The 243,793-nt window shown below is 48.2% G+C and overlaps 1 protein-coding gene and 1 long non-coding RNA gene across 2 annotated transcripts; both read right to left on the reverse strand.

Annotated features, from left to right (window-relative positions):
• Positions 1-49,636: 49,636 nt before the first annotated feature.
• Positions 49,637-243,516, reverse strand: LOC144338331 (uncharacterized). The gene is made up of 4 exons (XM_077987057.1): positions 243,501-243,516; positions 237,854-238,309; positions 71,410-71,535; positions 49,637-50,687 (listed from the first exon to the last, which is right to left on the reverse strand). The coding sequence occupies exons 1-4, from the start codon at positions 243,514-243,516 to the stop codon at positions 50,545-50,547; spliced, it is 741 nt and encodes a 246-aa protein (XP_077843183.1). The 3' UTR covers positions 49,637-50,544.
• LOC114680150 (uncharacterized) lies at positions 119,432-184,321 on the reverse strand. Its single transcript, XR_013411265.1, has 13 exons — positions 184,071-184,321; positions 162,049-162,239; positions 161,794-161,922; positions 159,865-159,982; positions 147,529-147,817; positions 146,573-146,743; positions 146,429-146,484; positions 146,108-146,253; positions 144,005-144,059; positions 143,407-143,793; positions 141,813-141,934; positions 141,338-141,414; positions 119,432-120,863 (listed from the first exon to the last, which is right to left on the reverse strand). It is a non-coding gene; the product is annotated as an uncharacterized LOC114680150 (long non-coding RNA).
• Positions 243,517-243,793: the final 277 nt, after the last annotated feature.

Consider the following 243,793-nt stretch of genomic DNA (forward strand, 5'->3'; position numbering starts at 1 on the left):
AAAGGCCATGATCATATTTTATTCAGTTGAACTGTAGGAAACTGCCAATATTTGCTATTTTTGGCCTACAAAATGGCAAGTTCGTACGATATTAAAAACAAAGGCTTCCTGGATGGGGAAAATAGGAATCGGTAAGAACCTGAAGTTCTCTGTCATGGCCTCTGAGTCACAGGTAAATAAACCTGCGTGAGGGGGAGTTGACTGTACAGTATTTTCCTTCTGTTTTGATACTGTCAGAAAAAGGTCAGTTCCAATGTGTTGGGTCCCTTTGCCTCAGCTTTGCTGCAGAAGGGACTTGCCATTATACCTCTTGTTCCCAGTGCCCAGGAGGCTGATGCCACATAGAAGACCTGCAGGTCGGTGGATGTGAAACAGGCATCAGACACGCTGTGCACCTTGGGACGCATCTGAGAAGTGTGTGCTTGCAGCAGATCTGAGGTGAGGGCGTGTTCCATCTCCTCTCCCTTCTCTGGCTTTGCAGGCCTTTGAAGTTGGTCCTGGAAAGTGAAATTAGTTAATGCTGATTTAAGCTCCAGGTCAAAGCCTGGGGGCCGAAGAGACCCGCCCTTCACTAGGGGTGTGAAGCATTGGGCCCTCCCATCAGGAGGCAGCAGGGACTCGAGAAAGCCCCACATGCCCTCCAGTTCCCTTATGTTGAAAGTTTTTGTACTCGGCCATGCCGGGTCATTTTGGGAGGTGAGTAGGGGATTCACATGGGGGTGTGCAGTATTCTTAGGTGTCAGGTGCGAGAGTTGAATTTGTAGAAGCTGTGCAGATAGGAAAGGGCCTGGCAGGGAGTGCTGTTTACACGGAGCCGATTTAACGCGAGGTCTGTGCTCTACCTGGGTCCGTGTCTGACTGCTGTCTCCCAGTCTGCAACAGGACGTTGACGTGACTTGGCGCCATCGTCCCACTCTGTGTAGATGTCTGAGGATCTGTGCGCAGCTGCTCTGTGAGAATGCGTTGTGATAATGAACTGAGAAACAGTGAACAAACCCTGAATTGGTTAGCACTGGTTCCACGGCCACTTCTGCTGTGGTTGGAGTCATTCATAATAAAGTGTGCTGGACTGCTATGCAGAGCTCTGAATTTCAGAGGCCCTTGAACTTGGCAGCTAACCAGTCGCTTCCTTCAGAAGACATTTGAGTCCCCTTTACCTACCAGGGTGACCCTGGGAGTTTGAAGATGAGTGAGACAAGCCCTCTGTGTCTTGTGGATTTTACTGTCCAGAGGGGAGACAGATGTGGATGGTGAAGGAGGCCCTATCAGAGGTCAGTGCACGTCAGTTTTGTTTCTTCAGCACTTGCTGTGTTCAGGCGGTGCCCCGGGCCATGTGCAGAGCATCTGGGGACCCTGCCCATGGCATCCCAGGCACAGCTAGCATCTGCGCCATCTTCATACTTGGCCTGAGTTTTGGGGAAGTACCGAGGATGGCTTCTGCCTTTGCTGGAGAGAGTTGGAAGTCAGGGCAGCCCTCCACAAGGAGATGATCGCCAGCTGATTCCTCAAGAAAGAGAGGTGGTCCCCACATGGGTAGAGCAGGGCAGCATGTACAGACCTGGGTGTGGGTCTGGGGCATGTGCATCTGAGTGGGTTCTGCTGGGAGACAGCAGGGGTGAGGTGTGAAGGCAGTTGGAATTTACAGGATAAATTATCACTAAGGCGATGCCTGGAAAACATAAAATGGGGACTCTCTGGGGGTAAACGTGGACTTAGGGTGACCCTGGGCGTGGGTGTTTTCAGGCTCTGAAGGCAGAGATTTAGGAAATTGGGGCAGAGCTAAGCCCCAGACGAGGATGAAGACCACCCTTGGGATGTTGAATGAGACAGGGGTGGAAACCCAGTGAATGTCCTGGGGGGTCGGTCCAGCAGGCAGGCAGCAGAGGAGACCGGTGTCCTCAAAGGCCCCTTGGGCCTACCTCTCAAAGTGCTGGGATGACAGGCATGAGCCACTGCTCCCTGCTGATACTTTTAAAATTTCTAAGCTACTCTCTCTCATACCCACTCCCGTATTTTTTAAAAAAAACCAGGTTTATGGCTATATTTTTTCCAAGGGAACCAAACAGTTACCTGTTTGAAGTACAAATAACACCGTGTTTAAAAACCGAAAATGCCACTTTGCATAGAAGTTTCCAAATACCCAGTTGGTTTGAGCCTTGCATTGCAGTGTCACTACCTGCTCTTAAATTTCTACCCGATGTATAGATAGCGAGACAGGGATGGCTCGTACATCTTCAGGTTTCAGTTCTACTACCTTGGGCTATATTTTCATTTATTTTGGCACAACTGTGGGTGTGGCAAGCAATGCCAGGGTATTTATTTTGAAGCGTGTCCAATAACAGTTGGGAAGATTTTCACATTTTTAGAATTTTCATAGTAATAGTTATAATTTACAAAGAATTTAAAATTGTGTAGTCATTATTTTGCTTTTTTCTAGATGTGCCCCGAAACAGGGTTGCTAACTATCATTCTACATCACAGGATTAATAACAGTACCCTTTTGGAGCAGATGCCTGTAATCAAGGAATTCTGCCTAGTCAGTTCACTTGAAGCGTGTTTAAAAGGTTTTCTTTATCCTAGTTGGCACCTGTGGCTATAGTTTGTTTTCACTGCTGAAGAATATTCCACGATGGAAGCCGTAATTCATCTGTTTTTCATATCGGTGGACATTTGGATTATTTTGGGAGGGTGTGTATTTCTATTCAGCCTTCATTTTTTCAGGATTTTTTGTAGAAGATAATGTAACAGTGTAACATCCTCTGCTAGGGAGCCAACACGAACCCTGATTACAGCCACACAGACTCTCACACAGACTCTCAGGCCTTGTTACCAACACACAGAACCATTTTCTTAAGTTGAAACACAGTAGCAGAACCTGAAGCCATGTGAACGGTTCCTCCGATCTTACACTTGGAATTCACTTTTTATTACTATGTCTGCTAATTAGGAAGCATATCAATTATACAGAAATCTGAGAATGTAAAATTATACGTTTATAACAGAAAAAAACCTTATTTAATAGCCCAGAACACATGGCTATGTTTTTCCCTCATGCCCCACCACTGTTTTCTTTGCTTGAAATGGGAAATGACACTTGAATGCGGTTTTCTAGCGACTGTTAGCCTGGCATAGTTCTTCAGAGACAGAGGATGTAAAGCACATGGAGAATTTCTGTTTGTGGAATGTGATTTCCCGGTCGCCTCATTCAGGCTGCCGCCGCCTTCCCCTCTGGCCGCCTGCATCGTGGGACGTCTGAGAAGGTCCCTGTTTCATCCTCTGGAAATTCTGAAAAGGAAGGAGAGGAGGGTGTGCAGGGTGTGGTGCATTTGTGTTGGTCTTCCAGCTTTTATTTGGAGTCTCCGCTACCTTGGTTCCTGCCTTTATGTCCCTAGCTCGTGGCTTCATCCTTGTGTCTAACTCACAGGCAGACAGATGGAAAGGGAAGTTGTATTCAGCCAACAGCTTGATCTTATTCTCAAGGCTTAAATCGACTGGGTACTTGGAGACTTCTGTGCAAATGGGCATTTTTGGTTTTTAAACACCGTGTCTTATTTGTACTTGAAATGGGGTAACTGGTTCTCTTGGAAAAAATATAGGCATAAAGCTGGTTCTTTAAAAAAAAAAAAAAAAAAAAAAAAAAGGGAGTGGGTGTGAGAGAGTGGCTTAGAAATTACACCAGTAATGGTCGGGAGTGGTGGCTTATGCCTGTAATTCCAGCACTTTGAGAGAAGGAGGCAGGTGGATCCCCTGAGGTTAGGAGTTCGAGACCAGACTGGTGAACATGGTGAAACCCCGTCTGTACTGAAAAGATGAAAATTAGCCGGGCATGGTGGCAGGCACCTGTAATCCCAGCTACTTGGGAGGCTGAGGCAGGAGAATCACTTGTACCCGGGAGGCAGAGGTTGCAGGGAGCCAAGATCGCACCACTGCACTCCACCCTGGGCGACAGAGCAGAAACACCATCTCAAAATAGAATAAACCAAAAAACTAAACAAAACAAAAACCCGGTAATGAAAACCTGATTGCATCATCTGTGATGGAGATGGCGGATTATTTCATTTTTAGTGACAGGATGAATTGGATATGTTTGCAGTATTGATTTGACAAGGGAAATGGTGAGAACCAAATGTGCCGCCCAGCTTGGGCCTCGCCGTTGGCAGAAGACCGTGGCGGGCAACAGACTGGAGACTCGGAGACCGAGGGGAGAATTCTCACGCCTTGACGCTGGTGCAGTGTGTGCTTCTGGACTCCTGCTGGAGGGAGCTGCCCCTTTGCCTTGCAGGCTTTGGTGCAGTGGAGACCTTAGGACCTGCCCCTCCTGGCACACCTGTGGGTGTGGCGAGCAGTGCCAGGGCTGAGGCACAGGTGCTGAGCCCGGAACGTGGGACGGGAGAGGCTGCACACGCCGGCAGGCGTCTGCTCCAGCAGCCGGGGGTTTCCGCAAGGGGGCGGGGCGTTGGTTTTCCTCCTTGAATTTGGGTGGAGAGGGTGTCCTGGGGTGCTGTCTGCACTTGTGTTGCTCTGAGGTCAAGTTGTGGCCCCGAGTCCCTGTCCCTCTGCAAAGTGAGGGTTTGCCCATTTTCAGGTCAGATTTCCCTTGGGTCCGGGTCTCTAGGTGTGGGGCGCATTCCAAGGGGGCGTGAGCACGGTGGACGCCCGTGGGCCTCTTCCTCTCCCCTCAGCTCCTGGGCTGTGTGTGAAGAGCTGCCCAGCGGAATCACCCTCCTGCCTGGTGTTTCATTCACCAGAAATCGTTCTCACTGTGGACTCTTGAGTCAAATGTAATCCAGGAATGGAACGTGCTGTTGCTGGATGCCACACACAGCATCAGGAGCTTAGTTGGGGATTATATGATCTTACCCCACACCTTAAAAGTAAAGACTGTAGTTGTCAGGCGTCTGAGCCCAAGCCAAGCCATCGCGTCCCCTGTGACTTGCACGTATATACGCCCAGATGGCCTGAAGTAACTGAAGAATCACAAAAGTGCAAATGCCCTGCCTGGACTTAACTGATAACATTCTACCAGAAATAAGTGAAAATGGCCAGTCCTTGCCTTAAGCGATGATTTTTTTTTGTGTGTGTGAAATTCTTTTTCCAGGCTCATCCTGGCTCAAAAAGCTCCCCCACTGAGCACCTTGTGACCCCCACTCCTGCCCGCCAGAGAACAACCCCCATTTGACTGTAATATTCCTTTACCTAACCAAATCCTATAAAACGGCCCCACACTTAGCTCCCTTCGCTGACTCTTTGGACTCAGCCCGCCTGCACCCAGGTTAAATAAACAGCCATGTTGCGCTCACAAACCCTGTTTGGTGGTCTCTTCACATGGATGTGCATGACAATAGTTAAGGGGATATTGAAGTCTTTGGCAGCTCCAAGAGCTTTTTCAGTTTGTGTCGGGCCATTGTAGGCAGAAGGAAATACTTGCTTAGAGACTCTTACAGAAATGTTCAGTGCAGTGCCATTAACTCGTGGAATAAATGTGTAACTTTCCATGGCAGACCTCTGGAAAGAGATGCTCTTTGAGTGCACCCTGGCCTGCTCGCTACAAGAATCGGCCGTGTCACCCCGCTTTCCGTGGGTCTGCAGGTGTGCGTGGTCCATTGCCCTGCACTGTGGCCATGGAAGGGAAGATGATCTGGAATGCTGGCGACAGTTATCGGTGCGTGTTGATGTGTGCTGCTTTCTACAGGGGAGAACATTTCTGTTTAATAAACATCTCATCTCGATGATGACTGCAAGATATTTGAGTCTCATTCAATAGTGTTTCTGGGTTCCTTCTGTTTTTATCTGCTTTCTAGCACTAGGCAAGTGAAGACATGGAAAGTAAAAACCCATGGAACTTGTAGAGACATGGTGTTGTGTAGGAGCAGACTGTAGCCTCTGGCTCTGTTTAAAGATTGTAGTAAACCTCTTACCTGGCACGGTCAGGGTGTAAATTATCTTGTTTAATCGAAATGTGTATGAGTCCAAGCTGGCGCCTGCATTGTTGATGAAATACCAGATTTTAAGGGAACATGTCAATGTGCTGTAAGATACCAACAAAGTTCCTCACTGAGGTTCGGCGCGGGTTCGGAGCAGCTGGGCCTTAGGTCACCAGGGTCGTCTCTGGGAGCAGATGCTCAGTGTGGGCATTAGTCACTTAGCCTTTCCAGAGCCGAGGAGCAGCTCTCTGTGGTGGTTTTTGGAACCTGTATTTTGAGTCAGTTTGTCCCACTTCGGTTGCCCCGGCCTGACATTTGAGCCTCGTCGTTCATGGACACAGGTTCCGTGGTGGGGCAAAGGCCGCGACTCCGGCTTGCACAGTTCTGTGACTCTCACCATGGCTTATCACATCACTCCCGGGATCTCCCGTTTAGAGGAAGAGTGTCCCTTTCCTGCAGGCCCTGTGTGGTGTGGAAACCACCCCTACCTACCTTTCTCCTGTTTGAACTGTACCGTGAAGCTATTTCTGTTCTAGTCAACCGTCAGAATTTAAGGAACAGTGATTTATGTAACTTATCACACGCTTCTGAGCAATTCTTTATGAATTTCATTCTGTTGTGAAATTATTACAGTTTTCATGGCTATGCTGGTCTCATGTTGTGGCCCTTGAAATGAATTCCCTTCCCCATTGTGTGTTAAGGTTGTGCCTGGGAGCTGTTGAGGCCTCACCTCTGCTTAGGGCAGTGGCTTTGCTCTCCTGACAACAGGAAGAATCTTATTTAGAGCACTTCTAATGTAGTTTTTGCTTCCAGACAGAGTTACTTTTTTTCACAGAGACAGCCACTAAAGTCATAAATTATGCTGAGGGTGCACACACACGGGTCAGCTGACAGAGTGGAGTCCAGAACAGATCCAAAGATGCAAAAGCAGTTCAGTGGAATTTGAGTCTTTTCAACAAATGGTGCTGGAATTATGGGACAGCCATATGCAAAAGAGTGAAAACAGGGAGAAATTTCTGTATGAAAATTAAGGTGGATCATAGCCCTGAATGTAAAATACCAAACTACAAAACCTGCAGAAGAAAGGGAAATTGTGGAGACCTAGGGTGAGAGCTCTTAGCCATACCATGATCCATAATCAAGGAAGAAAACAAGTAGGTAAGACTCATCAAAATTAAACTTCTAATATAAAAGACACCCCTAGGGAATTGAAGAGACACATTTTCGATAGATGGGGAGAAGATGTCTACGAACCATGCAGCCGGCAAAGGACTCGTATCCAGAATGCACAGGACTCCCACGGCTCATGACAGAGAACAAACCACCTGACTTAAAAGCGGAAGAGACCTGAACAGATGCTTCGCTGAGAAGGACGGGAGGATGGCCCGAAAGCATCTGAAATGACCTTCAGCGTGACTGGTTGCACCGAGATGTGCACCGAAGCCGCAGTGAATTTGTTCACACCCCTGCTGGAGCGCCTGACTAAGGTCTTCCGACAGCCCCAGGTGCTGGTGAGGACCGGCAGTCGGGACTCCTGTGCGATGCTGGGGTTCAGCACGGTGCAGACAGCTTGGCGGTTTCTTACAAAACTGAACTCACACAAACGTGGGTCCCAGTGACCCCAATCCTGGGTATTTACCCTAGAGAAACAGAATCTGATGTTTAAGAAAAACTGTGCCCAGATGTTAATAGCGCTGTCTATAGTTGTCCAAAACAGGTTACAATGTGCCACAGCCATACGTGGAATAATAAATACCCAGCAGCCCCGAGGCCTGGCTGTTGATCACAGGACACCCTGGGTGCACCTCCAAGCACGATGCCCAGGAAATTGTGATTTTGCGAGTGTTTTGCCACAACGCTCGCAAAAGATAGACCCGAGTCATGGGAGGACACGGAGAGGGTGGTTGCTGAGAATGGGAGGGTATGCTTATGAGGCCCCGTGAGTGGGTTTGGGGCTGTTGGACTGTTCTGCTTGTGTGATGATGATTATGGGAATATTTGTGCCGAAATTCACAGAACTGAACACTGTCCACTTTACAGTAATTTTTAAAAAGTGGTAATATGCTCATTTTCGGTACTGTTTTTAATGGAAGATGGAGTTTGCAGATGATTTGTCAGGGCAAGCCTGTTTCAAGAGTTTGTAGACAATTCGTTAGGGGCCTGTCTCAGGGCCCTTGGGTTGGGTTGGGTTGGGTTGGGTTGGGTTGGGTTGGGTTGGGTTGGGTTGAGTTGGAAAAGCCTTCTCTGTTGTGGGCAGTAGTACGGGGCGTGGAAAGGATATTGCCAAGGAAACATGTAGAATCCTTTGAGGAAACGTGTATTTCTAACTTGCTATAAGATAGAATTGGAAATTGTAATGGTTTTGTTTTCTAGAGTCTTGGTAGAATAGGGAAGACAGTGTAATAAAAGCTAATTTTGAAATGAAGAATTTTAAAGATTTTCAACAGCAATTGCTCTAGGAAGTCACCCTGGAAATGTTTTTAAAGATGTTCAATAGCAATAGCTTTAGGAAGAGTCACCCTGGAGTTGCTTCTTGAGCATTGGTTTCCTGGCTGTATCTTCCAACTTTCATTTTTAAGTTTTGCTGTGAGTTGGGGATGTGTGGGAATAGCCATCCCGGCCCTGCAGGGGGGTGCATGTGCCCCGAGGCCTGAGGCACTGTTTCAACCTAGCTTGCAACATGGGGACTCTTGTCAGTGGCTGGAGTAAGAGTACCAGCCTGGCAGGCTGGGGGGAGCCCCAGGGTGGTCTGGGCACTGTCCTCCCTGCCTGCAGGATGGCAGCTGGAGAAGCTCGAAGGCTGCCTGCCTCGTGGCTGTCAGCGCAGCAGCCCCTCCTGGCCCTGGAGCAATCTTTGGGTCCATGAGTCTCTGCACCGGGACTTGCCTCCTGGGACCTCCGCCACTGTCCTGAGGGCCCTGGTGCCGCTTTCCCGGTGGGACCCAAGCCTCAGGCAGCTGCGACCCCAGATTCGGTTGCTTTCCCTGCTGTCTCATTGCAGCACGAGTGCTCATCTCACTCAATGTAGAACCTCAGGTTCCTTCAAGATCCCCAGAGATGGAATCTCCCAATTTAACAAGATAGTTGGTGACAAGATTTGAGCGGCACTGATTTAACTCAGCTTCCAGAGTTTAAGTTCCCAAGACACAGTCCTGCTCCTTCCCTGGCCTCATCCTGTGTGGCTGGTGTGGATGCGGGGTTTCCGGAGGGTGGGGCTGTGGCAGGTCAGCAGCCAGGGGGATGGCTCATTATTGATCGCTCAATGCCTTGATGATAACTAGGATTAATGACCTTTATAGGGCTGTAGGTTTGGAGTATATATATATATGTGTGTGTATATATATACATATTTAAACGAGGTGGACACGGTTATCACTGCATTTTTCTGACATGAAACTTGGAGAGCAGAGGGTTTAGGAAACTCCTGAAGCCACACTGTCAGCGGGACTCGGGCGGTCTGGCCTTAGACCCTGCACTGTTTGCCCCTCACCACGCTGTCAGCAGACCCGGGTGGTCTGGCCTTAGAACTCACGCTGGTCGCCCCTCCCTGCCACGTTGTGGGGTTTTTCCTGCTTCTGGGCAGCATTTGATAGCTTGTGAAACAAGACCAAGACTTACTATGAGTGGATTTGCCATTATCTGAGATCCAGAACGTTTCCTGGACCTGGCGTTGCCGATGTCACGTAAGGGAAGGTAAAAACATTTTCATTGTGGTCACTGGGGCTCCGGAAATGGTATTTTTCCCAGTGAAAGTTTACTCATAAAAGTCTTTTAACTCAATACTATGTGAACAGGAAGAAATGTGTTGGGCTCTAGTTAAATGTCTCAGAGCCACAGAAGTAAATGAGGGCACCTTCCGAGCACAGCCTCCCGGAAGAGGCCAAGGACGTTTGTCTGGAGGGTTTGCCATGAAGCAGGACTTGGGCAGGGCTGGTCTGCCTAGGGAGGCCTCTGCCATGATGTAGGTTAGTTGAAGTAGTTGACGGGTGGTGGCTTGAGGTCGGTGGTCCTCGAGGAAGCCCCTACCAAGGCCGGTTTCCGTGGGATGGAAAACTGCCGTTCAGTGGCTGTAATCTTGGCTTCACGGGTCTGACATACAATCCTGCCCTCGGATACTTGGATCCCAGCCAGGTCAGATGGCCCTGAAAGGACATTCGGACTGTGATGGCTGCACCCATTCTCAGCATCTGTAGGGTCTCCTATGTATGTCTGTGTTTCCATTTTCTTTTAGCACAATTTCTCCCAGTGAAGTCGTGAGAAATAGAAGGAAAGGTGGAATGAAGATGTGATTGAGGAAAGTGTGGTGTGGTCTTCGACCTTATTTTGCCTTGGTTGGTGCTCAAGAACTCCACCTGACCTCAGAGCTGAGCGTTTCTGCCAGGAAGTCCTGCCTTTTATCCTACCTCGAGGCCTGTTGAGACACTCCAAGAAGCTTCGTTAACAAATTGCCTTTTCCTTTTACAGCAGTTGGATATATTTGCAGCAAAACAAAGGAATAACCCCCCAATATGGTGATGAAATGCATTTAAGTATAGATAACATTCAGTCTTGAAGGGCCTGAGATTTTAATCATCTTTGGGTCATGTAACAAGTGGTGTTGGTGATTAAAATCTCCTGACAGCTTTGTTCTGCCACGTTCCTCAGTTTTGAATGATGATCTTCCTGGTGTTGTACCTTGGGAGGGGCGTTTGTGTCAGTAGAGAGCAGAGTGGTGGTTCCCAGAGGCTGCGAAAGGACAGAGGTGAGGCCCCTGAAGGACACTGGTCTTCCTGGTTTCGGGGTTTGGGGCTCAGCCACCTTCCTGTGTCCGTGTAAATTATACCCAGGATCATTTTCACTCGCGCCACTTTAGTTGAGTATTGGAGCTTCAGGATATGTGTGCCCACGTCACCTGGGCCGTGATCCTGGAGTTGGGTGAGACTGATTCCCGGGTTTATAGAATTACTCTGGGATTATTGAAAACAGAAGCACTTGAGGCATTCATAATGCTATTTCCTGAACGTAATTTATGTTCAGTTCTTCAGAAACATTTATCTGAGGAAGCATCTATAATTTTTGTTTTCTGCCACTCAGTGCTAGAAAGAATTGTGCAACACTCAAGTGAGTGGCATTATTCCTCTCCCTCCACCATGCAAGCAAGATTAAAGGTACCTCTGGCTCCCCTCAATCTTCTCATCTGCAGGGTGCCTGGCATGGCAGTGTGCTGCCTTCCGTCTTCTTTTTGGGGAGAATTAGTTGTGTTTGTGTGTGCTGCTCAGCTCAGCCTCGTGCAGTTGTGTGGATGAGGAGCTTGGATGCTAGGTGACCCTCCCAGGCCTGCCTCCCACCTCCCTAGGCCTTGTTCTAAACTGACAGATAAACAGTGTGTTTTGGAAGAGGACAGCAGCAGGGCAGGAGAGAGTTTGTTCAGACTTTCTCCTCGCACTGACGTTTGAGTCTTCATCCAGCCTGGGCACTTCTACAGAGCTGCGTTTGTGTGTTGCAAACCATTCCCTCCCAGTAACCGTGCTTTCAGAGGTTTGGAAATGTGACTTAACTCATCTTCAATTTAAAGCATACTATCAAATTTTAGTGTTGAAACTGATGTATTTTATGGCCTTTATTTGATTTCTCTTGATTTTTTTTCCCATATGAGACAGGGCATCTTAAGGGACACAGCCTGGTGTTGGCCGCCTTTCCTAAGGATGGAAGTGAATTCTGAAAGCCCTTTATGTAGGCAGCGAAGGCCTCTTTTATTTTGGCCTAGTCAGGTATATAATTCTTTTTCTCTTTGGTTTTTTTGAGACAGGTAAAAAAACCTTTTTGTTGCCCAGGCAGTGGTGTGAGCACAGCTTACTACAGCCTCAACCTCCCAGGCTCAAGTGATCTTCCTGCCTCAGTCTCCTGAGTAGCCAGGACCCACAGGCACATGTTCCATGTGTCCCCATGCCTGACTTAGTTTTGTATTTTTTGTAGAGATGGAGTTTTGCAATGTTGCCCAGGCTGGACTTGAACTCCTGGACTTAAGCAGTCCAGCTGTCTCAGCCACCCAAAGTACTGAGATCACAGGCATGAGCCACCGTGCCTGGCCAAGTGTGTTTCTAATTTCAAAATTAAGAGGACACCCATCCAGTTAATTACATCTCTATTGGAACATGCTGCTTATAGTGCATTAGGAAAAATCATCCAGAACTTGGAAAAGGAGCTGGACAGACACAGCCCTTCGAGGTTGTCCGATGAACCTCTGGGGTCTTTAACTATCTGGAGGGATGTACCATGTCAGACTCACTATTGTCGACCGGCTGAAGCCTAGGTTTCATGAGGTTATGTGTCAGCTTGTAGTACTTTCTCTGGCAGAGATGCGAGTGACTTCTGCTCAGTGACAGGCTCATCTCAGGGACTTCATGGCCTGAGGGACGGCAGCCTGTTTGAGCTGATCGAGCAATCTCGCACTACCCTTATTTTCTGAAACGCCTATGAGTGACTTCTCACACGGTCTTTGAAGCGGCTTCATGCCCGCGCTCCTTGGTAATGATCGAATGCTTTTTTTGACCCCTCATCCCTTTGGGGAGTTCCAGTCTCAGTTCTCATGATGTGTTCTGCTTCTGCAGGAATTTCTGAAGCTGCTGAGTGTAGAAAGCACTGAGGAGGCTGTGCTCCCACCCCTGTGAGCCTTCCAGGCATCATCCTCTCCCCTTGGTGAGGCAGCGTCCATGACACACCGAGGAGGCTGTGCTCCTGTCCCCCGTGAGCTTTCCAGGCATCCTCGTCTCCCCTCCAGGAGGACAGGAGGAACCTTTCAAACCCTTCTTAAACTTGTTTTCATGTCTTTGTTTTAACAGTTTTCTTTGCATCGTCTCCCTTATCCAGAAGTGAGGGTGAACGCTGAGTTATTCACGGGAGTCAAGAAACCACACGCAGCCCAAAGTGACGTTTGTTTCCCTGAAATGATTTGTGTGTGTTCACCTTAAAATGCAACTCAGTAAAACAGGTGTGTTTTGAGGAATGACTTTAAATTACCTAGGTAAAAATGTGACAGTTAAATTTCATCATCTGTGTGGGTGTCCACAACCCCCTTCTGTGATTGCGTGTGAGTTTGTGACTTGTGGTTATTTTTGAAGAAAGAAAATCTGTTGTTGAGGACTTCAGATGGTGTGCTGGGATTGTGTAGGGTGGACATCGGGGGCTTCAGTGTGTGGCTTCCTTGAAGAGGTTCAAATTAAGGCTGAGAGTCCCTACTCCAAAATGCTCCAAAACCTGAAACATTCTGAGCTTCCTCATGACACTCGAAGGAAATGCTCTTTAGAGCACTTTGGATTTCAGGCTGGGGATGGTCAACTGGAAAGTGAAATATTGCAAGACCCTTCTGGCCCCAGGAGCTTGGATAAGGACATGGAGGGGGCCTGTGCCAGGTATCCCTGGAGTGCAAGGCAGCCTGGGCTCTCTGACTGGTTTTTTGTAGGAGCCACAGAAGGGAAAAGAGGGTCAAAGTGGCCACGCCTGGCTCCTGAGAAGGCTGGACCAGAAGGAGGTGGATGCGGAGGACAGCAGTTGAGTCCCCAGCGTCCGGGACTCCTGTCCCTGGTGGAGTTGAGAGCCTCCTCTAGTTGTGGCCTCTCCCCTGTCAGCAGCCACTGAGGCCTGAAGGGAGAGGGGGCTGAGGAGAGGAGGAAGGATAGGCCTGCTTCTGGAGAGGGCCAGCATCGGCCTGTGCTAGCCTCGTTTGTTACTCCTGCGTCCAGTGTGCACGGCCGTGCCTCGTGGTGTAGCGGTTCCCGGGATGCACAGCGCTCTTGTCTGCAGTAACGTCTTTGTCTCCGACCCTTGGAGGCAAGTTACCTTTTTCCCCAGTGAAAAGAGATAGACAATCTTACAGAAATGCATTTGCTCTAATGTCTGTTTTCCGATAAGACATGGTCGCTTAGGCTAAATCTTTGTGAGGTCAAGACAGGAGGATCACTTGAGGCCAAGGGGTTGAAGACCAGCCTGGACATCATAGCAAGACCCCATCTGTATAACAGAAGTTAGCTGAGTGTGGTGGTGCGTGCCTGTGGTCCCTGGTACTCTGGAGGCTGAGGTGGGAAGATCACTTAAGGCTACAGTGAGCTGCTATTGCTCCACTGTACTCCAATCTTGGCGACAGAGCCAAGACCCTGTCTCAGAAAGAAAAGTTTAAAAAAACCAGAAATGTCATTTTCTTTTAAAATCATCCCAAAAGAAAAATCGTTTTTTTCTAAGAATGTAAAGGGTAACTGATACGATTCTTTCCTTGCATTGTTTCTCCTTTTCGAATATTTACAGTAGTCCGTCCACATCGTCTCTCATCTCATTACAAAGCAGCAGGTGTCTTTGAGGTTAGTGGTGTTTCCCTGTGTCGCACCTTGGAGAACAGCCAGCATGAAACCTCTTACCACGATCGTGCACATCGTTTGTAGTCCCAATTAAAATCCTCTCCAGAGACGCCTGTGCTGCTTATTATAGCAGAACTTTGGTTGTGCTGAAATGTGCATTCAGCTAATGGTTTTAAGTTCATATCTGAGATGATGCTGTGTAATTCCTGAAGCATATGGGATCAGTAATGATTGAAGATAATTCTGGCTGATGTCATTTGGAGGATATTTTTCACTTCAAGTTAAAACTTCCTTCGCGATAGTCATTTTGGGATTCATTTAACTATGTGCTTTATTTCATAGCTCAAATTTTCATTAGTCATTTCATACCATAGGATTTTGAAAGCAGATTTGGCAAAACCTTTCTAACAAAATGTTTGCTTATGATGTCCCAAGGAACAGCACTCAGAATTGCTGGTAACTGTGGTACATTTTAAGGCTGATGATAGAAGTCACTTGAATGGTAAGGGCTGCTTTGTGAGGCAGATGGGGTTTGAATCCCGACCCTCCTGATATGCAAGCCCTGACCGTGGCCTTCTCTCCTCTCCCCTGGGAGATGGGAAGGTGCCAGCATCTACCTCACAGGCCGTCCTGAGAACCTGGGACTAAGGGCTTGTGTTCCTCTTGCAGGTGGCACAGACGTGGGGGCTTGACGATACACACACTGCAGGCTGCCAGTGTCAGGGTAATCCAGTTTTAGTCATAAAGGTGGGATTTGCTTTGCTCCCCTGCAGACCAGGTGCGGTGCTGCTGTTGTAGCAGGTGTGTGGATCCTCTTGGGTGGTCCTCAGGTGGACAAGGAGTCACCGATTCGGATTCCCAGTTGTTAGATGTGAGGGGACCATGGACCTCATGTGTTCAGAGGGGAGGAGTAAAAAGCTTCCCTTGTATTTCCAGAACTGTCTATCCCAGGAATGCCAAACCACTGGCTTTCACCTGACGCTGTCGTAGGTGACACTGTCTGGAAATGAGGACTCATGTTCCGCATACTTGAGCCAGTACCCGTCTCCCTCCAGGGCCGTGGCCCAGCCCTCCTCATTTCGCTGGGTTGCCAGCCTGGGGATCTGTAAGCCCAGTGACGTCTCCGGTCTCGGCCCCCGCTCCCCCTGGGGACAGGAGGTGGCTTCAGGAGGCTGGTGATGAATGCCTGAATGAAGCCGACTTGTGACTGCAGTTCTGTCTAAGGGCCTCCCCGGGTGTTAGATGTCAGTAAATGACACCTGTGTGTGGATCTCATGTGATGAGAGAAACAGTGGGGGAAACCAAAGCTTGTGGAGTCTACAGGTTCTGAACTTGGAGGTGTGTGCACCTGTGTACTTGGTGAGGGGTGTGACGTCCGGAATGAGTGTGCACGTGTGTCACGTTTGTGCATGTGTGGTTGAGTGTATTTAGCAGGTGTGGGTGGAGTGAGCATGTTCATGTGTGTCGTATGTATTTGAGGGTGTGTGTGGAGTGTGTACACGCATCATATTTGGTGAGTGTATTTGAGGGTGTGTATGGAGTACATACATGCGTTTGCGTGTATACTATTGGGTGAAGCGGTGGCATGTGTGGAGTAAGCATGCACACGTGTATGCTGTGTGTGGGGTTTCTAAGTGGTCCTCCCCTGAGCCTGCTCCTGGGCCCTGCTGTCCTGGCAGCTTTACAGTTTGGTGCGTCTTTGATTCCGGAAGATTCTGGAACCAAATTCTGAAGCTGTGATCACAAACTTGCAGCCCTGGAGGACGCTGGCCTGTGGAGCCGGCACGAGGGTCTCTGTGCTGGCCTCTCCCTGGGCTCTGTCCACAGAAGAGCATGTCCGATGATTGAGCTGTGCGGGTCTGTGGCTCCCCAGCCTCGAGTCAGCCCTCGGTTCTGTCCCACCTCTGTTTTTCTTGCTGAGGGGCTCTGGGAAGTGGTGCCTGGGATGGCGTTTTCACCCTGGGGTTGCTTCGCCAGCTGCCCAGGTGCTGGCTGCCTGAGACCTGCTGCCGTCCTGGGTGGATGGGGCTGTCGCGGGGACATCCCTGAGCACCCGCGGGAAGGCAGGTTTAGGAAGTGCCAGAGATGAGTGGCTTCCTCTCACACTTGATTTTCTGGAAAGTTCTGGGTCTCCTGTTTTTCCCTAAGGGAAGTTAGAAACTGAGTTTCTCTTTAGGGGAACGTCTTTGCAGAGTCTGCTGTTTGAATGTTCCCCAGGTGTGGAATACTCGGGGCCGTATGTGTTTGGGAACATCCGTGTCCTGAGCGAATTCAGTAAGGAATGGAGAGAGGCCTCCTATCAGCTTGGCCTCTGTTTCCAGCTTGTTGAGGGTTGACGGCTGCTGGTATCCCAGGGAGAGTTAAACACTGGGCGGTGTGGGATGGGAATGTTTGCTCTGACAAGGACAGTGGGAAAGCATCTAAACAAACGTCGCTGTTCTCCGGGCTCCTCGGGGTCGAGCTTGTTTTGTGGTGTTGAGGGAAAGCTACCCTTGTTCCTGTTCCTCACCATTTGAAAGGTGTCCAGGACACGTTCCTCTGGAGAGGTGATGTGCGTGAGTCGGGGTCAGGTCGCAGGCTCCGAGGTTATTTGGGACCTGTCAACTGATTTCCTGAACACACAAGTGCTTGGTAAAGATGTTCCTGATTAGCTAAAACATTTCAAGAGGACGTGATAGCTGGTGGTTGTTTAAAGACTATCACAATTTTCCTGTTACTTTTTAAATGCCTGTTGAATAAGGGAGGATTCACGTATTTTTATTTTCCTGTCTGCATACTTGACATTTTGTTTTTTGTTTTTCATGTGGGTGTGCAGTTAACAGGATTTAGAAACAGTCTCAGTCCTGGGGAGACTTCAGGGCCGCCTCAGTCAGTGCTGAAGGGAGGCAGGGATTTGGGGGCTGCTACCTCCACAGGAAGGGACACCAAGGGCCAGAGGTCAGCAATCTCAGTGAGGTCACAAAGACGGGCACACCCAGCACCCTGGCCCATGTGCCTCTCCTTCACCTTTGTCTCTGCTCAAAGCTGCTTTCCTGGGTCATCACTGGTGATCTCTAGGTGCGTGCTTCTTGCAGAAGTGGTGTCTGGCTGTGGTCAGTGTGGGCCCTCAGGACTTCCCTGTTTTTGGCTCACATCAATATTGGGCAGTGGTGTGTGTTTGCTTTGGAGTGGTAGATCCGGTGGATTTTGGCTTTGCCAACTCCTTTAATACCTGTTCTCCTAGGTGCTGGGACCCTCTCCTAAGCCGCCTGTTCTCCTAGGTGCTGGAGCCCTATCATAAGCCGCATGTTCTCCTAGGTGTTGTGACCCTATCATTAGCTGTGTGTTCTGCTAGGCGCTGGGACCCTATCGTAAACTGCTTGTGAGAGATCTCGGAGGTGCTCCTTATGAGGATCCGCTGCCTGACCTGAGGTGGAACAGTTGCAATTCAAAACCACCCCCCAGAAAAATTGTCTTCCATGAAACCCATCCCTGGTGCCAAAAAGGCTGGGGGACAGCTGGCCTAACGCGGGCTAAGATGTCAGTAGATTTTTGGACTTGGGCCTCAGTTGAAGAGGATTAGATTTTGAAAGGTGGGGTTTGAAGGCTTCTAAAGGGCAGGTTTTCATCTCCAGTGGGGCCTGGCCAGAACTGGGTAGAACTGACCCAGAAGCTGACAACTAGTCAGGCTGGCTCACTGTCTGTGTCCTGTGTGTGCAGCCTTGCTGTTTATTCAATTGTCTGGTGGTGGTGTGGATTCCATCCACAGCCTCAGAGTAGTGGAAGCCATTACTTCAAGGCTGACCTTATTTAACTTTATCAAAAAGACATGAAAATCATTTAGTATAAATCTTCCAGATACCTGTATCCTTTCTTTTCCCAGAGGCTTTTAAGTATTGCAACTTAAAAATCTTCAAAAATAACTTGAAAGGAAAACCTCTAAATATATTTTTGATGAGCACCCTTGAGAGCTTTAATATGTGATGTAAATTCCCTTGACTTTTGTATTCCTAGAAACTCGTTCATGTTTGCAGATGACTTTGTATTTTGTCAACAGTGGCCACTGGTTGGTGACCATCAACACCTGCCGTGTATCATTTAGAAAGTTGGATGTGGATGTATTCACTTTTCAGACACACAAACACATGGGCTGTTTGTTTTTGGTTTTGATTTTTTTGGTTTTTTTTCTCCCCCCAGCTGAATTCAAGAAAGGGAAACAAGCAGACAGAGTAAGTACCAGAAAGCGTCTAAGTCCTACTATGGTGTTGGATTGTGTTCTGCCAGACATCGCTCCTCGAAAAGCTGACCCTGAAACGGCTGGCATTGCCCTCACCCTGGGACATTCGTCTGTCTCACCAGAAAATGAAGAATCTGCCAGAGTACTGTGAGTCAAATTCAGTCAGAACTCGATTAACTAAGAGGCTTTGTCTCAAAGGCCAAAACATGAGGACACATTTTTAATTTTTAAAGAGTGCTTCATTGTGAGTCAGTTCTGATGTGTACTGCATTAGGAAACCTCTGAACTTCCACGGTCAGGCCCAGAACTCTGAGGGGAAAGTGGTTGTGCCCTTCCCACTGTTTTTGTCACTAGCTGTATTGATTTCCTTAAAACCCTTTTTATATGAGTTCTATTATAGTTTGAAAAAAATTCACTTAGGTAGAACTGGAAGCGTTTGCGCCGTGTTAATACTCATGACCCGTTCTGGGTCTCGGTGTATGTGTACTGTATAAATGTACATGTGTGTATGTGGTGTACACATACTACGTGTATTTCCACTGCATGTATTTACAGTGTATAGGTATGTACACTACATTTGTGTCCTACACACGTGCATGCTGTAGGCATGCATGTACATGTGTATATGTGTGTATCTACGGGGATGATTATATGCACACTAGTTGGACACCTATCTGTTCTACATGTGTACATACATGCATGTATTTAATGCCACATACATACCTGTGTACGTGCACCATGTGGGTATGTGCACATTATTTCTGCAGATGTATATATACATATGTGCACACAAGCATGCATGTACACTATGCACACTGAATAAACTTCTGGATATGTACACAATAATACGTATACATGCTGCATATGTACGTACACTATTGCATATGTGTATACGTTTTATACGTTAGTGTACTGATGTACATTGCATACCTGTGCATATGTGTACCCTGCACATGTGTATGCATGCTGTAGTGCACCTACGTACATTGGATAAGAATGTATGTTATATGCATGTGTATACATATAGCAAATAGCATACCTGTGTACATACGGATGTGCATGTGTATGCCATATGCATGTACATACAGGTTATAAGTATACCTGTGTACACTTTATGCATATAGACGTGTGTACATGCTCTGCATGTACATACATGTTAGCATACCTATGTACATTTGCTATATGGATGTGTGTATGCTCTATGCTTGTACACACGTAGTGAACTTATTTGTACACTATATATATTTGGATGTGTGTACACTCTATGCATGTACCCTACATGGATCTGGATGTGTGTGCACTCTGTACGCACGTAGTGCACTTATGTACACTCCACGTATTCGGATGTGTGTACGCTCTATGCAGGTACACGTGTTACAGTGTGCCATATACGTACATTATGTGGATGTAAATGTGTGTGTGCGCTCTATGGCACCAGGAATAGGGCTCCCGCAGGGATCCAAGAACGCACCATCTCGCTGGACCGGAGCGTGTAGGATGAAAACAGTTGTTTGTTACAACCTAGTTGAAATTTGGCAGGTTACTCTACCCTTTGCAACGATTTAGGAACAGTCACTTCATTGATGTGTGTGTTCCTGAAATCATAAACAGCTCTGTGAGGTGTGTCTCATCCCCAGACGAGAGAGGGAACCGAAACAACAATGACTCGGTCACTTAAGTGAGGTAGAACTAACACAGCAGCTGTCTAGCTTTCTGTATTATAACTTTGTCAGCAGCTCAATGAGAAATCGGCACTCATCAGGAAATGTGTCCACTTTCTACTGTTCTTTATTCGTGGCGTATTTACTGCCTCGTGTTATTCCTCACGATGTAGCAAAATCCCTCCTAGAGTTGTGAATATAAACAGTTCATGACAAATGTAGTATCTTCTTTGTAACATTGAAAACGATATGTAAGTTCATCTTCAGATATTGTTTGGAAGGATGAGAAGGAAGATGTTTAGGACAAAGGAATAGAGAGCTTTCAAGTAAACAGGGAAAATAAGGACTTTGTGCAAAATATTTCCAAATTTGGAATTTGAGAATACTAAATCTCACATCTAAGATCATAGGTAGTTTTTTTTTTTTGGGGGGGGGGGGTTAAAATTAGTACTTGGTTTTCCATGCCTTTGGGAATTTCAGTCCTGATGGAGGATTGCAAGAATAATCTGATTTTTCAGAACAGAAGGGCAGTCTGTCTCAAAGGTAAATTCCAGGTTCTACCATAGAGAAATAGAAATTGCTGTCAACTTTCTGTAAGGTTCTTCAGTTCTTTCCTCTTCTGTGGTTAAAAAAACCATCTCTGGGTTTAGTCTCAGCCAAGTTCCTCTTATGAGGTTGCCTTACATTTCGCACAGCTGTTGAGAGTCTTCATCATTCGTAGTTAACTTGTTAAAAGCAAAACCTTGTACTAGTTAGATCTGGGCACCTTGAAGGCAGGGGTTTGTTTTATATTTTTAATAAGCAGCAGGGTGATGGCAGGGCTAGGGCCCTTCATCCCATCATGCATTCCTCTGAGCTTTCAGAGCTCTCACTGCATGCTGAGTGGTATTGGCGGTTTAGGGTTTAAATAGGAAGACGAGGCTCTGCGACTTGGGACGCTCTTACTACCTTCATAGAGAGCTTGGTGACAGTTTAGCATGACAGTTTGTGCCCCTGCTGTGTATACTTTGTTACGGCCTCACAGAAAGGGTATTGATTTAAACGTGACTAATTTCTTCATGTTTATTTTTGCCTTTATTCCTAGTTACAGTCCTGATAATTTTTCTTCCTTTAAAATCTTGCTAATGGCTAGTGAATTAGTGATAAACTATATTTACGTGTTCTCTAAACCTAGCGATTTAATTGGAGGTCATTCTTCTTGCACCATGTGTCAGTGCTATGTCAGGATGGCTCAGTTTTACATTGTCAAAGGATTAACTAGAGCAGGATGCAGCCTTACTGGAAATTGCTCGTTTGTGAAATACAGGCACTTTATTTTTTGTTATACTCGAGGTGTGTTCAAATGTAAACATTTTGAGCCGTGTTAGAAGGATATACAAGATTGTAATGAAGAAAGCAGCAACTTGATCAAGTACTAGCTAATGAATTTTGTGTTTTAAGTATATGGACTGTGGACCTTGGCAATCAGTTCTCATCTTGACCTTTTATTGTTTTATTAGAATCTTGCTCTGTCACCCAGGCTGGAAGGGTGGAGCCCAGGAGTACAATCTCCATTCACTGCAACCTCTACGTCACAGGTTCAAGCGATTCTTATGCCTCAGCCTCCCTAGTAGCTGGGGTTACAGGGTGTGTGCCACCATGTCTGGATAAATTATTTTTAGTAGAGATGGGGTTTTGCCATGTTGGCCAAGCTGGTCTGCAACTCCTGACCTCAAGTGATCCACCCACCTCAGCTTCCCAAAGTGCTGGGATTACAGGTCTGAGCCACCATCGCTGGCCTGACCTTCTGTTCTAATATTGGTTATTCAGTCTCGATGATAGCACCTGGTTGTATTAACTTGGGGTAGAAAGCACAATTGCAATGAATCTGGTTGTGTATATACGTGCTGACTTAGCGTTCATGGCAGCACTGTGAGGTGGGCATTGTTCCTGAAGGAAGGCCGATGGGCAAGTCGGGGCTTAGATACGGGACTTGTGGGCAATCACTGCTGTCCCATGGCTGAGATCAGGCCTGTCTGTCGCCTGTACCCTGAACTCTGAACACACAAACGAGCAACTGTCAAGAGTCGGTGCTCGAGTGTGATGTGGCCTGTGGTGTTTGCCTCGCAGCGCTGCTTTGGCTCGGGGCAACGGGGCAACAGCTCCCTCCCTCGTTCGGCTGCCTGGGAGTCCCAGGAGAACCCACTGATACCGTTTATAAATGCCGGACATCGAGCGTTCTCCTTGGTACCAGCACATCTGGAATCGGACAGCTCGGTTAGATTCTCGGCCAGCAAACCTGTACAAGAGTGTGTGAACTCTGTGTTTGCTTCGCCCGGACAAAGGTGAATTCGTGGTCACTACTGGATGGCAACAGGTGTGGCCTCAGGAGCAGCACGGAGACAGGAACCCGGGTGCAGGAAGAGCATCTGCAAGAGGGGGTGGGGAAGGTGATAGACGCACGTGCGAGTTTAGCTGTTACCGTGGATGGGGGGTGGTTGGGTAAGACCAGATTTTCTCATTGTTGCCCCTTTCTGAAAAGACCCTGAATTGACTTCTCTGTGGCTCCTCGCGCCTCCTTGTCAGGTTGGAGGAGACTGCTCTCCTGGCTCAGGCCCTGCTTGCGGCATCACGGAAGCTGCTGTTGCTTGCCCTGCCCTCCCTGTGACGTCCTCTGTGCTGTTGTCCGGGAACAGTTCTGCCGAGCAAGCTTGGACTCTGCTCCCTTCTGCTCTTGGATTTCGTGTCTGGAAAGCTTGTGTTCTTTCCTGATTTTTGATGATGCTGAGCTATGTTTTTGCAAGGATCACGCATGCCTATAGCAGGGAGAAGCCCCTTTGCAATTTTAACATCTTGACGCTCTCAAGCAGAGCTTGCTATCGAAGTTGACAGCCTCCTGTGTTTTTGTTTTGGCAGAAACTGAATTTCAGTCCTAGGGACAGCTTCAGCACACTTGATCCTAGCTCTTCTCTCTCACTGCTCCCCTCGTGTGTGGCAGAAATCATATGCCCTGAAGTTTACCAGTCCCTTCATTTGAAAATCAGTTAGTGTATGTGATCCTCATGAGAATTTTACTTTTTATAAAAGCAATCGCAAAGACTGGGTTTTGCGAAACCAGTGTTTTATGTGTATATTAATTGCACTCACAATAAGCTTTGTCTTCTAAATATTTCATGTTTCAGATTAGCCCTGGAATCATGCCCTGGAGTAGTTTTGCTATTCCGCTTTTATTTTTGGCTAAGGTAAAGTTGAGAACATTGTGATATTAGATGTAGTGAGTCCTTTTAGTTTCTTCTATGTCTGTTTTCCTTTAAGCCAGAATCAGCAGACTGATACCAGTTTGTGAGCACCTGGCATCTCCCAGGCCTTTCCTGGGTCTTCCCTCCGCTGTCTTGTGGACAGAGCAGTCATTGGTGGAAGATGAACTTGAGAATCTGTGTGTGGAATTAAGTAAATGTCATAGCTCTCTTCTGTGACAAACTGAATGACATTAAGCCCAGTAAATTGTAACAGCAGACTTTGCACATACAAAGCATTGAACACCAGGACAGGTAACCAGGCTGCGATGCTTCTGGTCCTGCACAAGACCTCCGGTATCACAGCGCATTTAACATACTGGCAGCATTGAGTGTTTGAAAATGTTGTGTATGTACCATGTCCGTGATTTTCGAGGGCCTGGATAAACACCTCTGGTTATCGCAATCTTTATCAATGGGAGCTTAAGGTTAGTACTGGGGCAGACTGTGTTTTAAAGAATTAAGGTGTCTCGAGTATGTTTCAGTTTTCCCATGAAGAAGAAACATGTCAGCTGTTCTTTCCTGGACTGTGGCTATCACAGTGCCCCACCATGGTCGGTCACATGTTTACTTCCCCTCCATTTAACCGGGCTGGGCTTGGGCCAGAGTACTTCGGTTGTCAAATGTCATATGAGGCTGAGGAACTGTCTTCTGCTTCATCATTAGCTTATGGAAACACTGTTTTCCAAAGCATACTCTCCTTTATCATTTGTGTTTATATAAAATAATGGAATGGTTATTTTAACTGTGCAGTTTCCTATGTTTGGTTATTTAATTGCAGAAAGATAATGGTTTTATTTTGCTAAAATCTGTGCTAGGAATTGTGCAAAATCTTTGTGAAATGCCCAGTTTACTAGCTTAAGTTATAGATCTTTGTATAGAAAAGAAAAAGCCTATTGCTACAAGGAGCATTGTCTTTATCGATGCAAAAAGCTTTAAACTTATTGGCCGTGTAGTAGGTAAAAATGCATCAGAATGTGACGAAAATTGAGAAAAGCATTGAAGTTTTAAAATCTGCTCTGCAGTTTTCTTCAACTCCCTTGCAAGATACTTAATTTGAATGAAAGACAGAATAAAGTGTTCCCACTGAGGAAAGTGGCAGGAGGACTGTTTAGACTGTGTTCTGAATCTGAGCAGTCCTGCCACACTCGTCTGTGATGTGGTGGTGTCCATGGTGTCACTTTTACAGAACTTTAAGAATGCCTCTGTGAATAAAATACATTTTATTCTTTGTATTTCTGTTTTGAGTTTTGAGGTGTGTAAAACATGTTAATGGTTTCTTTCCCTTACAGAATTTGCTTGTTCTTTTTTTTTTTTTTTTTAAATGCCTACAAGACTCTGAAGCACATTAATCGCTTAAAAAGGAAAGAAAAAAAAAAGGGCCAGGCGTGATGGCTCACGCCTGTAATCCCAGCGCTTTGGGAGGCCGAGGCGGGCGGATTGCTTGAGCCTCGGAACTCGAGACCCAGGGAACCAGCCTGGGCAACCTGGTGAAATCCCATCTCTACGGAAAACACACAAATTAGCTGGGCATGATGGCTGCACACCTGTAGTCCCGGCTACTCCAGAGGCTGAAGAGAATCGCTTGAGCCTGGGAGGCGGACCTTGCAGTGAGTGGAGATCACGCCCCTGCTGTCAAGCCTTGACAGAGTTGGGACCCTGTCTGAAAAACAGCAACGTTCATAACGTATGGGTGAACTGCCCGGCTGCTCTGTCTAGAGTAGAATAAATCTAATTATGTTTTTGCCTTTTATTAGCATTGAAATTTTCTTAATCATCCCTTTGTTTTCATTACATTGTAGCAATATATTGCTGCTTAGAGTCTGGAACAAGTAGGCTTCTCTGGATCAGGTTCTTACTGGATGGCTAAAACTTAGAATGATTTTTCCCTTCCTTGGATGTGACTTATAGAACTTTGCCTTTTGAGGTGATGTGCTGCATTTGATAGCGGACACAGGAATGCCCGAAGAATTCACTTACAGGGCTAAAGTATACGTGTTTTGTAGTGTTTCCCTCCTAGAATGAAAACGGTACCTCTCATTTGTGGGTCGATGATGCTATTTGCTGAAAACTTTTAAAATTTTATTTATTTTATTTTTTTCAGACGGAGTCTTGCTCTGTCACCGAGGCTGGAGTGCAGTGGTGTGATCTTACTCTCTGCAAACTCCGCCTCCTGGCTTCACGCCATTCTCCTGCCTCAGCCTCCCGAGTACGTGGGACTACAGGTGCCCGCCAGCACGCCTGGCTAATTTTTTGTATTTTTGGTAGAGACGGGGGTTTCATCGTGTTAGCCAGGATGGTCTCGATCGCCTGACCTTGTGATCTGCCTGCCTCCTTCTCCCAAAGTTCTGGGATTACAAGCATAAGCCGCCGCCCCCGGCCAAATACATGTTTGTTTACTGCCTCAGTCCTCCGTTGGGTAGCCCTGTTCTTCGTCGGATATTCAGGGACGGGGGCATCTTGAGTCTTGAAAGGTGTGCTCTGCGAGATGGGAATCTTCCGGCTGCTTATTTAGGGAATCCTGCCGGCTGTCATTTACTGGAGAGCGCAGTTTCCTGGCTGCCCTGGTCTTTGAGGGGAGGGAGACTGAGGGGTCATTTTCCCACCTGGACCAATGTGTTTATTAAACCTGGTTTGTGTATCATTTGGATCTTTTTATGAAGGAAAAGCTATATCTGTGACTTTCAGATGAGTGGAAGTCATGTTAAAAATATATAAATATATATAAATATATATATATAAAAATATAAAAATATAAATATATATATATTTATATATATATAGGCTACTATGGAGAAGTTTTGTCCTTGTGACCTGTGAATACAGTCACAGGAGAGCAGAATGTTCACGGTGTGGGTGCTTACAGTGTACATGCAGAGTCACATTCTTCACTAGTATAACGTTAAAAAGTGACAAATAAGAGAAAAATATTTTGCTCATTACAACGTCGGTAAGAAGCTGGCAGCACTCTTGTTTTTGGAGGGGTGTGAAGGGAATATTGAGAAAGTGTCATCAACATTAGACTCGCCCACTCTGCAAATCCTGTGCCAGCTGGAGTGAGGACCCCATGATGGAAAGATGCACCCCTCTGCCCGGAAGGAGTTGAATCTTTGTAGCGCTCAGGACGCATGGTTCATCTCTATATAAAGGCAGAGTGTGAAACGCCGTGGAGGCTGAGAGAAGCGATGTGGTTAGCAAGTATGAGTGAGACGTTTGGGGCTTGTTAGCACCTGGCGTGTGTGCAGCAAGCTTTGCTATCTGCACATGTGTGATTCTTAGAACACTGGCGTCTGGAACCGTGGGGGCTGTCGAGGGCCCCAGCTCCCGGCGGGCTGAGGAGTTCCCTGTTACCACCAGGATAACCGTGATTTTGAAGGCTGTCACTCAATCCCAAGTCCTGGAAGGGGGCTCCTTTCAGAGAGGAAAACACCCCTAGAGCCTCGGGCAGAATTCAGTGATTTTTCTTATAATGTTGCTTAGATTTCGCAAACATGAAACCAAGAACATATTTCAGAATGCTTATGGTTCTTCTGTAACCATGGAAACAAAGTAAGTTGCAGTCGATGGACAGTTTGCGGAAGCTGAACTGCCTACATCGTGAGCACGGCGCTCTCCCTACCGCCCTGGGCCTTGCTCCGGTTTGCTGGGGAGGCTTTGCAGGGCCTCTTGGCTGGGATACCTCTCTCATGTCCCATGTTGCTACCCCTGGTCACAGCCATACTGCTGGGCACCTGCGACGTGAGGTCACTGAGTGGACACGGAGCCGCGGGGCAGCAGTTGGTCAGGAGGTGGCATCCACATGGTCCGAAACAGGTTTCTGTTCATTAAGAATGATCATTGCAATAAAAACAGAGTGAAAGAAAACTCTACTGACCTGAGAATGCGTCCGCTGAGTTGCATAGGGAAGTGCAGTGAGGAAGGTGAGGGCTGAAAGGAAATGAGGGAGGGAGAGGAAAGGAGAGAAGGGAAGCGAAAGGGGGAGGGCGGATGCGAGTGAAGAGGGAGATGGAGGAGGAAGAAGAGAGAGGGCGGTGGGCAGGAGCCTGGGAAATGTGTCCCAGAGCCGGTTCCTGACCGTTGTGGGTGCGTCAGAGCTGATCTTCCAGGAGAGGTGGCCTGGGAGGGTTGACCCTTAGGAAGTGAGGGCCAGGGGGAGCTGATTTTTTGGCCCTCAGCGGGGCTGTTGTTGACCTGAGATACAGTCGATAGTTTTCCTGAAGAGATCGTCTGCACAGCCACCATTTGCTGCCAGGTTGGAGACAGAAGTGCTCCTCCCCATGGATTCTTTCTAGTTTGTGGATTTTTCCCAGTTTACCTGAGCAGCCTGTCAGTGGAAACGTCGGGGATTACTAACATGTCTCCATCCTACAGAGCAGTCGACCAGCTTCCGATCCTGTAGTTGTTGGGGGCACCATTCCGGTCCTGTCAGTGCCGGCCCAGCGTGGAAGCCGCAGCCCGAGGCGCTGGGAAACCTGCGGGGCTCTCACTGCCAGGGTTCTGATGGGAATCGAGCGCTGGAAGAAAGATGTCCTTAGGGCAGAGCCTGGCGAGGAGGGGGTGCTGCTGTTGCAGCAGTACATGGAATTTCAAATGACAAATGAAACAAGCTTTTAATTATGACCAGAGCCCTATGCTCTGCGTTTCTTCAAATGGAAATGTTGTGCTGAAATGAAATTGCTGTTAATCGGTTGCCTCATGCAAGACGCAAGACGGAGGGCTGGGAGCAAAGTAGAACGTGGACTTATCTACAAAGCTTCCTCCTCCCAGACTATCATCAGTTGGATGGTGCTACACAGGAATATGTGAGAATTCGTGTGAGAAAGGTGATGGGTGCAGACCTGTGTGACCGGCAGGTGTGGGGGAGGTTTGAGAGAAGCTTTTGGCTGAAGTGATGTCAGATGCAGGTGCTGAAGTGTGATGTCTGTCTGGATGGAAGAGCACACACGCCTCTGGGCTGCGGGAAACAGATAAAGGAGGAGGTGGACAGACGTGAGTCGTGTCTTAGGAATGGTAGCAATTCAGGCAGACCCAGGATCAGGCTCCCACGGGGGAGGAGTGGATATCAGGACCCAGGGAGTGTGGGGCGGGGGTCATGCCCAGGCCTCTGCGGGTCTTGCTCTTGTGTCAGCAGGGCCCTGTGCTTGCCCTCCTTAAAACTTTCCTGATCCATAAAACGGGCACGACAAAATCCACCTTGTGACACTGAAGCTTAAATGAGATGAGGTACATGGTGTCTTCCTTCCCTTCCTGACACATCCTAGACTCACAGCTATGGTAGCAGCGACAGACTGGATGGAATGCTGGAGCCGCTTTGCGCCTGGTGAAGCCACATGGATTTGTGCAGTGCTGGCGACTGTCTCTGAAAGCCTTTGGTCATGGCAGTGGCAGCCTGGAGTGGCTCTTGGCATACTTGAGTCTGTGGAGTGCAAGGTTGACTGGAGCTCCGAGGCCATTGATACTATCCAGGGGTGAGCTGATGAGGCCCTAAAACATGGGGGGAAGGCCGAGAGGACTTGGCTGCCAGAAGCATTGTAGATTTCTGGCTTCGAGAACTTGCTGACTTATGGACATAGGAAGGTAAACCCAGATGGCTCCAAAATTGTAAGTCCAGAAGAAAGGTGGGAGGGTACAATTGCTGACTAGGTCATGGTTGCCCTGTCCCTTTGTTTCTGGCCACCGTTTCTCCTCCCTCCCCCTGCCTTTGTGGGCTGGAGGGCCTGAGCCTGCACAGCGGTCTATTTCATGATGACAATGGCCGATTATTACCCTGCAGTAAGAAGTCTCTCCATTTTATTTGGCAGCAGTAGTTAAATAAATTTAAGGAGTGATGGTGTGGTAGTATTTGTTTTGTTTGTGCTTTTTTTTTTTTTTTTTTTTTTTTTTTTTTTTTTTTTTTTTAGTGTCATTTAACTGAATGTTATTTCCAATTTCACTGATCACTTTGAGAGGCCAAAACATGCTTTGATTTGTTATTTTGTGTTTGAGCTAGTTTATTGCCTCACAGGAATGCCAAGTATTCTGTTGTCACACATCATTAAGTATCTCAAATTGTGTTACTATAATACTTAGCTGAATTACCTCCCTTATTTTGGCTTTTAAAAATCTAAAATCTGTGTGAAACACAGGATGGTGCATCTCCATTGAGGGTTGTTGAGAAGTGTGACTTTTGCTGGCATGCTTGAGAATCAGTGACATTATTTTATAGAAACACTTTGTAACTGACAGCAAAGCTAGAAGCTCCTGTAAAGGGCAGAGTAGGCAACATGTTATGTTTTGAGGGCCACAGAAGTCTCTGCATATATTTCTTTTGTGAAAACTTCAACGTGTAAAAATCCCTGGCCAAGGCTCGGTCGGGGATCATGGTTTGCAGACCCTTAACAGCAGCTTAGCCGAAAGCTGGTCTCCCATGCGGTGAGCAGGAGCCTACCTCATTGCTTCAGCCAGGAAGATGCTGCCCTGATGCTGGAATTTACTTCAAACAAACTTGAAAGCTCTGGCACCGCTGCTCATTTCCATACTGTTGCAGGCTATCTAAAATACGGAGGATGCCGTGGCGTTTTGATTTTGTTACTCCTCTTGAACGGCTCTGAGATGGCTCATCATGAGTTAGACATTTGCAGAAATGATCAAGCAGAGCTGCAGTCATCTTGCAGATCAAGTGAAGTTTTTTCTGAAAACTCGTTACAGGCTTAAATTTCTGATCCCGTTCCATCCACTGATCTTGTATGATTGGTTTCTTTTTGTACCCATTTGGGTCTATGAAGCGTCTCCCCAGCGTGGTAGAAATTTAGCTCTGATTTTGTGCATGAGTCGGTATCCTCACTCCTCATCTGCGAGGAGAAAGCGCTGCAGGTCCTGTGTGGTTTCCATCCCCTCCCTGCACGCGGATGGATTGGGAGGTATTTGTGGTGTGTGAACTTGCTACCCCCAGAGCCTTCTGCTTCATTCCCTGGACCGCTTTCCTCCCTCCTCCCTCCTGACTCACTCCCCTGGACCACACTTCTCCCTCCTGGTTCACTCCCTGGGCCCCCAATCCTCCCTCCTGGTTCACTCCCTGGGCCGAACTCCACCCACCTCCCTCCTGGTTCACTCCCTGGGCCGAACTCCACCCTCCTCCCTCCCGGTTCACTGTCCTGGGCCCCCACTCCTCCCTCCTGGTTCACTCCCCTGGGTCCCCAATCCTCCCTCTTGGGGGCTTGGTAGTTTCTGATGTGCTTGTGCCAGCACGATAAGGCTGAGTGGCAGCTCCAGGGCTGCGGCTGCTCACGCAGCTGTGGCATGAGTGCAGAGAACTGCGGGGATGCAGCTGCCCTTGCTGTGATGCTTCGAGTGTCACAGTCGGTATGGGAAACTAGGTGGGATGTGGATGTCCCAGGAAGGGACAGGAGCCTCCCCTCAGCCTCTGTCAAACACTTCTCAGCCAGGCGTGGTGGCTCACGCCTGTAATCCCAGCACTTTGGGAGGCCGGGGCGGGCAGATCACCTGAGGTCAGGAGTTGGAGACCAGCTTGGCCAATGTGGTAATTTTTGACGCATTAAGGATTAAGGAAAATGACTCACCCTAGTTTACCTTGCTTTTTAATTGATGATTGGTGTACCCCAGTAGTCTGAACTTGTTAAGCAACCATTCTTACCGAAAGACTAATCTTTAAAAGTCTCTTCCTCTTGACACGTCTTTGGCTGCTGTAATCAAATGCAATGTAATCAGCACTGGTTAATGGCTTTCCTTGTTTGGCTAAGAAATGCTCCTCAAAAACTTTGATTTCTTGTTATTTTCATTTATAATTATGTTTTAAGCCTTCTAATTTTTCTAGCTTTCCTGCAAGTTGGGAATAACTGTGATGGGTGCTTAGTTTGGGATGTTGACGTACACTCTATGCCCAGCTACTATGCCATTGTGTGAACACTGATTTCTCACTTTCTCATGAACACTGATTTCACCTAGTTTGGTAAATTCTATTAATTTTAAGGAAGGGGGTGGAATGCAACTGCTGTTAGGAGGCTTTTCTATGGATCGAGGAAATGTTGCCATGATTATTACCATTACAGAAGGAACATAAAAATACGTGCTGCCTTCAGTCATGATGAATATGTAAGTCTGCATCTGTGACTGCAGAAAACGGCAGCCCCAAATCTTAAAATCGTGTGGATGCACCAAGCCCATCTGCAGGGCACTGTGGAGCAGCCTGCATTAGCCGAAGTTGGCCCACAAGCCCTGAGGGATGGTGTCTGAGTTATGATAAGGCTCTGACTTGGGATTAAACAGGCCTCCAAATAGTGTGATATTCTAAACAAAGACATGATACTGCCCAGGGAGCCCAGTGGGCACCTGTAGGCAGTGTAGGTGAGAAAAGGTTCCAAAGAAGATTCCTGCAGCTCAGCTAGGAGGATTCTGTAAGGCAGTAGACACATCAGTGTTCACATGGGAGTGTTGAGCTATATTCATTCCTTTTAAGCAGCCAGGCTTGTGTGTGTTTTTAGGGGCACTCACATGGCGCCCTTTCCACCCTTACTGCTGGTTGTGCCTGTTTGATGTTGCGGACTTCTGTGTTAAGTGTGTCCACTCTCCAAATGTATCTCTGTCTCTAGAATATTTTAGAGTAGACCATTTATTGTTTAAACACTTGTTTTTAGTGAGGAAGAAATCTTTAAAATGGGCCATACAGACCCTGCTATAAATGTTGAACAATGGAATGTGTAATGTTTAACACGTAGTGTTTAAACTAGAAGACAGTTTAATTTAGAAATCCTGTTGGAATGCCAACTTAAATTACGACCATCTGTACACATATGGAAAAGAATGAGAGTGAAGGTACAGAATTGGAATTTTGTCTATTTTGTAGAGATTCTGTAATGTATCAGGTACAAGTCTCAGTTCATGATTTAAATGCATGAAGCTGAAATTAGAAAACTTGACAAAAACATGCCTTTGAATAGTGAGCCTTTATCCTCCTTGAAATAGTGATTCATTCACTAAAACGTCCACCTGCAACTTTGTCAAATACATTTGTTGCATTAGTCCTCAAGTGAGCTCAGTTTTCCAGACAGGCAGATTATTACTGTTTAAAGTTTGTCCTGATGATGTTGGTGAACAGGGAAAATCCTTTGACGTGGATCCTCTGTGTGTGTTACACATCAGACGCGGCCTGCCCAACCCTCTGCCTGTAACTGGGAACCTTGACTGTCAGGATCATTGTAGAGAACCTTGAGGAAAGCAAAACAAGCCTCTGGAGTAGCAAAAGATGTAGCTGATTTCATGCAATAAAACTTACACATTTTTCTTTAAAATGCTTCCTTCGGAACGTCAGCTTGCTGACTATCTTAGAATCGCTGTAGTCTGCTGACAGCAGTCGTGGGAACAGGTGCATGGCCTGGCTGATGCAGGAGGGTCTCAGAGTGGAGCCACACTCCTGACACTGAAGGAGGGGCTGGAGCCATCACGCTCGTGACTCGTGCAGATGGCCTTGGCTGACCTCCAGAAGAGAAAACGTCAGTATCCAAGGAGGAAAAAGTCTATTAATTTCATGAGTGTTTGCCTTCGCAATGGCTAATACCCTGAGTTTGTGGCACCTGCTGTCTCTGGAATGAGGAGTCTTCCCTTCCTGGCAGACAAGCTCTAGATGGGAACAGGAGCTGTGATTGCTGGATTGAAGAGGTTTCCTTCTTGGGGAGGTGGCCCCTCGAGCCTGACATGAAGGAAGCTTGACTGGCGGGAAAGGGCCTTGGAGACAGTGTATTTACCAGGAGGGTCGATGACTGAGAACCATCCTGTTCCGAGTGTTGCCATTCTGGTTCTAGAGTAAACTTGGGGAGAAACAACAGCCAAAAGCCCCGAGGAATATTCTGTGATGTTGATCACGTTTGGTAGATTTGTTGCTGAGACTCTGAAATGAGAAGCCCGGGAGGTGCAGGTCTATCAGGCCATGCGACGTGAGACAGCTGCTGCTTCAGGGGTTGGAGTCCCCGTGCCAGAGGCTCAGTCCTGCAGAGACTTCTGCACAGTGGGCAACTGATGCCTCCGGTTGATTGTGAGTCCCCCAGATGAATACCCATGAAAGGTACCGTGTCAGCAAAGAGTCAAACTCTGTGAAGCATTTGGAGATTTATTCTGAGCCAAATGAGTTACCATGGCCCTTGATACTGCCCTCAGGAGATCCTGAGAACGTATTCCCGAGGTGGTCAGAGCCCAGCCTGGTTTTATAGCTTTTAGGGAGGCATGAGACAATCAATCAAATAAATGTAAGATGTACATGGGTTTGGTCTGGAAAGGTGGGCCAACTGGAAGCAGGGGTGTCCAGGTCATAGGTAGATTCGAAAATTTCCTGATTGACAGTTGGTTAAGAGAGTTGTCAGATAAGGGGTTGTGGAGACCAAGGCTTTGTCATGTGGAGGAAATCCTCCAGGTAGCTTTGGAGAGAATAGATTGTAAATGTTTCCCATCAGACTAAGCGTCTAAGTTCTGTCTAATTCCAGAAGGGAGGTGGGGTGATGAGGCAAGTCCGACCCCCCAGCGATCATGGCCTGGACTAGTTTTTCAGATTAGCTTTGGAATGCCCTTGTCAAAAGCAGGGGCTGTTCAGATGGGCAAAGGGGCTTCGAATTCTAATGTTTTTAAAACCAGAAAGTGATTGTGTTTTTTTCTGTGGATGATAGCCAGTGTAGTAATTAATATTTTATTAGCAGATTAATTTGGAAGTCAATGTGTTTTCAAGTATGTTAATTATTAAGTCATCAACAAACAGAGAAGGGCTTACTTTGAAACCAGCCTGAGACTCAAGAGGCTCATCAAAGAAAACGATGGACTTGGGAGAACTGATTCACGTGTTTACTGTGCCAAGTTTCAGGCATTATGAGAAGTCTGTGCTGATACATTGTGACTTGAGAACTTAAATCTTGATGGACTCTTAAGAGTGAGGCTTTTTTTTTCTTTTCTTTGTAAATGGTCAGTGTTTCTGTCTCCTGTGTTTTGTCTTCCAGCCGCTGAGCACTTTAGCTTTGTGTTCACGTGGCCTTGTTCTCCGAACCACCTGCTTTGTGGCTCCTCTGTCCTGCCCACCTTGATCGCGTCTTCCCTGCCCCGTGGGTTTTATCCCGAGGACTGTTCTCCGCTGTGGGGAGGGGAGGATCAGTGGACACTGGCTTTACCGACTCATTTTCTGTGTAGCTCCCAGTTTCTCAAAATCTTAATTGTCTTGGATTCCCTGTGAAACTGGGAGTCAGGCCTTGGGCGCAGTGCTGGGTGGCCTTGGGCGCAGTACTGGGGCAGGAGGGAGAGATGAGAACAGGAAGGATGGGTTTGTCAGGGGAAGGAACCCCTTGCCAAATTCCTGTGTCTGTTTTAGGTTAAAGATGAATGGCCGGATGGTGGATGTCTCACCTGCTGTGGCTGGACCTCGCTGTGCTGAACCCTGAGCAGGGGCCCCAGCAGCTGCCTCCTGCCAGGCCGGGGCCACAGGGCTGGGCTTCTTCCTCTGGGAGGGCTCGTGCCAAGGTGCAAGGGTCTGCACCGCTCGTGTGTGACCTGAGGGGCATGTGGGAAGCTTTTCTGTGCTCCTCACCTGGGAGAAGTTGAGCTCATCTGGGCTAGAGCCTCTGGGGAGGTAGGAAGGCAGAGGCCTGGAATTCCTGCTTTCCCCAGACAGCAAGAAAGCTCAGCGTTGCACCTGCTCTGAGATGCCCTCAGCAGCCATATATAGTTGATTTTAACATGACGGAAGGTGCCAATTAACCCGGCTCTGTGGAGAGCTTTGAGGAGTCCAGGCCCTGGGCCCTGGGCTTTTTAATATGTTCCTTCCTGAACAAAAAACAACAAAAGATCCCTGTGGCTGATGTCGACTGCGTGGGGTAGGACATGCCGAGCTTGGGTGGGGCTTGCCCCTGAGTTTCCTTGGTGCTCCTCCCAGCCCCCACGGACACCAGCCTCTCCAGGCCGAGGCTTGTCCTGTTTAGACCCTCGTTGGTGGGGTCTGTGGTCCTGGATCGAGGGCCCAAGCACTTCTTTCATATTATTATAAATGATTCACCAGAGATGCACGGCTGTGCCCAAACATCTCACGAGCATGAGATACAGCCAGTGTCGCCGCCGCAAGCTCATAACTCTAGTGGAAAGAGGAAATTTTACTTTTAATGTGCTCGTGTGACTCAGATGCAAATATTCAATTCCCATTAAACTTTCAAGACCTTGAGATCCTCTGAGATTCCTTGGAAAGCCGTTCCTTGGCCCCACGACTAACTCTCCTGTGGAAGGAGGCTGGGGTGGTCCGCGGGGTCTGGGATCCTGCTGCGTTCTCCAGGATTCCTTAGGTTTCATCATTAGTCCCAGCTCTTCAGCAGGTGGAGCTGATTGACTCTGACATTTCCATTATATTGTTCTTGTGTTGCCTCAGTTAACTTAGAATAACCAGTATTTACCAGAAATAATTGATGGCGAGATGGGAATTATTGGTGATTCCCTGACATAGGCAGCCTGTATAGATAAGCGTGTTACACGGTGTCTAATTTCTGAGATGTTGGTCCACACATTCTCAGGAACACACTTTCAGGGGTAGATTCCTGTGCAGGAGAAGCTGCTTTTCCCCGAGACGCGGTGGCGGCTCCTGCACTGGCATGGCAGGGTGGCTGTGTGACTGGGCAGGGCTGGACATGCTCCTGCGCTGGGCGCCCACCTCCGCCCTACATCTGTGTCGAGGGTGCCTGCCTTTGTTCCCCCAGCTCGAACTCATAGAATTGTATACCTTCCTGACACATTCCTGCATAGAGATGATTAGATCTGGGGGCTGAATCTCAATCTGACATGCATGTAGGTAAATTATTGACGTGAATGACTTGGGTCCTCCACCTTCAGGGTCAGGAGGCACGAGGTGGGTTTGGAGACAGCTGCCTGGCCTCAGGAAGTTTCTCTCAGAGCCTGTTTCTTTCTCTAGCAAAGTAAATGATGCCTACCTCACCGGGCTTAACACACGCTCAGTACTCAGATGCTGTCTGATCTTTGTTATAGTTAGTATTTGGGGAACAGCGTGGCTGGTAAGAAAATGTGTTATCTTTACAATTTATACAATGTCATACAAGGCAAGCGTGAAACCGGGACACTACCTTAATCTGAAGATGCTGGTGCTTAGTCTTCTCCTCAAGCATTTTGTTGTCATTCTGGCGTGTGTCAGCCAAGTCATATGACGGTACCGCGTGCGTGATGCCAGCTCAGTTACCTTGGAATGGGGAACCTGAGGCTGCCAGGGAGCATCCCTCCTGCCTCCAGTCCTCGGGGGTTTCTCTCTCTCTCTCCTTTCCTCTGTCCCTCCCTATCCCCCAATCCTCCTCACCACTCCTGCTCCCCTCCCTACCCTCCTCACTTACTCTACAACAGAGGTCCAGACTTTGACAAATCCCAGCTGGGCCTATTTATCGCTTGGCTGGGAAAGCAGAGGGAAAGGGGCCCAGTTACTACAAAAATAGAGAATTGAAATAGAATGTGAGCTACTTTTGCGTCTTGTTTTTTATTTTAATCTGAATATAAAAGGCAAGTGTCAAACAAAATCGGTGCTAACTGCGCCACTCAGCTCCGAGTCTGCTTTGTCGGGGCTCCGTGGGTTCCCATGCCCTGGCCTTCTCCATGAGCGTCTGGACACGCCGTGGCTGTGAAAGGAGCATTCAGTTATGGTCCTTTGAATGTTCCAGAGTCATGTTTAATAAAAATCTTCACGTTTACCCACAGCCAAGTCTTGATTTAATAACAGGTACTGCAGGTCTCTGGGTGGGCCTGAGCCTCTGTTTTAGAAGCAGCTGCACCATCTGAGGGGCAGGTCCGTATGGGCTGGCAGGCGGCCTGGTCCTTGGAGCACAGGGTGGACCTGACTCAGTCCTGGCAGTGGGGGGCCTTGCAGTTCTAGGATGTAGTGATGCAACCTGTGGCATAAATAAAAAGCCTCATGTGCCCCCATGAGAAGCTGGGGCTTCCCCTCAGTACTGTGGTGTGCTGTGTTTGTGATCGTGCAGATGTAAAAGGGTGAGGGAGATGTCTAAAAACCAGGCTCCCAAAGACAGCCCTTCATGTCTGGTGCTTTCATGTGTATATGCACACGTGTTTGACGCGTGTACACCTTCACACGTTCACCTCTTTCATGCGTGTACACCTGTTCCTGTGTTCATACACCTGTTTCGCGCATGCGCCTGTTTCGCCTGTGTATGTGCCTGCGCGTTCACCCTGTATTGCGTCATACGTTGTATTTTACATATTGGGTATTTTCAGTTTGTATCGTGAGCTTGTAACGACGTCGTGAAGAAAAGAGGGGGCCCTGGCAGCCTTTGGCTCTGAGAAACGTGATGTCACGGGAACAGATGAGACAGCCCGGGTGAGGCCGGCAGAGGCCATCGTGGCCTTGGGAGTCCGTGCACATCCACTGTCTGTCGCTGTGTGACAAGTGACCCCAAAACCTAGGGGCTTAAGGCAAAGTACACGTACGACTGTACAGCTTCTTCAGGTTGGAAATTCAGGGCAGCCCTGCTGAGCGGCTCTGGCCCAGTCCCCCGGGTCACTGTGAAGATGCTGTCCAGGGCTGCAGCCATCTGTAGGCTCAGCTGGGCTGGAAGTTCTGCTCCAGGATGCTGTGCTGACGTGTCTGCGGGCAGAGGCCTGGTCGTCCACACCTGGCCACTCCCCGGGGCTGCCAAGTGCATTCCTGCCCAGGGCCGCTCCTTTCCCCAGAGACGTAGCAGTGCTGGTCTTATGCCCAGCGTCAAGGTGGCCGGGTCAGGAGCAAAGACTTGTTTCCCCTACTCGGCGGCTACTCCTGCAGGGCTGGGAGACAGTGGAGCTCGCGCAGGAAGGTGTTCGCTGAAGACCGTGCTCTGTGACTTGACGGGTGTTCCTCCCAGGAGAGTGAGATGGAGACTGGACGCCAGAAGCAGCATCCTGCGTGACCCCATGTGTAGTAGGGTCACAGCAGAGCTAAGTCCTTCCTTTACAGATACTTTTCAGAGTCTACCCGCCTTTAGATTCTCCGATTAACGTGTCTGAGGAGGGTCCCAGGAGTCTGCCACCTGCCAGGCCAAGGAGGTTTCCCTGCATGTGGCTGTCCCCTGACACCTTGAGAAACGTGACTCGAGAGAATCACCGAAGTTTCCTAAATGAGTCACCTGCTTTCTCTTCTCTTTGCTTTCATGCCCCACCAGGGTAGGTCAGTCCTGTCAGCCGCAGCGATACCTGCATGCTGGGGTTCCAAGGAGATTGGGGGTGTGTCGGGTCCCCCAGGGAGATTCGGTGACTGAGGATGCTGTCATAGCAGCCAACACGTCCTTATTGTTTTCACTTTTAATGAAGTCCAGTTACTAGGTTTTCTGAGGCACAATGATGTCCTTGTGAAAAATTGGTGATCAGGGAAGCAAGCAAGTGTGGGAAAATGATCCTGCCCTTAAATCTAAAAAACGATGAAACAGCAAAGAGCCCTGAAGAGCCCATGAACCTCCTCATGGGGCGGTGAGGAGACACCTCAGTAATGGCTTAAAAAAGTGATAATACTGAAGAAAAGGTAAACTAAATTTTGGGTCTCCTATGGGAAAAGAGATTGTGGTTTACATTTTGGAGGTATGCGTTTATATACTTATTTATTTTTCTTTGTTGGATTTAGAATTAGTTGAAATAATTGTGTTTTTTTAATTTAAAAAATTGGGGTATACGAAGTCTAATCCCTTTGTGATATTTCTGTACTGTGAGACTCCACATACAAAAGTGAAGCCCAGACTGTCTGTCTCTAATGAACCAGAGAGAGGTGGTCATCTCCTGCAGGCCGGTCTGGTATCCAGGCATCTGGCCATCCTCCCAGTCTTGGGCACACCTGCATCACTGGTGCTTCCTGCCAGACTGTGACTCTGCCCAGGTTTCAGGAGCACCCGGAACTGTTTTCCTAGGGGCTCCTGCTTTGTCCTGGCTCCTGGAAGCACAGGCTTTTGACGAAGGACTCTCCCCACTGCCAGGTAAATTGGTGATTGCCCCACAGTCTGTATTTGTCACATGGGGCACAGAGAGTCTGGGCGTGCTGTCCTGGCCCTGGAGCCAGCTCTAGGACTGCCCGGCGGCATTGCCTCCACCCCTCATCTGGGAACAGGGCGGTGGGGAGGAGAAGGGAAGCAGGGTCTTGACCCTTCTGCGTCTCGAGAACACGGGAACACATCGTCTCATTGCCTCACACCATTCACAGCCCAAGCTTGTGTGAAGTATTATTTTATAACCTCCCCTGACAATGATGTATTTTATATAAGCAGCACATAAAGTGGTAATTTAATACCCTATCGAGCAGGATTAAACAATAAGGAGCAGATATCACTGTAGAAAAGTTACTTTATCCGGGAAACATTTATCTACTGCAGGTGGATGTGAATCATGGCTTCCTCCTCGGTGGCTCCTGATGAGCCTGTGAAATTCTGTCCTGTTCACCACTGTTAGTTATAAGCTACACCTTTCCTTCTATGACGTTAGTTACAAGCTCTACCTTTCCTTCTATGATGTTTATTTCTTGCCTGTTCAGCACTGTTAGTTACAAGCTATACCTTTTCTTCTGTGATGTATATTTCTTGAAGGCATGGACTAAATCCTAATTCCACAGTATTCGATGCACATACTCAAGAGATACTTGTTTGAATGAATGGATTAATAGAAAATAGAAGTGGTGACTTCACTTTATTTCATTATGTCAAACTTTGTCTACACGGAAAATTTTATGGTCCTTTGGAAAAACAGGGCCTCTGTGCAGGGTTGTTAGAGATTGTGAGAATGCCGCAAATGGCTCTGTGGCTCTAGGCTCACAAAGGGCTTGAGGGACTTGGTGGCGCACCTGTGTTGAAAACGGAGTTCTGCAAATCCATTGGAGTGACCTGCCAGCACACACAATCCTACTTCCCAGTTGATTTCTGCACAGAGGCTTCTCCTGAATGCCCCAGGTGAACGTGGGTTCAGCCAGCACTGCTGGGCTTCCACAGCAAGCCAGGGTGCTGCAGGGACGAGAGAGAAGAGGGGCAGGACCAGGATCTTCCTGGGCCCCAGTGCCCGTGTGGGGACGCTGCCTAGCCTGGCTTTTCTGGGGGAGGTCAGGGAAATGATGGCATGGAGGGACTGTTGGTATGCGTCGCTTGCTCAAACATAGATCCCAGGTCTGTGTGGGAGGCAAATAGAAATTTATGTGGGTATCATCAGTAACATAGCAAACATGGGCTTCTTCACTAGGGTGGCTGACCCTCTTGCTCATCTGCTGAGCAAAGGCCCGGCCCGGCCCGGCCTGGCCTGGCCTTCTATGCCTCCACAGTGAGCTTTTCTTAAGCTCTGTCCACTCTATGGAGATAGCCGGAGCCAGGGCAGATAATGGGGTGTTTTCCACTTTTTATTTATTTTTTCTTTTTTGAGATGGAGTCTTGCTCTGTCGCCCAGGCTGGAGTGCAGTGGTGTGATCTCGGCTCAGTGCAAGCTCCACCTCCCAGGTTCACGCCATTCTCCTGCCTCAGTCTCTCGAGTAGCTGGGGCCACAGGTGTCCGCCAACACACCAGGCTAATTTTTTGCGTTTTTAGTAGAGTCAGGGCTTCACCGTGTTAGCCAGGATGGTCTCAATCTCCTGACCTCGTGATCCACCAGCCTCGGCCTCCCAAAGTGCTGGGATTACAGGCGTGAGCCACTGCACCCGGCCAGGTATTTGTCAGTTTTTGAAAGCTACATTTAAAGAATGAAATAGACCGAACAGAATTACTTCCTTTTGAATATTTAATACTCAGTCTACCAGAACACTTAAATATAGTTAATGTGTTCAAATAATAAGAAAGAACTTTCCCTCTGTTCCAAAGAAAAAGTATAAACAACCTTTTACTTGTCAGGGATTTCACTATGTTTCTAAAAAGCCAGCAAGCACTTTTCCTGAAATAGACCCATCTCTTCCTCTGCATAGACCCTATGAACATTTTAGCTACATTTCTGCTGTATCTTAATGTGATAGATTGTAGAAAATTCCTTGCTACTGGAACTTCACTGATGCTTTCCTTTGAAACATCAAATAGAAAGTATGGATAGTAAATCTCAGACTAGTTGCAATTATCAGTCTTGGTAGAGCTGCCACCCACAGCCTCTGTCAATTACAACAGAGTGTGTCTCCCCAGCAACCCGGATTAGATTGCGGACCAAGCCAGGCTCACCCAGGATTCAGTGCAACGTCTTTCAAAGCTGTAGTCACTGTCCCTGGAGGAGACTTGAGAAGTCCTCCCTTTGATGCCTGTGCATGGCTGTTCTCAGATCACAGCAGCTGCAGCAGCATCTCAGAGGATGCCAGCAGGGGTGTCCTGGGTATTGACACCACGGTAGGGGCCTGCAGTGTCTGAATGAAATGGGCCGTGAAAGTGAGCACCCTAGAGGAGTCCACAGCCACGTTTCAAAGGTGCAGTGGCCCGAGGTGAACCCCAGAGCACTGAGGAGCCTGGAGTTGACCTGTCACGACTTCATTGAGAGAGCTGACTGAATTCCGTACCTGTGCGGGCAAAATATGGCTGTTTGCGCTTGGCCCCTTCTCAGTCCAGGGCTAGGGAGGTTGTCTGCACAGCTAGTGGGAGCTTAACTTTGTGCACACTCGGGGTTGGGTCCCACTCCTTTCTGTGAGCCCAGGGAAGATAGACATGCCGAGCTCTCCTGGAAGAGGGCCCTGACGAGTGGAAGCTGAGCTTCAAGATGGTCGGCCTTGTGGTGTGCGTGGCGGGTTCGGAGTCGGTGTGTGCTGAGTGGGGGCCCGGCTGCTGCTGTCGCTATTGGGCTCAGCAGACGCTGCGGGGGACGTGGCTCCTGTTGTACTTGGTGGTTTTCTCCTCACAGGAGTGGGTTTCCCTGCTGTGAAGGTGTCGGGGCTGTGACAGGCAGCCTGGCAGGAGGAAGACGCTCGTGGGGTTGTGCCCCGAAGCCCCCTTCCTCTTGAGGAACATGAAGGGGGTTTGGGACCCTGCTTCCGGCTGCGCTCCCTTGCTAGGTTCTTGGCCTCAGGGGCCAGGAGAAGCTGAGTACAGGCCTGAAACCTGGACCCCTTCCACAGCCTCCGTGGCGTTTGTGGTGTGATGCGGGACGAGGCCCTTGGAACTCCAAGCCCTACCCTGGCATGCCTGCCCACTGGGGCGTCTTGGGCACCTGCTGTGTGCTAGGCTCCGTGGTGGGGTGGGCGGTAGCAAGGGCTGTGGGGTAGAGTGGACACGGTACGCGGATGATGAGAAGCGTCAGGGAGGCAGTGAGAGCATAGCTGAGACCTGCAAGGAGGGGACTGGCTGTGGGTGTTGGGGCTCAGGGAGCTGCCTCTACCCAGAGCCACAGTGGCCAGTGAGGGCAGAGCAGGGGACCGAGGCCCAGGGAAGCCGTGTGTATGGTTCGCATCAGGTGTGCGGGTCTGCCGGGCTGTGCGGCCCTTCTCAGTCCTGGCTGGGCCTGGGGTCCCAGAGGGAACGGAGGGTCTTTGCATCTCCCTCCTCTTGCTTCCCTGCTGCTTCCTGGTCAAGGGATGCTTCTTTATTGCAACTCTGGCAGTTATTGTGCATATTAAGAGGAGTTTCACAAAATCGTAGGGGGGGAGGCGGACTAGGGATTCATTTTTTTTTTTCTCCCCCTGATTTTACACGGAGCCTTCTACTACCCCTTAGTGTGGAGGCAGAGTGCAGATGCTCTACAGTTATCTATCCAGGAAGAGAAGAGCTGATGGGAAGTCACAGATCTGATCATTGCAATAGCACTGACATTTTTAAGTGGGAGAATGCTGATGTCTATAATAATCAGAGTAAAACTTCAGTAGCTTCAACATAAAGATTCTGAGATGATCTTAGAGCCATTTCGTCCCTAGATCCTTCTGCAGTGTGGAGTGTGACATCTCTACCAGCCTCTGGTCAGTGGCCGCCTGTGGGTAACTGAATGCTTGAAGTGTAAATGAGAACTTCTAATTTTATTTAATTTTAGTCAAATTTAAATAGCTATATGGGCCGGGCACCGTGGCTCATGCGTGTGTTCCCAGCAGTTTGGGAGGTCGAGGCGGGTGGATCATGTGAGGTCAGGTGTTCAAGACCAGCCTGGCCAACAAGGTGAAATCCCATCTGTACTTAAAAATATAAAATAGTCAGGCGCGGTGACAGGCGCCTGTAATTCCAGCTACTCGGGAGGCCGAGGCAGAAGAATCACTTGAACTCGAGAGGCAGAGGTTGCAGCAAGCCGAGATCGAGCCACTGCACTCCAGCCTGGGTGACAGAGGGAGACTCTGTCTTAAGAAAAAAAAAAAAGATTTTAAAAAACCCTACATGCCCCTAGTTGCCTCGGTAGGAGACGGCATGGTTCCAGAAGGTAGACTTTGTGTTGAGGACTCTGCAGCGTCAGGCTGGAGACAGTCTCCCTTCCTAGCAGCGTGGGCCCCTGGGCTGTTCTTCTACCAGAAGGGATGGTGGCGTCTCTGGGAGGTATCTGTAGACTCAGATCTGTGTGGATTAGTGACTTGTGTTACTCACAGATACTTAATTTTATGGGTAAATGAATACCTGGACTGGCTGCAACTTCAGGGCGAGATTCGGGAGTAGGGAGTGAAAAGTGACGACGGAACCCTGGGCTTGTCCTGCTGCCCCCAGGACCCGGTCGGGGTGCCTTCTCGTCTGAAGTCCCAGCACGTGGTCAGGGTACCCCTTGCCTCTGAAGCCCCCAGGAAGTGATCGGGGCACCAATCCCCTCTGAAGCTCCAGCACCTGGTCGGGGCACCCCTCCCTTCTGAATCCCCCAGCCACCTGGTCGGGGAACCCCTCCCTTCTGAATCCCCCAGTACCTGGTCGGGGCGCCCCTCCCTTCTTAAGCCCCCAGACCCTCCTGGCCTGCGGTGCTGCTTCTCCAAATGCTGTCCTTGGCTGTTTTCCAGGAGTCACCTGCACCAGAGCAGGCTGCGTGTGTCATTTCTTGTCGGATCTGGGGTGTCAGTGAAGCTCATTTATCTTGTCTTCCTCCTCATGTGCCGTATCTCACCTGTTGACTGTCTGAGTTTGTGTGAGTGCGTGTTGTGCGTTCTCAGGCTGTACCCGGTGCTTAGGTGACAAGAACGTCTTAGAGCAACGGACTGTCTGCTCCAAAGGACGCTGGGCATGAATCGAGACACAGTTTACTTGTGGGGTTTAAATTTCCTGGGTGTTGGAGGCAATTAAGGGGAAACAAGGTCTAAAAAAGCCCCTGCAGATGAGGAAGGCAATAATGAAAAAAATTACTCTATACACACTTAGCAGATTATTTACTTTGTAGATGAATTTTGCATTTCGGGAACTACTAAAGCTACTGTTTGTAGGGATTCCTTGATGAGCTTCTTGTTTTCTGTCTAGAAAGTAAAGTGGATCGGTTTTGCCTTTAATGCTGACTGACTAGAATCTACTTCCTTTTCCCCCCATTCACGTTAGGGTGGGGATTGGACTGGAAGAGCTGTAGGATCTCTTTATTTCTGATCTTAAATGAATTTTTTCTTCAATGCCCGGTTCTTTGGTTTGGGAAATGTGCTCAATTTGTACCGTGCTTTAAATGTACACAATGGTCGAAATTGCTACTTTTCTTTAAAGTTAGATATAACATCTTAAGTAAAATGTCATCTATAAATCAGGCACAGTCTGGGGCCTGGAGACCCCTCTTGTCACTTCCTTCCAGCTGTGTCTTCTTCCCTGGCCACATTGCCCCTGGCCACATCTCCTCCCCAAACCACGCCGTGTCATCCGCCCACCACCTCACCTCTGGTCACAACACCTCCCTCCCGGCCACATCACCTCTGGCCTCACTGCCTGCCTCCCTCCTTCCTGGTGGCCTCCGTGGCTCCCACTGTCTGCCCTCCCGAGGGTCTGTTCAAGGCTCCTTCCCCGTTTTCCACTCCTGAGTGGGTCTCGGGGCCTAGATGTTTCACAGGATGCAAGTTTCTTCCCTTCCAGCCGTGGGTCTCTGAGCGACAACTCCAGAGAGGGCACTAAGCTCTCCTTACCTACCTGGGGGGCCCTGAGCCCTGACCACCGACCACCAGGGCTTTTCTGCAGTGTGTGGGGCAGACTCATGCATGAATTGGACTAAAAAGATGCTTCCAGGAATCCTTGTTTTAAGTGCACTGGAGCAGAGATGGGGAGAGGGGACCACCTGGTTTGCTCAGAATTTGGTCCTGATCACAGCCAATGAGGCAACATAAGCACCTCCTAAATGAAGCATTCCACAGACTGATTTTACACATGACAGAAAGGCTTCACACAATGAGTGAGTTTGAGCTGCATTTGAAGGAAGAACAGGTCCCTGTAGGTGGAAATGAAAGGTAAGCGTGACCCAAGCCATCAGCAGCAGCGGGGGTGGGGTGGTGCAGACTCCCCATGGATGGTGGGCATGGCTGAAATGCAGGAGAGGGCAGGGGTGCGAAGGAACAGCAGGGCGGCAGTAAAATTCCCCTGCAGAGAGGGGACGTGACTGAGATATTATCACATGTATACAACTGAGAGATGATTTGAGGAGGATTTCTGGGAGCCTGTGGGAAGAGCACGTGGTCATCATCAGTTCTCGGGATCTCTTTTTATGAAGTGAAAATAGTCTTGCCTCTGCCAATCTTGTGAGCTGTTGTGACGATCAAATCAGATAATCTTCAGCGAGCCTTGTAAATGCTAAAGCTTATGACAGACTGTTCCAGCCCCCTTGTCTCTACCCTCCTTTCCTCCTGAGTAACGTGAACCCTGCTGGGTACCTCACTATCTGCCTGGTTTCCTCCTCCATAACGTGAGCCTTGAGTACTTGCTGGGTACCTCGCTGTGCACCTTCCTTAGTAACGTGAGCCCTGAGTATTTGCTGGGTACCTCGCTACCTGCCGTACAGCTGGCTGTAGAATTGTCAAACGCACTTGGCTGGCACATAAGCAGAAGTGCTCGCTGGGCCTTGGGAGGGCTTTGTGACATGTGGGTGCCTTCTGTTCCCTGTTAGGCTGGAGCTGCAGGAGCCCCCCTAGACCAGATAGAGGACCAAGGCTGTGGCCTCGGGGTGGGGGCTGGGGGAGCTCCCTGGGTTTATTGTGTGGGTGAGAGCAAACTTCAGTCCCGCTGTGGCATTGGGATTCAGGGTTCCTTCTGGAATGTTCTGAGTGAGAAACAGGAAGTGTGCACAGGTGCGTCTTCTGTGGATTTTATGGTTATCTCTTGGGAGAGCACTGGTGCCTCTGAGCTATGAACCTGCAGAACCACTTCTTCCACTAACGGCCGCCTTTATATAAAGAATGACTTACAAAAGATGCCACTTCACATGGAGGTATTTGCAGGTGTGACCTGAAAAATGAACAAAATGACTTGCATCTCAAGGAAAGTACCTTACATTTTTCCCCATGATAGACATTTGAGCTTTCCAGTGAATATTAAAACATAAAAATTTTGTGTCCACCACTTTCTCATGTGACCAATGGTGATACTGATGTGGGGTTTTTTTTTTTTTTGGACATATAATGAAATGTGGAAGCCGCTCATAACTCTGAACCAGTATTTTCTAACCAATGTGTGATTACAAAATCGTGTGCTGGTAAAAGCCATTCAAGTGCAAGACGGACCAGTCGACTTAGAAGGAATTGGGGCAGAAAGGCCCGTCGACCAGAGCATAGACTCTGTGTTGCAGACAGCCTGTACGGAAGTGCCACTTGTTACATTTGGCAGCAGAGAATACCTAAAATGATCTGAAAACACAATGAAAATACCGCTTCCTAATTGTATATCAGTATGGGGTCGGAATTTCTTCATAAACTTCAGCCATGGCTCTGCAGCCCACTGAACGCAGATGCAGGCATGAGAATCCTGCTGTCTGAGGTACAGAGATGTTAGGTGTTTTCACAGCAGCACAAACTGTTGCCACGCTGCTGCTTATTTTGGAAAATGGTTTCTTCTTTAAGACTGTGTTAAGATGTAATGACTTTATCCTTGTGAAAGAAACTAAATTATGTTCTTTTTTTTTTTTTTTTTTTGAGACGGAGTCTTGCTCTGCCACGCAGGCCGGAGTGCGGTGGTGTGACCTCAGCTCACTTCAACCTCTGCCTCCTGAGTTCAAGCGATTCTCCTGCCTCAGCCTCCCTAGTAGCCGGTACTACAGGTGTTCAGCACCATGCCAGGCTAATTTTTGTATTTTAGTAGAGACGGTGTTTCACCATGTTGGCCAGGCCGGTCTCGAACTCCTGACCTCAAGTGATCCACCTGTCTCTGCCTCCCAAAGTGCTGGGATTACAGGCATGGGCAGCCACCACTCCCGGCCCGATGAGAAAGCTTTTTTGTGCTCTTTAATAAAGTGCAAAGGGTTCCTGAGACCCAAAAGTTTGAAAACCACTGGCTTAAACCGACAAAATTGTCCATGATTCTTCAGTGTATCTTCTAATCTGTTGATGGAGAGAGGACAGCAAGGGTTGCTTTACTTTTTTCCTTTCACAACTCAATGGTGCTGGGACAACTGGGGTATCCACATAGAAAAGGATGGACTGGACCCTTCCTCACCCTACACGCAAAGCTCAACATGGTTCCAATGTAAGGAGCTGACTGAGACCCATTCTGTCAGTCTGCTGGGTACCATAACGGACACCACAGACCGTGCGACTCAGACAATAGCATCTTATTTCCTTTTTTCTGGAGACTGGAAGCCTGGGATCAAGGTGAGGGCAGGGTTGGATTCTCTGGGGCCTCACCCCATGCTGTGTAGACAGCTTCTTCTCTGTGTCCTCACAGGTTTCTCTTACGTGTATGCAGCACTGAGGACTGTGTCTAAATTCTCTTAAAAGAACACCAGTCATACTGGATCAGGGCCTACTTTTAAGATCTTATGGGACCTAAATTGCCAAGTTAAAGGCCCTGTATGTAAATACAGTGACATTTTGGGTTTCTGGGGTTGTGACTTTAACATGGAATCTTGGGGGAGGGGGACAGTTCAGCTCATAACACCTTTAGGGGAGAATCCTGGAGAAACTGTTAGGTTGGATTAGGCAATGTTTCCTTGGCTGAAACGTCTAGAGCTATAACAAGCAACTGAAGGGAAAAAGACGGTATCAAAATTAAAAATGTTCAATTCAGAGGATACTATTAAAGTAAAATGACAACCCACAGAACAGGATACATTATCACGATAAGGACCTGATATCAAGAATATATTCAAAAACTCTTAATAAAAATCCAATTTAAAAATGGACAAAGGATTTGAATAGACACTCTCCAAAGAAAGACATATCAATGCCTTAAAAAGCACATGAGATGTTTAGCAGAATTCGTCATCTTAGAAATGGAAATCAAAACCACCGTGAAATAACACTTCACAACCACCGTGAAGGGTGGGTAAAACCCCAGTATTGGACAGTGACATGTTGGTGAATTGGGGAAAACTGAAATCTTGATATATTGCTAGTGGGAGGGGAAGTAAAATGGTGCAGTTGATTTGGAAAAGTCCGACAGTTCCTCAGAAAAGCATGAAATCACCGTACGACCCAGCAATTTCACTCCTAGCCATATGCTCAAGAAAACTGAAAACATTTTTCCAAAAAGTATGTCATGCCTGAATCTTCACAGCAGCATTATTCATAGTAGTAGAAACAGTCCAGGTGTCTGTCAACCGGTCACTCACTGAGATTCCACTCACCTTAGACGTGAAAGATGTCAGCACCGAAGGTCACACCAAAGGTCATGCACTGTACGATTCTCCTCACAACAGGTGTCCAGAATGTGCAAATCCAGAGAAAAGGAAGTTGGCTGGTGATTGCCAGGGGCTGGTAGAAGGAAGGAGCCAGGTGCTGACTCTTAATGGGTTCAAGGTTTCTTTGGCCTGTGGTGAAAAAGTCCCGGAATTACATACTAGTGGTTGATGTGCAGCTTTTAGAATATGCTAAAAAGACTGAATTGTATTCTTTAATATTGGGGCTTTTGTGCTTTGTAAATTGCTTTTCAATTTAAAAAGGAATTCAAGAAGTTATTTGGTGTTGATATGATAGTATCCAAAACAAGTTACTATGTAACTCACGTCCCCAGAGTTAAACTTCATTTTCTGAGGATCTTGAAGTGTTTGAGGCTAGGAGACACAACGATCCTATACTGTATGTTACACCCCATCTTACTGATTTCTATCTCACATAACCATATTCAGGAAAAACCGACATGTAAATGTGAGCTGAATGCTATGCAGAGGCACATTCCTCTTACCCGGATGATCTTTAGTGGTACAGTAAGAGATGAGATCATAGCAACGTTAGTTTAGTTAGTTTAATTTCCATGGCAACAGGAATTTGGCACATGGGATGAGTTAGATCTCTCTGCACAGCTCCTAACGGGGTTGCCCATTTCTGTGTGGTGTCTGTGTATATTCTCGCTGTGGAAATAAGTGATAGCACCTGCACAAACACTTGTCCGGAAGCACACACGAAGCTGGTGAAGGCAGAGGACAGGCGAGAGGGAAGCATGGCTCAGCCCTGGCAAAGAAGACCGTTATTCCAAACGCAAAATATTCAGGAACACAATCCTTGGGAAGACTGGTGATGTCTTTAGACCTCACCACTATCGGGTTGTATCTGTGCAGCCAGTTACCAGAGCCGCAGAACGGCGTGTGTTGGTATTGGTGTCATCACTCAACGATTCTGACTTTTCCTGGTGCTGAGGATGACTGCATGTGGCAGAAGCAAAGTGCTAATCTAGCACAGGTCATCATATCCAAGTTCTTTTCTATGAAGGCGGGCAGGGTTAGGAACCACCCCACCCCACCCCACTCCCCAATCCTGTAAGAACTGGGATCTGATGATCTGTGCTGTCGAGAGAGGCAGGGTTAGAACACCTCATTCCTCAATCCCATTGTTGAAAATAATAGTTGGATTGGGAGGGTTTTTACTCCTAAGGTTGAAGCCGTGCATTTCTGGAGCCTGGGCTGTCAGTCATGGTGGCTGGGGAATGCTGGGGCTGCGGTTGTCTGGCTGCCGGTAGCCCTGCTGGTGGGTCCTCCCTCTTTGACACCGTTCATTTCTGAAGCTTGCTTTCCCCGGTGTTGGAAGTAGCAGCACTGGAGGAATGGCCACCTTCCTACAGCGAAGCTCTGGCAGGAGAGGAGAAGATACGGAGCGTCTGTTCAAGGACGTGACGTTCTGGGCACCGCACCATGCGTTCTGCTTCTCAGCTGTGCCTCCTGGTTGATGTTACCATCACCTGGCATTTCCCAGGAGGTAACTCGCGAATGCCACACTGATGGAACAGTGCGGCTCGAGTCCAGGGCCGCTGGAGCACATCAGCAAGGTCAGGCTGGACGCATGTGCTTGCTGACAGGAAAATGACAGGAAATGACATGTCAGTTCAGGAAAATGACAGGAAATGTCATGTCAGTTCAGGAAAATGACAGGAAATGTCATGTCAATTCAGGAAAATGACAGGAAATGTCATGTCAGTTCAGGAAAATGACAGGAAATGTGTTTGCTGACAGAAAAATGACAGGAAGACGACAGGAAAGAGGCCCATGAGGAGAGGAACCAGTAGATTCAAGGCAGTTAACCGAAGGAGCGAGCCATCACAGGCTGGGAGGACACCCCAGCCACAGTGGATGTCAGCGGTGGTGGCTGGACTCGGGGTCCGTGAATGTTGCATGATCGAACGTGTTTGGTACATTCTCAGCTCCTGCCCAGGTGCCTCCCAAGCATCAGGTGTTGTGGCTCCCCACACCCTTCCCATCTGTGTGTAGCATGACCACCACCTTCCTACCGCGTGTTTGTCCTATCACGGCTGCTGTGCCTAACGGACGCTTTGCTTTCCAGCTACTTTCCTATAACCAAAGCCCTTGAACGACTTTGCGTTTCAGAGACGACAGGGTATTAGTTTTTCATGATTGCTCTGAGGATTGCCGAAAGCAAATGTAACTTACAGGATGGAAGATATTGGAGACAGTAATTATAGATGACTTTTCTCAGTTTTTTGATTGTGGTAAAGTTACACAGCACTCTATTTTTAAGTGTATGGTTTTGTGGCATTAAGTGTGTTCACACTGTCGTGCCGCGATCACCGCCATCCATCTCCAGAACTTTCTGGTCTCCCCACGCTTGAAACTTGGTCTACCAAACACTAGCTCTCCTCCCGCCCCAGCTCTGGTAAGCACTACAGGTTGCTTACAAAATAAGCTTTTTCAGTAAGAGACGGGGCAAGGAAAAGAGCTCTAAAGACTGTCTTGAGATTTGAGGAAGTGTTTTAGGTTTTGTTGGGTGGTTCCCGGTGTAAAGGAACTATTGAAGACGTGGGAAGGCGAAGGTCTGTGATCTCAGGAAGTGCTGGGCTGGGCAGCTTTCCCACTGTGACGGGGGCACTTGCCCTCAAACCTGCCTGAGATAATCGCGTGAGGATGGTGCTGCATTGTGACAGCTCTGAACTTGGTCTCCTTGAACGTTGCCAGGTACATAAGCTTTGGCGGTTACCGTCTAGTGTCTGTGGGAGACCTAGAATTTGAACATTGTTGACTTTAGGACACACTCATTTTATAACACTCTACCTGTTCTCATCAATAGGAAATATGCTGTGTCCTTTTTTTTTTTTTTTTTTTTTTGAGAGGGAGTCTCGCTCTGTTGCCCAGGCTGGGGTGCAGTGGCCGGATCTCAGCTCACTGCAAGCTCCGCCTCCTGGGTTTACGCCATTCTCCTGCCTCAGCCTCCCGAGTAGCTGGGACTACAGGCGCCCGCCACCTCGCCCGGTTAGGTTTTTTTTTTTTTTTTTTTTTTGTATTTTTTAGTAGAGATGAGGTTTCACCGTGTTAGCCAGGATGGTCTCGATCTCCTGACCTCGTGATCCGCCCGTCTTGGCCCCCCAAAGTGCTGGGATTACAGGCTTGAGCCACCGCGCCCGGCCTTTTTTTTTTTTTTTTTTTTTTTTTTCCCTTAATATTCTGTGTTGCTGTAACAGTAGTTGCAGCGGACGCTACTTCTGGTTCATGGTCATCACCAAACACAAGCTTCAGGAAACCGTGTGAAAAATGAAGGGGAAAGTGCTTTTCTGCAAAGGGCTTTTTTGAACATCTTGTTTTTTTCTGGAATATCTGTTTTGGTGTAAAACGTTTTCATATTTAGGGGTTTGTAACGTGTTTTATACTGGTTAGCTTTGAAACCCCATGTTTTTGCATGCCATGGGGCTGCTTTATCCTGTTATTCTATGATATAGCAGGTTGGCAAAACTATTGGTTATTTCACTTTAAAAACCAAAGCAGCTTACAGATTGAGTGTGATTCTTGTAAGAATTTAATTGTAAAATTGATTTGTGTTCAACAAGCTTACTGGAATGGCTAGATCCGTGGACAAAAAGATAAGAACATGTCAAGTCTCTGGGCCAGGAAGGACTTCCAAATAATACAAGTGATACACGTTAATTTCTTAACAAAAGATTAGATTTAGTACATAACTGTTTAAAACCTCCATATTTTCTATTATAGCCATTCCACAGTGCCCATGGGGGTGGGCTGCAGGACTGCCTATGGAATCCAAGGTCTTTGGGCGTTGAGGTCCCTGCAATAAAATGGCATCGTGTTTGCATATGACATATGCACATCCTCCTGCAGACAGTCATGTCAGGGTTGCTCGTAACAGCTATACCATGGACATACCATGCGAGTAGTTGTTTAATAAATAATAAAGTCTGAATGCTTAGTACAAACACATTAAAAAATATGTTGATCTATGGTTGGTTGAATCCACAGGCCTGGAACCCCGGGAGAGAATACAAACTCTAGAAGCAAAACGAACAAAGCACTTGAGGTCAGCAGTGACGGGTGTGGGATCACACTGAATCTCATGTGTTTTGCTGTCTGTGTCACTGTGTCCCGTGTAAACGGGAATCATTTGTAGCTTAAGGTAAAATAGGTAACAGGAAACACTACAGAGTGGGCACGGAGGCGCGCCCCTCATTACCCCGTGTTACAGCCAAGCGTCTGCCTCCTAGGGAAGGATTTGTTCTGTGGGGAGACTAGATGTTGATGATTTCCGGATGTGTGAAGGGAAACTCCCTCCGAGAAGCGTGGCTTTGGCCGGAGCACATCAGACGAGAGTTAGCGTGGCATGGAGTTTCCACAGTGGCCCTCAGGCCTGCTGCTTCTCTCCTCTCCCCACCCCTGGCCCTGACTCTTACCAAGGGAGGCAAGTTCAGCTCCAGCTGAGCCCCGCACAGGGCTGTGGGTCTCTAGGGCAGGTGCCCACCTTCGCCTGAACAGGCTGTGTCAGAGGAGGGTCTGGCTGTACTTGAGCTGTGAGAGATGCTCTCAGAGATCCAGCATCCTGAAAACCCAGGTGCTGAAGGTTCCTCCTCTTCCACCATCCTGTGGGGAAGGGGGTCTTATCCTGCTTCCCCTCAACCCGAGCTGACTTCTTGTCTGTTCTGTACACCTAGGTTTTCAGAACAGTTTTGTTAATCATCTAGCAGACAAACAACCATAAGGTGACAGCCTGGGAGGGTAGACGGCGCTGGAAGGTAGTTTCCTGAATAACAGCGTTCAGTTTCCTGTTTTGCCATCATTTGACCCAAGGCCCCAAGATAATTGAAATATTGTCAGCCAAACACCGATTTTTTATCTGAGTTGTTTTTTTCTTTTTAAGTTATGGGTGCAAACTTATAACCAGGGACCTGACAAAAGAGAAGGATTTATTTGCAAAGTGAATGTCGGGGATGGTTGGCATTTGCCAACTCTGACTAGCAGGGACCCAGGCTGCTTCCGTTCTGCCGCCCGACTCCTGATCCTCCAGCTCCTGCCCCTGTTCCCACCAGCAGGAAGAGGAGCGGGAAGGTGCCTTTTCCCCTTTAAGGGGGTGAGGTGAGAGTTGCACCTGCCACTTAGCTAGTCCCTGGGGTGATTCTCCAGCATGGGTGGGAGTTGGGTTTGGAGGCCTGAGCCTCATGAAGCTGGGGTTGCTGTTCCCTGAGCAGCAGGAAACTGGACTCTGGGAAGTGGGGTCAGAGGGTAGCATCCTCAGGAGGGGCCTCTTGTCCCATTTGACATCTTCAGTGCAAAAGGGGGTGTGGGCTTCATGGTCCATTGACAAATAGAACGTTACTTTTTTTTTTTTGAAGCACATAGAACCCTAATTCCTTGGCTTTTACTAAAGTGGCATTTTGTAATTCCACATGATTTCATTGATATACTCGCAGGAGAGAATGCTTCCTGTAAACCAGAAGGATCTCTGCGACAGTCCTCGATCCATAGAGAGTTCATTTTCCCAAGGTTATAGACACAGCCTTAGGAGGGGTTGAGGACACACTGCGGCAGCCTCAGGAGGTCCTGGACATGTGTCCAAGGTGTTTGGGGCACAACTTGGTCTTACACATTTTAGGGAGACGTGAGACATCAGTACATGTGAGACGTACGTTGGTTCAGTCTAGGAAGGATGGACGGCTCGAAGCGGGGAGGGATTTCCAGGTCACAGGTAGATCAGACAAATGCATTTCTGGTGCATCTTTCCAGAGGAAGCAGTCAGATCCGCATTTATCTCCGTGTGCAGATGGTGACTTTGAGTTCTGTCCTCTGTCCATGAGGAATTTCCTTGTGGATCGGTTGTGAGGGAGGTACGTGGCTTTTCCCCCCACCCCCAGTAGCTGTCTCTGTTAGGAAGAGCATGGGAGGCAGGTTTGCTCTAAGCTCTTCCTCACCTTGACGTCCCTTTACCTTAGTGATTTTGGGGTCCTGAGATGTATTTTCAACTTCATGTTTCTGAATACACTGGCACTCTAAACAGTGTTGTAGGAGGCATCTAACTTACTTAGAAGAAGAAGAATATTTGGAAACACTTGAGCATCTTCGTCCTTGAGAGAACCAAGCCTTTGTTTAGTTTGCTTTGCCCTGAGGCTGTTACGCTGTCCCGGGCTGTGCGGCCTTAGAAAGCTGTGCCCCTGTGAGCTACTGCCTGTGGAATCTGGTGACTTTGAAGTTAATCCAGCAGCTACATATTTTGGAAAGCAGATTCTCTCTTAAAGTGTTGGTGATTATGATTCTAGCACTAGAATTTCAGTGTGTATTTTCCACCTTCTTACTTTGTCTCCTCATACACTGAGATGCTGCTGCATTTGCTCTTAGGCTTCACGGAGGGAGGGTCAGTTCTGACCCTTTCTTAGATATTGACCTTGAACGGACAGAATCGAGATTCAGGAAAACTCTCGAGCTGTGAGAGTGTGCTGATATCTATGTAAGTGGGGTTCATGTGTCAAACTCAGGTTTAAGAAAAACCAATTCTAGGCTGGGCATAGTGGCTCACACCTGTCATCCCAGCACCTTGGGAGGCTGAGTTGGGCAGTTCACTTTTGAGCCCAGGAATTCCAGACCAGCCTGGGCAACATAGCAAGACCCTGACTCTACAAAAAATTAAATAGGACAGGTGATGTACACCTGTGGTCCCAGCTACTCGGGAAGCTAAGGCTGGAGGATGACCCAAGCCTGGCAGGTTGAGGCTGCAGTGAACCATGATAGCACCACTGTACTTATGGTGCACTGTGCCTGAGTGACAGAAGAACAACCACCCCCCCAACACACAAAGTATCAATTCATGCAGTGGCCAGTTCTGCTGGGACCACCTGTTAAGACTACTCTGGGCCTCATGGTTTGAGAAGCGTCTGTCCGGGGTCGAGAGGGAGTAGCTTGAGGGCCTAGAAGCCAGTTCTTGTGGTTGAGCGTGATTGCGGGTGTGGAGTTGGGGGCAGGGCTCTCCACGGCATGAGTGGGTAAATGGATGGGCTTCCAGGACGAGCCCCTGTGACTTTGCCTGGTTTACATCCGTCCAATACAAATCCACAGGCTCTTACTCTAGAAGCTTCTGCAGGGGCTGATGGACTGGCCTGGGGACAGAGGGTGCCCTCAGAGCCTCATGGTGCCGTCTGGTTTAGGAAGAGCACTTAGTCACCTAGATCTAGGATTTATGGCACTACAAGGGGACTCCTCACACTCGGAGCAGCATCCATCTGCATTCTAGACTTGTAGGCAAAGTATTTTGGAGCCTGTTGGTACCCTGTGTTCTGTTTATATGTAAAACAAGTTAGAGTTATAACTAGTTAAAACCTATTTTTAAAATTTTGTCACAGAATATGGCAGTTGTGGTGGAGCCTGGCCAGAGACCCCCACACTCAGACGCTGTTGCTTGCTGGAGTTGCAGGCGTTGCCTGCATCGGCTGCCCCTCCCGGCGTGTCTGTGTTCTTGACACGGACGCCCATCGAGGCTCGGCCTGTGGGAGTCGTGCAGCCATTTGTCTCCGTGTTCCTCTGAGGTTCCGCAGACTTCACGGTCCCGTGGCAGAGCGTACGGTATCTGCTTGCATCCTGATTTCCCCAAACCCCAGGACAGACCAAGAGTTCCTTACACACAACTGCAGAGGGCCCCGTGGCGTGGATTTGCAGAGACACAGCGTTTCCCCAGCTTGGCCTTCGTCTCCACAGTTGGCTTTAGGGTGATAGAAGCTTCCTTCAGACTGGGGGGCCTTGAAGCTTTGGTGCTAGGAATTCGGTGACCAGCACGGATGATACCCCGTTTCTCTGCATTTGTAGCAATAGTTGTTAACACGACCACGAGATGTACAGAGGAAGGAAAAAGGAGGTTTTATTTTCAGAGTAACACTCTGTGCTTTGGGAAATGTGGTCTTGGGGGAGCTGTAAGCACACGCCCCTCAGGAGGGGAGGAGGCCGCGGCGTTACACGTTCCGGGGTTTGTTGGCTGTGTGTGTTCATCGGGCTCAAGGAATGTCTGAACGTTTACAGGGAAAGTGGGGTTTGTTCATCCGGTTTGTGCAATGTCTGAACACTTACAGGGAAAGTCTAGCACACATGCAGTGAGTTAACCTGTAACATCCGTGTTCGCCTTGGGGCAAGTGTAACATTTGAAATGAGGTGGACTGGGCGTGTCATGTACAAAGGTGAGCTGTTGGGCGCAGACGTTTATGCGCAGCCTCAGTCACAGCCAGGACTGGCTCAGGGTCTGCAGCCTGTGGCAGGAAAGGACACTCATGAGGCCATTCTGTCCAGTCGGGGCTGCCGGCAGGGTCCCAGGGTGGGGCTGTCTGGTCGGCCGGCATCTGGAGTCCACCCAGGTCCAGTGGGCAGCGTTCCTCTAAACCAGGCTTCTGATTGTGGAGGAGACTTCATGCTGGTTAACACACTGTACAGGAGTAATGTTGTGGGGCTTTGGGGTCCACCTTCCCTATGATGCCGGTTACATTTCTCTCCGGACCTCACAGCCACAGAGACTGCACCTCGTCTGACAGCAGGGGGTGCCATGTTGACATAGTAGTTTATTGTATTAACCTTTATTACTATTTTAATAACCTTTTTTTTTCTTTTTAAAGAGATAGGGTATTGCTGTGTTACTCAAGCCAGTCTTGAGCTCCTGGCCTCAAGCAATCCTCCCACCTCGGCCTCCCAAAGTGCTGGGCTTATAGACGTGAGCCAGTGCGCCCAGCCTACAGCCATGTTTTTAAAACTCAGCAGTTTAAAAATCCTATTCCTTTTACCCCCTCAAGCAGGCTGGTTGGCCTTGTGCAAACTGGGGTGTCACGATCTTAGCCCCCCTTTTATTTTTCCCTTTGGCCTCAAATTCTGATGAGAACAGCAGTTACAAAATGGGCTTTAGGTGATTCTTCCGTTACTAAAGCCAGAATTCTCAGCAGTTAGAGATGTTTGTCCCCAGGATTCCAGAAAGCTGTTTTGAGTCAAGCCCGTAGCAAATAAGTAAGGAACTAAACTCTTGGTCCTCTGCTTAGTACCAGGGGAATGGGTTAGTTGCTGATACCCTTTGATCTGTGCTCACGTGCTGCATCTCATCACGGGAAGCAGAGTCGCCCTGTGGAATAAAGCCCGGCTCAAGGTGGCGCGTCGAGACGCTTGGGGCTGTCAGTCCCTTATACAGCGGCAGACTTGGAGACTCAGTATCGCGTGCAGAGCCCAGGCAACCGGAGTGCATCCACCTTAGAGACCACATGGACGGTCGGCAAGGTGGATGTCCGGGCATATGGCCTTGACAGGCCCACTGCGAGGTGAATTAGGAATTCGTTAGCAAAGAAATCAAACTCGCCTTTGGGTCCCAACTACTTGGAAGGTTGAGGCGGGAGGATTGCTTGAGCCAGAAGGTCAAGGCCGCGATGAGCCATGGTTGTAATACTGTACTCTGGACTGGGTGACACAGCGAGACTCCAAGTCAAAAAAAAAAAAAAAAAAAAAACAAAAACAAAAAAAACAAACCTTACTCTTCATAGCAAGAGGGAGAATTTATCAAAGTAACTGAAACAAAATCTTAGATGATGTAATTTCAGTGGCTAAGTGAGCTGTCCAGCCCACGTGGCTGGCTCACAACGCAACAGAGCCAGGTGCTGCTGCAACTGCCCCCCAACCCCGATCGCTTGTGGACATTTTCTGTTTTCCCATATCTCCCTTTTGGATACGTAGCTCGCTACTTTATAGCTAAGCATCAGTAAAACAGGTTGTCTATTTTGAAAAGTAACTATTTTGTCTTTTAAGGACAGAAAATGAAGCAGGTGACAATAGCATGGCAACCTGGTGAATAGATTTAGAGGAATATTTAATACTTGGCACCACTCTGATCCCTTCTTCTCTCATGCTTAGTTACAGCTACCGCCTCCTAGGACAGAACACTTTGAGCTCTGTGAGTAGGAATTAAACATGTTCTAAATCAGAAGTTTTAGTTAAGCAGTATTTTATGTGAATGCCCAGATCCTAAGTGTTCACTGTACTGGTGTGTGGTGTTGAAGAAGGAACGAGGGCTTGGGGCCACGTCTATGGTGCAGCGTCCGGGTTCCCATATGTGAGATGAGGGCCATGAGACACGGCCTGGAAGGTTCAGACTGTGGGATTGAAGGGATCTGCCCACTCCTGGAAAGCCTCAAGTCTAACTTGACTTGGGCTGGTTTTACGGAGATGCTGGCAGCGCTGTCCACACAGGTCACTGGGAGGGGCTCTGGCACCGTCCCCGTCAGGTGTCTCATGATCAGCCCAGCTTGCTCATCTCAGAAGCTGTTGGTCGTGTTCTCGTTCCTGTTGTTCGTTGCGTGTTATTTAGGTTCTGTTCATGTGGGGACCTAGGAAGTTCCACAGTGGGAGGAGAGCTGCTGAGCCGCCTTCCTGCCTGGATGCCAGCCCCACGGAGGACCGTAACTGCTTGAGGTTGGCTTCTGCCCCCGGCCTCACCTGTGGACGCATTGATGCAGTGGTACTTTCTAAGCTCCTGTTGCACACAGTGCTGTTGTGTGGATCCATTAATTCAAGGCACTGCCTAATAAAATCCCAGAAGGCTGTGTGTGAAATGGAAAGCTTATTCTCAATTTTATCTGGAAATACAAAGGACCTACAATAGCCAAAATAAATTTAAAAAAGGGAAACAATGTTGGAAGACTTCACTATCTGATTTCAAAACTTTACATAAAGTCATAGTTTTTAAGGCAGTGGTATTAGCACAAAAATAGACACATACATCAAAGGAACAGAATTAAATTGAGAAATAAAGCCTTGTATTTATGGTTAATTTATTTTTGACAAAGGTCTCAAGACAATTCAGTAAGAGAAAGGTAGTTTGTTTTTTCAACAAATGTTGCTGTGGCAACTGAGTACCCACACACCAAAAAGAAAAACCGTGGGGGAAAAAGTCCCCCAAACCAAACCAAAACAAACAAAAATCCCACTTAGATCCCTACTGCACACACAAAAATTAACTCCAAATGAGTCACAGACCTAAATGAAAGAACAGTAAGACCATGAGACTACTAAAACTTCCAAAAACACAATCCATAGAAATTAGTGAAATAGACTTCATTAAAATAGAAAACTAGTAAGTTTTAAAAGATGATTATCTCCCTATAGCTAATGTAACAAATTACTTTGATCTTAGTGGCTTATAACAAGACACGAATCTATTATCCTATTGATGGAGAAGTCAGAAGTGTAAAATCTAAGTGTCAGCAGAACTACATTCCTTCTGGAGGCTTCAAATGAGAATCCATTTCTTTACCTTTCCCAACTTCTAGAGGCCACATGTGTCCCTGACTCCTGGCCCCTCTTCATCTTTAAAGTGCATCACTCCAGTCTCCAGTTCTTTTCTCTTGTAAGGACCTTCTTGATTACAGTGGGTCTACCTACTTAAACCAGGATAAAGGTCCCATCTCAAGATCTTAAATTAATCGAATTAATCAGCTGCAAAATCCCTTTTAACCACTTCAGACAACAGGTTCATAAGTTCTGAGGAATAGGACCTGGGTATCTTGGGGGAAGGGCTTTGTTCTGTCTGCTACATAATAGATTGTTCTTTCACTGAGACACGTTACATCTGTAAAACTCTTATATTCAGATTACATAAGGCACCTGTAACCCATAAGATGACAACCAACCCATTTAAAACCTGAGCAAAAAATCTGAACATTTTGCCAACATATACAAATGGCTATGAATAGGAATTAGCACATTAAAGGCTAATAAGCACGTTAAAAATGCTTAGCATCATTCATTGTTGCAAAGTAAATACACAATGATATACCATTTCACATCAATCAGAATGGCAGAAATAAAAATAACAGTAACTATTGCTGGTGATGTGGAGAAACTGGAATGCACATATGCTGCTGGTGGAAGTGTGAAATGGTGCAGTTATTTTGTAAATAATTTGGCAGTTTTTAAAAAGCTAAACCTAAACTTACAATAAGAGTCAATCATGCTACTTGGCATCCACTTAAGATAAAGGAAATTATATGCATACACAAAGATATATACATAAATGTCGACGGCAGCTTAATACTGGAAACAACCAACTGGTAAATGAATAAACAGAATGTGTCATATCTATCAAATAGAATACAAATAAATAATAAGGAATAAACTACTGGTACATGGTACAGCAAGGACTTCAAAACAGGTAAAGGAGGCATAGAGAATTGTGTACATTGTATGATTTTATATCATAAAATTATAAGATCATAAAAAAACCAAAAACCATAAAATCATAGAGTAAAATATTCTATGATATTATTTTCTAGAAAATTTAGAGTGCACTGTTATGATTTCTAGGGTTCTTTTTCATAGAGCTAACCTTTCATCTGATATCCTTTGCAATCAGCCAAGTACATTCTTTAGCACGTTTATAGTGTATTTCTGCTGATAACACATTCTCTCAGCTTTCATATTTGGGAATGTGTTGTTTCACCCCTGTTTATAAAGGAGATTTTCCCTGGATATGAGTTGACAGGCCTTTCTCCTGCTTTTAGTGCTTTAAAAAATGTCTTTCCATGGTCTTCTGGTCTCCACTGTATCTTCACAGAAGTCACGCGTTGTTCAAATGCTTCTCTGATGTGTAACTTGTCTTTTTCTTCTGAGTCCTTTCAGGATCTCCTCTTAATCTTGGGATTTCAGTACTTTGGCTATCATGAACTTGGATGTGATTCTTGTCATACTTGTTCTGCTTGGAATTCACTGAACTTCTCGGGGCCGGACACAGGTGTTGGACATCAATCTGAGAAAACTCTGACTCCTTTTTTCAAAGGTCCCTGCTCTTCTCTCTCTTTTCCTTCTTGTATTACAAGTATATTGACATATCACAGGATCTTGAGGTTCTGTTGGCTTTTCTTTCATTTTGTTTCTCTGGGCTTCACTTTGGTTAATTCCTTTTCATCTGCCTTCGAGCCCACAGACTTCATCTTCCTTCTCCAACCTGTTAAGCCTATCAGCGCAATTTCATCTCAGTGTCATATTTTCCAGCTTTATAGTGATGTCTCATGTATACCCTATATATGCACAGCATCTCCTGTCATCGATATTGCCTACCAGACTGGTACATTTGTCACAACTGATACTTCTACAGCAAAACATCATTACCACTCCAACTCCATCATTCACATCAGGGTTCATTCTTGGTGTTGTACAATATATGGGTCTGGACAAATGTATAACATGTATCCACCATTACAGTATCATACAGAGATCACATGATACTAAAAATTCTCCTGCTCTGCCTATTCATCCCTGCCTCCCCCCGGCCCCTGGCAACCACTGATCTTCTTTACAGTCTCCATAGTCTTGCCTTTTCTAGGATGTTGTAAAGCTGGAATCATACAACAACCTTTTCAGATTGCTTCTTTCACTTAGCAATATGCCCTTTAAGTTTCCTCCGTGTCTTTTTATGGATAGCTCATTCATTTTCAGCCTCATATAATATCCCATTGTCTGGATGTACCACAGCTCACTTATACATTCGCCTACTGAGGGGCATTTTGGTTGCTTCCAAGTTTTGACAACTATGAATAAGGCTGCTCTAAATATCTACTTGCAGGCTTTTTGGGTAGACATAAGTTTTCAACTCCTTTGAGCAAATGCCAAGGAGTGTAATTGCTTTATCGTATGGTAAGAGTATATTTAGTTTTGTAAGAAACCACCAATCTGTCTTCCTAAAGGCTGTTCTATTTTGCATTAAGACCCGCAATGAATGAGAGAGAATTCCCACAGCTCCACATCTTCACAGGCTTTGGTGTTGATAGTGTTCTGGATTCTGGTGTAGTGATATCTTACTGTTGCTTTCATCTGCATTTCTCTATGACACATGATGTGAAGCATGATTTCATACATCGATTTGCCATCTCTATATCTTCTTAGATGAGGCATCTGTTAGTCTTTGACCCATTAATGTGATGAATTACGTTAATTGGCTTTTCAATGTTAAACCAGCTTTGGATATGTGAAATTCCATGTGGTTTTAGTGCACAATTTTTGTTAGATTTAATTTGCTAATATTTTATTGAAGATTACTGCATCTATGTTCATGAGAGATGTTCTGTAGTTTTCTTGTAATATTTTGTTATTAAAATGGTATTTGGTATTAAAAATGATGCTGGCTCTATAGAATGAGTTAAGAAGTATTCCTCAGCCTCTATGTTCTGAAAGAGATTGTAGATAATTGGTATAATTTCTTCTTAGATGTTTGGTAGAATTCACCAGTGAACCCACCTGGGCCTGGCACTTCCTGTTTTGAAAGGTTATTAACCACTGATTCAATTTAACAGATACAGGTCCATACAGATCGTTTCTTCTTGTTCAAATTTTGGCAGATTCTGTCTTTAAAGAAATTGGTTCATTTCATCCACGTTATCAAATTTGTGGCCATAGAGTTGTTCATAGTATTTATTGTCCTTTTAATGTCCATGGGATCTGTAGTTATGTTCCTTATTTCATTTCTGATATTGGTAATTTATCTGGTGTATTTCTTTTTCTTGTTAGAGGCTTACAGATTTTCTCTCAAAGAACCAGCTTTTGGTTTCATTGATTTTTCTCTACTGATATTCTGTTTTCAATGTATTGATTTCTGCTCTTTCATTATTTGTCTCCTGCTTAGAATTTAATTTGATGATGTTTTTCTCGTTTTCGAAGGTGGAAGCTGATTGATTTTAGATCTTGTTTTTTTTAACGTATGCATTTAAATCTATAAATTTCCCTATAAACATTACTGTCATTGCAGCTCACAAATTTTAACAAGTTTTCATTTTCATTTACTTCAAAAATTCGAAGAAATCTTCAGATTTCTTCCTTGAACAATGTAGTATGTATAAGTGTATTGTTTAATATCCTAATATATTTTCCAGTCATCTATTATTGATTTCTACTTTACTGTGGTTGAGAACACACTTGTTTGATTCCTATTCTTTTAAATTTGTTAAGGTGTGTTTTATGGACCACAACATGGTATGTCTTGGTGAATGTTCTGTATTCTGTTGTTGTTGGAGGAAATAGTCTATAAACGTCAGTTATATACAGTTGACTGAGGATGCCGATTTCAATTTTGTCCTGATTTTCTGGCTACTGAATTGGTCCATTTCTGATAAAGGGGTGTTAACCTCTCCAACTATACTAGTGGGTTAATTACTTCTCCTTGAAGTGTATCGGTTTTTGCTTTGGCATTCTGATGCTTTGTTAGCAAAAATACATTTCAGGATTGTTACATCTTCTTGGAGAATTGACCCCTTTATTACGTAATAATCATCTCTGGTAACTTTCCTTGATGTAAAGCCAACTCTGTCTGAAATTAATATCACCACTTCCATTTTTCAAAATGAGTGTTGGCCGGGTACGGTGGCTCATGCCTGTAATCCCAGCACTTTAGGAGGCCAAGGCGGGATGATCACCTGAGGTCAGGAGTTCAAGACCGGCCTGGCCAACATGGGGAAATCCCATCTGTACAAAAATAGAAAAAAAAAAAAATTACCCGGGCATGACGACAAATGCCTGTAATCCCAGCTACTCGGGAGGCTGAGGGAGAATCACTTGAACCTGGGAGGCAGAGGTTGCAGTGAGATGAGATCAGGCCATTGCACACCAAAAAATTAGTGTTAACATTTATATCTTTTTCTATCCCTTTACTGTTGATCTATATGTAGGTCTTTATATCTAAAGTGGATTTCTTATAGACAATATATAGTTCGGTGCATTTGGACTGACATTGAAAGTAATGATATACAGTTGAATTAACATCTACCATATTTGTTACTATTTTCTATTTGTTGCCCTTGTTCTTTGTTTTTGTGTTTCACTCTTTTTTTTTTTCCTTGTGGTCTTAATTGAGCATTTTCTATGATTTATTTTCTTTCCTTTCTTAGCATATCAGTTCTTTTTTTTTTTAAAGTGGCTGCCTTGGAATTTGCAATATAAATTTACAAGTAACCCAAGTCCACTTTCAAACGACACTACACTGGTTTCTTGATAATGCAAGCACACTATAATAACAAAATAATCCTAATTCCTAATTGCTCTGTCCCATCCCTTGGGTATCACTGCTCTCATTCATTTCACTTATATTTAAGTGTGTGTATATGACATATTTACTGTCACTATTATGAATGAACTGTTATGTTAGATCTATTAAGAAAAATGAAAGATTTTCTTCTACCTTCACTATTTCTTCTTTAATGCTTTTTGTTTTTCTATTTATTTTTTTAAACAGACAAGGTCTTTCTCTGTTGCCCAGGCTGGAGTGGAGCAGCATCATTATAGCTCACCACAGCCTTGAACGGGATCCTGGGCTCAAGAAGTGACCCATCTCAGCCTCTCAAAGTAGCTGGCACTATAGGTGTTGGCCACCACGTTTGGCTTTTTTTTAATGAGACAGAGTCTCACTACGTTGCCCAGGCTGGTCTCAACTAAGCGGCCTCCAGCTGTACTCCCATCTTTGCCTCCCAGAGTGTTAGGATGACAGGTGTGAGCCCTGTATACAGACTGTGCCCTTCCTTTCTTTGTGTACAGCTGAGTTACTGACCTCTACTATTTTCTCTAAAGAACTTTGACCATTTTTTGCAAGGCAGGTCTACTGGCAACAAATTTTGCAATTTTTGTCGGAGAAGGTCTTTACTTTTTCTTCACTTTTGAAAGATACTTTCACAGAGTATAGACTTCTAGGTTAATGGAATTTTTTTCCTCTCAATAGTTTAAATACTTCACTCCACTTCTTGCTTTCATGGTGTTTGAGGGGAAGTTGAATATAATTCTTATCTTTGATCTTCCATAGGGAAGGAGATTACTCCGGTGTGCTTTTTAATCTTTGATTCACCATAGTTTGAATATTTTATGCCCAAGTAGAGTTTATTTTTGTTTTGTTTTTGTCGTCGTCGTTTTTACATTTATCCTTCTTGGTGTTTCTTGAGCTTCCTGGATCTATGGTTTGGTGTCTGGCATTAATCTGAGGAAATTCAGCTATTACTGTTACAAATAGTTCTTCTGTTCCTCTTTCTTCCCCCTTGTATTACCGTTATGCATATTTTATGCCTCTCTGGAAGTCCCATAGTGCTTGGATACTCTGTTCTTTTTTGCTTTTCAGTTCTGGAGGTTGGAGTTGGGTATTTCCCTTTCCACCAGGTCAGAAGGCTCTGATAAAATCCCACCTGGTTAGTCTCTAGTTAACAAGCTTCTCTGGAAGGTAGACCTAGTGAAGAGTGCACCTACCTATTGAAAAATGACTCCTATTCTCTTTCCCCTGTAGTAAGTATGAGGGGATTTTTCTCTGATGTTTACTTCAAGAACCTGGTTGAGCTTCTGATGATACAACTCACAAAAGCATGAGACCCATATGCACAGGCCTCCCGGAGGTTTTAACTCTCAGATGTGGCCACACCTCACTGCAGCAATTTGTCAATTCCAGTTCAGGTTTTCCAATCCCAGCGTGGGTTCCTTGGAGCATTGTGCTCCAGTGTATGGTAATTCTCCGCTTTACCTGTCCAGCCAATCTGGGGACAGTGGCTTGCCTGTGACCTCACGTCTCTTGCAGGTTTAAGAAGAGCAGCTGATTTTTCAGTTTGCTCAGCTTTTTACCTGTGAGGAGGGAGTGACAATTCTCAAGATTATCGTGTATGGAACCTGAAATTCCCCAACTCCATTATAGTAAAAAGTGTCTTCCCTTCCTCTGGCCCAAGAATTAAAATATTTTCGTTCTTTGACACATTGTAATTTGATTCCCTAAATATTTATAATTGTAGATTTAAAAACTCGGTCTTCTGCTGGATCAGACATCTAGACAGGCACTTTCCAACAGAATTATGAGAGTCCTGTTATAGAACTTGAAACCTTCCTTGTAGCCTCATATAAATATATAAACAGGTACAATTAATTTTACTAGTATATTTTTAACTCAAAATGCTCATACTATACTTTCAATAAGAAATACAAATAGGCCGGGTGAGGTGGCTCACATCTGTAATCCCAGCACTTTGGAAGGCTGAGGCGGGTGGATCACGAGATCAGGAGATCGAGACCATCCTGGCTAACACGGTGAAACCCCGTCTCTACTAAAAAATACAAAAAATTAGCCAGACGTGGCAGCGTGCAGCTACTTGGGAGGCTGAGGCAGGAGAATGGCATGAACCCGGGAGGCAGAGATTGCAGTGAGCCGAGATCGCGCCACTGCACTCTAGCCTGGGCAACAGAGCGACACTCCATCTCAAAAAAAAAAAAAAATACAAATACAATATTTTCTATTTTTTATATTAACTGGCATGTCTTTCACGCAGCAAATCCACTTCAGACCGGGCGCACTTCATGTGCTCAGCCGCCGCATTTGGTGAGTGACAGAGACCATCCTGCATGTGTGTGCACTTTTTACTGCCTTTTTCTTGACCACGATTCTACCTCCTGTTTCTCTGTGTATGCAGTGATTATTTGCTGAGTATTACACATTGTAGGTAACATGTTGAGCACACTCAGGATCCCTAACCTTCCTCTGAAGCTTTCCAGCTCTTGTTTTAGTAGGTAGCACAGGCACTGCTGGGTCATTGTGACATGGGCAGGCTTGGATTGATTCGCTGCTGGTGTGGATCTGTGGAGAGCTCCAATCCTGCACCCACTCCGATCTCCCCCTCCTGGATGTGGTAGGGTGGCCATGCTCCGCTCACACCTGAGCTCCTTCCGAGCTCTGCATTCTGGACTTGATAGGATGGCCCTGCTCCACCCACACCTGAGCTCTCGGCGCCACAGTCTGCAGGTGTTCTCCAGAGGGCAAGTGTACTGTGGGTGCGTCTCATTCATTCTCCTGCCCTCGCCCTCAGGTTCTGGCTGGCACAGCTCTTGTCACAGACTAAAAACAGCCACCTCATTCGGTTTGTGCAGTTTTACAGTTGTTTACGGCAGATGTGTGATTTGGGTCCCTGTTCTCTGATCATGGCTAGAAATTTTGGCAAATGATTCTTATATCTTTACATTTGAAAACTAAAGGCAAGTTTCACCCAAAGAATATTAGTGTTGCAACAATCCTAATGAGTGTTTCTCCAGAAACTATAATCCAGGTCAGCAGTCCGTCATTTCATAGAAGATAAACTTCAAGAACATTCTCTGAAGGGCAATGAAACTCAGTAAGATCTTACCACTGTTACCAACAACTAAGAAAAGTAGGTAGGAAATGCAGCTAAGATTTTGATCGAGTAAGTACGGTAATAAACATGCAAACTATCGCTAAGCACAAAATAAGGAGGGAGTAAAAAATTTTTATATTGACATTTATGATTTTACAAAACTGCCCCATGTGATATCAAGAGGACTCCTGATGGAAATTTACAAAGGATGCTTTATGGTTTATATAAAAATGTTAGTCAAATCCAAATATTTCACAAAAATAACATTTCAAATAATATTCTTTTATATTTTGTAGACATCTGTACAGTGAGGTTATTCATCACGCATGACCCAGTAACATTTCTTAGCGGTTGGATTCAATACGAGAAATAAGCAAATAACCGCACTGCTTCTTCCATTTCAAAGTCATTTCTCTTATAAAAAGTGGTGAAGAAAAATGCCCGTTGCCTTACATACTGGTTAGTGCCAAAAATTTGGTTTAAAATATTTCAAGTGGGTTATCCTTTTACGTCCATGTTGTTAGTTACACAAAGAACACACACAAATGCAATTTTTTTACCATAAGTTTTTGCAAATTATAACCATAAACTAAAGAAACAGGATTAAGCATATTATTTTTTGAGATAGGGTCTAGCTCTGTTGCCCAGGCTGGAGTGCAGTGGCATGATCATGGCTCACCGCAGCCTCAACCTCCCCCGGCCCAGGTGATTCTCCCACCCCAGCCTCCTGAGCAGCTGGGACCACAGGCACATACCACCATGCCCGGCTGATTTCTGTATTTTTTGTAGGGATGAGCTTTGGAATGTTGCCCAGGCTAGTCTCAAACGCCAGGACTCAAGCAATCTGCCTGCCTTGGCTTCCCAAAGTGCTGAGGTTACAGGCATGAGCCACCACGCCTGGCCTAATCCTTTCTAAAGAGTCTCTCTTTATTTTTCTTTTCTTTTCTTTTTTTGAGACGGAGTCTCTCTCTGTTGCTCGGGTTGGAGTGCAGTGGCCGGATCTCAGCTCACTGCAAGCTCCGCCTCCCGGGTTTACGCCATTCTCCTGCCTCAGCCTCCTGTGTAGCTAAAACTACAGGCGCCCGCCACCTTGTCCAGCTAGTTTTTTGTATTTTTTAGTAGAGACGGGGTTTTACCGTGTTAGCCAGGATGGTCTCGATCTCCTGACCTCGTGATCCACCCGTCTCGGCCTCCCAAAGTGCTAGGATTACAGGCTTGAGCCACCGCGCCCGGCCTTATTGTTATATTTTTCTAATTGAGATGGGAGTCTTGCTCTGTTGCCCCGGCTGGAGTGCAGTGGTGGCATCTCAGCTGACAGCAACCTCTGCCTCCCGGGCTCAAGTGATTCTCCCACCTCAGCCTCCCAAGTAGCTGGGACTACAGGTGTACACCACCAGGCTCAGCTAATTTTTTGTACTTTTGGTGCAGACAAGATGTACAAAAGGCATTTCTGTACATTTTGCCATGTTTTCCAGGCTGGCCTTGAACCCTTGGGCTCAAGCCATACACCTGCACTGGACTCCCAAAGTGCTGGAGTTATAGGCATGAGCTACTGTGCCCAGCCCTTAATCATGTGCTGTGACTTAATATTAAAATAAAGAAAGGGAGGAGTCCAAGGGAGCACGTAGGCAGAAAGGGCTCCTTTGCCAACAACCTTGCTAGCACGGCATTCACTCCCTTGCCTGCTGGCATTGCGCTCTTTAGATGAAGAACACTTTATGTGTAAATGAAAAACAAGAACAACGTAGGAACACCCTGTCTCTACAAAAACTTAAAACTTAGCTGGGTGTGGTGGTGAGCACCTGTGGTCCCAGCTGCTTGAGGCTGAAGTGGGAGGACCGCTTGAGCCCAGGTGGTCACAGCTGCATTGAGCCAAGAGCTGCCATCATGATGCTGAATTCCAACCTTGGTGAGAGAGCAAGACATTGTCTCAAAACAAAAAGCAACGAAAACCCAAAATGATGTACTGTAAGTTCTGTCCTATAAATTCCACTACCTTCATTTGTAAAGGTACATAAAGGTGAAACTCAGGAGCTGCTTGCTGTAATGTGGACATATGCTTGATCTCAGCTCTGATCTGAAGCACATCCTTCTGTCTCACTGCTTCCCAAGTCTAAGCTAAACTTCAAAAGTAAAAATACTCCCCAAAATGTTGTACATTTTCAACTATTCATATTGTACCTTAAGTTTCTCTTGTATTGGAGGAAAAACACGGTGTCATTTAAAGTGATATGTAGCTTCAAAGTGGGATGTAAGGTGATTCGAGTCCTTTGAGAAGACAAGCTTGTAACAATGACATGAATAATGTTGGAATAAAAAATCACAGAAACTAAACATCAAATAACGTAGGTTCAATCTGTGTCTTTAACAAGTATCCGGATAACTAAACTTTCTGCTTTCCTTGGGTGTGAAGATCATGAAATGTAGTTTATAATTATTTGGGTAGAGAAAATAGAGAATTTGGGTAGTTATGTAAAATTCAAGATTAAAGAAAAGCAGTATTATATAGCAGAAATATAAATTGGCTATTACCTTTAGTAATTTAGATCAGGGGTTGGCAGGTCTGTGCATCAAATCTGGTTCACTGTGCTTGTAAATATAGTTTTATTGGTACTCAGCCATAGGCACTTGCTATCACCCATGGCTGAGGGCAGAGTTAAGTGGTTTTAAGAGACCTTATGGCCTGCAGGAACTAAAATACCAGCTGGCACCTTGCAGGCAAAGTTTATGACCTGATTCGGGTAGCTGCTTAAACTGTCCAATTCGCTTGTTCTAAAACAATCCAACAATACAGCACACTTATCTGAAGATTTGAGAACACGCATGCACCAGCCTAATCAGAAGAAAAGTCCAATTCCACCCAGAGGGCTACAACAAACTCTTCCCTTTTCCATACAAGGAATTAAATGAATAAAACTGTGTGAGATTTTACTGGTATGTATCATATGCACGAGTCTTGATGAAAAGTTAAAAACGTGTATTTATACAGATACATAATGTTACTTTTCCTTCCACGTTTAACTCATACACTGTTTTTGGAATTCTGGTTCACAAAATCTGCATTTCTGCACCATGATTTTGAAGGCAAAAACCCGAATGCTGAGCCAGTGGTCAATTCTGAGGCGCCCAGCATGTTCAGGAGGCAGTGTCAAGGAGCGTGTCCCTTACCTGGAGGGGTGTAGGCATCCATGGAGGTCTGCACGACCAGGGACCTGCGTTTGGAAGGCATAGGCACCGCCATCTTCCACTCTTTGTGTTTGGCCAGAGCTGCCTGGACAGCTTCCGTGTGGACGTCTGAAACGGAGAGAGCTCAATCACTCAGGGCTCAGCTGAGGTCCCAGTGGCCAAGCTGTACCCTCCTCTCTGTCCCCGCAGCACGGTTCATCCACCTTCTCAAACTCACCAACAGATGGGTAGGTGAGGAAAGAAAATCAGTGTTTACAATTCCAGTAAAGACATTAAAATTTATTCAGACTTTTAATTATTCATTTTATTACTGCAGAATCCATGTCCACAAGCAAACACTGGCTGTAAACTGCGCTGAGATTTTTTTTAGGGTGAATGGACCTTGATCTTTGGAGATTCTTTGTAGGTCACACGTGTGAGCCTCCAAATCCTTTCACTGTACCACTGAGAGGCGTGCACACGCCTCGCACCCCAACTCACACAGCCACAGTCGCAGCTCAGCTCAATACCAGCCATGGGCCAGGACTGTGTTGGCTATGGATAAGGTATGGCTGTGTCCCCACCCAAATTTCAACTTGAATTGTACCTCCCAGAATTCCCATGTGTTGTGGGAGCGACCTAGGGAGAGGTAATTGAATCACTGGGGCCCATCTTTCCTGTGCTATTCTTGTGATAGTGAATAAGTCTCATGAGATCTCATGGTTTATCAGGGGTTTCCGCTTTTGCTTCTACCTCGTTTTCTCTTGCTGCTGACATGTAAGAAGTGCCTTTCGCTTCCCACCATGATTCTGAGGCCTCCCCACTATGCGGAACTGCAAGGCCAACTAAATCTTTTTCTTCCCAGTCCCGGGCATGTCTTTATCAGCAGCGTGAAAAGAGACTAAAACAACCATTAACACATTTTGTGGCTATTAACCCATTACATTAATTCCACACATTCACTGAATGCCTTCTCTGTAAGTCCCTACGGGCTGGGGACGCAGTGGTGATAAGGCAGACAGTCTCATGGCATCTCACGCAGGCCACTTCTTAAGGGACGAGACAAGTGATACATGGGCTAGAGAATTAAAGCAGAGACAGATGCAGCGGCAACTCCAAACTGTGAAGCCAGGGAAGAACCCTCTTAACACAGAATCAGAACAACGGGAATGAAACATACCGGCTGTCAAGATGAGAATCTTTGAGACACAGGCAAAAACCCGCTCAAAGGCCCTAAATTGTCAGTGAGAACGGTGTTAGCAGAATAAAAACACCACCAAAAATGGCCAGCGTGAGTGAAGACGGGTTGGGGCAGTTTTCTCTGAAGCTGCGAGAATAATCCCATGAAAGGGAATCGGACGTGGCTTTCTGGCTTAAACCCCCCAAGCTGCCACCTGAGACAGGACCCAGACCCTCAGCATCACGCCCACAAGCAGCTCATCACACTGCTTGGTCTTGGTCAGCCTTTGTGCACACTTCTCTCCCTAACTAAAGAGCCTGGTCATCTGGCCACTATTTCTAATTCCCAGGTCAAAAACCACTATGTGACTGACTTGGCTCATGGCCAAAAACTGAAGGGATCAATGAAGTGACAGTCCACTCACTTCCACAAATCGCTTTTTGTTTTGCATATTCTCCCTTTTAAACTTTTTGGATGTAATTTCAAACACAGAAAATCTGCAAGACCAGCGTAGCGAATTCCCACATAACTTACCAGGCTCAACTTAGGCCCAAATGCTCCTATCTTACATCACTGCTTTCCCCCCTCCCCCATGAATTTTCTAAGTCAAATGAAAATAAATTTCAGATACTATGTCCTTCCATACCTAAATGTTTCAACGTATTTCCTCAACACAAGGATATGCTCTCACATTCATTTTCCTCAAGATCGGGAAATTTAACTGTCATATACAAAGTTCACTTTCAAATGGTGTCAACTGTCTCCATAATTTTTTTACTTTGTCCTCCTATTTGAAGATCCAATCCAGGATCATGAATTGATTTGTCATGTGATTTTTACCCGTCCAGAATCCAAGTTTCTCAGCTTTTGTGTTTCTTGAAATTGGAAATGTTAAAGGATACAGGTCAGTTATTTTACAGCTTGTCCTTTATTTTGGTAACTTCCGGACTAGACTCAAGAGTATGCATTTTATAGCAGGGACACCGCAGACGTCTGTCCTGTGTGGCAATGTTAACATCGGCAACTCAGTGAAGGTGGTGCTTACGTGCCTCCAAAGCAAAGATGCTACTTCTCGCGTTGAAATTAAGATTTGGGAGGAGACACCCTGACACTATGTGCATATTCTGTTTTCCATCAATTCTTCACTACTAGTTTTAGCATCCACTGATTTCCTGTCATTCCTTCTAAATCATTAGATCTTCCATATTCACTGAAAAATAATTATTCTATCTTTCAGCATTCATTTACCTATGTCCATATGTACTCATGGAGTCTGGCTTGGTGGGTGATGATTCATAGTTACAATGGTTTGTTCTGTTGCTCAACTGGTCCCAGATTTGACACCGGATTCCCCAGCCCTTAGACCAGGGCTCCTTCTAGTGAAGAACCGTGTTTGGAAGCTAAGAGTGGGCACCGGGTGCTGCTGGGCATTGCCAGCAAGTAGAACACACAACACGCATATGCACCCACACCCGTCCACAGGCACTTCTATCCCTGTCTACATCTGTCGGGAGCCACCAGCTTATACTGGTACCTCCTGCTGCAACCGAATCCCACGTGATCCATTCCAGGCTTTGGCCTTTTCTTATTTCTACCTCTTACCAAGAAAGAAACCTGGGTCCTGTAACACTCAATATATTCACTGATTTATTAAACTTATTTGCTTAAGCCTGGAGATACAGAAATGCTTTCAGAATTGCTATCTAATACCACTGTGAAAAATCTATCGAGTTCAGTGCTCATTTGTAATTATTTTTTCATTGTTTTTTTGGAAGGGAGAGAGTACAAAGTATACACAGTGAAATGTTCAGATCTTGAGTACACTTGGCGCATTACGATAAATGGAAATTTATTACCCGAATCAAATCTTTTGCGTCAAAGTTCCCACAAGTCCCCTCCCAGCCCTCAAGAGACAGCCACTGTTCATTCTCGAGGAGTGTTCTTGGTGCTCTTCCGTCGCCCGAGACTCGCATAGATTCTCCATCGTCACATGGACTCCACGGCGTGGTGTTCACTCTCTGCTCAATTCAAGGCTCCTGGAACTCATTCCCGTTGTCTGTTTTGGTTTCAGTATTTTGTACGTTTTTCCTGATGGGAACTAGGACAATGTATGAATATATCAGAATTTGCTCATGTTTCTCCAGATAAGAGAGATTTATGTTGTTTCCAGTTCTTGGCTCTGACAATTTACTCTGGAGATAATGTGCATTCTCTTACAAGGACACACATTTTCAGCTCTCCTTGGTGAACGTCTACAGCGTACCTGCTGGGCCATATGGTAAGTGTACATATTTTAAAGAAACTGCCACAGTTTGCTGAAGTGGCTGTGCCATTTTAAGTCTCCATCAGTCTGAGATCCAGTCTGTCTTATCTTCACCAGCACCTGCTACTGTCCTCCCTTCTCCAGTCTTGTGAAGGGGAACCTTGTGGGTTTAAGTTGTACTTACCCAACGACTCCCTGGTGAGCACCTTTCACGGGCCACTGGGCATCTGTATACATCTGTTGCGAAGTGTCCATCTTGCATGCTTGCAAAATTCACACCATTTCTGGTTGTTTGTACATTTCCTAAAATATTCTAAATAAGGCCCTATGTCTTCTGTACATCGAGCATCTCCCTGCTTCCAAGTCTTTATGCCTTTTAGTTCTCCTGACTCACTTCACGGACGAGGGCCCCAGTGCGCACCATGCGAACCTGAACCACTGAGAATGGCCATGCTCCCGACACCCCTGACTATGGGCAGAGCTCCCCCGGCTGCCACCACCGAGGAGGGGGGTCAGCTCTGGTTTTTCAGGAGTGGCCTTTATCAAATGGAGAAAGTTCCCTTCTGTTCCTGATGTGGTAGGAAATTCGTATAAGGACTATTAAATTTCAACAGACGTTTTTCAGTGTCTACCGAGAGGGTAAAATAAATGGGTTTTCTGCTTTATTTTTTGTTAATGTGGTGAATTACATTGATTTTTGAATGATAAGCCAAAATGTACAATGCAAAACTACAGATCATGAGAACAAACTCTAAGTGTTCATGGTATTCTTATATCCCTTTTACATATTTCTGGGTTTGATTTAGTAAGAATTTGTTCAAAGCTTTGGCATCTGTATGTCAACAAGAGTGAAAGACGTGAGATTTTGCCTCGCATGCAAACTAACAAAGGGAGCCAGCACCAGCCCAATGCACTGACGGAGCCGGGACACTTCCGGGCCAGAAACAAAGGGCTTGTCACACACAGTGGGGCAGCAGGACCCACTCACCCCTGTCGATATTCAGGATCACACTGTGGGGCAGCGGGACCCACTCGCCCCCGTCAATACTCAGCAACGTCCTGTATCCCTGTACAAAGACAAGATGTTATTTAGGCAAAACAAAATTAATGATCATGTAAAGAACCGCTTACGTTTTTCTCCCCTGAGAAAATTTGTCTTTAGCAACCATGGCTCTCAAGGCACTCACTTGCACATTATACATAATACTGCTTGTGGCCAAAGTCATGGTACCTTCCTATTCTTAAATAATTTACCAAGAGTTCTGAAAGGCGAGTATTTTAAAGAGAAAAGTGGTATGTGGGTTACCCAGGCTAAGGAGTGAGTTAGCCGGACAATTCTTGTGAAATATGTGCTTTTTCTAATTAGAAAATCTGAGAACAAGGTTTAACAGTGTGAGTCTGTTATCTCCACGAAGGAGTGAAATGGGTGCTGGGAAATTGAAGGAGCTTCAGAACGGGAATCTCACAACCTCAAATGGGGAGACCGGCAATTGGGAAAGCAGTCGCTCTGATTCATGGAGTTTTCGGAGATTCACGTCCACTCCGTGCTGCATTTGAGCGACTTTTCTTCTTGTGATGTGGACACGACAGAAGAGAGGTCCCAGGTGGACATTCGGCATTTGTGAGGGTCTGGCACCATGACTCACTTCCATAGATTTAACATGTTTATGTATAAATTACAATGGCTCAACTGTATAAAAACTGATAGCAGTTATAGATCAATTCCCTCATTTCTCACTTGGGCCACACTTCCTGTTTCTGCAAGAACATATCGCTTGGCTAGAAGACACGAGGTTGACATTGAAAGGAAAAAGGACCTTGTATAAAAATGATGCAGAGAATTCTTCTCAAAGGCCACTGGGACACACACTTTGTTGGTGACCAGCTGTCTACCGGCACGGCAGCGAGACAGACAGAGCTCCATGCGTGAGCAGTCACAGCTCCCGTGACCCACACCAAGACCCCCAGGGTGACGACAGGCCAACCAGCAGCCTTGGAACGTACACTTCCTTCCTGAAATAGCTTCCCGAGAGACAAGAAACAGTGATAATTGCAGGCATTTCTATGACTGGGAAGCAAGAAACCCTCCCAATCCTGTTCCTTCTACACCACATCCAGAACAGGCGTACACCCGGTGTAGAAAGCTCCCAAGGCCTGAACAGATCATTCGAATCTAATTCAGACTGACTTAATCTCTGCAGTGCAGTCCTACAAACAGACTTTCCAAAAGTTACCAAACCACTACCTCAAACCTCATGCTTTCTCTGCTTCGAAAGAGGACATGCGGCTCGGTTTATACAGCCACCAGCACACACACAGGGTATTATCTTATTGCCCGCCCTTCAGTGCCAAGAAGAATCCTGTGGTCTCTCAGAGTAAAAACAAAACCACAGCCACCACAACCCAGCTTTTCAAGTTGCAGGGAGTTTTACAGCCTCTTTCTATGTCGTCTTCCTTTTTGCCCCAAACTGGATATTCTTTTTACTTTCTCCTTATTTCCTGAATATAATTTGATGAATATAATCAAAGTGCTTGTGTTAGAAGCAACTTTACTTAAAAAGAATTGAAAGAACTACATCAAAATATTAAGAGTAGCCATTTCAGGGTGACAAGAGAACAATATATTGTTTTTGTTCATTATTTTCAACATTTGCAAAGTTTTTTGCCTCGAGTGTAGTCACTTTTGCAATCAGAGGTTACAGTGCTTGATGGAATGAGGCCATGAAGCACACACACCACCGAGTTTCTAACACAGAGCAATCTGTGAGGAAGGATGGAGACACAGGAAAGGTTCCTTTTAAAGCAATGCAGGTGTTTTCTTTATAAAGGCAAAAGACATTTTTTAAAGTGTTTGCATCATACACAAGTCTGCTAAATTTGGTCAAGAAACAGAGAAAACAGTAACAGAAGAACACTTTAGCCCACAAGGAGACCAGCACACCCAGCTCGAGGCCACTCCAGATGAGGAGTGGAGAGTGGTTTCCTCACAGCTGACCCACAGGATCGGGTAACACAAGCAGAAGGGAAACATGGGGACCACAGAGACATCAGACTGTGGACTTCATAGCAAGAGACAGCAACACAAACTAGCGGAGTAATTAAAAACTATGGTAAAAAGAGGTCCACATTCTATTTTAACCTGAAATCAGTGGCACGGGGACCACCACACCACCCTGCAGTTGCCTCCTCCCTCCCCCACACACAGCAGCCTCCTGGGACAACATCCTACTTCCAACTTGCAGTTGCCTCCCGTCCCACCCCCCCCACAGTGGCCCCCTACGACAACATCGTACTTCCACCCTGCAGCTGCCTCCCATCCCCAACACACAGCAGCCTCCTGGGACAACCTCCTACTTGCCGGCCACAGCCTGGAGCCCCCAAAGCATGGAGGGGCTTAGCGAGCCACACAGCATTCCCCCTTCACACCTGGGAAGTCAGCCCCTCACTGAAGTGGGTCCTGCGCCCACCAGCTGTGCACGATCAGAGGTGTGAGGCTATGGACCTGGTCGCCAACTGTGCAGAGAGGCGTGAGGTCATGGAATTAGTCGCCCGTTGTGCACGATCAGAGGTGTGCAAGGTTCCAGACCTGGTCACCCGCTATGCACAATCAGAGGTGTGAGGTGATGGACCCGGTCACCCGCTGGGTATGAATAGAGGTGTGGGTGGTTAGTGACCTGGTCACCAGCTCTGCACAACCAGAGCCATGCAAAGTTACAGACCTGGTCACCAGCTGCACCCAATCAGAAGCTTTTGAGGTTAGGGACCTGGTCACCTGCTGTGCACAGAAGTGTGAGGTTATGGACCTCGTCACCTGCTGTGCATGATCAGAGGTGGGCCAGGTTAGGGACCATGCGCGTGGTGATGGACCTGATCAGCAGCCAAGACACCTGACGTTTCCAGTGTCACCCCAGCTTCTTTCAAAACTGGAAAAGTCTTCAGATATTTCCCAAAAGCTTGTCCATCTTTGAAAACGATATGCGTGTGCACAGGTGATACCGATGACTGAAGATTGAAGTTTAGAGCATTCCAGCCCCATGCCCATGTCCCATCCCATCTGCGAAAACTTGAGCACAAACATCTCCCTCTCTGAAGCTCCCTGAACCCTGTGGCAGGCCTGAGACTCAGGTCCAGTGTCCTGTCAGTTACACTGAACAAAATGTAATTCAACACTGGCCATGGGCCCTGTGCTTTAAAAACCACATATAAATCTCCCAAAGAACTACAATCTATGAAAGCTTTCATGGCTAGTATTTTAGGAAGACTGATCAGTCTTGACGTAAATCAAAGCCGACACTGCCCAAATTCACTCTGACCCGAGCTTCGTGCACAGGCAGCCATCGCCTGGCCGTCAGGGTGACCAGCAGCCTGGGCACAGACAGGACCAGCGCCGGTCCCTCCCTGCACCTTAAGGGGGCTTCTGAGCTGCTGTCCATGATCAGTGATGGTGACGCCCAGAGCAGCTTTCCGGGAAAGCAGTAAACCTTTCAGGTCCTCACCTCACGAGGATGGCCATGTATAAATCAACCGCCTTTGTTACTGCCCTGCCATTCTCAAAGAGGGGATGGGTTAAACTTCTTTATCCACATGCCCAACACAAGGCACACCTGCTCCAGCACGAGGCTCATCTACTCAATCCCGGGAAACTCACACAACCCACAATCAGAGGCCGCACACAATCAGAGGCCGCGCACAATCCGAGACTGAGCACAATCAGAGGCTGCGCACAATCCGAGACTGAGCACAATCAGAGACCACACACAATCAGAGGCTGCACAGAGACCACACACAATCAGAGACCACACACAGAGACCCACACAATCAGAGGCCACAAAGAGGCCAGAGGCCACAATCAGAGACTATACACAATCACAGGATGTGCACAATCAGAGGCCATGCACAGTCTCTGCAACCTCATCAGAAACTGTTTCTGACCATTCACCTGAGGCCACCAAGTTTAAATGAGAGGCCCAGGTTTTAAAAGACAGCAGGAGTTCTCTGAAGGCAAACTCCGTGCATTCCACCATCAGCACCATTTGTGCCTGTCACGGTCAGGAAGAACCACAACCACGTCTCGGTGCCCTTGCAGTGCAGGGCGCTGCGTTTCTCCCCCTTTCCAAACCCGCGGCGGCTCCTGGCGACCCAGCGCCTCTGCTCAGCCACACGCCCCCAAGGCCTTCCTCCCTCACCCCACAGGGGAGCTCCCGCAGCCGGGCTATCTGGCTCATCACTCCGATTCAGTCACTTACACCCTCATTCCAGGCTGAAAATCTCTTCTGAAAATATCCAAATCTTACCCACGTCAGGCTCCATCTTTTCCCCAGAGCTCCTCATCCCCTCCAGAGCAGCAGCCCTGGTGCCCGTGCAGCCGGGGCCTGTGGGCAGATCCGTGGGCTTAGAGTGCCCAGCCCCTCAGCCCCTCTGTGTGTCCCCTTACTCCCTGCTCCCTGGCGTTAATGCCCTCCGTCTTCGATTTCCTGATAGGCAAAAGGGGGTTAATTCTAAGAGTGCTAACCGAACTGGATCACTTAACACCATGTCGGGCCCAGAATACCCCTTGATCAATGACAGGTATTGCTGCGCTGTTACCATTGCGCTGGGTCCAGGTTTCCTGTGAGCCCTTTAGGCTCTTTGCCGTAAAGGCCACTCAATGGTCCTGTCCAAGCCTGTCTGTGGCAGATGGACAGGTGAGTGGCCGATGCACACGTGTGATGCTGAATGGGATCGTGCAAAGCTGGCCCTGCGTATTGTGGTCAACGTAAGAAAAAAGTCGCCCATGCTTGCTTGCTGCTGCCCTGCGGTGTCCAGAAGGAGCCGCTTAAAGGCAACTGCGCCGCACCTACCTTCTTGGAAGGAGACGGCAAGACCAGACTGGCTGGAGCTGGGAAGTTGTGCGCTACAGATCAGGGCTGCGTAACCCAGGGAAGGCATCACTCGAAACACGTGCTGGAGGGCGGCCAATCCGACCCGACCGTCCACCTCCAGGGTCAGCCATGGGGCTCCACTTGATGTGTCATCCTGATCACCCCTCACAGAGCAAATGAGCCTTTGACTTCAGCCTGTCCTAGGTACAACACAGACTCCCACCTCCCACGTCCTGAACCAGCCTGTTGCGGGGATTGCTGTGGAGGTAGAGGAGCAGGCCCAAGACATCTAGTGGCATTTCCTGGCAAGGACACTCACCATGCTCGACCATAAAACTCGGGTCAACTGGTTTTTCGGAGGGACTGTAATTTACTTGTGGCACGCATGGATACTGATTGACCCAGGGAGGGGAACGGAGGAGGCTGAAGGAAAACCCATGGTGACTGCGCCAGGCATTCCCGCACACACCGACATCTTCAGACTAGGGCGGCGTCCTAGTCTTACAATCAAACCGAAAGCCCAGAGAAACTAGGGACCTTGTCCAAGACCAGCAACAGGTATGTGGGCAGCTGGGATTCAACTAAGTCCTTTCCTGGATCCATCCGCGCTGCTCCCTGCCCCCACTCCCACCACCCCGCCATGGCCCCCGATAGACACAGCAGGTCTGAACGTCAGGCACCCCGCACGCAGAGTACGGAGCAGAGCCGGCTTCCGCAGTGGGATCTCACACACATCCCACTCCCCTTCTTGCCGAATGCCTCGGGACTCTGTGCGGTCAAGTCTGCAGATGTGGCCTCACTCTGCGCTAGGAGATCTGGGTGGCCGGCAGCGTTTTGCAGAGTGCTCCTCCAGACGGGGCTCGTCGGCTGATCCATGAGACACAGGACACCTGAGAGAAGGGCCGACAAACCCCACAGAGTCGCTCCCAACATGGAGAGGACAGGACCACAGCGGGGCTCTCGCAGTCCACGCTTTGGACAGGTCTTGCTGCAAACTGTGGTGCTCGTCAGGCGCGAGGAAGTTTCCCAGGACAGGAGCTCTAAGTGACACAGCAAAAGCGACACAGGCGATGCAGCAGGATGTACTTCAGCTCAGGGCTCAGGAACCACGGGGTGCAGCGTGGCCTGCAGCAAACCAGACACATCAGAAGCCAATGTCCCACCTTTTACATTCAGTGACATTGAACGGAGGGAGTTATCTGTAGCAATGGTCCTCCTGGGGGACCCGTACAGCACGCATGACCACCGACACTGACCACGAGTCCTTCCTAGGTCCTGGGGGCTACCTCACTTTACACGCACGGTTCCATGCACAAATCCATGCGTGGCAGTTGTTAGCCCCAGCTTAGAGATGAGGAAAACGCTGCTGGAAAAGCTAAGTGAGAAAATCAGACTTCAGCACACCTGCCATCTCCAAGACCACTACTACTCTATGTGCTAGGATCTCAAAGGTTGGGTGTGTGGCATTTTAAGTGACTAATCATAGGTGGTTTTCTTCTCTCCTACACCTGTTTAGCCTGAATGTGCACGTACATGCTCTGCTGCAGGTGCACTGCCGTATGTAGACCAGCAATGCTCTTTCCTGCCTCGGGTTCTCGTCACTGCCTTCCGGAAAATCTCACCTGCTTTACAGCCAAGCCAGGTAGGCCTGGTCAGCCGCACAGTGAAACTCCTGCAGTGTCAGAGCTAAGTGCTGGCTGAGACTTTAACGGCGAAGACAGTGGAGTAATGGGGATAAACGGAGCAAAACTGTATTGTAACGCAGATGAACGTCTAGAAGCAAAAGAAACTGACACCCCTAAGAGAGCAGGCGACTGTCTCTTACTATGACGTTAATAGCAGCTTGCTGTTTCCAGTGTCCCCGTGTGCCAGGGTTTCCAGTCAGCGTTTGTGTTTATCTGCTCTTGGGCTACCTGATCAAACCTCTGCCGAGATCAGGGATATCTAAATTGACCCAGTATCTGCAGGCTGGCTGCTCAGAGGCCGTGGTGTGGAACGGCCAGGACATCGCTTAGTCATAGGGGGCACAAGCACGTCACTTGCCACTCCTGTCTTTCTGTTTCATCAAACCCTCTTTTCTCCTGAATATTGACCATAGCAAAGTCATTAGCCTTTGAGATGCATTTGAAACATCAACTTGCTTTGTTCAAGAGGTTTAAGACACACGTAAGTCTTTCTTGCCATGCTCAACACACACAGCCGGCCGTTTCTGAAGTCAGTGTTTCTGGAACAAAAGCCTCGGCCTGCCCCAGTGAACATTCACAATTGAGCACACTGTCACGAGGCTGCTTGGCCAACCAGCAGGGGGCAGGACAGAGCTGCAGGGGCCACGTGGGGTCCCTGCAACCCCGCCCCACTCCCTCAAATCAAGAGCCGTGCCTCCTGCCAATCCAGCGGTTTCCTCCAAGGGGAAGAGGCCTCTTCAGCTGCCACTGCACTGATTTCAGACGGCTCAGCCAATGGGGCAACAGATTCAACAGAGTTCTATGTTGTTTAAGGAAAACTTCTGTTACCAGGCAACCTTAGTACCATATTCAATGTAAAATAACCAACAACATTGTTTCCAAAACAACATGCTACTAGTGCCTTATCCTTCAATGCTGCTTAAACACGGAAAAGTATGAGGAAAAAAGAGCATGGCACTTACTTCTTAAAAAATAACACCTCTTCCAGGTTATTTTTACCCCTATCATAAAGACTTAGAACTGTGGATTCCCTACAGGAATGTGGAGTGGGGTTGGATCCCCACACTGACCCAGCCTCACCCCAGGTCAGTCTTCCCCCCACCACGGGGTTCACACCTCTCCAGACACTGTCACCTCATCAAGGAAAGGTGGCTTCTCTGAGCTCTCTTCGCAGGAAGCACCCGAACGGGAGCTAGAGACACAGACACACCCACAACTACTTTGAAATCCTAAACATATTTAAGGACTTCATTATTCGTTTTTTAAAACTGCAAGAACAAAGTGACCCTGGTTTTAACCTCTCTGCCACAATAACACCGTGTACATCTGTCTTTTGCTATTTGTTCCTTCTCCAGCAGCTGCTGCCTGGCTGGCCGACTGCAGAAGAACAGCCTCTGGTACTCCCGGGAAGCCCTCGGTAAAAGCGTGAACACCACGATCACGTCTCAGGACGCCGCACATGTTAGGGTCGCCCACAGACCGCCATTCCCAGTGCCTAGAAGGCACTGAACGGGCCTCCTGCTCTTTGTAAATGTCAACTTTCCTAAGCTAAGTTGTGTTGAAAATTTTTAACTGCAGTCCACACGTACTTCTTTGTGTCTTGTTTTTATCCTAGAGGAATATTTTTATGGAAAATTAAGCTTGCAAGGTTGAAGGATTTTCTGAAAGTCGACTCCTAATCCTGGAAGAAAAAAAAAATGGGCCAAATGTGGTGCTCACGCCTGTAATCCCAGCAGTTTCGGAGGTTGAGGCCAGGAGATTGCTTGAGCCCAGGAGCTCGAGACCAGCCTGGAAAATATGGCAAAACCCTGTCTCTACTAAAAATACTACTACTACTACTACTACTACTACTACTAATAATAATAATAATAATAATAATAAAGCTGGGCGTGGTGACGTGTGTCCAGTCACAGCTACTCAGGAAGCTGAAGTGGGAGGATCACCTGAGCCCAGGAGGTGAAGGATGCAGTCAGCCAAGATTTGCATCACTGCACTCCAGCTTGGGCGACAGAGTGAGACACCGTCTCAAAAAAACAAAAAGCAAAAACAACTGTATAAATCATTATAGAAGGGAGATGGCCAGGCACAGTGGCTCACACCTGTAATCCCAGCAATTTGGGAGGTCGTGGTGGGCAGATCACCTGAGGTCAGGAGTTTGAGACCAGCCTGGACACTATGGCAAAACCCCATCTCTAATAAAAATACAAAAATTAGTGGGGCATGGTGGTGGGTACCTGTAATCCCAACTACTGGGGAGGCTGAGGCAGGAGAATCACTTCAACCCCGGAGGCGGAAGTTGCAGTGGGCCGAGATTGCATCACTGCACTCCAGCCTGGGCAACTAGAGCGAGAGTCCACTTCAAAAAATAAAAATAAAAAGGAAGGGAGCTAATGTTTTTCATTTAAGGGAAGGGAGAAGAACATCCAGTATTTATACCTCTCAAGCACACATCTCCAGTGGTGTCCTAAAGTATTCAAGATACACATTCCTACAAATATAGCTCAAAACTACTCACCAAGTTACATGCTAAAAGCACATGCATTGTAAGAATGCTACACTATATTTTTTGAGCATCTGTATCCAATATTTTAGCATACTGGCAGTTTTCCCTTCAGGTGCTGTATGCCTAAATTATTACATGTTTAGTCATTCATTTTAGAATTTATCACTTGCTTTAGGCAATAAACATAAGCTACTAAATTAATGACTTGGGGGAAAAGTTACTAAGTTAACTTGGAAGTTAAACTTTGCAAACTGAATTTGTTGGACCTCATTCAAGCTAGATGATCAGTTTTTTAAATTGTTTCCTGTGTGTTTCCCTCGAGGATGGAAATAGCTTCACTCTCATCCACTGTGCACACTGCAGCCCGCGCCTCTCGTCCACCGTGCCACACTGCAGCCTGCAATTCACCCTGTGCCAGGCTTTCCACACCGTACCTGAAAGTCACTAAGTATAACCAAGAAGGAAATGAAAAGCAGATAAATGACCTCCACCCCCACATCCAGCATGCAAATGTTAAACATTCATCAAAGTAAAACCAAAAACCCATGTTAGCTCACGATTGTAACTGGTAGAGTTATGTGCATGGCAATTTTAAAAGTCTAGTTAAGTAAAAACCTAATTGAGACTCTCAAGAAAGACATCTGCAAAGATTGACAGTGAGGAGGACTTCACTCTGCATCCAGCCTGTCCTGGAAGCCACGGCCAAATGCCAGGTTGTATGGATCCGAAAAGCAGGAAAAAACAAATGTTGAAAGGTGTACAGTCTCAGCAATGTACAAATTCGATGTAGGATGCTCAGAAACCTTGAATTTCCAATCAGAAAACAGCAACATGAGCAAGTTTCCCAGCAGTGCCCACTTTCTACCTATGGCACATGTAACAGTTACGCTGGCCACCTCCGGGGGGACAGAGGCTTCCTGGTCACATTCGCTCTGGCAGCCACACAGCTGGCCCCACCACAAACACCTGTCTAATACTGAGGAACCACTCTCTCCCTGGGCTTTGCTCACTCTAGCCAGCAGAGCATATTTACAGAGTACTTTACTGACTGAGTCCTCGTTCAATGCGTCAAGCTTGTTGAAGGCAGGGCCACCCCATTCCTGGCCCAATTAAGTGAACTGAGCAGAGCAAATGCCTCCAGTTGCACGGCACTCAGTCACGACAGCAGTGGCCACTGTTCACAGGGCTCTGGCTTCATGCCGAAAACCGTTACAAGCGTCTTCTCTCTGTCCGAGGAATGTGCACTGCAACCCTGTGGGGCCGTTTGCAACGTCCACCAGAGTTCTGAGGCAGCCAAGTCCAGGCTGTCTGTGGGCCTCGCCACGTGGCCGTCCACGTCCCCTGCAGATCAGACCTCACTGCAGGGACCGCGGGTTCCAGGGCTGCCTTGAGGCACATGCTCCCTTCACCACCTCCTCCTGGCCCCTGACATCAACCCTCACCACTGCTGCCAACACTTGATTTTCTCATGGCTCCTGAGGGGCCTGTTCTACCCTTCCCTGCTCCCTGCGTCCGGCTTGGAGGGTGCCCACATCAACGCCAACACTCACGTAATCACCAACCCTTCCACGGGGCTGATACCTAGGAGTCTCAATATCAGAAAGTCAGATTCTTGTGCTTGTTGGAGAATTTCTTCCCATAGTACAAGTGAAGGAGATAAAATTCTAGGTGCCTGCAATAACCTCATTTCCACAACGAAGCAACTTCAGTAGTAGCACAAAACAAAAAAAAAGAGCTTTTTTTTTTTAAACTTCTTTTATACAAGCTAAATACAATTTAATTTTTACATCCACGTTCTCATCAGCTCCCACCTGGTGAGCAGGCAAATAGTAATTTTCAAAGAAACAAATTGTTGCATAATTTTAACACTTAGCATTATCACTATTAAGCAAGAATTATCCCAAAAATACATGATGATCTTGTTCTCACGTTCAAAAATTGATTGTCACACAGTGAAATAACACTTAATGCAAAGGAAAGTTTCTTTTCAGGTATCTGTTCTGGAAAAGAAAAAAAAAAGATTTCTGGCAAAGAGATAAACATTAATTATGTAACAATCCAAAATGCCTCTGGGAAAAATGATGTCATCCAATTAGTTCTTTGAAGTGTTACAAATGCAGCTGAGTTTTAATAGTAATTTCTCCATAATTATCAAAAGAGTCTTTAAAAATCTTAGTGCTGAAATAACTATAAATGGATATAATACGCAAAGCAGAAGAGTTAACATTTGGGGTAGATTTTGGCCCATATTTTTAACATATGCATAGTTATTCACCTAGCTGAAGCTTATCCCTCTCCTCCTAGGCTCTTCAAGACTGATTTTCAAACATAGACTGGCTTTTGGTACATGAAGGCAGCTTTAAAAGATGTCAGGATCAGGCCGGGCACAGTGGCTCAAGCCTGTAATCCCAGTATTTTAGGAGGGCAAGGTGGGCCGATCATTTGAGGCAAGGAGTTCGAGACCAGCCTGACCAATATGGCAAAACCCAGCCTATATTAAATATTTTTGTAATTAGCCAAGCGTGGTGGCACACACCTATAATCCCAGCTACTTGGGAGGCTGAGGCAGGGAGAACTGCTTGAAGCCAGGAGGCGGAGGTTGCAGTGAGCCAAGATCGCACCACTGCACTCCAGCTTGGGCGACAAAGAGAGACGGTCTCAAACTAGAACTTAGCCCTCAGGAAAAGCATTGAGCACCCCCCACCCAAACCAACCCAAGGAATCACATGGCGATGGTTATCATCTGATTTCGACAAATAAAGTTCTGTTCTCCCCTCTGAACACAATGGTAAACACCTGCCATCAGCCCACAGAAACTCCCAGGACCCAGTAACACTGGACTAGCAAGATCAATGGGCCACGTATGCAGGGTTCAGCAGCAGAAAAAGTCATGGCACCGAGAATGGTGTGTGCTCAAACCAGATTCCTTGCTGTCGGGGTGAAGGGGCTTCCCGGGAAAATCTAGTCCAGTGGGATGGTTTCCACGTCCACCATGAGGAGGAAATGGGGGGTTTCCTGAGGGCACTGACAGGACCTGGGTCTCTGCCCCTTTGTCCTCTGTCCTGTTATGGGATGAGGGTGGGCTGAAGGCAGGTTTCCCCTACATCTTCCGGGCAGGAGAGATGGAGCTGACACGTGGACGACGCTTTTTCCAAAACATTCCCATGTTTATAACCTGTTATCAACCTGTTTTCCCTGGAGATCAGTGAAGCAGCATCATTGACTCTCTTCCATTAGGGACAACCCGGTGTTACGGGAGGCAGGAGACGACATGCGAGCTGGTCTGAGTCAGTCACTTGTGTCTGGTCCCCAGCGTGCTCGTCTATCAAATGGGCGGCCCCACAGACCAGTGACTTTGAACCAGAGTTCCATGGAGGTTGCCCAAGGACAGGGAGGGGGAGGAGGGGGAAGAGGGGGAAGAGGGGGAAGAGGAGGAAGAGGAGGAAGAGGAGGAAGAGGGGGAAGAGGAGGAAGAGGAGGGAGGAGGAAAGGGAGGAAGGAAGGAAGAAGGGGAGAGGAAGGAAGGAAGAAGGGGAGAGGAAGGAAGGAAGAAGGGGAGAGGAAGGAAGGAAGAAGGGAAGGGGAAGGAAGAAGGGGAGGGGGCGGAAGAGGAGTGTGGAGGGAGGAGTGTGGAGGGAGGAGTGTGGAGGGAGGAGTGTGGAGGGAGCACTGTGGAGGGAGCAGTGTGGAAGGAGGAGCAGAAGGGGGGTTCTCTGAGGAGGAGGGCCAAGTTTTTGAGGTGTCTTGGAGTCAGAGGTGGCAGTGGCTTGGGCTCTAGGCCCTCTGTTGCATAGTTTTAGGCTTTAACTATTTATATTTGTGGACTCTTTAAAAGATTTAATTTGAAGGAAACCGGAGTTGGGGATACCTTGCTTCTAAAACACAATTTCTCAAGCCTGAGACTAAGTGCTAGGCATTGCTCATTCTGTTACAATCATTTCCTCCTATTTAAAATCAGCCACACACCCCCAATCTCCCTTCAGGGCAAACACGTTTTCCGAGGATCTCAAACAGCAGAGCGAGCGGCCCGTGACCCCAGCCGTGGGCACGAGGAGCGAAGAGGAGACGTGTGGAGAGGGCTGCTGATGACATGAGAGGTAGAGGCCCGGCACCTCCCTGCAGGGACTGTGCTCCTCCAGGCCTAAAGGACATCCTCGCCTCTGGGGTGAACAAGCAGCACAAACTATCAACACTTATTCCAAAAGAACAGGAAGAAAATTCAAACGAAGTTAATACAGTTACCCCAACACAACACTGCAGCAGCCCAGAAACAGGAGGGCCATTGAGCCTGAGGTGGGCGGTTCCAATAGCAGGACAGCGACGTTGGCATTAGGGCTTTTCGGCAAAGAAAAAAAAAAAAAAAGACACAAAAGGTAACATGGGCCACCCATTATTTCCTGCCAGTGGAAAGACACCCACAGGCCCCCAGATGCCAACGGCCCCTTGGGAACGAGCTCACGCAGCACTTCAGGTCTTCGCACGAGCAGGCACGTGGTGTCCTCAGTACCCCCGCCTGTGACACACACACCACACTTGACTCCCATACCTGAGGGTCCAGGGGAATGGCGGGAAGTTCTCGGGGGACCGGGCATCCTGTGAGGGCACTGCATGTCTATGTACCTCAGAGGGGTCCCCGGGCAGCTGCTCTCTCTCTCCAAAGGATGAACTGGATCCTGACCACACCCAGATTGTGCTGGCCTCCAAGCCGAGCGCCAACATCTCACATCCAAAGGGATGCACAGATGTCTGCTGCACGTGGAGCCCAAGTCCCTCGCAGAGCTCAGGACGAACCCAGTGTCCAGGCCCGGGGCCGTCACCAGCCAGGAGAGGCGTCCGGGGCATTTCCCAGCGATGGCCACAACTCAGGCCCATCAGGGCTTCCTCACTATACGGGTGTTAGAAGTAGAGACAGAGGTCCAGGTCTAGTGGCACAAACAGCGACGGATCCATGGAAATGCGAGCGTGGCCCCTCCATCCCAACAGCCTGCATGGCCACTCCATTCTGCTCCCATCACACACATCCCCACACAGCCAAGCCCCTTCTCCTTTCCCCCACTGGATTCATCAAATCAAACCTCGCTGTCCTTGGCAAATGTACCATTAATTTACTTACTGCTCAGTAAAAAAGCACACTTCCAGTTAACATGACACCCCCGCTACGATAGAACAGCCTTAATTCAGACATGACGCAGAGGAACAGAGGGAGGAGGGGTCGAGGGCCGTCCTGGAAATGGCAGCTGTTTTCTGGGGAAAGTCTCCCTCCCACCCGAGCCCGACACTCGAGCCACACTATCCCCATGGTGTCTGAAAACTCCATGAAGACAGGGTCACTCTGGCCCCTTCACACCCACAACGCCAAAGAGGAGCAGGTGTTCAGGAAAAGTCTCCTGCTAGTGCTGAAGACAGGAATAATCCCTCGTGGTGCCCAGAATGTCAGGAGAAAACAAGGCACCATGTGGACGCCTTCCAGGTGAATTCTGGAATGACTCTGCCGAATGCCAGTCATCCTTTTACAGAACAAAACCAATACCGGAAAACATGTGTCGCCAGCAGAGAGATGGTCCTTTTGATGGCTTACAAACACACCTACGTTACGCTGAATTTATCTCAAGCCACCCTCTCTGTGCTAATGTAAAAAGTCTCCTTTATTAACCAGTAGCCTTTTTCATCTGGTGCTTTATTAACAAGCAAGACGGTCCTGTAACACTCAGGCATTGTTGAAAACGTCAAATGGAAGCCTAGAATCCTCTTCCGTGCAGCTTCACTGCAAAGTATTTTGACGTGAGCCAAATCATGCTATTCCTACATCTCCACAGGAAACTCAAGGCTTCATCAAGGAAACGCAGCATCATTTCTGCTAGGCACAGAAATTGGTGGGGTGGGCATGGGGTTGAGGGAACATTACATAGAAAGCACAACGCGATAATCACCTGCATGAGAGCCACACTGGCCGGCAAGCCCCGGTCGGCTCGGTCTCTACACAGTCACAGACGTGAGGCCTGGAGGGCAGACACCTGGCACTGCTGACTACCCCAAGGTCGTGGCCTCTGCCCCTTCTCTGCTGCTCATCAGTTCCAAGCTTCTGGCAACACCGCCTGCTGCCCCCACTGCCTCATCGACTCTTCGTGAAAAGCAAATGTTGCCAGGATAGCTTATGAGTACATTTGCCAGGAAAGCAGCTCCGATTGATGCTGAAACCCCGTTCTCACACCCCTGGCAGCTCCCTTGCCCCCGATGTGCACATGCTTGCAGCTCTGACCTTGCTCAGTGTCCACACAGGCTCTGTCCACTGGAGAGCCAAAGGCAGACTCAATGTTGAGTCAGAAATACACAAAGAGGGTGACGGTTACAAACTGCCTGCCTGCCCCTCAAAACACAGGTTGAAATCCTCAGCCTCAATGTGATGCTGTCAGGTGGTCTTTGGGAGGTAATGAGTTCCCGAGGCTGGAGACGACCCTTGAATGGGATTTGTGCCTCAGAAAGGGGCCCAGCAAATCCCTCACCCTCCCATTGTGTCAGGGCCAGAGAGAAGGTGTGTGCCAACCAGGAAAGAGCCCACACCAGAATTCACCCGTGCGGCACCCTGATCCTGCCTTCCAGCCGCTAGAACTGTGAGAAACAAATTCCTGTTGTTCATAAGCCGCTCAGTCAATGGTGTTTCGTTACAGCAGCCTGAGCTGCCTGAGATGACGATGCTCACCGCCCTACAGAAACGGCTACTCCCCTCTCCCAGAAAGAGGGGTTTAATTAAAATCCCTGTCTCTCCTCGCGGCCACCACAGATCTCACTCCCCCACCCTGTAAGCCAGCAATTGTTAGGATTAAAGGAAAATGAGGATCGTTTTAGACCAGCCCCTCCATATCGGTCTGAAGCCTGTAACTTTGCCCACTTCCACGGTGGCCGTGTCACTGCATTGCCCATGTCAGCTCTGTGTCTGCACTGGGTCCCAGGCTCTGCACAGACTCCTCTAGCTGCCCATCAGCACAGCCATTTCCCCTTCTGCTTTGCAGGTTGTCCTTCAATATCCAACCCCCACCCCTCTGCAACCCAAGGCCTTCCGATCCAGGCATTCGGGGTGGGCTCAGCCATGTACTGCCGTCCTTGACTCAAGTAAACCAGGCCCAAGGCGTTGGCACCAATGATCTACTGGCTGTGGGGTCTGCACAGCTACTAGCTGCCCCAGCCACACCAGGGCCCGGGAGGGGAGGCAGAGGAACCTGTGAAGTTGCCAACAGCCATATGGGAACAGGGGCCCCTGGGATGAGGAGGATGCCATGGAAGGAAATTCAGAGAAAGAAAGAGCCCCAAGGCTGGACGGGTCATGCCCAAAGCCTACACTGCTGAATTTTCCAGGTTTCTGAACTCAATCGCTGACCCACACAGCACATGTTTCCTGAGTGCTGACCCCGCGTGGCATTGGATACGGCAATAAAGTAGGACCCCCACCTCCCCCTTCCCCGACACATACACAGGGCCTCCGTCCTGGCGGGAATTCAGGCCTGGGGGCCCAGTTGGCACCGCGAGCCAGGGAAGGGGGCCATTTCAGACGGATAGTGGGTGCAGCCTTGCCAAAGCCCAGCAGTCACCTGCACTGCCACAGCCAGGCTGAGTCCAGATCAGCCGCACAGAAACCTGACCCTCTCAAGGGCACGCCTGAGCTCATTAGGGACAGACACCGTCTCCTGCTTATCTCCAACACTTTCTCTGCATGTCTAGTTACATACGGACGACGCAGTCTCGGAAGCACAGCTGTGACTCTGGAGACAGATCCCAGGCCTCCCCCTGCTCCTCTCCGTGGTGCCATTGATGGGGAGGGGCCGGTATGGCCGCGAGGTCCCATACCCACAGCCACCCTGCCACGGAGACGCAGGCCTTCGACGATTATTTCTGCCAAAGAACCCTGCTGCGTCTTGGAGCACACCATGGTGGGCGGGAAGCTCCACCCGGAGAAACAGCGATGCTTCTCCCCAGAGCCAACGGAGGGCACCCCCCACCCTGCATTCAGCAGATTACTTACATTCTGGAAAACATCTGGGTTAATGGGGAACAGTAAAATGAAAAGGACACACTAGAAAGGTTAGAAGGCTGTGTGAAGTCTCAGGAGGTCCAAAGGTTTCTTAACCGAGACTGCTGCGGTCAACGAGCTTACAGGGAAAGTTTCCACACGGGCCTTCAACAAGCAACGCTCAGCAGGGAGGAGCCACGTTCTGGGCAGAACCTCAGAACAAGAACATCGGACACCACAAAGTCACATCAGAGCCAACAGCAACTGAAATACAGCGCTCTCCTAAGACGTGTGCGTCACCTGCAGAAAGTCACCACACATTAAGATGGGGGAAGAAAAGGATAAGGTTAGAAACAAATTTGAAGTAATTTCTGCATACGTAAAATTTCTACATCCACTGGTTTTCTTTCTGGGAGTAACAACTTTTACATGAGATGCACATCCCCGTTGGAAGGAGTTTGGGTTTTCCGTGGGCAGAGTCAAGGGCTCTCCAAGAAATGTGAACCTTTTCTCACTCACTGAGCCGCGTGCCCTGAGGCCGTCCTGGCCTGTCTGAGCACCTCCCTGGCTCTGCCTCCAGCCAGCTCCTTCCAGCACTCACCCCGCTGCTCCCAGAGCCTGCACTGGCCCAGGATCTCCTCTTCTGCTGCTGTCAATCTTCCACTTTAGGGTCAATAAGTTGGAAACTAGAAAGTTATAAGACCCCTTAGCTTTTTAAAAATTTGTCTTCTCAGAAAACAATACGAATTCTACTTCCATGGTTTAATATGCTGCCCCCATCTGCATGTTCATGGATATGTGTTTTTATATATTTTTTAATCAGTACTTATAAAAGCATGCACTGTTGCTACATTCAGTTCAATTACATTTGATGTAAGAAGTTTTAATTTCAGTGAATTCAGGCACTCAAAATTTAAGCCCTCTGACATCTATTAATCAAATGGGAAAATGACAGGTAGATATTACAAAAATCAAGAGAAGTGTTTAATGTAAATCCTGCACTTTCAAATATTTCCACAAATGTAATGTATACATTAGTACATAACCTTGAGCATTTTCACAACTCTTTGCACTCAAATTCCATTCTTAACTTTTATAGATAAATCGACATCCATATGTGATTTTAAGCAGCTCAAACATCAGCTCTTAAAAACAATCAGAAATGTTGCGGGCAAATCCCACCGAGCAGCAAATAACGGAACTGTACCCAACAACCCAGGTACCTCCCCTGAGGCATCTGGAACTTGAGCATTACAAGCAGCCTTTGGTTTCTGAGGCACCCGAGAGTGGGGACTCCCAACTCCCCAAGTCTAAGAAGGCCTCAGCGATAAGGAAAACTGGTCAAAAAGTCATCCCTGCCGGCTCCCTGCACCACGGGCTCCTCCCTGCCCGCCCTCAGCCACGTGCTTACAAGATCTCACTTCCTCTCTGTCCCGCAAAGCCTGACTCCTGATTCCAGCCCTGCCGCTTACTGGGATGTGGCCATGGACGTCAACTGCACCTGTAAGGGGAGAAGCTGGTCAGGATACAGGATCCTGGCCATCCTGGCAGTGCCCAAGCTGATACTGTAATTTTGTAGTGAGTTACTTAATGCAAAGGTTTAACTTTGAAAAATTTAGATACGTGTATTCTAAAAGGGAAATTCTGAACGTAGAACACAGGCCACACCCTCACACTGATGTTGTCTGGCCAGCACTTTTTTGTTTGCCTTTTCAATAGACGTTTTTAAAAGCAGTTTTCGGTTCATAGCAAAATCAAGAGGAAAGTACAGAGAGTCCTCACATATCCTTTCCCAGCACAGGCACAGCCTCCATCATTCTCCTGCCCTCACCAGACCAGCATGTCTGTACGACCGACAGACCCACATCAACAAGGCACCACCACCCACAGTCCACAGCTCACACGAGGACTCGGCCTGCTGCTGCTCACTCTGTGGGTTTCACAGACGTGGAACGGCATGGATCCCCCATGAAAGCCCCACCTGGAGTTGCTGCCCCACCCTACACACCCCCTATGCTCCTCCCATTCATCTCTCCCCTCCCCAACCCCTGACAGCCGCTGATTGTTTTAGTTTCCACAGCTTTGCCTTTTCCAGACTGTCCTGTGGTTGGACTCAGACAGCAGGCAGCCTTTCCAGATTGGAGTCTCACTTAGCAACATGCGTTTATGATCCTTCTGTGTCTTTTCATGGCTTAGGGGTCCAGTTCTTTTTAGTGCTGAATAATATCCCAGTATCTGACATACCACAGTTTATCCATTCACCTACTGAAGGGCATCTTGGTTGCTTTCTGGTTTTGGCAATTATAAAGCTGCTGTCAATGTCTGTGTGCACATTTCCGCATGGAAGTAAACTTTCAGCTCCTCCGAGTAAACGTCCAGGACTGTGATTGCTTCTGTGGTCGGAGAGCTTAGTTCCAAGGAAAACCGCCGTGCTGCCTCCCACAGGAGCTGCCCCACTTCCCCCAGCGATGAGTGAGGGTCCTGATGCCCACACACCCACCAGCACGTGGTGGTGTCGGAGTTCAGGTTTTGGCCAGGCCGATGGGTGCACAGTGACGCCTCGCCCTATGACATAAGACGCGGGCCATCTTTCCACGTGTAGATTTGCCATCTGTGTATCTTCTTTGTTGGGGTATCTGTCCAGGTCTTTGGTCCATTTTTAATCAGGTTGTTCATTTTCTTGTTGAGTTTTGAGAGTTCCTTGCACGGTTTGGATAACAGCCTTTCTCAGATGAGTCTTTTACAGATGCGTTCTCCCCGTCTGTGGCCTCCCCTCTCATGCTCCTGAGACACTGTTTTTTATTTTAAAAAACACTTCAGACAGAAGATGGACCTCCCAGCCCACCACGGTTCTCAGTTTGGCCGTGGTCACCACCCTCCCAGCCATGGTTCCCACCTTTTCACGATCTGCTGGTCCTATGGGCATCAACCCATACCAAGTCCCTAACATATCTCCAATGATTGCAACGTCAAAGCCGGCAGTTTGCAGGTAGGAAGGAGCTGATGGAGGCCGGAGCAGAATGTGAAGGCCAGCGGATTCATCCCTCGGGGACAGGCAGGCCTCTCAAATATCCCCCTGGGTCACCTCCCAAATGAAGTACCTGCTTTGGCCGTGAGCAGGAAGCGGGACCTGGCCCAGATCTCAGCATATTTGACCTGGCACGGCATTTACAGGTGAGCCTCCATAACCGGAAACTCGACTCTCTGGGGAGAATGCATTTTCATTATCAAGGCTTTTAGGCTTTTAATTAAGAAACCAAAGAGCAGTGACTGGAGTGAGGATGCAGGGACTCTGGGTGACCCACACGCTCGTTTCCACCTGGCACGAAGGACCCTGGAGTGAGGGTGCAGTGCCTGCTCTGAGTCACCAGCACACTCATCATTTCTACATAAAGAACCCTGTGAGCCTGTCCCAGGACTTTTTAGCCTAGACCTAAAAATTCAGAGCTCAGGAAACCTTCATCATTTTAGGAACCTGAGGGGTGGGCCAGGGGGATCTCACAGAGTGTGGTGCTGTCTATGGGGTCAGCAAAGTACAGCTGGGGCTTCCCGCAAGCACTTCAGGGAGGCCGTGCACTGGCCCGAGGCTGGTTCCGCCTCCTATCCTCGGTTCTCATGCCCAACCGTGAGGGGAGCCCCCCGCTTCAGGAGCGGTCCCTGGCTCCAGGGCCTAACGTCCATGTCCAGGCCCCTGGTAGGGCAGCTTCTACCCCAGGGAGGCTGGGACTGGAGACAGCCTGGAGCTCTAGGCAATCCTGGCAACCACATGTTTCCCGAAGTGGCTGCAGACAAACTCCTGCTTCCAAAACCTGGCACGGGCTGTGTGAGGCCTGGAACGTGGGAGGCGCGTTTCGCAGGGTCCCTGCTCACATACAAAAGCAAGGCTAAGAGCAGATAAATTATTTAATTACCCTCTCATGGTTATCAAGTCAAGTCATAGTCTCTTAGACTTATGTGTGACTAGAAGTATACACATTATGGAAGTGTATATAAATGTGAATACAGATATGCTTATTTTCCTTTTATATACCTTACATGTATGTGTATACGTGCATATGTATAAAACATGGAAGAAAAAACCATACTTAAGATTTCAAATCTCAGTCACAAAGATCTCAGAAGCAAATTATTATTCTTTAACAAAGATGTAACATTTTACATTCTTACAAACAAAATGTTCTCTATTAGCATTTTATTTTAAAAACTAAGAATGCATTGCACTCTCTCAGTTTCAATTTTTAACTCAGCTCACAAAGGTCCCTGTACAAAGACCTCCGTGCCACGGCAAGGATGGCGGTGGTCACACCTGTGTCCATTTATCCTCTCTACATCTAGCTCCTCTCCCTGAGGCAACAGCACCTCCGAAGTCACAGCCTGGCCTCCCATCTCTCCCCCGTCCCGGGCTTTTTGGCATGTTGCTCTGCTGCACACACCTCAGCAAATACTGCTGATTAGCCAGAATCGCCCAGAAATCTCTTAACCTTGATTCTGGCTGCTTTTGTAATTTGTAATATCTGTACTTCTGGTGTGATTTGAGAAACAACAAATTTTAAAATTAGAGAAGATGTGGTTTTTATTCTCTCCTTTCTACTTGCAACCTTGAAAATTCAAGTAGCAGCAAGGGTTTGTTGAAAGTAACTTCCACCAAATAGAACCTATTACAAAGGTACTACAGAGTGTCAAATAACTACATAGATGTAAAATAGACATGCAGACACAAATATAAAATCCAATGGTTAAACCAAATTGAGAAATGCTTGCCAGTTTGATAGGACTTCTAAAACTTGACATAAATGTTGGCTGAGGGATACAAGATGTTATGAGATGAGTGAGATGCTTGGCCTAGAACCACAGGCTCTCTCCTCTTTACAGCAGAAAATCCATAAGGAAGTCAAATCTGAAAGAACCAGGTACCATTGAATGGCATACTCAGCCATCCTTCCCCATTCCTGGGCCAGGTGCGGTGAGTGCAGCCAGTCGTTCACCAACATCCATCATCCATCCTCCAGGCTACGGCTACACTTTACTCCCAGGCTCCCTGCCATTATGTAACTTAGGTAAATCACGGCCACTCTCACCTTAAGCCTCCCCTGCCAGCATGGCAATCACCCAGTCCCAACCACAGCAAGGACAGCCATGTCCCTGGGAATGCAGAGCAGGGGTCGGGAAGAAAGCTGGATCTCTGAATACCTCATGGAGCAGTCACCAGCCTGGAACATCCTCCCTGACGGCTTTGCAAGAGAGAAGAACTCCTTGGTTCCTCAAGCTACAATACTGCAGAGTCTCAGGTCACAGCATCCTTACCTACCCTCGTCAGGAACCGTTCATGCTCATCAAGACATGAGAACAAAACTGCAGTGGCACAGTCACACTCGACACAGACCACCTGCTGCTCACATTCATCGTATTAACACCAAAAGGCCACCTTGGTGGATATCCTGGATGTGGACACTTGGCGGCTTTTTGCTTGAGACGCGCTTTGTGCATTTATCGCACGACCATCTTGGCCTCAGGAGGGGCTGTGCAGATGGCAGCTGTGCACGTCACAGGGAGTCTCACTTGCTGGACTCTCAGCCAGCTCCCACTATCAGTGCCCGCAGAGTCCTCTCCTCCGGGAGCACGTGCTTGGACGCCACAGTGGCCTGTGGATCCACACAACAGCACTGTGTGCCCCAGGAGCTTAGAAAGTACCACTGCATCAATGCCTCCACAGGTGAGGCCGGGGGCAGAAGCCAACCTCAAGCAGTTACGGTCCTCCGTGGGGCTGGCGTCCAGGCAGGAAGGCGGCTCAGCGGCTCTCCTCTCACTGTGAAACTTCCTAGGTCCCCACATGAACAGAACCCTAAATAACACGCAACAAACAACAGGAACGAGAACACGACCAGCAGCTTCTGAGATGAGCAAGCTGGCTGATCATGAGACACCTGACGGGGACGGTGCCAGAGCCCCTCCCGGTAACCTGTGAGGACAGCGCTGCCAGCATCTCCCTAAAACCAGCCCAAGTCAAGTTAGACTTGAGGCTTTCCAGGACTGGGTAGATCCATTCAATCCCACAGTCTGAACCTTCCAGGCCGTGTCTCATGGCCCTCATCTCACATATGGGAACCCGGACGCTGCACCATAAACGCAGCCCCAAGCCCTCGTTCCTTCTTCAACACCACACACCAGTACAGTGAACACTTAGGATCTGGGCATTCACGTAAAATACTGCTTAACTAAAACTTCTGATTCAGAACATGTTTAATTCCTACTCACAGAGCTGAAAGTGTTTTGTCATAGAAGGCGGTAGCTGTAACTAAGCATGAGAGAAGAAGGGTTCAGAGTGGTGCCAAGTATTAAATATTCCTCTAAATCTATTCACCAGGTTGCCATGCTATTGTCACCTGCTTCATTTTCTGTCCTTAAAAGACATAATAGTTACTTTTCAAAATAGACAACCTGTTTTACTGATGCTTAGCTATAAAGTAGCGAGCTATGTATCCAAAAGGGAGATATGGGGAAACAGAAAATGTCCACAAGCGATCGGGTGGGGAGGGGCGCAGTTGCAGCAGCACCTGGCTCTGTTGCGTTGTGAGCCAGCCACGTGGGATGGACAGCTCACTTAGCCACTGAAATTATATCATCTAAGATTTTGTTGCAGTTACTTTGACAAATTGTCCCTCCTGCTATGAAGAGTAAGGTTTGAGGGGTTTTTTTGTGTTTTTTTTTTTTTTTTTGACTTGGAGTCTCGCTATGTCACCCAGGCCGGAGTGCAGTATTACAATCATGGCTCATCGCGGCCTTGACCTTCTGGCTCAAGTAATCCTCCCGCCTCAGCCTTCCAAGCAGCTGGGACCCAAAGGCGAGTTTGATTTCTTTGCTAACGAATTCCTAATTCACCTCGCAGTGGGCCTGTCAAGGCCATATGCCCGGACATCCACCTTGCCGACCGTCCATGTGGTCTCTAAGGTGGATGCACTCCGGTTGCCTGGGCTCTGCACGCGATACTGAGTCTCCAAGTCTGCCGCTGTATAAGGGACTGACAGCCCCAAGCGTCTCGACGCGCCACCTTGAGCCGGGCTTTATTCCACAGGGCGACTCTGCTTCCCGTGATGAGATGCAGCACGTGAGCACAGATCAAAGGGTATCAGCAACTAACCCATTCCCCTGGTACTAAGCAGAGGACCAAGAGTTTAGTTCCTTACTTATTTACTACGGGCTTGATTCAAAGCAGCTTTCTGGGATCCTGGGGACAAACATCTCCAACTGGTGAGAATTCTGGCTTTAGTAACAGAAGAATCACCTAAAGCCCATTTTGTAACTGCTGTTCTCATCAGAACTTGAGGCCAAAGCGAAAAATAAAAGGGGAGGCTAAGATCGTGACACCCCAGTTTGCACAAGGCCAACCAGCCTGCTTGAGGGGGTGAAAGGAGTGGGATTTTTAAACTGCTGAGTTTTAAAAACATGGCTGTATGCTGGGTGCACTGGCTCACGTCTATAAGCCCAGCACTTTGGGAGGCCGAGGTGGGAAGATTGCTTGAGGCCAGGAGTTCAAGACTGGCTTGAGTAACACAGCAATACCCTATATCTCTTGAAAAAGAAAAAAAAGGTTATTAAAATAGTAATAAAAAGTTTAATGCAATAAATTACTATATCAACATGGCACCCCCAGCTGTCAGACGAGGTACAATCTCTGTGGCTATGATGAGATCTGGAGAGAAATGTAACTGGCATCATAGGGAAGGTCAACCCCAAAGCCCCACTGCACTACTCCTGTACAGTGTGTTAACCAGCATGAAGTCTCCTCCACAATCAGAAGCCTGGTTTAGAGGAACGCTGTCCACGGGACCTGGGTGGACTCCAGACGCTGGCTGACCAGACAAACCCCCCGCCCCGGGACCCTGCCGGCAGCCCCAACTGGACAGAATGACCTCGTGAATGTCCTTTCCCGCCACAAGCTGCAGACCCTGAGCCAGTCCTGCCTGTGACTGAGGCTGCGCATAAACGTCTGCGCCCAACAGCTCACCTTTGTACATGACACGCCCAGTCCACCTCATTTCAAATGTTACGCTCGCCCCAAGGCAAACATGGATGTTACAGGTTAACTCACTGCATGTGTGCTAGACTTTCCCTGTAAGTGTTCAGACATTGCACAAACCGGATGAACAAACCCCACTTTCCCTGTAAACGTTCAGACGTTCCTTGAGCCCGATGAACACACACAGCCAACAAACCCCGGAACGTGTAACGCCGCGGCCTCCTCTCCTCCTGAGGGGCGTGTGCTTACAGCTCCCCCAAGACCACATTTCCCAAAGCACAGAGTGTTACTCTGAAAATAAAACCTCCTTTTTCCTTCCTCTGTATATCTCGTGGTCATGTTAACAACTATTGCTACAAATGCAGAGAAATGGGGTATCATCCGTGCTGGTCACCGAATTCCTAGCACCAAAGCTTCAGGGCCCCCCAGTCTGAAGGAAGCTTCTATCGCCCTAAAGCCAACTCTGGAGACGAAGGCCGAGCTGGGGAAAGGCTGTGTCACCGCAAATCCACACCACGGGGCCCTCTGCGGTTGTGTGTAATGAACTCTTGGCCTGTCCTGGGGTTTGGGGAAATCAGGATGCAAGCAGATACCGTACGCTCTGCCATGGGACCGTGAAGTCTGCGGAACCTCAGAGGAACACGGAGACAAACGGTGGCACGATTCTCACAGGCCGAGCCTCGATGGGCGCCCGTGTCAAGAACACAGACACGCTGGGAGGGACAGCCGATGCAGTCAACGCCTGCAGCCCCAGCACACGGCAGCGTCTGAGTGTGGGGGTCTCTGGCCAGGCTCCACCACAATTTGCCATATTCTGCGGCAAAATTTTAAAAATAGGTTTTAACTAGTTATAACTCTAACTTGTTTTACACATAAACAGAACACAGGGTACCAACAGGCTCCAAAATACTTCACCTAGAACCAAGTCTAGAATGCAGATGGCTGCTGCTCCGAGTGTGACGAGTCCCCTTGTAGTGTCATAAATCCTAGATCTAGGTGACTAAGTGCTCTTCCTAAACCAGACAGCACCCTGAGGCTCTGAGGGCACCCTCTGTCCCCAGGCCAGTCCATCAGCCCCGGCAGAAGCTTCTAGAGTAAGAGCCTGTGGATTTGTATTGGACGGATGCAAACCAGGCAAAGTCACAGGGGCTCGTTCTGGAAGCCCATCCGTTTACCCACTCATGCCATGGAGAGCCGTTCCCCCAACTCCACACCCGCAGTCATGCTGAACCACAGCAACTGGCTTTTAGGCCTTCAAGCCACTCCTTCTCACCGCTGGACAGACCCTTCTCACACCGTGAGGCCCAGAGTAGCCTTAACAGGTGGTCCCAGCAGAACTGGCCACTGCATGAATTGATACTTTGTGTGTGGGGGGTGGTTGTTCTTCTGTCACTCAGGCACAGTGCACCATAAGTACAGTGGTGCTATCATGGTTCACTGCAGCCTCAACCTGCCAGGCTTGGGTGAACCTCCAGCCTCAGCTTCCGAGTAGCTGGGCCCACAGGTATACATCACCACTCCTATTTAATTTTTTGTAGAGTCAGGGTCTTGCTATGTTCCCCAGGCTGGTCTCAAATTCCTGGGCTCAAAAGTGAACTGCCCACCTCAGCCTCCCAAGGTGCTGGGATGACAGGTGTGAGTCACTATGCCCAGCCTAGAATTGGTTTTTCTTAAACCTGAGTTTGACACATGAACCCCACTTACATAGATATCAGCGCACACTCACAGCTCGAGAGTTTTTCTGAATCTCGATTCTGTCCGTTCAAGGTCAATATCTAAGAAAGGGTCAGAACTGACCCTCCCTCCGTGAAGCCTAAGGGCAAATGCAGCAGCATCTCAGTGTATGAGGAGACAAAGTAAGAAGGTGGAAAATACACACTGAAATTCTAGTGCTAGAATCATAATCACCAACACTTTAAGAGGCAATCTGCTTTCCAAAACATGTAGCTGCTGGATTAACTTCAAAGTCACCAGATTCCACAGGCAGTAGCTCACAGGGGCACAGCTTTCTAAGGCCGCACAGCCCGGGGCAGCGTAACAGCCTCGGGGCAAAGCAAACTAAACAAAGGCTTGGTTCTCTCAAGGAGGAATGTGCTCAAGTCCTTCCAAATAGATTCTTCTTCTAAGTAAGTTAGATACCTCCTACAATACTGTTTCGAGTGCCAGTGTGTTCAGAAACATGAAGTTGAAACTACATCTCAGGACCCCAAAATCACTACGCTAAAGCGACGTCAAGGTGAGGAAGAGCTTAGAGCAAACCTGCCTCCCATGCTCTTCCTAACAGAGACAGCTACTGGGGGGAGGGGAAAAAAAGCCACGTACCTCCCTCACAACGGATGCACAAGGAAATTCCTCATGGACAGAGGAGAGAATTCAAAGTCCCCATCTGCACACGGAGATAAATGCGGATGTGGCTGCTTCCTCTGGAAAGGTACACCAGAAACGCATTTGTCTGATCTACCTGTGACCTGGAAACCCCTCCCCGCTTGGAGCCGAGCCTCCCTTCCTGGACCGAAACAACGTACATCTCATATATATTGATGTCTCACGTCTCCCTAAAATGTGTAAGACCAAGTTGTGTCCCAAACACCTTGGACACATGTCCAGGACTTCCTGAGGCTGTTGCAGTGTGTCCTCAACCCCGCCTGAGGCTGTGTCTTTAACCTTGGGAAAATGAACTCTCTATTGGCCGAGAACCGTCTCAGAGATCCTTCTGGTTTACAGGAAGCATTCTCTCCTGCGAGTATATCAATGAAATCATGTGGAATTACAAAATGCCACTTTAGTAAAGGCCAAAGGAATTAGGATTCGATGTGCTTAAAAAACAACACAAAAATAACGTTCTATTTGTCAATGGACCATGAAGCCCACACCCCCTTTTGCACTGAAGATGTCAAATGGGACGAGAGGCCCCTCCTGAGGATGCTACCCTCTGACCCCACTTCCCAGAGTCCAGTTTCCTGCTGCTCAGGGAACAGCAACCCCAGCTTCATGGGGCTCAGGCCTCCAAACCCAACTCCCACCCATGCTGGAGAATCACCCCAGGGACTAGCAAACTGGCAGGTGCAACTCTCACCTCACCCCCTTAAAGGGGAAAAGGCACCTTCCCGCTCCTCTTCCTGCTGGTGGGAACAGCGGCAGGAGCTGGAGGGTCAGGAGTCGGGCGGCAGAACGGAAGCAGCCTGGGTCCCTGCTAGTCAGAGTTGGCAAATGCCAACCATCCCCGACATTCACTTTGCAAATAAATCCTTCTCTTTTGTCAGGTCCCTGGTTATAAGTTTGCACCCATAACTTAAAAAGAAAAAAAAAAAAAAACCTCAGGTAAAAAATCGGTGTTTGGCTGACGGTATTTCAATTATCTTGGGGCCTTGGGTCAAATGACGGCAAAACAGGAAACTGAACGCTGTTATTCAGAAAACTACCTTCCAGCGCCGTCTACCCTCCCAGGCTGTCACCTTATGGTTGTTTGTCTGCTAGATGATTAACAAAACTGTTCTGAAAACCTAGGTGTACAGAACAGACAAGAAGTCAGCTCGGGTTGAGGGGAAGCAGGATAAGACCCCCTTCCCCGCAGGATGGTGGAAGAGGAGGAACCTTCAGCACCTGGGTTTTCAGGATGCTGGATCTCTGAGAGCATCTCTCACAGCTCAAGTACAGCCAGACCCTCCTCTGACACAGCCTGTTCAGACGAAGGTGGAACCTGCCCTAGAGACCCACAGCCCTGTGCGGGGCTCAGCTGGAGCTGAACTTGCCTCCCTTGGTAAGAGTCAGGGCCAGGGGTGGGGAGAGGAGAGAAGCAGCAGGCCTGAGGGCCACTGTGGAAACTCCATGCCGCGCTAACTCTCGTCTGATGTGCTCCGGCCAAAGCCACGCTTCTCGGAGGGAGTTTCCCTTCACACATCCGGAAATCATCAACATCTAGTCTCCCCACAGAACAGATCCTTCCCCAGGAGGCAGATGCTTGGCTGTAACACGGGGTAATGAGGGGCGCGCCTTCGTGCCCATTCTGTAGTGTTTCCTGTTACCTATTTTACCTTAAGCTACAAATGATTCCCGTTTACACGGGACACAGTGACACAGACAGCAAAACACATGAGATTCAGTGTGATACCACACCCCGTCACTGCTGACCTCAAGTGCTTTGTTCGTTTTGCTTCTAGAGTTTGTACTCTCTCCCGGGGTTCCAGGCCTGTGGATTCAACCAACCATAGATCAACATATTTTTTAATGTGTTTGTACTAAGCATTCAGACTTTATTATTCATTAAACAACTACTCGCATGGCATGTGCATGGTATAGCTGTTACGAGCAACCCTGACATGACTGTCTGCAGGAGGATGTGCATATGTCATATACAAACACGATGCCATTTTATTGCAGGGACCTGAGTGCCCACAGACCTTGGATTCCATAGGCAGTCCTGCAGCCCACCCCCATGGGCACTGTGGAATGGCTATAATAGAAAATATAGAGGTTTTAACCAGTTATATACTAAATCTAATTGTTTGTTAAGAAATTAATGTGTATCACTTGTATTATTTGGAAGTCCTTCCTGGCCCAGAGACTTGACATGTTCTTATCTTTTTGTCCACGGATCTAGCCAATCCAGTAAGCTTATTGAACACAAATCAATTTTATAATTAAATTCTTACAGGAATCACACTCAATCTGTAAGCTGCTTTGGTTTTTAAAGTGAAATAACCAATAGTTTTGCCAACCAGCTATATCATAGAATAGGATAAAGCAGCCCCATGACATGCAAAAACATGGGGTTTCAAAGCTAACCAGTATAAAACACGTTACAAACCCCTAAATATGAAAACGTTTTACACCACAACAGATATTCCAGAAAAAAAACAGGATGTTCAAAAAAGCCCTTTGCAGAAAAGCACTTTCCCCTTCATTTTTCACACGGTTTCCAGAAGCTTGTGTTTGGCGATGACCATGAACCAGAAGTAGCGTCCGCTGCAACTACTGCCACCGCAACACAGAATATTAAGGCATTTAAAAAAAGGACACAGCATATTTCCTATTGTTGAGAACAGGTAGAGTGTTATAAAAATGAGAGTGTTCTAAAGTCAACAATGTTCAAATTCTAGGTCTCCCGCAGACACTAGACGGTAACCGCCAAAGCTTATGTACTTGGCAACGTTCAAGGAGATCAAGTTCAGAGCTGTCACAATGCAGCACCATCCTCACGCGATTATCTCAGGCGGGTTTGAGGGCAAGTGCCCCCGTCACAGTGGGAAAGCTGCCCAGCCCAGCACTTCCTGAGATCACAGACCTTCACCTTCCCACGTCTTCAATAGTTCCTTTACACCGGGAGCCAGACAACAAAACCTAAAACACTTCCTCAAATCTCAAGACAGTCTTTAGAGCTCTTTTCCTTGCCCCTTCTCTTACTGAAAAAGCCTATTTTGTAAGCAACCTGTAGTGCTTCCCAGAGCTGGGGCGGAAGGAGAGCTGGTGTTGGGTAGACCGAGTTTCAAGCGTGGGGAGACCAGGAAGTTCTGGAGATGGATGCCGGTGATCGTGGCACCACAGTGTGAACACACTTAATGCCTCCAAACCATACACTTAAAAATAGAGTGCTATGTAATTTTACCGCAATCAACACACTGAGAAAACTCATCTATAATTACTGTCATTTCCAATATCTTGCACCCTGTAAGTTGCATTTGCTTTTGGAAATCCTCAGAGCAATCTTGAAAGACTAATACCCTAATCACCTCTGAAACGCAGGCAAAGTCGTTCAAGGGTTTGGTTATAGGAAAGTAGCTGGAAAGCAAAGCGCCCGTTAGACATGGCAGCCGTGGTAGCACAAACATATGGTAGGAAGATGGTGGTCATGCTACACACAGATGGGAAGGGTGTGGGGAGCCACAGCACCGGATACTCGGGAGGCACCTGGGCAGGAGCTGAGAATGTACCAAACGCGTTCGATCATGCAACGTTCACGGACCGTGAGTCCAGCCACCGCCACTGACATCCACTGTGGCCGGGGTGTCCTCTGCCACAGAGATACACACCCTGCCAAGGATAGTGTACAGATTAAACGTCAAAGCACAGACATGCTCAGGTCCCGCTGTTCACATAGAAGCAAACACAACACATTTCCCAGACCCCAGCAGCATGACTCTCCACTTGACTGCAACCCGGTCCCATTTATTCTCGAACCCATCTCTCCCGGACCCCACAGCATGACTCTCCACCTGACTGCACCCCATCCTGTGCATCCTTGCATCTGTGTCTCGGCCCTCACTCACTCCCTCACTTCCTCGTTGGGTCAGGAACTAAAAGTCCACTGTGTCCCTGGTGCACTGAGCTTTGTCAGGGGCCTCTGGGCTGCATGCTGGGACACGCAACTAGGAACTCCCAGTGCCCACGTTGGTCTCCTGCAAGACGCTTGGCTCTTATGTGCGGGAGCCGGGAGCCGGCACCCACCCCTACAATTGACTGCACTCTTAGAAAAGTCACAGAAGGCCCCTCACCAACCCAGCAGCACCCTGAGGCTACATCCCACTTGCCTGCTGGCTCCTGAGCCTCCCACCCTGTGATGACTCGCTCCTTCAGTTCCCCACCTTGAATCCACTGGTTCCTCTCCTCATGGGCCTCTTTCCTGTCGTCTTCCTGTCATTTTCCTGTCAGCAAGCACATTTCCTGTCATTTCCCTGAAATGACATATTTCCTGTCATTTTCCTGTCAGCAAGCACATGTGTCCAGCCTGACCTTGCTGATGTGCTCCAGCTGGCCCTGGACGTGAACCGCGCTGCTGCGGCTTTCCATCAGCGTGACATCTGCGAGTTACCTCCTGGGAAATGCCAGGTGATGGTAACATCAACCAAGAGGCAACGCTGAGAAGCAGAACGCATGGTGCGGTGCCCAGAACGTCACGTCCTTGAACAGACGCTCCGTGTCTTCTCCTCTTCTGCCAGAGCTTCACTGTAGGAAGGCGGCCATTCTTCCAGTGCTGCTACTTCCAACACCGGGGAAAGCAAGCTTCAGAAATGAACGGTGTCAAAGAGGCAGGACCCACCAGCGGCCGGACGACCGCAGCGCCAGCATTCCCCAGCCACCATGGCTGACAGCCCAGGCTCCAGAAATGCACAGCTTCAACCTTAGGAGAAAAAACCCTCCCAAGCCAACTATTATTTTCAACAATGGGATTGGGGAGTGGGGCGTTCTAACCCTGCCTCTCTCAACAGCACAGATCATCAGATCCCAGTTCTTATAGGATTGGGGAGTGTGGGGGGGGTGGTTCTAATCCTGCCCCCCTTCATAAAAAAGAACTGGGATCTGATGATCTGTGCTAGGTCAGTACTTTGCTTCCGCCACATGCAGTCATCCTCAGCACCAGGAAAAGTCAGAAGCATTGAGTGATGATACCAATACCAACACGTGCGGTTCTGACAGCTCCGGTAACTCGCTGCACAGATACAACACAACAGCAGTGAGATCCACGGACATCAGCAGTCTTCCCAACGACTGTGTTCCTGAATCTTCTGCGTTCGGAATAACGGTCTTCTTTGCCAGGGCTGAGCCATGCTTCCCTGTTGCCTGTCCTCTGCCTTCACCAGCTTCGTGCACGTTTCCGGGCAAGTGTTTGTGCAGGTGCTATCACTTATTTCCACAGCGAGAATATACACAGACACCATACAGAAATGGGCAACCCCATTAGGAGCTGTGCAGAGAGATCTAACTCATCAGATGTGCCAAATTTCTGTTGCCATAGAAATTTAACTAAACTAACGTTGCTATGACCTCATCTCTTACTGTGCCACTAAAGATCATCCGGGTAAGAGGAGTGTGCCTCTGCATAGCATTCAGCTCACGTTTACATGTCGGTTTTCCCTGAATATGGTTATGTGAGATAGAAATCAGTAAGATGGGGTGTAACATCTAGTGTAGGATCGTTGTGTCTCCTAGGCTCACACACTTCCTTTAAGATCCTCAGAATATGAAGTTTAACTCTGTCGACGTGAGTTACATAGTAACTTGTTTTGGATACTGTCTCTTTCACCATCTAAATATCAACACCAAAGAAGTTCTTGAGTTCCTTTTTAAATTGAAAGGAATTTACAAACCATAAAAGCCCCAATATTAAAGGATACAATTCAGTCTTTTTAGCACATTCTCAAAGCTGCACATCAACCACTAGTATGTAATTCTGGGACTTTTTCACCATGGGCCAAAGAAACCTTGAACCCATTAAGAGTCAGCACCTGCTCCTTCCTTCCGCCAGCACCTGGCAATCGCCAGCCGACTTCCGTTTCTCTGGATTTGCCCATTCTGGACATCTGTTGTGAGAAGAATCGTACAGTGCATGACCTTTGGCGTGACCTTCGGTGCTGACATCTTTCACGTCCAAGGTGAGTGGAATCTCACAGTGAGTGACCTGTTGACAGACACCTGGACTGTTTCTACTACTACAAATAATGCTGCTATGAAGATTCTTGCATAAGATTTTTTTTTTTTTTTGTAAAAATGTTTTCAATTTTCTTGGGCATATGCCTAGGATTGAAATTCCTGGGTCGTATGGTGATTTCATGCATAACTTTTCTGAGGAACTGCCAGACTTTTCCAAATCAACTGTACCATTTTACTTCCCTTCCCACTAGCAATATATCAAGATTTCAGTTTTCCCAAATTCACCACCAAGTCACTGTCCAATACTGGGATTTTACCCATCCAGTGGTTGTGAAGTGGTATCTCAGTGGTTTTGATTTCCATTTCTAAGATGACGAATTCTGCTAAACATCTCACGTGCTTTTTAAGGCATTTATATGTCTTTCTCTGGAGAATGTCTATTCAAATCCTTTTTTCCATTTTTAAATTGGATTTTTATTAAGAGCTTTAAAATATATTCTTGATATCAGGTCCTTATCGTGATAATGTATCCTGTTCTGTGGGTTGTCTTTTTACTTTAATAGTATCCTCTGAAATGAACATTTTTAATTTTGATACCGTCTTTTTCCCTTCAGTTGCTTGTTATAGCTTTAGACGTCTCAGCCAAGGAAACATTGCCTAATCCAACCTAACAGTTTCTCAAGGATTCTCCCCTGAAGGTGTCATGGGCTGAACTGTCCCATTCCCCGCCCCCCAAGATTCCCATGTTAAAGTCACAACCCCAGAAACTTAAAATGTCACTGTATTTAGATACAGGGCCTTAGCTTGGTAATTTAGGTCCCATAAGATCTTAAAAGTAGGCCCTGATCCAGTATGACTGGTGTTCTTTTAAGATAATTTAGACACAGTCCTTAGTGCTCCATGCACATAAGAGAAACCTGTGAAGACACAGAGAAGACGCCATCTACACAGCATGGGGTGAGGCCCCAGAGAATCCAACTTTGCCCGCACCTTGATCCCAGGCTTCCAGTCTCCAGGAAAAAGGAAATAAGATGCTATTGTCTAAGTCGCACGGTCTGTGGTGTCCGTTATGGTACCCAGCAGACTGACAGAATGGGTCTCAGTCAGCTCCTTACGTTGGATTCATGTTGAGCTTTGCTTGTACGGTGAGGAAGGGTCCAGTCCATCCTTTTCCATGTGGATACCCAAGTTGTCCCGGCACCACTGAGTTGTGAAAGGCAAAAAGTAAAGCATCCCTTACCGTCCTTTCTCCATCAACAGATTAGAAGATACACTGAAGAATCGTGGACAATTTTGTCAGTTTAAGCCAGTGGTTTTCAAACTTTTGGGTCTCAGGAACCCTTTGCACTTTATTAAAGAGCACAAAAAAGCTTTCTCATCAAGCCGGGGGTGGTGGCTGCTCATGCCTGTAATCCCAGCACTTTGGGAGGCAGAGGCAGGTGGATCACTTGAGGTCAGGAGTTCGAGACCGGCCTGGCCAACATGGTGAAACACCGTCTCTACTAAAAATACAAAAATTAGCCTGGCATGGTGCCGAACACCTGTAGTACCAGCTACTAGGGAGGCTGAGGCAGGAGAATCGTTTGAACTCAGGAGGCAGAGGTTGAAGTGAGCTGAGGTCACACCACCGCACTCCGGCCTGCGTGGCAGAGCAAGACTCCGTCTCAAAAAAAAAAAAAAAAAAAAAAAGTAACAGTTTAGTTTATTTTACAAGGATAAAGTCATTACATCTTAACACAGTCTTAAAGAAGAAACCATTTTCCAAAATAAGCAGCAGCGTGGCAACAGTTTGTGGTGCTGTGAAAACACCTAACATCTCTGCACCTCAGACAGCAGGATTCTCATGCCTGCATCTGCGTTCAGTGGGCTGCAGAACCGTGACTGAAGTTTATGAAGAAAGTCCAACCCCATACTGATATACAATTAGGAAGCGGTATTTTCACTGTGTTTTCAGATCACTTTAGTTATTCTCTGCTGCCAAATGTAACAAGTGGCACTTCCGTACAGGCTGTCTGCAACACAGTCTGTGCTCTGCTCGTTGGACCTTTCTGCCCCAATTCCTTCTAAGTCGACTGGTCCGTCTTGCACTTGAATGGCTTTTACCAGCACACGATTTTGTAATCACACATTGGTTAGATAACACTGATTCAGAGTTATGAGCAGCTTCCACATTTCGTTATATGTAAAAAACCAAACCAAACCAAACCAAACCAAACCAAACCGCATCAATATCATTAATCACATGAGAAAGTGGTAGACACAAGATTTTTATATTTTAATATTCGCTGGAAAGCTCAAATGTCTATCATTGGGAAAAATGTAAGGTACTTTCCTTGAGATGAAAGTCATTCTGTTCATTTTTCAGGCCACACCTGCAAATACCTCCATCTGAAGTGGCATCTTTTGTAAGTCATTCTTTATATAAAGGCGGCCGTTAGTGGAAGAAGTGGTTCTGCAGGTTCATAGTTCAGAGGCACCAGTGCTCTCCCAAGAGATAACCATAAAATCCGCAGAAGACGCACCTGTGCACACTTCCTGTTTCTCACTCAGAACATTCCAGAAGGAACCCTGAATCCCAATGTCACAGCGGGACTGAAGTTTGCTCTCACCCACACAATAAACCCAGGGAGCTCCCCCAGCCCCCACCCCGAGGCCACAGCCTTGGTCCTCTGTCTGGTCTAGGAGGGCTCCTGCAGCTCCAGCCTAACAGGGAACAGAAGGCACCCACATGTCAGAAAGCCCTCCCAAGGCCTGGCGAGCACTTCTGTTTATGTGCCAGTCAAGTGCGTTTGACAATTCTACAGCCAGCTGTATGGCAGGCAGCGAGGTATCCGGCAAATACTCAGGGCTCACGTTACTGAGGAAGGAAGGTGCACAGCGAGGTACCCAGCAAGTACTCAAGGCTCACGTTATGGAGGAGAAAGCCAGGCAGATAGTGAGGTACCCAGCAGGGTTCACGTTACCGAATAGGAAAGGAGGGTGGAGACAAGCGGGCTGGAACAGTCTGTCATAACCTTTAGCATTTACAAGGCTCGCTGAAGATTATCTGATTTGATCTTAACAGCTCACAAGATAGGCAGAGGCATGACTGTTTTCACTTCATAAAAAGAGATCCCGAGAACTGATGATGACCACGTGCTCTTCCCATAGGCTCCCAGAAATCATCCTCAGATCATCTCTCAGTTGTATACATGTGGTAATATCTCAGTCACGTCCCCTCTCTGCAGGGGAATTTTACTGCCGCCCTGCTGTTCCTTCGCACCCCTGCCCTCTCCTGCATTTCAGCCATGCCCACCATCCATGGGGAGTCTGCACCACCCCACCCCCGCTGCTGCTGATGGCTTGGGTCACGCTTACCTTTCATTTCCACCTACAGGGACCTGTTCTTCCTTCAAATGCAGCTCAAACTCACTCACTGTGTGAAGCCTTTCTGTCATGTGTAAAATCAGTGTGTGGAATGCTTCATTTAGGAGGTGCTTATGTTGCCTCATTGGCTGTGAGCAGGGCCCAATTCTGAGCAAACCCGGTGGTCCCCTCTCCCCATCTCTGCTCCAGTGCACTTAAAACAAGGATTCCTAGAAGCACCTTTTTTGTCCAATTCACGCATGAGTCTGCCCCACACCCTGCAGAAAAGCCCTGGTGGTCGGCGGTCAGGGCTCGGGACCTCGAGGTGGGTAAGGAGAGCTTAGTGCCCTCTCTGGACTTGTCGCTCAGAGACCCGCGGCTGGAAGGGAAGAAACTTGCATCCTGTGAAACATCCAGGCCCTGAGACCCACTCAGGAGTGGAAAACGGGGAAGGAGCCTTGAACAGACCTACGGGAGGGTAGACAGCAGGAGTCACAGAGGCTACCAGGGAGAGAGGGAGGCAGGCAGTGAGGCCAGAGGTGATGTGGCCGGGAGGGAGTTGATGTGACCAGAGGTGACGTGGTGGGGAGATGACACGGCGTGGTGGGGGGATGACACGGCGTGGTGGGGGGAGGAGATGTGGCCAGGGGCAACGTGGCCAGAGAAGGAGACACGGCTGGAAGGAAGTGACAAGAGGGGTCTCCAGGCCTCAGACTGTGCCTCAATTATGGATGACATTTCAATTAAGATGTTGTATCTAACTTTAACGAAAAGTAGCAATTTAGAACCATTGTGTACATTTAAAGCACAGTACAAATAGAGCCCGTTTTCCAAACCAAAGAACAGTGCATTGAAGGAAAAAGTAATAGCTCACCGAAAACAAAACAAAACAAACCAAAACAAACAAAAAAACTAATTAAAGAAAAAATTCATTGAAGATCAGAAATAAAGAGATCCTACAGCTCTTCTAGTCCAATCCCCACCCTAACGTGAATGGGGGGAAAAAGGAAGTAGATTCTAGTCAGTCAGAATTAAAGGCAAAACCGATCCACTTTACTTTCTACTTGACAGAAAACAAGAAGCTCATCAAGGAATCCCTACAAACAGTAGCTTTAGTAGTTCCCAAAATGCAAAATTCACCTACAAATTAAACCAACTGCTAAGTGTGTATAGAGTAATTTCTTTCATTATTGCCTTCCTCATCCCCAGGGGCTTTTTTAGACCTTGTTTCCCCCTAATTGCCTCCAACACCAAGGAAATTTAAACCCCACAAGTAAACCGTGTCTCGATTCATTCACAGCGTCCTTTGGAGCAGGCAGTCCCTTGCTCTAAGACGTTCTTGTCACCTAAGCACCAAGCACAGCCTGAGAACGCACAACACGCACTCACACAAACTCAGACAGACAACAGGTGAGATATGGCACGTGAGGAGGAAGACAAGATAAATGAGCTTCACCGTCACCCCAGATCCGACAAGAAGTGACACACGCAGCCTGTTCGGGTACAGGTGATTCCTAGAAAACAGCCAAGGGCAGAATTTGGAGAAGCAGCACCGCAGTCCAGGAAGGTCTGGGGGCTTTAGAAGGGAGGGGCGCCCAGACCAGGTACTGGGGGATTCAGAAGGGAGGGGCTCCCCGACCATGTGCTGGGGAATCAGAAGGGAGGGGTGCCCCGACCAGGTGCTGGGGCTTCAGAGGGGATTGGTGCCCCGATCACTTCCGGGGGGGTTCAGAGGGGAGGGGTACCCTGACGACGTGCTGGGACTTCAGACGAGAAGGCGCCCCGACCGGTTCCTGGGGATGGCAGGACAAACCCAGGGTTCCGTCGTCACTTTTCACTCCCTACTCCCGAATCTCGCCCTGAAGTTGCAGCCAGTCCAGGTATTCATTTACCCATAAAATTAAGTATCTGTGAGTAACGCAAGTCACTAATCCACACAGATCTGAGTCCACAAATACCTCCCAGAGACGCCACCATCCCTTCTGGTAGAAGAGCAGCCCAGCGGCCCACGCTGCTAGGAAGGGAGATTGTCTCCAGCCTGACGCTGCAGAGTCCTCAACACAAAGTCTACCTTCTGGAACCATGCCGTCTCCTATAGAAGCAACTAGGGGCATGTAGGGTTTTTTAAAATCTTTTTTTTTTCTTAAGACAGAGTCTCCCTCTGTCACCCAGGCTGGAGTGCAGTGGCTCGATCTCGGCTTGCTGTAACCTCTGCCTCTCGAGTTCAAGTGATTCTTCTGCCTCGGCCTCCCGAGTAGCTGGGATTACAGGCGCCTGTCACCACGCCCAACTAATTTTTTATATATTTAAGTACAGATGGGATTTCACCTTGTTGGTCAGGCTGGTCTTGAACACCTGACTTCACATGATCCACCCTCCTCGACCTCCCAAACTGCTGGGAACACACGCATGAGCCACGGTGCCCGGCCCATATAGCTATTTAAATTTGACTAAAATTAAATAAAATTAGAAGTTCTCATTTACACTTCAAGCATTCAGTTACCCCCAGGCGGCCACTGACCAGTGGCTGGTAGAGATGTCACACTCCACACTGTAGAAGGATCTAGGGACGAAATGGCTCTAAGATCATCTCGACATCTTTATGTTGAAGCTACTGAAGTTTTACTCTGATTATTATAGACATCAGCATTTTCCCACTTTAAAATGTCAGAGCTATTGCAATGATCAGCTCTGTGGCTTCCCAGCAGCTCTTCTCTTCCTGGACAGAGAACTGTAGAGCATCTGCACTCTGCCTCCACACTAAGGGATAGTAGAAGCCTCTGTATAAAATCAGGGGGAGAAAAAAAAATGAATCCCTAGTCCGCCTCTCCCCCTATGATTTTGTGAAACTCCTCTTAATATGCAGAATAACTGCCAGAGTTGCAATAAAGAAGCATCCCTTGACCAGGAAGCAGCAGGGAAGCAAGAGGAGGGAGATGCAAAGACCCTCCGTTCCCTCTGGGACCCCAGGCTCAGCCAGGACTGAGAAGGGCCGCACAGCCTGGCAGACCCGCACACCTGATGCAAACCATACACACGGCTTCCCTGGGCCTCGGTCCCCTGCTCTGCCCTCACTGGCCACTGTGGCTCTGGGTAGAGGCAGCTCCCTGAGCCCCAACACCCACAGCCAGTCCCCTCCTTGCAAGTCTCAGCTGTGCTTTGACTGCCTCCCTGATGTTTCTCATCATCATCTGCGTACCGTGTCCCCTCTACCCCACAGCCCTTGCTACCGCCCACCCCACCAGGGAGCCTAGCACACAGCAGGTGCCCGAGACGCCCCAACGGGCGGGCATGCCAGGGTAGGGCTTGGAGTTCCAAGGGCCATGTCCCGCATACCACCACAAGTGCCGTGGAGGCTGTGGAAGGGGTCCAGGTTTCAGCCCTGCACTCAGCTTCTCCTGGCCCCCGAGGCCAAGAGCCTAGCAAGGGAGCGCAGCGGGAAGCTGGGTCCCAAACCCACTTCCTGCTCCTCAAGAGGAAGGGGGCCTCGGGGCACAACCCCACGAGCACCTTTCCTCCTGCCAGGCTGCCTGTCACAGCACCAACACCTTCACCGCAGGGAAACCCACCTCTGTGAGGAGAAAACCAAGTACCACAGGAGCCACGTCCCCCGCAGCGTCTGCTGAGCCCAATAGCGACAGCAGCAGCCGGGTCCCCACTCAGCACACACCGACTCGGAACCCGCCAGGCACACTACAACACCAACCATCTTGAAGCTCAGCTTCGACTCATCAGGGCTCTCTTCCATGAAAGCTAGGCATGTCTATCTTCCCTGGGCTCACAGAAAGGAGAGTGACTCAGCCCCGAGTGTGAACAGAGTCAAGCTCCCACTAGCTGTACAGACAACCTCCCTTGCCCTGTTCTGGGAAGGAGCCAAGCGCAAATAGCCATCTTTTGCCCGCACAGGTACGGAATTCAGTCAGTTCTCTCAATGGAGTTGTGACAGGTCAACTCCAGGCTCCTCAGTGCTCTGGGGTTCACCTCGGGCCACTGCACCTTTGAAACGTGGCTGTGGACTCCTCTAGGGTGCACAGTGTCACGGCCATTTCATTCAGATACTGCAGGCCCCTGCCGTGGAGTCAGTACCCAGGACACCCCTGCCGGCATCCTCCGAGATGCTGCTGCAGCTGCTGTGATCTGAGAACAGCCATGCACAGGCATCAAAGGGAGGGCTTCTCAAATCTTTTCCAGGAGCAGTGGCTACAGCTTTGGAAGACGTTGCACTGAATCCTGGGTGATCGTGGCTTGGTCTGCAATCTAAACCTAGTTGCTAGGGAGACACACTGTTGTAATTGACAGAGGCTTTTGGTGGCAGCTCTACCAAGACCAAGAATGGCAACTAATCTGAGATTTACTATCCATACTTTCTATTTAATGTTTAAAAGGAAAGCAACGTGAAGTTCCAGTAGCAAGGAATTTTCTATAATCTATCACACATCAAGATATAGCAGAAATGTAGCTAAAATGTTCATAGGATCTATGCAGAGGAAGAGACAGGTCTATTTCAGGAAAAGTGCTTGCTGGCTTTTAAGAAACATAGTGAAATCCCTGCCAAGTAAAAGATTGTTTATACTTTTGCTTTGGAAACGGAGGGAAAGTTCTTTCTTATTATTTGAATACATTAACTGTATTTAAGTGTTCTGGTAGATTAAGTATTAAACATTCAAAAGGAAGTAATTCTGTTCAGTCTATTTCATTCTTTAAATGTAGCTTTCAAAAACCGACAAATACCTGGCCGGGTGTGGTGGCTCATGCCTGTAATCCCAGCACTTTGGCAGGCCGAGGCGGGTGGATCACAAGGTCAGGAGATTGAGACCATCCTGGCTAAAACGGTGAAGCCTCGTCTCTACTAAAAACGCAAAAACCTAGCCTGGTGTGGTGGCAGACACCTGTGGTCCCAGCTACTCGAGGGGGTGAGGCAGGAGAATGGCGTGACCTGGGAGGCGGAGCTTGCACTGAGCCGAGATCACACCACTGTACTCCAGCCTGGGCAACAGAGCAAGACTCCGTCTCGAAAAAGAAAACAAAAAGTGGCAAACACCCCATTGTCTGCCCTGGCTGCGGCCATCTCCACGGAGTGGACAGAGCTTGGGAAAAGCTCACTGTGGAGGCCCAGAAGGTCGGGCCTGGCCTTTGCTCAGCAGATGAGCAAGAGGGTCAGCCACCCTAGGGAAGAAGCCCATATTTGCTATGTTACTGATGATATCCATATAAATTTCTATTTTGCCTCCCACACAGACCTGGGATCTATGTTTGAGCAAGCAGCTCATGCCAACAGTCCCTCCATGCCATCATTTCCCTGACCTCCCCCAGAAGAGCCAGGCCAGGCAGCGTCCCCACACGGGGACTGGGTCCCAGGAAGATCCTGGTCCTGCCCCTCTTCTCTCTCATCCCTGCAGCACCCTGGCTTGCTGTGGAAGCCCAGCAGTGCTGGCTAAACCCACGTTCACCTGGGGCATTCAGGAGAAGCCTCTCTGCAGAAATCACTTGGGAAGTAGGATTGTGTGTGCTGGCAGGTCACTCGAATGGATTTGCAGAACTCAGTTTTCAACACAGGTGCCGCCACCAAGTCCCTGAAGACCTTTGTGAGCCTAGAGCCACAGAGCCATTTGAGGCACTCTCACAATCTCTAACAACCCTGCACAGAGGCCCTGTTTATCCAAAGGACCATAAAATTTTCCATGTAAACAAAGTTTGACATAATGAATTAAAAGTGAAGTCACCACTTCTATTTTCCATTAATCCATTCATTCAAACAAGTATCTCTTGAGCGTGTTCATCAAATACTGTGGAATTAGGATTTAGTCCATGCCTTCAAGAAATATACAGCACAGAAGAAAAGGTATAGCTTGTAACTAACAGTGGTGAATAGGCAAGAAACACACATCGCAGAAGGAAAAGTATAGCTTATAACTGTAACAGTGGTGAACAGGCAAGAAATAAACATCATAGAAGGAAAGGTAGAGCTTATAACTAACATCATAGAAGGAAAGGTAGAGCTTGTAACTAACATCATAGAAGGAAAGGTGTAGCTTATAACTAACAGTGGCGAACAGGACAGAATCTCATAGGCTCGTCAGGAGCCACCCAGGAGGAAGCCATGATTCGCATCCACCTGCAGTAGATAAATGTTTCCCGGATAAAGTAACTTTTCTACAGTGATATCTGCTCCTTATTGTTTAATCCTCCTCGATAGGGTATTAAATTACCACTTTATGTGCTGCTTATATAAAATACATCATTGTCAGGGGAGGTTATAAAATAATACTTCACACAAGCTTGGGCTGTGAATGGTGCGAGGCAATGGGACGATGTGTTCCCGTGTTCTTGAGACGCAGAACGGGCAAGACCCTGCTTCCCTTCTCCTCCCCACCGCCCTGTTCCCAGATGAGGGGCGGAGGCAAGGCCGCCGGGCAGTCCTAGAGCTGGCTCCAGGGCCACGACACCACGCCCAGACTCTCTGCGCCCCATGCAAGAAACACAGACTGTGGGGCAATCACCAATTTACCTAGCAGTGGGGAGAGTCCTTCATCAAAAGCCTGTGCTTCCAGGAGCCAGGACAAAGCAGGAGGCCCTAGGAAAACTGTCCCGGGTGCTCCTGAAACCTGGGCAGAGTCACAGTCTGGCAGGAAGCACCAGTGATGCAGGTGTGCCCAAGACTGGGAGGATGGCCAGATGCCTGGAGACCAGACCGGCCTGCAGGAGATGACCACCTCTCTCTGGTTCATTAGAGACAGACAGTCTGGGCTTCACTTTTGTATGTGGAGTCTCACAGTACAGAAATGTCACAAAGAGATTAGACTTCGTATACCCCATTTTTTTAAATTTAAAAAACACAATTATTTCAACTAATTCTAAATCCAGCAAAGAAAAATAAGTATATAAATGCATGCCTCCAAAATGTAAACCACAATCTCTTTACCCATAGGAGACCCAAAATTTAGTGTACTTTTTCTTCAGTATGATCTCATTTTTTTTTAAGCCATTACTGAGGTGTCTCCTCACTGCCCCATGAGGAGGTTCATGGGCTCTTCAGGGCTCTTTGCTGTTTCATCATTTTTTAGATTTAGGGGCAGGATCATTTTCCCACACTTACTTGCTTCCCTGATCACCAATTTTTCACAAGGACATCATTGTGCCTCAGAAAACCTAGTAACTGGACTTCATTAAAAGTGAAAACGATAGGGACATGTTGGCTGCTATGACAGCATCCTCAGTCACCGAATCTCCCTGGGGGACCCGACACACCCCCAATCTCCTTGGAACCCCAGCATGCAGGTATCGCTGCGGCTGACAGGACTGACCCACCCTGGGGGAGGCATAAAAGCAAAGGGAAGAGAAGGCAGGTGACTCATTTAGGAAACTCAGGTGATCCTCTCGAGTCACGTTTCTCAGGGTGTCAGGGTACCAGCTACATGTAGGGAACCTCCTTGGCCTGGCAGGTGGCAGACTCCTGGGACCCTCCTCAGACATGTTCATCAGAGAATCTAAAGACGGGCAAACTCTGAAAAGTATCTGTAAAGGAAGGACTTAGCTCTGCTGTGAGCCCACTACACGTGGGGTCACGCAGGATGCCGCTCCCAGCGTCCAGTCTCCATTTCACCCTCCTGGGAGGAACACCCGTCAAGTCACAGAGCACGGTCTTCAGCGAACACCTTCCTGCGCGACCTCCACTGTCGTCCAGCCCTGCAGGAGTAGTCGCCGAGTAGGGGAAACAAGTCTTTGCTCCTGACCCGGCCACCTTGACGCTGGGCATAAGACCAGCACTGCTACGTCTCTGGGGAAAGGAGCGGCCCTGGGCAGGAATGCACTTGGCAGCCCCAGGGAGGGACCAGGTGTGGAGGACCAGGCCTCTGCCCGCAGACACGTCAGCACAGCATCCTGGAGCAGAACCTCCAGCCCAGCTGAGCCTACAGATGGCTGCAGCCCTGGACAGCATCTTCACAGTGACCCGGGGGACTGGGCCAGAGCCGCTCAGCAAGGCTGCCCTGAATTTGCAACCTGAAGAAGCTGTACAGTCGTACGTGTACTTTGCCTTAAGCCCCTAGTTTTGTGGTCACTTGTCACACAGCGACAGACAGTGGATGTGCACGGACTCCCAGGCCACGATGGCCTCTGCTGGCCTCACCCGGGCTGTCTCATCTGTTCCCGTGACATCACGTTTCTCAGAGCCAAAGGCTGCCAGGATCCCCTCTTTTCTTCACGACGTCGTTACAAGCTCACGATACAAACTGAAAGAAAACAATCTGTAAAATACAACGTATGACGCAATACAAGGGGAATGCCCAGGCACACACACACGCGAAACAGGCACAAGTGTGAAACAGGCACCTGCACAAACAGGTGTACATGCGTGAAACAGGTGCACGCGTGAAGGTGTACACTCGTCAAACAGGTGTACATACACACGTGAAAGCACCCGACATGAAGGGCTGTCTTTGGGAGCCTAGTTTTTAGACGTCTCCCTCACCCTTTTGCATCTGCACGATCACAAACACAGCACACCACACTACTGAGGGGAAGCCCCAGCTTCTCATGGGGGCACATGAGGCTTTTTATTTATGCCACAGGTTGCATCACTACATTCGAGAACTGCAAGGCCCCCCACTGCCAGGACTGGGTCAGGTCCACCCTGTGCTCCAAGGACCAGGCCGCCTGCCAGCCCACACGGACCTGCCCCTCAGATGGTGCGGCTGCTTCTAAAACAGAGGCTCAGGCCCACCCAGAGACCTGCAGTACCTGTTGTTAAATCAAGACTTGGCTGTGGGTAAACGTGAAGATTTTTATTAAACATGACTCTGGAACATTCAAAGGACCATAACTGAATGCTCCTTTCGCAGCCACGGCGTGTCCAGACACTCATAGAGAAGGCCAGGGCGTGGGAACCCACGGAGCCCCGACAAGGCAGACTTGGAGCTGTGTGGCGCAGTTAGCACCCTTTTTATGCTGATACTTGCCTTTCATATTCAGATGAAAATAAAAAATACGCAAAAGTAGTTCACATTCTATTTCAATTCTCTATTTTTGTAGTAACTGGGCCCCTTTCCCTCTGGTTTCCCAGCCCAGTGATAAATAGGCCCAGCTGGGATTTGTCAAAGTCTGGACCTCTGTTGTAGAGTAAGTGAGGGGGGTAGGGAGGGGAGCAGGAGTGGAAAGGAGAAGTGGGGGATAGGGAGGGACAGAGGGAAGGAGAGAGAGAAACCGCCGAAGGCTGGAGGTAGGAGGGTTGCTCCCTGGCAGCCTCAGGCTCCCCGTTCCAAGGTAACTGAGCTGGCATCACGCATGCGGTGCCATCATATGACTTGGCTGACACACGCCAGAATTACAACAAAATGCTTCAGAAGACTAAGCACCAGCACCTTCAGATTAGGGTAGAGTCCCGGTTTCACGCTTGCCTTGTGTGACATTCTATAAATTGTAAAGATAACGCATTTTCTTACCAGCCATGCTGTTCCCCAAATACTAACTATAATAAAGACCAGACAGCATCTGAGTACTGAGCGTGTGTCAAGCCCCGTGAGGAAGGCATCATTTACTTTGCTAGAGAAAGAAACAGGCTCTGAGAGAAACTTCCTGAGGCCAGGCAGCTGTCTCCAAACCCACCCCGCGCCTCCTGACCCTGAACGTGGAGGACCCAAGTCATTTACGTGAATAATTTACCTACATGCATGTGAGATTGAGATTCAGCCCCCAGATCTAATCATCTCTATGCAGGAATGTGTCAGGAAGGTATACAATTCTATGAGTTCGAGCTGGGGGAACAAAGGCAGGCACCCTCGACACACATGTGGTGCGGAGGTACGCGCCCAGCACAGGGGCGGACAGGAGCAGGTCCAGCCCTGCCCAGTCACACGCCCACCCTGCCATGCCAGTGCAGGGGCCGCCACCGCGTCTCGGGGAAAAGCAGCTTCTCCTGCACAGGAATCTACCCTTCAAAGTGTGTTGCTGAGAAGGTTTGGACCAACATCTCAGAAATCAGACACCGTGTAACACGCTTATCTATACAGGCTGCCTATGTCAGGGAATCACCAATAATTCCCATCTCGCCATCAATTATTTCTGGTAAATACTGATTATTCTAAGTTAACTGAGGCAACACAAGAACAATATAATGGAAATGTCAGAGTCAATCAGCTCCACCTGCTGAAGAGCTGGGACTAATGATGAAACCTAAGGAATCCTGGAGAACGCAGCAGGACCCCAGACGCCGCGGACCACCCCAGCCTCCTTCCACAGGAGAGTTAGTCGTGGGGCCAAGGAACAGCTTTCAAGGAATCTCAGAGGTTCTCAAGGTCTTGAAAGTTGAACGGGAATTAAATATTTGCATCTGAGTCACACGAGCACATTAAAAGTAAAATTTCCTCTTTCCACTAGAATTATGAGCTTGCGGCGGCGACACTGGCTGTATCTCATGCTCGTGAGATACAGTGCGTCTGTATCTGTACAGATACATTCACCAGTGCGTCTCTGGTGAATCATTTATAATCATGAAAGAAGTGCTTGGGCCCTCGATCCAGGACCACAGACCCCACCAACAAGGGTCTAAACAGGACAAGCCTCGGCCTGGAAAGGCTGGTGTCCGTGGGGGCTGGGAGGAGCACCAGGAAAACTCAGGGGCAAGCCCCACGCAAGCTCGGCATGTCCTACCCCATGCAGTCGGCATCAGCCACAGGGATCTTTTGTTGTTTTTTGTTCAGGAAGGAACATATTAAAAAGCCCGGGGCCCAGGGCCTGGACTCCTCAAAGCTCTCCACAGAGCCGGGTTAATTGGCACCTTCCCTCATGTTCAAGTCAACTATATATGGCTGCTGAGGGCATCTCAGAGCAGGTGCAACACTGAGCTTTCTTGCTGTCTGGGGAAAGCAGGAATTCCAGGCCTCTGGCTTCCTACCTCCCCAGAGGCTCTGGCCCAGGTGAGCTCAACTTCTCCCAGGTAAGGAGCACAGACCAGCTTCCCCCATGCCCCTCAGGTCACACAGGAGCGGTGCAGGCCCTTGCAACTTGGCACGAGCCCTCGCAACCCACCCTAGAGGCAGCAGCCCAGCCCTGTGGCCCCGGCCTGGCAGGAGGCAGCTGCTGGGGCCCCTGCTCAGGGTTCAGCACAGCAAGGTCCAGCCACAGCAGGGGAGACATCCACCACCCGGCCATTCATCTTTAACCTAAAACAGACACAGGAATGCGGCAAAGGGTTCCTTCCCCTGACAAACCCATCCTTCCTATTCTCATCTCTCCCTCCTTCCCCAGTACTGCACCCAAGGCCACCCAGCACTGTGCCCAAGGCCTGACTCCCAGTTCACAGGGAATCCAAGACAATTATGATTTTGAGAAACTGGGAGCTACATAGAAAATGAGTCGGTAAAGCCATTGTCCACTGATCCTCCACTCCACACAGCGGAGAACCGTCCTCAGGATAAAACCCACGGGGCGGGGAAGACGCTATCAAGGCGGGCAGGACCGCGGAGCCACAAACCTGGTGGTTCAGGGAACAACGCCACGTGAACACAAACCTAAAGTGCTCCACAGCTGGAAGACAAAACACAGGAGACAGAAACGCTGACCGTTTAAAAGAAAAAGAAAAAGAAAAAAGCCTCACTCTTAAGAGTCCATCAAGATTTAAGTTCTCAAGTCACAATGTATCAGCACAGACTTCTCATAATGCCTGAAACTTGGCGCAGTAAACACGTGAATCAGTTCTCCCAAGTCCATCGTTTTCTTTGATGAGCCTCTTGAGTCTCAGGCTGGTTTCAAAGTAAGCCCTTCTCTGTTGATGATTTAATAATTAACATACATGAAAACACATTGACTTCCAACTTAATCTGCTAACAAAATATTAATTACCACACTGGCTGTCATCCACAGAAAAAAACACAATCACCTTCTGGTTGTAAAAACATTAGAATTCGAAGCCACTTTGGCCATCTGAACAACCCCGGCTTTTGACAAGGGCATTCCAAAGCTAATCTGAAAAACTAGTCCAGGCCATGATCGCTGGGGGGTCGGACTTGCCTCATCACCCTACCTCCCTTCTGGAATTAGACAGAACTTAGACGTTTAGTCTGATGGGAAACATTTACAATCTATTCTCTCCGAAGCTACCTGGAGGATTTCCTCCACATGACAAAGCCTTGGTCTCCACAACCCCTTATCTGACAACTCTCTTAACCAACTGTCAATCAGGAAATTTTCAAATCTACCTATGACCTGGACACCCCTGTTTCCAGTTGTCCCACCTTTCCAGACCAAACCCATGTACATCTTACATTTATTTGATCGATTGTCTCATGTCTCCCTAAAAGCTGTAAAACCAGGCTGGGCTCTGACCACCTCGGGAATACGTTCGTAGGATCTCCTGAGGGTAATATCAAGGGCCATGGTAACTCATTTGGCTCAGAATAAATCTCCAAATGCTTCACAGAGTTTGACTCTTTACTGACGTGGTACGTTTCATGGGTATTCATCTGGGGGACTCACAATCAACCAGAGGCAGCAGTTGCCCACTGTGCAAAAGTCTCTGCAGGACTGAGCCTCTGGCATGGGGACTCCAACCCCTGAAGCAGCAGCTCTCCCACGTCCCACGGCCTGATAGACCTGCACCTCCCGGGCTTCTCATTTCAGAGTCTCAGCAACAAATCTACCAAACGTGATCAACATCACAGAATATTCCTCGAGGCTTTTGGCTGTTGTTTCTCCCCAAGTTTACTCTAGAACCAGAATGGCAACACTCGGAACAGGATGGTTCTCAGTCACTGACCCTCCTGGTAAATACACTGTCTCCAAGGCCCTTTCCCGCCAGTCACAGCTTCCTTCATGTCAGGCTCGAAGGCCACCTCCCCAAGAAGGAAACCTCTTCAATCCAGCAACCACAGCTCCTGTTCCCATCTAGAGCTTGTCTGCCAGGAAGGGAAGACTCCTCATTCCAGAGACAGCAGGTGCCACAAACTCAGGGTTGTAGCCACTGCGAAGGCAAACACTCATGAAATTAATAGACTTTTTCCTCCTTGGATACTGACGTTTCCTCTTCTGGAGGTCAGCCAAGGCCATCTGCACGAGTCACGAGCGTGATGGCTCCAGCCCCTCCTTCGGTGTCAGCAGTGTGGCTCCGCTCTGAGACTCCCTGCACCAGCCGGGCCATGCACCTGTTCCCACGACTGCTGTCAGCAGACTACAGTGATTTTAAAATAATCAGCAAACTGAGGTTCCGAAGGATGCATTTTAAAGAAAAATGTGTAAGTTTTACTGCATGAAATCAGCTACATCTTTTGCTACTCCAGAGGCTTTTTGTTTTGCTTTCCTCAAGGTTCTCTACAATGATCCTGACAGTCAAGGTTCCCAGTTACAGGCAGAGGGTTGGGCAGGCCGCGTCTGCTGTGTAACACATACAGAGGATCCACATCATAGGATTTTCCCTGTTCACCAACATCATCAGGACAAACTTTAAGCAATAATAATCTCCCTGTCTGGAAAACTGAGCTCACTTGAGAACTAATGCAACAAATGTGTTTGACAAAGTTGCAGGTGGACATTTTAGTGAATAAATCACTATTTCAAGGAGGATAAAGGCTCATTATTCAAAGGCATGTTTTTGTCAAGTTTTGTAATTTCAGCTTCATGCATTTAAATCATGAAGTGAGGCTTGTACCTGATACATTACAGAATCTCGACAAAATAGACAAAATTCCAATTCTGTACATTCTCTCTCATTCTTTTCCATATGCATACGGATGGTGGTAATTTAAGTTGGCATTCCAACAGGATTTCTAAATTAAACTGTCTTCTACTTTAAACACTACGTGTTAAACATTACACATTCCATTGTTCAACATTTATAGCAGGGTCTGTATGGCCCGTTTTAAAGATTTCTTCCTCACTAAAAGCAAGCGTTTAAACAATAAATGATCTACTCTAAAATATTCTAGAGACAGAGATACATTTGGAGAGTGGACACACTTAACACAGAAATCCGCAACATCAAACAGGCACAACCGGCAGTGAGGGTGGAAGGGGCGCTATGTGAGTGCCTCTAAAAACACACACAAGCCTGGCTGCTTAAAAGGAATGAATATAGCTCAACACTCCCATGTGAACATTGATGTGTCTACTGCCTTACAGAATCCTCCTAGCTGAGCTGCAGGAATCTTCTTTGGAACCTTTTCTCACCTACACTGCCTACAGGTGCCCACTGGGCTCCCTGGGCAGTATCGTGTCTTTGTTTAGAATATCACAGTATTAGGAGATCTGTTAAATCCCAAGTCAGAGCCTTATCATAACTCAGACACCATCCCTCAGGGCTTGTGGGCCAACTTCGGCTAATGCAGGCTGCTCCACAGTGCCCTGCAGATGGGCTTGGTACATCCACACGATTTTAAGATTTGGGGCTGCCGTTTTCTGCAGTCACAGATGCGGACTTACATATTCATCATGACTGAAGGCAGCACGTATTTTTATGTTCCTTCTGTAACGGTAATAATCATGGCAACATTTCCCCGATCCTTAAAAAAGCCTCCTAACAGTAGATGCATTCCACCCCCTTCCTTAAAATTAATAGAATTTACCAAACTAGGTGAAATCAGTCTTCATGAGAAAGTGAGAAATCAGTGTTCACACAATGGCATAGTAGCTGGGCATAGAGTATACGTCAACATCCCAAACTAAGCACCCATCACAATTATTCCCAACTTGCAGGAAAGCTAGAAAAATTAGAAGGCTTAAAACATAATTATAAATGAAAATAACAAGAAACCAAAGTTTCTGAGGAGCATTTGTTAGCCAAACAAGGAAAGCCATTAACCAGTGCTGATTACATTGCATTTGATTACAGCAGCCAAAGACGTGTCCAGAGGAAGAGACTTTTAAACATTAGTCTTTCAGTAAGAATGGTTGCTTAACAAGTTCAGACTACTGGGCTACACCAATCATCAATTAAAAAGCAAGGCAAACGAGTGAGAGTCATTTTCCTTAATCCTTAACGTGTCAAAAATTACCACATTGGTCAAGCTGGTCTCCAACTCCTGACCTCAGGTGATCCACCCACCCCGGCCTCCCAAAGGGCTGGGATTACAGGCATGAGCCACCATGCCTGGCTGAGAACTGTTTGACAGAGGCTGAGGGGAGGCTCCTGTCCCTTCCTGGGACATCCACATCCCACCTAGTTTCCCATACCGACTGTGACACTCGAAGCATCCCCACAGTTCTCTGCACTAACACCACAGCTGCGCGCGCAGCCATAGCCCTGGAGCTGCCACTCAGCCTTATCGTGCTGGCACAAGCACAGCGGAAACTAACACGACCCCAAGAGGGAGGAGTGGGGACCCAGGGGAGTGAACCAGGAGGGAGGAAAGTGGCCCAGGGGAGTAGGGAGGAGTGGGGGCCCTGGGGAGTGAACTATGAGGGAGGAGTGGGGGCTCAGGGGAGTGAAGAAGGAGGGAGGCATGGGGGCCCAGGACAGTGAACCAGGAGAGAGGCATGGGGACACAGGAGAGTGAACCAGGAGGGAGGAGGGTGGAGTTCGGACCAGCGAGTGAAACAGGAGGCAGGACTTCGGCCCAGGGAGTGAAACAGGAGGGAGGAGTGTGATCCAGGGAGTGAACCAGGAGGGAGGAGTGTGGTCCAAGGAGTGAACCAGGAGGGACGTGTGTGGTCCAGGGGAGTGAGCCAGGGAGGAGGAGGGAGGAATGTGGTCCGGGGAATGAACCAGGAGGGAGGAGTGCAGTCCATGGGAGTAGGAAAGAGTCTGGTCCAGGGGAGTCAACAAGGAGCCTTTGGGGGTAGCAAGTTCACACACCACAAATACCTCCCAATCCATCCGCGTGCAGGGAGCGGCCGGAAACCACGCAGGACCTACAGCGCTTTCTCCTCACAGAAGAGGAGTAAGGATATCGAATCATGCATGACATCAGAGCTAAAGTTCTACCACGGTGGGGAGACGCTTCACAGACCCAAATGGGTGCAAAACAAAACCAATCATACGAGATCAGTGGATGGAACGGGATCAGAAATTTAAGCCTGTAACAAGCTTTCAGAAAAAACTTCACTTGATCTGCAAGATGACTGCAGCTCTGCTTGATCATTTCTGCAAATGTCTAACTCATGATGAGCCATCTCAGAGCCCTTCAAGAGGAGTAACGAAATCAAAACGCCAAGGCATCCTCCGTATTTTAGATAGCCTGCAACAGTATGGAAATGAGCAGCGGTGCCAGACCTTTCAAGTTTGTTTGAAGTAAATTCCAGCATGAGGGCAGCATCTTTCTGGCTGAAGCAATGAGGTAGGCTCCTGCTCACTGCATGGGAGACCAGCTTTCAGCTAAGCTGCTGTCAAGGGTCTGCAAACCACGATCCCCGACCGAGCCTTGGCCAGGGAACCAGAAGTGATTTTTACACTTTGACGTTTTCACAAAAGAAATATATGCAGAGACTTCTGTGGCCCTCAAAGCATAACACGTTGCCTACTCTGCCCTTTACAGGAGCTTCTAGCTTTGCTGTCAGTTACAAAGTGTTTCTATAAAATAATGTCACTGATTCTCAAGCATGCCAGCAAAAGTCACACTTCTCAACAACCCTCAATGGAGATGCACCATCCTGTGTTTCACACAGATTTTAGATTTTTAAAAGCCAAAATAAGGGAGGTAATTCAGCTAAGTATTATAGTAACACAATTTGAGATACTTAATGATGTGTGACAACAGAATACTTGGCATTCCTGTGAGGCAATAAACTAGCTCAAACACAAAATAACAAATCAAAGCATGTTTTGGCCTCTCAATCAGTGAAATTGGAAATAACATTCAGTTAAATGACACTAAAAAAAAAAAAAAAAAGCACAAACAAAACAAATACTACTACACCATCACTCCTTAAATTTATTTAACTACTGCTGCCAAATAAAATGGAGAGACTTCTTGCTGCAGGGTAATAATCGGCCATTGTCATCATGAAATAGACCGCTGTGCAGGCTCAGGCCCTCCAGCCCACAAAGGCAGGGGGAGGGAGGAGAAACGATGGCCAGAAACAAAGGGACAGGGCAACCATGACCTAGTCAGCAATTGTACCCTCCCACCTTTCTTCTGGACTTACAATTTTGGAGCCGTCTGGGTTTACCTTCCTATGTCCATAAGTCAGCAAGTTCTCGAAGCCAGAAATCTACAATGCTTCTGGCAGCCAAGTCCTCTCGGCCTTCCCCCCATGTTTTAGGGCCTCATCAGCTCACCCCTGGATAGTATCAATGGCCTCGGAGCTCCAGTCAACCTTGCACTCCACAGACTCAAGTATGCCAAGAGCCACTCCAGGCTGCCACTGCCATGACCAAAGGCTTTCAGAGACAGTCGCCAGCACTGCACAAATCCATGTGGCTTCACCAGGCGCAAAGCGGCTCCAGCATTCCATGCAGTCTGTCGCTGCTACCATAGCTGTGAGTCTAGGATGTGTCAGGAAGGGAAGGAAGACACCATGTACATCATCTCATTTAAGCTTCAGTGTCACAAGGTGGATTTTGTCGTGCCCGTTTTATGGATCAGGAAAGTTTTAAGGAGGGCAAGCACGGGGCCCTGCTGACACAAGAGCAAGACCCGCAGAGGCCTGGGCATGACCCCCGCCCCACGCTCCCTGGGTCCTGATATCCACTCCTCCCCCGTGGGAGCCTGATCCTGGCTCTGCCTGAATTGCTACCATTCCTAAGACACGACTCACGTCTGCCCACCTCCTCCTTTATCTGTTTCCCGCAGCCCAGAGGCGTGTGTGCTCTTCCATCCAGACAGACATCACACTTCAGCACCTGCATCTGACATCACTTCAGCCAAAAGCTTCTCTCAAACCTCCCCCCACACCTGCCGGTCACACAGGTCTGCACCCATCACCTTTCTCACACGAATTCTCACATATTCCTGTGTAGCACCATCCAACTGATGATAGTCTGAGAGGAGGAAGCTTTGTAGATAAGTCCACGTTCTACTTTGCTCCCAGCCCTCCGTCTTGCGTCTTGCATGAGGCAACCGATTAACAGCAATTTCATTTCAGCACAACATTTCCATTTGAAGAAACGCAGAGCATAGGGCTCTGGTCATAATTAAAAGCTTGTTTCATTTGTCATTTGAAATTCCATGTACTGCTGCAACAGCAGCACCCCCTCCTCGCCAGGCTCTGCCCTAAGGACATCTTTCTTCCAGCGCTCGATTCCCATCAGAACCCTGGCAGTGAGAGCCCCGCAGGTTTCCCAGCGCCTCGGGCTGCGGCTTCCACGCTGGGCCGGCACTGACAGGACCGGAATGGTGCCCCCAACAACTACAGGATCGGAAGCTGGTCGACTGCTCTGTAGGATGGAGACATGTTAGTAATCCCCGACATTTCCACTGACAGGCTGCTCAGGTAAACTGGGAAAAATCCACAAACTAGAAAGAATCCATGGGGAGGAGCACTTCTCTCTCCAACCTGGCAGCAAACGGTGGCTGTGCAGACGATCTCTTCAGGAAAACTATCGACTGTATCTCAGGTCAACAACAGCCCCGCTGAGGGCCAAAAAATCAGCTCCCCCTGGCCCTCACTTCCTAAGGGTCAATCCTCCCAGGCCACCTCTCCTGGAAGATCAGCTCTGACGCACCCATGACGGTCAGGAACCGGCTCTGGGACACATTTCCCAGGCTCCTGCCCACCGCCCTCTCTCTTCTTCCTCCTCCATCTCCCTCTTCACTCCCATCCGCCCTCCCCCTTTCGCTTCCCTTCTCTCCTTTCCTCTCCCTCCCTCATTTCCTTTCAGCCCTCACCTTCCTCACTGCACTTCCCTATGCAACTCAGCGGACGCATTCTCAGGTCAGTAGAGTTTTCTTTCACTCTGTTTTTATTGCAATGATCATTCTTAATGAACAGAAACCTGTTTCGGACCATGTGGATGCCACCTCCTGACCAACTGCTGCCCCGCGGCTCCGTGTCCACTCAGTGACCTCACGTCGCAGGTGCCCAGCAGTATGGCTGTGACCAGGGGTAGCAACATGGGACATGAGAGAGGTATCCCAGCCAAGAGGCCCTGCAAAGCCTCCCCAGCAAACCGGAGCAAGGCCCAGGGCGGTAGGGAGAGCGCCGTGCTCACGATGTAGGCAGTTCAGCTTCCGCAAACTGTCCATCGACTGCAAATTACTTTGTTTCCATGGTTACAAAAAGAACCATAAGCATTCTGAAATATGTTCTTGGTTTCATGTTTGCGAAATCTAAGCCACATTATAAGAAAAATCACTGAATTCTGCCCGAGGCTCTAGGGGTGTTTTCCTCTCTGAAAGGAGCCCCTTCCAGGACTTGGGATTGAGTGACAGCCTTCAAAATCACGGTTATCCTGGTGGTAACAGGGAACTCCTCAGCCCGCCGGGAGCTGGGGCCCTCGACAGCCCCCACGGTTCCAGACGCCAGTGTTCTAAGAATCACACATGTGCAGATAGCAAAGCTTGCTGCACACACGCCAGGTGCTAACAAGCCCCAAACATCTCACTCATACTTGCTAACCACATCGCTTCTCTCAGCCTCCACGGCGTTTCACACTCTGCCTTTATATAGAGATGAACCATGCGTCCTGAGCGCTACAAAGATTCAACTCCTTCCGGGAAGAGGGCTGCATCTTTCCATCACGGGGTCCTCACTCCAGCTGGCACAGGATTTGCAGAGTGGGCGAGTCTAATGTTGATGACACTTTCTCAATATTCCCTTCACACCCCTCCAAAAACAAGAGTGCTGCCAGCTTCTTACCGACGTTGTAATGAGCAAAATATTTTTCTCTTATTTGTCACTTTTTAACGTTATACTAGTGAAGAATGTGACTCTGCATGTACACTGTAAGCACCCACACCGTGAACATTCTGCTCTCCTGTGACTGTATTCACAGGTCACAAGGACAAAACTTCTCCATAGTAGCCAGAATATATATATATATATATTTCATATATGTATATTTCATATATGTATATATATATATATATTTTAACATGACTTCCACTCATCTTAAAGTCACAGATGTGGCTTTTCCTTCATAAAAAGATTCAAATGATACACAAGCCAGGTTTAATAAACACATTGGTCCAGGTGGGAAAATGACCCCTCAGTCTCCCTCCCCTCAAAGACCAGGGCAGCCAGGAAACTGCGCTCTCCAGTAAATGACAGCCGGCAGGATTCCCTAAATAAGCAGCCGGAAGATTCCCATCTCACAGAGAGCGCCTTTCAAGACTCAAGATGTCCCCGCTCCCTGAATGTCTTACAAAGAACAGACTACCCAACTGAGGACTGAGGCAGTAAAGAAACATGTTTTCGGCCGGGTGCGGCGGCTCACGCTTGCAATCCCAGCACTTTGGGAGGACGAGGCAGGTGGATCACAAGGTCAGGAGATCGAGACCATTCTGGCTAACACGGTGAAACCCCCTTCTCTACCAAAAATAAAAAAATTAGCCAGGCATGGTAGCGGGCACCTGTAGTCCCACGTACTCGGGAGGCTGAGGCAGGAGAATGGCGTGAAGCTGGGAGGTGGAGTTTGCAGTGAGCCGAGATCGTGCCACTGCACTCCAGCCTGGGCGACAGAGCAAGACTCTGTCTCAAAAAATTAAAATAAATAAAATTTAAAATGTTTTCAGCAAATAGCATCATCGACCCACAAATGAGAGGTACCGTTTTCATTCTAGGAGGGAAACACTACAAAGTACGTACATTTTAGCCCCGTAAGTGAATTCTTTGGGCGTTCCTGTGTCCGCTATCAAATGCAACACATCACCCCAAAAGGCAAAGTTCTATAAGTCACATCCAAAGAGGGGAAAAATCATTCTAAGTTTTAGCAATCCAGTAAGAACCTGATCCAGAGAAGCCTACTTGTTCCAGACTCTAAGCAGCAATATATTGCTACAATGTAATGAAAACAAAGGGATGATTAAGAAAATTTCAATGCTAATAAAAGACAAAAACGTAATTGGATTTATTCTACTCTAGACAGAGCAGCCGGGCAGTTCACCCATACGTTATGAACGTTGCTGTTTATCAGCCAGGGTCCAAACTCTGTCAACAAGGCTTGACAGTAAGGGCGTGATCTCCACTCACTGCAAGGTCCACCTCCCAGGCTCAAGCGACTCTCTTCAGCCTCTGGAGTAGCCAGGACTACAGGTGTGCAGTCATCACGCCCAACTAATTTGTGTGTTTTCAGTAGACACGGGATTTCACCAGGTTGCCCAGGCCGGTTCCCTGGGTCTCAAGCTCCCAGGCTCAAGCAATCCACCCGCCTCGGCCTCCCAAAGGGCTGGGATTACAGACGTGAGCCATCACGCCCGGCCCTTTTTTGTTTTCTTTTCTTTTTAAGTGACTAATGTGCTTCACGGTCTTGTAGGCATTTAAAAAAAAAAAAAAAAAAGAACAAGCAAATTCTGTAAGGGAAAGAAACCATTAACACTTTTTACACTTCTCAAAACTCAAAACTGAAATGCTAAGAATAAATGTATTTTATTCACAGAAGCAGCATTCTTAAAGTTCTGTAAAAGTGATACCATGGACACCACCACATCACAGATGAGCGTGGCAGGACTGCTCAGGTTCAGAACACATTCTCAACAGTCCTTTTGCCCCTTTCATCAATGGGAACACTTTATTCTGTCTTTTATTAAAATTAAGTATCTTGCGAGGGAGTTGAAGAAAACTGCATAGCAGATTTTAAAACTTCAATGCTTTTCTCAATGTTCGCCACATTCTAATGCATTTTACTGACTACACGGCCAATAAGCCTAAAGCTTTTTGCATCGGTAAAGACAATGCTCCTTGTAGCAATAGGCTTTTTCTTTTCTATACAAAGATCTATAACTTAAGCTAGTAAAATGGGCATTTCACAAAGATTTTGCACAATTCCTAGCACAGATTTTAGCAAAATAAAACCATTATCTTTCCGCAATTAAATAAGCAAGCATAGGAAACTGCACAGTTAAAATAACCATTCCATTATTTTATATAAACACAAATGAGAGAGTAGAGTATGCTTTGAAAAACAGTATTTCCATATGCCAACGATGAAGCAGAAGACAGTTCCTCAGCCTCATATGACATTTGACAACCGAAGTACTCTGGCCCAAGCCCAGCCCGGTTAAATGAAAATGAAGTAAACGTGTGAGTGACCATGGTGGGGCACTCTGATAGCCACAGTCCAGGAAAGAACAGCTAACATCTTTCTTCTTCATGGGAAAACCGGAACATACTCGAGAGACCTTGATTCTTTAAAACACAGTCTGCCCCAGTACTAACCTTAAGCTCCCAACGATCAAGATTGCTATAACCACAGAGGTGTTTTTCCAGGCCCTCGAAAATCACGGACATGGTACATACACAACGTTTTCAAACACTCAATGCAGCCAATTTGTTAAATGTGCTGTGATACCGGAGGTCTTGTGCAGAACCAGAAGCGTCGTAGCCTGGTTACCTGTCCTGGTGTTCAATGCTTTGCATGTGCAAAACCTGCTGTTACAATTTACTGGGCTTAATGTGATTCCGTTCGTCACAGAAGAGAGCTATGACATTTACTTAATTCCACGCACAAATTCTCAGGTTCACGTTCCACGAGTGACTGCTCTGTCCACGAGACAGCTGAGGGAAGACCCAGGAAAGGCCTGGGAGATGCCAGGTGCTCACAAACTGGTATCCGTCTGCTGGTTCTGGCTTAAAGGAAAACAGACATAGAAGAAACTAAAAGGGCTCACTACACCTAATATCACAATGTTCTCAACTTTACCTTAGCCAAAAATAAAAGCGGAAAAGTAAAACTACTCCAGGGCATGATTCCAGGGCTAATCTGAAACATGAAATATTCAGAAGACAAAGCTCATTGTGAGTGCAAGTAATATACACATAAAACACTGGTTTCACAAAACCCAGTCTTTGCGATTGCTTTAATAAAAAGTAAAATTCTCATGAGGATCGCATACATTAACTGATTTTCAAATGAAGGGACTGGTAAACTTCAGGGCATATGATTTCTGTCACACACAAGGGGAGCAGTGAGAGAGAAGAGCTAGGATCAAGTGTGCTGAAGCTGTCCTAGGACTGAAATTCAGTTTCTGCCAAAACAAAAACACAGGAGGCTGTCAACTTCGATAGCAAGCTCTGCTTGAGAGCGTCAAGATGCTAAAGTTGCAAAGGAGCTTCTCCCTGTATGGGCACGTGTGATCCTTGCGAAAACATAGCTCAGCATTATCAAAAATCAGGAAAGAACACAAGCCTTCCAGACATGAAATCCAAGAGCAGAAGGGAGCAGAGTGCAAGCTTGCTCGGCAGAACTGTTCCCGGACAACAGCACAGACGACGTCACAGGGAGGGCAGGGCAAGCAACAGCAGCTTCCGTCTCGCCGCAAGCAGGGCCTGAGCCAGGGGAGCAGTCTCCTCCAACCTGACAAGGAGGCGCGAGGAGCCACAGAGAAGTCAATTCAGGGCCCTTTTCAGAAAGGGGCAACAATGAGAAAATCTGGTCTCACCCACCCCCCACCTGCCACGGTAACAGCTAAACTCGCACGTGCGTCTGTCACGTTCCCCAACCCCTCTTGCAGGTGCTCTTCCTGCACCCGGGTGCCTGTCTCCGTGCTGCTCCTGAGGCCACACCTGTTGTCATCCACTAGTGACCGGGAATTCACCTTTGTCCGGGAGAAGCAAACGCAGACTTCACACACTCTTGTACAGGTTTGCTGGCCGAGAATCTAACTGCACTGTCCGATTCCAGATGTGCTGGTACCAAGGAGAACGTTCGAAGCCTGGCATTTATAAACGGTATCAGTGGGTTCTAATGGGACTCCCAGGTGGCCGCATGAGGGACGGAGCTGTTGCCCTGCTACCCCGAGCCAAAGCAAGGCTGAGAGGCACACACCACAGGCCACATCACACTCGAGCACCGACTCTTGACCGTTGCTCGTTCGTGTGTTAAGAGTTCAGGGACCCGGGCGCGGTGGCTCAAGCCTGTAATCCCAGCACTTTGGGAGGCCGAGACGGGTGGATCACGAGGTCAGGAGATCGAGACCATCCTGGCTAACACAGGTGAACCCCGTCTCTACTAAAAAATACAAAAAACTAGCCGGGTGAGTTGGCGGGCGCCTGTAGTCCCAGCTACTCGGGAGGCTGAGGCAGGAGAATGGCGTAAACCCGGGAGGCGGAGCTTGCAGTGAGCTGAGATCCGGCCACTGCACTCCAGCCTGGGCGACACAGCGAGACTCCGTCTCAAAAAAAAAAAAAAAAAAAGAGTTCAGGGTACAGGCGACAGACAGGCCTGATCTCAGCCATGGGACAACAGTGACTGCCCACAAGTCCCGTATCTAAGCCCTGACTTGCCCATCCATCCTTCCTTCAGGAACAATGCCCACCTCACAGTGCTGCCATGAACGCTAAGTCAGCACGTACATACACAACCAAATTCATTGCAATTGTGCTTTCTACAGCAAGTTAATACAACCAGGCGCTATCATTGAGACTGAATAACCAATATTAGAACAGAAGATCAGGCCAGGGATGGTGGCTCAGACCTGTAATCCTATCACTTTGGGAAGCTGAGGTGGGTGGATCACTTGAGGTCAGGAGTTGCAGACCAGCTTGGTCAACATGACAAAACCCCATCTCTACTAAAAATAAATTATCCAGACATGGTGGCACACACCCTGTAACCCCAGCTACTAGGGAGGCTGAGGCATAAGAATCACTTGAACCTGGGAAATAGAGGTTACAGTGAACGGACATCGTACTACTGTGCTCCACACTTCCAGCCTGGGTGACAGACCAAGATTCTAGTAAAAAAATAAAAGGTCAAGATGAAAACTGATTGCCAAGGTCCATGTTCCATATACTTCAAACATAAAGTTCATTAGCTGGTACTTGATCAAGTTGTTGATTTCTTCATTACAATCTTGTATATCCTTCTAACACGGCTCAAAATGTTTACATTTGAGCACACCTCGAGTATAACAAAAAATAAAGTGCCTATATTTCATAAATGAGCAAGTTCCAGTAAGACTGCATCCTGCTCTAGTTAATCCTTTGACAATGTAAAACTGAACCATCCTGACACAGCACTGACACATGGTACAAGAAAAATGACCTCCAGTTAAATCGCTAGATTTAGAGAACACATAAATATAGTTTATCACGAATTTACCAGCGATTAGCAAGATTTTAAAGGAAGAAAAAGTATCGGGACTGTAACTAGGAATAAAGGCAAAAATAAACAAGAGAAATTAGTCACGTTTAAATCAATACCCTTTCTGTGGGGCCGTAATAAAGTATACACAACAGGTGTGCAAGCTGTCATGCTGAACTGTCACCAAGCTCTCTATGAAGGTAGTAAGAGCGTCCCAAGTCACAGAGCCTCATATTCCTATTTAAATGCTACACAGCCAACACCACACTCGGCACGCAGTGAGAACTCTGAAAGCTCTGAGGAACGCATGATGGGATGAAGGGCCCCAGTCCTGCCATCACCCTGCTGCTTATTAAAAATATAAAACAAAGCCCTGCCTTCAAGGTGCTCAGATCTAACTAGTACAAAGTTTTGCTTTTGACAAGTTAACTACGAATGATGAAGACACTCAACAGCTGTGCGAAATGTAAGGCAACCTAATAAGAGGAACTTGGCTGAGACTAAACCCAGAGATGGTTTTTTAACCACAGAAGAGGAAAGAACTGAAGAACCTTACAGAAAGTTGACAGCAATTTCTGTTTCTCTATGGTACAACCTGGAATTTACCTTTGAGATAGACTGTCCTTCTGTTCTGAAAAATCAGATTATTCCTGCAATCCTCCATCAGGACTGAAATTCCCAAAGACATGGAAAACCAAGTACTAATTTTAAAACCCCCCCAAAAAACTACCTATGATCTTAGATGTGAGATTTAATATTCTCAAATTCCAAATTTGGAAATATTTTGCACAAAGTCCTTATTTTCCCTGTTTACTTGAAAGCTCTCTATTCTTTTGTCCTAAACATCTTCTTTCTCATCCTTCCAAACAGTATCTGAAGATGAACTTACATATCGTTTTCAATGTTAACAAAGAAGATACTACATTTGTCATGAACTGTTTATATTCACAACTCTAGGAGGGATTTTGCTACATCGTGAGGAATAACACGAGGCAGTAAATACGCCACGAATAAAGAACAGTAGAAAGTGGACACATTTCCTGATGAGTGCCGATTTCTCATTGAGCTGCTGACAAAGTTACAATACAGAAAGCTAGACAGCTGCTATGTTAGTTCTACCTCACTTAAGTGACCGAGTCATTGTTGTTTCGGTTCCCTCTCTCGTCTGGGGATGAGACACACCTCACAGAGCTGTTTATGATTTCAGGAACACACACATCAATGAAGTGACTGTTCCTAAATCGTTGCAAAGGATATAGCAACCTGCCAAATTTCAACTAGGTTGTAACAAACAACTGTTTTCATCCTACACTCTCCGGTGCCAGCGAGATGGTGTGTTCTTGGATCCCTGCGGGAGCCCTATTCCTGGTGCCATAGAGCACACACACATTTACATCCACATAGTGTACATATATGGTACACTGTAACACGTGTACCTGCATAGAGCGTACACACATCCGAATACGTAGAGTGTACATAAGTGCACTACATGCGTACAGAGTGCACACACATCCAGATCCATGTGGTGTACATGCATAGAGTGTACACACATCCAAATATAGTGTACAAACAAGTTTACTACGAGTGTAAAAGCATAGAGCATACACACATCCATATAGCAAATGTACATAAGCTAACACGTATGCGCATGCATAGCACGTACACCCATCTATATGCAGTGTACACAGGTATACTATACCTGTATGTACATGCATATGGCATACACATGCACATCCGTGCGTACATAGGTATGCTATTTGCTATATGTATACACGTGTGTATAGCATACACTCTTATCCAAATGTACGTAGGTGCACTACAGCATGCATACACACGTGCAGTGTACACATATGCACATGTATACAATGTACATCAGTACACTAACGTATAAAGCGTATACACATATGCAATAGTGTACATACATATGCAGCATGTATATGTATTAGTGTGTACATATCCAGAAGTTTATTCAGTGTGCATAGTGTACATGCATGCTTGTGTGCACATATGTATATATACTCTGCAGAAATAATGTGCACATACCCACATGATGTATGTACACAGGCATGTATATGGCATTAAATACATGCATGTATGTACACATGCAGAACAGATAGGTGTCCAAGTGCGCATATAACCATAGTGACCATAGATACACATACACATGTACATGCATGCCTACAGCATGCACGTGTGTAGGACACAAATGTAGTGTACATACCTATACATTGTAAATACATGCACAGTGGAAATACACGTAGTATGCGTACACCACATACACACATGTACATTTATAGAGTACACATATACCGAGACCCAGAACGGGTCATGAGTATTAATACTGCGGAAACGCTTCCAGTTCTACCTAAGTGAATTTTTTTTCAAACTATAATAGAACTCATACAAAAAGGGTTTTAAGGAAATGAATAAAGCTAGTGACAAAAATCAGTGGGAAGGGCACAACCACTTTCCCTCAGAGTTCTGGGCCTGACTGTGGAAGTTCAGAGGTTTCCTAACGCAGTACACGTCAGAACTGACTCACGATAAAGCGCTCCTTAAAAATTAAAGATGTGTCCTCATGTTTTGGCCTTTGAGACAAAGCCTCTTAGTTAATCGAGTTCTGACTGAATTTGACTCACAGTACTCTGGCAGATTCTTCATTTTCTGGTGAGACAGACGAATGTCCCAGGGTGAGGGCAATGCCAGCCCTTTCAGGGTCAGCTTTTCGAGGAGCGATGTCTGGCAGAACACAATCCAACACCATAGTAGGATCCCCCACCCAGCCACTTAGACACTTTCGGGGACTTACTCTGCTTGTTTCCCTTTCTTGAATTCAGCTGGGGGGAGAAAAAAAAACAAAAAAATCAAAACCAAAAACAAACAGCCCATGTGTTTGTGTGTCTGAAAAGTGAATACATCCACATCCAACTTTCTAAATGAGACACGGCAGGTGTGATGGTCACTGAACAGTGGCCACTGTTGACAAAATACAAAGTCTTCTGCAAACATGAACGAGTTTCTAGGAATACAAAAGTCAAGGGAATTTACTTCACATATTAAAGCTGTCAAGGGTGCTCACCAAAAATGTACTTAGAGGTTTTCCTTTTAAGTTATTTTTGAAGATTTTTAAGTTGCAATACTTAAAAAGCCTCTGGGAAAAGAAAGGATACAGGTATCTGGAAGATTTATACTAAATGATTTTCATGTCTTTTTGATAAAGTTAAATAAGGTCAGCCTTGAAGTAATGGCTTCCACTACTCTGAGGCTGTGGATGGAATCCACGCCACCAGACAATTGAATAAACAGCAAGGCTGCACACACAGGACACAGGCAGTGAGCCAGCCTGACTAGTTGTCAGCTTCTGGGTCAGTTCTAGCCAGTTCTGGCCAGGCCCCACTGGAGATGAAAACCTGCCCTTTAGAAGCCCTTCAAAGCCCACCTTTCAAAATCTAACCCTCTTCAACTGAGGCCCAAGTCCAAAAATCTACTGACATCTTAGCACCTGTTAGGCCAGCTGTCGCCTAGCCTTTTTGGCACCAGGGATGGGTTTCATGGAAGACAATTTTTCTGGGGGGTGGTTTTGAATTGCAACTGTTCCACCTCAGGTCAGGCATCGGATCCTCATAAGGAGCACCTCCGAGATCCCTCACATGCAGTTTACGATAGGTTCCCAGCGCCTAGGAGAACACACAGGTTATGAGAGTGTCCCAGCGCCTAGAACACACAGCTTAAGATAGGGTCCCAGAACCCAGGAGAACATGCGGCTTACGAGAGCGTCCCCGCGCCTAGGAGAACAGGTATTAAATGAGTTGGCAAAGCCAAAATCCACCGGATCTACCCCTCCAAAACAAACATACACCACTGCCCAATATTGATGTGAGCCAAAAACATGGAAGTCCTGAGGGCCCACACTGACCACAGCCAGATGCCACTTCTGAAAGAACCAAGCACGTGCCTAAAGATCACCCGTGATGACCCAGGAGAGCAGCTTTGAGCAGAGACAAAGGTGAAGGAGAGGCACATGGGCCAGGGTGCTGGGTGTGCCCGTCTTTGTGACCTCACTGAGATTGCTGACCTCTGGCCCTTGGTGTCCGTCCTATGGAGGAGGTAGGCCCCCAAATCCCTGCCTCCCTTCAGCACTGACTGAGGCGGTCCTGAAGTCTCCCCAGGGCTGAGACTGCTTCTAATTCCTGTTAGCTGCACACCCACATAAAAAACAAAAAACAAAATATCAAGTATGCAGACAGGAAAAGAAAAATATGTGAATTTTCCCTTATTCAACAGGCATTTAAAGAGTAACTGGAAAATTGTGATAGTCTTTAAACAACCACCAGCTATCACGTCGTGTTGAAATGTTTTAGCTAATCAGGAACCTGTGTGTTCAGGAAATCAGTTGACAGGTCCCAAATAACCTCGGAGCTTATGACCTGACCCCCACTCACGCGCATCACCTCTCCAGAGGAACGTGTCCTGGACACCTTTCAAATGGTGAGGAAGAGGAAGAAAGGTAGCTTTCCCTCAACCCCACAAAACAAGCTCGACCCCGAGGAGCCCGGAGAACAGCAACGTTTGTTTAGATGCTTTCCCACTGACCTTGTCAGAGCAAACGTTCCCATCCCACACCGCCCGGTGTTTAACTCTCCCTGGGATACCAGCAGCCGCCAACCCTCAACAAGCTGGAAACAGAGGCCAAGCTGACAGGAGGCCTCTCTCCATTCCCTACTGAATTCGCTCAGGACACGGATGTTCCCAAACACATACGGCCCCGAGTATTCCACACTTGGAGAACATTCAAACAACAGACGCTGCGAAGACGTTCCCCTAAAGAGAAACTCAGTTGCTAACTTCCCTTAGGGAAAAATATGAGACCCAGAACTTTCCAGAAAATCAAGTGTGGGAGGAAGCCACTCACCTCTGGCACTTCTTAAACCTGCCTTCCCGCGGGTGCTCAGGGATGTCCCCGCGCCAGCCCCGTCCACCCAGGACGGCAGCAGGTCTCAGGCAGCCAGCACCTGGGCAGCTGGCGAAGCAACCCCAGGGTGAAAACGCCATCCCAGGCACCACTTCCCGGAGCCCCTCAGCAAGAAAAACAGAGGTGGGACAGAACCGAGGGCTGATTCGAGGCTGGGGAGCCACAGACCCGCACAGCTCAATCATCGGACATGCTCTTCTGTGGACAGAGCCCAGGGAGAGGCCAGCAGAGACCCTCGTGCCGGCTCCATGGGCCAGCGTCCTCCAGGGCTGCAAGTTTGTGATCACAGCTTCAGAATTTGGTTCCAGAATCTTCCGGAATCAAACACGCACCAAACTAAAGCTTCCAGGACAGCAGGGCCCAGGAGCAGGCTCAGGGGAGGACCACGTAGAAACCCCACACACAGCACACACATGTGCATGTTTACTCCACACATGCCACCCCTTCACCCAATACTATGCACGCAAACGCATGTATGCACTCCATACACACCCTCAAATACACTCACTAAATATGATGCGCGTACACACTCCACACACACTGACAAATACATGCAACACACATGAACATGCTCACTGCAGCCACACCTGCTAAATACACTCACCACACGAGCACAAACGTGACACACCTGCACACTCATTCCAGACATCACACCCCTCACCAAGTACACAGGTACACACCCCCCCAAGTCGAGAACCTGCAGACTCCACAAGCTTTGGTTTCCCCCACTGTTTCTCTCATCACATGAGATCCACACACAGGTGTCATTTACTGACATCTAACACCCGGGGAGGCCCTTAGACAGAACTGCAGTCACAATTCGGCTTCATTCAGGCATTCTTCACCAGATTCCTGAAGCCACCTTCTGTCCCCACGGGGAGGGAGGCCGAGACCGGAGACGTCACTGGGCTTACAGATCCCCAGGCTGGCAACCCAACGAAATGAGGAGGGCTTGGCCACGGCCCTGGAGGGAGATGGGTACTGGGCTCAGGTATGCGGAACATGAGTCCTCATTTCCATACCGTGTCACCTACGACTGCGTCAGGTGAAAGCCAGTGGTTTGGCATTCCTGGGATAGACAGTCCTGGAATTACAAGCAAAACTTTTTATTCCTCCCCTCTGAACACATGAGGTCCATGGTCCCCTCACATCTAACACTGGCAATCAGAATCGGTGACTCCTTGTCCACCTGAGGACCACCCAAGAGGATCCACACACCTGCTACAACAGCAGCACAGCACCTGGTCTGCAGGGGAGCAAAACAAATCCCCCCTTTATGAATAACACTGGATTACCCCGACACTGGCAGCCTGCAGTGTGTATATCGTCAAGCCCCCACATCTGCGCCACCTGCAAGAGGAAAACAAGCCCTTAGTCCAGGGCTCTCAGGACAGCCTGTGAGGAGGATGCTGGCACCCTTCTCATCTCCCAGTGGAGAGAAGGCCAGGGTCAGGACTGGTGTATCAGGAGGGTTGGGGTTCAAACCCCATCTGCCTCACAGAGCAGCCCTTACCGTTCAAGTGACTTCTATCATCAGCCTTAAAATGTACCACAGTTACCAGCAATTCTGAGTGCTGTTCCTTGGGACGTCATAAGCAAACATTTTGTTAGAAAGATTTTGCCAAATCTGCTTTCAAAATCCTATGCTATGAAATTACTAATGAAAATTTGAGCTATGAAATAAAGCACATAGTTAAATGAATCCCAAAATGACTATCACGAAGGAAGCTTTAACTTGAAGTGAAAAATATCCTCTAAATGACATCAGCCAGAATTATCTTCAATCATTACTGATCCCATAACGCTTCAGGAATTACACAGCATCATCTCAGATATGAGCTTAAAACCATTAGCTGAATGCACATTTCAGCACAACCAAAGTTCTGCTATAATAAGCAGCACAGGTGTCTCTGGAGAGGATTTTAATTGGGACTACAAACGATGTACACGATCGTGGTAAGAGGTTTCATGCTGGCTATTCTCCAAGGTGCGACACAGAGAAACACCACTAACCTCAAAGACACCTGCTGCTTTGTAATGAGATGAGAGATGATGTGGACAGACTACTGTAAATATTTGAAAAGGAGAAACAATGCAAGGAAAGAATCGTATCAGTTTCCCTTTACATTCTTAGAAAAAAACGATTTTTCTTTTGGGATAATTTAAAAACAAAATGACATTTCTGGATTTTTTTTTTTTTTTTTTTTTTTTTTACTTTTCTTTCTGAGACTGGGTCTCGGCTCTGTTGCCAAGATTGGAGTAGAGTGGAGCAATAGCAGCTCACTGTAGCCTTAAGTGATCTTCCCACCTCAGCCTCCAGAGTAGCAGGCACCACAGGCACGCACCACCACACTCAGCTAACTTTTCTGTTATACAGATGGGGGTCTTACTATGTTGTCCAGGCTGGTCTTGAACCCCTTGGCCTCAAGTGATCCTCCTGCCTTGACCTCCCAAAGATGCAGCCTAAGCGACCATGTCTTATCGGAAAATAGACATTAGAGCAAATGCATTTCTGTAAGATTTTCTACCTCTTTTCACTGGGGAAAAAGGTAACTTGCCTCCAAGGGTCGGAGACAAAGCTGTTACTGCAGACAAGAGCGCTTGTGCATCCCGGGAACCGCTACACCACGAGGCATGGCCGTGCACCCTGGATGCAGGAGTAACACACGAGGCTAGCACAGGCAGATGCTGGCCCTCTCCAGAAGTAGGCCTATCCCTTCCTCCTCTCCTCAGCCCCCTCTCCCTTCAGGCCTCAGTGGCTGCTGACAGGGGAGAGGCCACAACTAGAGGAGGCTCTCAACTCCACCAGGGACAGGAGCCCCGGACGCTGGGGACTCTACTGCTGCCCTCTGCGCCCACCTCCTTCTGGTCCAGACTTCTCAGGAGCCAGGCGTGGCCACTTTGACCCTCTTTCCCTTCTGTGGCTCCTACAAAAACCAGTTCAGCGAGCCCAGGCTGTCTCACACTCCAGGGACACCCGGCACAGGCCCCCTCCATGACCTTATCCAAGCTCCTGGGGCCAGAAGGGTCTTGCAATATTTCACTTTCCAGTTGAGCATCCCCAGCCTGAAATCCAAAGTGCTCCGAAGAGCATTTCCTTCGAGTGTCATGAGGAAGCTCGGAATGTTTCAGGTTTCGGAGCATTTTGGAGTAGGGACTCTCAGCCTTAATTTGAACCTCTTCAAGGAAGCCACATACTGAAGCCCCCGATGTCCACCCTACACAATCCCAGCACACCATCTGAAGTCCTCAGCAACAGATTTTCTTTCTTCAAAAATAACCACAAGTCACAAACTCACACGCAATCACAGAAGGGGGTTGTGGACACCCACACAGATGATGAAATTTAACTGTCACATTTTCACCTGAGTAATTTAAAGTCATTCCTCAAAACACACCTGTTTTACTGATTGCATTTTAAGGTGAACACACACAAATCATTTCAGGGAAACAAACGTCACTTTGGGCTGCGTGTGGTTTCTTGACTCCCGTGAATAACTCCGTTCACCCTCACTTCTGGATAAGGGAGACGATGCAAAGAAAACTGTTAAAACAAAGACATGAAAACAAGTTTAAGAAGGGTTTGAAAGGTTCCTCCTGTCCCCCTGGAGGGGAGACGAGGACACTTGGAAAGCTCACGGGGGACAGGAGCACAGCCTCCTCGGTGTGCCATGGACGCCGCCTCGCCAAGGGGAGAGGATGATGCCTGGAAGACTCACAGGGGTGGGAGCACAGCCTCCTCAGTGCTTTCTACACTCAGCAGCTTCAGAAATTCCTGCAGAAGCAGAACACATCATGAGAACTGAGACTGGAACACCCCAAAGAAAGGGGACGAGGGGTCAAAAAAAGCATTCGATCATTACCAAGGAGGGCGGGCATGAAGCCGCTTCAAAGACCGTGTGAGAAGTCACTCATAGGCGTTTCAGAAAATAAGGGTAGCGCGAGATTGCTGGATCAGCTCAATCAGGCTGCCGTCCCTCAGGCCATGAAGTCCCTGAGATGAGCCTCTCACTGAGCAGAAGTCACTCGCATCTCTGCCAGAGAAAGTACTACAAGCTGACACAAAGCCTCATGAAATCTGGGCTACAGCCGGTCGACGATAGTGAGTCTGACATGGTACATCCCTCCAGATGGTTAAAGACCCCAGGTGTTCATCGGACAACCTCAAAGGGCTGTGTCTGTCCAGCCCCTTTTCCAAGTTCTGGATGATTTTTCCTAATGTACTATAAGCAGCATGTTCCAGTAGAGACGTCATTAACTGACTCTGGGTCCTCTTAATTTTGAAATTAGAAACACACTTGGCCAGGCACGGTGGCTCATGCCTGTGATCTCAGTACTTTGGGAGGCTGAGGCAGCTGGACTGCTTAAGTCCAGGAGTTTGAGTCCATCCTGGGCAACATTGCAAAACTCCATCTCTACAAAAAATACAAAAATAAGTCAGGCATTGGGGACACGGGGAACATGTGCCTGTGGGTCCTGGCTACTCAGGAGACTGAGGCAGGAGGATCGCTTGAGCCTGGGAGGTTGAGGCTGTAGTAAGCTGTGCTCACACCACTGCCTGGGCAACAAAAAGGTTTTTTTTTTTTTTTTTTTTTTTTTGCCTGTCTCAAAAAAACCAGAGAATAAGAATTACATACCTGACTAGCCCAAAATAAAAGAGGCCTTGTGGAATGACCTGAAACACAGCTGCAAATTCTGGCAGGGCCTCCCCTGGCTTGATTTGTGGTGAGTGCAGGACCGCTCTGAAGGATAGGACCCCAGGCACCTTCCGAGACTAGACCTTACAGTACAACTTCCCTTCGCTGGACGGAACACTGACCTTGGAGCCTGGGACACCCTGGGGCAGTGCCACCATCCTGAGGCCGCCATGGCACAAGCAGGCCCTACTATCATGAAGCCTGGGACACCCTGGGGCAGTGCCACCAACCCGAGGCCACTGTGACACAAGGGGGCCCTGGTGCCACTGAGAGGCTGCACAGCAGGTCCAAGCCCAGGCCAGGAGTGAAGAGGCTCCACATCCTTTCGATCCCTCCAGCTGAGTCCACAGATGTCTTCGAGCAGAAATGCATCACCCTCAATGTCCACGGGTAAGTTTTTGGACACAGAATCTGGAAGAATAAAAGATGGTTCTGGGCTGGTTGGTTGCCGGCTCGGATCTCTCCTCTTTCCACACAAAACCTGGCTCACACCAAGCAGCATCTAAGTCCTGGAAGATCTGCTAAACACAAGTGCAGTTACAAAGCGGAGAAACTGGAGGGGGCTGGGCTGGGCTGTGCTCCAGTGGCACCAGCGTTTCTCAGGAAGACCCCGGGCATTACAGGGTCCAGGGCAAGGGCTTCCTGGGATCCAGGACAAGGAACTAGAACCCATTTCCCGGTCCTGTTGAATATGAATCGTCTAAGGGCCGATTCCCTCGGAGGACTGAGCACCGCCCCACAACATCTTGGTATGGGTATGTTATTACATACGTTGGTGTGGGTATGTTATTACCCATACCAAGGTAATAACAAGCCCGTTACCAGCAGGAGGCTGGTGATGAAGACATGAGGACCAGATGAGCACGAGGGATCCTGACAGATCATCCCTGGCACCGAGCAAGGGGCGGACAGTACCCACTGTTCCTGATGCATCAGCCCTGGCACTGAGCGAGGGGTGGCAGCACGGCCTGTGCCCCTGCAGATGCAGAGGGATGTGAGGGCGGCGCAGGCTGGGCTTGGAGGCTAACTCAACCACCTGCGCTTGCACTTCCGTTCCTCATGGCAGGGAGGTGAGGCACAGGCAGCATTAGGGCTCACCTTGGCCCCTGGCTGCACTTTTTTCTGCTTATGAGTCGTGCTCGCTTTACATGGACAGACATAGCTATAATAATGGTTCCCTGATTATTTCGCTGCCTACATAAAGGGCTTTCAGAATTCACTTCCATCCTTAGGAAAGGCGGCCAACACCAGGCTGTCTCCCTTAAGATGCCACGTCTCATATGGGGGAAAAAAATCAAGAGAAATCAAATAAAGGCCATAAAATACATCAGTTTCAACACTAAAATTTAATAGTACGCTTTAAATTGAAGATGAGTTAAGTCACATTTCCAAACCTCTGAAAGCACGGTTACTGGGAGGGAATGGTTTGCAACACACAAACGCAGCTCTGTAGAAGTGCCCAGGCTGGATGAAGGCTCAAACGTCAGTGCGAGGAGAAAGTCTGAACAAACTCTCTCCTGCCCTGCTGCTGTCCTCTTCCAAAACACACTGTTTATCTGTCAGTTTAGAACAAGGCCTAGGGAGGTGGGAGGCAGGCCTGGGAGGGTCACCTAGCATCCAAGCTCCTCATCCACACAACTGCACGAGGCTGAGCTGAGCAGTACACACAAACACAACTAATTCTCCCCAAAAAGAAGACGGAAGGCAGCACACTGCCATGCCAGGCACCCTGCAGATAAGATTGAGGGGAGCCAGAGGTACCTTTAATCTTGCTTGCATGGTGGAGGGAGAGGAATAATGCCACTCACTTGAGTGTTGCACAATTCTTTCTAGCACTGAGTGGCAGAAAACAAAAATTATAGATGCTTCCTCAGATAAATGTTTCTGAAGAACTGAACATAAATTACGTTCAGGAAATAGCATTATGAATGCCTCAAGTGCTTCTGTTTTCAATAATCCCAGAGTAATTCTATAAACCCGGGAATCAGTCTCACCCAACTCCAGGATCACGGCCCAGGTGACGTGGGCACACACATATCCTGAAGCTCCAATGCTCAACTAAAGTGGGGCGAGTGAAAATGATCCTGGGTATAATTTACACGGACACAGGAAGGTGGCTGAGCCCCAAACCCCGAAACCAGGAAGACCAGTGTCCTTCAGGGGCCTCACCTCTGTCCTTTCGCAGCCTCTGGGAACCACCACTCTGCTCTCTACTGACACAAACGCCCCTCCCAAGGTACAACACCAGGAAGATCATCATTCAAAACTGAGGAACGTGGCAGAACAAAGCTGTCAGGAGATTTTAATCACCAACACCACTTGTTACATGACCCAAAGATGATTAAAATCCCAGGCCCTTCAAGACTGAATGCTATCTATACTTAAATGCATTTTATCACCATATTGGGGGGTTAATTCCTTTGTTTTGCTGCAAATATATCCAACTGCTGTAAAAGGAAAAGGCAATTTGTTAACGAAGCTTCTTGGAGTGTCTCAACAGGCCTCGAGGTAGGATAAAAGGCAGGACTTCCTGGCAGAAACGCTCAGCTCTGAGGTCAGGTGGAGTTCTTGAGCACCAACCAAGGCAAAATAAGGTCGAAGACCACACCACACTTTCCTCAATCACATCTTCATTCCACCTTTCCTTCTATTTCTCACGACTTCACTGGGAGAAATTGTGCTAAAAGAAAATGGAAACACAGACATACATAGGAGACCCTACAGATGCTGAGAATGGGTGCAGCCATCACAGTCCGAATGTCCTTTCAGGGCCATCTGACCTGGCTGGGATCCAAGTATCCGAGGGCAGGATTGTATGTCAGACCCGTGAAGCCAAGATTACAGCCACTGAACGGCAGTTTTCCATCCCACGGAAACCGGCCTTGGTAGGGGCTTCCTCGGGGACCACCGACCTCAAGCCACCACCCGTCAACTACTTCAACTAACCTACATCATGGCAGAGGCCTCCCTAGGCAGACCAGCCCTGCCCAAGTCCTGCTTCATGGCAAACCCTCCAGACAAACGTCCTTGGCCTCTTCCGGGAGGCTGTGCTCGGAAGGTGCCCTCATTTACTTCTGTGGCTCTGAGACATTTAACTAGAGCCCAACACATTTCTTCCTGTTCACATAGTATTGAGTTAAAAGATTTTTATGAGTAAACTTTCACTGGGAAAAATACCATTTCAGGAGCCCCAGTGACCACAATGAAAATGTTTTTACCTTCCCTTACGTGACATCGGCAACGCCAGGTCCAGGAAACGTTCTGGATCTCAGATAAAGGCAAATTCACTCATAGTAAGTCTTGGTCTTGTTTCACAAGCTATCAAATGCTGCCCAGAAGCAGGAAAAACCCCACAACGTGGCAGGGAGGGGCGACCAGCGTGAGTTCTAAGGCCAGACCACCCGGGTCTGCTGACAGCGTGGTGAGGGGCAAACAGTGCAGGGTCTAAGGCCAGACCGCCCGAGTCCCGCTGACAGTGTGGCTTCAGGAGTTTCCTAAACCCTCTGCTCTCCAAGTTTCATGTCAGAAAAATGCAGTGATAACCGTGTCCACCTCGTTTAAATATGTATATATATACACACACATATATATACACTCCAAACCTACAGCCCTATAAAGGTCATTAATCCTAGTTATCCTCAAGGCATTGAGCGATCAATAATGAGCCATCCCCCTGGCTGCTGACCTGCCTCAGCCCCACCCTCCGGAAACCCCGCATCCACACCAGCCACACAGGATGAGGCCAGGGAAGGAGCAGGACTGTGTCTTGGGAACTTAAACTCTGGAAGCTGAGTTAAATCAGTGCCGCTCAAATCTTGTCACCAACTATCTTGTTAAATTGGGAGATTCCATCTCTGGGGATCTTGAAGGAACCTGAGGTTCTACATTGAGTGAGATGAGCACTCGTGCTGCAATGAGATGGCAGGGAAAGCAACCGAATCTGGGGTCGCAGCTGCCTGAGGCTTGGGTCCCACCGGGAAAGCGGCACCAGGGCCCTCAGGACTGTGGCGGAGTTCCCAGGAGGCAAGTCCCGGTGCAGAGACTCATGGACCCAAAGATTGCTCCAGGGCCAGGAGGGGCTGCTGCGCTGACAGCCACGAGGCAGGCAGCCTTCGAGCTTCTCCAGCTGCCATCCTGCAGGCAGGGAGGACAGTGCCCAGACCACCCTGGGGCTCCCCCCAGCCTGCCAGGCTGGTACTCTTACTCCAGCCACTGACAAGAGTCCCCATGTTGCAAGCTAGGTTGAAACAGTGCCTCAGGCCTCGGGGCACATGCACCCCCCTGCAGGGCCGGGATGGCTATTCCCACACATCCCCAACTCACAGCAAAACTTAAAAATGAAAGTTGGAAGATACAGCCAGGAAACCAATGCTCAAGAAGCAACTCCAGGGTGACTCTTCCTAAAGCTATTGCTATTGAACATCTTTAAAAACATTTCCAGGGTGACTTCCTAGAGCAATTGCTGTTGAAAATCTTTAAAATTCTTCATTTCAAAATTAGCTTTTATTACACTGTCTTCCCTATTCTACCAAGACTCTAGAAAACAAAACCATTACAATTTCCAATTCTATCTTATAGCAAGTTAGAAATACACGTTTCCTCAAAGGATTCTACATGTTTCCTTGGCAATATCCTTTCCACGCCCCGTACTACTGCCCACAACAGAGAAGGCTTTTCCAACTCAACCCAACCCAACCCAACCCAACCCAACCCAACCCAACCCAACCCAAGGGCCCTGAGACAGGCCCCTAACGAATTGTCTACAAACTCTTGAAACAGGCTTGCCCTGACAAATCATCTGCAAACTCCATCTTCCATTAAAAACAGTACCGAAAATGAGCATATTACCACTTTTTAAAAATTACTGTAAAGTGGACAGTGTTCAGTTCTGTGAATTTCGGCACAAATATTCCCATAATCATCATCACACAAGCAGAACAGTCCAACAGCCCCAAACCCACTCACGGGGCCTCATAAGCATACCCTCCCATTCTCAGCAACCACCCTCTCCGTGTCCTCCCATGACTCGGGTCTATCTTTTGCGAGCGTTGTGGCAAAACACTCGCAAAATCACAATTTCCTGGGCATCGTGCTTGGAGGTGCACCCAGGGTGTCCTGTGATCAACAGCCAGGCCTCGGGGCTGCTGGGTATTTATTATTCCACATATGGCTGTGGCACATTGTAACCTGTTTTGGACAACTATAGACAGCGCTATTAACATCTGGGCACAGTTTTTCTTAAACATCAGATTCTGTTTCTCTAGGGTAAATACCCAGGATTGGGGTCACTGGGACCCACGTTTGTGTGAGTTCAGTTTTGTAAGAAACCGCCAAGCTGTCTGCACCGTGCTGAACCCCAGCATCGCACAGGAGTCCCGACTGCCGGTCCTCACCAGCACCTGGGGCTGTCGGAAGACCTTAGTCAGGCGCTCCAGCAGGGGTGTGAACAAATTCACTGCGGCTTCGGTGCACATCTCGGTGCAACCAGTCATGCTGAAGGTCATTTCAGATGCTTTCGGGCCATCCTCCCGTCCTTCTCAGCGAAGCATCTGTTCAGGTCTCTTCCGCTTTTAAGTCAGGTGGTTTGTTCTCTGTCATGAGCCGTGGGAGTCCTGTGCATTCTGGATACGAGTCCTTTGCCGGCTGCATGGTTCGTAGACATCTTCTCCCCATCTATCGAAAATGTGTCTCTTCAATTCCCTAGGGGTGTCTTTTATATTAGAAGTTTAATTTTGATGAGTCTTACCTACTTGTTTTCTTCCTTGATTATGGATCATGGTATGGCTAAGAGCTCTCACCCTAGGTCTCCACAATTTCCCTTTCTTCTGCAGGTTTTGTAGTTTGGTATTTTACATTCAGGGCTATGATCCACCTTAATTTTCATACAGAAATTTCTCCCTGTTTTCACTCTTTTGCATACGGCTGTCCCATAATTCCAGCACCATTTGTTGAAAAGACTCAAATTCCACTGAACTGCTTTTGCATCTTTGGATCTGTTCTGGACTCCACTCTGTCAGCTGACCCGTGTGTGTGCATCCTGAGCATAATTTATGACTTTAGTGGCTGTCTCTGTGAAAAAAAGTAACTCTGTCTGGAAGCAAAAACTACATTAGAAGTGCTCTAAATAAGATTCTTCCTGTTGTCAGGAGAGCAAAGCCACTGCCCTAAGCAGAGGTGAGGCCTCAACAGCTCCCAGGCACAACCTTAACACACAATGGGGAAGGGAATTCATTTCAAGGGCCACAACATGAGACCAGCATAGCCATGAAAACTGCAATAATATCACAACAGAATGAAATTCATAAAGAATTGCTCAGAAGCGTGTGATAAGTTACATAAATCACTGTTCCTTAAATTCTGACGGTTGACTAGAACAGAAATAGCTTCACGGTACAGTTCAAACAGGAGAAAGGTAGGTAGGGGTGGTTTCCACACCACACAGGGCCTGCAGGAAAGGGACACTCTTCCTCTAAACGGGAGATCCCGGGAGTGATGTGATAAACCATGGTGAGAGTCACAGAACTGTGCAAGCCGGAGTCGCGGCCTTTGCCCCACCACGGAACCTGTGTCCATGAACGACGAGGCTCAAATGTCAGGCCGGGGCAACCGAGGCAGTTATCAGGGGACAAGAAAACGAGCGCACGGTGGAGGCAAAGGTCTGAAATCGCGCGGCAACTTCGAGTCAAGTGGGACAAACTGACTCAAAATACAGGTTCCAAAAACCACCACAGAGAGCTGCTCCTCGGCTCTGGAAAGGCTAAGTGACTAATGCCCACACTGAGCATCTGCTCCCAGAGACGACCCTGGTGACCTAAGGCCCAGCTGCTCCGAACCCGCGCCGAACCTCAGTGAGGAACTTTGTTGGTATCTTACAGCACATTGACATGTTCCCTTAAAATCTGGTATTTCATCAACAATGCAGGCGCCAGCTTGGACTCATACACATTTCGATTAAACAAGATAATTTACACCCTGACCGTGCCAGGTAAGAGGTTTACTACAATCTTTAAACAGAGCCAGAGGCTACAGTCTGCTCCTACACAACACCATGTCTCTACAAGTTCCATGGGTTTTTACTTTCCATGTCTTCACTTGCCTAGTGCTAGAAAGCAGATAAAAACAGAAGGAACCCAGAAACACTATTGAATGAGACTCAAATATCTTGCAGTCATCATCGAGATGAGATGTTTATTAAACAGAAATGTTCTCCCCTGTAGAAAGCAGCACACATCAACACGCACCGATAACTGTCGCCAGCATTCCAGATCATCTTCCCTTCCATGGCCACAGTGCAGGGCAATGGACCACGCACACCTGCAGACCCACGGAAAGCGGGGTGACACGGCCGATTCTTGTAGCGAGCAGGCCAGGGTGCACTCAAAGAGCATCTCTTTCCAGAGGTCTGCCATGGAAAGTTACACATTTATTCCACGAGTTAATGGCACTGCACCGAACATTTCTGTAAGAGTCTCTAAGCAAGTATTTCCTTCTGCCTACAATGGCCCGACACAAACTGAAAAAGCTCTTGGAGCTGCCAAAGACTTCAATATCCCCTTAACTATTGTCATGCACATCCATGTGAAGAGACCACCAAACAGGGTTTGTGAGCGCAACATGGCTGTTTATTTAACCTGGGTGCAGGCGGGCTGAGTCCAAAGAGTCAGCGAAGGGAGCTAAGTGTGGGGCCGTTTTATAGGATTTGGTTAGGTAAAGGAATATTACAGTCAAATGGGGGTTGTTCTCTGGCGGGCAGGAGTGGGGGTCACAAGGTGCTCAGTGGGGGAGCTTTTTGAGCCAGGATGAGCCTGGAAAAGGAATTACACACACACACACAAAATCATCGCTTAAGGCAAGGACTGGCCATTTTCACTTATTTCTGGTAGAATGTTATCAGTTAAGTCCAGGCAGGGCATTTGCACTTTTGTGATTCTTCAGTTACTTCAGGCCATCTGGGCGTATATACGTGCAAGTCACAGGGGACGCGATGGCTTGGCTTGGGCTCAGACGCCTGACAACTACAGTCTTTACTTTTAAGGTGTGGGGTAAGATCATATAATCCCCAACTAAGCTCCTGATGCTGTGTGTGGCATCTAGCAAAGGCACGTTCCATTCCTGGATTACATTTGACTCAAGAGTCCACAGTGAGAACGATTTCTGGTGAATGAAACACCAGGCAGGAGGGTGATTCCGCTGGGCAGCTCTTCACACACAGCCCAGGAGCTGAGGGGAGAGGAAGAGGCCCACGCGCGTCCACCGTGCTCACGCCCCCTTGGAATGCGCCCCACACCTAGAGACCCGGACCCAAGGGAAATCTGACCTGAAAATGGGCAAATCCTCACTTTGCAGAGGGACAGGGACTCGGGGCCACAACTTGACCTCAGAGCAACACAAGTGCAGACACAGCACCCCAGGACACCCTCTCCACCCAAATTCAAGGAGGAAAACCAACGCCCCGCCCCCTTGCGGAAACCCCCGGCTGCTGGAGCAGACGCCTGCCGGCGTGTGCAGCCTCTCCCGTCCCACGTTCCGGGCTCAGCACCTGTGCCTCAGCCCTGGCACTGCTCGCCACACCCACAGGTGTGCCAGGAGGGGCAGGTCCTAAGGTCTCCACTGCACCAAAGCCTGCAAGGCAAAGGGGCAGCTCCCTCCAGCAGGAGTCCAGAAGCACACACTGCACCAGCGTCAAGGCGTGAGAATTCTCCCCTCGGTCTCCGAGTCTCCAGTCTGTTGCCCGCCACGGTCTTCTGCCAACGGCGAGGCCCAAGCTGGGCGGCACATTTGGTTCTCACCATTTCCCTTGTCAAATCAATACTGCAAACATATCCAATTCATCTTGTCACTAAAAATGAAATAATCCGCCATCTCCATCACAGATGATGCAATCAGGTTTTCATTACCGGGTTTTTGTTTTGTTTAGTTTTTTGGTTTTTTTCTATTTTGAGATGGAGTTTCTGCTCTGTCGCCCAGGGTGGAGTGCAGTGGTGCGATCTTGGCTCCCTGCAACCTCTGCCTCCCGGGTACAAGTGATTCTCCTGCCTCAGCCTCCCAAGTAGCTGGGATTACAGGTGCCTGCCACCATGCCCGGCTAATTTTCATCTTTTCAGTACAGACGGGGTTTCACCATGTTCACCAGGCTGGTCTCGAACTCCTAACCTCAGGGGATCCACCTGCCTCCTTCTCTCAAAGTGCTGGAATTACAGGCATAAGCCACCACTCCCGACCATTACTGGTGTAATTTCTAAGCCACTCTCTCACACCCACTCCCTTTTTTTTTTTTTTTTTAAGAACCAGCTTTATGCCTATATTTTTTCCAAGAGAACCAGTTACCCCATTTCAAGTACAAATAAGACACGTTGTTTAAAAACCAAAAATGCCCATTTGCACAGAAGTCTCCAAATACCCAGTCGATTTAAGCCTTGAGAATAAGATCAAGCTGTTGGCTGAATACAACTTCCCTTTCCATCTGTCTGCCTGTGAGTTAGACACAAGGATGAAGCCACGAGCTAGGGACATAAAGGCAGGAACCAAGGTAGCGGAGACTCCAAATAAAAGCTGGAAGACCAACACAAATGCACCACACCCTGCACACCCTCCTCTCCTTCCTTTTCAGAATTTCCAGAGGATGAAACAGGGACCTTCTCAGACGTCCCACGATGCAGGCGGCCAGAGGGGAAGGCGGCGGCAGCCTGAATGGGGCGACCGGGAAATCACATTCCACAAACAGAAATTCTCCATGTGCTTTACATCCTCTGTCTCTGAAGAACTATGCCAGGCTAACAGTCGCTAGAAAACCGCATTCAAGTGTCATTTCCCATTTCAAGCAAAGAAAACAGTGGTGGGGCATGAGGGAAAAACATAGCCATGTGTTCTGGGCTATTAAATAAGGTTTTTTCTGTTATAAACGTATAATTTTACATTCTCAGATTTCTGTATAATTGATATGCTTCCTAATTAGCAGACATAGTAATAAAAAGTGAATTCCAAGTGTAAGATCGGAGGAACCGTTCACATGGCTTCAGGTTCTGCTACTGTGTTTCAACTTAAGAAAATGGTTCTGTGTGTTGGTAACAAGGCCTGAGAGTCTGTGTGAGAGTCAGTGTGGCTGTAATCAGGGTTCGTGTTGGTTCCCTAGCAGAGGATGTTACACTGTTACATTATCTTCTACAAAAAATCCTGAAAAAAATGAAGGCTGAATAGACATACACACCCTCCCAAAATAATCCAAATGTCCACCGATATGAAAAACAGATGAATTACGGCTTCCATCGTGGAATATTCTTCAGCAGTGAAAACAAACTATAGCCACAGGTGCCAACTAGGATAAAGAAAACCTTTTAAACACGCTTCAAGTGAACTGACTAGGCAGAATTCCTTGATTACAGGCATCTGCTCCAAAAGGGTACTGTTATTAATCCTGTGATGTAGAATGATAGTTAGCAACCCTGTTTCGGGGCACATCTAGAAAAAAAGCAAAATAATGACTACACAATTTTAAATTCTTTGTAAATTATAACTATTACTATGAAAATTCTAAAAATGTGAAAATCTTCCCAACTGTTATTGGACACGCTTCAAAATAAATACCCTGGCATTGCTTGCCACACCCACAGTTGTGCCAAAATAAATGAAAATATAGCCCAAGGTAGTAGAACTGAAACCTGAAGATGTACGAGCCGTCCCTGCCTCGCTATCTATACATCGGGTAGAAATTTAAGAGCAGGTAGTGACACTGCAATGCAAGGCTCAAACCAACTGGGTATTTGGAAACTTTTATGCAAAGTGGCATTTTCGGTTTTTAAACACGGTGTTATTTGTACTTCAAACAGGTAACTGTTTGGTTCCCTTGGAAAAAATATAGCCATAAACCTGGTTTTTTTAAAAAAATACGGGAGTGGGTATGAGAGAGAGTAGCTTAGAAATTTTAAAAGTATCAGCAGGGAGCAGTGGCTCATGCCTGTCATCCCAGCACTTTGAGAGGCAGGCCCAAGGGGCCTTTGAGGACACCGGTCTCCTCTTGCTGCCTGCCTGCTGGACTGACCCCCCCATGACATTCACTGGGTTTCCACCCCGTCTCATTCAACATCCCAAGGGTGGTCTTCATCCTCGTCTGGGGCTTAGCTCTGCCCCAATTTCCTAAATCTCTGCCCTCAGAGCCTGAAAACACCCACGCCCAGGGTCACCCTAAGTCCACGTTTACCCCAGAGAGTCCCCATTTTATGTTTTCCAGGCATCGCCTTAGTGATAATTTATCCTGTAAATTCCAACTGCCTTCACACCTCACCCCTGCTGTCTCCCAGCAGAACCCACTCAGATGCACATGCCCCAGACCCACACCCAGGTCTGTGCATGCTGCCCTGCTCTGCCCATGTGGGGACCACCTCTCTTTCTTGAGGAATCAGCTGGCGATCAACTCCTTGTGGAGGGCTGCCCTGACTTCCAACTCTCTCCAGCAAAGGCAGAAGCCATCCTCGGTACTTCCCCAAAACTCAGGCCAAGTATGAAGATGGCGCAGATGCTAGCTGTGCCTGGGATGCCATGGGCAGGGTCCCCAGATGCTCTGCACATGGCCCGGGGCAACGCCTGAACATAGCAAGTGCTGAAGAAACAAAACTGACGTGCGCTGACCTCTGATAGGGCCTCCTTCACCATCCACATCTGTCTCCCCTCTGGACAGTAAAATCCACAAGACACGGAGGGCTTGTCTCACTCATCTTCAAACTCCCAGGGTCACCCTGGTAGGTAAAGGGGACTCAAATGTCTTCTGAAGGAAGCAGCTGGTTAGCTGCCGAGTTAAAGGGCCTCTGAAATTCAGAGCTCTGCATAGGAGTCCAGCACACTTTATTATGAATGACTCCAACCACGGCAGAAGTGGGCGTGGAACCAGTGCTAACCAATTCAGGGTTTGTTCACTGTTTCTCAGTTCATTATCACAACGCATTCTCACAGAGCAGCTGCGCACAGATCCTCAGACATCTACACAGAGTGGGACGATGACGCCAAGTCACGTGAACGTCCTGTTGCAGACTGGGAGACACCGGTCAGACACGGACCCAGGCAGAGCACAGACCTCGCGTTAAATCGGCTCCGTGTAAACAGCACTCCCTGCCAGGCCCTTTCCTATCTGCACAGCTTCTACAAATTCAACTCTCGCACCTGACACCTAGGAATACTGCACACCCCCATGTGAATCCCCTGCTCACCTCCCAAAATGACCCGGCATGGCCGAGTACAAAAACTTTCAACATAAGGGAACTGGAGGGCATGTGGGGCTTTCTCGAGTCCCTGCTGCCTCCTGATGGGAAGACCCAATGCTTCACACCCCTAGTGAAGGGCGGGTCTCTTCGGCCCCCAGACTTTGACCTGGAGCTTAAATCAGTATTAACTAATTTCATTTTCCAGGACCAACTTCAAAGGCCTGCAAAGCCAGAGAAGGGAGAGGAGATGGAACACGCCCTCACCTCAGACCTGCCGCAAGCACGCACTTCTCAGATGCGTCCCAAGGTGCACAGCGTGTCCGATGCCTGTTTCACATCCACCGACCTGCAGGTCTTCTATGTGGCATCAGCCTCCTGGGCACTGGGAACAAGAGGTATAATGGCAAGTCCCCTATGCAGCAAAGGTGAGGCAAAGGGACCCAACGCAATGGAACTGACCTTTTTCTGACAGTCTCAAAACAGAAGGAAAATACTGTACAGTCAACTCCCCCTCACGCAGGTTTATTTACCTGTGACTCAGAGGCCATGACAGAGAACTTCAGGTTCTTACCGATTCCTATTTTCCCCATCCAGGAAGCCTTTGTTTTTAATATCGTACGAACTTGCCATTTTGTAGGCCAAAACCAGCAAATATTGGCAGTTTCCTACGGTTCAACTGAATAAAATATGATCATGGCCTTTTGTGAAACCATGAAGAAAAGGTGGATATCTCAATATGTGTTTCCAGACTGGCTTTGTTCCTGAAGCAGTAACTCTGTTCACACAGGATTTTAGACACTGAAGAATAAACATCAATATCCCACCAAGAAAACCAAAGGAATGAAATAATTTCGCATCCACCTTGGAACCTTTTTAGGACAAGGCAGGACACAAACTTCTAAAAAGCTGCAATTATCCCTCTGTATACACAGGGACATGGATTCCAGAACACCCCCCGAGTTTACCCAAATCTACGTATCCACAGGACTCCACGGCCACCCTATGGAACCACATGTAGGAAACGTCGGTCCTCCACAAAGCCAGGTTTTTTCAGTAAGGGTTTGGTTGGAAAAAAAAATTAACATAAGTGATCCTTCGAAGCTCAAAACCCACGTTGTTCAGGGTCAGCTGCATTTATTACTTGTGTCATATCTGAGGCCTGAAAGCCATCATTCTCGATACCTTAATGTGACGGTTAACAAACTAACTGTTCTGATTAGAAAGAGGAAAAAGCTTATTTTTAAGCTGACAATGAGAGTTGACGCGGCTACGGTGAACGGAGAACAGACCTAAGCATGCACCAAGGCTGGGGTGACTGCCTGTGCTCAGACCCACCAGGGCCTGTTCTTCCACCTCCCTCTGCTGAAAGGGATAACCTCCTTCTCCCCCACGACTAAAGGGCCTTTTTTAAATACTCACACGAGAAGTGCTATGAAAAGCTGAAAGGTCACAGATAACATTTTTAAAAATAAACATTAACATAAGCATTTAACAGGCCCATTATGATTTAAAGGAAAAAAAAAAGGTATTAAGTTCCTGGGTGCAGGGGCTCATGGCCGTAATCCCAGCACTTTGGGTGGCCGAGGTGGGTGCATCACCTGAGATCAAGAGTTTAAGACCAGCCTGGCCAACATGGTGAAACCCTGTCTCTAATGAAAATACGAAAATTAGCCAGGCATGGTGGCAGACGCCTGTAACCCCAGTTACTTGGGAGGCTGAGGGAAGAGAATCACTTGAACCCGGGAGGGAGAGTTTGCAATGAGCCAAGATCATGCCATTGCACTTCAGCCTGGGCGTTGAGTATGAAACTCCGTCCCAAAAAGAAAAAAAAAAGTATAAAGTTTTCCTTTCAATGAACCTATCGTTCAGCCACCGAGGTATCCTATAGCTACTTATTCAGCCATGAGATACACCACAGGAGACATAGGCGAACAGGACACAGTTCTTCCCTGAAAGAAGGCTGCACCCTCAACAGAAGGGAGGCACACACTCCAAATGGAATCGGCATAGGGAACAGATGCTGCTGCAGGTGGAACTGGCTGCACAGAGCACCCGCTCAAGTGTCTGAGAAATAAGGAGCGGTTGGTGGCATCACCTTCCGTACCTGAGCTGGGTGGTGGGGAGCCTGTCACCACCACCACCACCACCCGGGACAAAGGCCCCCAGAACCACACAACGAACTTACAAACTCACCGAGGCGATGACCGAGCAACGTGCGTGGAGTGATGCGAACACGCAGACGTCAGGGCCACGCGCGGCATTGGTTTTATGCATCGACTTGAGCGTGCCCGGGGTGCCCAGATGGCTGGTTCTGCATTATTTCTGTGTGAGATGCATGTTTGCCTCTGGACTGAGTGGAGACCCATCCTCGCCGGTGTGGGGGGCACCACCCTATCCACCCAGGGCCCGAGTAAAACAGCAAGGCGGGGAAAACTGGGTTCACTCCACCTGTCTGGCTGATGGGCCAGTGACATCCGTCTTCTGCAGCCCGTGCTCCTGGGTTTCAGCTCCTCAGACCCGGGTGGAATCTGCACCCTCCGCTTCTCAAGTCTTCAAGCCACACCATCCCAGGACTCTAGCTTGCAGGCTGTGGGTCCTGTGGCTTCCTGGACTCTGTAGCCCCTGCAGCAAGCCTCGCCCTGGAGACACACGCACACCCGGCTGGCTGTCTCTCTGGAGATCCCTGACTAAAAGCCGCCCCTGAAAGTGGTCTTCAGAGTTTCTTTCTAGCCCTAAGATCCCAGCGCCCCCTCCTACAATTCTAGGTGGAAAGGTGAACGGAGACCAATGGACAGAGGTGCGTGCGACGACACGCCAGGCAACGGCACTGGGCAGGAGGGTACTAATGTTCACTAAGCAAAGAATGTTGCTTGCCACAAAAATGAGGACAGTAAAGACTTCTTCAAACAGAAATGAGTTTGTTTCATGATTTGCTCTTAATACATAAGAAATCATAAAAGTAGGCCTATTAACAATTACATAAGTCTTTAGAGGCCCTTGAACTACTTCTGTCCCTTTGTGTTTTTATACAAAATAAGCCTAAGGTTAAAGAGAATAACGTCACTGGCCACACTGGGGCCACATGAGGACACAGCTTATACCCCTGAGGTCCCTGGGTGCCCCGTGTCCTTCCCTTGCTATTTATGGAAATATGGGAGAAACCAGGAGGTCTGAGCGTGGACCTGGCCGTGCTCCCGGGGGCCGAGGAAAGCACCCATCTGTCCAGTCTTCCCTCCACCCCGCGGTTCCCTCCTACCCAGACTCTTGGCCTGACGCGACTCATGCACTCAGCAGCGCCATCATTAAACGTTTAGCTTCGCATCACGAGGGCCTCCTCTGGCCTCCTCTGACCACTGCTGAACCTGCAGTCAGCACTAGTCTGCAGGACACGCGTGGACAAAGTTGATGGATCACGGCTTCCAATGAGGAAGGTGCAGGCAAGGAGTCGGAGAGCCGGGGATGGAGCAGCCCTCACCCAGGGAGGCGAAGGCCAGCAGCGGCCACCACCGAGGACCTCCCTTCCCACCCTGAGGGCAGCTCACCCAGGGAGGTGAAGGACGACACCAGCCACCACTGAGGGCCTCAAGGGCTCTCCCCACCCTGAAGGCGGCTGCGATCACATTTTCCCATCGCACCAAGAGACCCCTGTATTGAGCACAAACCTTTCCTTTGTGCTTTGAATCAATAAGGAATCACAACACAGACATTCCCTCAATCCAAATGGCCAGCCCACAAAACAGATACGCAATCATACACATTTCCTGTGGGAAAATCAGTCAGTCCCTGGGGCCTCGCGCCAGGGGTAGGGGAGCATCATGGGGAGATGCCCCAGCCCCAGTCTGGCTCTTCTCTCTACAGCTCCTTTTCCCTTCTCTTCCCACCGCCCCTTCCCACCCCCTCCTAGCCTCAGAGGCTCCTTCCTCAAATTCTTTCCCCTTGATGAAGTCATTCATGCCCAAAATACAAGGCAAAGTCATGGGGGCTCAAGAGAAAATCCATACCGTGGCTCGCGTTTTAGATTCTCATAAGTTTGAGAATAACCAAGCAAGAATCTTTGGCATGTGAATGTGGTCTGAAGGCATCTGAGCACAATGCCCGGCACTTGCCCGGAGTGGATCATGGGTGTCTCGGACATCTTCGCAACTCTACACCAATTATTTTGAAACACACCAGCAGAATAGAACCATGTGAATAGCTGCTTCTCAGTTAAAAGTAGGAAAACACTCCAAAAGCTGCCCTCAAGGAACATCCTTCCCACCAGGAGTTTCCTGCATCGGGCCCTTCAGGCACAGGCAAGGCCCCCGGGCCCAACTCCCTCATCCCTGCGTCATAAAGCAGCAAAGACGATGGGGAATAAAGCAAGTGAAGGAGTCAGTCCCGCACAAAACGGGCTCCAGAAGCCACAGCCACTCTCCCAGTGTGGGAGCCAAGTTCAGAGACCTGGAAACACCAGCGTTCCCAGGGAGGAGGGCAGAACAATGCCATTTCCCCCTAGTTTAGGGAGACACCACCCCACGTCCTCTGGCCTTAAAAGAGGAGAGACTTCACATAAATGATTTCAATGACTCCACCACACACAGAAAGTGGGCTGAGGGCTAACACACCCATTTAAATGTCTGGCAAAAACACATTAAATGAACACACAGATAAGCAAGGTTCTCCTGTTATCCACCAAATATTCAGAAACAAATCCAGTAAGCAATCTCTTTGCAATCAAAAGACCAATTCAGAGGTGCAGATTAAAAATAAACATACAACTGAACCCTTAATATACCAAGAACCAAATTCCACGGAAGTGTTATCACATCACCACCTCCCAGCTGAAGGAAGCGGCACTGGCCACTGACCAGCTGTTCACTCGTGGATCAGTGAACGAAAGGCAGTGCTGTCCAGGACAACGATGAGATGTTAACCTGAAAAGGGCAAGATTGCAGAGGCTGAAGGGACCTTCCAGGTAACCCGGCCCCCTCGGTGGACAGAGGACCCCCGTGGGGCCACAGAGCCCAGAGCTCCAGTGTGTTCGGGGCAAGCACTCAACTGCAACCCTGATGATGTCCGAACGCCTTCTGCCCTTCTGTGTCTCTGCCCCACTAACAGGGAATCCGTGAATGCTAAGGAAATGTAACGCATTTTACAATACATGTAGATTTTTAGCAAATTAAAGATAAACAGTGACAAACTTTGAGAATTAACCAAAATATAGTTCAGTGAATGCCCAAACTCAAAGCTAGTCTCCAAGAGGTGATAAGCTGTGTGTGGTGGTTAACGCCTGTAAATCCCAGCAGTTGGGGAGGCTGAGGCAGGAGAATCACTTGAGCCTAGAAAGTTGGGGTTGCAGTGAGCTGTCATTGCACTACTGCACCCAGCCTGAGAAACAGAGTGAGACTGTCAAAAACAAACAAACAAAAACAAATTAAAGGAGTTCAAATGAATTCGCCCATACCCTTTAAATTTTCAGTTGGGTACATGGGGTGATCTAGTTCCTTTTTCCCTTGCAATACATGAATAGTCTAATAATTAAATATAATCTAACAATTACATGGGAAAATTTAATTATTTTCCCATTTCATTATTCCCTATCTCAAGGAAAAAGTTAAAAGTATTCCCTATTTCAGGGAAAAAGCTAAAAATCATTTTAAACCTTCCTTCCACAAAACAGTATACTCAGTCATCTCTATCTGCTTGATCATGTGGAATTCAGCTTCACATGTCTACAATACGGTTTTTGTTAAACAGCGTTTATGTAGACAGGCAAGAGAAAGAAACACTTGGTCTATGTAGAAGCAGCAGAAGACACGTTTTAACAGAAAAGGGAGAAGATACCACCGTGTGAATCTGGAAATTCTGTTCTCATCTTGTCCACACACACAGAAAACACCCAAGCACGTGCCTAGTGTCCAAAAGAAGCATAGAAAGGACAGGGATCCCTCCAGTTGTTTAATGACCAGCCCCACTTGTCACCGCCACATAACAAAATCCGCACGGCAACTTCAGCACGTTTCATTCACGATTCCACGGAAATCAGGCTGAAGAACATACAGATGTTTTGCCCACATTTAAAAATCCAAGTGTGGGACTCATAGAAATAAAACACATTATGGGTTCACTTAACTTTTCCAAATTTTTACTTGGAGAAACCTATAAAGTTCTGGTCAGTTACATCCTTAAGTTTTTCCATAATTTTTCAATGCAAAGGTTGGGCAAGACTTGTAAAGAGGTACACACATACGGCCCGGCGCGGTGGCTCACACCTATAATCTCAGCACTTTGGGAGGCCGAGGTGGGCAGATCACGAGGTCAGGAAACCGAGACCATCCTGGCTAACACGGTGAAACCCCGTCTCTACTAAAAATACAAACAATTAGTCAGGCGTGGTGGCGGGTGCCTGTAGTCCCAGCTACTCGGGAGGCTGAGGCTGGAGAATGGCATGAACCCGGGAGGCGGAGCTTGCAGTGAGATCGCACCACGCACTCCAGCCTGGGTGACAGAGGGAAACTGTCTCAAAAACAACAAAGGAGGTACACACATACATGGCACGTTCTTCTCTCAAAGAGACGGGCCCTTTTTTAAGATTCCAGAAGTAAATGTGGTTGTCACCCTGCTTTTGAGAGGATGGGCTGTGTTTTAAGCATGAACACACTTTCCTCCATGCACCAAGGATGCACCATGGGGGCAGTGCTGCCGCCGCCTCCCCAGTCTCTGCTCAGGGTGGGACTATACACCGTTAACAGGCCAGGTGCTCAGAAGGAGGCTTCCAGGACTTGCTGTAGGCATTCATTAGCAGGGAAGGCAGTGCCTCGTGCTGGTGGGCATCCAGCAGTAAGGGGGTCTTGCACTTCACTCCCTGGGCCCAGCCCCAGACAGAGGGGAAAGAGACACCTGTATCGTAACTCATGTGTATTTATAGACACACAGAGACTCTGCAGTGCAAGGTGCAGAACTAGAAGGAATCGTGGAAATAAGAGGGAAGACATTGGGTTACGACTGGCAGAGCCACCTCAAGCCTCAGCACTTCCTGCCAGAGCCCTCACTGACCAGACTCCTCCAGGGTCACTGCCACTGCCTTGACCTGCTCATGACAGGGCAGACAGTGACAGAACCTCAGAATAACCTCCCACTCCTTCCTCACCAGCCCAGGGGACGAGCTGTTCACGAGTGTCCCAAAGCCTGAATGCGGGAACACAGAGGTGACTGAGCAGAAAGGGGGACAACCACAATGGCTGAGGGTGTGCAGATATCGCGGGGCACCCCAGCAGCCCTTTCCATCTTTTTTTTTTTTTTTTTGAGACGGAGTCTCGCGCTGTCACCCAGGCTGGAGTGCAGTGGCCGGATCTCAGCTCACTGCAAGCTCCGCCTCCCAGGTTCACGCCATTCTCCTGCCTCAGCCTCCCGAGTAGCTGGGACTACAGGCGTCCGCCACCTCGCCCGGCTAGTTTTTTGTATTTTTTTTTTTTTTTTTAGTAGAGACGGGGTTTCACCATGTTAACCAGGATGGTCTCGATCTCCTGACCTCGTGATCCGCCCGTCTCGGCCTCCCAAAGTGCTGGGATTACAGGCTTGAGCCACCGCGCCCGGCCAGCCCTTTCCATCTTAAAGAGGACGGCCACGGGTGTGCGGATGCTCCCGCGTGACCCAGCCGTGCTTTCCACCTTATAGGGGAATGGCCACGGGTGTGCGGATATTCCCGGGTGCCCCAGAGCCCTTTTCACCTTAAGGAGATTTTCACAGTCTCATATCAGTCTCCAAACTATTCAGTGAGGTTGGAGGAGTATCACTGTGGGCCAACACTGATTGGCACCAAGTAAGGGCAATTTTATAACCATGTCTCAACCATGAAACAATCAGGTCTTTGGCCATCTGGTCTAAGCTTTTTCTGTAACAAAGTTGGATAATTAAGTTGAACTTCGGTTTTCCAAAGCTTGTTACAGAAACCACATCTTCCTAGGTGTGGCTCTGTGGTGTCACGTGCACACATCAGTAGCCAGGCTTGCCAAGACTCATGGCTCGATACATGTTCACCTGAGAAGGCTGCTCAATCACTGAGGGCTCCGGCATGCTCTGAAATGAATTTGCCACTTCAGCCTACACTCTACTCCCTTGTTTGTTTAAAGAAACCCAAAAAGCAGAATTTATTTTGGCCAATCGCCTGCTGGCCCAACTGCAGAGGTTTTAATTAGAGTGCTTTCTATGATGCAATGAAAGTAAAGTCGTATAGATCAACTCATTATTACCACTCCAAAGGTTTAGTAAATCTCCAGATACTCAGGCAAACATTTTAAGAAGCTACATTAAGGTTTACAATACTCAAAATTTAAAACTACATCCATGCTTCAAAAAACCATTCCCATTTTAGATGGCCAAATGCATATGAGAAAGAAAGAAACGTGCTGAGCGCATTTTTTGGGTAATCTTATGGAGAAACTGCCACTTTAAAAATGGCTCTAGTCCCTGGCTCCAGATGGGTGTGGTGGGTTGCCTCACTCAATTTCAACTCCACCCGAAGCTGGGACACTAGAAATCCATTCCCACACTCCAGGGCACCAGAATTCCCACTTCTGGAAACAGCCTGGAATGCAGACCTGTAGCAGAGAATTCTTTCCTGCCCACCCTAACCGTCCTCTGTGGAAGGCAACAGTCAAAGACAAGTCCACCCCCCTAGGCACAACTGCACCACGAAGAACCATTTCAAGGTGGGAGGTGATTGATTAGTGGGAACAGGCAGTTTAGCTAATCACTTATAAGGCAGAGAAGGGGGGTTTGAAGGCCTGTGTCTGGCCTTGTCCTCGGTAAATGGTCATCCCCAGGCAGCCTAAGCCACATGGGAAGGGGCTTCTTGCAGTAAAAGTGGGGGCGCCGTTGTGGGGAGGGGGAATGTCTTAACCACCACTGTTTTACAGGATCACAGGGCTCAGGCAATGTTCAGTATTATCACACACCAAGGTTTTTACAGTCTGAAGAAAACTACAGTCCTAAGATATCAGTTCTCAAAGCCTTAAGTTCCTCCTGCTAAGATTCCTAGAGGGTCTCGACTTCTTGCACTGAACCCCAACTTGCACAGGCACCTGCGTCTTCCTCCTGCAGCAAATGGAGATGAGAAGGCTGTGGCTCTGCTGCAGTAATGACGCCATGCAGCCCTAACACCACAGCAGAGCAATGGCTTTGGCCTGAATGTCCCCAAAACCTCATGCTGAAACCATCTCCGATGGGATACATTAAGAGGTGGGGCCTTTGGGAGGTCCTGCTCTCAGGACTGGGGTTGGTGTCCTTGTTGGGAGGCCTGGAGGAGCCCTCCTGTTCCTCCACCATGTGAGTCCCGACGAGACGCCTGCTGCCACGCAAGACCCGGTGAGATGCTGCCGTCTGTAAGCCACAGGCCCTGGGACACCAGATGTGCAGGTGCCTTGACCTTGGACTGCCTTGACCTTGGACTTTCCAGCTTCCAGAGCTGTGAGCAATAAATGTCTCTTTACAAATCACCCAATCGACAGCAGCCCGACAGAGAGACAGTAATGTTACAACTTGAGTCACTTTCTCAGTGGGCCAGAGGCCTCCCCACATGGGCCACCACCATAAAGCAAGAACTCCCTGGAGATGCAAAGGGGTTCACAAGGAATTCTACCCAGCACCAGGGTGTCTCTTCTTTCTTGCAGGAAGATAGCTGAGCCATGGCAGGAAACTACAGGGTGGGTGGGGCTGGACAGTAATGTGTCACCTGCTCATCTAAGCCTCAGTCTCCTGCCTCTCATCACGACAGTGGGGGTAACAACCCCCTCACCTGAGCTGTTGGGGGAGGTAAGAGTGCTGGGTGATTAACAATTGTTAGTGCCACAGAAATTAGGCAAAGAATCCATCCCATGTCTTACAAAACCAAACCAGCCCAGGAATTCCACATCACTACTAATTTGCATGGGAAAATGCTGGATTCTCATAAGTTTTGGCATGTCATTTGTATTAATAAAGTTTGCAGAGCTTTCACATACTAAGTATATAAAACAGGAAAATAAATCATGCAATTTGGAGGCTGAAGCAGGAGAATCACTTGAGCACAGGCAGTGGAGGTTGTAGTGAGCCTAGGCCGCGCCACTGTACTCCAGTCTGGGAGACAGAACGAGACTCCATTTCAAAAAAAAAAAGACTTTGCTGCTTCATACTAGTAAAGTGGGCAGATTCTACACGCCAACTCTTATTCAAAGGTCTCCTAACACTGACTCAGGAAATCTGGCCCTAATGTGCTTTGAGTTTTAATCCTAACAGTGTTAAAGACCACTCCCCCAGGAGCTCTGAACAAGTACTCCAGGTACACGCTGAACAAGACCACACACTCTTTGACCGAAATCTAACTTCATAGACCCAAACTACAGAACCACAGAAGACACTGCTTCTGTCCAACTTTTTGTTCTGTCATCGTTTGTGTCCATTATTTCCTACAAACCATCTCATTAGAATTTAGGGCACACAAAAGGCCGATACAACAGGGTTACTTTTCAAAGGTTTGGAGGTGAAGAACAGATACAATGCATTAACTTCCTATTGCTGCTGCAACAAATTACCACAAATGCAAACCTCCTCTCAGCCCTGGAAGTCAGGGGTCCCAGGGCTGAAGTCAAGGGGTCAGTAGCTTGTATTCCTGCCTGAAGTCTCCCAATTCATAGAGGCCACCATGGAGCTTGGCTCACAGCCCCACACCCCTCCTACCACTGCCCCGGCCTCAGCCCTGCACCCCTCAGGCCGCTGCCCCACCCTGGGCCCCATGCCCCTCCGGCCCCATGCTCCACCCTCGCCCTCAGCCCCACAGCCCTCTGGCCTCTATTTCATCCTCAGGTCTCCTCCTCTGAGATGGACGACTGGACCCTAGACGGAGGGATGAACATTCTGAACAGAATCAACGTAACTCAACATTTGAGTCGGAGAGGCCAAGCAATAAGACTTTCAAAAAAGCAACCAGAAAGTATGTACTGTGCCGGTAGTTCACAGCTGAGCGTGGCGTCATGAGTACGAGTGTGCGGCCATGCACACCAGGCCCAAGTTTAAGACAAAATATAAGGAGCTTTCCACTGTAGTATTTAACTAGATCTTATTACAAAATAGCCTCCTGATTGCAGTTTTTATCCAAAAAGTTCTTTGTAATTAAAGAAATTATTTTTCCCCTAAAAGACACTTCTCTATCTATCGTCCCATATAAACTAAAGGGGCATATTAAAGAAAAAAGACAAATGTTTGACTTCGGGGGTTTGCCTACGACTTGGATAAGCATGATTTTCTTCTAGCCAAGCAGGGAGCAGCTGGACCAGACTGGAGGGAAGGAAAAACAAATTTTCACTCTGACCTCAGTTGGGCACCAGAGTCTTCCCTGTCAGAATGTGGGTGTGGTGCTTCCCACACACCAGCCTCTGACGAAACTCAGCCCAAGGGTATGGGAAAAAGCTGTCTACTTCTGAAAAATCTGTAAAGTGCAGACACATCAAAAGCTTCAGAAGACTGTAAAGCGCCAAGGAGACCACTACACCCTTGGAGTTTACAGAAAATGGTCAGCATCACACGTGCCTGAGGTCCAGGGTCAGCTCCCGGCTGCCGCGACACCGTGAACGCAGCCCTGGCTTCCCCTCTGATGCAGAGAGCTGGTCACTCTGCCGGCAGCACTCAGAGCTCAGAACATTCTAGATGAAAGCAACGTGTTCCTTTTAAAATGTCGAATTGGGGCAGAGCAACTGAAGCTCTACGACTATGTCCACTGCTGGGTTTCAGGGTAGCATTAGGAAATTGTGAGAATCCAAATCTCAATTTCATACAGATTCCAGATTCACTGCAGGTTCCAGAATTTCCTGAAACATTCTTCCAATTTATCACTCAGGATTCCCTTGCCAAAGCTAATAAAGTCCACATTCCTTACGGAAAAGCCACCATAAGCACCACCAAAAATAAGAGCAACTGACGCCTGCCCTTTGCACCAAACCTATATACTGTTACTCACACAAGACTGTGCTGGAGGCAGCTCTTAGCTGAAGCCGAATCCGTGAGACTTCATTATCCCCATTTTGGATCAAGTGTGAAGACTGTCAGCAAACCAGGGCCCCAGTGTGAAGCAGAGAACAGATCCTCTGATGCCTGCCTGAACATTTCTTTCCCACCTCTGACTTGCATATTGAACACACTCAGAGCTACTGAGTCACCCACATTTGCAGGTCATTTATCCAGCCACCAGGATAACATAATTGTGCGATAAAAATGCCTTCTCAGGGGTTTGTCATACTCAACAAGGAAGCTCAGAAGGCTAGGTAAGCCCAAGAAAGGGGGAAGCGTCCTCAAAACAGACAAAAACCAAGGAAAACCATGCAGAAACTCTTTCAAGAGAGAGCAGAAACAGAGCCCGCTGTAGCCTTTCAGGCCCTGCTGGCCGCAGCCCTGCTTTAGGTGGCACCATTTCAACGGATGCATCCTGCTGGGCCCATTTGAAAGGTCCCGCTTGCGAGACACTCACCCCCACTTCCAGCTCCTGCAAGACCTGCTGCAGCCCCCCTCCACCCTGGGGGCCGACTGTGCAAGTCTTCCTGGCGAGACCCCTCAGAGCCTGCACATCATCTGAGACTGGGAAGCACCAAGGATCCCGAAACGCACAAATTCGTTCTCCTCGTGCTGCTTTCTGGGTTCGAAGTTGTCTTAAGAACCAGTCCTGCATAAACCCCGGGCTGGGGAGCCAGCCACAGCCCAGCAACACCCAGCTCATGTGCTCCACCCACCCCACAGAGGACCACGGAGGCCCCAGCACGCTCTGTCCGCGGGGCAAGACACCAGAAACAGCCACAGTTCAGGGTTCTGCCACCCGCCCCTCTGCCGTAATTACCTGCTGTGATCCGAATTCTCATTGGTTGGAAAGGTGATCCCACAGCTCCGCTGCCCTAATTACCTGCTGTGATCTGAAATTGCATTGGTTGGGAAGGGGATCTCACTGCTCAAGCACTCCCTGCTGCCTCCTTGCAAACAACATAAAAAATCCCAAACCCCTCTTCAAGAACGTTTACTATAACTTCAAAACAAGACCCATCACGAGACCAGGGAAGATACACACGCACATCTGACAGCTGGTGGGCGTCAGTGACCGATGCCACGGCTTCCGTGTGGCATGTGAAGCGGGAGGCCTGTCACGGTGACTCAGGCTGGGGTCTGAATGGGGGTCTTCCAAGCAACTAGGCAACCAGGACGCACACCCCAAAACCCAAGTCCCCGCACTCATGTACCTGGCAGAAATGCTGCGTGGCCATCGACACCAGTCGTGAACCAAGACCGATCTGTGTCCTGTGGCCCTCACAACGTCCGTACATGCCTGGGCCCAGCACAGGCACGCAGGGCACCCTGCTCGCCTCCAGTGGGGTTCTCTCCTGCCAAAGGGGATGGCCCTGAAGTCCGTTGAGATTTCCAAAGCTCTACAAAGTCGCCCTTCCTCTTGCTTGTTCAGAGGACCTAAAGCCCTGAAGACACCAGTGAGAATTGACCTAGCCTCTTAAGGCAGCTCAAACACCTAAACACAGGAACATTGGACCTCTCTGCCCTCAGGAGCAGCCAATAACCCACTGGGCTAAGCAGAAGGCACAGATGTCACATCCAGAAGCCAGTGGCGCTCACGTTTGCATTCCAGGAGCTGCCCTTGTGAGTCCCCCCAAGGCTTCCAAATCCCACTTGATTGTTTTCATCGTATCTCTACAACATCAGAGACATTATATCTCATGGTATCTATGAGATCCTCTTTACTTTTATGAGCATATATGCTCCCTGACTTACCATGGGATGAAACTGTTCCAATAAACCCAGCGTAAGCTGAAAATATCCTAAATAGAAAGTGCATTTGACATCATAGTTTCAACTTACAACGGGTTCATCCAGAGGCAGCCCATCTTGGGCCAAACACTGCACTGAGTGTGACTAGTTCACACCATCACAAGGTTGAAAAAAAAAATCAGATATGTAACAATTGGGAGCCAGGGACCCTCTGTATTGGGGCTCCTGTCTTCAGAGACAACAGAAACCTCTTCTTAGACAAGAATCACAATTTATAATCCTCAAAATGTTAAACTTAGTTTAACAATCTAGAGGTTCAAACAAAGCCAAAGTAGGCCCACAAGGCCGTTTGTGTCATTCGCTAAGACACACAACTCTGTAATAACCTTCACCACAGCCCCTCAGGGTGGGTCCCAGAGGCGGCTGAGGTTTGTGGCTATGGACACTAACGAAACCAAAATCAGAGTACGCAGGTGCAGTCAAGTCATATGACTTCTCCACTAGCATATGCACAAATGTTCATCAGCAAATCTCATCTTTGCTTTACCTCCCTCCCATGACCTAAAAAGGAGTCCACCACACACACACCTCACTTCAAAAACATAATTAGTACTTGCATTCAATTCTGAGCATTCGGAATAGACCTAATGGGTGATTAAATCTCTCTTCCAACCCATTGCTTAGTCTTCTTAGAGGATGAAGGATTTTGCATAACACAAGTCAACATATAAAAGATCTGCTATAGAAACAGACTTTCAAGTGGTCCTCATTATAGTGATTCAACTAATATACAAAGGACCCAACACACAACACAGTGTATATTAGAAGAATGATTAATTTGTTCCCCTAAAAATCCTAATATCTACACAGAAAAAAATACCCTATACACATTTTATCATTCTTTACCAGTATAGTCATACAAAGGAGTATCACAAAAGCAAAAGAACACATTTGGTTTGACTCGCAGTTCTAAGTTTAATATAAAATTGCTAAAACCACCAAGACAAACATGACTATGAAATATTTAACGATCTTCACCTAAATTCAAGTCACCATTCAACCACCAATACCTCTGCTTTCCTTACGGGAACTTTCCAAAAGTAAATTCTGGAATTAACAGGACAAAATTTTCTGGTGATAGAAATTAGGAAGAAATTGGTTGAAGGCTGCTCCTTGGCTGTCAAACTTTTTCTCAATATTTTGTAAAATAAAAGCGTCAAACAGATCTTTACATTAACTTACAATCTATCAAGCAATACTGGAGCAAGCTTTAAATAGTAGCCACATTCTGTCAGGGCTGACTAACATTAAATCAGTATCAGTCTCATGTCTTGCAGCATCCACAGCTCATCTTCTTAAAACCACTTAAGATTTCATAATTAACTCAATTAAACAATGTAAGTCATCTCCTTGATCTTTGACATGAAGGGGTAATTTTCCCCCCAAATAGTACCTCTTTCCTTGACATGATTTAATCTGTGGTTAGAGTATTTAACAGGATTTCTTTCCTTCTTAGAAAATAAAATATACACGTTTCCAATATAGAAAAACTCTAACTGATAATGCCATAGCTTAACCAGGTCAAAAGCATTTTTTTTAAGTTAAAAAAAGAACCTAACTGCATCTTTGGACCTTATGTGAGGTAGTGTCCAGGGTCACTGGGTCCCCTGCTTGGCCAGTGTATCTGGGTACCAATTAAAGACAGAAACCCAAGCATTCACTCAAAGCCCCTTCCCAGCTGTTCATCCTAGTGGAAGAAGCCGTGGGTACAAACAAATACGGCATTTTACGGAGGGCTTTGGGGATAGGCTGCTTGAGAACATCAAAGTGGCTCATGTCCCCTGAGTATAAAGCCAGTGACTGCTCTCAGCTTCAGTGCAGCACCATCCACAGCAGCCAAGTCCGGGATCTCCTGAGTGCCCGTCAACAGGGGATGAAGGGAACGTGGCCTGAACATACACAGGAGCAATACTCCACCACACAGCGGAGAGCCCTGTCATCCGCGACAGTATGGATGGAGCTGGAGGACATTACGTCAAACAAACCAGCCAAGCAAAGAAACGGAGCATGTTCTCACTCTTAAGCAGGAGCTGAGAGCAGATCTCATGGAGACCAAGAGTAGGTGGTCAACAGGGCCCAGCAGAGCCCACTCATAAGCAGGATGGGCAGAGGCTAGTAACAGGCACAAATACACAGCCTAATGGGAGCACAAGAACTACTATTGATATATCAGCAGGGGGATGGCAGTGGGTCATCTACTGTGTATTTCAAAACAGCTAGGAGAGAATAACTTAACATAACCAGCACAAGGAAAAGAAACTATTTAAAGTGAAAGACATCCCAAGTACACAGATTTCATCAATATAGGGATGAATCTAGATATCACATGCACTCTGAAAATATGTACATATATTATGTATCAACAGAAACAAAAACCAATGACAGAACCATTTGCAAAGCATGTGCAGAAGAATGGGAAGCACGACATGGTGTGGCTCTGTGTCCCCACCCAAATCTCATGCTGAACTGTAACCCTGTGTTGGAGGTGGGCCCTGGTGGGAGGTGATTGACTCATGGGGGTGGTTTCTAATGGTTTAGCACAATCCCCCAAGTGCTGTCCTCATGATCGTTCTCCTGAGATCTGGTTGCTTGGAGGTACATGGCACCTTCCCCTTCACTCTGTCTCCCCTTCCAGCCATATGAAGACATACCTGCCTCCCCTTCACCTTCCACCCTGATTGTAAGTTTCCCCAGATGTAGAAGCCTGTACAACCCACAGAACTGTATGCCGATTAAACCTTTTTTTCCTTATTACCCAGCCTCAGGTAGTTCTTTATATCAGTGGAAGAACAGTATAGTCCTCAGGACCAGCAATGTTTTCCTTCTACCCAGTGGCTAACAAGGTCCCACACCGTAGCTGGTTTTCCAAAGCCTTTGCCAGAATGCTGAGGTTGTTTTGGGGATACTAACTTTCCCCATCTCTGGCAAACCAGATGGGGCATCCTATTTGCCTCTTACCACCTTTCTCAGAGAAACTCCACCTCTCAAACAGCCTCGGCCAGGGGCCTCCTTCAGCAGCAGCAAAGCTGAGTATTCCTTGCACTTCCCTTCTTCTGAACAAGTAAACATCTTAAGCTTGTTTTTCCATCTTCCCAGCTCATTGAAAAAAATATCTTATGCTTTCTATTTTCCTAACACACACACACACACACACACACACACACACGGAAGAGAAGTGCCGTGAGGGCAGGGGCTCTTGTTTTCCCGGATCTGAGCCTGGCCCTCAAACACTAGCCGAATTCATACTAACACGATATCCAGAGGCAGAAATGCAAATATCCCCACGATTTCAAGTACCCTAAGGATCTAACAGGCCAAGTGGCCCATGTAACTATGGTTTGTGCTGGGCCATTCAACTGGTGTCCAAATCCCTGTCCAAGTGAGCTATTTCGGGACTTTTCAGACATTTTGTTGTTGTTGTTGTTCTATATCTTTTTTATTAAAGCAATCTATTACAGTTACAATCAAGAATATCCCAGGCCGAGTGTGGTGGCTCATGCCTCTAATCTACTAATACAAAAATGAACCAGCCATGGTGGCAGGCACTTATAATCCCAGCTACTCAGGAGGCTGAGGCAGGGGAATGGCGTGAACCAAGAGGTGAGGCTGCAGTGAGCCAAGATCACACTACTGCATTCAAGCCTGGGCAACACAGCAAGACTGTCTCAAAAAATTAAAAATAAACCAATACTCCCACAGTTAGTTCTTCACCAATGTCAGATATATCAGTTTAAAGAAAAATATGAAAGCATGTTTTTAAATTTCAGTGTTGAATTTAACCATATCTTTTAAGAAGATATGAAGATAGAAGTTCCCCAAGGATCGGGGAAGAAAAAAGCAGTTAAGAAAATCTTAAAACCTCTGGAGAAAAACAAGTATTGCCTTAAGACCTTAAGGCAAAAATTTTTCTTTGCACTTTGATTTCAAAAGAACAGAGAAGCCCAAAATATGAACCCTCCCATCTGCATTTTATATTCGTCTGTGTCCTTTGAAAGGCTGGAGATGGGATCCCAGGTTCCAAAGTGCCTGGCCATGGCTCACATCAGGCGGCATCTTTCACAGCCATTTACTCCTCTGACTGTGCCTAGAGAGCTCTGTGGCCCAATTTACAAAAAAAGGTCCTAATTTACTCACGTTCATCACTTTGAGCAGAGTCTCAAGAAATGAGACAAATATTGACACTCCACAGAAGCAAGTACTCTCTTCCTAAAAGTCAAGTGTCAGGTTCCCATGAGCCAGGCAGCTTGCTTACAGAAAGCACTGGCTGACTTGCTGGTTTAATGTTAAATGCATTTAAAATGTTAAGTGATCAAACCCCCCTCCCAGTGGGTGTGCGCGTTGAGCTGGCTGCAGTAGTGAGGCAGACGACGTTCTTTCCTTTGGTTTTGCTTCAAGCAGAGCACCCCACACCCAGGAAGAGGCCAAAGGACGGCATCGAGGTCTAGGACAGATCTAAGGAGAGCTGCAGGCTGACTGCCTCATCTGCAAATAGTCTCTCATTTCAGAGAAAATCACTGAACAGAGTTCATGACACGTGAATTTTTAAAATTCGTATATCTAATTTCATCCCATTAGAACTTTTGAACCTCCGCCTCCCACCTAGAGAACGTCAGCTCAAGCCGATCACAGCGCAGTGCGATTTTCTATAAATAATGTGCACGCCTGCATCTGAGCTGAGATGTGAATGTCTGGAATGTGCCTGCCAGGCCCAGGAGGAACTGCAGCAAGTGTGGGGACACAAGCCGCTAAGGAATCTCATTTGGAGGGAACTGGAGGCAACTAAAACTAGGTCCACTGGTTTTTCTTGGTAAGGTTTGACCAGGCAAACTGTTATCACTGTTGCTAATTTATGGTAATTGGGATGGGGACTTAACAGTAAGTAATTAGAGCAACTACGGAATTTGCTACTCAATTACAATGGCACAGATTCCTGAGAATGGAAGAACTGCTGCCCAGGAATAGAGTTCAAGAGGTCCTCCCCATGCTCCGAGGAACATGGCATTTCCACGCACCCCTGCTTTGGTCCCTGGCCACCACCATCCTGATCTCGGCCATCTGATGGCATCAGTCCCCAAAGCTGGAAACACCTGACACCTCTTGTCACCCTCCCATCTGCCCTGCCTTCCTCCAGTCCAGGATATTCAGAGATGCCCACATACAGGACCAGGAAATCAAGGTTATCACAAACCAGTGCGTGCATTCAAAGTCCTCCACGGCAGCACAATCACCAATGGCCAATACTCTCAGAACCTTTCACCTCAAAACGGGAGCACATCTGGATTCAAGCTGACAATGCTGCATTCTCTTTGCCATGTACACATGGAGGCATGTCAGGTTCCACCTAAAGGTATCAGGTTCCACGCTGGTCAGGAGCCCAAACCTAGTCACTCTGCATGATATCAATTCACCATCCAGAGAAGCCTGCAGTTTTCCTCTGGTGCACGGTGTGGATGGTGGATGCATTTCCCCTGAAGACTCAGAGACAGGAGCCTGGCCAAGGAGGCCAGTCACCCCAGCCCCTGCAAGGCCCGGACGTGACCCTCTGCTGTCTGCACACAGTACCCAAGTCTAGCAGTGCTGGCTCTGTGGTGGGATCCATCTGGGCCTGCAGAGGACCCGAGGCACAGGAACCGTGCAGCCTGGCTGCAGCCAGAGGCCTAAGGGATCCCCACGAGGCTCTCCAGCCTAGGTGCCCTCACCACAGGCAGAGCCATGCAAGAGAGTTGCCTGCTGAACTGGAAACGCCCCAATCTGCTCAGCCAACACAGAAAGACAACAGCCACCTACAGCTGCTGAGCCCTGAAACGTGGCCACTGGGCCTGAAGGGTGGAATCTGGAATTTAATGTATGAAGTTCTTTTCAAATGTGTTTAGCTATGTAATCAAATCTTTATTCTAATTAAATGTAAAGGAGCCTCTGGGCTATGGGCTCCCTTGTCGGGCATCACAGCTCCAGGGAGTAAGAATGGGAGAGAGAGGCCCAGAGCCTCTCTGCATTCTCCACGCTAATTCAACAAGTCATCATAAGGAAAGGCACTCCAGCAGGAGAGGTGTACACGGGAAGAACTGGGTTGGCCCTGACAAGCATGACCCCCATGGCATCACAGCTGCCTCAGGCAACAGGCAAAAGACAATGATGCCCACCTGGACAGGCCACCGGATGTGATGATGCACCCCCAAGCCCTAGTCCCACAGTAGCCAGAGACCACCTGCTGCTCATCCCGGGTGAAACAGGCAGAGCTACCGGAGCCCTCAAAAGCAGGAAGAATTAAGGAGGCAATTCCCACGACACACGTGACACTCCTTGGAGACAGACACAGGCTTCGCTGTGAAAGTGCAGAGGACGGTGGAGTCCCTAGGCGGGCTGCTTCTTCCAATGATCGGGAAGAAACCAGATCCATTTCCTTGTAGGAGAATCATTAGTACCATGATTAGACAGAAGACATAAGGTGGCTGATATTATCAAATCATCAAGCACCTCACAGCTGCTTCTCCAAGGAAGGCCTGGAAACTTGCAGCCACCCGCGTAGGGGCCGCAGTGTTTACAATGGAGATACGGGTGACCGAAGTCTGGCTTCCTCAGGGAAGCTACATCTGAACTTTCACCACTGAGGAATCGGTCATTTACACTCACTCACCCTCAATGCAGAAGAGGGCTCAAGACACTGTACCAGACTTCAACACTCAGGGTTAGGGTCAGGGTCAAATTCACAAGTTTTACAAAATGTATTTCCTTGGGATGCCAGAAGAGATGCAGCTTCACACCCCCCCACCTCCATGGTTTGCTTATCCCCTTCACCAGTGGATCTCACCTACAGATGACACATCCACGCCTCATCCATGGCAGCACAGAAAACCACTTGGAAGACAGCCACTCCCACCAAGCTTCCTGACTTTGGTGTTTAAAATCTGCATCTCATACGTGAGATTACACTCCTCTGGACAACGACATTGCGACTGTCATTTCACCCAAAAGGGCTTTAGGAAATGACACACGGTCCAGATGCCAGAGGTCGCCGGCCGCCTTACTCTAGCCTAATTCCTTTGTGCCTGTATGGAGGCTTCACAGCTACAGCCCATTAATGAGATGAGAAGCTCAGGGCATAGACGAACTCAGTGCTGAATTTTTTCCATTTATCACCCTTTTGTTTCGTCCAGAAGACAGCTGAGAAAGGCGGGGGCAGATCATCTCCTCCAGTGTAATGACTCTAGCCACTTCTCTTCACCCCAGGTCACCACTCAGTCAACACGCTCTTGAGAAACCAAAGCAATTCTGTTCCCTTCACTCTGGGTTCCAAGCACTAAATTCCTCCGTTTTATCAATTAGATTATCAAGCAGCCATTTGTAATCTGGACTGCAATCTGATACGAAATTTAAAGCTAATTTAAATTGCGGTAATAGCTCCTATTTACATTATAGATAAGGCATGAAAGAAAACTTTAATCTGTTCATAGGACCAACTTTGTAAACAAACCAATTATTCAAGCAATGATTGTCTTCAGTTAGATGCAAATTACTTTGTTCATAAAAGATTTTCCAGTAGGAATTTTTAAATCCATGGTCTGTCTTTTCTGAGCCTGTCTCTGCACCTTCCCCTGAGTGCACAGCAGGACTTCTCAGGGCATCCCATCAGCAGACCCACTGAAGAGAATAAGCCCGCAGCCCCCAGCCCCCAGCCCGGGAATCAAGTCCGAGCCCCAGCAGCCCCTCGTCCAGCCGGGGCTTCCTCACCAGCACAGCACCCAGGGGTCTTCCAGGTTTAATGCCACGTGTGCGTGGAAAGTAGAGTGCTAGAAGGAACACAATAGACATTCAACAATGCAAATTACCCCCTGGAACAGCCCAGCAACCCTCTGTACCTTCCCCAAAGTACCCATGCTAGGCAGGCGTAGAGTCTAATGGGGGTGCCTAGGAATCAGCATTTAACACTATTCTGATGAATAAGAGAGTTTGAGAGGTCGGTCAGCGAGAGGCTGCTGTGGCCTCCACTCATTTGCAGGCTCTGAAGAGACACAGATTCAGGTAACAGGCCAGACAGGACAAGGATGAGGAGGAGGGCAAATTCCATGGACCACCAACCACCCTGCCATCCCCACTGAGACTCCGTGATTTAAAGAGAGGCAAAGCCAGGGAGAAAAGGTGCCCGAACCACACGAGGGACTGAGATTTCACCTAAAGCACGCAGCATGTGGCTGAGGGCCAAGGTTGGGCAAGCCAGGAGCACAGAACGGGGTTCACAGGCCCAGAGGTGTCTCCCACACCCACACCCCGTGCAGACCTCCCAAGCACTGCCTGTGTCTGCCTGGTTTAGTTCCTCCCCGCCTTCTACTGTGTTGGTTTCTCAGCCGCCACCCACCACCACACAACCGTCTTTACAAGCTTGGTGGACTGAAAAGAGCGGCGGCGGGTAAGATCTGGGCTCTGGGGCCAACGTCCTGCCTGAGACATTAGTTCCAACCCACCTAGCTGTGATGTGAGCCCCCGAGATTTCTCAAATGTGAGATGGGAAGGTAACTGAACCCACTCACCAGGACGGCTGTGCAGACTGAGATTACATATAGCCACACCTCGGCATCCACCACACGTGGGACCCCAGTCGTGTTGCCCCTGATGGGAATCCCTCTATCTATGCCCCTTCTGCTACCAGAGCCAACTCCCAGCAGTAGCTGTGGAGGGTGCATCCTCTATTCCCACTCCACTCACCTCCCATCGCTCCACGCAGTGACCTGCCACGCAGCGGCCACCAGCAAATCCGGCCCCACTGGATAACCGACCACCAGCCCCCCCTCACTTTGGGGCGTCTTCCACTTGCAGTTCCGAAGCAGGCCGAGAAACCGCCCTCAAGGGCAGTCACCTGTTCCTTATTGCATGTAATGACCTGCCACGCAGGACCACCAGCAAACCCAGCTCCACCATCCAGGTTCCTGTGGATAACCGAACCCCCACCCCCCACCTTGGAGCGACTTCCACTTGCGGTTCTGAAGGGGGCCGAGAAACCGCTCTCAAGGGCACTCACCTGTTTCTTATTGCACGTAATGACCTGCCAAGCAGGGCCACCAGCAAACCCAGCTCCACCGTCTAGGTTCTGGTGGGTAACTGCCCCTGTCCCCTGCTTCCTCCTGGGGTGTCTGGGAGGCTCAGAAACTGCCCTCCAAGGGCACTCATCTGTTCCTTATTGCACTAATACCTCATTTACAGAAATCCACTTTGACTTTCCAGCACTGCAGTTGTGACAATTTAGCAATCCTGCTTGCAAGCTACAAGAGCTTGAGGTCACGTCCACCTCACCAGTATCCCAGAGACCCAGCACTATCCCACTGTGTTTAAAATTCCAAAATACTCCTGCAAAATGCTACTGGCATTTGCTTTGCACATAAAATGTTAAAAACCTTCAAGTGAAACAAATATCTTCAACAGTTTGATACAATGACATGTGAGTTACACATCTGCCAGTTGTAAAGCCTCATGCATTTATAACATTTTAGGTACGGTCAAATGGCTCAATTAATATAAACTATGAGAATCTCTAAGAAACAGGTTTCTTCTGGCGTTAGATGACCAAAGGAAAACTGGGTTCTGGCTGGCTTGCGGGCCTGTAGATGCAGACATATATGCTGACACAACCAAGCTCCTTCCCACTGATGTGGCCTCATCCCAGGCCCCTCACCCGGATGCCTGCAGGCCCCTGGAGGAGCAAGCTGACCTGTCCACATTTCTCAAATGCACAGCTGTTGCTCACACTGCAGATAGAGTTCAAGGCACGAGCAGGCCACCATGCTAAAAATACCACGCAGCGTCCACGCCAGGTGACGGTGGTTTTCACTCCATCCCAAAGCCCCAGGTATGAGTTTACAGCCATGATTACCACATGGCTTTTTAGACCCTCAAGACATACTTTGTTTCCTTTTATGCAACAAAGTTCAAAGACTATCACTCAGATATAGGCTCTGAAACTGTGGAATAATTATTTGGGAACAGAGCCTCTGCCAGATCAGGATTAGCACTTGGGACAACACCCCGTGACCTCGGTCCACACAAACCCATCCAGACCAGAAGCCTCCCGCACTGTAATTTCTGTGGATTTCTGTAAACGAGGTATTACTGCAATAAGGAATAGATGAGTGCCCTTGGAGGGCAGTTTCTGAGCCTCCCAACCACACGGCCACGTTCAGGCTGAAGCCGCACCACCTCCAGAAACACTGTCCCTCGCCGAGGTGTGCCTGGCTTCTCCCTTTTTCCAAAACTTAACAAAACCTGAAAAGGACAGGTCTGTGTAGAAAAACACAAACTACTTGCGATTCCTCTTCCCAGTTCAGGCTGTAGGAAGCTCGTCTCGGCCCTCACCGTGTTCTGACTGTGGCTTGGTTCCCATAAGAAATAAAGTCAGAATTCTAGTCCCTGTCTCCTGGGCAGTGTGGCAGGCATACATACCTTCAGTTATATGAGGAAAGGCGTGGCGAGCCCCCTTCCTTCAGTAAAACTGCACAGTTCCCAGAACCCTGATGCCATCCCCCTCACACCACTGTGAACACCTGGACAGAGCACATTTCAATGCGTGCACCTTTGTGGGCTAGTTTTCTATTTCTCCACTAAATCACCCCAAATTTAGCGCCCTAAACTCTGACTTATTTTCTCACATTTCTGGAAGCTGGAGTCCAAAACAGGTCCCACCATCTAACGTGGAAGTGGCGGCAGGGCTGGCTCTGGGGAAGCGACCGTCTCCTTCGCCCCCGCAGCCTCTAGAGGCTTCTGCATCCCCTGTTCCATATGGCACCCACTGTCTTCAGGACCCACAGCGGCTCTGACGGCCCCGCAACTGGAAGACGCAGAAATGTCAGGAGCCCGGGAATCTAGTGCTAGGGCCAAGCCTCCCCACCCTCCCAGCTCCTCACACACTCCCGTGTGAGCTAATATAGATTCCACTTTAACTAGTGTCACCTGTGTAAGGGGTAAGTGCCCAGCTGTGAACTGGTTAACCTCGCCCACACAAACCCCGAGAATAAACTCACAGGCCATGGACCACTCCCCAAGCAATAAGTGACCACCTGCTCAGGGACCTCCATGCCCCAGCAGAGCCCTCCAGTACCTCCTTGTGAGCTCAGACTGGCAGCAGGGTTCTGCAGCGCCAGAGGGCCCTGGATAAAAAAGACAGCTCCCATATCGGGAGGCACCGCCCTCGGTTGGGTTCCCAGTACTTTAATAGCCCAGGTGGACAAGCCGTGGCGCATGCAACCCCATCACCAGAATAACGGCTGCACGTGGCGAGTGCACGGGTGGCCACCACTCAGCCCAGCTGGCCGCGCTAAGCACATCACCACCGTGACGCCCAATCAGATTGAACTGCTGGAACAGTCCCAGCATCGGCCCCCAAGAACATTCTGGATCACAATTCAGAGTAGTGATTGCGATCAGGGCCACATGTGGCTGAATGTTTTTACAGGAGGACACCACAGCTGGACTGACGCCACAGCTGGATCTGGCTGGACTGAGAGCATTTCCCACTGTACATTCTTACAACACCATTTTATTTGCGCTTTATTAAACTTCTATGGCTTTTTTCTGCTTATCTACTTTATGGGAGTGTTTCTTGTTCTTATGACTGCGGTGATACTTCAAGCTACAACTATCAATGTGTAAATTAGTTTGGAAGTCGCCTTATCATTAAACATTTCACAAGCAAGCAGTCAGAGGCACCTAACCCAGAGGCCTCTTTTCTTCTCTGAGCCAAACCTACCTTGGACTCAAAGAAAATGGCACATGGAGAGGGGCTGGATCTCCAGCGCCCATTCCTAGGGAGCCTCCTGGGGAGCAGATATGGAGGGAGAAGCCCTGGGTTATGGCACTGTCGTACTAAAGAAAAGTCTATTTGGGTAATGTAAGCACCAGACTTAAGAGATTAAGCAAACCATGAAAAGAAACTACTAACCACAGCTTCTCCAAAACAGAACTAAACTCCCTTTAGTTTGAATTGGAAAAGCAGAAGTGATGATCAGGATACAAAAAAAAAAAAAAAAAAAAAAAAAGAAATGACACAGTATCTGAACACAGGAGAATAATCAAGGGCCACTGTCTCTTCCTGTGTCAGTGGGAGCCTCGCATCTAAGCTGGATTTAGAAGGTTGCTACTTTGGACTGAAAGGTATCCCCAACTCTAGTTTGTAAGCAAGTGGAGCAGAATGCTTCAATTATTTCAAGGTTTAGCGGTAAAGCTCTGCAACTCTCACAAACATTTTAATTGGTGTGAATTTTAAAGTGACTCAATCTGTTGGCTGGAGTATCTAACGGCTTAACCACGGGGTCACGTTGGAAAATTTTTCCAATTGCTTTTGTTTTTCCTACTGAAGATGCATTTGAACGTTCTTGTAGTTTGCAGTTGGCTGGTTCTGATGTTTGGTCCTGAGGAGGCCCAAGTATCCATAGAGGAAGAATCTGAAACCTCAAGCCACTCGAGTGCTGTCTGGGCAGATGGAGACCCCAACCCGAGGGCCACTGACGGGCTCAGCATGGGCGCAGGGCCGCCCGATGCAACAGGCCACGTATTTGCCGGTTACAAAACATCATAAGCACACACCCCCAGGTGTGCACACACGCTCTGTACACATCTGTCCCTATCAACACCAGCACACACCCCCAGGTGTGCACACACGCTCTGTACACGCTCACGTCTGTCCATGCCAACAACAGCATACACCCCGAGGTGTGCACACAAGCTCTGTACACATCTGTCCCTGCCAATGCCAGCACACATCCCCAAGGTGTGCACACACATTCCATACGCGCTCACATCTGTCCCTGCCAACGCTGGCATACACCGCCAAGGTGTGCACACACGCTCTGTACACACTCACATCCCTCCCTGCCAATATGAGCACACATTCCCAGGGGTGCACACAGGCTCTGCACATACTCATGTCTGTCCCTGCAGCCTGAGTCAAACAGTCACAGAGAGGCAGAGGAGGAGGAAGAAGGATGCGATGGGCACTAAGGTCCTGGGCCGGTTCCGCTCCCTACCTCGGGAGAGACCCCTCATGTGATCCTGCCATCACTCACCCTTCCGCCTCCATCCTCCATCCTCCCACAGGGATCAGGAGGATGCCCACTGCACAGAGCTGTGATGAGCATGAACAGAAGATGGCAGGAGCTCACGCCAAGGTGCTGAGCACGGGGCCTACAGAGTGCTTCTTTCTGCTGTGACTGACATCATCAAACAAGAGACTGACACAGCTTCTGCAGAGAATGTCACTTGCTGAGAAACTGAAACGTGTGACCTAGGAGCCTGTGAAGGTCTAAGAACAAACCAACAAACCAAACGGTTTTGTTTGTTTTTCAAACACCATAGCCTGTTTTTTCTTTTTTTTCATGTTCTACCTTGGGTATCATTTAGTTTAATTTCAAAGTAAGTCCAATAATTACACAAAATCACAGGACTGAGCATGGAGCATTGTTTCACTTCATGTCCTCCAGCCTTTAGGACACATTAAGGAAAGACATGATTCCAGGATTCCCATTAGAAAGGCTGCCCTGAGGCACCTGCTGGGGCAGCCAAATTGCAGCTGTTGATGCTGCCCCCAAGCTGCTTGGATGAAGCAGAAGATTCCGGAGATCTCCTCTCTTCTGCCCCTTGTCCAGGAGAGAAGGTGGGGGGAGAAAGGTGAGAGAAGATAGGAAGAAGGAGAGGGGAAGGAGGGAGAGAGGAGGGGAGAGGGAGGGAGAGAGGAGGGGGGGAGGGAGGGATAGGGAGAGGGAGGGAGGAGGGGCATGTGCCATCCACCAAGGCAGCTACACTGCAGAGAGAATGGAGGGTGTGTTGCCTCTCAGGACAGCAAGTTCAAGCTGTTTATAATTGTTAGCATAAACAGTGACCAGCTGAGGACAGGGCTGTCATTGGAGTTGACGTTTTATTTTCATAGTTGATATTGGGGACCTGGACCTAAAGCAGCGTGCCTTGCCCTTTTGCCAGATGGGCCTATGCTTCTCTATACTTGAGTCTATTTGACTAAATACCCGATATTGACTAGGAATTATGACGTGTAGGATACCCCTTACCACAGTAACATCAAACTCATATTCTAAATGCAATTTATTCAGGGACTGGCTTCTAACTCTGGGTGGGAATGTTAAGCTCAGTCCAGTTCAATTCAGTAAGCATTTATCAAGAAACTCCTAGACCAAGAGCTCTGTTAGACACTGGGTATGGGGTGATGGGGATACGAAGATGTGGAATTAGAACTCGAGAAGCTCAAATGCTTCCATTTAATTCCCTAATGCAATTACTAAGCTTCAACCTGATGGCTGTAATGTCTAAATTCACTTTTTCTTTATTCCAGTTCTACATAACAAAGCACAAATAATCACAGAGGAATGATTCTGTGTTGGACTATTCAGTGAACAGAGAAGAGCATTCTGACCAGTGTGAGACACTGTCTCCGTTCCCAGGGAGCCCGTGAGGTGGCTGCACAGAGCACACGCGTGAAGATTCAGGAACACGAGCATCAGGTGATGGGAGGGGCACGGAGGCAGCACCAGAAAGATGCCTGCCGAGAGGCCACTGCAGCCAGGCCGGCCGGGAAGGTCACGGGAGTGGGCGCAGGCATCTCCCTCCAGCCGCACTTGGTTTTCATGAGGACGCGTGCACGGAAGGGGATGACACCGAAATGCTGTGGCGCTGAGGGGAGGAAGGGAGGGACACAGGGCCGACGGCTGGCCCCCACCCCTTCCGTCCCTGCCCCTATGAACGCTGCCAAAATCAGCCCCAACGGGGAGAAATGAGGTGGGTGAAAGAGGTGGACAGACTTGGCTTCCATGGAATTCACAGATTCCAGTCATTAAAAATCCCTTCTGAGTTTTCACCTGGAAAACTTTGCCAATGTACTTAGGGACAAGAGGCGGAAGATGAAGCCAACACAATTGGGCTCAAACTGCCACCCTTCTCCTTCTCTCTTCATCCACCACCCTCCCTGGGCCCCTGAGTGTGAGAACCAGGAGCTGCACAGCCCAAGGGTGCAGCCCCTGACCAGAGGAGGGAGCCGCACGGCGGGGCCCCCAGCACGTGGATGGCAGGATCTGTGCTATGTCAGTCCCAGGGCCCCAAGCAGAGAAGGCCTGGGGCTCCCAGCTGAAGTTTTGCTGTCTACTCTCTCACCAAAGTCGAGAAGGACTGAGTGGGACCAACGCTGCACCTGGCGGCTCCTCAGTGGCTGCCGATGTGGTCCTCACGCTGCAGGTGAGACCCTCTAGGGAAGCCCAGACCGTGGCGAGAATGACAGCCACGAGTGCTCCAGTTGCCCCAAAACTCCAGCATAGCCTGAGGAAGGCAGCGCCCGCTCAGATCCCCGTGCAGGCTTGTGTGGCACACTGGTGAGGCACACAGCACCAGAACATGGCACTTTAAGTGGCTTTGTGGGGTGTAGGAACACAAAGTGTGGTCTGGAGTGGCTCAGAAGTCACTCCCACCAGCCTGTGGGACCCGGACGGCCCCTTTGGACGTGGCTGGAGTCTCTCCAGGGCGGGCTCCAAAGTCCCAAGGATGAGGTGAGCATCGGTCTTGCTCTGAGGAAGGCCCCTGACAAGTATCCTGAACATGCAGGTACACAGCTGGCTGACTCATCTGAAGGGACCTGCTGAGCTACGAGCTAGGGACAGCTAGAGAAAACTGCGTGAACCTTTGTGACTACTCACAGGTAGGTAGCTACTGCCTGAGACACAAAGGTAAAGAATTAACCTGAAACTGCATATTATAAAACTTATTTTTAAATGATGGCGCTTAATTGAAAAGACTCCCAAAGAATACTGCATTAGAAAGTGACAGAGTGAAACCGTGAGGCTAACCACAGGAGTCCCTGGAAATTTCACCAAATGTTGTGTCAAAACTGGGAAACAGAAGAACTGCACCTGATGAAACATTCCATTAATCACTCGAGTCCTCCCCACATACGAAGCTATGTAAAAAGTGTTCCCAGAAGGTAAAGTGAGCAGCAGGGCTGTGAACACACAAAGAGAGAGCCACTTCGTCCACGGACCACAACAAAAGAAACGCTAATGAGTGCCGACGACACGCTGGAGTCCAGGGCTCTGGGCGCAGCTGGGACGGGCACACTCAGGGTCCCACTGTCCAGATGGGAAACCAGGGTGGAAACACCAGGGAGCCTGTCCCAGGGTGCAGAGCTAGTGAACAGTGGTTCATACTGCGACAATCCCAGCTGCCAGGCTCTGGGGCTCCTCGGGACAGAATCCTGTTGACTTCACTCTGGGGTGCGAGAGGCGGCAGCATCCCCCAAAGGCACCTGGAGAAGTGGTGTTATCCTCCATCCCCTGTCCCCGGCGTTACCCTCCATGCCCCTGTCCCCGGCCTTACCCTCCGTCCCCCTGTCCCTGGTGTTACCCTACTTCCTCTGTCCCCAGTGTTGCTCACCATCCTCCTCACCTCCAGGCCCCTCTCCCTGTCCTCCCTCGTTTTCCTGTTCAGCCAGAGCACATCACATGTCTCTTCCCTTTTCAAGAGGCTCAGCTGCACCCAGAGGCATTCCAGCCTATTCGGGATGGGGCACACACCCTGGGGAAATGCCAGCACAGGGCCGGAAGGGCCTGAGACCCTCTCACTGTCGCCCAGGAAGGATGGAACAGCCCACGGTCATGCTCATTGTCAGGCAGGATGAAAACTTCTGTGTCCGAAATGTTCTTTTCACTGGAACTGTTCGGACCATTCGTGAACGAATCAGTTAAATACCAGCAAGTGCCACTCCCACTTATTCTCTGGCTAGTTTTCCACCCACCAGCAACCACACTCCTAGGAATTATCCCTAACGCAGAATCAGCGCCTTGCGCCTTTAGGAAAACCTCTTTCTCTCCAGCTTTGTCCTCCTTCCACAAAAGGTGCCTCTGACTGCCTCACTCGCTGTACCAGGATTTCACTCGGCTATGGAGGAAAATCTGCGTGGGGCTCAGAGGTGGGTGGTCCCTGCATGGGCAGCAGGTCTGTGACATCCTCCGAGGAGCCTGGCCCAGGTCTGCCTCACACGCCAGGACTCTGCCTTCTGGCCCTCGGGCCCCCGAAGCTGCTTTCCCTCCAGGTGTCATGCCCCGGGCAAGAAGGCCGGACAAGGGCCCAGGGCTGCTGTGGGTCAGGAAAGCCTCCTGACACCTCCCACTCCAGGACCCCCCATCAGCATCCCAGCATCTGGACCTGTGTCACCAGCCGCTCCGCCGTGCAAGAGAATTGGATTTTCAGCTGGGTGTGCTGCTTCCCTAAACAAAGTAGGGTGTTGTTACTCAGGAAAAAGGAAAAAATTGGCATCTTCTTGGCAACCCCGCGACATCCAGCCACCGGTTCTCACCATCCCAGAGATGTCCATCCAGGGCAGATAGTGTCTTCAACCAAGCGCCACTGACCCAGAAGTGCAGTAATTAGTACACTTTCACCAGAATCACCCACTCCTTCACCTTTACACCCAAGAAAAACATGTTTGCCAGGCAAATTAGATGTCCAGGAGGTGTAAGGAAACCCCAAGCCTGCTTTAAGCCTCAGACTTTTGAGACCGTTGAGGGCTGTGCGCACAAGAGCAAGGCTGCACCCGAAAGCTCTGCTTCTGCCGGACGTCATGAACAGACCACACGGCTCAGCTACATGGACCCTTCCAGGACTTCACGAGAGGGACTTCCGTGGTACATGCAATGATGTGCACTTCGTTCAGCCTCGAACAGACCACGCCCTCGTTACAGGGTCGGTGGTCCACCTCCTGCCATCAGCCCCCCACCTCACCGAGGGTCTGTGTCTGCATCTGAAAGAACTTTGCTGTTTTACCTGGGTACCAAAATGCAGCATCGCGATGTTTAAAGGTCTTTAAATATCAACACTCCGGGTGCAGTCCTTGTCACTTTAATGCGGTCACTCGATGCAGGCCTCACTCACAACTCTGAGGTAGCTCATACCTTCCCTACCTAACCAAGGAAGAAACGAAGGCATGGAAGGTGCAGCTCCTAAGGAGCAGATTAGGATTCAAACCAGTGAACTTCGTCACATGCTGACCTACCTCTCAGGCTGAGATAACGTTGAAAATTAACCAGGTAGAACAGCGTTCCATAAATCAGCTGGAAATGGTCCTTGTGGATGGGCCTGTGGTTACTCCCTGAAGAACAAGACCATTAGCCCAAAAATCCACCTGTGTCACACTCAAATGTTTACATATACAACTATTTTTAAAATAACCCAATCAAGCATGTTCACAGCCATTTAGAGCCATATAGATTGTCTGCTTCGCTGACAATCAACCCAAGACCTCTGTCGGCAAAGGCCACGGTGCCGGGTCCAGAGAAGGCGGGACAGAGACACAAGCAGACACAAGCAGGAACCTTTCCATCCCTGGGAGCCTCGCTCTGATCGGTCCGTGAGGACACGGTACAGACCGTGGGGCACAGGCAGACGGCAGGCCAGGAGAGGGGGCTGCATTGCCGGGAGGCAGTGCTTTGAGCTCTAATGGATGGAACACTGCTAACCAGTGAAGGTGGAGAGAGGGCACACGTCTGAGAGCATGTACAGGCAGCAAAGCACAGCCAGCCTCGGGGAACCAGAAGCCACAGGGACATCAGGTTGGGTGCTGCTGTCTGCCGGCCACTGGCTGGGGGACTGTACTGGGCCTGGAGGGACATCCCTGACACTCCCCACCAGATGCCAGGGGCACCCCCAGCCCCAGGTGAGAACCACGGATCCCATGGTGAATGAGGCCAGCCTGTGGAAAGTGGGGCTGGGACAGCTCTGTACAGCTTAATAGGAAAGTTGGGTTCTATTTTGTGGGGTTTTGGTCACGCCGATGGCTAGTCATGGCTGTCCGTCAGGAAGTGATTTGAGGATAGACTAGAGAAGGGGCTGCCAAGACCAGCGGAGCATTCGCTGTCTGGGTCCAAGGAAAAGGAAATAAAGGCTGGCGATGTGACAGTGGGGGGGAGCACAGAGCAAAGGAACTGGTGGAGACACAGGGCTGGCCCCGCACAGGGCTTTGAGCAGCTACCCGGGGGTCGTCCTATTAATTCTCCTCATGGCCCCAAGAGGCGGCTGTGAGGATCCATCTCCTGAGGACAGAACTGCTCCAGAGCCACACAGCGAGGATCCACAGAACCAAGATCCGGGCCAGCTCCAAAGCGGGTGAACTTGACCCCTCAGCCATGGTCCTAAGACAGGGATCGGAGCCCCCTGGACACACAGACACAGGAACTGCAGGAAGGGGAAACGGATGCCCCGGACCAGTGGCGGGACCCAGGGTTTCAGCCCTCCAGGGCCACTGGGACCAGCCACTGCACAGGTGGACACATGATGCTTTAACTCGCGCTGGGGGAAGGGGCCCTCACTCTCAGGATGGAGACCGCAGCTCGATCGGGCCGGCCTCCCTGCTGGGCACAGCCTGAGCCACACAGGATGCTGAGGTGCCCCAACGTTGGGGTGCTCAGAGCCACTCAGCTGAGATCGTGGTGTTTTCTGTAACCACCCTTGTTTCTTCACGGTATAGATCTGGACTCCATCCTTTGCAATGTGTGAGGTTCTAGGAAGAGGCTGGCCAGCTGGGGAAATGTCCTGGGCTCTGTCCCAGTGATGACGAACTTGGCTCCCCACAAGGGCGGCCTGTTCACCACAGTGACCCCCGGGGACCACGCCTGCACCCACCTTGCTGAAGATAATTCACTTCTCATCCGTGAAAGAATAAAGCTAGACTAACTCAATTTCACACTCACTTCCAACTTTAACAACTTGTGTTAGGAAATCAAAGACAAGGACTCTGACCACGTCACAAACCCAGGAAGCAAAATCCGAGACTAACGGAATGATGCCACCTTCGCAGTTCCGAGCTTTACTAGTTGTTTTTCTTTTCTGGTCTGTTTTTCTCTTTTGGTTTAAATAATTAAAGACCCTCGTTGACAAGAAAAAAAATTCTCTATGAAACTAAAAAAAGTGGTTCTAATTAAACATTTAAACATTCTTCCATATGCTTTATAAACAGTTGAAATTACAGCTCTACTTAGTGTTAAGTACTTTAACCAAATGAAAGGTTAATTATACAGACTGGCAATTATAAAAAATAAGGCTACATATTCGTGGCATCATGAATAATTAATAAGAACCGTTTGATTTCATTCAGACCAGGGATTCTGTGCTAATAGGCTCTTAGCTGTCTTGAAATAATGGTGAAATTTTAAAATTACTTTTGTACTTAAACACGTCCCCAAAGTGAAGCACAGCGGTTAACATCCATCATGGTGCCCAGCAGAGCGACCCGCCCTACTATGGCCGACACCCTGATTCCCGAGGGCTGCATCCCGGGGCTGTACTGGTGCAGAGAACGTTCAGGAAACAGACCAGGTGGCAGGAGGGGGTCTTGTCCTCAAGGAACCTCATGAGTCTTGCTAGGGGGACAAACAGCGAGAGAATGAAACCGGCAGCCACGGAATCCGGACAGCGATGCCCAGGCCCCGCCATGCATAACCCCTGGCTGGCACCTCCCTGAGACCCGTCTGGCACAGGCAGCGGCAGGGTCCGGCCCTTGGAGCGCAGGGATGGCAGAGCAGGGCCATCAAAGCGGGTGGCATGCCGACAGCGGCTTCTCCGCAAGAGCTCCTGGCTCTCAGGGAGCTGTGGGCTCCTCAATGGGAAATTCTGGCTGAGCTCCAGGGAAAAGCGGGTGGGAGGCCTGTCTCCTCTGCCCCCATCTCCTCTGCCCCAACCCTGGAAGAGGGTCAGATATCAATGCTAACTCTTGTGCTGACTCAATTAAATCAAACAATTCAGAAAACAAACTTGCTTTAAGTATTAATTTCCTAAAAAGAACTAACATGAATTCAAATAATTCACATAATTAAAATGATTTTAATTGTTAATTTAATTAAAACATCTCCGTTTTCACAGCATCATGTACCTTGGTACTTTCTCCTTATTGCATTTCCCATCTTCCAGGGCAGGTTTCCTTCCACCCAGGGCAGCAGCGACTCTGGTGTCTCGGGTATTCCCAGGCTTCCGTCAGCCCCTGGGGGGCTTACAGTTCTGCAGCGGTCTCCATCCTCATTAATCTGCATAAGAACATCCGTCCGCAGGGATGTCCTGTGGCCCCGTGGCCACATCTGACGTGCAGCTAAACGCTGGGCGTATCGCCTGGTGACAGCAGATGACACAACTGTGGGCAAGGTAGCACCTCTGGGCGCCGACACTCTCGATGAGTTTTTTACAAGACCATTCTTTAATGGGTGAACCCTGACAGGAAACACTAAAGATTGTTTTTAACTATTTTTATATCGAGACAAATCTTTGTCAAACGTTCACTCAATGCTAAATGTCACTTCTCCAGCCAACCCCTTTAAGAATACCTAAAACTTAAGACTGGAATGACGCTTTCAAACACATACTCTACTCATGCATTCCCGGGAGCAGAGAGCAGCTTAATGTTTTCACGCTACACAGGCATGAAGTTTGGCGAAGGCATTTTAATATTTTTACCTGAATATTTTAACAAAATCAAAAGATCATTTTCACTCTAATACTCTACTTAGAATCTAATTTTCCATTAAATAAACAGTCAATGTTCAGTAACCCACATGCTGATAAACTTTTGAAAACTTTAGAAAGTATTAAGTATAATCAAAGATTACTTTTAATTTTCGAGCTGGTAAGAGCCTGTGTCAGGGAACAGAGTTGAGATTGAAGAGATAAAAGCACGATGATTTTCTTAAAGAAAAGCGAAATTCGTAAAAGAGACCAGGTGATTATATAAAGAAACACAGAATCCGTTTTCAGAAATGGCAAACATTGACCACAGAACACCAGTGTTGCCCGTGATGAGAGAAACAGTTAAAAGGAAGAATTCACGGTGGCCCAGCATAGATCAGGTGTGGGAGGACAGAGACGTGATGAAATGATCCTCCTTCTAACTTCCCAGAAAGGCACAAATGGCCAGCACTGTAACTGGAGACCACGCAGGCACCAGTGTGAACTCAGACTCCATGGCCAGCACCGTAACTGGAGACCACATGGGCAATGGTGTGAACTCAGACCCCACGGCCCGCACCGTAACTGGAGACCACACGGGCACCAGTGTGAACTTAGACCCGACGGCACCTGCCTGGGCTGCTCCAGCCACCACCAGAACCTGTTCTGCAGCTGAACTGGAAGCTGATTCTGGAAGGAACTGAGGAGCATGAGGACGAGATCCTTCTACCTCAACAGGGATCAATTTTTTAATGATTTCTTTCTTTTAGAAAACTGTTAATAAAATACTTTGTCCTAAAATGACCAGGATTTCAGCAGCCTCTACATTCCTTCATGTCAATCAAAGCTTAGGCACGTGGGTTACTTCACTGTTCGTGACACCCTTTTGAAATAAAACCCGGGGCCGCCTGTGTACCCAAGAGCCTGGGCACTGAACATTCAGACAAAACGTCCAGGGCGAGAATGTTCACGTCCCAGCGGTGCGGTAGAGTGGATGGGGGGAGTTCGAGCCACAGGTGGCCATGCCTCCCCTGCCTCCGGCCAGTGCCCACTGCTCACGCACTCCTTCCTCGGCCCATCCTGAGCCACGGGGCCCTCGCGTAACCAAGGCCACTGCGGTACCTCCAGGAACAAACTGGTTACAGGTGGACTGCTCTCTACGCAGCGTACAAAGATTGTTTTTAAAACTGCTCGTCTCTGGAACTTATCCCAGTAACAGGCTAGATTAAGAAAACTGACTAAAAACAGTAGGAAGAAAAACTCACTCTACCCGTTGAGGCAAGAGAAATGCACACAGCCTCTGAAATAACTGCAGAGGAGTTTTCCTGGGTTAGGTACGCGGTGGGGTGACCCTACCCCATAGCGGGGTGATGGCACATGGTGGGAACCAAGGAACATCTCCGAGTAAATGTAGGAAAATGCACTCAACTCCCAAACAGAGAGAGAAACTGCTTTTTTCCTTAAAAGCTTCTCTCTTTTATTCTCAGAAAGACTCTCTTTGGTGTCTTGACTGCTGAAGGGACAAGCCTGTCATCCCCAGAAAGCAGCCCTGGACAGTCTCCAGATCCTATAGCCCTCAGGCCCACCTTGCCTACTGATGATCCCACATTACGAAACCTAATAATCAGAAAAAGCCTCCCAGTCCGCAGCTCACAAGTGACATTTTATTCAGGGAAATGCTAATAAAAACCTGGGGCTCTGTGTAAACGCTGTCCCCTAGGTACTGAGGCTCCACACAGATGGCACACAGGGAGACAGGCCTCACCCCTTCCTGGTGCCCCATGTCTCTCCTCACATTTTATTAGCTGAGTTTTGTGGCGGTTTGTTACTTTTAACCTGACTGTCCAAGGCAGCTGCACTAAACTAATTGTCCAGGGCAGATCCACTCATAATGACCATCAGCTCAGAGTTGGAAGTAGCACTGGAGAATGAGGTGGTATCAGGGCACTATGCTTCCCTGCCCTCTTTTCCAGGGATGCCAAGTAAGTTTCTGCCATGGCTGATGATGTCAGCACTACACTAACATTAGTTCAACGGCAGGCCACCAATTAATACTTAATGAACAATGCCCTTAAGAGCAAAACCCCATCTCTGCCAAAAATACAAAAAATTAGCTGGACGTGGTGAGCGCCTATAATCTCAGCTACTGGGGGACTGAGGCAGGAGAATTGTTTGAACCCAGGAGGCAGAGTTTGCAGTGAGCCGAGATTGCACCATTGCACTCCAGCCTGGGCAACAAGAGTGAGACTCCATATCAAAAAAAAAAAAAAAAAAAAAAGAAAAGAAAGAAAGAAAGAAAGAAACGACTCTCATGACCCTGTCAACATCTTCAGTTTTTCCCAAGGATAGTGTAAAATTATCACACACAACGTAAACCCAATTAGATCAACGTTCTCTCCTCACCAATCCATACCTAAATCCATATTTCAAAATGGTCCCCAATTTTTCACAATTTAAGAAGACTGAGAGGAATAACCATGAACAAGCAAGGTTTACACACACGTCAGTCTTCCCAACTCTCGCTCAGGAGCTCACCCCAAACTCCTCCTGTGGAATCAGCCCGGATAACAGTTCCTGGTGGCCGCACAAGAACAGAGGGTCCCACGAACCCACGACAGACCCCACCATTCAGCCCCAGGCAGAGGAGGGAGGTGGACGGTCACGAAAGACAGAAAAGCAGGGAACTGTGATTCTTCTGAGTTAATGCAGGTGATTGGGCCAAAAAACAAGGCACATCCACCTGTGAATGGGGTGAGCTCCCAGCTGGCTGTGCAGAGGCTGTAGATATGAAGGAACTCACTTCCCTGCACACTGAAGTGCATGAGCATCTCCACATCGACCGCACCTGGGCTCTGCTCGCCCCTCACAAACTAAGATGACAGTGGCTGCTTCTGGACAGAATGTCAAGGACAGATGGACAGACATCCTGGACAGACACTGTACAGAGACCAGGGGCTGGGAAGGGGGAAGCGGCACAGCCTTGGGGCCAGCAGGGGCGAGGCCAGGAAGCCTCGGTGAAGGCCTGCATCTCCTCATCCAACAGAAGCAGGAGGGGCCACCCAGTGAGGGCTGCAGCTGCGGTGAAGTGGCCAGTGGGACATAGCAGGAGGCCGTGGCCAGCCTTACCCCCAGCCCAGGAGGAGGGGCCCAGCTGCGGGCACTGCCCCGGGAGCCAGAATCCTGAGCCCCCAGGGAAGGTGGGAAATTGCCCCTGGGCACTGGGTGCTCAGGCTGGAGGTGGTGAGACCTCGAGGCCCTGCAGTCGGGGAGGTGAGGGCAGAGATGGCCAAACTGCAGCTCAGTGAAGGGCTTTGTCAGGAAAGGCCCTCAGAGGCTGCCTCACCAGCCAGGGGGAGGTTACTTCCAGCCCAGAGGCTCAACAGGGCCCTCGGTGGTGATGCTTAACCTTGTCCTCTGACAGAGGACCATCGAGACAGAGTCACTCAAACCTCTGCCAAGCTCTGCACCCAAATGAAGCTGTTACCACAGACGCTGAGGCAGGTAGTGCTCATCTCAACTCTGTACAAGTGGTTTATTTAGCCAGTTCTCCAAATTCTTAATGACAAACCACACTAAACGTGTGTTTTCAGTATCACCTATGCTCATAGCTATGTATAAAATAACTATCACAAGGAAAACTAGGTGGTGAACCCAGGAGGAGGAAATCCCCACGACGAGTCGAGAGAACACCAACGGACCGTTGGCTCTTCCCGGCTGAACCCAAGAGCTCTTGGCTGGGCTCACTTCCGTTCTAATTTCCAGATTTATTTTTACTTTCCCACATTTTCATTATGAAAATGTTCAAACATATTTAAAAAGTGGAAGAACAGTACAACGAGTGGTCAAGTTTTCTCCACGTGGAGCTCCAACAACTGCTAACATTTCGTTAGATTTGCTTTCTCACTCTCTCTGTAGATCAGACAGAGAGACAGATTTGTTTCTTCTCTGGAGCCACTTGAAGGTGAGAGGCTCCTGCTGCCTCACCGAGTCCTCAGGCACACGTTCCCTAGGAATAAAGGCCCCTCTGCAGCCGGAGTACCATCATCGGCAGACAAGAATGATTTCAGAGCATCGTTGTCCAGGTTATGTTCAGGTAGCACAATCGTTCCGAAAACGTCTTTTCTATCCGGGCCACACACTGTGCTGAGTGACTCTCCTTCCCCGTCTTAGTCAGGGACAGCCTCGCACCCCTTTTATCTGTGATCTTCACTTTTCGAGAAGATCATTGCATTGTCCTGCAGAATATACCCTACCCCAGAGGCATCTGTTTCTAGGGCCATCATGAAATTCCCTACTATGCACCTCCATTCCCTGTAAACAGGAAGTTTCAGTCTCGAGGCGCGATCACCTTCTGTCAAATGCTTCTCGGCAGCTTCCGGGTGAGGCTGCTGCTTCACGAGGGGCGCGAGCTCCTACTCCTGGTCACTGACGGCACGGCCGCGACCAGCACCACACCCCGAATCAGAAACGTCTGGAGGGGCCGCGGGCAGCCGAGACACCTGGAGGTGTGAACGGCACAGGCGTGGGGCAAGAACAAGGTCAAATCATAACGGAACGTCTGATTCCAGACACTTCCACCTGGGTAAGATGGTGACATCTCCCTAGCAAGTATCTGAAGCCAGAAAGCATGACAGAAAATTCACGACCTGCCTTCGTTCACCCAGGCTGCTCTAACAACACACCACAGGCTGGGCAGGGGCTGGCAAATGACACAAATTCATTTCTCACAGCTCTCAGTCTCAGTCTCAGGCTGGGAAGTCCATAGTCAAGGCCTGACAGGTTTGCCTGGTGAGGGCTTCCTGGTTCATAGACGGCGCTTCTCACTGGGTCTGCACACCATGGAAGGAGCGAGGGAGCTCTCTGTAGTCCCTTTTTTGAGGGCACAAATCCCATTTATGAGACCCTCAAGACCTCCTCACCGCCCAAAGCTCCCCCTCCTAGCACTATCTCCTCGCGGGTGAGGATTCCAACTTGTGAATCTTGGGGAGACACAAACATTACAAAAGCCCATCATTTAATTTTTTTTAAAGGCATTTTTGCTTCTGCAAAGTCTCAAGATAAAATCAAAAGAAAGAGGTCTGAGTCAATCCACACAGTTCTCCCAAAAAGGGAAGTGATCAATTGCCACCACTTTTTATCCGAGACCTGCTGGGTGCCCCGGTCTGCATGACTGATTCTAAAACGCCATCCTCTCCTCTGCCATTCAGAGGTCAGAGTCAGTCCAGAGCTTAACACCAAGGCAGAGCTGACTGAATGACACCAGCTAATCCAGTAAGACAAGCCAAGACTCCTGCCCAAGGCCTAATCCTTCCCCCAGGGAAACATGGAAGGGCCAGACACCTGGCAGCCCTTCCTTCCTGCCCTAAAGCCCCAGAGACACAGCGCCGGCCAGGTGTGTGCCTGGGGCAATGCACAGTAACGTCAGCTGGGCACCGAGTCTGAGAACATGTTATCAAGTAAAAATGAAAACAAGACTGCTGAGAAAAGTTCATGCTTAATCACCTCTGGGCTAAATTCTAAATACAATGTTATTTCAGAGCTAGGTGGAAGTAATTCCTTAAAAATATATATGAACAGTGACTAGCAACCAGGGTGATAAGTACTCAATATGTGTTTGATGAATAGATGAATTTTTAAAATTTATGAAAAGAGCACGCTCTATTTAGGAGAATTCTATTTAATTGGATGTCCTAACTAGACAGTGGTTCCTTCGTGCTGACAGCAGAGTTTGTTTCAGTTAACTCAAAAAATGGTAAGTCACTCTAACAGAAAACCAAAAGGCTTTACAGAGAGTCAAATTATGGTGCCAATTCAACCGTGCATGGCAATTTCACCTTAATATTTAAATTCTCGAAGCACCATACTCAGAAAACGAGACATAACATACATAAATGCATCGACTAAAGCACCATCATCTAGAATTTGACAAAGTTTGACTGTGAGTTTCAAGAAAAGGGCTGATGAGGCCAAGAAGTTCCTTCCCCTCTCCCCTTACCTCCCATTTTGGTGACCAACTCAATGCAGAGAAATTCCTGTTTCAGGTTTGCACACATTGGAACAATCCTGGTATCTATTCCCCCAAGACACCAACAGGCTGAAGTCTGCAGGGTGCACATATTGAAAAATCACAGGAGCACTAGAGTGGCGGAAAGAGGTGCCCGTGAAGACGTCATCCTTTCTAAGACAGGGTCTGATTCCGCCTCCGGGCCCTTTTGCAAAAAGCCATTGGTACAAATTCATAGCCACCAGGAGGAAACACGCAAAAGACCCCACTGCCCTCCTGGCTTCCCAGAAGGCCTCAGAAGGATGAGACATGGAGCCTGCGTGCAATCCTGGACCCTCCTCCCTGCATTCAGTTTGACATGTGTCACTTGTTTGACTGACAGAGGTCCCACAATGGGCACAAGGAGACCCGTCAGGTCAAGAGGGTGCTGCCCGGCTCATGGTCCACACATGCGGACCTGTCAGGTCAGGATGCCTGGCTCATGGCCCACACGTGGGGATGCGTCAGGTCGGGAGGGTGCTGCCCGGCTCACGGTCCACACATGGGCATGCGTCAGGTCAGGAGGGTGCGGCGCAGCTCTCAGTATCAGCCACATATGCACATTCTCCACTGAAGCCACTGCATGAAACCACTGCATGAAGCCACGCTGGAAGCACTTTCTGGCAGGTTTAGGAGGCTCGTGTCCAAGGTCATTAAACACATGGCAAGCTCGCCTTGGAGGCATTTTACTTTGCTTATGACAATGAAGCATTCTCATTGCACTGAATAGAGCACGCTTTCTTGTTCAGTGCCTCGTTGAAATAGGCATTTTGTACCTGTCTTACAGATTACATCAAGGCCCTAATACATTTAGACCCTTGTCTCAGGTACACACAAAGCAGCGGCATCTCTAGAACATGTTTTGGACCACGGGAGGAAACCAAATCGCAGCATTATCGATTGATGTTGCTTAAAGTGTATTTCCAAATGTGTCTTCCGAGCCCGGCCTGTGTTCACGGCTTCCGCTGACCACACGCCATCTGCTGGGCACTCTGTGCACTTTCTCCCACACCCGCCATGCCTGTGGTCCTGTGCCTATCCCGCCACACGTCCCCACGTGGCTAAATCTCCCACACTCACCACGCCTGTGGGCCTGTGCCTGTCCCTCCAGGCGTCCGCACCTACTACGCGGCTAACGCACACTTCCTACAGGCGGCAAGTGCCTGAACATCCCCACGGCTGGAGGGGCTTTGGGTAGGTTCTACAGAACCCACAGACAGGCATGGCCACCCCGCCCACGGCCACCAGAGGCTTTGCTTTGTCTCTAGAGGTGCCATTCGATGAGGCGACACGGCAGATGACCCAGTGTTAGGTAATTAAGACTCAGGAAATCACGGCCGTCTTACCTTTAGAACTCACCTCTCTCCCCAGCACTATATCGCGAAGGGTGGGTCGCCAGAGTTGGGGAAGAGATGCCCAAGGCTCCCTCCTGCCCTGACAAGCTGGGACACTGCTCCCCTCTGTTGGTTTCTCACCGCACCTCAATAAACTGAGCTCACAGCAAGAGGCAGGCATGGGCTGAGTAGAAACACACAGCAGACCCCGGGTGGGCAGGACGGAGGACGAGGGTGCTCGCGGAGACGAGGGTGTACCCCAGGAAGAAGGTGCACGCGGGGTAGAGGGTGCGCGCGGGGAAGAGGGTGCACAGGCCCCGAGAACCTGGTGGCAGCAAGGCTGGTCAAGGCTGAACTCCAACAGAGGCAGCATCAAAGGTGTTGGGAAGTGAAGAGAAAGCACCACCCAGAGGGGCTGCATGAACCAGCAGCGACCCCAACCCAACGTGCTCATCGGACTGGGCACACGCACACGCTGTGGACACGTGTGAATATGTTCCACTTAACGTGATGTTACATAATAATCAACAATGTTAACCCCACGACTTCATTACATGGCATCTGGCACATTGAGACTTTTTATTCTGTCTCTCTTCCTATACAAAGAAGTGGAAAATAGGTCCAAGATCATTCACAACAAATTATTGCTAATTGAAAAAAAAAAAATTCCTACCCTCACCTTGGAGGATCTCAAGGCAACACCTCATTCTTTGAGGTCATGGTTTGGACCCTCTCCGGACCCCTAGATGGGTCTGAAACTGCAAGGAATCCCCAAATGGGCAGTTTTGGGGCCAGCACAGATGCCAGCCACACATCCAGGCAGGTCTTGGCAGGTTGCTCCGTGACTTCGGCTGGGTCACTAACCTTTTCTTGCACTCAGAACCTGCCAGGAACGAGGGCACTGGCCCGCACGTCTCTGCTCCCAAGGCTACATCCCCTATGTTCCGCTGCACTCTGGGTTCCATGCCTTAGATCCCAGGCACCTTAAAGTTGACGTTTCCCCACCAGCCCTCATGAAGTTGATACTCAGATAACGTCCTTCCTCTCCCACCTGGTCAGTACCCAGGGAGAAAGGAACACGGGTCTCAGTTTGATTTTCTGCCAGTCCATCGAAAAAACAGCTGGCCAGCAGCACTGGTGCACAGCACTGCCAGGTTACCCGTGACGAAAACAAAGCAAAACGAGATATACTCAAGTCAGCTGCGGCAAGTGCTTCTACATCCCTGCTCCAACAAGGAAAGACAGGAGGCCAGGAGTGTGCCTCACGCCTCTTGTCCTTCCTTGTTGGGTCAGGGGTACAGAAGCATTTTGGGAGACTGAGGCAGGACAAATGCTTGAATTTGAGACCACCCTGGGCAACATAGCAAGACTCGTCTCTACAAAAAAAAAAAAAAAAAATTAGCCAGGTATGGTATCGTGCCTGTAGTCCCAGATACTCAGGGGGCTGAGGTGAGACGATCACCTTAGTCCAGGAGGCAGAGGTTGCAGGGAGCCAAGATTGCACCACTGCACTCCAGCCTGGGCATCAGGGTGAGACCCTGTATCAAAATAAAGAAAAAACAAAAAACAAAAAAAAGATAAGAAATACAGGAGACCACTAATAATTCCAAATAGTGCCTGCTAATTTGAAATCTTTTCCAGATATGGTGAAGGAAATCATTTTTCTTCCTACGCCCATTCTAAGGAAACGTTTCTATTTTTCTGCTATACAATTTGGTAACCTGCAATTTCAGATCCTGGCCTCTTTAAGCAGGACTTGCTGGAGTGCCAACAAAGCAGCGCTCTGAAACCTCAGCATCCTCAGCATCACCCTGGAGGGCAGGTGAAGGATGCTGGGCCTCTACCTCCAAAAGTCACACTGGGGTGGGGAAGATCTGGGGTGAGGCAGGGTTTGCATTTCTAGTCTAGGGCCACACCACCCTAAACACGCCCATCTCATCTAACGCATACCAGAGGGAGAAGCCACGTAGGGCAAGTCACAGAGCAAGCGTCCAGGCACCAGGTCACCAGTTGTCTATTTAAATGCAAACCCGTCAAACAACTTAAGTCAAACACGTTCACCCTCCTAACACATTGGCCAACACAGCTAGTGATAAATATCACTGCTGTTAGACCTTCTGCTCACTGATGACCAGAGCAATGGCCTGAAACATCAAAGCTGAAGGGTGTGTGCCACGGTCAGGGCTCTGAACACCCCCATCCCAGGCCATCTCACACGGGTGCCTTCACTGGCACCGGGGTCTCACAGACCAGCTCCACGCTCACACTTACTGGGACGCAACCACCCTTTCAGCCCTTCATGCATCTGTACCCTATAGCAGTGTTCAAGGGAGGCTAATTTAAGTAAGAAATGTAATACGGACATCTGTGAACTCTTCCTCCATATCCACTGAGTGGCCGTCCAGAAACAGAAATATTAAAAAGAAAAAGATTTAAGAGTCAAACACAGGGCCGGGTGCAGTGGCCCATGCCTGTAATCTCAGCACTTTGGGAGGCCAAGGCGGGTGGATCACATGGGGCCAACAGTTTAAGACCAGCCGACCAACATGGCAAAATCCTGTCTCTACTAAAAATACAAAAATCAGCCAGGCATGGTGGCCCATGCCTGTAATCCCAGCTACTAGGGGGGCTGAGGCAAGAGAATTTCTCGAACTGAAAGGCAGAGGTTGCAGTGAGTGGAGGTTGCAGTGAGCCTAGATCATGACACTGCACTTCAATCTGGATGACAGAGCAAGACTCCGTCTCAAAAAAACAAAAACAGGCCACGCACGGTGGCTCATGCCTGCAATCCCAGCACTTCAGGAGGCCAAGGCGGGTGGATCACAATGTCAGGAGATCGAGACCATCCTGGTTAACACTGTGAAACCTCGTCTCTACTAAAAATACAAAAAATTTAGCAGGGCGTGGTGTGGGCACCTGTAGTCCCAGCTACTCGGGAGGCTGAGGCAGGAGAACGGTGTGAACACGGGAGGTGGAGCTTTCAGTGAGCCTGGATCGCGCCACTGCACTCCAGCCTGAGTGACAGAGAGAGACTCCATCTCAAAAAAAATAACAACAACAACAACAACAACAAAAACACAGAAACTCGTGGAACAAGCCCTTGCCCCACTCCATGTCAGCTGTGCTATGCCACCCAGGAGCATGCAAAGCTCAAAGAGTCATCCACCTGCCTTGCGTAAACGATGTCAAAACTCGAATCACAGAGACTGAGATTCCCTAGCCCTCGCCATGTGCATGTCACACACAAGCAGGCATGAGGACCCCCGCAATTCACAGGGAATCCCTCTGGCCATCTGATGACCATCCATTCATAAATAAAAAGCATTAATTCCAGCGGGGTTGCAGAGGTGTATACATCAATACTTGTTAGTGTTCACAAATGTTCCACTTGCGGATGGAGTGACGTTACAGAACTGGGAAGAACTTCACAGACATACGAGGGGTGCATTTAAGGAAAAAGTGTAAGGAAAAGGTGAGAAAATGGAATATGCTAACCTCTGTCTTTTCATCACCCTCTAAATCTTATGATTCCAGTTCTGTTCATTCTGCAGTGAAAAATAACAAGTGATTCACACTCAGACACAAGGTGGCTTAGGAAACTATGGCTGTTTTACAAAGATGAAACAATTTCGAAGATCAGGATTCCATGAACGTACTTACTTAAAGAGAGAAGAGACTGGGAGTTACACATCAACTTACCAAGGCTGTCCCGAAGTCCAGGAGCCCCTTAGGAGAACAGAGAATGTGCAGTCTCCACAGACCAATGCAGGTGGCTGGGCCCAAGAGTGGGGACGGGTAGGCTGCAGGAGGCTTGAAGAGGGAGCTGTACCACCAGCCTCTCGCAGAAATTCCTAATTAAACCCTGACAGCAACTCTGTTTAGTGAATTGTCTCCTGGTAACTAAGAAGAGTGAAGCTGTTGAAAGCCTACAGCCAACCCTCTGGATAACAGTTGAGATGTATTTTAGAGAAGGAAATGATCCTGTCACAATCCCAGTCCTGCCCACAGCTGCAAGCACGTCCTGGGAGTGCGGCTTCTTGCTCTGTCAGCACCAGAGCCCACTGTAGTGCCACACGGGTTCTGCCCGACATTCCCACTTCAGGGAGTCTGGGCAGGTGCAGCTGAAACACCCAGGGGGCAACCCCCACACTCACTTCTCAAAATTACATGCAGAGGCAGACAGAATGAAACACGGCCCCCAAACCTCAGACGTACGGTTCAGCAGCACGGCCCACCATAGAGCCACATGGGATTTGCCCGACGCCCCCAATTCACAGAGTCTGGGCAGGTCCAGCTGAAACAGCACCTGGGGGGCAACCTCCAACCCTACTTCTCAAAAGTACATGCAGAGGCAGACAGAATAAAACACGGCCCTCGAGCCCCAGACATAAAGTTTGGCACGGGCATCTGTGAAACAAGAACAAAAGTCGCATGGGAAAGTGAGCACAAAAATGAAAAAAATAACAGAATTACAGTGAAGATGGATGAGATGGGGAGGATTGCGAGGAAGTTGAGAAAGGGACTGAGGACCTGAAGGGGCACATAAGGGCTGGACATTCCCGACAAGGTAACAAACACACCTCTGGATGAGGTTGGACATCATCTTCATTATGGAAATAAAGGGGAAAAGCCTGAAAACATCAGTTTCCTACCAAGAAGCAAAAATCAAACTGGCTTCAGATTTCTCCTCTACAACACTGGGTGCCAAAAGATGAGGATGTGGCATCCGTGGGGTCTTGAGGGAGAGCTGGCACAAACGTCCCAGAGCTGCCGTCTCCAGAAGCAGCTGAAACAGCCTCAGATCCAGCAAACTCTTGTCTTGAAAAATCTATCAGAGTACACCCCCTTATCAAAGGGACGCGTGGCTGCAGGGGTTGTGGTGTAAGGCAATTTAGAAATCTTACTCCGTGCAGACCCTAAACTTGAGAGGCTGCTGGTCACACCCTGGGAGGACCTCAGCCAGCGGGAAGCCCTGTGCCTCCTCTCTGCTCCATCTCTAATGCCAAGAAACATTTTATGCATAATATTACGTTATTTCCAATTTGTTAAATTGTATCTATTAAGTCCATAAAGAGACCAAGAAAATGTATAAAAACATTGATGACTTCACGGTGGTATTATAATTAATTTTTAAACAAAACATGTTGTCTAAATTTTCCAGACTGAAAAAATACTCTTTTTAGCAAGAAAGGTGCTTTTAAAGTCACCATAAACAATTATATATCCATCCTACGAACGTGGTCTTAAAACAAAAAGTGAAGACCAAAAACAGCAGAAGGAAGTGCATGAATTTGTTGATAACGTTTATCTCTGAATGGGGGCGCTGTTTTGCCTTCCATTTCCCTATGCTTGAAGTGTCACCTCTGTAATGTAATAATAGAGCAAACACCATAGTTGAGGAAACACTGCTGCCCACTAGGACATAAACCAAGTCTCCTCCAAAATGCTGCGACCCCAACCTCTGATTTTATCTTTTAAATCAGCTAGGTTTTCTCCCCTAAAAAGAAGCATATTGTATCATTACTCTTTAAAGTTAGGTGACTTAACAGGCATACAGACTTAAACACCTTCTGGAAAGGTGATGTGTCAAGTTTAACTAAGATTTGTTTTGTTCTGAAAAGAGCAGGGGCACGTTCCCAGGTGAGGGGACTCCAGGAAACACTGGCTGTGTCCGATGGGCCCTCACCTGGAGAAACAAGCGCTCGACGCCTCCACCCTCCACCGGGACTCAGCAGGAAAGGGATGCAGAGCTGAAGACAGACTCATCTATAAAAACCCCAACGGCTGTTTCCAGGAGCTACTCACTGTCCCGTGCCGCTGCACCCTGCCCCCCTGTGCAGGTACCGGAGCTGCTGTCCAGGCTTCCCCAGGCTCTCCACGCCTCCTTCCACTCCACGCCAACCTGCACCACCCAACTCCCCACCGTCTCTTACTGACCACCGGCCTCAATTCCCGCATAGCCTGGAAACTGCAAAGCTGCCTGGCAGCAAGAGGGAACGGGCAGCGAACGCACCAGCCAGGTGGCACCTGCTTCCACCAGACTGCAGGGTCACAGCCCCTGCCTCATGGAGCCGTTGTTATGCACAACTACACTGGGAAATCAATGCAGCTTTAGCTTTACTTTGGTGCTAAATTAACTTTATAACACTTGGTTATAACATACATTAATTTTTACAGCAATTACTAAAATAACAACTCATAATGCATTCATTTACCATATTCAGAAAAGCAACTGAAAAACCAAACACACAGCAGAATTTTATAGGACTGTAGTAGTTTTTGTTAGGTTGTCAAATTATTTTAAGCTCAAAATTAAAGTAATTAAATCTGTGACTCTCAACTGGGGGAGGTGGGCACACACAGAGAGGGGAAGTTAAAATCCTTTTTTTCTTCCAAACCTCACACAGACCCACTCGGCTGGTCATTCCCATTGCTGGAATTATGTCCTGTTCCTTAGGTTAAAAACAACTGCCTTCATGCCTATTAAAAATAATGTTTCTTCCTTTCCTGAGTGATTGTGAAATGAGCCATGGTGGCAAGGTAGGCACGAACCGAGGGAAACTGAGTCCATGCCCACATTTGATGGTGGGCAAGAACAGAAGGAAATTGGGTCCATACCCATATTTGATGGTGGGTGAGAACAGAAGGTAACTAGGTCCACATCTATATTTGATGGTGGGCAAGAACAGAGGGAAACTGAATCCGTGTCCACATTTGATGGTGGGCAAGAACAGAGGGAAAGTGTGTCCAAGTCCACATTTGATGGTTAGCAAGAGCAGGGGGAAGCTGGGTCCACGTCCACATTTGATGGTGGGAAAGAACGGGGGAAACTGGGTCCACGTCCACGTTTGATGATGGGCGAGAACACGGGGAAACTGGGTCAAAGTCCACATTTGATGATGGGCGAGACCAGGGGGAAACTGAGTCCACGTCCACATTTGATGGTGGGAGAGAACAGGGGAAAACTCGGTCCACGTCCACATTTGATGGTGGCTTTTAATGCACTGCAGCCTGTGTCCCCTTGACCTTCACGAATTTTCAGGTAGTAAGAAAGCAATTTTTCTTACTGGAAAGGAGAAAACTAAGTGGCTGCAAAGTAATATAATTTCCTTAAAGCAAAACAACAGAGAACCAACTTTGACTTTTTCCACATTACCCAGTAATTCTAAGACTAAGGGTTTTGTCATGTTACAGCAAATGCCGTTCATTAGGGGGAAATTGGAAGTCAGAACAGTGTGTGCCATTCAAATTCTCAATGAATAATTAACTCAAATGGGTTCAGAGTGCTACAAAATGAAATTAATTTGTTTTTAGTTTAACCCCAAATCCCCAATCCCTTGCCAAATGATCCGCTATGTATCCTACATAAAGGACAGGGTCTTTCTGGCAGAAAACCATTAAAAGTTTTTATTTGCAGTAAGAGAAGCATGCCTTCTTATCAAACAGGTGCATGGCCCCCTTGCGGGGGGGTCACCCATCGCCTGCATCCCCGTGTGTCACGGTGTTGCCGCACACCATTAACGCATCAAAATGGAAAAGGAAATGTAAGCAGTGTTTGCTGTCCAAAGTTCACGTCAACAACTCCTTATTATGAAGGCACTTCTGAGCCTTTCCTCCTGCATCTGGGAGCTGCCAGCAACCCAGTTCCAGGAGAGAAAATAGCTCGACACCTCCTGCAGCCCATGGAGTCCTCTTGTTGGGACAAGGTCCCCCCAGGAGAGAGGAGCCCCCAGCAGGGTCAACACTGGAGGTCCTGGGGGTGGGTGGTGCTGGGGAGGCCATGCAGGGAGGGCTGTTCCCTGTTCCCTTCCCCTCAGGAGACAGCTGGCCCAAGGTGACACAGGACCGGATGGGATTTCAGGGTCAGGGACCACGGAGCCCGGGGCTGTGGACCACACCAGCCCAAAGCCACTGCATGCCCCAGACCGGGGCTGTGGACCACAGCAGCCCACGGCCACTGTATGCCCCAGACCAACACGAGAAGAGTGCAGACCAACAACATCTTCGTCTACGGTAGGTGTCACGGTTATCGTTCCTAAGAGAGTCCACGGCCACTTCTACCAGGTGCCCTCCACTCTTCCCCTGCCCCAGCTGGTCCCCCTGTGACAGCCGTGTCTCTGAGAACGGGGTGTGGAGCCAGGGGGAAAACACAAAATAAACCACCTGCTACTAGAAACAGCCTCGCTGTCCTCAGGGAGCCGGTCCCGGGGCCAGCCTCGCTGTCCTCAAGGAGTCGATCCCGGGGCCAGCCTCGCTGGACTCAGGGAGTCGGTTCCAGGACCCCATGGACACCAAATCCAGGCACATTCAAGCCCCACAGGTGGACCTACCGAACCTGCGTGTACAAAGAGTCGGCCCTCCGACACGCGTTTCACATGGCAGGAACACTGTATTTTCTGCGTGTACAAAGAATCAGCCCTCCGACATGTGTTTCACGTGGCAGAACACTGTATTTTCTCCCTGAGTTTGGTTGAAAAAATCCACCTATAAATTGACCCGCAAAGCTCAAGCTTGTGTTGGACAAGAGTCAACTGTACGCAATTGACACTGATTCCTACCAACAATATCCAAATCTTACCATGACCAGCACGATAAAGAGAATGAGCAAAATTTAAAAACTAAAGCAGAGTTTTTTCCTGCTAGTTGGGGCACTGCGTATCCCCTGTGGGAAAGACCACACTGGCTGCTGACCAAACTCCATCGGCCTCTTCCTCCGTCCTGAGGGCATCTTCCTCCATCCTGACAGCAGCCTGGGCTTACCTCAGTCCCAGGGCGGGGGAGGAGGACGCACTGTGCACCCTCCCGGCTCTCCTCCGCCCCTTCCCTCAGGCTGGCCCAAGAGCAGCCTGGACAGTCAGGTGCTGGGGACACCGAGCTGCCCCTCCTCGGCCCACAACCTCAGGCCACCTGTCTCATTTGTGACTGAGAAACAGAGCTGCAGCTGCAGGCGGGAGGCGGGACACGCTGGGATCTACCCATGGCCAGGCCGAGCTGCTCTGATCACTCAAGCTTCACTTTCATCACTTGCTCTACCAAATAAACTAGAATAAAATATGCCACGTCCTCCTTTGCACACACTCCCAAGCCTCCCATCCCACTTCCCGGCGCTGACCCCATAAGAACACTTTCTGTGCCTTTCCAGGTATTTTCTATCCTCCTCAAGCACAGAACCACATTCAGAGTGAATTTTTTTTTTTTTTTTACAGAAATGGCACCAGGGCAGATGATGTTTTTTTGTACCATTTCTTTGGTTTCTTGGGCATTTTCCGCACCAGGACAGATGGGCTCTGCTCTCCTTCCTCCCCACCGAAGGCTGCCTCACAGCAGCCACACACAGAGCCGTAAGCCCTCGCAAGACCTCGGTGTCTCGGGGTGCCCCACGTCCCCAAAGACCAAGGGGTCACAGATCCACACTGTCCAACAACACTTCAGACATAGCCTCGAGCCTGGGAACCCTGCTGGCCAGCCCAGGCCAGCAACAGAATAGAGGTGTGAGAGGTAACATTTGCACTTCTTAAAAAAAAAAAAAAAAAAAGGCAGATATTCAGTGCCACATTTAAAATGATCATGGCGGCCAGGCACAGTGGCTCATGTGTGTAATGTAAGCACTTTGGGAGGCCAAGGTTGGCAGATCCCTTGAGGTCAGGAGTTCAAGACCAGCCTGGCCAACACGGTGAGACCCCTGTCTCTACTAAAAATACAAAAATTAGCTGGGCATGGTGACAGGCACATGTAATCCCAGCTACTTGGGAGGCTGAGACACAAGATTCTCTTGAACCCTGGAAGCAGAGGTTACAGTGAGCTGAGATTATGCCACTGCAATCCAGCCTGGGTGACAGAGCAAGACTCTGTCTCAAAAATAAAAATAATAAATAATAACAAAAGAAAAAATATATATGCATTCCTAGTCCCTTGGAGCTGCAGCAACAAAGCTGGTGATATATTTTGGGTGTCTCTAATCAATGTTTTCCATGAGCTACACTGCAAGTCTCAACCTTGACCCTGCTACAGTAATCATCTATTACAAATTAAAACAAGAGCCATAACTCTGTCTCCTACTAAAATATTCTAACTGAGACATGTTAACAGAATACATTTCTTTGGGTGAGAAAGTATCCACCAGGGTGGGGAACAGACGGCCCACCGATTGTGCTGTGGCCCTAACCACCAAAGACCATGAATCATCCACAGCAAGGCTGGTGACTCAAAAAGAACACTAAATTGCTCTTTGACATCAATTCTTAAACCTTGAGAAACCAAAGTTCTCTTTGTAACAGACTTGAAAAAGGATGAAGTCAGAAGTAGCTCAGCAGAGATGCACCAACTCTTACCTGGGAGAGACACTCCTTGCTAATCACGTCTGGATTAACGGATGTGCTAAAAGCATCTCTTCCAACAGAGACACAGACTGCAAACAGGAATGCCATGAACACCTTCCCCAGATAACCCAGTCCTCACCCATCCACCCCTCAGGAGGTCCCCAGACAAGTCCAATAAGGAAATCACCCCACAGCAGATTCAAGTGCAGGCAGTGAGGGTAGTGGCGTCAGGGAATTCCGCCGTAAACCTTGGCAGCACGCAGGGAGGTGTACCCAGCTGGACAGGTGAAGTCAGAAGTGCAGGATGATCTGGCCATTCCAAATAAGCAGGGCATAACAATTTTGTTAAAATGAAACCCAGCCTTTGAAAAGGCCTGGACTTCCCACAATGTGTGGTATTTATAGTGTGGACGGCACTGTAGAGAAGTTATCAGAGGGTTCACGACGGCAAGATCCACGGAGGCTCTGCCATGTGCCAGGCATGAGACAACAATTCACACAAAACACCTCATTTCACCCTACACAGAGTCCACAGACTGCTCCACAGTCTCCCAGGTAAGAGTTGGTGCATCTCTGCTGAGCTACTTCTGACTTCATCCTTTCTCAACTGCTTCATGTTTCACCCTACACAGAGTCCACAGACTGCTCCACATTTCACCCTACACAGAGTCCACAGACTGCCCCACATTTCACCCTACACAGAGTACAGAGACTGCTTCACAGAATACTACCAAAGGGGACCATCAAATGATCCCCAAGAAGTAATGAGCGCCTTAAAAGTAAGAAAGCCAACCTCCTCCCCCTCTATTAACTTCCTCTCCTCATTTCCGCAGAACCAAAGAAATACGAAGGGCCAGTGACGCCCCACTGAAGAACGCTCTCCTGGTGGTTACACTCTGTACATAGGGAGCACAACCCTGCTCCGTGCTGCCTGAGGCTACTATTCTATACTACACTAGTACGATCTGTTTGTTCTATTCTATACTATTCCATTCTCTATGATAGAATACTACAGCTTCACTCCATACTATAAAATGCTGTACTATCTGTTCTATTCTATTCTATTTTCTTCTATACAGAAAGGAGTTAGCCAGCTTGCTTTAGGCAGACAGTAAGGGAAGGGTCCCAGAGAGCCTCCAGCCCATGTTTTGTGCAGATAGGGGGACTTGCACGGGGGGCTCGCCTAAACATGCTCACAGCAGACTAAAGGTCCCCATGCACACGAGGGAATAGGGTGGAACCACCAGATATTTGCTCCTTAGACAGCGAGACCAGCCCCATCAGCTTCTATATAAAAGCCCTTGTAGTCAACTGGGAAGGGGGCGACCAGCAATCTGCTCTCAGGACCCCTCTTTTCGCTGAGAGCTTAACTTTTAGCTTAACGAGTTCCACTGCACTCACTCTTCTATGTCCCCGTGCCTGTTCTTCCTGGTCATGAGACAAGAACCTGGACCCAGCTGAGCTAAAGAGCAAAACTCCTGCATCAGTGCTACAGAACACTATCCTCTCTGTTCTGTGCCATGCGACTCTACTATTCCACACCACACTACGTAATATTAATACTATGCTGTGTGTTCTAATCTAGATTGTATTATGCTATGCAATACTGCGTCATTAGTTCAACTGAATACTCTACAATACTATCCCACTTGTTCTATTCTAGACCATGTAATACTATTTGTCCTATTGTATACTATACTACATAATGTTACACTGTTTCTTCTATTCTATGCTACCCTATATAACATTATGCTATTTGTTCTATTCTGCGCTACTCTATATAATTATATTCTGTTTGTTCCATTCTATACAATACCTTGCATCATTTTACCATGTTCTACGATACAAGAGTAGAGTCAGTTATACTTTCATAATCTTTTCCAAGCTCTTACCCAGTAAGAAATGTGATGTTTTACTATGTCTCACATAAATGCACATTTCATGATAATCAATGCCATTTCCTATGGTTGTAGAATTCTGTCTCTATGATTCTACTGATACGGCTTCTTTGGGCTTTTCTTTAAGTCCTTTGCAGTGTCTGGTTTCCTAGTGAAAAGATGACTAAGGTCCCGATAAGATCCTACAAAACCAGCATTCACACAGGCTCACCTGTGTGCACTCTGCTGGACTCCATGTTGAAGGAGTGACAGGAAGACAGACGGCTGTCGGTGGATGGAAGGCAACAAGCACAGAGTAGATTCCAGAACTGAGACATGTACCAAGGCTCTGGCACAGCTGAGGGTCGATCCCAATTCTAGCCTCTCACAGAAAGGCAGAGGGGACTTAGCACAAAGAGCACGGAACTTTGCTTTAATAAAGCAAATGCTTACCATCCACTGTGAGGAGCTCAAGGAGAAATGGCAGTAGGCTCTACTAATGATACTGCTTTAAAAAATGGAAGGGAGAGGGTACATTTTCACATGGGCCATGTGGAAAGTTGGCTGGACCTGCCGCTGGACCTGACACTGGACCTGCTGCTGGACCTGCCCCTGGACCTGTCGCTGGACCTGCCGCTGGACCTGTTCCTGGACCTGATGCTGGACCTGCCGCTGGACCTGACGCTGGACCTGCCCCTGGACCTGCCACTCGGTCTGCTACTGGACTGCTAACAAATGCTGCAGATTTTTATGTAGAAAAAAGTACAATGCGTCTGAGAGCAGCTGTCCCAGCTCTGGATGAAGCCGGCAGAAAAAGGAAGCAGCAGAGACGCTGGTATCATTCAGTGGGCAGAGTCAATGACCCTCCTCTAAGTCCAGCAAAGCTCAACCTGCATGTCTGCAACTAGAAATACCAATCATAAGCCAGACCTCCTGGCAAATACCATTGACCTGCTGTAATTCTGTGTGGTGTATTATGTCCCATGTACAGGAAATCATTCACAAAGCCTTTAACCAGGAAGTACTAACATGACTTTTAATGCAATATAACAGCTTTGCACCCATTTAACATATATTTAACCCCAGTGGTATATTTAAATATATATTTTATAGAACATCAGGCATGTTTACCTAATGGCTCGAACTTTCACAATGTCTCTCTCCCTGAGAGGACAGCGGAGGATCCCATGCACTGTCTCCAGGAACATGCCCCTCCCAGAGAGGATTCACAAATCAAATGTGCACATGCATGCATGCACAGACACATAGCACACACACACACACACACACATGGACACGCACACCTATATGCAATACATACATTCACACATGCACACACGTTCACATAATCACATAATACCACCACATAACAGATGCGTACACATACACACAACACTCAAACACACGCACACAACATACAACACTCAAACACACACGCACAAGCATACACACAACACTCAAATACACATGCATATACATACACATTCTGACACACATACATACGTAAGTGCGTAGACATAACATGCACAAATATACATATATAACTATATACACATGAGCATCCATGCATGCCTACTTGCACATATGTGCAGTCGTGCCTAAACATGTAACACATGCACACACATACATGCAACACAAATACACATGCACACATATACACATGCGTGCACATGTACATTACACACAAAGGCACACATACATGCACAACACATATACATGCAATACACACTTTCATACACATAAATGCAAACACACATACATATATACATCCCTCAAAGACCGCATTATTCAATTCTAAACAAAGTGGTTTATCCCCCAAATGTACCTTCCCGTAATTAATAAGCTCTACTGCACATTTCTTGTTTCAAATAATGAGGTCTCACACACAGCACACACACATTTATACTCCAATACGTGTGAACACATAAATAGAAATAGGCACACGTGCACGAAGACCCTCTTCTGTAAAGGTATTCTCAAACTTGAACTGAACGAATTCTGCTAATTATAGTCAGAGTCAGCAAAGATATATATTTGACCTCGGAATGAATATACTCGTTCTTTTTGTTACCCCTGGCAACAGCAAGAATGTAAAACAGTTGTGCGATATCATGTCACTTATTCAATCCCACTTCCTGGGATCTGACCCACTTGGAATAGCGTTTCTGTCTGAGTGATTTCCTTCTGACTAAAATCATGAGACAATTCCTTCTCTTCCTGCTTTCTCTTTCCCAGGCCTTTTCACTGCCCTTTCATCATCTCAGAAATAAATCATACTTGTCAAAATGGAACGCAAAGAAACAGCCTTAGGAGAGAATCCCACAATGGAATGGACCCAAGAGAGGAAAAAATATTCTTTTTGAAAATGTACAAAAGGAAAAGTCAAGAGGCCTGGGTTCCCTCTCATGACAGAAACAGACGTCAGCATAGCAGGTCGCTCAGCACAGTTCAGCTCTGTGTATGAAACAGAGATTCTAGTCCTTGTCCCTGTTTCAAGCTCTGTGTATGAAATAGATTATAGCCCTTGTCCCTGTTTCATGATGTTGCAGTGAAGGTAACAAAACAGACAAAGGGCACAGGCTGCAGAAAAGGATTTTAAAAGGATGACTTTTAAAATGTGAGCCTGCTTTTCAAGGGCACAATGAGGACATTTTCAAGTATATTAAAGCTGATTTATAAGAGATAGGTATAAAGACTCTACAAGGTCGTTAGACTTTAGACTTACAAAGAAAACAAATCACATTATCCTAGCATCACCAGTCAGGTGTTCCACAAATACTAAGAATAGCCACTGCAACGGGGTCCACTATGAGGGGTCAAAACATAACCCATGAAGCATGGCCGAGAGCTCCTATAACCTGATTTCTAGGAATCTAATTTTAAACATCCTCACAGCTAGCACATCACAAAAATACAGAGCTCCAAATGCTGTAACACAAGTGCTAACAACACCTAGCCAAAAATATACGAGGCATTTCAGGCAAAAATCCCAGAATCAGAAGAACACAAGTTTTCTAAGTTCTTCAAAAGCTGGTGCTGGTTGAGGCTCTTCTGCAGACTTCAACAAAAGACACGCTAGAATTAGCCATTGACGGTAACCCTGAGTCAACACGCACAGTGTTCAGAAAAGCACAAGGCCTGCTCCGGCTTGAGACCCCTGGAAACTTTCTCTGGACCGCACCGAGTGGACGACTTTGAGAACTCAAAATAACTAACAACCAGTCCATGAACAGAGAAAGAAGACTGCAGCCTCCCTGGGGACCTGGCTCCATGCCTGCCACCTTTCTTCCGGATACCTTTGCCCTTCCTGGCTCCCTCCTCCACCTGGAGATGCTCTGGGTTCAGGCCCCTCTCCAGTTGTGTCTCGGTCCACAGCTGGCTACCTGTGTGAAGCACCAGGCCTTGAAGGACCATCTCCACCTGCTTCCTGCACTTCCCACCCACTTCCACCATGACACCCAGGCTCTGGCTGCTCTCAGGGATCAGGGCCGCCAGGCTCCCCTCACAGGCTCCAACTGGAGTCCTGCCCCCTGGTTTTCAGCAACACTTGGGACTTTCTCCTGGAAACTCTCGGCTCTGGGCTTTAGTGAACTGCGCCATCCAGCTCTTCTCTGGACTCTAAGCAGGGCCTTCTCTGGGTCTTCCAACCCTTCCTCCATTTCCAAATGTGGGCTTTCCTTTGGCCTCCTCTCTCCAGACATGCACGCCTCACACTCTGGCTACTTGACCTGCACTTCTACCTAAGAGGCTCCCAAATGCTCCCTGCTCCAGATTTTCCCCAAGCCTCCTCCTGTATTTCCAAACTTGCAGCTTGCAGTGGTGTCTCTAAGTATCTCTGAGTCAGGTCCACACTTGCTTCTCCTGATTTCCGGCAAAGCGCAACGGCGACCTCGGGGTGCAGACTCGCAGCTTCATCCGCCTTCCTGTACTCCCTCTTCCCCTCCTGACCCAGGCACCGAATTGCTCAGCTCACTGGCTGCCTTCTCTCCTCCTCCGGCCACGGCGAGTGCCCTGCATGAGCCTGCCCTGTCACCCCCCGGCTCCACGGCATGCCGCACATCAGAGACACGATTCTCTCCGAAACCCTCAGTGGTTCCCTAGTATCCCACAGGTAAGGACTTCCACATTCTGGCCCCAATCTAACTTTCTGGCCTCAGATATGCACATGCATATTTTATCTATGCAAAGAGAGTACAGGTCTCACACCCGCTCTCATTCCTGGGCTCCTAGTTCCTCTTAAAGGTGCTGTATGAGGTACCTATGCACTTTCCAAACACTAACTGAATATGCGCTTGGAGAACACTTACTTGATAATTTTGTGGCATTGTCGGATAACATGGACAAAGTGAGAACTACGCAGGCGTGTGGATGCTGCCTTGCCCAGACCTCACTTACCCAGACACTCCCAGATGCTCAAGGTGACCAGCCCTATGGGCGCACAGGCAGGCGCAGGCTGCACCCCCACAGCTGGGCCCCGCGAGCTGAACTATAATTACGAAGCAGTTGTTTGCTCCTAAATCTGTTTATGCTGGTGCATTTGTTACACATTACTGAAACCAATAAAGTATGACTCCAAAGAGAGAATAATTGTATGAAAACTAAGTTGGATGCCTTTCAAAGACTTAATATAGGGGAATTTTTTTTTTTCATTTTAATCTTTTTAAAATTGCTATCATATTAGGTATGGGCAAAAAATATATACAATGTTTGAGGAAATAATTTTTAACGGTTTCATATCTAACATACCTTGCTTCTCTTGTGTTGCCTATTCTCTTCTAGAAGAATAAAAACTGTGGCAGGCCTGCGATGGCTGTGGTTGAGGAAAGAGGCCACAGCCACAGCCAGCAGAACCATGCTCAGCAGCAGCCTAGCCCCGCGTGGAAGAGGCGTGAACACCCTCGGGAGAGGTGGATGTGCACTAACGGTTCCCAGCTCTGACCTCTTTATCTGAATGCGGTGATTGGTTTTATCTGAATGTCAGACAAAAGGGTGTCTACGTCCAGGAAAGACTCTAAACACTCTGGACGCTGCTGCGGCAGATGGTGACCGTGACCCAGTGATACCACTCTCCAGTGGGCAGCCAACCCAGTCTCCTAATCGTAAAGGACATTCATAGCAACACTACGAAAAAGAAACACTACTGTTCTGACCCAGAAAAGTGAAATGTAAAACATAAAATACACAGGTTCTAACTAAGAGGCAGACAGACCGGGCACGGTGGCTCACGCCTGTAATCCCAACCCCTTGGAAGGCCAAGGCGGGTGGATCACTTGAGGTCACGAGTTTGAGACCAGCCTGGTCAACATGGTGAAACCCCATCTCTACTAAAAATGCAAAAATTACCCGGATGTGGTGGCGGGCACCTGTAATCCCAGCTACTTAGGAGGCTGAAGCAGGAGAATTGCTTGAACCTGGGAGGTGGAGGTTGCAGTGAGCTGAGATCACGCCACTGCACTCTAGCCTGGGCAACTCCTTCTCAAATAAAATAAAATAAAATAAAATAAAATAAAATAAAATAAAATAAAAGGCAGAGAAACAAAGGAGATTTCCTCTGATCTTAAAAACAGAAGTATTTGTTTCACAGCGTGGATAATTGAAGATCTGCATAGAAATCACCTAGGGTCCCGCCCTCCCTCACAACAGACTGGGATAGAGGGAAGGAGGGCAGGAGGTGGGCCCCTTGTCCACGAGAGCCTCCTCCCACCCCATCCCCTTCCTCAGGAGGGCGGCCTGCCCAGTGCAGGCTCCCTTCTCCCCAGGTAAGACCCTGGCGTCTCTACAGGAACACCCACCTCCCTTCCCTGCAATCCACTCCAGCTGCTCACGGCCAGTCAAGGGGGGCACTCTTCAGAGAGGAGCAAACGGTTTGGAGGACAGCCTGAACTCCAACGTACCAGGTGTGGCTTGCCAGGAAGCACAGAGGAAGGATGCAGGTCCCGAGAAGGAGGAGGCGCAGGAGGACGATGAGAGAGAAGAGAGAGAGACAAGAGAGGCAGACTGCCCAGCCGGGGGCTGAGCACAGGATCTGGCTGAGGCCCCCTGGGGAGGGGCAGAGGCAAACAGGCTGCTGCTTCTAGGCTGCTCGGGAAGATACAAGCTTGAAGGGGCTGCAAGGCAGGACTCACTGAGGAGCAGTCATGTGGATGCCACGCCTCTCACATGGCACACACTGACATGCAACTCACATGCAACACAACACAACACGCATGTACAATGTGCTTATACAACACTGACAACACACACTGCACACAAACACACACAACCTATACAACACATACCCAATACATGTGACTCACAACACAATGTGCATTTATAACACACTCATACGACACATAACCAATACATGCAACTCACAACACAACATGTGCGTACAACACACTCATACACACATACAGCACACGTAACTTACATACAACACAACACGCACGTACAATGCACTCATACAGCACACACAACACACAACTCACATACAACACGCACATGCAACACACTCATACAACACACAACACTCATACAACACACAACACACGTAACTCACAACACAACATGCACACACAACACTCATACAACATACATACAATACATGCAACTCACAACATACACACACAACACACTCATACAGCTCACGTACAACACATGCAACTCACGTTCAACACAACATGCACGTACAACACACACAACACACGCAACTCAACACAACATTCACGTACAACACACTCATACAACACAACACTCATACAACGTACACACAATACATGCAACTCACAACACAACATACACGTACAATACACTCATACAACACATACAACACATGCAACTCACGCATAACACAGCATGCATGTACAACACACTCATACAACATATAACACATACAACATGCACACAACACACGCAACTCAACACAAATACATGTACAATTCACTCACAACACACAACACTCATACAACACACAACACATGCAACCCATAAACACATGTACAACACACTCATACAACACACAACACTCATACATCACACACAGTACATGCAACTCATATACGACATACACATACACACATACAACACACAACACTCATACAACATACAAAGCATGCAACTCACAAATACACGCACAACACACTCATACAACACACAACACTCAAACGTACAATAAGTGCAACTCAACACAATATGCACATACAACACACATACAACCCATGCAACTCACATACAACACAACACACTCATACAACACATTCATACAACACACACTATACAGATTCTAAGTATGAAATAGAAAACAGCACACGCACAGTTTCTAAATTTGATGAAAACTTTTTTCAAGAAAGTCGTCCAACATCCAAACTGGTACCATGCCCTCATTTTCAGCTGCTGTTCAGATTCAAGCATTTTTATCATCTACTCTATGAATTATAATAATACAGCATAAACCCATTTTTCATTTTACACCCACTTTAGTGTGGGGTACTCCAAAACAGGGGCCAGGAGCCTCAGAGTCGTCCCTCGGAACAAAACACAACCGACACTCAGAGGCCAGGAAGGGAACTCGGGTGGTGACACACACTCTCTCATCTGCAGAGCTCTGCTTCAAATACTTTACACGTAACCAGGCTGGAACGGGTTGGTGAGGGTACAGACATGGCAAACTGAGAAGAAACTGGCAGGTGGAGAAAGATCAGTCAAAATCCAAGGAAAAATGCTGAACATTTTCCACAAATAGTTCACACAACAGATGATACTCAGGCTACTGAAAGTTTATTGAGAGGGGTCTTGCTCCAAAGAAAAAGTTCTCTCCCAAAGTTATCAAAGATTCACAGCAGGCACCTGCCCCCAACACACCATCTTCCGAGGGCCTAGGAGTCAAAAAGAAGGTAAGACAGTAGTAAGGGTACAGGGGGAGGAGAGCGGGAGGGGACCGAGAACTCGGAACCAAGAGATGGGCGGACACTGAATGCCTGACTCCAAGGTTATCACCTCAGAAAACAAGTGTGTTTAAGTCCGTAGTAACAGTGTTAGTACTTTCACTGAACCTGCACTCAACACTGGAGAACCTCCCTGTGTTATAAAGACGATCTGAAAAATAACATTAATTCACAATGTAGAGTGATGATTCAGCCACAGAAAATAAAACTGACATAATCCACTACAAGTCACACTATGTCTTTCTTTAAGACTGGTTTATGATGCAGAAAAGAGGCAGTTTGAGATCTAAAATACTTAAACTGGCAAAAACCTTGTTTCCCTGAATTCTCACAACCATGGCCCCAGCTAGAGTAAGACAGAGTGGTTTTCAGAGCTTCCAGAACAGCAGAACAGATCAATCATAAATATGCAAAAGTGATCTGAAAACAGAATTAATTAATATTCCACGTTTTGGCTTAAACTAGTCATGTGATTTCCAATAAGTGGGAAACATTCACACCAATTTTTATAAGAAAGTTCAATGTGAACACATAGTACAGAACATTGCCTTTGTTTTGGAATTTATTTATTTAATATGACAATTTCATTTGTATTTAGTTATTCTTGATGTTGAATGCTCATCTTTATTAATGATGAGCTACCCATTTTCTGACTGAGGAAACAGAAAGTTGTCACTGCCTAACAGCAATACTCAAAACAGCCTGTATGAAAGGAAAAGGTATATCTGTGTGCACACAGATGCATACACATGCATACACGTACCTATACATGTACACACGCGTGTACATATGTGCATACACATACACACATACACATGTGTGCATGAGCACACATGCATGCACACATATGCACATACATGCATACACACGCATATGCACATACACGTACACTCATATACACACGTACACATGCACACACATACATGCATATACACGTGCACATGGACACGTGGACACGCACATACACACGCATACACACATGCACACACATGCATGCGTACATGCATACGTAAGTATCATCTCAGGTACGTGGATTCAAAATTCTGATGCAAACAAGAATAATTACAAAACAAGGTAGGGTGTCAACAAGTGAGAATTGAGATGAAAGTTCTGATATGTTCCAGAGACAATACGGGAGGTCGTCACATCACATAAATATCTTACCCATTTTAAACGTGACAATTCCTGCCAACATCGGCCTGGATTAAGATGATTTCATTGACATAAGGAACAGAAAATATAGTATTTATTCTAATGAGATTCTGTAATCATTACATTATTTTCACAATTATAAGTAATCACTAAATAACTTCCTCCCAAGGGTCTAAAAATAAAAATAAGATAACAAAAGAAAGTCACAGTCCTGACAGCTTTATCATGCAAATCACAACTGTGAAAATCAAGCATGTTTTTGAGACTATGCCCTCCTCAAATATCCTTCATGGAATTTTGTACCAGTAATGGCTGGTAATTAATTGTTATACCAGCTGGAAAGTATATCATTGGGGGTACGTGAAGTAAACATGTAAAGAGAAATGAACACACACACTTGAACCCAGGCCTCATTTCACAACTGTTTCCTACTTTCGATTTGCTTAGTTTACCTCATGAGGTACCTCGAGGAGAGAAAGCAGAGCTGGGATCTGCCCCGAGGCTGCTTCGGGAAGAGCTGGGTGGGCACCAAGACCCTCAGACCGAGGGCTGAGCTGCGTGGCTATGACCCCATCACTGCAGCTCCCCAAGCGTGTGTCCCTGTGTGTCACGCAAACCCCTGCCACACAGGTGACACACGCCACACGCCTGACACAGGCTCAGCACACAGGGAGCGATCAGTAAGTGGTGACTAGAGAGAAGTGACGGCCTTCAGCGTGGATGGAGAAAACAGGCCACAGACTCACAGAGGAAATGCCACAGATCCACAGACGGAGAAAACACCACAGACGCACGGACGGAGGAAACACCACAGACGCATGGAGGGAAGAAAAGTGCCACAGACGCACGGAGGGAGGAAAAGTGCCACAGACGCAGGGACGAAAGAAAGGCCACTGACGCACGGATGGAAGAAACGCCACAGACGCATGGACGGAGAAAACGTGCCACAGAGGCACACACGGAGAAAACAGCCCACAGATGCACGAACAGAGGAAACGCCACAGACGCACGGACGGAGGAAACAGGGCAGAGACGCCCATACACCAGTGTGGAACGTCGGACAGGAATGTCCCGGCCATGCACTGTCCACTCCCCCTAGAGACTTCCCACCCCAGAGCACTCAGGATGGCTGTGGAGCTCCTGCCACGCACCCCAGAGGCGAAGCTGGGGAGCCAGAGATGAGCAGGTTCACGTCCATCAAATGCAGCTGCAATCCCTGTAATAACTGGAGGTCACTATTAAACAGAAGGGCACTTCACTTGGAATAAAAGCACTCTGCATAAAAGAACTAAAGATTGGCTGGAGACAGCTTAGAAACCGTCACCATTATTCTTGTTAGTGACAGCGAAGCTTCAAGAGTGGTCACTTTTCCTGTAGAAATCCCATAGATGTGATTCCTGGAACTCATTTAGAATATTTCTTTCCCAGAAACCACACAACCAAGAACTTAATAGTGCCGTCTCTTGACCAGAAAGATTCAGATTTCTGATGAAACTAAACCCTGTCCAGCCTCCTGATTCTAGAAGATGCTATACAGAAAAGCTAACTCAAAGGGGTCTCATTTCTTTTGTCATCCACGACACATAAAAAAATTTTTTAAATATACAAAAAATGTAGGAATTGTACAGTGAATACCCATGTGTCTACCCCCTGGATCACAGACTAGATTTAAATGTAAAGTTCTAAAGTTTCCTAGCTAAGGAAATGTGCAGTGTAAGCCTCTACCTGGTTAGAACCAAGGGGAATGGAATGAGCTTTCCCCAGCCTTGCTGCTCAGCTGGGAGGGGCTGCCACAGCTCAGCCACCCCACCCCAGAGCACCCGGGATGGCTGTTGAGTTCCTGCCACCCACCCCAGAGGTGAGGCTGGATCCCCATTCGCGGTGTTAAGAATGAGCCAGCCTTTAGAGGCCATGTGGTCTATACTTGAATAGAAAATGTTCCAGGAAACTAAAGATTCCAATGCGCGCACTGAATTCCTAACCATTTGAAACCCAGGCTCCTCATCTATACACGAAGAACAACGCTCTCTCCTGGGAAAGCATTTCAGAAGGACGAAAAAGGATCCACATGAGAGCAGCTGAAAACTACAAGGCATCATGCAATTATAAGCCTTTTTCTATATCTTTGTTTCAAGTAATGTCAGCATTCTAAATATTGCAGTTCATCCCACATCACCTTTCAGGAGCAAATCATAACGATCAAAACTATCAGCAGAATCACTACCAGCTCAGTCGCCATGTACTTCTTCTTCCTGCATGACAATTCCTGCAGAACGATGGGACCATCCAAGAATGGCTCCCTGCCATCATGTGCCCATTCTCCTTCCCCAGGGGGCTATTCCTGTACTCACGGGGCATGGGAAACCTGTATAACGCCACCAGAAAGTCCTTGTTTGACTTACACACTTCCCAGAAGGGCTGATTTTATCCAGAATCCTAACTGTGTCAAACACTAAACCTAAGAAATCATCAAGAAACCAAGGAAATGTAAGGCCATGTCCTGCCCCGGGTGCATGGCTACTAGGGGAGAAATAGAAAATGAGACATGAAAGGAAACTTTTAAGATATTCAGACCATCACTGGATGATTCCAGGAACCCATTACAGATCATTGCTGTTCCTAATAACAGGAAAGAAATTCTAAAATCCCAACAGGCATGGTGAGTCCCTCACTTGCATGAAGTCAAAATAATAATCCATCACTCTCTTCAAAAGGACAAAAGAAAAACTCTACTTCCTCTTCATATTAATTTGTGTACAAGCGACTTAAGTGAGAAAATCTTAATGTCTGGACTGTGATATCAATAGCAAAATAATCCCAAGATTCCCAATTAAAAGATACAGACGGGCTGAATGAATTTAAAACAAGAAAAACCGACTATATGCTGCCTACAAAAAACTCAGTTCAGCTGCAAAGACACACATAGACTAAATGTGAAGGAATGGAAAAACACATTCCACATTAATGGAAATCAAAAGTAAGCAAGAGTAGCCATATTTATTTCAGATCAATCACAATTTAAGTCAAAAACTGTAAAAAGGAGAAAAAAAGGTAATTATATAATAAAGAGATCAAAATAGCAAAAGGATATAACAATTACGAGTATATGTGCACCCAACAACAAAGCACTCAGATATATAAAGCAAATATTAGTAGATCTAAATAGAGAGAGAGGTCGGGCGCGGTGCCTCACGCCCATAATCCCAGCATTTTGGGAGGGATGTGGAGGCAGGTGGATCACCTGAGGTCAGGAGTTTAAGACCAGCTTGGCCAATATGGTGAAACCCTGTCTCTACTAATACAAAAAATTAGCCCAGCATGGTGGCACATGCCTGTAATCCCAGCTACTTGGGAGGCTGAGGCAGGAGAATCACTTGAACTCAGGAGGTGGAGGTTGCAATGAGTTGAGATTGCACCTCTGCCCTCCAGCCTAGGCAACAAGAGCAAAACTCTGTCTCAAATAAATTTATATATACATATATATGTATAGAGAGAGACAGGGAGACACCAACACAACAATAGTAGGAGCTTCAAAATCCCACTGTCAGTACTGGAGGTCATCTAGACAAAAAATAACAACAAAACATCAAATTTAAAGTCCAGTGTAGACCAAATCGACCTAACAGACATTTACAGAACATTTCATCCAAAAGATACAAAATGCACATTCTTCTCAGCACATGGAACATCCTCTAGAATCCAGCACATGCTAGGCTACAAAAGAATTCTCAATACATTTTTTCTAAAATTGAAATAACATCTAGGATATTCTCAGACTCTAACAGAATAAAGCTATAAATCAACAACAAGGAACAGACACTTCTCAAAAGAAGACATTTATGCAGCCAATAGAGACATGAAAAAATGCTCATAATATAGAATGAGACCACCACTTCTCCTGTTGTCTTTCCCAGCTTTTCCCCATCTCCCCTTTTCCCTAGTTTATAAGACAGGAGAAGGGGGAGAAAACAAAAAGTTAGAAAGAAACAGAAGTAAGATAAATAGCTAGACGACCTTGGCACCACCACCTGGCCCTGGTGGTTAAAATAATAATAATAATATTAACTCCTGACCAAAACTACTAGTGTTATCTGTAAATTCCAGACATTGTTTGAGAAAGCAGTGTAAAACGTTTTGTTCTGTTAGCTGATACATGTAGCCTCCCATCATGTTTTGTCTGAGGCTAGTCCTGCTACAATAATCACTCGCCATCAGAGAAATGCAAATCAAAACCACAATGAGATACCATCTCACACCAGTTAGAATGGTGATCATTAAAAAGTCAGGAAACAATAGGTGCTGGAGAGGATGTGGAGAAATAGGAACACTTTTACACTGTTGGTGGGACTGTAAACTAGTTCAACCATTGTGGAAGACAGTGTGGTCATTCCTCAAGGATCTAGTACTAGAAATACCATTTGACCCAGCCATCCCAATACTGGGTATATACCCAAAGGATTATAAATCATGCTGCTATAAAGACACATGCACACGTATGTTTATTGCGGCACTATTCACAACAGCAAAGACTTGGAACTAACCCAAATGTCCATCAATGACAGACTGGATTAAGAAAATGTGGCACATATACACCATGGTATACTATGCAGCCATAAAAAAGGATGAGTTCATGTCCTTTGTAGGGACATGGATGGAGCTGGAAACCATCATTCTCAGCAAACTATCGCAAGGACAGAAAACTAAACACCGCATGTTCTCACTCATAGGTGGGAAATGAACAGTGAGATCACTTGGACACAGGAAAGGAAACATCACACACTGGGGCCTGTTGTGGGGAGGGGAGAGGAGGGAGGGGGAGGGATAGCATTAGGAGATATACCTAATGTAAATGATGAGTTAATGGGTGCAGCATACCAACTTGGCACGTGAATACATATGTAATAAACCCGCACATTGTGAACATGTACCCTAGAACACAAAGTTTAATTTAAAAAAAAATCAACAACAAGGAGAACTTTCAAAACTGTATAAATACATAGAAATTAAACAATATGCCCTTGAATAGCCAATGGGTCAATGAAGAAATTAAGAAGGAAATTTAAAAATTTCTTGAAATAAATGAAAACAGAAACACAACATATCAAAGTTTATGGTATACAGCAAAAGCAGTATTAAGAGGAAAGTTTATAACAATAAACTCCTACATTTAAAAAACAGATTTAAAATAAACAACCTAACAACGAACTGCAATGAGCTAGAAGAGCAAGAACAAATCAAATCCAAAAGTGGTAGAAGAAAAGAAATAACAAAGATCAAAGAGGAACTAAATAAACTTGAAACTAACAAATATAAAAATGAAGAAAAAAATGTTGGTTTTTTGAAAAGATAAATAAAATAGACAAACCATTAGCTACACTAAGCAAACAAAAAGAAATCCCAAAGAAATAAAATTAGAAACAGAAAAGGAGAATGACAGTTGATACCACAGAAATACAAGGGATCATTACAGACTATTTTGAACAACTATATGTCAACAGATTGGAAAACCTAGAAGAAATGGATAAATTCCCGGACACGTACAACCTACCAAGATGGAACCAAGAAGAAACGGAAATCCTAAAACAGACCAATAATGAGTAACATGTATGACTAAGTAATAATAAAAAGTCTCCCAACAAAGAAAAGCCCAGAACTAGGTGACTTCGCAGCTGAATTCTACACATTTTTGTTTCAATTCTTCTCAAACTATTCCAAAAGTATTGAAGAGGAGGGAATCCTGCCAAGTTCATTCTTCAAGACCAGCATTACCCTGATACCAAAATAAGACAAGGACACAATAAAAAGAGAAAACTATAGGTCAATATCTGATGAACACAGATGCAAAAATCCTCAACAAAGTACTAACAAACTGAATCCAACAGCAAATCAAAAAGATTATACACCATGATCAAGTGGGATTTATCCCACGATGCAAGGATTGCTCATCAAACACAAATCAATAATCATGCTACATCACATCAACAGACTTAAGGACAAAAACCATAATATCATTTCGATAGATACAGAAAAAGCATTTGATAAAATTCAACGCTGCTTCATGATAGAAAGTCTCAACAAAAGAGGCACAGAAGGAAAAATACCTCAACACAATAAAGGCCATATGTGACAAACCCACAGCTAACATAATGGGGAATGGGGAAACACTAAGAGCTTTTTCTCTGAGATCTGTAACAAGACAAGGACGCCCACTTGTGCCACTCCTATTCAACACAGCACTGAACGTCCTAGTCAAGAGCAGTCAGGCAAGAGAAAGAAATCAAGGGCACCCAAAGTGGAAAGGAGGCACTCTAATTATCTGTTTTCAGACAATGTGCTCTTATAAATTTAAAAAAAAAAAAGACTCCAGCAAAAATCTCTTTGAACTGATAAACAAATTGAGTAAAGTTACAGAATACAAAATCAACATATAAAAATCAGTAGCGTTTCTATAGACCAACAATGAGCCAGTGAAAAAAGAAATCAAGAAAGCAATCCCATTTAACTACAAAAATATAAAATAAAAATAAAAATACCTCAGAAGAAATCTAACCAAGAAGGTTAAAGATCTCTATGAGGAAAACGATATTCTACCCTCTGAAGGTAGAACAGTGGCTTCTAGAGACAGGAAAGGGCGGCGGGAAGGCAGAAAGGGAGAGGTTGTCTAATGGATACAAAATTACATCTAGATAGTAAAAATAAGGGTTAGTGTGCTATAGCCTTGTAGGGTGACTATAGTTTACAATTTATTGTATATTTTCAAGCAGCTAGAAGACTGGATTTTAAATATTCCCAGCATTAAGAAATGACAAATGTTTGAGATGATGGACATGCTAATTACCCTGAGTTGCTAATTACACACGAAAAACATGTATTGAAATATCATACTGTATCCCATGAATATGTACTATAATGTGTCCATTAAAAATAATAATTCTTAAAAACCCAAGGGTCATTTCTCATGTGTCCTATGTCAGTGTTGTGGTCCATTGGTGGAGACCTAGGCATTTGCAAGTAAGACTATAGTCACTTGAGCTGAAAGCAAATGAATCGTCACAAAAATTACCACTGGCACCAAGTCTTCTTTCCAGAATTTCCTGCCCACAGCACTGCCACAGTCACTGTGGGCAGGAAAGACACGCTAGCACCCAAGTTTCAACCCCAGTACAGTTGATGCTTTTATTTCTCTGGTTTGGAATAGGTGTGTGTTCATAATTTACGTTTACTCCAACTGTCCCCTTGCTTAAATAGCTTCTTAAGGATAACTTCCTCTTACTAAATCCCAACAGCTTCTGAGCATCCATTATATTCTCCAAAGTAAATAAAAAGAGAAAATGTGTTGAAAGCCTGATAATGTTCACTTAAGAATCCAGCATGATGTACAGCTTGAAATGGCTACTCCACCTTATTCCTTTACATGACTTTTAAAGTAGCCCCAGTTATTATACATAATTGAAGTCATAATTTCTGCAATACCATTAGGTCCACGAACGGTGGGGCCAGGGGACTTCAAAGTCTGTCTCCGATTTTTTTTTTTTTTAAAAAAGGAAAGCTCATGAGAGTAGGTAATGAAAATAAATATTCACACAACTCGGAACAGGGGATGGTGAAACATAAAGCTCCAGCCTGGCACAGGTGTCCAGCCAGTGAGGGTGGGGACACAGACTCATACGGTCCCCACAATCCCTCAAAAATGCCACAGACAGGTGGGTGGCCTGAGACAGAGCCAGGCTCCGAATTCCGGGAGCTGTCTGGCTCATGTGCACCTCATGTGGTCCACAGTGCACGAGGATGCCCAACGTCACCAGTCCCGGTGCAGAACACAAGAATGCCCCATGGCATGAGCCCCCGCTGCACAGCATAGCCCGAAGGTGCCAGCTCAGACTCCTACACACGCTGGTCACCAAGGCACTGCCCTCCAGGAAGGAGGACCCCAGAGGTCGTGGCAGGGTGAGGTTCTGTTCTTCATCATCCCCGAGCAGAGGGGAAAGTCCCAGCAGACATTTGGGGAGCCTCTACACGTGGTTCTGGGACTCTGAGTGGAGGTTCAAAGATGTCCCCAGGTACACCAGACTCAAACCTAAAAAAGACCCATTCTTCCAGATATGCCCAGACTGGAACCTATATAGGCCATCCTTCCTAGCTTTTCTCTGGAAAAGCAGGCTTAAAAGAGTATCGACTAAAAGGGGCCACCAGGAAGACAGAAGTCCTATCTTTAAAAAAAGATTTTTTTTTTTTTTTTTTAAAAGAGGCACTGAGGCTCTGACCCATCTGAGCACAGAGTACATGCTTGGCAGCCTCTGTCAGAGCAGAGCAAGTACACACATGCTCTCCATGCCCTGTGCTCCCAGCACCCGTGCTCCCCGCACCCATGCTTCACACGCCCGTGCTCCCCACACCCGTTCTCCCCGCACCCGTCCTCTCCACGCCCATGTTCCCTACACCTATCTGTGCTCCCCATGCCTATGCTCCCTGCAGCCGTGCTCCCCGCACTGTGCTCCCTGCGCCCATGTCTGCTCCTCGAGCTCTCTTCCACTGGTTTCCTCTGTACATCCCTCTTGATAGTCACTGTCACCTCGAATCACCTGGCTAAATGGAGGTAAAGAAAAAGTCTAGAGTAGCACATTGGAGGACAGAGTGGAAGTGGCTATTTACCAAGCAGGGCTATGAGATGAGCGCATCTGATCCCCATTAATCCTGACGGTCAGTTGATTAGCCCTGTTCAACAGCTGGGGACACTGAGGTGTGGAAGGACGGGCTTGCTTACCCCAGACGATGCTGACAGTGTGGGCCCAGCCCAGTCCCACAGCCACCAGGAGGAGGCTCCTCACTGGGCAGGCGCGGAGGTGCAGCCCAGAGAACGCTTGGGACCCTGGCACAGACTCCTCAGGAAGGAAACAGAGAAAGGCCCACAGAGACTCAAGCAGCACAGAAGAAGGTCACCCACAAGTTAAAAATAGATGTTTGTGCTTTACCGTCCCAGAGTGCTAAAAATCCAACCCACTCACACGCACAGCCTGACTTGAGCCTGGCCTCCTGCAGCACTGGGCTAAGCGAGAGACGTACCTGCCTCTCTCCCGACAATAGCAGACTTGGCAGCTATTCTTCAATGTACTTGACACGCTTCCGTGAGGGATTAAGCGACACTCTGTCGACACTGGCTAAGTTTAATCCTGACACAGCCAACCATCTAGATCTGCAGTGAACAAACAACTTACTTTGGATGATTCTGCCACTAACAAAGACCCTGAATCTCCCACCAAAGCTTAGTGACACGACTTACCTTTCTGTTTTCATTTCAGGTACACTGGCCCACATGATCTAATTTACCTGCTGATAATGCCTTGGAAAGACCACCAGGGGGCCCCACACCATTTTCAGCTTTAGAGGGATGTGAATTTCCCTTTGATGAGAAAGGTGATGGGGAAATAAAACAAGGATCCAAAACAGATGCCTGTGTGTTTCCTGGGAGTGATAAAGTCAGGAACTGCCTCTGTGTGTCAGGCGAGGGAGTAACAGAGACAATGGCACCAACTCCTGAGACAGAGGACCTGATGCATGGTGCAGCCACCGCCTGTGGCCAAGGAAATTCCAGGGAATGTAGACCCCAGTTGTATGGTACAGCCACCATGTGCGACCACAGAAATTCCAGGAATGCAGACCCTCAGTCACATGGTACAGCCACTATCTGCAGCCACAGAAATTCCAGAGAACGCAGACCCTCAGACACATGGTACAGCCACTATCTATGGCCATGGAAATTCCAAGGAATGCAGACCCTCAGTCACAGGGTACAGCCACCATATATGGCCACGGAAATTCCGAGGAATGCATACCCAAGTCGCATGGTGCAGCCACAGCCTGCAGCCACAGAAATTCTGGAGAACGCAGACCCCAGTCGCATGGTACAGCCACTACCTATGGCCATGGAAATTCCAGAGAACAGAGACCCTCATTCCCATGGTACAGCCACCACCTATGGCCACGGAAATTCAGGGGAACGCAGACCCTCAGTCACATGGTACAGCTACCACCTGTGGTCACAGAAATCCTGGGGAACACAGACTCCAGTCGCATGGTGCAGCTACCACCTGTGGTCACAGAAATCTTGGGGAACACAGACTCCAGTCGCATGGTGCAGCCACCACCTGCAGTCACGGAAATTCCAGGGAATGCAGACCCCAGTCACATGGTACAGCCACCATCTATGGCCACGGAAATTCCAGGGAACATAGACACCAGTCGCATGGTGCGGCCACCACCTGTGGCCATGGAAATTCTGGGGAATGCAGGCCCCAGTCTCTAAAGTATGAACTTCACTGCAGTGAATGTGGAAGAGTTTCTCTCTGTGCAGAGCTCAGTATCCAGAAGGGGAGATGGCCCCAGGAATGCCTTCCTCCTCTTCAGAGCTCAGGGCCTAGGGCTGACACCCTTGGGAGGGGTCCTTGTTCAGCAATTGTGCCTGTGGAGGGTCCCCCAACACTCATCGTGCACCTCCTAGGAGCGGAGGCTACAACAGGGAGCCAGAGACCAAGCTCTGCTCAGACAACAGTGAGCTGATGGCCTTCCACTCTAAGTTCAACAGGGACCCAGGGACCAAGCTCTGCTCAGACAACAGTGAGTTGATGGCCTTCCACTCTAAGTTCAACAGGGACCCAGGGACCAAGCTCTGCTCAGACAATAGTGAGCAGATGGCCTTCCACTCTAAGTTCAACAGGGACCCAGGGACAAAGTTCTGCTGAGACAACAGTGAACTGATGGCCTTCCACTCTAAGTTCCAACTGCATGGAATGTGTATTCCATGAATGCTTGTTAAATGAATGATTCATATAAGGTCGTCTGTGTTGACCTTTGCTGGTCTGCTGACTGTGAGCTTCAGAGCATAGGCCTCATTCCTGGAGCAGCCAGCTCTTCCCAGAGCGACAGCCGCTGCAGGGCAAAGCCCAGAGCTTGTCCTGCAGCAACACACTCAGGACCCTGCGCTGGGCACGCTGGGGGCCTCTCCAGCAGAAGATCCCCAGCCCTGACCTTGCAATACCAGTGAACCCCAGGGGAGTCCCAAGTGCTCAAAATCATGTAAATGTCCATTGTGATTTAACATATCAATTTTAGAAGAAAGGGCATATTGCCACCTCCCTCCTCAAACTAGGGACTATAAATCGATCCATCACCCTAACTGAGACTCTGCCTTAAATTCTGCTAAAACTACCATCCAAACACTCAAATTTACATTAGCGTTAAGGGAAAAAAAAAAAACTAAACCAAACACCTGTAAGAAACGGTCAAGTAACCTGTGATACATCAACCCAAAGATTAAACATGAAAACAATGAAGTAGCAAGATATTAAAAGAATATAAACTCTATGTACATCATGGCCCAAGGTTCTAAAATTACACAGAGACAAAGACTGGAATGGAAGGGGGATATGTTTACAGATACATTTTTTATTTTTTAATATTACTTCTCTAATGTATGATTTGACTAACCAGATAATTCAGCAAAAAATAAAAAAATTAATTATGCCTATAGATAAATATGTAAAGAATCCTTTTCTTTGATGCCAATGGAATTAGTTTGGGTCTGACCCACAGTCTTCAATCTTTTAATTAAGACACAAAAATCATCTTTCAAGCTGTTAGGAAAAAAAGAAGAAAAAGATTGAAAACCAGGAGCCCAGAAGAAAAGGACTCGCTATGTATCACAGCGTCTCTCCACGCCTCTCCACCCCGGACAGTGCTCCCTCTTTCCCCATTTTCATACCTACTGCACAAAACACTTAGTAAAGAACTATCTCAATTCATGAGTCACACAGCACAAAGGGCCAGTGTCGCTGCCAAACATACCCTGCAGCCCCAAAACGAAGAGGCAACTGGTTCCTTCCTTCCTCAGTGAAGGAAGAATGAGAGGCTGCTGGTTGTCATTTTAAATCTCACACCTCAATGTCTTAGCACTTTCCTGCTTTGTTGGTTTCCAGGGCTTATTAAAATTAACCACCCACCCCCCCCCCCCCGCGGATATTGAAGAAAGAAAGCAGGAAGGTTGTGCAGGCTTCCAAGAGGCAGAGCCCTGCTTCCGCGGCCACCTCTGTCTTTCTACCCACAGCAGCCGGGTTTACCAATTAGTCTCCCTTAAAGAGCAGTTTATGCTCATCGCGAACAAATGGATGCAATTGCTTCTTTTGAGATGCAGCAAGTTTTGGGCCCTCAGCAAAAAAAAAGAAAGAAAGAAAGAAAAAAAGAAAGAAAGAAAGAAAAAAAGAAAGAAAGAAAAAAAGAAAGAAAGAAAGAAAGAAAAAACAGGGCACTGGCACAACAGTCATAACCTCTGCGTGGCACACACACAGAAGGAAAGTTAAAGCCCTGGAGGCGGAGGCGTTCGGAAAGGGAAGGTGGAAGTAGGAAGGACGCCCACGGGATAGAGTGGTCAGAAACAGACCACCTCACCAAAGGGCGCCTTAGACGTTCCAGAGGACAAAATGCCCCTCTTTCCAGGGTAAACACCCATTTGCCAAACTCAGCCAGTGACGGCAAGCAGGAGTTTGCTTTTTTTTTAAGGCGTCTGAGTAACGATGACAAGAGCAAGAAATGAGCTTAATAATGGGACTGACAGGGCCCTGGGCTGGTGACTCAGCTGATGTGCACAGCATCAAAAGCCAGGTTCCTCAATGCGCTCCCTCTGCAGTTCAGGACAGCACTACAACTCACCCCATCAATCACTGCTTAAAAAATCAGTTCTAAAAAAAGACGACCCATTTGAAAGCAGCCGGAGGAGGAAGACAGAGAGTGTCTCACAGAATCCAACCGCTTGTAGCCTCGGAACCATAACAAGAATATGAAACTAGCGGGTCCAGTGTGAGGCAGAACAGAGACGCCGTCACGGCTCTCAGGAGGCTGAGCAGGAAGCGCATGGCTCAGGCCCTGCAACGCCCTAAGGGCGCCTGGAGCAGCCCACAGGCCTGTGTCCTTCGTGTGGGTTCACCTTCCTAGTTTCCTGGGTAAATTCAATGTACAGCATTTATTCGCCAAGAAAAGAACATTCAAATCAAACTACTGTCATAACTCTGAAGGGCTCTTAACACTCCAGTCCACACGTTCAAAAGCCCACAAATATCAGTGCTGCCACTGTGCAGGTAACAATGTTTTGGATGCATCATGCACGTAACCAGTAACGATGTTTTCATGTTTTCCGTAGCCATCTCATTCAGGATACTAAAATGATCTGTGACGACTTGATACTTAGTTATCTGTGATTTTCAGATAGATTTAACAAGGCTACTTGGCCAAGAAGGCCTCACCCTCCTGAACCCGGGCACCGATGCCCCTACGTGCACCCGGGGCCTGGGGAGCGCAGTCTCCACCACCTCTCGCTCTTCAATGTTAAATGTCCTCCCGGAGCGCCTGCGTCGTGGGCCCAGGCTCGGCCCCTCCTGGAGAGCCCTTTCCACATTACAGGACAGGGGAAGCCCAGAGCCCGCGCTGCGGCGCCGCTGACGTCCCGGAGTCCCCGCTTCCTGGTCCTTCCCGTCCGCGGAGGCTGGCGGGGAGGGCCTGGGACCCATTTTAGTTTTCGGTTTTGTCACGAGCCGGAAGGCGACAGCACATGCGAGCGCAGGAAACCCTTTTTTAAAATCTTCCAGCGGAAACGCGAGGGGCTGCCGGACTGCCTCGGAGACGCCAAGCGGGAACCCAGAGCACCCCTGCCGTTTCCCGCATTGCAGCAGCCAGGACCCCGCCCACGCCGCGGGGGGCCCGAGGCGACAGGAGGCCCGCCGGGATCCGGCCGTTTCTTCCTCGACATGCTGGGGGGTGGCGTGGGGCGGAGTTGGGGGGCGGGGGCAACTTAAGAAGTGATCGCGCTGTACCCAGGATTCGGAGGGGAAGCCCGGCGCCATCCTACAGCTCAGAGGCAGAACGACCCCGGAAGGTGCTCCAGGCGACCCCCTCTACCAGGCTCAATTTAAAACATAAACCGGAGAGGGTGGAAAGCTCACTATTTTCCGAATGGAGGTTCCTACCGCCATGTTCCTTCCTCCTCCGCCCCACCCGGCAAGGACCCCGGGGCTGCCTTGCCGGCTCCCGCCGCCCCGCAGGTACCCCTGCCGCTCCCGGGCACGGGCTTCTCCCCAGTTCTTCCCATCGCTTCCCCGCTCTTCTCCCCAGTTCTTCCCATCGCTTCCCCACCTTTCCCCGGGTCCTCCCATCGCTTCCCCCTCTTCTGCCCGGTTCCCCCATCCCCTTCGCCCTGTTCTCCCCTTCTCCCTCTTCTCCCGTTCTCCGTCCGTCCCTCCCTCGCCGCCCGGAGGGGGGCGCGCACCTTGATCATGTCCCCCGCTGGTCAGCACGCCGATGGCCTTGCCGGCCCCGGAGAGGTGCTCCAGGAACTTCCGCAAGGAGCCCTTGGGGGCCCGGGAGTCGTCCGCGTCCAAGGCGAGGAGGCCGAGAGCAGCCGCTAGTCCGGGTGCGCAGCAGGCAATGGAGACCCTGCCGGCGCGCGCCCGACTCGGAAACGCTGCCCTGCCCGCGCCCCCGCCCGGCCCTAGCGTCAAAGGGCCTTGACGGGCGGGGCCCAAGCGCACAGGAGGGGCTGCGGGGGTGGGGGCGCGGCTAGGGGCAGGGGCAGCGGCAGGGAAAGGGGCAGAGAAAGGGGCAGGGGCTGGCCGGGGGCGGGTGTGGGCAGGAGGACCTACGCGGGGGTCATCGTAGGTGGCTGCCGCGCTAGAGGTGGGTGAGGTCGCGGAGGCGGGGGTAGCACCACAAGTGGGCGGAGTCCCTGGGGGTGGGGCCGCGTTGCCGGTGCGCTAGCCTCGCGGGTGGGTTAGAGGACTCTGGTTGGGGCCTTTAGAGATGCCCGGAGCGCCACAGGTGGGGGCAGGGGCAGCGACCGGGGGAGGGGAGACCGCAAGGGGGCGGGGTCACATCGTTCGCTGGGCGGGCCAAGGCAGGGGGGAATAGAACGCCGGGAGCATCTCCCGGGGGCGGGGGGGCAAGGGAGACCGTGAGTGGGCGCGAACGCCGGGGCCGGTGGAAACCCCGCACTTGCGGGGAGCGCCGATGGCGGGGCGGGGTGGAATTGGGGCGCGGAGACCCCACCTGGACGCGGAGGCTCGCGGCAGGCCCGGTAGATCCGGCTGTTGTCAGCGCCGAGCCCGGCCGCGCGCACAGCTTCTTGTTGGCGGCAGGATTCCTCCTGGGGCTGCGCTAGGAGCCTCTGCGCGCGGCTTCCTCGATCCCCGCCCCCACGTTTTCTCTGCAGCCTGAGGTCGGGAAGGACGCACGGAGAGTGGATCCTCCAGGTGGTGGGAAAAGCTGAGCGCGGCGAGCTTAGCTATGACGAAGCTGCGATTTCCCGGGTCCACGGGGTCTGTGGCGCTCCCGGGCCCCCAGCCCGTCCCGTGGGGAGAAGAATCCTTGGGGTGGGGGAGAGTATCGGGGCGCTACCCTCAGAGACGCCTGGGCGCGCGAAAGTCAGAGTGGGACAGGAGGAGGTGCAACGGGACTGACCTGGCGGGGAGGCGGGACGACCCTTCCTCCCTACGGACAGGCGCGCTGCTGTACGCTGTGCCGACCTCGGCTGACTTCACCGGCCAACTCCACGTGCTGAAATACGCACATCCAAAGCGCTGTGCCAGTTGCCCATCCACAGCTTAGCAGCCTGGTGCCAGTTACCTGCGATGGGAGAGGGAGCAGCCCCTACAAAAGCACGGGCTTATGGGATCCCGGTTCCTTCAGTGCTCACCCCACGAAGAAGGGCTCCCAAACGGCCCCACTCGAGGGCTTTCCGGAGGATGGTCCTGCGCAGTGGGTGTTGGTTGAACAGATAGGAAACAACAAAAGAGACTAAGAAGAGGTTTGTTCTATGAACCCGGGAAAGTGAAGCAATCGCAAAGGAGAGTCTCACCAAAGGGCAATCCTGGGGAAAAGATGGAGAGGCATGGATTTTTCTTGGATGTGTGCCTCATCCTGGGGCTCATCCCGCTGAGCATCAAATATTCATTGCAAAAGAGGAAAAAATATATATGCTGCAGACAATGCTGGATGGTCTAATCTCTCCCTTGGCCAGAATTAACGGCGAAATTCCTAACCCCTCGTGGTCCTCAGAATCACCTGTCCTATGCACACCCCCATTAAACCACTGAAGTCCAGTTTCTGGGAGCTCAGCCAGGAAATGTGTATTTTTAAACAAACCACCTAGGTTATCCTGATGAATGCAAAGTCAGAGAGCGCTGCTCTCATGCAGTGAACCTGAGCATTATTCTATTAATTAAAAGGGAGAGGCGAATCCTGGCTGTCTTAAGGTGGCAGTTGAGTGGCCTTTGCCTTCTGGCGGGCAGAAGAGCAGACCGAGGCTCTAAGCACCTGCACCCACAGCTGGGCTCAGGATCTGTGCTGGAGAATAGAAGGGCTAATTTAATTATTCATGCCTTTTTAGAGCATGTTACATGTGGAGAAGGTGGGCCACACTGAATTTTATTTTAGCCAAATACCCGTTATCTCCTTATACAATTGATATTTTTATATTGAACATTAGGGGATTGGTCATTTGTCATCAAATTGTCTGTAATACAGAAAATGATAGATACAACCTAACAGTTCAAACATGATGAGTTAAATAAATGATGGTAAAAATATGCGCTGCAATAATATTTATTTGCTGTTACCGCTACAAAGATATGTGTCTACTGACATGGAAATATGTTCAGGACATACAAATAAGTGAAAAGGCAGGCCTAGACGCAGTGCGAGCCTGTGTGTGAGTGCGTGCGTGTGTGTGTGTGTGTGTGTGAGTCTGCATACATATGTAAATGTTTCTGAGCATTTTATTTCCTTTCTTTTGCTTAGTATAGGCAATGCCATTTTTCTCTGCGATGAACAGGTATTGTTTAGGGAATAGAAATAGCTAATGAAAAACAATAAAATTTAGAGTGTCAAGACCCCCAAGGTTACGGATTATGTTCAAAAGTTTGTCTGCGTATAAGGGCTGGGGTCAGGGTGGTCACTGACGGTCCTCACACATCTGTTCTTATGAGTTTGGCCCCTTGCTCAGTCAGTCAGGGAATTAACATATATTAATATATACCTGTAGCAAAGATGGAAAAGAATAGCTATGGCTTTTTTTTTCTTTTTTTTGAAAGTCATGTATTTCAATGTTGCTACAACTAGAGTTTTTTGTTTTTTATTTTTTTTTAACTTTGGCCTTAGCAATGAATCTTCTAATTTAAGAGGAAGATATTACATGCGGTGCTGACCGTACAGCTTCCACCCAGTAGGACCTGAGGTGTGTGCTTGTTCTTTATTGTCCCTTGACAGATTACTCCAAAGGCCCACACCAGCACACACTTATACCCCAGGAATGATTAATTACTCCTTGGGCCAGGAGTTCAGGCAGGCTTCACTGGGCCCTCTGCCCCAGGGGCTCTCCAGGGCTGCAGCAGGTGTCTGCCTAGGGCTGCTGTGTCTTCTGAAGGCTCAGGCTCATCAGGGGAGGAGCTGCTTCCATGCTCACTTCTGTGTTGCTGGCAGGATTCTGTTGCTTGCAGGCTGTTGGACTGAAGGCCCCAGTCTCTCTGTGGCATCAGCTTCAGGTTGCCCTCTGCCCTGGGCGGGTGACTGGCTTTGCCAGAACTAGCACCTACCAAGAGCCAGGGGGAGAGTTCCAGTGGACAGAACCTCAGCTCCTCCCAATCCAATCTCAGGAGAGACCGCCATCTCTTTTGCCTGGTTCTATTCATCAGAAGTGAGCCGCTGAGTCCAGCCCTCTTCTAGGGTCTGGCTGTGAACACTAGAGACAGCGGCCAAGGGGAGCCACTTGGGAGGGTGGTGCTGCCTGGGACCTGCCTAGGACAAGGTGAAGGAGAACATGCATAGGGACAGCTGCCCTTCCCACTTCCCCTCAGTGGTGAGCGCAGGAGTTGCCGATGTGCCCTAAAGGAGTTCTGGCATCCCAGGAGGGAAGCAGCTACCAGCCATGAGGACACCATGACCCAGTGCCCCAGCATGTGGGGCTGCACATCCCAGGGCTACCTGAGCTGCAGCCTCTTCCCCTTCTCTGCTGTCTCGGCCTGTGCATGGAGTGGGCATCTCAAATCTGCAGGGGCCAAACTGAGCTCAGGCCTCTGCACCCCCCACACAACCCCCCATCGCTCAATCTTCCTTACCTCAGCTCCTGGTGACTCCATCCTCCCAGGGGCTCAGGCTGAAGCCTTGCAGTGCTCTTCCACCCTGGCATCTAAGTCCCTCAGGAAAGTCCCCATTGGCTCTTCATTGCATCTGGAGCCACTAGGGCCAGGCCACGACCTTTGACCTGGACCGGAACAGGCTCCCTCCTCATCCCCTGCTCTGCCCCAACCTCCACCCCACCTCCATGTCTCGGGTGTCCTCAGCTTCAAAGTCAGGGTGCACCTATCAGGATGTAATTCAGGCATCTTCTCTGCTGACTCGGAGTCACAGACCCCACACAAGCCACACTGGCCTGTCCTCTGGTCCCTTCAGATCCTGGTGCTGCCCAGAGGCCCATGCAGGCACCCGACAACCTCAGGCCTAGCCTGCTCTTTCCTCAACCCAGGCCCTCCTCTCCCTACCGACTCTGCCCACTTTCCACAGGTCTGTCCTGCAAGGTCTCCTGCACGGTGAGGCCTCCCCAGATCACCCTCTTAGAAATTTTGGGCTCCATGCACACTCCTGTTCCCTCCCTGCTGCTCTTAAAACATCCTCGTCAGTGTCACACATGGGGCATTTCACCTATCTGCTGGGCTTCTCGAAAGGTCCCCTGGCTGAACTCTGAATGCCGTGGATTCAGAGATCTTTGACTATTCCCTGCTGCAGTCCCAGGGCAACAGCAGAGCCCAGGACAGAGTGAACCTGTCATGGGTGCTGCTGAATGAATGAATGAAGGAGGGAGGGAGTGAGTGAGTGAGTGAGTGAAGGAGTAAATGAGTGAGTAAATGAGTGAATGGGTGAGTGAGTGAGTCAGTCAGTGAATGAGTGAGTGAGTGGATGAGGGAAGGAGAAATGAGTGAGTGAGTGGGTAAATGACTGAATGAGTGACCGTGAGTGAGTGAATGAATTGCCAAGGGAGTCAATGAGTGAATGAGTGAGTGAGTGAATGGGTGAGTGAATAAGTGAGTAAGTGAATGAATGAGCGTCTTAGTGAATGAGTGAGTGAATAAGCAAGTGAATAAGTGAGTGAATGAGTGAGTGACCGAGGGAATAAATGAGTGATGAGTGAGTGAGTGAGTGAGTGAATGAGTGAGTGAGTGAATGAATGAGTGACTTAGTGAATGGGTGAGTGGGTGAATGAGTGAGTGAACAGATGAGTGGGTGAGTGAGTGAATGGGTGAGGGAAAGAGTGAGTGAATGAGTCAGTGAGCGAACAAGTGAATGAGGGAGTGAAGAATTGAGTGAGTGAATGAACAAGTGAGTGAGTGAATGAGTCAATAAATGAGTGAGTGTGTGAGTAAAGGATGAGTGAATGAGTGAGTGAAGAGGTGAATGAGTGAGTGAATGAGTGAATGATTTGAGTGAGTGAATGATTGAGTGAATGAATGAGGAAATGAGTGAGTGAGTGAATAAGTGAGTGAATGAGTGAGTGAATGAGTGAATGGGTGAGTGAGTGAAAGGGTGAGTTAGGGAATGACTGAGTGAGTGAATGAGGGAATGAATGAGTGAATGAATGGGTGAGTGAATGAGTGAGTGCGTGAGTGAATGGGTCAGTGAATGAGTGAGTGAATGAGTAAATGAATGAGCAAGTGAGTAAAAGGGTGAGTGAATGAGTGAGTGAGCGAGTGAAGGAGTGAATGAGTGAATGAGTGAGTGAGTGAATGAGTTAACGAGTGAATGAATGAGTGAGTGAATGAGTGAGTGGGTCGCTCAGAGGAGATGAGGACAGGAGTTGCCCTCTGACTGCTACAGTAGACAGGAGCTGAAGGAGTCTGAAGGGTGGGATGTGCTCACTCGGTACATACACCCTGCTCCACACATCCCCAGAGAAACCTAGTCTCACCAGAGTGGTCGCTTGAGAATTATTAGTAACAACCTTTTTCCCAATATTTCATATATGCAGGATGATTTCTTACTTTCCTTGAAAATGCCAATCGTTTTTTGGACTTGGAATTCTCCACTGCTGGTCCACGCCACTGTATTCTCCCATAGGGGTATCCCCCGAGTTGGAGAAAGAGTCATTCCCAGGAATGGATAAAAGCCAGAAGGGCATCATCAGGTGGGGCACCTTCTCCTATCATCCTCCCCTTCCTGTCTG

Source organism: Macaca mulatta, chromosome 20 (assembly GCF_049350105.2).
Source record: "Macaca mulatta isolate MMU2019108-1 chromosome 20, T2T-MMU8v2.0, whole genome shotgun sequence".
NCBI lineage: Eukaryota > Metazoa > Chordata > Mammalia > Primates > Cercopithecidae > Macaca > Macaca mulatta.

Coding starts and splice junctions, on each gene's coding strand:
- LOC144338331 (XM_077987057.1), bottom strand. Junction 71,536..237,853: donor CAGCGGGGGACATGATCAAG/GTGCGCGCCCCC, acceptor TCTCCGTTTCAG/ACGTCCACACGGAAGCTGTC. Junction 50,688..71,409: donor GGATGCCTACACCCCTCCAG/GTAAGGGACACG, acceptor TTTTCCTGTCAG/CAAGCACATGCGTCCAGCCT.